The sequence below is a fragment of the Schistocerca cancellata genome, chromosome 4 (assembly GCF_023864275.1).
Source record: "Schistocerca cancellata isolate TAMUIC-IGC-003103 chromosome 4, iqSchCanc2.1, whole genome shotgun sequence".
NCBI lineage: Eukaryota > Metazoa > Arthropoda > Insecta > Orthoptera > Acrididae > Schistocerca > Schistocerca cancellata.
The window spans coordinates 225924094-226156189 of record NC_064629.1 but is presented as its reverse complement, the minus strand read 5'-3'; the positions used below and the strand labels follow the sequence as shown (position 1 = coordinate 226156189).

General features: G+C 42.0%; 1 protein-coding gene and 1 pseudogene across 2 annotated transcripts; both read left to right on the top strand.

Annotated features, from left to right (window-relative positions):
- Positions 1–65381: 65381 nt before the first annotated feature.
- LOC126183486 (LIM and SH3 domain protein Lasp) lies at positions 65382–231623 on the top strand. 2 transcript variants are annotated; one of them, XM_049925514.1, is made up of 8 exons: positions 65382–65666; positions 100489–100583; positions 210699–210783; positions 212103–212203; positions 218913–219046; positions 219653–219829; positions 224845–225005; positions 228222–231623. In XM_049925514.1, exons 1-8 carry the CDS (start codon positions 65598–65600, stop codon positions 228396–228398), a joined length of 999 nt encoding a protein of 332 aa, XP_049781471.1. In that variant the 5' UTR covers positions 65382–65597; the 3' UTR covers positions 228399–231623. The 2 variants fall into 2 exon arrangements, with proteins under 2 accessions (XP_049781471.1, XP_049781472.1); XM_049925515.1 differs by lacking the exon at positions 219653–219829.
- Positions 82615–82732, top strand: LOC126186073 (5S ribosomal RNA; annotated as a pseudogene).
- Positions 231624–232096: the final 473 nt, after the last annotated feature.

Here is a 232096-nt window from a genome sequence, read left to right as displayed (position 1 = left end):
AAACAGGCTCCTCTATGGATGACATAGTAATAAACATCCCTGGCATAGACAAACAACTGAAATATTTGAAAGCAAATAAATCACCAGGTCCAGATGGAATCCCAGTTCAGTTTTCCAAAGAGTACTCTATGGCATTGACCCATTAGCTAGCCCAAATTTATCATGAATATCTCATCCACTACAAAATCACAAGCAAATGGAAAAAAGTGAAGGTGACCCCTGTATATAAGAAGGGTAAAGGAACAGACCCACAAATTACAGACCAATATCTAACTTTAGTTTGCAGCAGAATCCTTGAAAATATTCTCAGTTCAAATTTATTAAACTTTCTTGAGACTGAGAAACTTATGTCCACAAAACAGCATAGTTTTAGAAAACATTGCTCATGTGAAACTCAGCTTGCCCTTTTCTCACATGAAGTACTGTGGACTATTGATGAGGGGCAATAGGCAGGTTGCATATCTCTAGATTTCCCAAAAGCATTTGACACGGTGCCCCACTGCAGGCTGTTAATGGAGGTACGAGCCTATGGTATAAGTTCACAAATATGCACAAGGCCCAAAGACCTATTAAATAATAGAACCCAGTATGTTGTCCTCGAAGGCGAGTGTTCATCAGAGACAAGGGCATCATCAGGAGCGCACCAGGGTAGTGTGATAGGACCACTGTTGTTCTCTATAAGAAAAACTAAACTCCACCCGAACAGGCCATGAAGGCCTAATGGTACTGACTGGCCACCATGTCATCCTCAGCCCACAGGCATCACTAGATGTGGATATGGAGGGTCGTGTGGTACACATCCTGGTCTCCCTGCTTTATGTCAGTTTACGAGACTGGAGCCACTCCTTCTCAATCAAGGAGCTCCTCAGTTTTCCTCACAAGGGCTGAGTGCACCCTGCTCATTAACAGCACTCAGCAGACCGAATGGTCACCCATCAGAGTTCTAGTCCAGCCCAACAGCGCTTAACTTTGGTGATCTGACAGGAACTGGTGTCATCACTGTGGCAAGGCTGTTGACTGTTGTTCTCTATATACGTAAATGATTGGTTGGACAGGCTGAGCAGCATTCTGCAGTTGTTTGCTGATGATGCTGTGGTGTAGGGCAAGCTGTCAAAATTGAGTGACTGTAGGAAGGTACAAGATGACTTAGACAAAATTTCCAGTAGGTGTGATGAACGGAAGTGAAAAAATATAAGTTAATGCAGATGAGTAGTAAGAACAAAACTGTACTGTTGGGATATCATATTGCTAGTGCCCTGCTTGACACAGTCAAGTCCTTTAATTATCTCAGCATAAGGTTACAAAGCAATATGAAATGAAACGAGCATGTGAGAACTATGGTAGAGAGTGCAAATGGTCAACTTCAGTTTATTGGACGAATTTTAGGAAAGAGTGGTTCACCTGTAAGAAGGACCACATATAGGATGCTGCTGCAACCTATTCTTGAGTACTGCTCAAGTGTTTCAGATCTGTACCAGGTCAGGTTGAAGGAAGACATTGAAGCGATTCAGAGGTGGGCTGCTAGATTTCTTGCTGGTAGGTTTGAACAACACATAAGTGTTACGGAGATGCTTCAGGAACTCAAATGAGAATCCTTGGAGGGAAGACAATGTTTTTTCTGAGATACATTACTGAGAAAATTTAGAGAACCAGCATTTGAAACTGACTGCCTAATGATTCTACTGCTGCCAACACACATTTTGCATAAGCGCTATGAAGATAAGATATGAGAAATTTGGTCTCATAGAGAGGCATACAGCCAGTCAGTTTTTCCTTGGTCTAATTGTGAGTGGAACAGGAAATAAAATGACTATTAGTGGTACAGGGTAGCCTCCGCCACAGACTGTATGGTGGTTTGTGGAGTATCTACATAGATGTAGATGTAGAACTGGCATCCCATGGAATCCCAGCCAGAAATGCTAACTTCTACAATGAATTTCATGCCTCACAGGTCATGGCATTGCCACCTGTCCTGAAGAAACAGTAACCCACTGTTTCAGACGTTCTCATTGGAGCCAACTACAGCAACCTGGATCTAGATCTTATCAATGGTCCTTCATCTGGCAGTGTTGGAGGACCCTCATTTTCTGGTATGTTCCCTTACATCCTCTCCACTGTGATGAGTATAGAAGGAAGGTTCTCTCATAAAAAAAAGATCTGTATTCATCAAGAGAGCCTTCAGTTTCCTTGAATGACAGGCCTCCATTGTCAGTCTATGCCTCAGGACTATAGTAGGGCTTCATACAGAATCACTTTTGTCCTCTTGATGAAGGGTCATAATCTTTAACTTCATATGAGACATCTGACAAGCAATGAAGGGTATGATGCTGCCCAAAGTAGCACTTTAGTAACTTTTCCAATAGTCCCACTTTCCACACAGGCATAAAAATCCAAACCAAGTCTCTGGGGTTGTATCTCACAGGTCAGTGCATGTCACTGTAACACTCTTGGTATTTCTCCTTTGTGTCTGGGAACCATATGCAAGTCAGCTGTCTTGTTTCTTCAGTCCTGGTGATGAGATGTTTCACATAGTTACCCTGACTATCATCCAGCTGAAACAGGAACAGTATACCCATTATTGTTTTGGTCTTGTAATGAAAATTGCAATGGGTAGTATTGTATCCCAATCTCTCTGTTAGACAGCAACATACATCAAAGCATATCCGTCAATGTATTAGTAAAGCATTCTGTGACAAAATTCATCTGTGGGTGGTAGGCATCTGTCATTCTGCGGGTGATGTCACAACATGAAAATACCTCTGATATCAGTCCCAACAGGAAAACTTTTCTGTGATCAGAGATAATCACATGGGGTTCTCCATGCTTCTAGTAGGAACCTTACAATTTCTGGGACTCCAACAGTCAGCACAGCTTTGATGACAGCGTATCAGGTCAGGAGACTATTGTACATCGATTTCCATTTGTTGACTTCAAGTGCCTCTGTAACAGGTCAACTTCAAATTGGTGGAATGCTAGGCACTATTGCAGACATAACTGGTATCAAATGCTACAAAGGTAACTGCAGAAAATACTTTCATCACTGGTATCCCTTACAGTGGCTCACGTAACACATCGGTAGAGAACTGGCCAATGATAGCTGTGTCTGATTCTATCCAGAGTCTTTACAAATCCCATGTGACCAGATGTTGGAGCGTTGTGAAAAAACTTTAGGATAGCCGGCTGTAGATGAGCTGGGATGACAAGCCGCCATTTCCATCCCATCAGCTCACAGGTCCTCTCATACAATGTTCTTTTTATTAACTGGATTTCTCTTTTGGCTGGTTCCTCCTCCTTCAATGACTCTATGGTTTTCAGCAAAGTTCTGTTTACCAAAAATCTCATTTAATGCAGTACTGACTGAGATTTTGTCCACACCATTGTATTCTACCAAAGGATTCCATGAAAGACAGTCAGTGTCCTTGTGTTTGCGTGTAGTATCATATATCACTGTAATGGCATGCAACATAGTGCCAAGCATCACCATTGTAGAAGTCTGGTTGGTAGTGAGTAGCTTCAGGTAGGTAGTGGTGAGTCATGTCTACTTAGTGATAGGCTTGCTCTTGTGATCTAGCATGTGCTAACTGTTAGCTGGCCACTATGGCCGAGCGGTTCTAGGCGCTTCAGTCCGGAACTGCGCTGCTGCTATGGTCGCAGGTTCAAATCCTGCCTCAGGCATGGATGTGTGTGATGTCCTTACGTTAGTTAGGTTTAACTAGTTCTAAGTCTAGGGGACTGATGACCTCAGATGTTAAGTCCCATAGTGTTAGAGCCATTTGATAACTGTTTCAGCCCCAGCTGAAAGGTGTTGCTATTGTACAGGTACTGAAATACTAGGCAGTCGGAGCAAGGTATTTCTTGTAAATAATTTTTATCTTTTCTTAATAATATGTCTTCTGTTAATTATTGCTGATTTAATGTGTTTAAGTATTAGAATTTATGAAAGCATAAATAAGAAGTAATGTGATGTGTGAATAGTTGCATGTCTATTAACTGAGTAAATGGCAGCATGGGAAATGTATTTGGACAGAGTGAGTGAGTCATATGTGCAGGGAAAATATGTTATGAGTAATTCTCCAGTTTATGGCACTGGGGAAATGAGAAGCATTCTTAAATAATTTAGTTATTTAAAGAGAGATATATTTTGCTACTAACAGGTTACCTAAATTTCTTCATTTAATTAATAGCTCTGAAGAGATATTGTGTTGTGGCTGGTCCACTGTAAATAACACAGGACAGTGTAGTTTAATACTGATAACCAACTGCCTATACTAGATCTTAGCCAACCAGAAGAGAGAGAACTCGTGCATATTTTTAAGTCTAGAGAATTGCTTTGTGTGGTCTAGAAAGGATTTGGAACTCGCTATCACATGAGTAGATGTGGAATGAGCTCCGAAAAGATGTTTCAATTTTGTGGAATTGTGGTCTCAATTGTGGAATGCTGAAGAGTAATTACAAATAAATGGTAAATACAAAAATGTGAATTCTGCATTTTTGGTGCGAAATGTGATTTTTTGAATAAGTAATATCCAAGTGGTGTGTTATATGGGTTATGACCAAGAACTGATAGTTCAAAGTGGCCAGTTTGTGTAATAATACAGAATGTGCATTCTGTTTCACAGACAATTGATTTTTTCATCTTCTGGTGACACGTTAGCTGTATACCATAAGCTGGCTATTAAGTGTGACTGTGATTGTGAGTGAATGTTGAAACTGTAACTTCAGAATAGATTCTGACTTGGTAGAGAGTTTTGTATCAAAGAAGAGATTATATTTCGTAAATTTTATTTAAAGTCTTTCTATCATTTAATAGACCGTGACATCTGGTACTAAAGAAACTCCTGATGTACCCTTTTGATATGTTCAGTGTGACTGGTTCTACTAAAGCTTGTCCACTCAAGAAACATTAATAATTTCCTAACAGAGCAGGTGCTTGCTGCAGAAGAAGAGAAGATCACTGAAAGGTGAGTGGAACATTTTTCAGCAGGCGAGAAAACACACACTGTGCTGCTGCAGGCATATTTTTGAAACATCAGTGCCTATCTCCCCAGCTGACCGAATGGAACCTTCAGGCTAGTCAGTCAGCATAGTGAATGGTGGTCCATCACAACAATGAATGGTTTGCCAAATAAATATTCCTGTAACTCGCTGACAACCCAAAGAACTGCAAGGCACTCTTTCTCAGTTTGTCTTGGACTTGGAAACTACCTGCAGAAGCATAAACTATCACCTTTTCATCACCTTCCTGAATTTGTACTAGAACTTAACCTATCCCATAACAACTAGCATAAGTGTGAAGTACTGTCTCAGCATTCTCATCATACAACACCAGGACTGGAGAAGATGTTAGTGTTTTGATTTGATTTGATTTAATTCATCATCATCATCATCATCATTTAAGACTGATTATGCCTTTCAGCATTCAGTCTGGAGCATAGCCCCCCTTATACAGTTCCTCCATGATCCCCTATTCAGTGCTAACATTGGTGCCTCTTCTGATGTTAAACCTATTACTTCAAAATCATTCTTAACCGAATCCAGGTACCTTCTCCTCGGTCTGCCCCGACTCCTCCTACCCTCTACTGCTGAATCCATGAGTCTCTTGGGTAACCTTGCTTCTCCCATGCGTGTAACGTGACCCCACCATCTAAGCCTGTTCGCCCTGACTGCTACATCTATTGAGTTCGTTCCCAGTTTTTCTTTGATTTCCTCATTGTGGACACCCTCCTGCCATTGTTCACATCTACTAGTAACTGCAATCATCCTAGCTACTTTCATATCCGTAACCTCAACCTTGTTGATAAGGTAACCTGAATCCACCCAGCTTTCACTCCCATACAACAAAGTTGGTCGAAAGATTGAACGGTGCACAGATAACTTAGTCTTGGTACTGACTTCCTTCTTGCAGAAGAGAGTAGATCGTAGCTGAGCGCTCACTGCATTAGCTTTGCTACACCTCGCTTCCAGTTCTTTCACTATGTTGCCATCCTGTGAGAATATACATCCTAAGTACTTGAAACCGTCCACCTGTTCTAACTTTGTTCCTCCTATTTGGCACTCAATCCGTTTATATTTCTTTCCCACTGACATTACTTTCGTTTTGGAGATGCTAATCTTCATACCATAGTCCTTACATTTCTGATCTAGCTCTGAAATATTATTCTGCAAACTTTCAATCGAATCTGCCATCACAACTAAGTCATCCGCATATGCAAGACTGCTTATTTTGTGTTCACATATCTTAATCTCACCCAGCCAGTCTATTGTTTTCAACATATGATCCATAAATAATATGAACAACAGTGGAGACAGGTTGCAGCCTTGTCTTACCCCTGAAACTACTCTGAACCATGAACTCAATTTACCGTCAACTCTAACTGCTGCCTGACTATCCATGTAAAGACCTTTAATTGCTTGCAAAAGTTTGCCTCCTATTCCATAATCTTGTAGAACAGACAATAACTTCCTCCTAGGAACCCGGTCATATGCCTTTTCTAGATCTATAAAGCATAGATACAATTCCCTGTTCCACTCATAACACTTCTCCATTATTTGCCGTAAGCTAAAGATCTGGTCCTGACAACCTCTAAGAGGCCTAAACCCACACTGATTTTCATCCAATTGGTCCTCAACTAATACTCGCACTTTCCTTTCAACAATACCTGAGAAGATTTTACCCACAACGCTGATTAAAGAGATACCTCTATAGTTGTTACAATATTTTCTGTTTCCATGTTTAAAGATTGGTGTGATTACTGCTTTTGTCCAGTCTGATGGAACCTGTCCCAACTCCCAGGCCATTTCAATTATCCTGTGTAGCCATTTAATACCTGACATTCCACTGTATTTGATGAGTTCTGAATTAATTTCATCCACCCCAGCTGCTTTATTGCACTGCAATCTATTGACCATTTTTTCCACTTCCTCAAATGTGATACTATTTCCATCATCATTCCTATCCCATTCTACCTCAAAATCTGAAACATTACTGATCACATTTTCACCTACATTGAGCAACTCTTCAAAATACTCCCTCCATCTGCCCAAGGCATCCACAGGATTCACCAGCAGTTTTCCTGACCTGTCCAAAATACTTGTCATTTCCTTCTTACCTCCCTTTTGAAGACTGCTAATTACACTCCAGAATGGTTTTCCAGCAGCTTGACCCATAGTCTCCAACCTGTTTCCAAAGTCTTCCCACGATTTCTTCTTGGATGCTGCAATAATCTGTTTGGCTTTGTTTCTTTCTTCAACATAACTTTCTCTGTCTACCTGGGTTCTGGTATGTAGCCATTTTTGATACGCCTTCTTTTTCCTTTTACAGGCTGCCTTGACTGTATCATTCCACCAAGCTGTTTGCTTCATCCTACTTTTACACACTACTGTTCCAAGACATTCTTCAGCCACTTCTAGTACTGTGTCCCTGTACCTTGTCCATTCCTTTTCCAATGACTGTAATTGACTACATTCAACTAACTGGTACCTTTCTGAGATCGCTGTTATGTACTTGTTGGAATTGTGTGAACAATATATTTCGTGTGTGACAGAGCAAAGTGCACTGTGTAAAATAGACCTCTTTGGCATTGCCTAACACTCTTTGTGTGCGTTGATTATTGTGTTGTGTTCGCCGGAATCTTGTTTTGTTCTTGAATGTGCAAATATAGTTATTAGTAAGATGTCCCTTTTTCTCCTTAATACTTATTCAGCTGTGCAAATTCCAATAGTTTATGGGCCCAGCGTGCATTTGGAATAAGTATATCAACAAAATAGTAAGGAGAAAGTATTGGAAAAGTTCCAATTTACGTGAAGTGCGAGTGATCCTTACAAGACGATCGCAATTTTTTTCCGCATTATTTTTCGGTGTTCTTTATGGCAATAAAAAGCAAGTTACCATTAAGAATGAGTGTGGCACAAATTCCACAGATTGAAAGACTTATAGGTCATGAAAACTATGCAACCTGGAAGTTCGCAGTAGAAGCATATTTACGTTTAGACGACCTATGGGATGTGGTAGATGGGACAATGAAATCCACAGATCAGAATTATTCAAGTAAGGATAGGAAAGCAAAATCAAAATTGATATTACTGATTGATTCGGTGAATTATGTTGAAAAAGCTGCTACAGTGAAAGAAGTCTGGGACAATTTACGAAGTGCATTCGAGGATGGTGGTCTTACGAGAAAAGTAGGATTATTACGCGAGTTAATTACCACTCGTCTGGACAAATGTAAGAGTGTAGACGAATACATTAACAAAATATTAACCACGTCGAACCGACTGAGAAACATCGGATTCGAGATCGCTGAAGAATGGATAGGAACATTGGTTTTGGCAGGACTGCCCGAAAGGTATGCACCTATGATTATGGGACTTGATAGCTCGGATATACCAATCACAGGCGACAGTGTTAAGGTGAAAATCCTGCAGGACGTAAAGAGTGCTCCAAGCTGTTGTACACCGGAGAAGGAAGGTGCGTCTGCTCTCTACTCAAAAAACAAAAAGAAGAAACCGGTGAGGTGCTATAAATGTCAGAAGATGGGACATATTGTGTCTCAGTGCAAAGAAAAAGTAAGCCCAGGATCAGACACTCAGTGAAGGAGGTATGTTACTGATAGCCCAGAGAGAAGGACCAATAACAAAGGTAAAGCACTCTCATGTTTTTATTCTTTTGGTGGGATGAGCAACTGTGATATGTAATGGATTTTAGACTCAGGTGCATCTGTGCATATTGTTAAAGATAAATCACTTCTTTATGACATCAAAGATAAGACCCATATGGGGATATCTACTCTTGATGGCAACAAACTCCAGTGTCACCTGGCTGGGAAACTAGATCTACATGTAAGTGTAAATGGTGAATCAGATATGGTTACAGCACACAATGTTCATTATGTGAAAAATGTGGCAACTAACCTGCTGTCTGTAGGGGAAATTGTCAAGAAAGGAAATACAGTCACCTTTGACATGCAGGGTGCAAGAGTAATCAGTGAAAGTGGTGAAGTTATAGCTACAGCAAGTAACGAAAGGGGTATTTTTAAGTTGGATATCATTGACAGTAAACATAAAAATGTTAGTGATTCAGTATATTCAGCAGAAGGTTTTTTATGGCACCGGAGGCTTGGACATCTAAATAGAAAGAGTATGTCTATAATAAAGGATATGGTAAAGGGAATACAGAATTTTAGTGTGTCCAAGGATCCTTGTGAGACATGTATAAAGGGAAAACAAGCAAGGTTACCCTTCAAGACTAGTAAGAGTAAATCCACAGAAGTCTTACAGTTAATCCACACAGATGTATGTGGTCCAATGGAGTGTGAATCCATAGGTGGGAGTAATTATTTTCTTACATTTATTGATGATTACTCATGATATACTCATGTTTATTTTCTTAGTTCTAAAGACCAAGTGAGTGATATCTTTGAGGAATATTGCTATATGGTTGAAAGATGGACAGGAAAGAAGATCAAGATCATCAGGTCTGATAATGGGAGAGAATACATTAACCAGAAATTGAAGAAACTTCTGGCAGAAAAGGGAATCAGGCATCAAACTACCATAAGGTACAGCCCATCTCAAAATGGGGTTGCTGAGAGGGCTAATAGGACCATTGTTGAGAAAGCAAGGAGCATGATCACTGACGCTGAATTATCCAAAGATTTTTGGGCAGAGGCAGTGTCAACAGCTGTATATTTGAACAATAGATCACCTACAAAAGCATTAAAGAGTAGAACCCCTTATGAAATATGGGTAGGAAAGAAACCTGATCTAAGCAATATAAGGGTTTTTGGGTGTGATGCAATGGCACATATTCCAAAACAGCTAAGAGGAAAGTGGGATCCAAAAGCTAAAAAGTATATTTTTGTAGGCTATTGTGAAAATTCAAAGGGCTACCGATTAATGGATCCATTGACTAAAAAGATTGTCACAAGTAGAGATGTAATATTCTTTGAAAATAGAAAGGACTCAGAAGAGAGCAAAACCACTAAGTCAACTGCACCTAGTTCAGAAGGTGAAACCTTGTGTGAGGAAATAGGAAGTGAAGAAGAGGAAGACGACAGCCAAGGACAAATGGAAGCAATTTATGATGACAATGAGTTAGAGGATGAAAAACATGAAGAAACCAATGTAAGGCATTTTTCTCGTGTACCAAAACCGAAGGAATATCCGGATTTTGAGATGTATACAGCACAGTCCTTTAATGATGAGCCAAGAACAGCAGAAGAAGCAATGAGTGGCCCAAACTCTCAAGAATGGAAAGAAGCGATGAAGAGAGAATTAGAATCTTTATATCAAAACGAAACCTTTGAATGGGTAGATATGCCAGGAGATAAGAAACCACTGCAGGCAAGATGGGTATTCAATTTGAAGAACCCTGAAAGCTCATCACCAAAATACAAAGCAAGACTTGTGGTAAAAGGATATTCACAAAAACAAGGGGTAGATTACGAAGAAACTTTTTCACCTGTAGTCAAGTATGCATCATTGAGATATCTTTTAGCCTTGGCAGTAAAACGAAATTTAATAATTCATCATATGGATGTTAAAACGGCATATTTAAATGGGAAATTGGAGGAGGAGATATATGTCATTCCACCAAGGGAAGCCATAAAAACCAGGTCAGAAAGTAAAAAGATTTGGCGTTTGAGAAAAAGTATTTATGGACTTAAACAAAGTGGACGTTGCTGGAATCGATGTCTACATGAAACTCTAATAAATATGAATATGAAGCAATCCAAGGCAGATCCCAGCATTTACTATAAAGGGAGTAAAGGGAGAAAAGAAGAAATAATAATAATGGCAATACGGGTGGACGATTTCTTTATCCTGACTGAAAGTGAAGGCCAAATGAGAGTTTTCAAGAAACAGCCGCAAACCAAGTTTAAGGTGCATGATTTGGGAGAAGTTAAACGTTATTTAGGTATGCAAATTACTAAGGATGAAGAAAGACAAGAATTGAGCATAAGTCAATCATCATACACGGAAAAAATATTAAAGAAATTTGGCATGAGTGATTGCAAACCCATAAGTACTCCAATGGAAGTAGGAGTGAAGTTAAGTGTAAATGAGACTGATGTGAAATGTGACAAGAATGTTCCTTATTTAGAAGCAGTAGGGAGTCTGTTATATTTGTCTCAAACATCACGACCTGACATTGCTTTTGCCATCAATGCAGTGAGCAGATATTGCAGAGACCCAAAGGAAAAGCACTGGAAAGCTGTAAAGAGGATATTCCGATACCTAAGAGGAACCTCAAGCTATGAGCTAAAATACCATAGAGATGGTAACGCAAAACTAGAGGGATATAGCGATGCGGACTGGGGGAGTGAATTGGGAGACAGATACTCCACCACTGGCTGCTGTTTTAAATTAATGGGGGGCCTCACATCATGGTCCTGTCAAAAGCAAAAAACTGTTGCATTGAGCACCGTAGAGGCCGAGTATATGGCACTATCCTACACCACACAGGAAGCATTATGGCTACGAACATTAATAAGTGAAATAGAACCCAATTTAATTGAGGAACCTACAACCATCTTCTGTGATAATAAAGGAGCCATAAACCTAGCTAAAAATGATGTTACTAGTGCTAGGACAAAGCATATTGATATACGGCACCACTTCATTCGGGACCATGTAGAACGACAGAACATTGCCGTGGACTATCTGCGTACAGAAGACATGTTAGCTGACCTTCTGACCAAACCCTTGGAAAGGGAGAAGTTTGAGAAGATTGTGGGACTATTTGTTTTATCTTGTGGAAGCAACACACAAAATATAAGTTCAAGAAGGCGTGTTGGAATTGTGTGAACAATATATTTCGTGTGTGACGGAGCAAAGTGCACTGTGTAAAATAGACCTCTTTGGCATTGCCTAACACTCTTTGTGTGCGCTGATTATTGTGTTGTGTTCGCTGGAATCTTGTTTTGTTCTTGAATGTGCAAATATAGTTATTAGTAAGATGTCCCTTTTTCTCCTTAATACTTATTCAGCTGCGCAAATTCCAATAGTACTTGTGCCTGATTTCCTTATCCTGAAGTTTCTCCACTCTTATCCTCCTACATATGGACCTGACCTCCTGCACTTTCAGCCTCACAATCCCAATTTCACTGCAGATTAAATAATGATCAGTGTCATCAAAGAATCCCCTGAATACACGTGTGTCCCTCACAGCCTTCCTGAATTCCTGATCTGTTATTATATAGTCAATGACAGATCTGGTTCCCCTGCCTTCCCAAGTATACCGGTGAATGTTCTTATTTTTAAAAAAGGAGTTTGTGATTACTAAACCCATACTGGCACAGAAATCCAAGAGTTGTTTCCCGTTCCTGTTGGCCTCCATATCCTCTCCAAATTTACCCATAACCTTTTCATACCCTTCTGTTTGATTTCCAATCCTGGCGTTAAAGTCACCCATGAGCAGAACACTGTCCTTGTCCTTTACTCTAACAACTACATCACTGAATGCCTCATAAAAACTATCCATCTTATCTTGATCTGTCCCTTCACAATGCGAATATACTGACACAATCCTAATTTCCTTGCTAGACACTGTCAAATCTATCCACATCAGTCGTTCGTTTACATACCTTATTGCAACTACGCTGGGTTCCATTTCTTTCCTGATGTAAAGCCCTACACCCCATTGTGCTATTCCTGCTTTGACTCCTGACAGGTAGACCTTGTATTCTCCCACTTCCTCTTCTTTCTCACCCCTTACCCGAATGTCACTAACAGCTAAAACGTCCAGCCCCATCTTACTTGCAGCCTCTGCCAGCTTTACCTTCTTCCCAGAGTAGCCCCCATTGATATTAATAGCTCCCCATCTCATTACCATTTGTTTGCCAAGTCGTATCTTAGGAGTCCCTGGTTTGTCAGTTAGAGGTGGGACTCCGTCACCTCCAAAGGTCCGAGGCATTTTGCTCTGATTGTTGCCAGCATCATATTTAACGTACCAGGGAAGCAGGTTGCTAGCCTTACTTGCCCTGAGTCCCATTGGGTTTTACCTCTAACGGCTGAGGGACTAACTGGTAGATTTGGTAGTCTTTGCCGTATGAGCACAAAGGTGACCACGACTCAGAATATGTCTGAGATGCCCAGCCTTATTCCAAAGTAACTGGTATACCGACTGTCGGGACCACTTACTTGGCCACTCATACGTTGCCCGTGGTTCATGAACTAGGACATGACTACAGGAACCCACACCATGAACCATTTGATTTAATTACAAAGACAAAATAACAGTGGTCGTAGTCCCTTGTTGTCTGCAGTGAAACTATGTTTATTGTGCTGTTTCTCTCCTTGTCACTCTAGTAAAGCCAACCAGTACCTTCGAAGAGTAGTAGGAGACTATTTACAAGAGCTTTGTTGGATACAATCTCTTCAGGAATTAGTGACCCAAATATTTCATGTCTTTTTGGTCTCCAGCACTCCACACTGTAAGATTAAATGAGGTTTGGTTTTCACACTTAGGTGATCCTTTCCCTAAACCCACCATGAGAAGGTGTTTGCTGAAGTTTCCTTGGACAGTCATTAGACCTACTGCAAGTTCAATCTACCCCCTGTTCAAGCCCAAAGTCACAAAACTTCCCTTCTGACATGGTTCCATGTCATTAGCTTGCCATGTTTCTATTATTGGATTTTAGTCCAATATTCTATGTGTTACCTTCTACTACTCAGTTTAGACTTTACCATCATTTTAGTGGTGGTTAAGACAGGTTTTGGTCAACCATATGGAGTCATCACCCCTTCCATGGCCAGCCCATCAGCTTCTTCGTTACCACTAATTCCTGACTGACAAGGGACCCACAGCAGGTTTACCCTGTTGCTTTCCCCTAGCCTCACAAGAGATTCATGGCATTCAGTGATGATCTTTGAACTTATTGCAAGACCTGATAAAGATTTCAGAGCATCTAGACTGCCTGAATGAGTATAGATGCTACACTCCTTGTACCACCTACATAGACTCTCCTCCAAACACATTCTGACAGCAAACGTCTCTCCCTGGATACTGTAGCTAGCCTCCTTGGAAAGACTGCATTCTCTAGTCTAGGCTATACCAGCTGTAATCTGGTCCCACTAAATTCATGACTAGGTCTCTTGAACAGTTTTGTGTTTTATTCTTCCACTGCTCCCTGCTTCTAAATGTTACATTTAAAGGTTTCTAGAAGCACACTGGACGCTATTGTGTAGTAATCTAGCATTTTCCTGATGAGTCTTATGATTACCACATTGATTATGTTAGTGTTAAATTTTGGTTACCTTAACGTTTCCAGTTTTTCCATTTTTTTAACCTGTATAGTCCCTCTGCTGTTGCCTCAATTGTAACCCAGAGTGCATAGTGACACCATTACGTTAGACTACTCGCTCACAAGTGACTGTGTTTCCCTCGATTGTGTGCATGCCGGTGACGTGGGACATACGAGTCCATTTGCTCAGAGGTAAAGTAGGTATGTCAACAATGTGTGCTATCAGTGACAATAGTAGATTCCATTGCATAGTGTCTCCACAGCAGCGTTGCCACTATTTAAGTTCCAACCTATGTATATTCCACTATACCGCAGTATCATAAATTACTGTGGGTGTTATTACAGAGGTGTATGTCCAGTACATCCCCCTGGGACATACATCCCAGGTTTTACCACAAGCCCTTCTAGTGAATATGAGCGTACATTTTGCTTGGAATTTGTATTCTTTATGTGAGGGGTCACGTTAGTTTCACATACAGGGTTATTCCCAGGTACTTCCATACCACCTCTATTGGTAGAGTTTTATTGAAGAGCTTAAGATTCCAGTATGTATCATGGATATGCTTCCTTGTGAATGGCACTACAACAGTTTCTCTGGGACTGATCCTTAGCCCTGTTTCTTAGACCAGTTTTGCACACTATTCAGAGACCATTGTGCCATTGTTCTAATGGTACTTGCAAACTTGCTAAGTATTAACATGAATAAGTCATCTACATATCCTTGACAAAAGTAACCTATAATGTCTAACTCCTCAATGAGTTCATTCAGAACTAGGTTCCACAGTAGTGGGGACAAAATCCTTACTTGTGGACGTCCTCTGATGGTGTTGACCACCATTTTCATATCCATCATGGTGGCTTCTGCATTTTGTCTACTCAGTATCGTCTTGATCCACCTACATATAGAGGGCTTAATGCCATGCTCTTCTGCAGCTATAACCATGGATTCAGAGGTCATATTGCTAAAAGTCCCCTCAATATCCAGAAAGATGCAGAGAGCAATTTCATAAAAGTGTAGAGCTTTTCTACTTTTCCAACAACTTGACGATGTACTGTTTTGCAAGACTTACTCAGTTGAAATGCATGTTGGTTTTAATGTAGAGGAATCTCAATTAATCTCCTTTCCCTAACATGCACATTAACCAATTTTTCTAGTATCTTAAAGAGAAGGAGGATAGACATATTAGTCTTATATTCTCAGCCTTGCTATGACCAGCTGTTCCTGGCTTCCGAATGAAAGCAACCATCAACGTCCTCCAAGCGTTAGGAATGGCTCCTACAGCTAGACTCACTCCAGTCAGTCTGTACATGAATCATTAATCCCTTTCTTGATTTTTTTTAAGTCAAAGTTTTCTCTGGAGGATTTCTAGTTTTCCCATTGGTTACCCATAAACCAGTACCTCACAGGGATTCAATTGTGGTCTGTATTATATGCTAGAGTGCATTGTGACAAGTGAGTCTTGAGGACCCCATACAGCATCTCATGTGCTGTCCTTTTATATTCATCATCCTCCTTAGTTAGTGTAGCTCCTGCATTTGTTGCTATTTTTGTGAGGGTTTTGTGAAGTCTGACCCAGGCAGCTGTACCTTCTAACTCCTCATAGAATATCTTCCGGGATGATTGTTTTGCTTGCTTGATACCAAGATTGTATTTGGCAAGGGCCTCCCAGTATTTTACCAATTGACATTTTTTTCTTGTATAGTTGAACAGTGTTCCCACTTGCTTGTTTTGCAATTCAAGATTATAGTTCCACCAAGATAAATTACTGTTCCATTACTCCTTAGTTATTGGGCAGTTTTGTAGGTATGAGATCATGATGGCAGGTGTCACTTCATCTGCTATTTCCTCAAAATCTACTGGATTTCTTATCGAAGTTCTAACTTCAGACAAGTGTCAGTTTAGGTCTTTCCTATATGAGTCCCAGTCTGTTTTCCTCAGATTCCTATAGGTCATGGCTGTTCAACACCCATTTCAACCCCAAACATAATATACTGTACATGGGGTCAATAAGGACTGCTCCATCACCATGTGCCATTGATTGACATAACTACCCATTAAAATGGATCTAAAATTTGTATCGTCTACTTCTTCCCTTCTTCTGTTTCTGAAGGTAGGTTTCTTACCACTATTCAACATCTCTATATTGCTCTCCAGTAGGTATTTAAGTGGGTACTCACCTCTGCCATTGGTGTCACTGCTTCCGCACGACAGGTTGTGGGAACTGGCATCAAAACCAATCAACATGTGTTAATTCAGCTGCAATCAGCTGTCTACCAGTCTCTTCACTTCCTGTGAAGAAGGAGCACTGTCCTTTTGAGGAAGATAAGCTGAGGCCAGTAAAAAATTCACTTGTGCTACCTTCATCATGTTTCTTCCTGATGGTCACTAAGTCCCTTGAACAGCAGTTCGCCATCAGCATGAATGAAGTTCCATTCTTAAGCCAAATGCATAGCCCGAGGTTTTTTTGGATTTATAACATAAATCAGCTTACCACCAGTTCCTTCAAGGCCTGATATACCCCCTTTGTATGAACGTGGTTCCTAGTTCAGGGCCACATCCAACTCATGTCTTCCCAGAAGGCAACACAGGGTGACTAAAGCCACTTACTGTGTTACATGTTCATCTGCAACACTTCCAGTTGTCAGCAAGCTAACATTGCTTCTATGTCCTTAATCACCCTGACAGGTACTTGTGAGAACTCTAAATACACTTTTAGGCCCCGCACCTGCATTTCCTTTAGAGATGTCTCTTCAACTTCCTCCACAGGGGATCAGCCATCAGATAAAACCTTTCAGTTAAATATCCTCCTGTCTTCCATCAAGACTTGCTGGTTATGCACCCATACTTTCTGGAACAGAGTCTTTGGAAGAACATCCGTAAGTAGTTTAGGTACCCAGGTAGATATCTTTGTGGTTTTGAAGAGTTCTTCTGATGTCTTGACCAGCAGCTTCGCCTCCTCCCATGAAGATATCTAGGGCACCATCTTCTTCAGCCACTCTACTGTTCTCATCCCCTCACAGATGAAGATTAGAGCACTTCTGTCTAGATAGATACTCCTGAATTTAAGGACTTAACTTGCATCATCCCCACTCTTTTCAGAATCATCTGAACTAGCTCCTCCTGCTCTGAGATGATGTTAACAAGTGGATATCCTTGTTTGGTTATGAACACCCTAAAAGCTAAGACTGTAGTACTATAGGTATGTTTCTCTGCTTCCTGTCCTGACTTTTTCTGTATCTGGTTATCCTGGGAAGTGGGAGTAATGGACTCTTCCCCCACTGACTTATTCCCTGTGTCGGAAGTGGGATGGGTCTGTTTCCTCCCTTCACTCTGAGACAGTATTTTCTGGTTGGTCTTAGGTTCAAGGTCTTTTAATTTCTTCTGTTCCTTCTTAGGAAGATATTCTTTATCTTCCTTTTCTCTTTGTTCTCTTAGAAAATTCTTCTCTGATCCTCAGACAAGGGTTTGATCTTGATTTCGTCCAATGTCTCAATGATATTTTCCGGCTCTTGGACTGGTCTATCCTCCAATCTAGTTGTAGAAACAGCTTCCATTGGTTCATCATCAGAAGTTTGCGTATTTGTGGTATCATCAGATCCCTCAGTTCTCAAATTAGTTTCTGTGTTCTCCATTATGGTCCCATGAGAATTGGTGATACATCAGGTTGACACCAGCGGACAACTACTCTGATGTAAGGCTAATTACTCAGGCAGGTTGCCCAGTATCTCTGAGGCTCCATTCACAACGTATCTTTCCATGCACCCATCAGCACAGATCATGTCATACCTTGGACTGAGTGAGTGCTTTTGTATCACTGTACATATTCTATCTGACACACATTTTCATGTGAATTAGATGGCCCAAAAAGGAGTACTTATTCTCTTCACCACAAAAATGATCTACTTTTGAATGGGATAAGGCTGCCTAGACAAAAGAAGACACACTTTTGAGAGGGTAGTGCTAATGTAAGCACAAGGAAAGCTCTCTCTTGCTTCTCATTCCAGGAAAATTTGACATCTCCTTGCAGTAATCCTTGTAAGGGATGTGCGCTGATACAGAATTTCTGTACGAATCGCCTGTAGTATGAGCATATGTCAAGAGAACTTCCCACATCACAAATGTACTGAGGAGTTGGAATGAGTGATTGCTCTTATTTTCTCTGGATCAGGACAGACTACATTTCCATTAACTAGGTACTCCAAGATTTTTATTTCTTTGGTGATGAAGAGGCAATTTTAGGATACAGGTGGGGGCTTGCAGTCCAAAGACAAATAAACATGGCTGTCAGGTAGATTAGATGTACTTTAAATGTCTTCAGAAAATGACAATGCTATCGAGAAAGCAAAAACACATTGCCCATTTAAGGTGTTGAAGCAAGCTATCCATTATATGTTTGAAAGTGACTGGAGTCTTACACAATCCAAACAGAACAACTTTGAACTCACAGGAGTTATGAAGGCAGTCTTTTTTCTGTGAGTCCTGTCAACTTCAATTTGCCAGTAGTCTTTCTCCATGTCTGTAGTTGAGAAATACTTTGCTCCTTTCAGGCAACCTAGGGTGTCATCAATGCACAGCAATGAATAGACATCCTCTTTGTGATTTTGTCTAGTCACTGGTAGTCAACACAGAAATGACATATGTCATCCTTCTTCCTTACAATGACCACAGGAGAGGAGAAAGGACTCTCTGAAGGTTTAATGATGTCATATTGCAGCATGTTCTCCACTTCTTCCCAGCTTCTTCATAGTTCAGCAGCAACAAGCAGTAGGAGTGCTAGTTGATTGTTGGATGATCCCAAACACTGATACAAGGGGGTTCACAAAAAAATTTAATTATTTTTTAAAAGCTATATATTTTCAAACTGTTTAGAAAATAACCTTATCCCCTTCAAAATACTCCCCATTACAACTAATACATTTGTCCCACCGGTGCTTCCACTGTTTGAAAAATTTGTTGCAGTCATCTTTAAAAATGGCTGACAGCTCCTCCCTCATTTTTTCCTTGAATTCTTCAATGTTGTCAAATCGGTGTCCTCTCATGACCTTTTTCATGTGTAGAAATAAGAAAAAGTCACAGAGCCAGGTCATGTGCATGAGGCAGCAGAACCATGCCATTTTTAGACAAAAACTGTCTAACGGAGATCGCTGTGTATGCACGTGTGTTGTCTGGTGGAAGAACCAGTCTCCTGTCTGACACAAATGGAGCCTTTTTTGATGAACACTCTTGTGCAATCTTCTGATAACTTCCAAATAAAAGGTTTGATTGATCATCTGATCTGGGGAAACAAACTCTGAATGAACTATGCCCTTGGTGTCAGAAAAGCAAATCAGCATTGTTTTGATGTTTGATTTGTATTGTATTGTATATTTATTGGCCCTGTGAATCATACACTGTACAGGGGTACATAATAATATAGGACAAGTCAAATAATTTGCAATAACGTTTAACATAAAAACTGTTGTATGGTTTTCAGTATTAGCATTATAACTCTAACATATAGGAATAACATTTCACAAATACACAAATAAATTTTACAAGCACACATTTCATACTTTTGGCCTTGATTATACAGACACACACATATATGTAATAGGCCACATATAATACACAAATAAATCTACATGTACACATTTCTTATTTTGGCCTTAATTGTATACACTATTTAAATTTTTCACATATTTACATTGCAGATAAAAATTCTTCAACACTATAGTAGCAATTCTGTAGCAAGTAGTCACTCACTGCAGTTTTGAATTTATGCATGCCATTGACTGGATGACTTTTTTTTGGACGGGGTGTGGATGACGTCTTCCATTGGTTTGCCTGTTGCTTTGTTTCTGGGTCATAACTATAGCACCATGATCCATCACCAGTACTGACCTTCAACAGAATATCTGAATGAGTTTCAAGCTCTTGTTTCAAAGCATGACATGTTTCAACTTGAGATTCACTTTGATTGCTAGTCAAAACCCAAGGAACAAACTTGGCAGCAAATCTTTTCATTCCCAAATCTTCCATTAAAATTTGCAGAACTGAGCTCTAAGATAACCCAATAACCTCTGATAGCTGATAAACTGTCAGTCGACAGTCTGTGAGCACAATTACTCGAATTTTTTCAATGTTTTCATCAATTCTCGCAGTTGATGAACGTCCAGAATGACGTTTGTCATCAAACGATATACTGCCATTTTTAAATGGAGCACACCACTCGTACACTTGAGTTTTTCCCATAGCATCATCTTGGTAGGCTGTTTTCAACATTAAAACTGTTTCATCAGCATTTTTACCAAGTAGAAAACAAAATTTCACAACTGCATGTTGTTCACTTAAACTTGCCACCATAAAAAACGAAACAACAACAAAACAGAGCAAGCAAAAACAATCACTTCAGATGAACAGAACAAGCCAGGTCAACAACAATGGTGACACTGAACTGGCAATGGGCTGCAGTATACACTTCCAGCATTGGAAATGAATACTACATAAGCTCCGTCCATGGCAATGTTATTCTGGTTTGTTTTGAGTACCCTCCCACACAGTGGTTTACTATGGAGTGTTGCTGTTTCGTCTGTCTTTTCTAAAGTCCAAGTTTGAAAGTACCCAAAAATTGGTTCAGAACAGCTAACACTCACTAGTGTTGTATCTTGGTCAGCTCAGATTCTATTGGCAATTCATCAGTGGCACTCAATTGCCCTTCCTGAACCGTTTGGCTGTCCATACCTTTAGGGATGAGTTATGTCTGCTTACGGCAAATTAGTGGCCCAAAGTTCTCCTTGACTACCTAAAAAGCTTACGATCATTGCTGGCAAGCAGATTTCTTTTGTGAGCCTGACTAGTTTTCTGCAATAAACAAAAGCTTCACAGAATGAGATTTTCACTCTGCAGCGGAGTGTGCGCTGATATGAAACTTCCTGGCAGATTAAAACTGTGTGCCGAAGGCAAAGGTCCCGAGTTCAAGTCTCGGTTGGGCACACAGTTTTAATCTGCCAGGAAGTTTCAAAAGCTTCACAGTTTAACTGAGTGTTTGGATTGATGACAGGAACTTGTTTCACTGATGATGGTAGGACAACAATATCTTCAATGGCAAACAACCACTCAAAGCAAACTTTGTTATGAGTTCTTGCTGAAGCATCTTTATCAATCTGGAGCTGAGATCTCCCACAGTCTGTGACTACTTGCGATGCCTGCAAAAAATCCCATTTGTGGATAACATTATGACTACATTCTGGTAAAACAGCAACTTTGAAGTTCTATGTTGCATAATTGATATTTCTGCAATACACATTCCTATCAGTTGAACTATTTCCACTTTGTAGCTTTCAGCACAATCACTTCTGTACTACGAAACATCGTCTTCTTTAGCTGACAGTGATAAACAATTGACACTACAAGAAAGGACGCTCCTGAGTCCAGCAGTGCCAAAATAGGTTGGCCATCGATGATAACATCACTGAAATGTCCTGTTCTATTAGTGATTGTCATCCATGGAGGATTTTCATCTGTAGTGGCCTCACCTCCATAGATGGTCATCTTACTTAGTTTTCCTGCATTCAATGGCTAAGCGAGTGGTTGTTACCTCTGTACAATGATAAGAAACAACTACAACATGTTGGAGAGTGACCTGATCCAGGGTATGATGATGTCCTTCATCCCGCATATTGACTATAGTTTTCTGCTTTTGACTGTCATAAGTAGGTTTTTGTGATTGTTGACATCACGTGATGTAGTAGTACTGAAACACTCTTCTTCTTTCTCTGCAGTAGCATAAAATAGGCCCACGTAATGCAGATTGGAGACATACTGGTGTGTTTTTCCCATTCTCCAAATGTCTATTCTTTTGTAGGGCATTCTAGCTGGTGGAGGAGTTGGTCATATCTTGGTTGATTAAACGCTGGGTTATCATTTAAAAGCTGTAGCATAAATCTTATTTGGCTGATTTCCTTCCTCCAAGCGTGACCAAATGGTGACATAGATTTTTGCTAAGAATTGATACATGTCTTCAACATTCTTTATTATCTCCTGATTATTGGGTTTGCCATTTATGGCTGTTATTTCTTACTTATTTGGTCCAAGAGCTCTGGCTGCCATAAACAGCTGTATCTCTTCTCTTATTACCTTGCTTATGAAAGACATGAGGTCGTAGTGGTTTTCCACAACTGGCGTAGTGATCACATCAGAGGTTGTTTGTAGTTTTGTCCCACTTTTTTCTGTTGTGTTTCCTAGATACGCAGGCACCACTTGATGAATCCTCTGTTGTTGCATCATGCTTTACCAGAAGAGATTGGTACATATCTTTTACGACTCCTTTAATCAAGTGTGATAATTTGTTGGCTTCTGTCATAGTCAGGTTCATAATGCGGCACTGAGCCAAAACATTTTGTATGTCAGACTGCCATTTTCACATGATGTTGGACCATGTTCTTCAGTTATTCTTCTGATATGTGGACTTGCTGCTGATTTTCCCCAAATGCTTTCTTCAGTTCACCCTGGAATGTGTTCCAGGTATCAAGCTTCCCTTCAGTGTTCTCTAACCACTATTGGGCTACACATCCAAGTAAAAGCACACATCTGCTGAACACATCATGATATCCCACTTGTTGTATTTGGCAACTCGGTCAAATCCTTTGAGCCATTACATTGGGACTTCGCCAGTACCTCTGGAAAACAGTGATGGATGCCAAATATGCAGCCGATTTCTTGCTGTTTTGTAATCCATTAGTTTTCTGAATGTATAGACATAGGGAATGATGTACTGCTTGTATTCTGGTTTATGTCCATGTTGGCTATAATTAGGGGCAATCAATAAGTAATGCAACACAATTTTTTCTCAACCAGTTTCGGTTGAAAATATGGCTAATTTTTTGTGGGACATCATGGAATATTCCTGCTTCAGCACCTGTAGTTTCATGAATTTGTGATAGGTGGCTGCACTGTACGCAAACCTTCAAAATGTCATCTGTAATGCAGGTGCAATCCAAGCAGAGCACTGTTACTGTTTATTTTGACAGAAAACGAGAGCATTGCAGATATTCATAGACACTTGCAGAATGTCTATGGAGATCTGGCAATGAACAAAAGCACGGTGTGTCACTAGGTAAAGTGTCTGTCATCACTGCAACAAGGTCACGCAAACCTGTCCAATCTCCCGTGTGCAGCTGTGACTCCTTCAGTGTCGGAACATGTAGTCATACTCATTTGAGGTGATCAATGGATCACAGTCAAATGCCCTGCTGCACAACTGGTAGTACTGACACACTTTCCTATCAGCTGGGGTACTCAAAGGTGTGTGCCAACTGGGTTTGTCACTGCTTAACAGAAGACTGTGAAGAGCAATGAAGAACCATCTGTGAAGAATTACTTGCTCATTACGAGGCTGACTGTGACAGTTTTTTGTCAAATGTCATCAGAGCCGACACGAGTTCATCATTTTGAACCAGAAACAAAATGGCGATCCACGGCATGCCGCCACACCACCTCGCCTCCAAAGGAAAAGTTTAAAGCCACACCCTCGGCTGGTAAAGTCAAGATAATGGTCTTCAGGGACACTGAACAGGTTGTTCTGTTTGATGTTCTCCTTCATTGTGCAATGATCAACACTGAAGTGTAGTGTGCTACCCTTAGTAAATTGTAGAAAAGATCTCAATTTGTTATTCCATTCCATGATAGGCTGACTGGTACAGCAACTGCTTTCCATAATAAATGGCAGGCTTCTGAATGATCAGTTAGTCAGTAAGAATCACAATTTTTATGACATCATGATACCTGTTTTAAAATACATCTAATTTGCTACCAATTTTTTTTCCTTATTTTGCACACTGTACCGCTACAATTTTAATACTCTGGCTACTTTCAAACATGCCTGTTTAGTTATTTTGGTTATATTTTATGTACACCTATTTGTAACCTTTTGGTTTCCTTTATTGTTTTTTTGACATTACTTGATTTTATAGGTTCTAAGCATTTTTATCCTATGCACTATCATATATTGTGAGTTGAAGTCATGCCTAATCACTTTTACTTATTGCCTATAGCTACTTTTTATAGTCTTACATGTAGATTAGATTAGTTAAATTTTACTGGCGCTAGTGTCTTCTGTTGACATACTACCCCAGTAGCAAGGGAAACATGGTTTTCTTTTGCACTCTAATTTCAATTTGGCCATCTATTAGACCATTTATGCACATTCTCTCCGGGTTCATTTGATGTACATGTGGCTGGCTCTACTCTGCACTTCACCTGGTAGCTATGGCTGTTTTAAGGTAATTTCTTAACTTTATTTGCCTCTGCCCACCCCCCCTCCCCCTCTTATTTTTGCCTTCATAAATCTTCTCCAGTTCTTATGCTTTTAAATTTATACACTTGGTTTTGTTCCAGTGTATTTTATTGAATGGTTCTTCCTTTAGTTGATTCTCACCATCGTTTTGACTAACAGCCCTACCATCCAGTGATATGCATTGCTTTGATAGCCTTTCATTATTGCTAATTTGTTTTTACATTTTTAACACATTTTTTAAAATTCAGCATGATTCGAACCATGCTCCTTAATCTGTAATTTTATATAATTACATTCTTACTTTTCCTATTCTTTTAGAAAAATCAGAGGAAGCCTTAACTAGGTGAAACATGTTATCTGTAATGAAATAACTCTGTAACCAAGACTGTCTATATGATACAGTGTGTTTGTTGCCACAAAAATTCAAACAAACGTCTCCTATTCTATAACAACCTAAGACCTCACACAGGCTTGTGCACCCAACAGGAGCTCAGAAAGCTTTATTCGACTGTTTTTGCTCATCCACCCTACAGCCCAGATCTTGCAACTTCTGATTTCCATCTGTTTGGCACCATGAAAGATGTATTCTGTGGGAAGCAGTGTGTGGATGATGGGGTGCTTATTGATGCAGCAAGATATTGGCTCCAAAGTTGACCAGTAGAATGGGACCATGTGGGCATACAGGTCCTCCCAGTCAAGTGGTATAAGGCTGTCACATTGAATAGAGATCATGTTGAGAAATAGGATTTTGCATCCAAAAGAGTGGAGAATAATATGGCTTATTGGGATCCTGAAAAAAATCAACCTGCTTTCAGAAAAAAAGTGTTGCATTACCTATTGACTGTCCCTTGTATGTTGCCTAGTTGGAGCTATGACGATGTAGACGTTTTGATGTATCTGATGTCTACACCAAATGTTATGTCACAATGAAGTCCAAATCCGAAACCAGCATCATCGATAAAGTACACCACTTAACACTGAAAGCATGTTCATTATGGACACGAATGTAAATGAGCTACTGGACAGAGTGATGCTATTTAGACAAACATCAAATATTCAAGAACATGCAAACATTACACACATAAGAAATTTCAAGAACCTTTCAGAAATAATAATACTAAATAACCCAAATAACAAATAACTGTTGGGCTGGCAGTAGTAGTGGTTTCCTGATGCAAACTGAGTACTTGACCACCTAATTTAAATGGCTATTTATATAAACTGCATCAGTTACTATCAAAATATTAAGTATATTTTTCTAATGGTTGTTTAGTCCATGTACAGCTCTAAGTATGGTTCAAGATTTCAAGGCTTCTGCACTGTGATTTCTTCTGAAGTTTTTTTTTTTTCTTTTTTTTTTTTTGGTACAGCACACACGATACTCATAGTACAGTACATGCTCATTACAGAACAAGATTATGTGCATGATTAATGCAAAATTAATATACAAAGCTAAAAAACAATAGGTAAATAGCAAATAGAATAAAAGTACCTAAAAAAATATGCCCATCTGACTCAGATTATTAATTGTCATTTTCTATAACCAGCTCACAATCAGGGCCTTCTGTGGTATCTCTTGAAAAATGTCCTTCCTGAGATAACACTAGTCATAGTGTATCATTGTGTTCTGCATTTTCAGCCTTGCTTGTTCCCTTCTTTGACCATATCCTCTTCTTTCTCCACTCCTTCTTCTTACACCCTTGGTAACTGCAATCTGGAGATGGGACATATTGTTACAGAACCAATGATAAATTGGAGAGATGTAGTTCTTTATTTCCTGAAGATTTTTCCACTGTTCCAGTTTTATTCCCTACCAATCTTGACACAAAGGCTGCAGAGGAAGTACTGATGGGCAATCAATATTGTACCTCCTAAAACCTGCTTCAATAAACTGAAGATCATGTGTTAGTGAATTCTTGAACTGGAGTCAGTATTAGAGGATTTCATTTACTGATTCTGATCCTACTAATATTCTTCCATTGTATTTTGTTTCTGTGAGTGTCTTTCACAACTTTGGCTTTTGCTATGGCATTTGTGGTTTTAATTGAAAGAAGCTTTTTCTGGTTTCATTTTCACAATGGAAAACTATAGGCTGACCTTCTTCACTGCTTCCATCCTGTCTTGGGTTGGTTGGTTGATTTGGGGGAGAGGTCCAAACAGCAAGGTCATCAGACCCATAGGGTTAGGGAAGGATGGGGAAGGAAGTAAGCCATGCCCTTTCAGAGAAACCAACCCACATTTGTGTGAAGCAATTTAGGGAAATCATGGAAAACCTAAATCAGGATGGCCGGACACGGGTTTCAACCAGCGTCCACCAAAATGCGAGACCAGCCCTGTCCTTGGGAACAAATGTATATTTCAACTGTTTGCATTATCACATTCTTGTGCTTATGTACAGGTTCAAGGAACTTGGATCTGTTGTGTCAATATGGTGATATTGTATAAAGCTGTACATCAACTATTTCAAAACAGATCCCATTTAAGCATGCATTAAATATTACTATAGGTCATCTTAAAAGAATACGCATTAGGCTATTGCACTACTTTCAAAAAAATGCATACCTGAAGCTTCAGCGAACACAGCAGCAATTATCCGTTCATCCTCCACTTAACTTGTACTAGTTGTATTCTAAATGCAGTATAGGTGTTGTCTTAGAGCCTAAACTTTATCATCATAGGGTGCAGAGCTATGCACAAAATCACTTGTACTTCTTTTATTCTGAAAAGATGCATACTTTAAATCCACATATGTGTGGTTAGGTCATTTACTTGTGAAATGACACATCCACCACTTGTACTCTCAGCTCCTTATTTGTTGGTGGTTTTAATTGGCAACCTACAGCATATCATCCAACAACATTAACTGCTATGTCACGCTGCTTTCAAAACAGCTTGTGGCAGTGTGATAGGCAGATGGTTAGAGTACCACTCCACAGTCATCATAAACATAGACCAGTATCACATGAGTATTTATCCAGACTATTAAGCTTATTGCTCATTCTTGATTGCTTTTACAAGTAATGAACATCTGAATATCCAGTTCATAATATTAATTAAGATGGCATGATCTGCAAGCAACACTTAGTTAAGTAGTTTTTAATGACAATAATTGTATAATACTACTTAAGAGAACTATGCAGGAAATCACTTGTACTTTTTTAATTCCAAAGAGATCCATACTTTAGCTTGACAAATGCGTGCTTGGATAATTTCCTTGTGAAATTTCACTTCTACATTTGTACTCTCAGTCCCTTATTTGTTGTTGGTTGGTTTTGAACTGGAAGAAAAGTTTGTACATGATTTAAAGAGCACATGACAATAAGCAACAATAATCTATCCACATTTGCTGCACACTTCAAAAACACCAACCACAAAATACCTAATATAGATGGATCGCTTCAAATATTATATAAGTTACAGAAAGGAAAAATCATGGATGTAATGGAAGAAATTGAAATTTACACCCATCTAAAAGATCAGTCAGACAGAGTTTTAAATGAGCAAAAAGATCTACAAAATGGGGAATTCCTGGACAAAATTTTACAAGTTCTATGATGAAGCATTACAGAACCACAGGATGTAAAATTATCACTATACTCATTAATAAATATAACTGTAATGTGAAACATCATGCAACCATAAAGCAGTTTTTACTTGGCTCACATAGTTTTAAGTACTGTTTCATTGGAGTGCTGTGGCAAATCTTGTATATAAGATCTTTGTACCAACTACTCAAAAATGACATGCTCTGACAGCAAAAGAACAAATATTTATGAGTTATTTTAAAGAAATTACATACAGTCATATTTACACCAATGATGAATGATAATTAAATATAACTGAGAACAAAAGCATATGCAAGGTAAGTAACAAATAACCATAAAATAATTATAATTTTCCTAGTTTTAAGTATGTTAATTCATGGACCTTATATATACGAGCTTTGCAACAACTGCTCTAAAGTAACATGCCCCTAAAATAGTGTAAAAACCTCTCTTAATTTATTTTATGAGCATAACATGGAGTCATAGAAGCAACAACAAACATGGCATAATTTACTATAAAAAACTGTCCATAAACTAAGTCACAATGTGCCTAGTATATCTACATATATGATTTGTAACTAAATCAAAATCACAAGTGTCACTAACGTATCCAATGTATAATGCCTCCATTTTAGATACTTGAAAGCAGCCTAAGGCTGAAACTGAACAATTGTACATTTTAACTAAAGAGAATGGCAGCTGAAGGCATCACGAAATCATTCAAAACTTAACATAACTGAAATGTAATAAAGGATTCTAATGCAAAAGTAGATATCATGTTTTTGTATCATATTTAGATGGATTAATGATTCTTAAAATTATTTCTAATTGAATAATTCCGCATTAAAGCACCCTATTAACGACAGGATCTAGTTATTTATACCATGCCAGATCATGATATTTTTATGGGTGTTATGTTAAAATGAGTGCTACATCAATGTATTATCGCTACACAGTCTACAAAGACTTTGAATCCTCCTTCAAGATGCTTTTGTAATGACGTTTATCTCATTGTTCTCGACTATTTTTCTGCAGTTCATCCTCATTAGAAAAGTTCCCTGTTCATTCATAAAGAATCAAACATTTTTTTAATGTATAGCTGCAGCAACCCACGTGTTTGCTAAATGGCATAATGTATTAGACCAGGAAACACTAGAGTTAAGTGAATGATGTGTGGCGAAACAAGCGCTATATAGTTTGAGAGATACAGAAGTGAGTGAGCATGCCGGGACATACCTCAGTTCACTGCCAGTACTGCCGTGTCACCATAACATGTCTGTGAGTAGCACACGGGTATTGCACCACAATTAAGAAGGAAATTAAAAGTTAAATTTGCTTTTTCAAACATTTGCAACATATAATTTAGTGTAATAATGTTTAAACAGTCAAGTATCAGATTTATTAGGTCAATATTTTACCTAAATACATCGTTTTAAGAAAAAAAAGTGGCGCTAAATAATAGAGCTTGGCAGCCAGAAATTGGTGATAATGTGCAGATGTATGTCAAAATTAACTGGTCTCAACATTATTAAAGCAATATTTTGGTCAGAATCCACGTTTTTAAGAAAAATTGAAGGCACTAAATATTAGACTTAGAAATGTGAAAATTTGTATGATGCTTCAGTTCAACATAAAATCAATAACTACATGACCCCATTAAGCTACCTCTAATAGCTTTTGAGTAGTTTACTGAGAACTAAATTTGGAACAAAAACATCCATATTTGTAGTAGATAAGATTTGGTTACAGCACATGATGAGACCTATTAAATAATACAGCTATAACAAGTTTTAGGACCTTGATGTTAATAACAACCAATACAAGGTCTCTTAAAGAAGTAGTTCAGAGGTCATGTTCTACTGTCAGTTCCATTCTAAAAATTCTAGAAGACAAAGTTTTAATACAGGCAAGCTAAAACATTTTCTGTGATTTTAACCAACTTACCTACATGCATGCAAAAATTTCAAAGATTCTAAATTGATTCATAACATTGTTATTAAATATTGTGTGTCTTAGAAAGTGGCCATTTAGAGACTGCTATCGTGGGCATGGGGCAGATGACAGCAGATGTTACCTTGACCATCCGCTGTGCCACATATATAAATACAGCCTGAGTGGTAAGATTTGGCTTCACTTTGCACCCAGCCACCATAAGATCCGAGTCAGTCAAACACCGGAGTGTGCACTGCCTTGGATGATGCCAGAGACAGGCTGTTACAATGCGCTAATTTTCAATAATAATAGAAGTGAACTCGCGAGGACTATACTCCATCCTGGATCACTTACATTTCGCAAAACTAACTGTTAGTGTGCCACCCATAATGTTAACAAATCCGCATGGCAAGTGGAGACAATGCCAATTTTCAAATTATAATTATTTTATGTAAAATTACTTTCATAGGAAATTCCAGACTATCAGTTTGAAATTAGCAACTGAATTCACAATCCCAAATTTTTTTTTCAGAAACAACAGTTTTATACTGTTAGCTACTAGATTAAGATTCTGTGAAAATATTGGCATCAAAACTATGATGTTATTAAAACAGAAATTAATAATTTTGTAAATTCATTATTTGAAATAGGCATTTTCTTGAATTTTACATTAAAAATACATATTTGCAAAAATCTGGTTTACAAGAACATTTATACACTTTTTTAAGACCCTGTTTTCACCTGAATTAATACAGAATTCCAAATGTTAATTGTAAACACATTGAATCAGTCATGTCAGTAATGTTACATTAAACAGGTGTTGTTATGTGTCATGTACAAATGGGCATCTAGGCCCATGTGGTGCAGTTGTTGTTTATGCCTATTAATTATTTCAGCTCTGTGTCTCAGTCTCAGTCTCATGCTGTATTAGTAGGTGTTTTGTGTCAGTCTCAGTTACAGGCACAGTTTGCCAGATTTGTCAAAATTGATATATTTTATGAGAATTTGTAATATACAGTGAAGGTGAACAAAGAATCTGTATACATTATTTAATTGCAGCGCAAATTCCAAAAATGTGCAAGTGTGATGGGTGAAATTTTTATTAACTGCAGTGAAGCAAGATCTTTAATAGTCATACCTGCCTCAACAAAGAAGACAGACATAAATAATACTACTGTTTTGTAAATTGCTTTGTACACCAAGTAGAAACCAATTACAAAATCACGTTGTTTCCCCAATAAATTGAAATATTTTTTGAAGCAAAATGTTACAAAATAGTGTTAAGAACAATGAGGATATTGTGCCAGTTTAAGTGATGATGAAGTTATACTGGGGTTATTTGTGAATAACGATGACTATGGTGGTGAGGCTAATAATGCAGATAATGATGATGATATGCTAGGGATTATTTTGAGAGGTGTAGTTTTGTATTAAAATGAGTAAGAGAATGAAATTATGATTAGTGTTATGTTAGCTTGAAATATAAAAAAGTATATTCATGAAATCATAAGTGAATGTTGAAATGGTAAAATGTCAGTAGGGGACAGAAGCAAATTTTTTTTAAGTACTATGTCAACTTAAATTTGAGCAAAGACAAGTGAAATATAGTATAATTACTCATTTAATTATTTTATCTGCTTGTGGGACTATAATGCATTTTGAATAATATTTGCAGTAGAAAAAACATTGAATTAAACAGAAACATGTTAACACAGCAAAAATTGATTCTTGTTAATGGGAAAAGAAGTAAAGGCCTGTAAAAAAAAGGAAATGTAGAGGATCCTGATTAAATGTGTGTTGTGGAGAGGCTAGATACTACCAATGTACATTTTGAGACAGCCCAAGTGGATTTTCACTGTGCATTTGCTAGTGTATTAACTATCTCTTTCAATATTGTAATCCAGAGAGTGTAGCTGACACCTACATAAAAATTGCACTTGTGCTGTAAATAGTTATGCATAACCCAGCAGTCCAATAAAAAACAATATAGAAAGATAAATATGGTGGTTTTAATGTTTTAGGCATTCTACACAGGCTCCATCCAGTTCAGAACAATGCACAGGATGTTCATGCAATCATGTGAAACTATCAGAAAAGTACTTCTTTACGATGTTGTTCAAAACATACATATCATTGGCTTGGATGTTGGTTATTCTCACAAAGATGAAAATTTATGAAATTTTGTGGTAGGCTTGTATTGATAACACAAAGTTTCATCACCTGTGATGATTTTTTTCAGAAAATAATTGTCTGCCTATTACATTTCAAACAAGTCATGACAGGTTACCATGTGTCAAACTTTTTTACGGCAGTCATACTGCGTTGGACAAACTTTGTGTGCACTTTCCTCTCCCTCCAAATATTCTGGACAATGAACTGTTGATTTAGAGATGTTGCCCCATTGCCATTACTCACACAACATTCACACACTATGGCCACATGTCCGTGTGTGTGTGTGTGTGTGTATGTGGGTGAGAGAGAGAGAGAGAGAGAGAGAGAGAGAGAGAGAGAGAGAGAGAGAGAGAGAGAATGACATACCACGCAGTAAAGTTAAGAAAAGGTAAGGGAAAAGAAGTCAACAACAGACAGTTTGGCATTCGTTTGCCATACTGTTCACAAACACTGACACAGCATGCAGCCACATCTAAACCCTGAAGAAATGTGCAGAAGAAAACAGATTCACAGATCTCCTTGAAAAAGATAGAATTTATGAAGTCCACAGCATTGGTCTTTCGTGACACACTTTTCAGGATGACAACACACTGTTAATGTGAGTGGCTTTCAATTGTGCACACATTACTTCAGCCCTCTTCTCTTGGGGAACAGCTCAGGTTCATGAGATGTCCATGGCATCTTCCTCTGCACGACTCTGACTCAGATGGTATGCTGATCCTAGGCTGTAAGGTCGAAAATATTTGGGGTGCAGGCAGCATTACAGTCTGCCTTCTTGTGTCAACTCATACGGTAGGGTGGATGTTGTCAGTGCAAGCACCATGTCCACATCAGATCCAGAGCCTGGTGGTGGTTGTGCCCCCGCAGTTGGCAACTGAGACAAGAGGAAACAGCTCTGGAGTGGATGGTCGCTCTATCAGCATTGGTAGCTGTGGTATACACCACTTCTAACAAAGACTGAACAACGCGCTCCAGTACGCGGCCGCCAAATACATCGCTGGCCGCACTTCTCTGGGCGGCCCGCTGCTTACATCACTGGCCGTCTTCACACGTGTGCTCCCTTACGTGGCCGAGAAATACATCGCTGGCCTCACTTCTCCGGGCGGCTCGCGGCTACCATCGCTGGCCGCCTTCGCACGCGCACCTTTGTCAGCACACAGCAATTGGCTGCCAGGAAACATTGCGATTGGTTTTCCCTGGAAAACAGCGACCCCAGCCGATGGCTCCATTAACTAGCAAGCCTTATATAAACCCGGCCACCACCGCAAACGACAGTTCTCATCGGGAAGTGCAGTACGCCGTGTTCCAGCTGCTTGTGGATGACTCGCCGCACCACTCGAGGTTACCTGGCTGCTCAGCGGAAAATCTTGCGACTTCTCTTGGAGAGACTGAACTTCACTGGACATGGAAATAATTACAGAACGTGCACACCACCATGAACATTCGGACATTGGTATAACCAAACTTTAATTCTGCATTACTTCTGAGTGTGAGCCTGGGTAGACGCTTGGCTAACATAATTGTTAAAAAGTGATTTGTGATTTAATAAACCAGACTGAAGAGGTTATTGTGTTATTCCTGGTTATAACACAATAAAATGGAGACGAGCACGCACCAGGAGACGTTGGAAGATCTCCTCAAGAAACTTCTCCAGCAGCAGGGCGAGAACCACAGGCTGCTACTCAACACCCTCCAGCCACTTATACAAGGGTTCATGCAGACGCAGGCCACGCAGCAGGTACTGCTGTTTCTGTCTTTTGAAGAAACTTTAGAGGACTGGGAAGCCTACGAATCCCGATTGCAGGAACATTTCCATGCTTTCAAGGTAACTGAAGTCGGCCACATGAAACCTTTGTTTTTGTCTTGGTCTAAACCTGAGATTTATTGGCTCTTGTGCAAACTGGCCCCCTTATCAAAACCTTCCGAGCTAACTTTTGCCGAGATTTGCTCGTTGCTCACTAAATATTACCAGCGCCATACCCATGTTATTTCATCTCAAGTCGTCTTTTACCAATGCAAGAAACAGCCGAATCAGACGTACAGAGAGTGGGCAGCGGAATTTCAAAGCTTGGGGCGATGATGTCACTTTGTTACCTCTAAAAATAAGGACTCCTACGCCGAAGAAATGATCCAGGACATGATAATCAGGGGTACACCAGACAAGGAGTTTCAACATGAGGCCCTTCAGCTCGTCGACCCCTCATTGGATAAAGTCTTGGACTTGGCACAAAGCTTTGAGGTGACCCGTGCAGCAGGCAAGAAACTAGAATCATGGGTCGACATTGCAGCAGTCAATGTAAACACATCAGAGCCGGCGGCTAAGGCCGGCCCGAGTGATGATTCAGAAATAGCGATAGTGTGGGCAGGCCGCCGGTCCACTCAGCAGACCCATCTGCCACCTCGCTCCAACCGCTCAAACCGGTCATGGGTGCCAAAACATTTGCCATCATGTCCTGATTGTTTTAAAAAACATCAACGAGATGACTGTCCTGATCGATGGGCCTTTTGCTACAAATGCTCTTCCGAGGGCCATTTAGCTTCTGTGTGTCGAAAGTCCCACCGGCCGCAGCAACCTTCGGATCTTCCGATGGATGTTAATCTGATCGCCGCTATTGATCATCAGGAGACCACCAATAGGCTTTTTATTGAAGTCCTGACTGCGGAAAAACCAATTCAATTACAGGTCGACACTGGCGCAGCCATGAGCATTCTAAATTATGCCACATATTTGAGGCTTGGTGCTCCTCCCTTGCACGACACGCAGCGGCGCCTCATGGCGTATAGTAAACATTCCATTCCAATCCGCGGTCAAGTTGACTTGCTGACGACATACCGGAATGTCACCTGCAAGGTCAACGGGGATTCCTCTGAGAATTTATTTGGGCTGGACGCATTTCGGAAATTTGGTTTTTCAATCGACGATTCTGTGAATTTGGTGTCGGACAAGGTTCCATACTCGGATCTTGACAGGCTTCGCCAGGATTATGCAGACCTGTTCACCCCCCGACCTCGGTTCCGCAAAGAATTTTGAGGCACACATCACACTGAAACGGAATGCGCGGCCTCGGTATTTTCGTGCCCATGCTGTTCCTTTAGCTCTCAGAGATCAAGTGAAGAAGGAGTTGGACTGCCTCACGGCAAGTGGCATTCTTGAGCCTATTCCTTCTAGTCAGTGGGCTACTCCCCTCGTCGTTGTTTGGAAGCCATCAGGGCAGCTCCGTCTCTGCGGCGACTTTAAAGTAACAGTTAATGCCCAATCAGAGATCGAGACGTATCCTATTCCAAAGCCGGAGGAGATGCTGTCCAAATTGAAGGGTGGAAAATTCTTCTCGAAAATAGACCTCGCTGAAGCATACCTACAACTCCCACTTGATGCCGTATCTCAGCAGTTCCTGACCCTCAACACACCGCACAGGTTATATCGTCTGAAACGCCTTATGTTTGGGATAGCCAGTGCCCCTGCTATTTTCCAGCGGTTTTTGGAACAATTAGTCCTTAAAGTGGATGGATGCATTAACTATTTGGACAACATCATGGTGACGGGTCGTACGACGGAGGAACACCTTCACAACCTGCAATCTTTATTCCATGTCTTACGGGAGGCTGGCCTAAAATGTAGGAAAGAAAAATGTCGTTTTTTCTAACCTGAAATTGAGTACCTGGGCCACGTCATTTCCTGTTCAGGTGTTCGTCCGTTAGAGAAACATATAGAAGCCATCATCAAGCTGCTACGACCTACAACGCTGACACAAGTTCGTTTTTTTCTGGGGAAGATTTCATATTAGCGAAAATTCTTACCCGCAGCTGTGACGGCAACTGCCCCCTTGTCTCAGTTATGCAAAAAAGGGGTTCCTTTCGAGTGGACGCCGGCATGCGACCGCGCCTTCCACAGGTTGAAATCCCAATTACTGCAGGCCCCGTGCCTCGCACGTTTTGACCCTACTAAGCAAATTGTCATTGCAACGGATGCCTCAGATACAGGCATCAGGGCGGTCCTGGCTCACAGGGAGGCAGATGGGTCGGAGCACCCTGTGGCCTATGCATCAAAAACATTAACCGATACGCAACACCGGTATTCCCAAATTGAAAAAGAGGCACTGGCCATCATCTTCGCCTTAAAGAGGTTCCATGTTTTTGTGTATGGTACAAAGTTTCACCTCATTACGGATCATAAACCCCTCATATCGTTATTCAATCCTGCAGCAAAGATCCCTGACCGGACTGCTCACCGTCTTCAGCACTGGGCTTTGTTTTTGGCACGATACCAGTATGGAATCCACTTTCGCAACACAACCGAGCATGCCAACGCTGATGCTCTCTCCCACCTTCCATGGGGACTGGATTTGGATTTCGACAAAGAGGAAATTCTGTGTTTTCACGTAGACGAAGAAGCACAGGTCACAGTAGAGGCGTTTCCCATTACCAGCTCTTGGGTAGCGGATGCAACCAGTAACAACGAGGTGCTCCGACAAGTCTGTCATCACGTGCGTAAGGGATGGCCTGAACGACAGCCTCCCACGGCTTCTGCGGCGTTTTGTCAGTTCTTTACTGTCCGCCATCAGCTTCAGTTGGTTGACGGGGTCCTTCTACTTCCTTCAGACGACGGACATCCACGGGTCGTCATTCTGCATTCTTTACGTCAGCACGTTCTGCACCTGTTACACCAGGGTCATTGGGGGATATCCCGGACGAAGCTTTTGGCTCGCCGGTTCACATACTGGCCCGCTATGACTCAGGAGATTGAACGCCTCATGCAGACGTGTCCCTCCTGCCAACGCCAGCAGGCAGCTCCACGACACTCCTTTGCCTCTTGGCCACCATGTGCTCGCCCTTGGGAACGGGTGCACGTTGATTTTGCTGGGCCGGTGTTTAATGTCATGTTTTTTATTGTCGTCGACGCATATTCCAGGTTTCCATATATTGTCCACTGCAACTCCATTTCCATCTCCACCACTATTGCAGCCTTAGAAAAAATATTTGCCATTGAAGGTCTGCCGGAGGTTCTCGTCTCGGATAATGGTCCGCAGTTCCGCAGTGAGGATTTTCGGGTTTTCTGTGCCCGGCATGGCATTTGCCACATTCCGACGCCCCCCTTCCATCCTCAATCTAATGGCGAGGCAGAGAGGATGGTCTGCACCTTCAAAACGCAGATGAAGAAATACCTCCAGGATCACTCCCCCAATGCATCTCTTACTTTTTTCTTGAGCAGTTACAGGTCCACGCCCATTGGAGATAAAAGCCCGGCGGAACTTCTTCACGGACGGCAGCCCCGGACCCTCTTGAATCTGCCTCTGCCGACACCTCGGTTGGCTCCGTCGCTGTCTGCTTCTCGTTTCCACCCAGGTACTCTGGTGTGGGCAGAGGGATTCGGCCGACAACCAGCCTGGATTCCGGCCACCATCATCCAGGGCAGGGGCAGGAAAGTCTTCCGGGTTCAACTTCCCGACCGGGAGGTTCTTCGACATGGCAATCAGCTTCACCCTCGCCTGCCTTCCCAATCGTTTTTCTCCTCCCCCCCTTGGAATATTCTCCTCCTGTCCCCTGCTTCCCCTGATTCCCCACGCCAACCAGAGGAGGACATGCAAGGGGGGTCCTCGCAGTTGGCCCCCGATCGGCTCACGGACGACACCTCCCAGCCAGTGCTTCTTTCCCCGGACGTGGACCAGACCCAGCCACAGCCAGCCGGGGACTCCGAGGTCTCCCCCGATCGCCACCCCCAGGTCACTCCGGATGCCAATGAAGACATGCCACTGGTTCCTCCTGCACTGCCTCCTCTTCTGCTGCGGTCCGCACACTATAACCTTCGCCCCTGGCCGGGGCGTTTTCAGCCGTATGCTCCTGTGCCCAGTCTCACCGCTGACACCGAGGTTTCGGAGGAGGAGGACGCCATGGACGTGGCGTTCATTCGCAGCCACTGTTTCCACGTTTCCCCACGGGGGAAGGGGTGTGGTATACACCACTTCTAACAAAGACCGAAGAATGCGCTCCAGTATGCGGCCACCAAATACATCGCTGGCCGCACTTCTCTGGGCAGGCCGCTGCTTCCATCCCTGGCCGTCTTCACACGCATGCTCCCTTACGTGGCCGAGAAATACATCGGTGGCCCCACTTCTCCGGGCGGCTCGCGGCTACCATCGCTGGCCGCCTTCGCGCGCACGCCTTTGTCAGCACACAGCAATTGGCTACGCCAGGAAACATTGCGATTTGTTTTCCCTGGAAAACAGCGACCCCAGCCAACAGCTCCATTAACTAGCAAGCCTTATATAAACCTGGCCACTGCCGCAAACGACAGTTCTCATCGGGAAGTGCAGCACGCCGTGTTCCAGCTGCTTGTGGATGACTCGCCGCACCACTCGAGGTTACCTGGCTGTTCGGCGGAAAATCTTGCGACTTCACTTGGAGAGACTGAACTTCACTGGACTTGGAAATAATTACGGGACGTGCACCCCACCATGCACATTCGGACATTGGTATAACCAAACTTTAATTCTGCATTACTTCTATGTGTGAGCCTGGGCAGACGCTTGGCTAACATAATTGTTAAAAAGTGATTTGTGATTTAATAAACCAGACTGAAGAGGTTATTGTGTTATTCCTGGTTATAACAGTAGCGGTATTGGAGAAGCTGCACCAGGTTCATCCAGTGGTGACGAGGGACTCCTCGTATGTCGTGGCAGAGACCCAGCCATATCAGATGTTCTTCAAGCAATGCAGATTGCTGTGGTGACGTCGGTGTCCTGGCTGGCATTGTCCAGTCATCCACATTCAGGAGCAACTGGTCATAATCTGTACACACATTGGGGAGATGGCAGCTGTTGCATTGGGAGATGATGGCAGGAATCAATTTTGGGCGATGACCAAATAGTTGTGCCCAGACAGCCACGCTGGGCTAGAAATGGGATGATGGCTGCATGGGCTGGCATCCCTGGCCAGGCTGCAGGAGATGCAGGAGCATCTGGGGATGACACCCATGGAGCAATTCAGCGGAGCTGTTGTTGCTGAACAGAATGAACTGATAGGAAGACAGAAATTCCAGAATGAGATTTTCACTCTGCAGCGGAGTGTGTGCTGATATGAAACTTCCTGGCAGATTAAAACTGTGTGCCCGACCGAGACTCGAACTCGGGACCTTTGCCTTTTGGAAGGTAGGAGACGAGATACTGGCAGAAGTAAAGCTGTGAGACCGGGCGTGAGTCGTGCTTCGGTAGCTCAGATGGTAGAGCGCTTGCCCGCGAAAGGCAAAGGTCCCGAGTTCGAGTCTCGGTCGGGCACACAGTTTTAATCTGCCAGGAAGTTTCAAGACAGAAATTGATCGAAGGCAACATAAGATGGGGACCAAGTCATGAACTTTTCCATTTCCTTTTTGGATGTGCTAACTAAGCTTTTAGCCTCACTGTTGGACTGCAGATGGAAGGGTAGAGTGAAAATGTAATGGATACTGTGGGTGTTGCAGAAGGAGGCAAACCTTTGCAACACAAACTCAGAGCCATTATCAGAGATCAATATTGCCGGAAATCCTTCAATGGAAAAAGATTTCAACAGGGCTGCCACAGTGGCAGAGGCCAAAGTTGATGGGCAATGAACAACATATGGGAAACGAGAGAATGCATAATTTACTATTAGCCAGTATGCCTGAAGGAAAGGGCTGGCGAAATTGATATGTAGAGGATCCCAGGCCTGCAGAGGTTGCAGCCGTGGGGACAACATTGTCTGCCAGACAGCTTGCTGTGTATTGAGAACATGCCATAACCAAACAAGTGATGTCACTGTTTAAACCAGGCCAAAAAACATGATGGTGGGCTAACACCTTGGTACATGACAACCCCCAGTAATCAGTGTGCAGCAATTGCAGGATCTCTGAATGGAGAGCAGAGGGAGCCACTATATGAGGAGCTGAATAGTCCATATCAAGGAGTAGAACACTGTCAATAACAGAGAAATGATTCTGAAACCCACAGTAGTTATCGTGGGGGTTAGATGACTGCAATGGAGGTACCTCATGCCAGCCATCTTGTATGCAATATATCACTTCCCATAAAATCAGATTGGTAGCACTAGCCTGCACAACCCACGCACTAGTGATTGGAAAACCATTGACAATTTGTTGAGTGAATTCATCAATCTGGAAATAGAGTAACTCCTCCTGATCAAAAACTGGTTCTGGACTGGCCAGAAGACAAGAGAGCACATCAGCATTCATATGTTTAGCTATTTGCATCTTTAGCCACGGGACAGAAGTGAATCTCATAGTTGTACCGAGAGAGGAACAGTGCCCAACGCTGAAGGTGATGCACTGCTTTGTTTGGCAATGATGCTGAGGAGTTAAGCAGTGGAACTAATGGCTTGTGATCCATGATGAGATGGAATTTTACACCATTAAGGAAAATATGACACATCATTAAGGCATAAACAATGGCAATGGCTTCTTTCTCTATTTGTGAATATCTAGTCTGAGCTGAATTAAGCATCTTTGATGCATATGCAATTGGCTCCTGGGAGCGATCAGAATATTTATGACCTCACCACCCTTGGTCCATTCTGGGATACATCTGTTGCTAACATTAAATGTTGACCTTATGAAGATGGGATCTGTTCTTTCGGACATGTCCAAAAGAACATATGCCATTGGTGATCGTGCAGCTCTCTAAAATGAAATCACAGTTAAATCAATACCATTAGTTGCTGGCAGGTGTTGATATACACCAACAGGGACAGTTGAAAATGTGTGCCCCAAACGGGATTTGAACAAGGGATCTCCTGCATGGCAGACATTCTATCCATCTGAGTCACCGCAGTCACAGAGGATAGTGCGACTGAAGGGACTTATTACTGGCACGCTCCCCGTGAGACCCACATTCTCAACTTATAGTCCACACACTACATTTGTAGTGCCCCTGCCATTATACCCAGTACTCACGGCAGACAATCCACCGACTCCCATAAGAGTTCAGGCAATTCGTATGCGTCCGCAGTAAGGCGGGCCGGCCTCTGTGATGTTTTGCTCATGCACGGACCACTGTCATCATATCATCCCCCTATGAACTATCTGACAAATAACGGGGGAAAGTGGGTTGAACTTCTGCAGTCTCACACCATGATTCAATTTGAGTATCCATAGCCCTCGAAGTCTTAAATAATTGTAAATAGTCAGATGTCAGAGAAAGAGGGGTTTTCACATTGAAGGGCACACTCACGAATGTCACAATTGTGGGCCAACTGAATGAGTACATCATGAACCATTTGGTCAGCATACGAGTCCTTATGTACATCAGTGACAAAGTGACAATGATGGCTTAAACCATGAAGCCCAGTTGGCCAGTTTTATAGGAATATTCCGGCTTCTTATGACACGTATAGAAGTCAACTTGAGCAGCAATGATGTGCGTCCATTTACAGTAGTACTCCAAAAGAAGGTCTTAGATGTCATCAAAAGAGAGTGAAGACGGATCCTGCAGAGGGCCAGTAGACAAAGGAGTTGAAACATGCAAGATGATAACCAAGACAAAAAGAAAGCATAGCATAAGGTAACATCAGTCAATCCAAATGCATGAAAATGCTGCTGCAACTATTTTTCGTAGGCTTCCCATTTTTCGACACTCATCGTAAACTGGAAATGGCAGGAGATAAATGACTGGGATAGTGACATGTAAAATAGGAGGTGCAAACAGCAATGCAGATTGAGATAGACCTGAATTGGCCAAAACAGAGGTAAGCATTTGCAATACCTGGGTTTGATTGTGTTGTGCAGTGGCGAATGCCTCCTTCTGTTGAGTGAGATGCTGCAACTCTGCAGTAGGAACCTCTTGCTGATCAACCAGCTGGCATAAAAACTCATCAGTAGCACCATCAGACATTGTAGACACAACAGAGGACCAACCAGAGACTGAAAACCATGCGGGGAACAATCCCACTCTCATCGTCACTTGTGATGTAACTTGGACAAACAACACAACCAAGAATATTAGTACAACATTATTACATTGTGGCATGTAGGCCAGTCTGCATAATATACACTGAACACAATAAGACAAGGGAAATGTATGCAAGCTGTAATAACATGATAACTTAATGCTAGTTTAGCATGGCAGGGTTGAAATAGGCACTCCCGTGCTCTGTTAGAAGTTCACAATATTGCTCTTTCACAGCGCACTTTTGTGGATAACAACACATTGCTAACGTGTGTGACTTTGAAGTGAGTATGTATTACTTTAATGATGCTTAGCTGCTGTTAATCATTGACTTACATCAGTGGGGAAAGCTGAAAATTTGTGCCGAACCAGAATTAGAACTCAGGTCTCATGCTCACTAGCAGATGCTCTGACCACTATGCCACCTGGACACAGTGGTCATTGCCTCTCCTCAGACCCAAATTCTCAGCTTATCCACACACTAGAGATGTAGTGTCACTGTCCATTATCCTCATTAAGAATGGCATTTCACTAATTCCCATAAGAGTTTGAGTGTGGTATGCATCTGCACTGAAGGGATCGTTGGCCAGCCTGATATTAATTATGTTAATTATGTATGTGGTGTTTATTCTCATGGACATGTCATAAAGGGACTCCCTCCTCTAGCATTACTTTTCCCCAACAGAAGTAGTCGATACCAGAACTAATTTTCGAATTTTGAACAGCTTTTTTTCTAAAAAAATTCATATTATTTTGAACATGATGTGTTTTATTTCAAGCTAAAACATATAAAAAGAAATTTCTTTATTTTCTTTGTTAAAATTGATATGTACTTGCTCTGAATGTACAGTTAAAATTATTTTTTTAGAAACATTTGAAATTACGAAATATTTGGCACACTTAAAATTTCTATTATTAATGAGGTCTCTACAATAGCATGAAATTCAATTCAATTCAATATCTGAAAAATGAAATACACAATATTAATATTATGGAAAAAAATATCTATAGTTCTTATTGTCTTCATTTATAGATATGCCAAGACTAATCGATTATTAATTCATAACCACAAATATTTTAAAAGTAGTGTTTAAACTCATAATTTATTATATTACTTGTTTACATTTTGGATAAACAGCCAGCTTGTTAAAAATTAGTCCATTATATTTTGGGCATGCAGCCACGCAAATAAAACTTCTTCCACTGATATTTCGGCCGTGTGTCATCTGGTCATCTTCAGAGTAAATTGAAAAACTTCTAGAGCATTCTATGGGGTGAATTTTAGCCAAAAAAGTTGTATTAAATAATTTCATTGAAATTAAAGTGAATAAACAGTCTGAATTGAAACACTTTCACTCATAGTTTTGATTTCTACAATTTCATAATTTAGTATATGAACTTTGCATCTACAAGTCCTCAAATTACTTTAAATAATGTTAATCAGTAATTAGTACATGTAACAGAAAGAAAGACAACCACAAATGTGGGAAAAAATAAGAAAGAAATAGTATACACACAAATGTAATCTCAGGCATCACACAGTACAATTGAAAAGTGTATTGCCTACCATTATATGAATCTAATTATGGGAATTTCATTATGTATCTCTCCTAACTTGACAGTTAATTTCAACCTTCATCAGTATTTATAGAAAGTTGATAATGGATGCCTGGAATCCAAAACAGGTCACAAATAAATTGTAATTTGCAAGTGATAAAGTATGTTATGTACTACATTCTTTTGGAAGTAACCACGTATGAAATTAATCTACTTCATAAACAACAAGGAAAGCACACATGAAATGCCAGTTGGATAAAAGCCAGTTGAGATGAAGAACATTCCAGCACCAACTGTACAAGAAATATCAGGAGAACAACATCTACACTCTGTAAACCACTTTACTGTGTATAGAGGAGGATGCTTGGTGTACCACTGTCACTTCCCCATTTCCTCTTCCAGTCACAAATGATTTGGGGGAATACTGATTGCTGTTAAGCTTCCTTGTGAGCTTGAATCTCTCTAAATTTACCTTCACTGTCTTTTCACTAGATATATGTAGGAACAAACAATACACTGGGTGACACTTCTAGGTTTATAGGCCCTCGGAACAGTAAACCACACCGTGATGCAGAACACTTGTACTGCAATGTCTGCCACTGAAGTTAAATGAGAATCTCAAGTACACTTTTGTGTTTACTAAATGTAGCTGTAATCAAATGCACTATCCTTCTTTGGATATTCTCTATTTCTTCTAAGCTGGTCAGGATCACAGTCTAATCAGCAACAGTCACGTATTGGCCAAACGCGTCTTTTGTAAACTACCACCTTTGTGGGTGCTTCCAATGAATCTGTCTGGTAACTGCTTTTCTTATGATGTGTGCTGTCCTATTTTCAGTCTTTCCATAAGCATACTTCCACATATTTAATGGGTGTGACTGCTTCTAGTGATTGTTGGGCGAGCACATAATCATAAATAATAATCTTTCTGTCTATTTACGTGAAATACATCACATTGTTCCAGATTGAGGGTCAACTGCCAGTCCCTACACCAAGCATCAATTCTCTTCAGATCTTCCTGCATTTCACTACAGCACCATATGCAAAAAGCATCATGGTACTTCTGGTGTTATCCACTAGCTCATTTATATATATTGTGAAAAATTGTGGTCCTGTTACACTCTCTCGGTGTATGTGCATTGGTCCTTTACATCTGATGATTTCTTTTCATTTCCATTGCTTTGATTTGATTTGATTTTTATTGGTCCCATTGCGTCTTAATACTCAGTCTATTTATTACACTTTATAACAAGTAATTGGGAATATAATCATATTTATCTGCAAATTTATATTCAGGTGTAAAGGTTATTTAGACACTCTTTGGCACAAGTGACCACTGCAAAAATGTACAATAAGCTTCTTTTTCATTTATATTTAGTTTAAAATTCAAATCTTAATTATGTTTACAGAAATTCTTTCACAGAGGTGACTGCAATAGAGACATACACATAATAAAACACATTGCTCATTAACTTCTATATTGTTCACAGAAAGCTAGAATAATGGCACTGTAGACCAAGTACAAATCCCTGAGGTATTCATCTGAACCGTTAATTTACTTTTGCGCTAAATAATACTTTATGTGGTTTTAGAATGTCTTCTTATTCATAATGTCCCATAGATTCTTTACCAAACACTTCATTACTTGATCCCTGAATACTGAAGACCCTTTCTGCACTCTCCTGAAATATGAGTATTGAAGAACCTTACCACACTCTCTCATTACGTGTGGTCACTTCACAGTTGGTCTCTACTTTTTGAATAATGTGAATGGACATCAGCATTTATTTCTGGTAATGTATTAATTTCCATGAATGAAAAAAATTATTCTGTATATCTGCATAGATGTAGATGTAAATACTTTTATGTTTTTAAAGACAGTTCTGCATAAGGCAGTTAGTTTTCATTCAGAATAGACTTAACTGCATTTTTTCAATACAAAATTTCTTTTTTTATTAATGCTGCTAAAGTTTGTCTAACTGTAATTCCAAACCATAAGTATGCTTGTTAATTATTGTGGAAGATCTTTCATAACACACATTAAAGTTCTTTATTTACACAGATATTGCCTACATTTTGTCTCCACTGGAGCCGATTCACTAACGTAATTACCAAAAATTTAATGGAAGCAACTTCTTCCAGTCTTGTCTCATCTATAAATGTGTCTACACAATCTTAATTTGCTTTGCTGCAAACACAACAAACATGATCTTATTTAGATCTATAATTATCTCCTTCTCTATATACAATTGCAGTGTGTTATCTGCTGAAAATAGTTTTGCTTTCATGTGTTTGAAGATTTATTCTACAATTACAATGTTGTGTTCCTTCTCTTTGACTTCTGTAATATTTACAAAGAGGTTGAATAATAGTACAATGGACCAAATACAAATCCCTGAAGTACACACATTTAATGGCTCTGATTTCAGCTTTGCGCACATTCCCTGTAGTCAAACACTGTTTACAGTTGCCAATACATGACTCTATCTACTGCACTGCATGACCAGGGACATGGTAGCTTTCAATGTTTTTATTAGACCTTTTTGTGTCAAAAACTATAGACAAATCTAAGAATATAGCAGATGCTGGTTTTTTTTCATCTAATGCAGCTACAGTGGACTGCATTAAGCTAAAAATAGCTCATTTCGAGATTTCCCTTTATGGAAACATGTTGCATTGGAATCACAGTACTGTGATTCTCTAGAAATTTAATCATTTTACTGTGTATAAACATATAATATTCTTGAGAAACCACACATTAATTATTATTTGATCCTTGCCAACTTTCTTGTATATTGACACTAATTTTCCTGTTTTTAATTTTTGTGGAAATATCTACACCCTCTCTGAGTGAGCAGTATGCTACATCCAACAGTAGTTCAGTTGTATCCTCATGCACAAGCGTTATTAGATGATGTGATAATCCATCATCACCAGAAGATTAGTCTGTAAGTTCACATTTTTTCACTGGGTGCAGGAACATTAAGTAAGATGATTGTCCAAGTATTCTTGGATGCTTAGGTAGCAGGACTTGATTACCTCTTTCACACTTTGTACAGCAGTTATTAAAAATTATTGGATATAATAGCAATATTCACTCTATCTGGAACTATGGTGCTATCTGTTTTCGTCTACTTAACAATACTTGTGTTATCGGAACTTTTTTATTATATCTTCCAGTGTTAATTAAGTCCCATGGTGTTTACTTTATGTTTTGGATTTAATATGGGTCTTTCTATTGGGCAGGTGTTTTCTTCTCTAATTAACTGACTGTACTTCTTCTGATACTCTCCCTCTCCCTCCCTCTCTCTCTCTCTCTCTCTCTCTCTCTCTCTCTCTCTCTTTCTCTCTTGTGATACTGTTTATCCATCTCACAGTTCCTTGTGCAGTCTACTCCAGAGTTTGGTTATTTCTTTGGCAATCCATTGCCCATTGTGGCCCTGGTTGTCCTTATAGGCCACTTTGTGGAAGACTATATAAAAATGATGTATTAGTGTATTAAGGAACATATCAAACTTCTCACTTGTACCTTGTGGTAGCAAGGTTACAGTTCAACTTTCTTTCCTCAGAGTAATGTTAAAAACATTCATGTTTTATTGATTGATAATCCTGACCTCTCTCTTGTCATTTTGTTTCTCTTCTTGAGTCACTATTTTTGTAGATGTAACACAGAAACGCATGATGATTAGAAATTGCTGTTTGCAGTACTCTGTTCATCATGGGTTACTGCCTAAATGCATGACATTTGCAATTTCATTATTACTTAGAACTCTATACTTTATTATTGTTACAAATGGACAATTTTCCCATTTGACTATTTGTGCAGAATTGGTGCTTTCATAGTGGTAACATAGTTCACATTATTGGTAGTAATTTGACATTTTAGGGAATGTCAAATGATAATTTATGTAGCAAATGTCATTTATTTCAGTACATTATTTCTTCTGATTGTCTATAGTTACTGTATGCACACTTCTTTTGCAGGTGAAGGTGCACATAGAACTGCTACCAGAGATGGAAACATTGGATAAATACTGCACTCGGTGTCACTATATAAAATAATTAACACCAAAGGGATATCCAAAGAATGAGTCTGTTTCATTTTACATCAGAGTTGACCATGAGAAAAGATTATGGAGATGAATGCGGCATATGTTGAATTCAATGTTAATCAAAGGCAAGTACGGAAACTTGTTTTCAGCTTGTTACTGTGCTTGAGATGAGTGTCTCACACTTAATGCCAGAAACTTAGGGAGAGGGGGAGGGGGAGGGGAAGGGAAAGGGAGAGGGAGAGTGAGAAATAATTCACACTTATATGTCGATGTTGATGTTTTCTCAGATACACAAAGCATGTAGTGGTAGCAAATGTTATGTCGCTTCATGAGTTAGCCATACCTGATAAATATGAGATGTCCGCCCCGATAGCTGAGTGGTCAGCATGACGGACTGCCATCCTACAGGCTCGGGTTCGATTCCTGGTTGGGTCGGGGATTTTCTCCACTCAGGGACTGGGTGTTGTGCTGTCTTCATCATCATTTCATGCCCATCTGGCATGCAGGTCACCCAATGTGTCGTCGAATGTAATAAGACCTGCACCAAGGCGGTCAGACCTGCCCCATAAGGGGTCTCCTGGCCAATGACGCCAAACACTCATTTCCATTTCCAATATGAGATGAAAAAATTGACTGGGATGTCAAATTTCCCTATATGTGCAAACAAACTAACCAGCAAATAAGAAAAGTTAAATACATTTGAAGGCTTATAAGTGTTCAAGTTTGCATTGTGGGCTCTTTGTGTGGTGTATTCTGGTATGCTTGGAGTGGTGGAATTGGCATAATCCAGTCACTTCCAACTAGGACTGTTGCATATCATACATATTCACTACTGAGTGATGAGTATTCCATGAGACTCCATATGCTGTTTCATTACTCTCCTGTCTTCTTCCTCGCATATTCCTGTCAATTCAGTAGTTCTCGTGTTTCTCCAATTTATTTTTCTAACTGGAGGAAGTCATTAATGACAAGGAGTATTAAGTACATTTTGCCACTTGTCATGATTTTCTTTCTGGCATGAAACCTGTGGTAGTCTAGGGTGGAGTCGGCAGTATTTGTAATCCTCTAAGTCCTTCATCTCACATGCTACTGTTTCTGCCATATGGTAAATCACCAGTGTTTTGATAGTCCACAGCATTAAATGCAGTTGCAGTAGGGTTATGGCAAGTGGCCAGACACACTGACTGCATTTCACCATGCCTTGCTACTGCAGATGTCTGGTGCTGTGCAGCATAATCACTGTGTTTACCTGTTGTGACCTACATGACGCAGTGGCATAGTGATTCAGTTTGGAATTATATTGATATGACAGTGAGTGCAAGTGTTGCAACTTCAGCCACCATCATTAATGCCAGTATAGCCACAATGACTTTTTGAAGAGAAAATTCAGTACATTGTGCATATGATATAGTATTTTGTTGCTGTCTGAAAATGTAAAGAGTTCCTCCAAACTAATTCAAAGAAAGAAAATATTTTCATAAAACAGTGGCTGTCAATACTTCATTCCATTGTCATAGTTGATTAATGCAGAAACGAGAGATCAACAAAATGTATAAGAAAATTTTAAACACAGTGTCAACTATAGTGTTACAATGGTGTATACCTCATTTCATGATAGTGTCATGAGTATTATAAAAGACTATTATATCATCTGAGGAGCCAAAAAAAGGAGATCTCACTATTCACAAGAAGGTATATGCAATAAGCAATTGCTCCATTGTTTCTAAAAATTCTGAATGAGATAGAAGACAAAAAGAAGACTCCATTTGTCTTCTGAAAAAACATGTACAGTAGCCGATCTATGCTGCCCCTCTGCTTCTCCAGAAATTGAGGATATCTGAAGTTACTGCTGATAGAATCTGATGAAACTGATTAGACCCCTATGATACAATACGATACTTCAGTGCATGTGTTGTTCAGAGGTATGATGCAATGTTCCTTCAGACATACATACATGTATGCAGGAACACTGCATCATACCTCTGAACAACAAAGGCACTGCGATATTGTATTTATCCACAAACACCAGGCAAGTGACTTTCAATTAAAATGTCTCCTCTGTATGGGAATAAACATAATGGACGTGCAAGTGCAGATTGAAGACACATGGTTGATGATATATGGAGGTTTGAGTATGTCTGTGAGTCTTACTCAGATAGCCAATGGTAAGGTGACCACTCACTATAAGCAGGAAATCTGGGTTCGAATCCTGGTCCAGCACAAACTTTTATTGTGTCATTCTCTTATGCAGCTGATGGTTGTATTTCATGGATTGGGCACTTGTTGAAATATTTGATTATTAACCTAAGTGGACAATAGAAATATATGAGGTGTGATCAAAAAGTAATGGGAATATTTGTTTTTCTTAAAGGATCTTTATTTATCCATCAAAACAATCTTTGTCTCCTTAAAAAGTAATCCCTCTCAGAAATAATACACTTATGCCAGAGTTTTATCCAGTCTTGGAAACATTTGTGGAATTCACTTTTCATTATGCTGTTCCACTCCTTCAGCGACTCTGTTTTTAGCTCATAAGTGGTGACAAAAGGAAATCCTTTCACGATTCTCTTCAGTTCTGTGAATTGAAAGAAGTCACAGGGATCCATGTCTGGCAAATATGGTGGCTGAGGCAACATTATGGTTTTGTTTTCTGCAAAAATAATGAACAAGCATTGAAGTGTGAGTGATAGCATTATCATGACGCAATTTCCATGAATGGTTTTGCCATAATTCTGGTCATTTTCTTCAGACTGCTTCACACAAATGGCACTTAACTTCAAGGTAGTATTCCTTATTGACCATACAACCATAAGTCAGATAGTCATGATGCACTATCCCATTGTAACTGAAGAAAACAGTGAGAAGAACCTTCACACATGATTATACTTGCTGATTTTTGTTTTTGGTCTTGGCTCTTCAGGCAGTTTCCATTGAATGACTGGGCCTTGATTTCAATGACATACCCATGTTTCATCACCTTTTAGAACCTTCTTTAGAAATTATGGATCATTTTCAATTTCATTCAGAAATTCCTGCATGATGCAATTTTTGGTCAAAATTCAACGATTTTGGTAAAAACTTTGCTGCTACACGTTTCAGCCAAAAAAAGAAAACTGCTTGGCATGAACCAAATGAAACATCAACATCATGAGCAACCTTTCTGATAGTGATTTGGCAATTTTACAGTACCATTTTCTATGCTTCTCCCACACTGTTTTCAGTAATTGATGTGTTAGGGTGTCCAAGGTGGTTGTCATCTTCAAAGTTTTCTCGACCCTCACTGAAATGTTTATTTCTTTTGTAAACTCTTGTCTTACTTATACTAGATTTACCAAAACCCACATTAACTTTTTGAATGTGTTGCTGTACCTTATTCAATTTTTTAGCACAATTTAATGCAAATTCTTTGATCCATCTTTTTTGGAGTTAAAAATTCGCTGAGCACTCAGAAACTCTTATAACCTTTTTGAATGTCAACTATAAAGTAAATATTCAAAACAGCTCAAAATGGAAAGATACATTAAGAACATATGTACCAACAAGATAAAATAATTTGAAAATCAGATGTAAGTTAAAAAAATGCCCTTCCTTTTTTTGTAAGGACAGTCATCATTGGTAGCTAGCCAGAGACAGATGACATGAGATGTCTACACACAAGTGTAGCAATTTCTGCAGATCATAGTGAGCTTGTTTCTGAGTTTTGAACAGACAGTTGAAGACTCCAAAGACGGCATGACATCAAGCTGAATGCTTGCCATTGGTTGTAAAATGTGAAGTATCTGTCTCTTTACAATCTTTGCTTATGCTAGGAAATACAACTATTAGTGAAAGGAAGAATATGAATGTTATTGCTCCTTGTTTCACTCTCAGCAATTTAAGCTGTCCTCTTAGATTCCTACCTAATCACACACTTGAAAATCATCACATATTTGGAAATAAATACCAATATATTGGTGACGAGGAATAATAATTCTAATTTTATTTATCCTATAGATCATACATTGTGTGCAGAGAAGCACATGATGATATAAGACAAGTCAAAAATGAAGATAAGATGATACATGGTTAAAATGATTATGACAGTGATCTTATAAAGACACAAATGTTCATATAATACATGTGTAATGCCAAGAAACAGAAACATGTATAGGTGGATATCTTATGAAAAATTCAGAATTGTGCACTATTTCTAAATAATTTCACATTATTAATAGAAAGAAACATATAAGCAAATAACATGGAAATTCAAAAGTACCATAAACATTTAAAAATCCATTACTAAAGTAAAACAATAAGGGAGACACACTTCTGTATTAAGCTGTTCAGGTTTACATGCAAAGTACAGAACGTGGACCAAACAAATTTTTGTGTTTCAAGATATTCATATATACTATAACAACACCTTTGCAATAAATATTTATGGACAATAGTTTTAAATTTTGAACTGTATTTTATTGTTTTAATATTATTATGTAGCTTATTGTACAGTCTATTTACTGTTTGCAGTGGTCCATTTATTGCTGCTCATTTTACTAGCAGCAAGTTAAACTGCCCACACGCTTGGAAATCACCACATATTTGGAAATAAATTGCCAAATATTTATTTCATCCTTCGTTTTCTACTCAGATGTCAATGTAAACAGCACTGAGTATTGCAGAACATACTTGTCTTAAATTGAAATGGAAGTCCCAGGATGTGTTAACAATACTAAGAGGGGAAAAAAAGCATATAGCAGGATGTGAACCTACTTTGGCCACCTCAGTAATCCACAACATTACTCATTACACTTACCATAGTCTTGGCACTTTTGTCTTTCATATCTTGAAGACTTATATCACAGATCCATCATTAATTGATATTTAATAATAAATGTGATGTGTTTGTGATAAATCTTCAATGCGCCATTGCCTTTAGATAGCATGCTGCAAGTTAGAATACAAAACAGCTAAATATACCTAATTGAGTAAGGTGTCTGCTGAATCAAATCATAGATAGTAACAGTATGGTGAAATAGTCTCTGACCCTAAACACTATGGTATAAGTCTGTTGTTAATTTACACATAACATTGCACACTGTTGTTTGTTGGTATGTGGTACCTTTATACGGATAGTGTTGACAGATTCAAGAGGGCTCTGAACTACATGTATACAACAGTCAGTCAGTTTTGTGCCATGCATGTGTTCACTGTGTAAAGAGAGATGTACATTTTATTTATGTTGTCATTAATAAAGTTTCTCAACATGATAGCAGTTCCCAATAGTTAAGTAAAAAGAAGATTTTTATTCAGAAAAGTAGTGATTGATTGTGAACTAAAAGGAAGACTGTTACTTGAAAAGTGTGCTTTGTTAAATTGGACGTGGCTGATATTAAGGTACCAGTGTTTCATGAAGAGGAACTGGAAACAAAACATATGTGAAAATGAAAATATATTATGTATTGCATTCCAGAACAAAAACAACCACAGACAAAGCGGATTTTCAGGATGAAGAGAGTCGGATCACAATGAACTACAAGCATGGAATGATTTTGAAGAAGCAAATGGAATTAGTGAGCAATAAGGAAACTGCATTTGAGATAATGAGAAAAGTTCAATGAATTATACTTTAAGGAACTGACAGCACTGAAAACTGTATGCAAAAACAATGTGAATAAACTGACGGTAAAAGACTACAGTGACACACCAACATTCTTTAGTACTTTTGAAAAAAGAAAAAAAAAACAGTGAAGAATTAAAATCAGAAGGCATGAAAGAACCTTACCAGGAAGAGCCATAATCTTTTATCTATATTGTGGACTTGATTGAAATTTTGAAAGAAGAAAATCAGATAGTCAAATACATTAAAAGTTAGAATCAAATGAGGGGTTTAAGAGACAAGGAGGGAAATGAGGGTACAAAATCCAATGCATTTCACACTGTAAAGAAAACTAGCATGAGCTACCATGAGTTTTTATATTATAGATGCGGACAACCAGGAGTGAGGTGGTGCAGTGGGTAGCACACTGGACTTGCATTTAGGAGCATGATGGTTCAGACCTGTGTCCGGTATCCCTAAATTGCACCAGGAAAATGCCGGTATAGCTCCTCTGATAGGCCATGGCCGATTTCCTTCCCCATCCTTGACATAATCTGAGCTTGTTCTCCACCTCTAAGGACCTCGATGTCAACAGGATGTTAAACCCAATCTTCCTTCCTTCCTTCCATGACAGTTCATGAGGGACTATCACCAGCCAGGAATAAGCAGAGATTCATGGACTCATAGCACACATCATTGAGGAGGCAGTCACGGCAGTAGGCGACAAGGATGAAGTGAGCAGCGTAGCAGTGGTAACAACAACAGGTCATGCGGTTATGATGAGCAGTATGATTCAATATTTGATCAGACTTTAATATGCCAAGCATACCAGCTGAATAGAAACAGCATGAGCAGTTTTCTAATGGAGGTACAACCCACGATGGCATACAGTAATGTTGAGTCAGGTAACAATGTATCGAGTGATTGGTTAATGGATAAAAGTTTCACAGATCATGAAAACTATTTTTCTGGGTGCATAACTCTCAAAGAGCCTTTGATTGTAAAAACTGTGGATGGTGAAGTATTGCAAGCTACAACATTAGGAACCATAATTTGTTATTTTCCAGTTTATGATGACATGATTCCAATCAAAATTATAAATACATTTTACTTCAAAGACATGGACAGAAATCTGATTACCTGTGCTGAAGTAACAGACAAACTTAAAATTGTATCTATAGACCCTACCTCAAAAGTTTTTGATAAAGACAATAACTTGCTTTGAAAGGAAATAAAAAAACTACACTCCTCCCGAAAAGGCCATGAAGGCCCAATGGTACTGTCCGGCCACCGAGTCATCCTCAGCTCATAGGCGTCACTGGATGCGGATATGGAGGGGCATGTGCTCAGCACACCACTCTCCCGGCCGTATGTCAGTTTCCGACACTGGAGCCGCTACTTCTCAATCACGTAGCTCCTCAGTTTGCCTCACAAGGGCTGAGTGCACCTCGCTTGCCAACGGCGCTAGCCCAGACCGACAGCGCCGGTCTTACCACTGCGGCAAGGCCGTTGGCTTTGAAATGAAACAGACTGTATAAAATGACAAGTAGAATGGATAATAAAGAGTTTAATGCAAATAATGTGAGCAGTAAGGATAGTATGTCAGTGAAGCAGAAATGGAATCCTACACTTGGACATGTAAATTTTAACAATTTTAATGTGTTATGTTAACATTAGCTAGCAGATGGATTGCAGTAAATTAATATGGCTAAGCTAGAATGGCAAAAAATATTTCAATTGCCTACTGTTATAGGGACTTTGGATTGCACCCATATTGAAATTAGAAAACCAGCATTACATGATAATGAATACATCAGTCACAAAGGTTATGCCTCTATTACTGTGCAGGCCATAGTAGATACAGCTGAGAAATTTACTAGCTTAAGTGCAGAATGACTTGGTAATGTGCATGATGCCAGAATATGGAGACATAGCCCAATTAGAAATATAATTCCAGGATACAGTGTGGATGCTTGCTTACTTGCTGATTGACAGTATGGTATATCTCCATGGTTAGTCACTTCATTTGAGCCAGCAAGAAATGCTAATCAGTGATGACTAATTTTTGTCCATACCTGAAAAGAGCGATAGTGGAGAGAGCCTAAGGTCAATTGAATCAACAATTTCCAAACTTCAGTATTTGTGCAAGACTTCCTTTAGAAAGAGCCACAAAACTAATAGTAATGTGTGCTGTACTGCACAGTATCTCTAAGCAACATGCAACAATTACTTTCAGTATCATTTGGAGGACAGGAAAGGAGGAGGAGGAGAAGGAGGAGGAGTAGGAGGAGGAGAAGAAGAAAAAGAAGAAGAAGAAGAAGTACAACAACAACAAAAACAACAAAAGTGAGAATCCTGATGAAGACAAGCCTACTGACAGACAACCAGAAAGCAGTGGAAGCAAGATTCGTGGTGGACAAAAGTGGAAGCAAATGCTTAGATTTATGTAGGTATTTTTTCTTGGTTTAATTGTGTACTATTCGAATGTAACAAACAGTATATAAGTAATGTAATTGTAATTTAAAGTCAAGTAATTAAAACAGAGGAAGAAAAATGTACAAATTGTATTTTTATTTCATTCTTTTAGGCAATAAAGAAAGGAGTGGAAAGGATACAATAATGTGAAACATTTAAAAATACAATATTTATGTTTCATTCTAATAACTTGTTTGACCAGAACTGTCCTCTGTAACTTTTTCTATATATATATACATTTTTTTCATTTTTTGTTTGAATGTCCTGTAATTCCAACTGTTTGAACAAACCTCTGAAGTTGCAGTAAGGACAAGTATTTTGTCTCTTCAGTTTCATGTGCTGAAAGAGTTTCCACTCCAAGTCAAGTGTATGTTGAGATTGTCGGTTTTGTTGTCACAGGAGCAACAACTGGGCATGTACCTGCATATGACATTTCTCTCTATTGTACCTGTGTATGACACTTCCCTCCATATACATTTCTATTGCAGTATTCAGCAGTGGTTGACACATGCTTGACACCAGTTAAAATAGCTCCTGGAACCTTTCTAAAAACAGGATTAATCTGCTGGGAGAGCAATGACAACAAATCTTTTTCCCAACCTTTAAGTTTAATCGGTTTATCTCCTGTTTCCTCCAGATGGGTTTTCATTTTTATTTGACTCTTCATATTAGTGAATAGTTGATTAAACTGTGCAACACTGAACTGTTTACCAGTTACATGGGCATATTCCTGTGCATTAGTACACCATGTATTCTTGTTTTCTGACACCACCTTCACTATTCTGATTTTTGCAGCAGTCAAGTCTTGAGATAAATTGACAAACAGTGCTTTGTTAACTGTGGTCTTGTTGACATCTTCATTAATTGGAAGACATGTGGATAATTGACTCTTAAACTAGTGTGTCCTACAAGTCGCAATCCTCTACATGCAACTGATGATTGGTATGAGTACAATGGCTTGAGAGGATAGGGGCAGAGGGAGGGGCAGGTAGAGGGGGGGGGGGGGGCAGAGGAGACAAAACAGCTGCAATTTGTCATGAACACACATGCGAATGCTGACTCACAGTGCAAAACAAGATGTGTCTTGCACTTGCATTGCTCCTACCATTGTAGAATCTACCTGCATTTCTGAATGAACAGGATACACCTAACTAAACTAAGGTTTCTAATTGTATACTTCACAAATAGTTGGCACAAAATCTAGGCCCTAGAGAATACTATGTAGACTCAAAGTTTTGTGCACATCACTGACTATAATTAAGCAAAGACTGTAATGATTCTTAGCCAGGAAAGCTAAGTTATATGAGACTGAATATTCAAAGTTATACATCACACCAATGAAACTTAATTTGAAATTAGAACCAGCACAAGATCCAAGTCATTATCTTAAGTACAGAAACCTGATAGGTGCTCTCCTGTATGTTATCCCAGGAACATGGGCAGATATAATTTATAGTGTGAATTATTTGAGTACATTTCAAAATTGTAAGAATGATACTTACTTTTTGCGTGCTTCATGAGTATTGAAATATTTGTATGAGACAAAAGATTTAAACTTAACATCTGGAGGGACTGAAAATATTGCTCTCTTAGATGGTTCTGTGGATGCACATTGGGTGTCCATTTATGGAGCTTAAGCCTCCATAAGGCTATGTAAACAGACTATTTAGAAATGTAATACAGGGTGTCCACAAATTATCCTTACAACTTAAGACTTTCATATCTTTAAGACTAGACTAGATATTAACAAATGGTTTTCAAGATGTGATAAGATGACTCATAAAGTTTTATTTCCTCATTCATACTCATCAATATGTGCAGCCTGAGAGGCACAGAAAACGTAGAGTCAGAATTCCATTTCTCTCCAGTTGTGATTCAAGATCTCTATGGTAATATGTTCAAATGCACTGCAAACATATGCTTTCAAGTCCTGTTGGTCTCTAACATTGGTTTGGAACACCAGATCCATTACAAAACACAAAATGAAGAAAAAAAATGGAAATGAGTGTATGGCATTGTTGGCAGGGAGGCCCCATTGGGGGAAGTTTGGCTGCCAAGTGCAAGTCTTATTTCAGTCGATGCCACATTGGGTGACTTGCGTGGTGGCAGTGAGGACGAAATGATGATGAGGACAACACAATACCCAGTCCCCAAGTGGAGTAAGTCTCCAACCTGGCTGGGAACTGAACCTGGGCCCGTTTGCATGGGAGGGGAGCATGTTACCACCCAGCTAAACAGGTGGACACCACGTGAAGAAGTCTAGTGGTGTGAGGTCAGGAGAGCATAGCTGCCATAAAACTGGACCATCTTATCCAATCCACTTATCTGAAAACTTTTCAACCAGAAATTTAGAGACATTTAGGGACCAATGGGGTGATGCCTCATCCTGTTGGAATGTGACACCAGGTTGCAGGTATTCCAACTGTTGCACAGCAAACCCTTGTAATAAGTACAGGTATATACCACCACTGACAGCAGATTCAATGGAAAAGAGTGGACCAATGATGCAATTGTGAATCAGTCCGCACCAGACACTGACCTTGGAACTGTCTCTTTCCGTTTCATGTATAAAATAAGAATGCTGTGCACCCCATACAAAAACATTATAATGATTCAGTTTGCTGTGAACACGAAACATTGCCTCATCAGAGAAACAAATCTTTTTCCAAAAAGGCATTATTTGTCTGTAGGTTTTAATGCCTGAAGCAGCTGCACCTTCTATGGACAGAGCCGTACCATCTTATGGAAGACATGGTGCACTGTTTTAAACTCTCTGACTGTGGTACCCAATGAGTTTGTCAAGACTTCTTGCAAATGTTGTCCATGTTGGCATCTGAAACAGATGGGTGATCCACCCCCCACCCCCCATTTTTTTCACTACCTGTTTCCATAAATGACATATGCCAAGTGCAAATGTTTGGCGAAAGTTTCATTGCACTTGGATATCAGACATCATCTGTACAAACCTGGCCATACACTAAACTTTTTACTGTTGCATTTACAATTTATTAGGTTTACAAGTTTAATTCTGCATCACCTGGAAGAAAAAAGTCTTTATGAGTTATCTTATCACATGTTGAAAACCATTTGTTAATATCTAGTACAGTTTTGAAGTTATTAAATTCTTAAGTTGTAAAGATAATTTACGGACACCCCTGTATTTTGGAAGTGTGTTACAAAATTTACATTTGCTGAGTATGTAGCACTGTCAGAAGCTGTACTAACGTAATATTTTGAATATTTTTGATCAAAGTCTGATGAGCCTGTTAAAATAAATGAAGACAGTGGGAAAGACACTGTTGCTGGATAGGGTAACTTTACTAAAAATTCAGAGTAGGTGCCCTAAACTGGGCAACATTGGCCCTCTTTTTGCAGATTTCGGGACTGAAGTTTATTATGTCATTCATTTTTGCTTCCAAAAACATAATGAAATTCTGTGGTAAAAGTGATGGTTTTCTCAGCATTGAATTTTGACATAGATTGCATAATTAATTATTGTCATTTGGGAAACAAACCTTTTTTTCCTAAGTGGGCTAATGATGCCCCTCTGTAGGACAACTTTATCCTATTAGAGTTATATTTTTTTGGAAAATAATTTTTTATCATTTGGTCAACATTATACATAAATTATGAAGGAATAATGTTAATACAGGTTCTGTAAGATAACGTGATGCAGAAAAATGGCAGTTAATGTTGTGTACTGGTACTTTACTTAATACCTTACTGAATGAAAGTATTATACATAGGACTATAACACAAATGGGGGAAGTATATTTATGAGATCAGAAAAGAATGAAGTTGGCCAGTTCCAAAACAGAGTCCTCTCCTAATTGGTCTGGGTTCATGTATTCTCATTTTAATGTCTGAAAAATCATATGTCATTTTGTCATCTTTCCTTTCCGCTGACCACTTCCAAAACTTTGTAGTTTTCTCCACGCACATCAGTCTAAATTTCTTGGTTCTATCTTCTGTGACAAAATAAACAATTTTACCTGGGTAGAGTTGTCTGTTGTAACTGACTGCAATATTTTCTTTCAGGTCCTCTTTCCATGATTCGTCCACTTTTTGTGTAGTCTTCCCATTAGTGGCACAGTTCAGCTACTAACACTCTAGGTCATTACCTGCAGAATCATCAACACTGAAGTCAGACTCCTCACTAAAGGAACTGATACACCAGTGATTTTTTCTTGGCATTTCCATTATCCTCTTCTTCTCATTTACAGGTGATTCAAGCATTTGCACTTCCAAGTCTGGAAAGATTTAACAAAAAAGTAGTCTCTATTGTGACTTATTAACTTTGACATGAAGCTCTGGCACAGAGAAGAAACCATGTTGGCTTATCTATTTTGGAGGCTGAACGGCACAAATTATTTCATCAAAGTCATACTTCATTTCATCTTTTGGCATTGAACTTATTGTAGCTCCATCATCACTAAGAAAATATTCCCCTTAATATTTGAAGATCACATACTGTCCCACAGTGTGCACAACTTTGCCAAATTCTGGACCTCTCATCTTTGGCCTGGTTACTAACTGGGTGTCATCCACTTCAGACACTACAGGTGTTGGTGGCCTGATCTGACATCTTAGACAATCCTCTTCTTTGGAAGAATCTCTAAGAGAGATGGCTTCCTCCTTCTGTTACTGGCAACACCAGGAGTCCATTTAGATCTTTTATTTTGAAGAGCTTCAGTGAAAGAGTTTTGTACAGCACCTTTGTCAGAAGTCTGTGAAGGGAGATGCCAAAGAATTTGATCAACATTGATTAGATGTATGTTGCACCTTCTGAAATCTGCTATTAGGTTTTTGCTGAGTTTTTACCAACTATATCCATTAGCCTTCTTAACAGAAATGGGAAGTGCTGCTTCTGCAAAACAGTGTCTTTGGAAACTTGCTTGCAGCTTTCCCACTCTGTATGGTTCTGTCTCACGGCTGCTTTCAATGGCACAAAGAAAGCAATCTCCAAATGTAATGTGGGTACTATTTGCTGGTAGACAGATGAATGAAATGTTATTTTGACCACAGAGCTCTAGAACATAGAAATGTGGGGACAAATTATCAAAGATTACTTACTACCTTCTTTCCTTCAGCTTTTTCAATCTTGGTAGCATCAACTTGGCGAACCACTTGCAGTGTGTTACAGTCAAACCATCCACTAGGGCTATGTGAGTAAAGGTATCAAATGGGCCCATTTTTTGTCCATGTAGACTATAAATGTACTGATTTGTAAACAACGAATGGAGAAAAAATTGGTCTGTCAGCATTTCCAGCGAACATTATAGGTATGCTACTATTGGAGGAGTTACAAATGTTTTCTGAAACCTCTTTTTGTGAGAATTTTCTTTTTCCCAGGATCGTCGGTAAGACTGGTTTCATCGAAGTTCCATATATTGCTTGCTGGTACATCTTTCAGCTCAGCATTCAAATGTTCAACATATTCTCTGAGAACACAGACCTGCCAGGGTAGCCGAGATCGCTAATGTGCTACTTCCTGGACTCAGGTAGGCGCAATGGTCCCAGATTGAATCTGCCCAGCGGATTCATGACGAGGGCCAGTATGCCAGCCAGCCTGGATGTGGTTTTTTGGTGGTTTTCCACATCCCGCTATGTGAATACTGGGATGGTCCCAATGTTCCACCTCAGTTACACGACTCACAAACATTTGAAGACATTCACACTATTTCATGGCTTACACTAGACGCAGACAGCTGGAGTACACTACTTCCATCGCGGGGGTTTGGGATGGTGGCAGGAAGGGCATCCAGCCACCCTCTGCAACTAACACTGCAAAATCCATAAGAAGGCTGACCCCGCATTGAAGCAGGACAAAGGCCCAAAGAAAGACTGAAATTCTCTGAGAACACGCGCATCGACAGCAACTCTACTCCTTTTAATGTTGGTTGCAAAGCATACATAAAGTTCAGAGTGCTGTTTGTGAAACCCAAGAGCCATTTATGGTATGGACAGTTGTCTTTGAATCTAGAAACTATACGTCACTGTCTGGGGACGTATGACTTCACAATCATTTGGAGTTCCATTGGAGCGACAGGAAACCCAAATTCAGTCAGTTGCAAAACACATTTTACAAACTGTGCTTCTTTTTCAATAGCAAAAATCCGAGAGAATCCTGGATGTGAAGTAATTCTTTCCTTTGACGTCAGTTTATTAACTATGGTTTTTCTTGAGATATTAAAAAGTTTTTCAGATTTCCTCTGATATCTCCTTCCTCTAACAGCTTGTGGGCATTTTTCCACAGTTTCTGGGCTTTAATCACAGTATCACCTACTTCCGACAATTCTTTTGTACTTCAGTGGCATTTTCACCAAATTGAAAGAGATTACAAACATTGTTCACTGTCATGAGTACACTACGATGGTAAACTAAGTCTGAAATGTTTGTAAGTATGTAAGAAGTGCACCCTGGTGATGCTTCCACTTCTATTGTGATGCAATGTTCACCAAAAATAATAAATTTCATAACCTGCGAAAGTAAAGTGACAATGACACAAATCAGATTCCATTAAATGACACTCAGCAACTAGACATTCTGAGTACTTAAAATAATGGTGACTGACCTTCACAGTGACCAGTTTACTATGTGAAAAATACAAGCTTTTCCAGCTTGATTTTTTGCACACTTCGGCACATCTTTCCTTAGATGCTTGCAAAAAATTTAAAAGGCCCACAATGGAACAGGCAAACAAGGTTGCTAACATAAAAGTGCTATCTTCAACAGAAAAAATTGTCACAGCCATAGACCAAGTTGGGCAGCATCTATGAACCAACAAATCTTTTTCTTTTTTTTTTTTTTCATGTGAAACAGTTTGACCCTATGGAGCAAATTAATCTCAAATGAGGGGAAGTGTGTATAATTCAAATGGGGCAACTTTGGTCGAGGATAAAATTGTTCTATAAAACATATATTTCAACACCAAATGCAATTTCTAAATTTTTCATGAAAGTACACAGAAATTAAGCTTTACGTTATTTTATACAAAACAATGTAAAGAAAGGGGTACTTACTCGAATTTTACAGGGGAAATTAAGACCCACAGACAAGAAAGTTTTTTTATACTACTTTACCACGACCAAAGAAGGGCATCGCTTATAACAATGCTTCCAACAAGAAAACACGGTTGGAAAACAGTGTAAACAGCTTAGATTGTGATTATACGTATTATCAAAGAGTATATAGCACATGGATTTCCAGAATATTTTACATATTCTCCGTAGGAAAATAGTTTATCATTTTCCTGAATATGGGACAAAGTTACCCCAAAGTATCAAAGGTGGCCCAATTTATTACATATTGTAGTACAATATTATTTTGTGAATAAATGTTATATGAATGAAGGTACAGACATTTGTAAAGTAGATTCAGAAAACAATACAGCAGTCATTTTCAACAAATGTTTGAGCAAGAATTAATTTGTAAAATTTCGAGAAATCCTGAATGTAAATTGATAGCGACATAAACGTAACGAGGTGTATTGGGACATGGGGACATGGTACATTTACATCGATAGGATCGACGCTGTTCAGAGGGCTCTGAACAATGGGTGTAACTGTGTGTATAACAGGGGACTGTCAACAATGAGTGTATATGTGTGTATAATTATTAGTCACTCCTGCATTGCGCGCGCGCTTGTCTGTGTGTGTGTGTGTGTGTGTGTGTGTTCCATTGTTGTCAAATCAGCTTTTTTTAGAGCTACCTCTGCTTTCTTTTTAGTAGCAATTGGCTGCAAAACTACTTACTTAGTTGGGGTCTGGAAGCATGACTTGTTTCACAATCGTTTCGCTTTTTTTGCTTTCCTTTCCTTGATTATATGAAAGCATTAAAATCCTAGTTGATTAAAGGAATGTTATTTGAACTGAACTAAGCTTTGAAAACAAGCTTTAATAACCCATGAAAATGTATTATTAGCGTGAATTAAAAAGCACAATATAGCAAACTAAACCATGTTGGTGTGTATTAAAGACTCGGCAGCATAAACATATACAATACCAAAAACATAGCTGTTAAATATAAACATTTAGGTGCATTACTGGAAACGCTGTTGCAGCATAACTGACAGCAACAAGGCGTCACAACTCCACAATAATGAAGGAAGCTGTTCTAAGTAAACCAGTCTTTGGTTTATGCGGGATTAATCAGTATTCGTATGCTTCACCATTGCAATAAAAAATGCGCACGCGACTGAAATGGCGCGAGGAACACCTAACTTCTATCGAGCGCAGTAATTTTATGTCAACCGCACTACAATGGACATATGATTTGAAAGAAGCAATACTAATATCGGTTTCATTGATGCAAATTAGTTTTTACGTTAACATCTATGGTGATGCGTATCATCCTTTCAACTTATAAAAATGCTGGTGTGTTGTTTCCACATTATCAGAGGTATGTAATTCAAACAATGTTATACATTTACTGTCAATTGTATGTACTACTGTTATGTCCAGCAAATTTCAAATTAAGAAAATAGATATAAATTCATGCTAGTCTGTTACACAGTATAATTATTGGAAAAATAAAGCTGCACATAATACACCTTATTTAATTTCGAATTTTTTTTTCTGGAATTTTTTTTGTAGACACATGTAGCTTATTTCGCCTTTGATAGTTGGCACCACTGATTTGTTCATTGAATAAAGAGTAATATACACTGTATTTGCCTTTTCGTTAATAAATATTGTTAACAAGGTTCATTGTTTAAATATTAGGAAATTTGCTGTTTGTGTACAATGCGTTTAATTTCAAAGCACTTGTATCACCTACACTGCCCAAGTGTTTGTTATCCTTTTCAGGCCGAGAAAGATATATAAACGAAAGTTTATACATCAGTGTATATAAACGAAAGGCGAAGAGTCACATTTGATTGGAAAATTGGAGTAACGGAAATAACATACTGTCAAATCTGAACCGGTAGAAATTTAAAGGAATTCGCTTAAGATGTCGCGAAAAACAACTTGAAAAGTCTGGCATCCTGACTTTAAGAGAAGAATCTACTGATATTAAGAAACGTCGATATCCCCTTTGCCGTCAGTCATGAGCTAGACTAATAATAGCTTGAATAGATGCAGATGAGCAATCATGCCATTGTGAATCAGACGAGGTTGTAACACATTATAGCAGCTAACAAAATTACAGTCACTTGTCTGCTATGTTACTGAAATTTGAATAATGTTTTTTCCTTAATGAAGCATGTGTTTGATCTATTTGTGTTTTCATTACTTTCGGTGGAAGTGTGTAGATTAGTATCACTGGAGTATTAGTTCTGTAACAGTTTTTAAGGATACTGGAAATTTGTTAAAGAAAACATAAACATTCCCGAAAGAAATAGGTAGCGAATAAAATATTAGTAATTTTGATTTCGGTTCAAGGAAGTAACTCTCCAGAAAAAAAGAACCACGTCCACAGTTTTGCTTGGTGTATCTTATTTTACATTGCTTTCAATCAAAAATAAGAATATTTTATTACTGACGCTGCAGTACGTTTGAAAGTTTTAGCTGACATCTCTTACAGTTGCCCTTTAAAATCATAATAACAGAAACAGGTTGTCACCGGTGAAATACATTGAAAGTTTTTCTGCGGTGCTAAACAAAATCTCTGAAAACCAGAGATTCTATTCTCGAATTCATTCATATACACTCTTATCCACACCTTTTACGTCAGTAGGCTTCGTGCTCCAAGTAGATAGTTTGTGTTAATTGTATGTTTTTGGTCGAAAAAACCTGCTCGTCGTGTAATTTGCGGACTGTAGTGAGCGATAATTTAGATATCGCATGGTAAATGTTTTATGATTATTTGAAGTGCTAAAACTTTACATTTGAGCAGTGCAGCAACTATTTCTATCAGCTAAAGATGAACAAAAAGTGTGCCAGGTGTGAAAAGACCGTGTATCCTATTGAAGAGTTAAAATGCTTGGACAAGGTAAGTGACACCTTCTTATTTTTCATTGTTAAGGTATATGTGTATATTGTCAATGCGTCTTTGACAATTTCGCATTGACAAGTGTATTTGCTCTAAACCGACTTTAAGATGAAAGACGAGTTGTTGATAATGTCACTTGGGTTACTATCGTAAAGAAAGCCGATAACTGTGCTTACGTGAATTATTTATGCTTAATACAGATAATTAAGTTGGGAGGACTTGTGACGTATCTGAGTTACTAAACTCAATGTGTACAGAATTTAGGCATCATTTTCTTTAAACACTCTAAACAGTTACTGTAGTTGTACCTATGTGTAATGTCATTGACAGGTTCGTTGCTTTGGGGTGTGTGTGTGTGTGTGTGTGTGTGTGTGTGTGTGTGTGTGTGTGTGTGTCTTGGAAAGGGGGGGGGGGCGTAATGGAGTCTAGTTAGTTGTAATTGCTTCTTTCTGTTGGTCTATTATCTATTGGGTTATTTACCAACAGGAACCACAATGGAAGTTATTTATTTTGTCGTCCGTAGACCGTTTGGTAAAATAGTTTTGGGCATGTCAGAATCTTACACAAATAATGTATACATACAGAGCATTAACGAAATAGGACAAGATGAGGATAGGGCAGGAAATAGAGTATGGCCTAATCAAAGGAGCCATCCCAGCATTCACCTTGGCGACAAGGGGAAACTATGGAAAACCCAAGTCAGAGTGGCGGTACAGTTAATAAACGCCAGTCCTCCTGAATGAGAGTGCAGTACATAACGCCGGAATAGCCGCCTGATACCGTACGACTCGCAAAATACTTAATCTATATTGTAAGTGCAACATCCACTGTAAGGAAATAAATGAAGAAAACAAAAACACTACTGGAAACGTGAAAACATGTGAACAAATCCTATGACACTGCAGAAAATTACAAAATGCCCAGTAAGTCGCAGTGATTCTAGTTTGGCAAAAAATCATTACTCAGTAATATACAAATGAGGTTCTAGTTAGTAAGACATTGTATACAGATGTAGACTGGGAAAGGGTGTTCCTTACTGCAAGAATTAGGTATATTGTTTAAGTACTTCAGGAGGAAAGACTTGTAACAGTGATGGTATTTCTGTCTTCCAAAAGTAAGAGTTGTCATAAAGATGTACATAAAAGGGAGATTTTTGTTTATGGGCTTTGTAGTATGTTATTCTAATGTCTGTGTACCATAAAATTCACTTTCTGTGCTGTCTATCATACTGAGTGGCTGAACTTGAATTGTGGTGGAGGGTGTAATGTATGTTTCTAAAATAGTTTGTCCCTCTCATCCAGATGTACTGGATGTTTGGTTATGGTAAAGTTGGAGATTTTGACGCTAAATGTCAATTTTTTTATTTATTTTTGTGGTCATGTTGGTATGATTTCAGCATGATCAGATTGTGATACGGTAAGCTTCATATGAAGACACCGTTATGAACTTTGCACACAACTGTTGAGACTTGTAACACTAAGATATCTAACTGGAATAAAGCTGTTCAAAAACTGAGGGATAACAAAATAGTGCCTTTGCATTAATTATAGTTAAAATAGTTGCTGGTGAGATTAACAGTAAACTGTGTGCGTCATAGGGGTATGGTTGGTTCTAGAGCAAAGTAATTTATCAGTATGCTTTCTTAGTGTGACAGACTATAACAATATGTTCAGGCTATGGATTCCTTACATTATAAGTAAGCATAACATTCAACCATAATCCAGTCTTCTCCAGTATGTCAAGTCATGACTGTATAGTATTACTGGAAGGTGGAAGAATACACTCGGTAGTTAGTTTAATTTTCAGTAATAGTTGTTTGTTTGTGCCTGTAACTATAAACAGTGCCATGGTGTGATTCAGTCAAACTTATCACAATAGACACACATGGCAAGTGTTTTTCCAAAGATATTGAGCATAGAACTATTGTTTTATTATAAACAGAATTGTCTGGGTAGTAATTGGGTATTAGTCATCTGTCTGCAAGGTTTTGTTCTGTAAAAGATACTCCTCCCCCCCCCCTCCCCACCTCCTCTCTCCTATCTGAGGACCACAAAATGGAAAGAGAGCCCATATGTGTCCAGGTGTGTGGTTTCCCTCAAAATTACACAAATACTGTATTATCTTGAACTATTCAAATTAACGAGAAAGTAGAATGTGAATTACTTACACAACTCCTTTCAGATTTAATAGAATTCAGATGAAGTGTCTTGTTAACATGGAAGTAAATTCAAAGGGAAAGAGATTAATAGGAAATCTACAATAAAATGTGTGTGTGTGCTGCACTTCAATGATAGTAAATTTTTAAGTGCAACTTCCAATTTGAAATACTATCTCAAAAGTGCTTCACACTTTCAGAAATGTAAATCCAACATTTGCTGGTGAAAGGACTAGAAACTTAAATATGCAACTGTGGCAGAAACCTCAATAAATAACATTCAGAAATGTTGGGGTTGTAGTCTCATGGTCCAGCATGAATAAATTTGTTAAACACTGATTATCAGTAAGATTTCATGATAACTGTACCTTAAGTTGAGGATAAATGTTCAACATACTCTGACCTGCTGAGTAATGTTTTGGAAAAAAAAAGAGCCTGTGCAATTTTGCTCATTGTACAAGGACTGGCACAGAGAGAACTTCCTGGTTAATGTTAGTCAGACTGAGATGACTAGCAGCAGTAACAGTACAAGATAACCTTCACAGAGCACTGTATGATAATGCCTTGTGGAGTATGTTTATAGATGTAGAGGTGCCATGTGAGCTGCAGTGGTGTGTGTGTGTGTGTGTGTGTGTGTGTGTGTGTGTGTGTTACACTTTTCGGTAGACAAAACAGAGTATAATTTTGGAGAGGTTCAGATAATCCCTGGGCATTTGTATTAAACCTATAGGTGGTTGCATTTGCCTCCGTGCATGAGCGGATCGAACCGTCCTACTTCGTCTATATCGGTCGATCGTCCGCTCCAAGCTGGATTATGGGAGCTTTGTATACTCCTCTGCACGGCCATCCATCTTACGCCGCCTCAACTCCATACAACATCGGGGTTTACGACTTGCGATCGGAGCATTTTATACCAGTCCCGTAGAGAGTCTTCATGCTGACGCTGGCGAATTGCCGCTCACTTACCGGCGCGATATACTGCTTTGTCGGTATGCCTGTCGGCTACTGTCAATGCCCGACCATCCGTCTTATCGTTCCTTTTTTGACGACTCTCTCGACCGTCAATACGGGTTGTATGTCTCTGCCCTGCTACCCCCTGGAGTTCGCTTTCGTCGCCTCCTTCAACACCTTCATTTTTCACTCCCTGCAACCTTTCGAGTGGGCGAGAGCCACACGCCACCTTGGCTCCAGGCTCAGGTCCGCGTTCACCTTGACCTCAGCTCGCTCCCAAAAGAGGTCACCCCCAGTTCGGTCTACCACTCCCGTTTTTTGGAACTTCGTTCGAAGTTCATCACCATGACTTTCATTTATACAGATGGCTCTAAGACCAATGACGGGGTTGGGTGTTCCTTTATAGTCGGGGCACAAAGTTTCCAATACCGGCTCCATGATCATTGTTCGGTCTTCACAGCTGAGCTCTTTGCCCTCTACCAGGCTGTTCTTTACATCTGCCGCCACCGACATTCTGCTTATGTCATCTGCTCAGATTCCCTGAGCGCCATCCAGAGCCTCAGTGATCCGTACCCGGTTCACCCTTTCGTACACCGGATCCAACGCTCTCTTCAGCGGCTGGTGGACGTCGGTCCGCCGGTTAGCTTTATGTGGGTTCCCGGCCATGTCGGTATCCCTGGGAACGAAGCTGCAGATGCCGCGGCCAAGGCTGCGGTCCTCCAGCCTCGGACAGCTTCTTGTTGTGTCCCTTCGTCCGATCTTAGCAGGGTCATTTGTCGGCGCGTTGTGTCGCTGTGGCATGACGATTGGGCTGCACTTACCGACAACAAGCTTCGGGCCTTAAAACCTCTTCCCGTGGCTTGGACGTCCTCCTCACGCCCTTCTCGGCGGGAGGAGGTCGTTTTAGCAAGGTTAAGGATTGGACACTGCCGGTTCAGCCATCGCCATCTGCTGACGGCTGCGCCGGCGCCGTTCTGCCCATGTGGGCACTTGCTGACGGTTAGACACATTTTAATGTCCTGTCCCGATCTTAACCAACTGCGCCTCGATCTTAACCTGCCTATTACTTTCGATGCCGTTTTAGCGGATGACCCACGAGCAGCTGCTCGTGTTCTTTGTTTTATCAATTTGACACACCTTGCTAAGGACATTTGATGAAGTTTTTTAATCCTATGCCTGTCAGTCTGTCTTTTATTGTGTTTTTCCTTTTAGTTGTTGTTGTCAACTTGTGGCTCGCGGTGCATTTTTAGAGTAGTCAGGGCGCTAATGACCATTGAAGTTGTGCGCCCTAAAACCACAAAAAAAAAAAAAAAAAAGCCTCCGTGCATTTGTCTGTCAGCTGTTCTGACAACAATGAATAACTGGTGGGAGATTATCCAGATGTTTGTTGCTTTTTAAGGCAATAATACACACTCTTGATTTCTAGATCATAACTGACATGGCTTGACAGTGGCTGGGGGGGGGGGGGGGGTGGTGATGGTTTGAATGCATACTATGTATATTTAATCAAACTGAACTGAAATTTGAGTGAACATTTCAAGATTTGGGTGGTAATACTCAGTTATTGGTTCATAGGTTTCTGGAGGAATGGCGTGGAATGTTTCATCCTTAATCAGTGATAATTTTGGTAGAGTGGCTCCTCTTTGGGAGCTAAGTTGAATGGGTCTTCCTGATAACCATCCTAGTTTTTGCAAATTTTCCAAATGAGCAGCAGGGATTTGACACTAGTCCATGTGACATTGGACTGTGTGTGCGTGTGCGCATAATAATCTGAGAAAAGGGATTATTTGTGAGGAATGTTAAAGGAAACTTGCACTTTGTATGTATACGTCACGGAAAAGGTAGTTTTCAATCAAGAAGCCTATTGTTAAAACGTTAAACTTCAGATACATGAAGGGAACATACGTAACTGTGAAGTGTTACTGATAGCTGCGACCTGTAATATTTTGCTTATATGCGTCATGAGAAATAGCTTCCACAAACTCTGTGGTATATGTGTAAGCCTTCATCGCAAGATATCTTTGTTTGAGGAGGCTAATTACTACAGTTTGGAAGGTATATCACTGCTTTGATCAGTGCTTTCCTAATGTCTGAACTGTGACTGCCTAAAAACTGTCTGCCGGGCGGGATTTCGGTCCAGACCGTGGCGTCCAACATCGCTACCTTCTCTGGCTTGCCGCGCGGGATTAGCCGAGCGGTCTCAGGCGCTGCAGTCATGGACTGTGCGGCTGGTCCTGGCGGAGGTTCGAGTCCTCTTTCGTGTGTGTGTGTGTGTGTGTGTGTGTGTGTGTGTGTGTGTGTGTGTGTGTTCAGGATAATTTAGGTTAAGTAGTGTGTAAGCTTAGGGACTGATGACCTTAGCAGTTAGGTCCCATAAGATTTCACACACATTAAAACTGTCTATGCCGGTTCTTTCTGGGTGGCAGTTTCACTAACACACAAATGGCAGATAACAACTATACTCTGCCCATCACTCTAGTCCTGCTCAATAGAATCCATAAAATTCTCGGCATATGTTCAGTATGTCTAATTGTTTCATATTGTATCAGGATTCGTTTTCAACGCTTAGCACCTACGCTCATAATCACACAGTACACGACGTGGATAACATTAATTCTGTAAGATATATACCTCTAAATAGCTCCACATGGCATTATTGGTTTTATGAGACACGTTAAGTGTTTCTCCCACCTTACATGTTTCTTAGCGATGCGATCGCGCAGCATTAAATCGCGCGTTTATGCTGGCGCGTCACCATAGAAATGACACACTTTTTTAAACTCTGCAAAGTAGACGCCTTATAGTGCAGGCCGTTGAGAACTGTTCAGTACAGATTTCCACAGAGCGCATTGCCAACACTATGAAGCCGTAGGAATGTGAAAGACAATCAGATTTTGTGATCGAGGGGGAGGTGGGAACTTAGCATTGGCTTGCTGGTTATGCTTACTAGAAATTTGGACCTGATACTATATTTTCGTCACACTTAACATGTAATACATGTTTAATCGATCTAACCTGTTATTTCATGTTCATCGCTTAATATCGAAATAATGTTAAATATTCACGTGTTGAGGAAAAAATCGCGAAAACGAAAACATTACAGCGAAAAATTGCGACGAAACTGACAACTTTTAGGACACAGTTAAAAGCGAAGAATTCGATATTACAATACTTCTTAAATTTGTAAAATGGGTATGTCAGTTCGGCGTGGTCGTAGTGTAATTACTACGGTGTAATTATCCCAAGCAGCTATTAAACAGTACTGTTGATGATGCCTGAACTCTGTAAGAATGGATATCATTGTGTTGTAAAGCTGTTTGCAGCACCCAGGGTATCAGTGAAATGACTACGACGACTGCAAAATCTGTACTAATGACATTTTGGCATGGAAACTTACTTGTCGCTTCGTGGGATGAATGGCTTTCTATTGACAATACTATTCCAGGAGACGAGCTCTGTGTTTAAGCATTGCCGTTCTACAAAATCAACAACCACTTGCACCTGTAGGGCGAGGAGAAAACGTAAGCGTTAAGGATGACTCCTCCACAGGCGTGCACAGTCACAGATGGGCGCCGAAGCAAATCGTCGGTCCATACACGTAGGTTACCATCTTCATACCTATACACATCACTTCCGAGGAAGCTTCTCGTCAGATACTTTTTTTACTGTTATTCCGAAAGTTAAGCCTGAACTCACGCAGAGTAGAACCCTCAATCGATTTGAAGTACGGTATACTGTGTATGTTGGAGCGCTCTCCTGCGACGATTGCTGAATGGTACTCGTAGCTCGTCGCATATCACACTTATAAACTTAGCGAAGTAACCTGCGCGAGTTACTCGACAATATTACCCTTCAGCTGCTTTGACAGAACACTATAGTGGAGGTCCTACTCTAAAACGCGCTATGTTGTTCTTTGCACAGAGTTATATGAAACACTCAAACCTGAATGCTATCTCGAGATAAAAAAAAAATAACAGCCGTCTTTGTACTTACTAGAAAACACAGGGACACTGGTACTCAGTTCCATGTGAGGGGTCATGTGACACTAAAACAAAACACATCCAACAGATTCTGAAAGATTTTAATTGTTGCCTACACTGAAAGCTAATATCTCAAGTCATGCAGTAAGACTACAGGTCCGCTTGTATCAAAATATCTTTCATACCGGATGTTGATGCACATGTTCCCCTAATTCTTTTGAATAGTGTAGTCCACAGAGACTTTTTTTTTTTTTTCCCAGACTGATGACGAGCTGCACGCCAATTTAGAGTGGCGAGGTGTTTATTTCGTGTGGTGCGTCCATTGGGGTCCAAGGGATAATCAGGTTGCCACCGGTGTCTTCATCTTGACCTTCGAGGGTGATACCTTACCCGAGAAGGTCAAGGTGATGGTCTACTGCTGTGATGTAAAGCCATATATCCCTCCCCCGATGCGATGCTTTAAGTACTGGAAGTTCAGCCATATGTCTCCCTGCTGCACTTCCAGCATCACATGTTGAGATTGTGGACGTCCATCACATCCCAAAAATCCATGTGCCCCGCCTCCCATCTGTATCAGCTGTGAAGAGCATCATTCACCTTGACCGCCAGACTGCAGGATTTCACAGAAAGAGAGGAATATCATGGAGTGAAAGACCCTGGACCTACTGACCTGCGCTGATGCTAAGGGAAAATGAGTGCCTACATCCTGTGGCTATGACTTCCTCATATGATGCTGCTGCTGCTGCTGCTGCTGCGAGAAGAGTTGTAGCCCCATCGGTTGCGCGAATTCCAGTCAGCTCTGAGCCACACGGCTACACCTGCCCCCTTGATGAAGGGGAGCACTCCCCCCCCCCCCCCCCCCCCCCCCAATTGCTCCTGCACCAACTACATCAGGAGCACTGCCCCCCCGCACCCCACCCCCCTCCACCCCAACCATTTGGGACACCAGTCCGTAATTCTCAGCTGGAGAAGCTTAAGTCTTTCTCGACTCGTCTCGCCAGGAAGGGGTCCCTTGGGTCACTCCCTTCCCAGGTTTCTGCTAATGGGAAAGATGACGCCCGCCAGTGGCTGATGGGCTCAGAAGCAGCTGGTCGTAAGACTTCATGATCATCCTCAGTCCTGGAGACTGAATCAGTGAAACCCTCCCAGCCAGAGAAACCCAAGGAGCAGTGAGAAAAGTCCAAAAAGAAGACCCCCTAACACCAAGGAAATTGCGATGGCACCCACACCACCGCTACCTACAAGCTGTGTCTGGGGATAAGGTGGAGATCTGAGGGCACTGAGGGCCTAGATCTCGCTGGAGCCTCAGACGCAATGGATACAGTCTGCTCATGCAATATGTCGGTGGCTGCAGGTGACTGAAGTGTAAACTGCCTCATTGAATGTTCCATGCCTTCCCAGTCTCACGATTTCATCCTCCAGTGGAATTGCGGCGGTTTTTTCCACTGCCTGGCTGAACTATGGCGACTGTGAAGCTTTACACCTGCTTTCTGCATTGCCTTCCAGGAAACCTGGTTCCTGGCAATAGGGACCCCTGCCCCTCCGCGGCTGTAAGGGATATTACAGGAACCGTAGTGACTATAATAGTGTGTGAGGTGGAGTTTGCGTTTATGTCCTGAACTCAGTCTGTAGTGAAACTGCGCCCCTTCAAACCCCTCTTGTAGCTGTGGCTGTCAGAATAAGGACGACACAGGAAATAACTGTCTGCAATGTATATCTTCCTCCAGATGGGGCAGTACCCATGAATGTATTAGCTGCACTGATTCATCAACTCACTAAACCTTTCCTACATTTGGGAGATTTTAACATTCATAACGCCTTGTGGGGTGGCACTGTGCTTACTGGCAAAGTTAGATGACAAAACTTTACTGTCTCAGTTCGAACTCGGCCTCTTAAATACTGAGGCTGCCACACATTTCATTGTGGCTCGTGGTAGTTACTCGGACATTGACCTATCCATTTGCAGTCCAGGACTTCTCCCATCTATCCACTGGAGAGAACATGACGACCTGTGTGGTAGTGACCACTTCCCCATCTTCCTGCCACTGCCCCGGCGTCAAGCCCACGGACGCCTGCCCAAATGGGCTTTAAACAAGGCATACTGGGAAACTTTCACCTCTGATGTCAGCGTTGAATCTTCCCCACTTGGTAACATCGGTGTGATGGTTGAGCAGGTGACTACCACAATCGTTTCTGTAGCAGAAAACGCGATCGCTAGCTCTTTAGGGAGCCCCTGGCGAAAGACAGTCCCTTGGTGGTCGCCAGAAGGCGCTGAGGCAATTACAGGGCATCGGCGATCTCTACAGTAACATAAGAGGTACCATTTCCTAGAGCATCTGAGAGCCTTTAAGCGGCTCCGTGCCCGTGTACGCCAGCTTATCAAAAGACGGAAGCAGGAGTGTTGGGAGAGATACGTCTCGACCATTGGGTGCTATACGTCGCCTTCCCAAGTCTGGACGAAGATCAGACGTCTTTTTGGGTACCAGACCTCAACAGGTGTCCCTGGCATTAACATGAATGGCGTGTTATCTACCTACTCAAACGCGATTGCTGAGCGCTATGCTTGAGCCTGTGCGTCAGAGAACTACCTCCAGCATTTCGCACCCTCAGACGGCGGATGGAAAGAAATGTCCTCTCGTTCGCTACGCGCCACAGTGAACCCTATAACACCCCATTTACAGAGTGGCAGCTCCTCAGTGCCCTTGCGCATTAACCCAACACAGCTCCTGGGCCAGATCGGATCCACAGTCAAAAGATTAAACATCTCTTATCTAACTACAAGCGACATCTCATCATCTTCAACCGAATCTCTTGCGATTGCGTCTTTCCATCATAATGGCGGGAGTGCACCATCATTCCGGTGCTTAAACCCGGTAAAAACCCGCTTGATTTGGATAGCTATCGGCCCATCAGCCTCACCAACGTTCTTTGTAAGCTGCTGGAATGTATGGTGTGTCGGTGTTTGGGTTTGGTCCTGGAGTTACGTGGCCTACTGGCTCCATGCCAGGGCAGCTTCTGCCAGGGTCGCTCTACCACTGATAATCTTGTGTCCCGCGAGTCTGCCATCTAAAGAGCCGTTTCCAGACGCCAACATCTGGTTGCTGTCTTTCTTTTATTTACGAAAAACGTATGACAAGACTTGCGACATCATATCCTTGCCACATTATACGAGTGCGGTCTCCGAGGCCCGCTCGAGTTTTTGAATAAAAACTTCCTCTCGCTTCGTAATTTCCGTGTCCAAGTTGGTGCCTCCCATAGTTCGCCCCATATCCAGGAGAATGGGGTCCTGCAGGGCTCTGTATTGAGTGTATTCTATTTTTAGTGGCCATTAATGGTCTAGCAGCAGCTGTACACCAGTACTGGTGTTGCTGAGCGGCGCCTACAGGGAGCCATCCACAAAGCGCAGTCATGGGCTCACGCCCACGGCTTCCAGTTTTCGGCCGCTAAGTCGTGTGTCATGCATTTCTGTCGGCGTCGTACCGTTCATCCGGAACCAGAACTTTACCTTCATGACGATCCACGCACTGTAGTGGAGACATATCGATTCTTAGGTCTCGTTTTCGACGCCCGATTAACTTGGCTACCTCACCTTCGTCAGCTTAAGCAGAAGTGCTGGCAGCACCTCAATGCCCTCCGCTGCCTGAGCAACACCAACTAGGGTACACATAGCACTATGCTGCTGTAGCTCTCCAGAGCCTTTGTTCAATCCCACCTTGACCATGGGAGTGTGGTTTATGGTTCGGCGGCAACCTCAGTGCTGCGTTCACTCTACCCGTGCACCACTGTGGCGTTGGCCTAGTGACAGGAGCTTTTAGGACGAGTCCGGTAACCAGCGTCCTGCTGGAGCCTGGACTCCCTCTATTGCAGGTTAGGCGTGCGCAGTTGCTCTCCTGTTAGGTTGCACATGTTCGTAGTTCTCCTGTGCATCCGAATTACCGTCTCCTTTTCCCGCCCATGGCGGTTCATCTCCCTCATCGGTGCCCCAAGTCAGGGATTACAATTGAAGTTCATGTGCGATCCCTTCTCTCCGAACTAGAGTCTTTGCCTTTACCACCTATACTGTCAGCTCGCGGTAGCTGCGTGGTCAGAACGACAGGATGTCAGTCCTCAGGGTCCAGGTTCGATTCCCGGCTGGGTCGGAGATTTTCTCCGCTCATGGACTGGGTGTTGTCCTAATCATCATTATTTCATCCCCACTGACACGCAAGTCGCCGAAGTACCGTCAAATCGAAAGACTTGAACCCAGCGAACGGTCTACCTCACAGGAGGCCCTAGTCACACATTTATTTACCACCTATACTTCAGGTTCATTCGCGAACACTTACATGGTGTGCACGTAGGCTGCGGCTTCGCCTGGACATTTTACATGGCCGTAAGGACTCGGTTAACCCTGTGACTCTCTGCTGTTACTTCCTCTCGATTCTCGACATTTACTGGGGCCATGAAGTGGTTTACACCGATGACTCGATTGCTGATGGTCACGTTGGCTTTGCCTATGTCCATGCAGGACATTAAGAACAGCACTCCTTACCAGGCGGCTGCAGTGTTTCCAGTGCAGAGCTGCCGGCCATGTCTTGTGCTCTTGAGCACATCCACGCATGCGAGTAGTTTCAGTTTTCTACCGACTCCTTGAGCAGCTTACAAGCTATCGACCAGTGCTACCCTCGTCATCCTTTGGTAGCGACCATACAGGACTCCACCTATGCCCTGGAACGGTCCAGTCGTTCAGTGTTGTTTGTCTGGACCCCAGGTCACTTCGGAATCTCAGGCAACGAACTTGCCAACAGGCTGGCCAAACAGGCTACACGGAAAGCGCTTACGGAGATCAGCTTCTCTGCAACTGACTTGCGTTCAGTACTATGCCGCGAGGTTTTGCGCATTAGGGAGACAGAATGGCATAACCGCAGTACGCACAACGAGCTGTGTGCCATTAAGGAAACTAGGAATGTGTGGAAGATCTCCGGCGCGCCTCTCGCAGGGACTCTGTGGTTCTGTCGGCTCCGCATTGACCCTACCTCCTTCGTCGCGAGGACCCACCCCGGTGTTGCTGTGGCTCACGAATGACTGTCGTCCATCTCTTGCTGGACTGCCCACTTTTAAGCCGCTCTGCGGCGGACTTCTAACTTTCTCAGCACCCTACTTTCGGTGTTGAGCGACAATGCCTCAATAGTATCTTTAGTTTTAAGTTTTATTCGTGAAGATGAGTTTTATCATTTGCTCAAAGTTTTAGCACATGTCCTTTGACCCTGTGTGTCCTTCACCCTAGTGCTTTCAGGGTGGAGGTTTTAATGTATTGCAGAGTGGCTGGCTGTTCCTTTTTAGACTCATGATCAACCAGCCATGGTAACCTGCATTCTTGTTTTAACCTCTTCTACCTGTTTATTGCGTCTTTGTGGCTTTCTTGTCCCCTTTTGTCCATTTAAGTCTGTTGCCCTTCAGTCATTGTTGTGGTTTTTCCTTTCATTCTCTTTTGTGTTGTCTCATTGTCTTCTCCTCACCCTTGCGGCATTGTTTACTTTGGAACAAGGGACCGATGACCTCGTAGTTTGGTCCCCCCCCCCCCCCCCCCTCTCTTTTAAACCAACCAATTCACACTTGCAATGTGTGTGCCTCAGGTTCGACTTCTGGCCGTGATAAAGTTGTTAACCAAAAGTACGTCATCCACAAGCATTCCTGTGAAGCGTGAATTACATGAAGAAGGAAAAATTATTTGTAATAGTTTTTATTGTAATCGATCTTGTCTAAGACTGTTAATTAAGAATCTCAGTTTCCAATGATAACTGGATTTTTGTGCTTGATAGATAATTAGAAATAAAAAACGTGCGTATTTCATAGAAATGAAAATTAGGTGTGTGCTTATTGGCATGTATTTTTATGAATCTAATATTTAAATGTTGTACGTATTCGAAATGAACGTGAAAAAAGTTTGACTAGCGTAAGGATAATTATGCAGAAAGACTTGGTCAAAATTTCTACTTGGTAGCTGTCAGAATGCGGATAAATGAAAGTAACCAGCGATTACCGTCCTCTAGTGCTATTGGATTTTTTTTTCCATCTTTGTCGATTTTACACTTAGCAGAAACGCTCCTTGAAGATGTACCCTTGTTTAATAATTTCGACTGATCAGGAATCGGACCCAGGTCCCCGAGGCGGCAGGTGAGGATTCTGCCACAGAGCCACACTGCATCTCGAAAAATCGATCTTACCATAGGACAGTAAAGGCGCTCGATAAACTTAGAGGTCGATTTTCTCGAGAATTTTTGCGATTAGCATCGAACTGCTTTGGGAAATTAATATTAGAATTCTGAAAGTCACGTATCACAAATACTAAGAAATTTCACAATTCCGACTCCCGTGTGGTGTCTTTGTAAGATTGTGAATCGGTATCCACGCACACAGCGCACATTTTCCGCATTTGAACAGCCGTATTATATATTCCACTCAGCCGCGTCTGCTGATAGCAAAAGGAATTCCCAGAGGCTCTGTTAACTCCTTTTGATAATTCCACCAATAAAGAAGTCAGAGTTCGGAAAATTTGAGTGTATCAGCTGTGCTAATCTCGGAAATTTTTGCATTCTGCTGACAACTGCAGTTAATGGTGTATCATAGAGTCGTTAAAGTTTCGAATAATATGACCCAGTACATTATGCTGGAGATAAAATTTTAAACGGAAACGAAAGTTACGTCGGCCGTGCTCGAGGGAAGAATAATAGAATACCTGAAGTTCTGGAGATAAACAGATAGTCAGCAGGGCTATGAGTTTGCTTACGATGCTGTTACCCATGGTAAACAATCATCGTTTGACGAACGTAGGGATAGTTATGCAGTAAAACTTGGACAAAATTTCTACTCAGTAAATGACGATAAATGAAAGACAACGATCATAACAAAGAGAGAACCTGGCAGTACAGGGTGGGGAAAATAAAAGCGGCACGGACGAGTGGATGAGTTTGGACGGGAATGCATGCAGATAACCATACCCTCTGACGTGCACACCACATGTACGCCCGCCACGTGATCCAGAGCATCGTGCCGGCTGTCAGAGTGAATGAGCAGTGCAAAGGGGCGATGGTACTCTCAATGGAGAAACGGGTGTACGTTGCGGAAAATTACGCGACAGCAAAGTCGTGGAAACAGTATGCTCATTTGTTTTCTGAGAAGTTTACTGGTATCAGAGAGTGCCATGCAACGCTTACTTCGAAAATGGCGTCAGACAGAATCTGTGTTCAATGGGTCAAAAGACAGTCGTGAACGTGGCCGCTCGCTAGAAATCTAGAAAATGTGGCTGCAGTTCACCAGAAAATTCTTTTTTACAATATGCCACAGTAGAATGTCTTGAAACACAAATAGCCCCGTATTCTTAAATTTTCCATTTGATGGTTGAGAAGGCCCAAGCTAATCCTTGAAAATAGGTGAAAGATCTGCACGTCCCTAAGTGTTTCTCTTCGTACACTGTGATTAGGAGGCTGCATTCAATAGTAGGCCGCTCCAAAAGTGGCTATCAGTTCAAAGATTGCAGGAAGACAAGTGCCATATAGAGTAAATCATTGCGGTGTTCAAAACAGCCTTCAGGTCGAAGACAACTCCCTTTCTGATTAAGTTTTTAGGCGGGAGTTGGTGGCAACTGCGTCACCACGAGGTGATAATTACTGGATAAAATTTACACAGTACATGACGTTGAGATCAAGGTAGAGGGATAAACTACACTACTGGCCATTAAAATTGCTACACCTAGAAGAAATGTAGATGATAAACGGGTATTCATTGGATAAATATATTATACTACAACTGACATGTGATTACATTTTCACGCAATTTAGGTTCATAGATCCTGAGAAATCAGTACCCAGAACAACCACCTCTGGCCGTAATAACGGCATTGATACGCCTGGGCATTGAGTCAAACAGAGCTTGGATGGCGTGTACAGGTACAGCTGCCCATGCAGCTTCCAACATGATACCACAGTTCATCGAGAGTAGTGACTGGCGTATTGTGACGAGCCAGTTGCTCGGCCACCATTCACCAGACGTTTTCAATTGGTGAGAGATCTGGAGAATGTGCTGGCCAGGGCAGCAGTCGAACATTTTCTGTATCCGAAAGGCCCGTACAGGACCTGCAACATGCGGTCGTGCATTATCCAGCTGAAATGTAGGGTTTCGCAGGGATCGAATGAAGGGTAGAGCCACGGGTCGTAACACATTCGAAATGTAACGTCCACTGTTCAAAAGTGCCGTCAACGCGAACAGGAGGTGACCGAGACGTGTAACCAATGGCACCCCATACCATCACGCCGGGTGATACGCCAGTATGGCGTTGACGAATACACGCTTCCAATGTGCGTTCACCGCGATGTCGCCAAACACGGATGCGACCATCATGATGCTGTAAACAGAACCTGGATTCATCCAGAAAAAATGACGTTTTGCCATTCGTGCACCTAGGTTCGTCGTTGAGTACACAATCACAGGCGCTCCTGTCTATGATGCAGTGTAAAGGGTAACCGCCCCATGGTCTCAGAGCTGATAGTCCGTGCTGCTGCAAACGTCGTCGAACTGTTCGTGCAGATGGTTGTCTGGCAGACGTCCCCATCTACTGACTCCGGGATCAAGATGTGGCTGCACGATCCGTTACAGCCATGTGGATAAGATGCCTGTCATTTCGACTGCTAATGATACGAGGCCGTTCGGATCCAGCACGGCGTTCCGTGTTACCCTCCTGAACCCGTCGATTCCATATTCTGCTAACAGTAATTGGATCTCGACCAACGCGAGCAGCGATGTCGCGATACGATAAACCGCAATCGCGATAGGCTACAATCTGACCTTTATCAAAGTCGGAAACGTGGTGGTACGCATTTCTCCTCCTTACACGAGGCACCACAACAACGTTTCACCAGGCAACGCCGGTAAACTGCTGTTCGTGTATGAGAAATCGGTTGGAAACTTTCCTCATGTCAGCACGTTGTAGGTGTCGCCACCGGCGCCAACCTTACGTGAATGCACTGAAAAGCTAATCATTTGCATATCACAGCATCTTCTTCCTGTCAGTTAAATTTCGCGTCTGTAGCACATCATCTTCGTGGTGTAGCAATTTTAATGGCCAGTAGTGTAAACAGTAGTCCATTCCCGATAGAATTGTTCGGCGAAAGTCCCACTTTCGCGGATAAGAGTATCCGCGCGGATCAACTTCAACTATGACTGGCTTCGAATGTGTGAGTTATAGAGCATTTCATGTAGCTCCGTGAGTCGATCGTTCAACCACATTGACTGCAGGGCGGGTGTAATGAGGCACCGGCTCTGTTGGTTTTGGATGGAAATGTAGGCAAGGTAAGCTGTATCTGTAGAGAAGAAATATCTTAATAAATCTTTGAAAACCGAACTACATTTAAACAGAAACTCTTCCATGAGTGTGTTAGAGATTTTTTTTTTTTTTTCCTGGGACATACACAATCAGCACCGACCACAGCAGTTCGATGTAGCTTGGTATCGCAGAACAAGTACTTGCATGCCGATAGATTGTGTATTCGTTTTAATTTGCTTGGATGTGCTCTGGGATACAGAAACATGTGACGTTCCACACATATCCTTGCTACTGTCATTAAACATTGTCCAAACTTAAAGGCTCATCAGAAAAAGAAATTTCCTAGCAAGTGTCACAACAAATGTTTGTATTATGCCCACTCGTTTGTCGGAGAAATACAACCTTTAACGAACTGGAAATGACTCAGGTGCTGAAAAAATTTCAACGAGTCTTAGGAGAAAAGTCTAGAAATGTGCCACGGAAGGGAGCATGCTATGAAGACAAACGTCGAGGCAGTCCCACTGGTAGTGAGATAAAAATGAAGTAAGTTTAGTGGATAGAGCCAACGGCCTTGCCACTGTGGCAATGCCGGTTCGTGTCAGATCACCGAAGTTAAGTGCTGTCGGGCTTGGCTAGCACTTGGATGGGTGACCATCCGGTCTTCCAAGTGCTGTTGGCAAGTGGAGCGCCTTGTGAGGCAAACTGAGGAGCTATGGGATTTAGAAGTAGTGGCTCCCGTCTCGTAAACTGATATACGGCTGGGAGAGCAGTGTGCTGACCACATGCCCCTCCATATCCGCGTCCAGTGACGCCTTTGGTTCAATGGTTCAAATGGCTCTGAGCACTATGGGACTCAACATCTTAGGTCATAAGTCCCCTAGAACTTAGAACTACTTAAACCTAACTATCCTAAGGACATCACACACACCCATGCCCGAGGCCGTATTCGAACCTGCGACCGTAGCAGTCCCGCGGTTCCGGACTGCAGCGCCAGAACCGCTAGACCACCGCGGCCGGCTGACGCCTTTGGGTTGAGGATGACACGGCGGCCGGTCGGTACAGTTGGGCATTCCAAGGCCTGTTCGGACGGAGTTTAGTTGGGGATATAGGGCTATTGACCACCAATGGTTATGAAGTAGTAGTGTAGTAGTGACCAGTCCTCTTGGCCACCAGTCACGTTATCCTTCAGTACAGTTGTGATGGTACTATTGTCTTGTCACCATCCAAAACACCACCACCTTATTTCTTCTGCAGTTTGCATTGCCCTCCAAGAAACGCACTTCCCTGATAACAATTCTTCAGTGTTGTGTGGTTATCGGTCGTTTTGTTGGAACTTTGCTGGTTGCAAGAGGGCATCTGTAGGGATCTGTACTTTGATTCATACAGATGTCGTCAGTAAATGGATTCGCCTTCGTACTTCATTGGAGGCAACACCCGTTTGTAACGTTTACCTACTTCCAGGGCAGCCACATACTAATGTTGAATTGACTGCATTAATCCTCTTTTTCTCCTACTTGGGGACTTCAACGCACACCACCCCCTATGGGGTGGGAGGGGGGGTGGGGGGGAGGGCAGGAGTGCCACTTCATCTGGTAGGGGCCTTCTAATTGACCAGCATCTCACAAACCATGATCTGTGCTTTCTCAGGTATGGTTTTCGTACACATTTAAGTGCTGCCAATGGCACCTTATCAGCCGTTGATCTTACGGACTCTTCCCTTAATTTTCTGGCTTCAGTATATTCGACACTGCATGACGACCACTTTCTGGTGATCCTGTTGTCTCCTTCCTGGTGCCAGACTCACCACCACATGAGACATTTCACTGAGCCAGTTGGCCATTGTATGCCTCTGCTGTTACATTCGCTGCTGCCTACCTATCTGTTGGATTGTAGAGATGGGGTTGTGAAAGGCGTCTCATATGGATCAGCTGCACAGCTAGATCAGCTATTACCTATTCTACAGGTGCGCACTCCCCCCCCCCCCCCCCTCCCCGCCCGTCAGCCAGTGATGTGGTGTACCAAAGACATTGCAATAGCTATTCAGGAGTGCTGACAATCCCTGCATTTATTCAAATGACATCCAAGCTCAAGCTTATCACTTTTAAGCGACTTTGTGCTAAGGCTCATTATCCAACCAAATATAGTAAGAAGGAATACTGGGGAGATCTATGTCTCCTCCTTGGGGACGTGTGCCTCATCATTTCGGGCATGGGCCAAGCACCGTGATCTTAGAGGCTACCAGCTATATACGGCTGTTCTGGGCCTTGTCCTACAGGGTAGTCTTTGTACTGTTTTGGTTCTTGCAGGACATTTTTCGACCTACTTCGTGATAGCATTACATTCTCTTCCCGTCTGGCTACTGTTCTACTGCAGAAGTGACTAGTTGAAGATGTCCCCTTATATTTCACTCCCTACCAAGCTCAGTCAGATACCATAGTTTCCTTATTCTTAAATACCTCAAAACAGTTACTGACCAATTACCCTGACCAACGATTTCATCTGTAAGCTACTTGAGTGGATGATTGACCACAGATTATGCTGGATTAGTTGTAGAATTTTGGAACACGTATTATATTCGAGTATAATGACTTTCCTGGAGACTAGGAATCTACTCTGTAGGAATCAGCATGGGTTTCGAAAAAGACGGTCGTGTGAAACCCAGCTCGCGCTATTCGTCCACGAGACTCAGAGGGCCATAGACACGGGTTCACAGGTAGATGCCGTGTTTCTTGACTTCCGCAAGGCGTTCGATACAGTTCCCCACAGTCGTTTAATGAACAAAGTAAGAGCATATGGACTATCAGACCAATTGTGTGATTGGATTGAAGAGTTCCTAGATAACAGAACGCAGCCATGTCATTCTCAATGGAGAGAAGTCTTCGGAAGTAAGAGTGATTTCATGTGTACCACAGGGGAGTGTCGTAGGACCGTTGCTATTCACAATACATAAATGACCTTGTGGATAACATCGAAAGTTCACTGAGGCTTTTTGCAGATAATGCTGTGGTGTATCGAGAGGTTGTAACAATGGAAAATTGGACTGAAGTGCAGGAGGATCTGCAGCGAATTGACGCATGGTGCACGGAATGACAATTGAATCTCAATGTAGACAAGTGCAATGTGCTGCGAATACATAGATAGATAGATCCCTTATCATTTAGCTACAAAATAGTTCAACAACTGGAAGCAGTTAATTCCATAAATTATCTGGGACTAGGCATTAGGAGTGATTTAAAATGGAATGATCGTATAAAGTTGACTGTCGGTAAAGCAGATGCCAGACTGAGATTCATTGGAAGAATCCTAAGGAAATGCAATCCGAAAAGAAAGGAAGTAGGTTACAGTACGCTTGTTCGCCCACTGCTTGAATACTGCTCAGCTGTGTGGGATCCGTACCAGATAGGGTTGATAGAAGAGATAGAGAAGATCCAACGGAGAGCAGCGCGCTTCGTTACAGGATCATTTAGTAATCGCGAGAGCGTTACGGAGATGATAGATAAACTCCTGTGGAGGACTCTGCAGGAGAGACGCTCAGTAGCTCGGTACGGGCTTTTGTTAAAGTTTCGAGAACATACCTTCACCGAGGAGTCAAGCAGTGCTCCCTCCTACGTATATCTCGCGAAGAGACCATGAGGATAAAATCAGAGAGATTAGAGCCCACACAAAAGCATACCGACAATCCTTCTTTCCACGAACAATACGAGTCTGGAATAGAAGGGAGAACCGATAGAGGTACTCAGGGTACCCTCCGCCACACACCGTCAGGTGGCTTGCGGAGTATAGATGTAGATGTAGATTCTAGGATCTCGGGGCTTTGTGTCCTATCATTGTGGTTCCAGCGAGGGACGGTCCACACCCATCCATCTCCTCAGGTTGGAAACAGCAGCCCGACAGGCTTTTCCTAAATGTGAACACCTTGTTGCAGTCTTTTACCAGCATAAGGTGTAAGACACCACTTGGCGTCATCTCATTTTACTTACCCTCCATGACTGTAGCATCCGAGGACCTTCCCTCCCGATTTTTATTCGTCAGCTGCTGACTTCTTGATCTCCTTCATATTGCGCTTATTGTTGATGGTACAAAAGACGCCCATTACATTTTTAGCGTTCTCACTTTCACTGTTATGAACCGCCACTAGATCAGAAAACGATGTCTGTGGATGTCTTTACTTCTGGATGAACTGCTTTCGGGCCGAGGGACTGATGACGTTGTGGTGTCTCTGACTACTGCCCCCCCCCCCCCCCCCCCCCCGCCCCTAAATCTACCAACCATCATAGTTGTCCCATGTCCAGTTTTTGCAGACAGTGAACGCTTTGCGGTCCTAGTCTCACATCTCTGCTACTATGGCATGTCCACAGGATTTGTGCTACAGTGACCATTACCCAATCATTTTATTGAGTACTCTATTAGAGACCCACTGATGCTTCACCTAGTGAAAAGCCGATTGGTACGCTTACTCTTTCAAAGCTTTCGTCACGGTTTATCAAGTAAAGGATGCTGACGATATAATGCAAGAAACAATGAGTGTGATTGACCATACAGCACATAATGCGATATGCTGTATTGTAGTGATGTCAAGAAAAAGCGGAGACCATCAGAAACAAAGAGCATTCAACAATGAAGATGACGTCCCTCAGCTAATATTTTAATTTTCTGAAAATCTAAGAGCTCAAGCACGTTATTTAATCAAACAATGGAAACGAAGTTGGAAATAGTGCATTGCTTCAATGACTACACATACGGGGTGATCAAAAAGTCAGTATAAATTTGAAAACTGAATAAATCACGGAATAATGTAGATAGAGAGGTACAAATTGACACACATGCTTGGAATGACATGGAGTTTTATTAGAACCAAAAAAATACAAAACTTCGAAAAATGTCCGACAGATGGCGCTTCATCTGATCAGAATAGCAATAATTAGCATAACAAATTAAGACAAAGCAGAGATTATATTCTTTACAGGAAATGCTCAAAATGTCCACCATCATTCCTCAACAATAGCTGTAGTCGAGGAATAATGTTGTGAACAGCACTGTAAAGCATGTCCGGAGTTATGGTGAGGCATTGGTGTCGGATGTCGTCTTTCAGCATCCCTAGAGATGTCGTTCGATCACGATACACTTGCGACTTCAGGTAACCCCAAAGCCAATAATCGCACGGACTGAGGTCTGGAGACCTGGGAGGCCAAGCATGACGAAAGTGGAGGCTGAGCACACGATCATCACCAAACGACGCGCGCAAGAGATCTTTCATGCATCTAGCAATACTTCGTTTTTTTCTGATAAAACCCCATGTCATTCCAAGCATGTGTGTCAATTTCTACCTCTATCTACATTATTCCGTGGTTTAAGTTTTCAAATTTATACTGACTTTTTGATCACCCAGTACACTGATCAGCCGAAACTTTATGGCCACCTACCTAATAGCGGTATGTCCATCTTCGGGATGGAGAACAGCTGAGACACATTGTGGCGTGGAAGTAATGAGGCCCTTGTAGGTTCCTGGAGGGAGTTGGTACCACATCTGCACACACACAAGTCACCCAATTCCCGTAAATCTAGGGAAGGGGAGTGCACATCCCTGACGCCACGTTCAGTCACATCCAAGATATGTTTGATTGGGTTCAGATGTGGCGAGTTGCAGGGTCAGCATATCAACAGGAACTCGCCACTATGTTACTCTCGCACACTTTTGGTCTTGTGACGTGGCGCATTATCTTACTGAAAAAGCTACTGACGTCGGGAAATATGGTCGTCATAAAGGGTTGTACGTGGACAGAAACCAAAGTAAAATACTCCTTGGCCGTCACGGTGCCTTGCACGAGCTCAACTGGACCGATGAATGCCCACATTGATGTTCTCCAGGGCATAATGGAGCCGCCACCACCTTGACTCTGCCCTGCAGTATGAGTGTCGAGGAACTGTTCCCTTGGAAGACAACAGGTTCAGGCCCTCTCATCGACATGGTGAAGGTGTAGTGATTCATCAGACCATGCAGTGCTCTGCCACAGCGCCAACGTCCAGTGCCGATGGTCTCGTGCCCATTTCACTCGTAGTGCCCAATGTCGTGGTGTTAACATTAGCACATACGAGGTGCATTAAAGTTCTAAGACCTCCGATTTTTTTTCTCGGACTGGAAAGAGATAGAAACATGCGCATTGTTTTAAAATGAGGCCGCGTTCACTGTCAATACGTCCCAGAGATGGCAGCACCATACGGCAGATGGAATTTTACCGCCAACGACGAGAATGAGAACTGTTCTAAATACTTAAAATGGTGACGTTTTCCTTACTTGAACAGCGAGCAATCATTCGTTTTGAATTTGCGTGGTGTGAAACCAATTGAAATTCACCGACAGTTGAAGGAGACGTGATGATGGAGTTACGGATGTGTCGAAAGTGCGTTTGTGGGTGCAACAGTTTAATGAAGGCAGAACATCGTGTGACAACAAACCGAAACAACCTTGGGCTCGCACAAGCCGGTCTGACGACATGATCGAGAAAGTGGAGAGAATTGTTTTGGGGGATCGCCGAATCACTGTTGAATAGATCGCCTCCAGAGTTGGCATTACTGTGGGTTCTGTGCACACAATCCTGCATGACGACCTGAAAATGTGAAACGTGTCATCCAGGTGGGTGCCACGAATGCTGACGGACGACCACACGGCTGCCCGTGTGGCATGTTGCCGAGCAATGTTGACGCGCAATGACAGCATGAATGGGACTTTCTTTTCGTCGTTTGTGACAGTGGATGAGACGTGGATGCCATTTGTCAATCCAGAAACAAAGCGCCAGTCAGCTCAATGGAAGCACACAGATTCACCGCCACCAAAAAAATTTCGGGTAACCGCCAGTGCTGAAAAAATGATGGTGTCAATGTTCTGGGACAGCGAGGGCGTAATCCTTACCCATTGCGTTCCAAAGGGCACTACGGTAACAGGTGCATCCTACGAAAATGTTTTGAAGAACAAATTCCTTCCTGCACTGCAACAAAAACGTCCAGGAAGGGCTGCGCGTGTGCTGTTTCGCCAAGACAATGCACCCGCACATCGAGCTAACGTTACGCAACAGTTTCTTCGTGATAACAACTTTGAAGTGATTCCTCATGCTCCCTACTCACCTTACCTGGTTCCTAGTGACTTTTGGCTTTTTCCAACAATGAAAGACACTCTCCGGGGCCGCACATTCACCAGCTGGTGCTGCTATTGCGTCAGCGATTTTCCAGTGGTCAAAACAGACTCCTAAAGAAGCCTTCGCCGCTGCCATGGAATCATGGCGTCAGCGTTGTGAAAAATGTGTACGTCTGCAGGGCGATAACGTCGAGAAGTAACGCCAGTTTCATCGATTTCGGGTGAGTAGTTAATTAGAAAAAAATCGGAGGCCTTAGAACTTGAATGCACCTCGTGTATGTGTTGTTGACTGCCGAGGCCTATCGTTAGGAGTGTTCGGTGCACTATGTGTTCTGACACACTTGTACTGTGCCCAGCATTGAAGTTTGATGTTAGTTCGACCCCCCCCCCTGCCGTCCTGGGGTTGGGTTGTTTTGGGGTAGGAGACAAGACAGTGAGGTCATCGGTCTCATCGGATTAGGGAAGGACGAGGAAGGAAGTCGGCCGTGCCCTTTGAAAGGAACCATCCCGGTATCTGCTTGGAGCGATTTAGGGAAATCACGGAAAACCTAAACCAGGATGGCCGGACGCGAGATTAAACCGTCGTCCTCCCGAATGAGTCCAGCGTGCTAACCACTGCGCCACCTCGCTCGGTCCCCTGTCCTGTATTACCAGTATGCCTAGCCTACGACGTTTGACATCTGTAATAAGGGGAGGCCGCCCAGCACCACGATGTCTGGACACAGTTTCACCTTGGTTTCGCCACGTGTTGAAGACACCACAGCACTCCTCGTGCCGAGCCTCCAGACCGTTACAATCTGCTCTCGGTCAAATTCAGATTGTGTGCCTTCCGTATCTATACACGAACAGCACGTTCACTGATACTGAATGCACCGTGCGTGTGTCTGACTAGCAGTCATTTCTCGCCAAGTGACACTGCTATCGCCCGGACGGTTTATACCGATAGGTCACTGATCATAATGTTCTGGCTGATCAGTGTACAGCGCGAAAGTGTGGAAAAAACTGACACATATCAACGGAAATCCGTAGTTTTAGACAGAGGACATCGCTGAATTATTGATGTACTACACGGAACTGTCAGCGTCAGACAAGTTTCATCCTGTTTTTACTCGACATAATTTTTAAGAAAAAATGACAATTTATCGTTTAACACTCTACAGATATACCTATGACGCCCTGTTTACAGACTGGATATTACAGTGCACTAGCAAGATACCTCCCTAGGCTCAGATACCACACAAAACCACATACTTCACCTATTAAGGTACTATAGCAAAGTACACTGGATTTTTAACAATATTTGCCTAGAGTTTTTCCTACTTAGTGGACGGAAGGTATCATTGTACGTGGTGGTGGTGGTGGTGGTGGTGGTGGTGGTGGTGAACAAGTGGTGACACATATTAAACACGTTACTTTTTTGACACTTCCAAAGTAACCTCCGACTTCTATTAAACATCTCTTTCTCATAGACATTTAAGTTAGTTCGTACTAAACTTGGCAATCAACATAAATACCACGTTGATCCCTAAGGTTAATTTTTGAGTGCTACTCTTTTCACAGTTCAAATAAACGAAATTGATAAATGTATTGTCGGTCTTACATGTCGACGGCGGCTATTTGTGCTAGAGTTGGACGTTATTATGGTCACGAAAATGCGATCTTGTTAGGAGCATTCAGAAGACATCCCTGAGCCTAAAATAGTTATAATTTTTTCGCCTACAAAATCGTGGGTGGTGCACTTCTAGAGAATTTGATCTACCCACTCACAGCCTGAATGCCTGGCTATCCAATAGCTGCAAGCTTTTCGGAACTGCTGTTACAAAACCATCGTGGTTACCACACATAAAGCAGCTCAGGGGAACCTGCATGTGTACATTATTCTTAATACATCTTTGTAAACACTTGTCGGAGGGAGGGTATTGATGTTATAGTAAAATTTTCCGGTCATTGTTTTTAACCATGCTAGACCACAGGTGTCTGGCTTTGTGGTCAGAAGCTGCATTTGTTTTGGCCTTCCAGACCCTGAGCACATCACTGAAGTCTAACTTGCGACTTATCCTTTCCGCACGAGACCTATCTTTGATCTTCAGAGATACATCGCCAAAATCTGTTAGCTACTTGTGTAAGATTTGAGGCTATAAAATCATTATTACACTGCGCTCTTCGTGAATTGTTTGGAAAAAAATGAGAGCAGCAAAGGTTAGGCTAGAAGAGAAGCAATGGCAAGTTTTTTTCTCTGACGATAACATATTAGTGCCTCTTTTCTTACCATGCCAGCACTGAATCCATTGAGAGAATCTTCTCCACGTATGGGCTTGTTTCTTCAAAATTGAGAAGTAATTTAGGAGCGAAAAGAGCCGAGAAGTTAGTGGATATCTACAGATTATTGGATGCTACTAAAAAGTAGTAAAATGTACTTCAGTTAGATGGTTGGTTGATTTGGGGGAGGGGGCCAAACAGAGAGGTCATCCGTCCCATCGGATTAGTGAATGATGAGGAAGGAAGTCGACCGTGCCCTTTCGAAGGAACCATTTGCCTGAAGCGATTTAGGAAAATCACGGAAAACCTAAATCAGGATAGTCGGACACGGGTTTAAACCGTCGTCCTCCGAAATGCGAGTCCAGTGTGCTAACCACTGCGCCGCCTCGCCCCGTTATACTGTAGTCACGTTGAGTCTAAATCAAGTTATAGGTTTTTGTTTTTTCTCCAGTAAGTGTAAATGTTACTTAGCTGTGTCTCTTATGTTGCAAGAAAAGTTGAAACACGGTATTAATAAAATAAATTTTTGTAAATAGATGTGGCTTTTTTAAATTGTGGAAGGCTAACTATGTAGCATTCTGCATGCTAATTAAATCTTCGTAATTAAGTATAGTTGGGTTTTGACATTTCCTTGGAATGGGTTTTTAGAAACGCCAGTTGGTTGGGTTACAGTAAAATATTGATCAGGCCCTCCATGTCATCTGCCAATGGCATCATCGCATATGGAGGATATGTGGTCAGCACACCGCTTTCCCTGTCGTTGTGGGGTTTCTTGACTTTCGAACCGCTACTGATGGGTCGAGTAGCTCCTCAGTTGTGGCGAGACTGAGTGTGCCCCGTACCAGTCTTCCCTCAAAGGAGAAGTCCCTGGTATTATGTACTAGGAATCGAACCTGTCCCGCGTATGCTGTCGTTTCAAAGGCGGATTTAAAATTCCATATAGGCGTAACCTTTGATCTTTGTCATTCATGAACTTCTATACAGCCTCAGAAATACACGAATCTCTGTGGTCCTCTTGACGCCGAGGCACGTATGCATCACGGGCAATGCCCGTCCTAATAAGTTAAGGAAATTTCTACTTTGGACCTGCTGCCAGCACAAACTGACACCATATCTTCAAATATACGGAAGTAAAACCACCATCCGCCATTTATGTGGCAGCATTAGAGCTCTTCATCAGACAACATCCATATTACTCTCCTAACTTGTGGCTCGTCGATTGTGAGAGTAAAAGGACTAATAACCATGCTGTTCAGCCCCTTGAACATCTGTCGTCGTCGTCGGCGTCGTCATACACGCATGGATTTCTCCTTCCCTACCCCACCAAACAACACCCTCTTCGATGTAGTACGACCCTGTAAATAAAGTAAATATCGTTGCATGTAGGCAACAATAGTGAGGAGAATGTGACCTGCCTGCCGCCCAGTCATTCACGGCCCAGTGACATTGTGAATACCGCCTATATTAGACGTTAACGTGGAAGAATCATTCAGACTGTAGGTGGCAGCACTAGCAGTGGAGGGTGTATAAAGTGTTTCGGGGGGGGGGGGGGGGTGCGGAAGACAGTGGAGTCAATGTCTTAATGCTGAATCGGAGCGATTTATCTGACGTCCAGAACGACGTGACCATCGGCTTCAGGGCCAAGGGTGGAAACATTTCCGAAACGGCGAAGCTTGTAAACTGTTCGCGTGCCGCCAAGGTTAAAGTACACCGTGCTCAGCAAAATGGCGCTGTTCAAAATCGACGCAGGGGCACCTGTGATGCACTACTGGCAATAGATGACAGGGTTGAGAGACGGCTGCAAAGATGCGTACGGGCGAACAAATGTGAAATTGTTGACCAGTCGAACGCCCAGATGAACAAAAGGGCTATCAACAATGTCTAATTGTGTGCATGGCAAAAGCTGTTGGGGCTCATATGCGTCCTCAAGAGGTTGGGGGGAGGGAGGGCGCCATTTACTCCCTCCTGGAATGATGGATACAGACTTCTTCTTTACAGAATTCTGACGCATTTCTAAAGCTGTCTGTTTTCGATAATACTACTACAACATGTAAAATAGCTGAGTGGAACGGTGAAAACTGTAGCTTTAGAAAGCACCATTAACTAGAATTTGTGTATTGTTAGGCTCTTAACACCAAATGATACCACTTCCATGGCACTGGACGGTTTTGTCGCTGTTCTGCACTCCTGGCGGATGCGGGCCTTCACAGAACGTAGCGAATATGGAGTCCTCAATCCATCTTTTGTCGCTTCCTAGCACAACCGTTATCGAGTTGCGGAAAGGGGCCGTTTAAAGACCGACCGCATAGTTAAAGTTTCGGCAATATATCTGCCTGAAATCCGTTCCCCATTCATTAAAGAATTCGTCTCTTTGTCCTGCTGAACAACTTAATCGAAACAGAAATAGTTTGTTTAGACGGTCTTGAACAGTTGTAAAAAAAGTCTCTGTTGCTCCATCGTGGCTGCGGGAGAGCGGCAGTCAGATATTTGCCGAAGAAAAATCACCAAATAACCGTATGTTGTCAGAAGTTATTTTATTTACACGACCGGTTTCGGCATATCGTTAATGCCATCTTCAGGCCCCCTATGCACGCCATGTATAGAGAATCAAATACATCGTGGCATTCATCGCCGGAGCCGCCAATACCTGGATTCCGTGTTATTTTTGTCTGGTGTGTACTTCAAAGACTTCACGAAAAGACCCTCCCCCTCAATGAAAAAAATCACAATTAAGGTATTGATGGCTCCTGTTATGCATGAATCAATGTATTTGATTCTCTGTACGTGATAAGTATCTGAAGATGGCATTGAAATGCCGAAGCTGATCGTGTAAATAAAATAATTTAAGATTTTGATGATTTTTCTTTGGTAGTTAAGTGGCAATAAAAGTTAGGAACTAAATCATACCATGTACCGCTCTACTTTTTACTATCAATTTCGGTCATAATCAGGTCATCTGTACCAAAGGTGAAGAACTATGTATATATGCTTGTTACGTGGTCGTTCTCCTTTGGAACCAATGGTTCGATGATACTCATATTGTGGCCGAAATTGGTTATCAAAATAAAGATATAAGTACGGCTGTGTTTCCTGCTGCAGTTCTTAAGCTTAATCACAAAACTAGTATACAATTGCCTGTATACAAAGATCCATCATGGCTCCCAGTATTAAAAAAATAGTTGGCGCGAGTGCTTTAAAATAAGTCAGTAGACATGACTATTTGCTGTTGCGCAGCTACTCCGCCTTGGCACGGTTCGTGCGGCTCCCCCCACCCCCGTCGGAGGTTAGAGGCATCCCTCGTGTGTGTGTGTGTGTGTGTGTGTGTGTGTGTGTGTGTGTGTTTTGTCCTTAGCGTTAGTTAAAGTTAGATTAAGTAGTGTGTAAGCCTAGGGACCGATGACCTTAGCAGTTTGCTCCAATAGGAACTTACCACCACCATGACGAGTTCATGAGCAAAGAAAAATATTACAGATGACATCAAAGTTGAGTGGCTCTTTTTCTGTTCATTTTCTATTTCTCCAGTTTCAGGCGTATTAATCAGTGACAGTATTGGCTGGTTACTTTCGTTGATACATAACACGATTTCTTCAATGTCAGATTTTCAGTATCAAGCCAGAACAATTCGTATATTAACAGGCTGAATACGCTGCATTTAATCATGTCAAATTTCAATGAATTACAAACATCAGCTGTGTACGGAAAGTTGATAGAAATTAACGGGGTGAGTTGAAAATGTGTGCCCAAGTGGGATTCGAACATGGGATCTCCTGCTCACTAGCCAGGCGCTCTAACCCCTAAGCCATCGAGGAGACAAGAGTTAGCGCGGCTGCGCGGATTTATCCCAAGCACCCCCCCTCCCCCGCCCCCCAAGCAGACCCACATTCTCCATATATTCAACACACTACGAAAGTAGTGTTCCCTTCCCATTAATCTCAATGCTGCTGGCAAGGCCTATTCCCGCTTGTGTTCGAGCGTGTGTGTGCAGCCGCACAGGAATGATTCTTGGCTTGTTTTTGCCTTAATTATGTGTATGTCCGAAAAAGACACAATACACATGTAATCACGTTGTGGTTGAACTTTCATTTTGTCCACGTTTGCCGCCTTATATACAAACTTCTGTTGCACAATCACGTACAGTCCATAACTGAGACGATATGTTCCTTGTTTTTAAGGAATATGTTGCCAAAATGTACAGTCGTGGGCAAAACCAGCGAGACCTCTCGCCTTTTCGTTATGCTGATCCGCACAGCTTTAAAGTATGCTACACAGCATAACAGGCAAGGAGACGAAATGCTACCAACATACTATGCGCAGGCGTGAAATTGAAACAAATATCCGATCTATGTCAGACTGTTCTCAATCATGTGTAAAACTATATTAATGCTGATTAGTGTGTTAAACACAACACGTAAATATAAGATATAAATGAAAGAAGCTAATTAGTATTAACTGTACTAATAAAAACGAATTTCAGCTTCTCGAGATAACATAACTGTTTTAGTAATACAAAGTACCCCATATCTTTACGAATTAGGAAAATAATATGCGCATTCGGCCGCGAAACGGTCTGTGTAAACGTTCAGACCAGTCATACTGGATTACCGTTGCTGACCTACCATGAAGGTGTGCAAATTTAGCAATGCTTGAAGATTCATAACTAAATTCAGTTAAAAAATCATTCAGTGCCACACTTAAGTCAATTCATATTAACATCCACAGGGCGGCGGTACAGAATAAAGGTAGCAATAAAAAGTATTGGGGGCGCGATAATTTCTTAAAATTTCTGTAGTCAATCTGTCTCCATCGAGATTAGAACCGAAAACAAACCAGACCTCCCTTGCAGTATCACACACCTTTCACTACGTTAGCAGACAACCTAGGCAAATAGCCATGTATTATTACCCCAGACACAAATAAGTCGGCAATTTCGCAATGAAAATGGCAAAATGATCTGCAGTTTCTGCTGCATAGAACTTTCTAATTGTAGTGTTTACCAGAACTTTCAGCAAATTGTGTGAAACGGGTATTCTTCAAAGTTCCCGTTTTTCTTTTGAACATGTAGTTAAACAACCTGTGCAGGAACAGCAGCACATTGTTGCATTGGAGCGACATAGTCCTACTACTAGCACACGGCGACTTTGTCCACGTCTGAAGTCCGCAGCTCGTGGTCTAGTGGGTAGCGTTGCTGCTTCTGGATCACGGGGTCTCGAATTAGATTCCTTACCGCGTGTAACCCACATGTTGGTGTACGCGTACGTGGAAAAAGTGTTTGCGCAGCAATCATAGACATAATTTAACCGAGGCGTAATAAGGGGAACCAGTCCGCATTCGCCGAGGCGGATGGAAAACCGCCTTAAAACCCATCCACAGACTGGCCGGCACACCGGATCTCGACACTAATCCGCCGGGCGGATTCGTGCAGGGGAGCGGCACGCCTTCCCGCCCGGAAAGCAGTGCGTTAGGCCGCACGGCTAACCGGGTGGGCTATACAGAAAACAAAAATTTACCTTAAATGTGTTCTCTCGGAAACCATTCGGATTAGGGTATATGTCCATATGAAACTCTTTGCTTCAAATGATGTCTATCATGTCCCTGAATACTGAACATTCCTCCTTGGACGCCCTGTAGATAAGGAAATGTACTTCTACATTGGGGAAACAGTTCTTTTTGCTGTAATACCCAAACATGTTTTGGAGATACAAATGATAAACAGGAGTTAAGTAATAGTGGTACTGCAAAAGTGAGACGGCTATATGAACATAGGCATTGAACACCAAGATATATATTTTTCCTGTCAGTATTCTTTAATAATTTTATTGATGTAAATACCATATCTCAAACTGCTATGTACATGGTGCAAAAATTCTGTGTGTTATTTGACAGAATAAATGAACCCACTGAAGATGGAAAAACGTGTTTGGACATTAAAACAAGAATTGTTCGTGAAATGCAAAACATAATTTCCACATTATATACGCAGCAGTTAATCGTGAGGCTGAAAATACAGATCATTAAATGTGAAAGGATGTATTGATATTAATATCAAATTATTTGCTTTGATTATATGCGTGCCTTTTGAGATGCAGTAAGTCTGCTGTACATAGTGTCAAATTCATAGGGCAAGGCTTGTTTTCAGACTCATAAAATCAGTAGTATAAAAAAATTCTAGTTTTAGAATATTGCCCTCTCTTAAATAAATATTATCCGAATGGATTATTTGCACGATTTCTTCATAGCCATGTAATTTGTATGAAGACCTGAAAAGGTACTCACTGTAGATCGTTTTCCTTGAAGACGACGGAGCAGCTTGTTGCAGTGGTGAAGGCAGTGGATACGTATTCGGGAGAGGTAGAGCTGTAAATCTCGTGGAGTGGTCCAGATTAGTGATTTCCGTAGTTTCTCTAAATCACCCAGTGCGAATGCAGAGTGTGTGCCATTGGAAAGGGCATGCCTGATTTCATCTCTCATCCTTCTTCAGGTTGAGCTCGTATTCCATCCTTAATGGTAACGATGTTGAATTTTAATTCTTCTTTCCTTTCAAGAAGAGGGTCTATTATCTCACACTCAGACTGATGCATACGAATTCGTATTCGTTGTATCACTAAATACATTTGACCATCCTGGTACCGTCAAATGTGATACGTGCTTGTGGTAACAGCCCACGTCTGCTTAGATCAATCCTGTGTACGACAGCAGCCGGTAGAAATATCCACTTCATAATTTTGGAAAAATTGACTCAGAGGCTATCTCTGTGCATTTAACTACAAATGAAAATATTAGAGGTTGATTCCTTGGTCGCTCCAAATTTTTTTCTTGCAAAGTTGAATGAAAAATGCTAATTTGCTCCCTGATAATTTGTACGATCTGGAAAGGTATCCCCATTAGACAGTTTTCCCCCGAGACGACCTTAAACTGTCGGTATCCGTAGAACTACCTGGGCAAGCAACTTCAGATGTTGGAGGAAGACGGGCATATCACCTCCAGTAGACAACGTTAAAGCATCTTGCTGTTGGAACCGACCTTCCGGCTGGGGACAGCTTTACCTGAGAATGTTTCACTGTCGTTCTCGGTCAAAGAAGGCCTTGTTCCGTTGGGAAACAAGATAACATTGGAGTTCAGGACATGATCTGGCGGTTGCTATAGCCAAGAAGGCTTTTCAGAAACAGTCCAGTAGCCCATTACACCAGTTTCGTAAGCACAATAGATTTCTAAACGGTCGAATGGGACAAGTTAAGATTGGAACAGACCAATGGCCGCGACCCACGTAGGCGGGTTGCTGTTGTCTTCAGCCATTACACGGAAGGAAGGAAGATCATCGTTTAACGTCCCATGACAACGGGCTCATTAAAAACGGAGCACAAGCTCGGTTTGTTTTTGTTGAGGATGGGGAAGGAAATCGGTCGTGCCCTTTCAAAGGAACCGGTCCGGAATTTGCCTGCAGCGATTTAGGGAAATAAGGAAAACCTAAATCTGGGTGGCCGGGTCTGAATTTGAACTGCTGTATTCCCGAATGAGAGTCCAGTGTGCTAACCAGTGAGCCACCCCGCTCCGTTTGAGTATAGGAGATAGTTGGATGGCACGTGACTTCCCTGCTTTATGAGGTCAGAAAGTGGTACTTCGTGTTTGTCTTAATGTAAAAAAAAAAAAGAAAAAATGTAACACCTTCTTCATACGCTGACTAAAAGGAGTCCTGATTCATTTGAATAGCCGCCAGATGCCTCAACTGACGACTAGAAAAACAGTCTAGGTTATTTCAGGTCTCTATTGTAACAATAGTCCTTTAAATGATGGCGTCCTAAGTTACGACGGAGTTGTTGATACACATTGCTTGACATTGCTTGTTTATGCAAGCTATGTTGTCCGTTTTGTTTTTTAATCCAATTATTTATCTGTAACCTTGCATTATATTTTTTACATTTTGATTTTGTTAGTTACGTCGGTTTTTAAGGAGTTTGTCTGTTTTTAACTACAATCGCCAACGTATGTTCGATGTAGGAGTAACAGGACTTAATGCTGGTAATTGTAGTTCCCTTTCCCAGTATTTACTCAGCATGACGAGCGGAAGTATTGGCGTCAGGTTGCTGACCAGACAGTGTGCCACGTATTAAATCTCGTTTCCGGAGTTTTCATGAGATGATAATCTGTCAATTAAATTAAATGTAGCTCATCAGCGCCCTTCCCCACCGCCCCTTAGCCCACAGCTTTATCCCTCCCCTCCCCTCCCCCCCCCCCCCTATAGAACCAATCATGTTGGGTGTTTCATTCTCCCTTTCATTTTCGCAATTGTATGAGACTGCAAATAGGCAGTCTATACCGATGTTAGAGATGAAGAAAGGTGTATGAAAGTAGCCCATTACTGAGTCATGAGACGGCATAACGTTACATCGTGGAAAAAAAAATAGAACCGAGGCACAGCCGGTTGATTCTGAGAATAGTATTTACCACTTAATCATCTCACTTATGTAGGAATAAAGGATAACATCAGCATTTGTTATCCTCTGAATTACTTAATAGCATTTCTTTCCTTTTTTTTTCATGTCAAGAGATGAAATTGTGCCATGAGAGCCGGAGTGTTGCTAACCCAGTATTTTTTTTAACGTTGGCGTGAAATATATTTGTATTTTACATAGTGTAGCACGTGTATTGAATTGACGAATGAAACAGTAGAACAGTGCACTGAAAAAGCAGCCTTACGTTTAGACTCTGGGAAATGCGTGTTGCCTAACTATGTCTGCTTTGGATGGCAGTTTTTTTTCCTGGGACGCCTGTGTGGTACACAGATCTCTCGGCCGCTAATTTCGGCTTTCGGGACAGAAGTAACTGATTCTGTGTAAAGCGGCTCCTCAGTTCTCACGCTTCTGATTCGAACCTGTAGCATTGGTGGGTACGTATGTCGAAGATGATGATAGTTCACTTGCGGAGGTAGAACCTCAGTTATATAACAACATTGTTGTATAACGCATTTAAAGTTGGTATGTTACATGTTGTTAAGACTTTAAGATGTGTCTAATGCTGTGTGTGCTAACGTGCAATTTGAATTCTAGGTGTGGCACAAGCTCTGCTTCAAATGCCAAGTCTGCAACATGACGCTCAGCATGAAGACGTACAAAGGCTTCAACAAGCAGCCTTACTGCGAAGCGTAAGTGTTCACACGATTCACTGTTTTTTGATATAAGGTTTGTATAAGATACAGGTCAGTCATGATTTTTCCATTTACAGTGAGATAAAGGACCAGTCTTTGTAAGACGTAAATTTGGTTTTTGCAAGTTATTTCGTATTAAAATAGTTCTTAGTTTTTATAAGCTGAAATTATTACTTTATGACTAGTTTTCTTCAGTAACTATCTTATCTGCTGTGTCTCGCCACCACAGATCTTCAATTGCCGATGTGTACACTGTTATCTATAGTGTAGATCTAAGACTGTACGTTCAGTCCGCGTCATTCAGACGTGAATATGTGATTGTTGATATCTTTCAGAGATTGGTAGCTTTCGTGAGTGCAGCAGAGCATCGAAGTACAGGTTTCGTTTTTCATAACAAACGACTTAAACGTGAATGTCCTCTGTGCTCTTTAGTTTAAATTCCTAAATTCCCTGCGTGTGTATTTAGCTAGCACAGTTCCGCGTTTTAATTACATAGTATTTTTGGATATAACTCTTAGAGCCTGTAACGAGAACAGACTTATTCAGTATTTCCTGTGTACTTTAAGCTACAACGTCTAAAATTTCTTATGTGTTTTTGTATTTGAGCCAGTCTGGCTTTTTAATACTGTGTAGCGTAGAGTCCGGCTGTTTTTGGTATGGAGAGGAACTGGATCTGCTGTGTTTGAACGCGAGTTGAGTTACTGGGCCTTCACTCACAGCTCCAGGGGTTGCTGGCTTTGGTTTTGCAGGTAGAGGCTTTTGCCTTTGCTTTATTGTGGTCGCTTCGGGTACTGCCCGCACTGAGATTGACCTCTCAACCATGGTAAGAGTGGGAGGTCATGCCAAGGGGTGGCAGGCAGCGAAGAACTTTACGGGGGGAGGCGGGGGGGCGATCGAGGTTCGTCTGATGAACAGGTTTCAGGTGCTGACTGTGTCTGATAGACATCCTGAGCCAGGCACAGTCGCCTGCCCTGTTTCAGGGGAAGCCTCCCTTCCTGAAAGATCTAGGCGGTCAGAGACGATGGGACTATCGGTATTTGGGAGCTCCAACGTTAGTCGCGTAATGCGCCCTTGGAGATACGGCTGCCAAGGAGAGGAAGTAATCCAGTGTGCGCTCTGAGCATACCGGAAGAAGTCATTCAAGACGTGGAACAGGGGTTTCCGGATGCCACGAAGAGCACAGAATGCAACCAACTGTAAGTGGTGTCTCATTTTGGTACTAATGATGTTTGTCGCTCTGGATAGGAAGAGATTCTCTCTGATTTCGGGTGGCTAACTGAAGTGATCGGGACCGCCAGTCTTGCTTGTGAGACGAAGGCGGAGCTCACCATCTGTAGCGTTCTCGACAGTACCGATTTTGAACCTTTGATAAAGAGCCGAGTGAAGGGACTAAATCAGATGCCGGAAAGTTTCTGCGACCCACTTAGGCTGCAGATTCCTTGACTTGGGCTAAACGGTGATGGGTTTTCGGTTTCCGCCAAGACTCCACTACACACAGGAAGCAGCTACACCTGTAGTGGGGGGGCTATGTGGAAGGGACAGTTCTTTTTTAGTTAGACTCTCGGGAAAAGACAGAAAGGGCGTCCATCTAAAAGGGTACAGGGCAAACACAGGACGACGGTCGACATAGCTACGACAATTTACAACTACAGTACCAACTGTTTTTGTGTCAGGAAAGAACCAAGGCTCCACGCGCTAAAAAAAAAAGCGCTGAGTCTCAGATCGTTATAGGTACAGAAAGCTAAAGCAAGAGGTAAATTCAGGCGAAATATTTAGAGGACTAGTCGTGTTCAGATAAGATACATTAAATACAATTGGAGTGTTTATTGCTGTCAGAATTAGTTTACCACGTAGTGAAATTGAAGTAGATAGTTCCTGTGAGTTAGTTTGGGTAGTGGCTATACTTCACAACCGGAATAAATTATTAATTGGTTCTTCTACTGACCCTCGACAAAGATGATAGTTGCTGAACAATTCAAAGAAAACTTGACGGTCGTTTCAATTATTTACTAAACTCATACAGTAATCGTTGGTGGTGAATTCAATCAACTTTAGATATGTTGACGAAAATACACGTAACAAGCCGGTGGTAGGCATAAAACGTCGTCCGAAACCGTACTAAATGCTTTCTCAGAAAATTATTTTGCACAAATCGTTCAGGAGCCTGCACTAAATGTAAAAGGTTGCGAAAATATCCTTGATATCATAGCAACAATTAAGCCTAGCAAATAGGGAGCATCGTAGTGCTTACAGGGATTAGTGAACACAATGACGTTGTAGTAAGAGTGAATACCGTCACAACTTAATCCACCAAAAATAAATGCAAAATATTATTATTTAAAAAAGATTATTCGCTTGACTCCTTCCTAAAGACAATTCTCCACTCCATCCAATCAGGCTCTCTATGTAAGCGTATACCAGATGTGATTTAAATTCAAAGAAATGGACATCAAATGTTCAGGATTGCGGAAGTTTTGCAAAAGCTTGAAATTTAGCGCGATCTTAAAGGAGAGATGCTTTTAATAGTTCCCATAACGAAACTTCTCGAATTATGGCAGCAAACCCTAAGCGATTGCGGTCGTATGGAAATTACACCGTAAAGACGCAATCAGTTCCTTCACTGTGCGTTAGCAATGGTAATATTACTGATAACAATTCCACTGAAGCAGAGTTGCTATAGAAGGTTTACTGAAATTCCTTCACTAGAATAGTAGTAAATGTTCCCGAATTCGAATAAAGAACAATTGCCAAAATGAGTATCTTAGAAGCAAGAATTATAGGTGTGGCGAAGCAGCTTAAATCAGTTACAGGCAAGGCATCTGTTTCAGATCGTATACCAGTTAGGTTCCTGTCTTTATTCTGATACAGTAGCTCCATACTTAACATTTACAACCGCTCGTTCGTCGAAAGATCGATAGGTAAAGACTTTAAGGTGCTCAGGCTACACCAGTAACAAAGAAAGTAAATAGGAGTAATCCGCTGAATTGCTGACCCACATCACTAAAGTCCATTTACAGTAAGATTTTGGAACATATGCTGTGTTCAAATATTATGAATTACCTCAAAGAAAAGGATTTATTGACAAACAGCGAATACGTTTTCAGAAAATAGCGTTCTTGCGAGGCACAGGTAGCTTTTTATGCTCACGAAGTAATAAGTGCTATAGACGTGAGGTGTCACTGATTCCATATTTTTAGATTTCCGGAAGGATTTTGACACCGTTCCTCACAATCAACTTCTGATCAAATTGCGTGCCTATAGCGTGTCGTCTCAGTTGTGCAACTGGATTTGTGATTGCCTGTCAGAAAGGTCACAGTACGTAGTAACTGATGGAAAGTCCTCGAGTAAAACAGGAGTTATTCCTGGCGTTCCCCAAGGAAGTGTTACAGGCCCTCTGTTTTTTCCTGATCTACGTAAACGATTTAGGAGACAATGTGAGCAGCCTTATTAGATTGTTTGCAGATGATGCTGACGTGTAACGTCTTCTAAAAGTCGCCAGATCAAACCCAGTTGCGAAAAGTGGCGATTGACTACAAATAGTGAAAAATATGAATGTCATCCACAGGAGTACTAAAAGGAATCCGCTAAATTTCGATTACACGATAAATTTCACATATCTGAAGGCTTACATGATAAAGCTGACGTATATGAAGGCTGTGAAGTCAACGATATACTTAGGTATTACAGTTATTAATAATTTAAGTAGGAACTATAACATAGATCATGTTGGTGGGAAACCGAAGCAAAGACAGTAAATTTTTGAGAAAACACGTAGGAAATGCAACGTGTCTACTAGAGACACGCTTGTTCGCCCACTTGTGGAGAATTGTTGCACGGTACGGGATCCACATAAGATAGGATTGACGGAAGACACAGATATAGTTCAAAGAAGTGCAGTTCGTTTTGTATTATCGCGAAATAGGGGAGAGGGTGTCACAAATGTGATACGTGAATTAGGGTGGCAATCATTAAAACAAAGGCGTTTTTCGTTGCGACGGGACCATCTCTTGAAATTTCAGTCACCAGCTTTCTCCACAGACTGCGAAAATATTTTGTTGGCCCGCACCTACACAGGGAGAAATGATCATCGTAATAAAATGAGAGTAATTTCGCAGGCAGAGGTTTAAATGTTCGTTTTTTCCCTCGCGCTGTTAGTGTGTGGAACGGTTGAGAAATAGCTTGAATGTGCTTCGATGAACAATCTGCCAGGTATTCAGCTGTGAATTGGTGTAATCATGTAGATAAATACACTGAGGCGCGAAAGAAACTGGTAAAAACCATACGTATTAAAATACAGAGATACGTTAACAGGCAGAATACGACGCTGCGGTCGGCAACGCCTGTGTAAATAAAGTGTCTGGCGCTGTTGTTAGATCGGTTACTGCTGCTACAGTTGCAGGTCATAAAGGTTTGAGTCTGGACGTGGTGTTACAGTTGCCGCAAGCGTGATGGGACACTGCATCTCAGAGGTAGCGATGAAGTGGGGATTTTCCCTCCGACCCTTTCAGGAGCGTACCGTGGATATCAGGAAACCGGCTAAACAACAAATCTACATCGCTGCGCCCGGAAAAAGATCCTGCAAGAACGGGACCAGTGACGACTGTAGGGAATCTTTCAACGTAATAGAAGCGCAACCCTTCCGCAAATTTCTGCAGATTTCAATGCTGGGCCATCAACAAGCATCAGCGTATGAACCATTCAACGAAACATCATGAATACGGACTTCGGGAGCCGAAGGCCCACTAGTGTACCCTTGCTGACTGCACGATACAGAGCTTTACGCCTCACCTGGGACCGTAAACACAGACATTGGACGGTTGATGGCTGGAAACCAGTTGCCAGGTCGGACGAGTCTCGTTTCAAATTGTATCCAGCGGATGGACGTATAGGGATATGGAGAAAACTTCATGAAAATATGGACCCTGCATATCAGCAGGGGACTGGTGGAGGTTCTGTAATGGTGTTGCGCTGTGCTGTTGGAGTGATACGACCCCTGATAAGTCTAGATACGACTTTGACAGGTGACACATACGTAAGAATTCTGATAACCTGCACCCATTCATGTCCGTTGTGCATTCCGGCGGACTTGGGCAATTCCAGCAGGACAATGCGACACATCACACGTGCAGAATTGCTACAGAGTTGCTCCAGGAACACTCTTCTGAGATTAAACAATTCCGCTGGCCACCAAACTCCCCAGACATGAACATCATTGAGCATATCTGGGATGCCTTTCAACGTGCCGTTCAGAAGAGATCTACACCCCCTCGTACTATTACGGATACACGGACAGCACTGCAGGATTCATGGGGTCAGTTCCCTCCAGCACTACTTCAGATATTAGTAGAGTCCATGACACGTCGTGTTGCGGCATTTGTGTGCTCGCGTCTGCCCTGCACGATATTAGGCGGGTGTACCAGTTTCTTTAGCTCTTCAGTGTATTTAGCTTGGTGCCATACGTGAAGGACGCGAAAACCAGGTTTCACCTGTTTAGGGGAACAGACTATCTCTAACATCTATGATCCGGTTTTGTGCGAGCCCAGTTCGATACCTGAATATACGGTGCCAAGAAATCCCATTTAAAGGTATTTTAGAAGCAGTCCACCATAGCGGATAGTTCGTCCACCAGTGCACATTTAGCAGCAGCAGCATTCCGAGCTTAGACTGTCTGGTGACAAATTGTCATGGCATGATCTATGTACAAGTTTTACTCTAATCTGCATACCATACCATACTCTTGCTCACCTACTTTTTGAAGGACTGTTATGTAAGCTACAAGGAGCGACGGGCCTATTTGGGATCCGAAAAACGGGCAAGTGCTCATTTTTGCACCAAAGCTGGATTTGAATCTCGTCTAGCCTTAGAAATCACACAATTGTTTAGGATTTAACGCAGGTCGGTTCTCTTCAAATTTAATTTTTAATTTCAAGGTATGTATATAAATTTTAATACAGTATAAAGCCATGATTCAAAGAAAAGATTACGTAGTGTGTGCAGTAGCTGTCCTGGAGCATTTCTTCCGGATCGGCCTTCTCGGTGAGTTAACCATACGAAATGCTTAAGCACAGGAGCGGATGGGGCGTAATAAATGTTATATCTGCTCGGATTCCCTTGCACGTTCATGCTCTACGAGATGTGAGTGAGAGAGTTGGTTACCTGATCATGTAGGCATCCGGTGAAATGAGACAGGTGACGCAGCACCCAAGGTGGTCTGCAACGAACACAGTATGACTCAGTGTGCCATTCTCCCGCGAGCTGTCATGTCGCTGTTGAGTCAGTGTTACGTGTGGGTGGGAAGAGTACAGGTAGGACACTAGTAAGCTGTGGACAGGTAAACAAACTGTGCGACCTTAGCCTACCACCTTCCGGTCATACTGGTGCGGCCAAGTCAATACTGTCCCATCTCCGATCGATGGACTACGCAGTTTCTGTTACATAAAGTGTTCAAATCGCCGTACACATTAACGGAATAAATCTTACATGCTGAAGAGAGGGCAGTCGCTTATTTGAATGGGTAATACACACCAGCTTTTGATGAACACTGCAGTAGCATGTTACTCGCTTTCAAAGAACTATTGTGGGTTCGTACTTCAACTTTTTGGTTGCTCCCCTTAATGAATAAGTGACTGGCTTCTCAGTATTGAAATCGATGGGCCAACTACATTTGGTGTGCGCGCGGTTTGACATTTCGTTTATATTTTTAAACTGTTTTGTGGGTTTTACCTACATTCTCACACTTTAGCTCTGGCGGTAGAGACCAGATGTTGCGCTCTCAAAAATAGAAATAGATTATTTTATACGATCGGTTTCGCACAAAGGCACGACGTGTATCTACATGCGTAAATTATAAAGATATGGATGCTGAGTAGCGCGTATACAAATAAGCTTCAAACTTACAAGTAATCGTCCGAAGGGAAAAAAACACACAGGTAATATTGTGCAATACGCTCATTGCCTGTCAGGACCACCACCACCACCGTAACTAGCAGTACTGATGTTACCATGAATGTGATTTAAATTGTGTGGTCAGAAATGTAGACGCACGGCCGTACGGTGTCACCTTGCCAGAGAACGTGTATGGCGTAAAATAAGTTCCTAATAACGAGGTCTTGAATAGTTAATGTTTGAAGAACACCTAGACTGCCTTTCTGAATAGATAACTTTAATCCATAAGTGATCATGAAATGAAATGTCTCACTTGTGTTTTGACAGGGAAGTTTATGGAGACACTTACTGTTAATGTTAGATCTTAACGACCTGGTAGCCAATATTAACAGTTAACTCACTCTTCGCAGATAACGCAGTTTTCTGTAATTAACTATTGTCTTAAAAAAAAACAAAAAAACAGCTGAACGAACATTGTCAGATCTTAATGAGATTTCAAAGTGATGAAAAGGCTGCAACTCTCCTCAAATGTTCAGAAATGTAAAATTGTGCACTTCATAAAAAGGGAAAACGTAATGGCTAATGGGTAAAATATCAGTGAGCCACAACGGGAGTCAATAAGCGCGAACAAATACCAGAGTGTAAAAAAAACTTATAGGGATATTTTATGGAATAAGAGGCTCAGTCGTAGGTAAAGTGGTGTAATTATTGGTAGGATACTGGGAAATGCAATCGATCAACAAAGGATACTGCTGAAAACACTCATGCGAACCATTGTAGAACATTGCTCAAGTGTGTGGTACCCATACCAAATAAGAATAACGGGGGATAGTAACCGTATACAGCGAGGTGCAGCGTGCTTGTTAAGACGCTATCTATAATGAGCGAGCTTACGTACAAAGTTTCAAGAATAAGTTTTAACTGGGGAATCCCGGAATACACTACAGCTTCCGATGTCTCACTCCCATATGGACCGTGAATGAAAGACTAAAATTAGCTCGCATGAGCAATCATTCTTCGCGTGCTCCGTACGCCAGTGGAGTATCGTCTGTCATGGACTTCACATAGGTTTACGGAGTATAGATATAGTTGGTATACAATGGAAAGTTTTCAGTTGCAGCAGAGAGAGAGAGAGAGAGAGAGAGAGAGAGAGAGAGAGAGAGAGAAATTACTTATGGTGAGCGTGATGTTTGGCAAATGATACTGCAATACGTTTGATGGGAGATGAGAGCAGTCAAAAAATAAATTTACTTGTACTAGATGAAGTGTGTGAGCTGGCGGACATGAGTGCGTGTACTGGGAAGGCAGTTGTAAACGATCCGGCGCGCACATCTTTTTTTATGACGTCTGCGACGTACCCGGGCTCGGCTACAGCTGTGTCGTCCAGCAGTCGACTCACCAGTGAGAGAAATAACCGGAGATCCGCACTGCACACATTGTCTGCTGCGCCGCACTCTCATACCGTGGATGCGGTCACTGTTTTGCTCGCGCCGTGACGATCGCTACAGGTTCGTCCATTTAGTGCCTTTGTCAACCGCGCCTTCAGTGTAGACCCTACGCAGATTGTTAAAAGTTCTTCGCCTCTGGAAAAAGTCAGGAGTTCTGCGGGTTGCTGTAATCTTGACCTTCGAGGATATGGTTTCCAAAAGTTCTCGTAATATATAAATCAAAATTACACATATATATTATTACATATCTTATTCTGCCCTATAGGAACGAATGCATACAGATCGAAACGTTTTCGCCACTTTCGAAATGCACCAGAAAGTCTTTTATTTAGGGCGTTTAATACCCTGTGCGACTCCGTTTAAATCTCCACTGGGGGAGAGGAAGAAAGAGCACAGAAGTCTTTTGACAACGACGTGTGGGGAAATAACTCTCACTTTGCTTTTAGTTAAAAAAATCCTGACTAATGCGAGAGGTATGCTGTCGTGGATTATCATGGTGTAGTAACCCATCGTTCGTACGCCATTTCTGTGGACATTTTGTCCTCAGGGCCTCGCTCAAACTTCACGATACAACTGTGACTGTCTGACCAGGAGGGATGAAATATTTATTAACAGTCCCGTGTATAACGTTACCTACAACGTGTCGAGCTTTTCCATTCTGTCCTCCACGGTTCTCTCCGGAAGCAGAGGCGTATTCTGTACTATTTCGTTTTCAGAGATTGTGAATAACGTGCCTGCTACAATAATTTCATTTTGGCGTGTTTCGGGCTGTTCAATGTCAGACTAAAGAGCGGATCAGACTTCTCTCGGCTATTCCCGCGGTAGGTCTGATTACACGCTGCTTGGAGAACAGCCACGTAGTGCGCGTGTCTAAACCTGTTGGTGACTGTATATGGACGTTATGTTCAAAGATCCACGGTCAGTGTTTCATGCCTGACGCAAGTCTCGCTCCTGGATCCCAAACGTCTTTTGTAGCGGTGAACGTGAACTTGCCGCAGCAGAGAAAGTGCTGTGATGAGTCCTGGCCTGTTCTCACTGGAGGTATCAGAAAACTGGCCACAGTCGCTTTCATCGCCATGGTCGAGGCTGAAGTAGTACGCTAAGAGTACGTTGGGTAGTTACAAACTTTTATCACCTCCAAAAAATAGCTCCTTCATAAGTTTTCTTGCAGGTAGTTGTCAGCAGTCATTGCACACAATGAAACACGCACTCCTTGGCAGCTCTTCACTTCATAAATGGGATGCGCCAATTCGTTTTGGCGAGTCTAGCGGTGTTCTAAGACTGTGGCGCAGAGATACGTGTACCAGATACGTATGTGGCTACAAACATACGGAATACTTATTACGTAGCTTTAAAACAACGAAGTGACAAGGAACTTGATTATCCCTTCATATTGTTGGCTAGCATTGCTGGCTGGAAGATCGTTAATCGTTGTTAATTAACAAAGTTAACTTTTCGGGTTACGGGTTAACTTTAAAGGTAATTTCATATAACGCTAACGTACTCTTTAACTTTTGTTAACTTTCAGTACGTTAACCGTTATTTATTTAATTTATTTATGTAGCGTATTTGAGGAAACATTTTTCTTTACAATAAATATACAGATATTAACATACAGAAAACAATGTCAGGAGTATAAATTGTTTAAATTTACAGTACTTACAAAGCACAGGAGCTTCCAGGCTTATGTCTAACTGCTGAACATACACAGCTGATGCTTCAGTTGCTAACAGGAACTCGTCTACATCGCCAGGAAAGGGTCGATTTGGGCACGTACGTATCATGAGCTGAGAAGTTTATTTTAGAAAGCATTCTGTTATTTGGAGCAAAGCAGCGATCGGTATAAAATGCTCAAAATAAGTCTCCATGACGTTTTCAGAGTTTTTCATTAGCAACATGTTTCGACCCTTTCCTGAGACCATCTTAAAGCCTCCGCCATTATGGATGCTGCTGGGGGCAGACGAAGCGAGATCCGTAGAAGTAAGGATGTCACTGGCATCATCTTAGTGCCCAATGGAACTCGGCAGCTTCAGTTGCTTAACGTAGGATTGATGTTTCCAATCTTAAGACATGGTATTCATCTTGAGGTTGAAGCTCTTTCGTCTGTGTTTGCGTTAACAATAACACATGTTTTTGGGTGGGGTCCGCTTTTAGCAAAACAAAATTGTCTTTTTGTCCCAGACATGTTTCACTGCAGTTGCAGCATCATCAGTGGGTTTTTATTGTTATGGCTGTTAAAAATAAGGAATGTTCTTTACTGTTTAAATACATATAAATATTACTTTCTAAATCTTAATTACAGATTTTTGAAGCGCACATGAAACTGTATTCATACCTTCTTACCACATGGTGTGGTTTTCCTGCTGTATTAAGTTTTTATAGTGTCTGTTTTCCTTTAGTTTGTCACCTGCAACTGTATACAACTCAACGTAGGCAAAATATTTACGCAAAAATTACGATTTCTAAACTGTTGTGGCTATGCCTGAGGTTAATAATATATGCGAAAGGGCGTGTGCGTGTGCGTGAGGCGCAGAGTTCTGTATGTTGAAAGAAAGCAAGTAATAAACGAATACGCAGCTATCTGCAATGGAACTCTGTTCTCTGCCCTCAAAGAATTATCTAATAATACCAACGTATAAAACTTCTCTTTGCCCCCTTCATCCACGCACCGCAAACTCTCCCCTCCCCCCCCCCCCCCCGCCTCCCACGCACCCTTTCGCTTCTATTATTAATCTCAAGCATAGCCATAACAGTTTAGAAATCGTAATTTTTGCGTAAATATTTTGCCTACGTTGAGTCATATAGAGTTGCAGGTGACAAACTAAAGAGAAACACACTATGAAAACGTAATACAGCAGTAAAACCACACCATGTGGTAAGAAGGTATGAATACACAATTTTATGTGCTCTTCAAAAATCTGTAATTACGATTTAGAAAGTAATATTTATATGTATTTAAACAGTAAAGAACATTCCTTCTGTTTAACAGCTATAATAATAAAAAAACCACTGATCATGCTGTAACTGCAGTGAAACACGTCTGGGACAGAAACAAAATCGTGTTTTGCTGAAGGCGGATCCCACCCAAAAACATGTTAGGCTTCAAGACATGGAATGACTTAAGTTTGAAGGTAACCACTTGTCTCCACACAGTACCATAGGCCGCTGTTAGCTCTATAAACACAATTGAAGTCTTTTGGTTGTTTGGGAATCCTGCTTCAATAAAATTTGTCAGTGAGAGAACCTGGTCTTCAAACTGCCTGTTCAGCAAGCAAGGTTTTGGAAAAAATTGTCTCAATCAGTTATACAGTATTTTTTCCAAAAGTCTGTATATTGTGCTGACTAGAACAATGAGTCAGTAGCTTCTGGGTTTGTCATTTGGTTTACCTGGCTTTATGACGGCTATGATTTTTGCTCTTTCCAAATCATGGGATATGTTACCAGTTCGAAGGATATCAGTAAAGTACGCTGCTAGCCAAATTTTTCCGGGCTTCTACTGGGAATTAGGAATTCTGGATGGATGCCGTCAAAGCCAGATGCCTTCCCCGATTTCATTTGTTTGAACACTTCTCACTTCCTCGCCGCTGAATGGTATGGAGTAGTGTGACTCATGTATACAAGCTAGATTGAGAGCCCTCAATTCCTTTTTGACCTTAATTTATGTGATCGAATCTTGGGAGCTCTAGAGGTAGAGAGAATGTTTTTTGCTACTTGCTTGGTAGTAAGTGTCATCCGTGTGGTCTTGTGGGTTAGCACCTCCATATTTTCTCTGCAGGGACCAGATTTCTCTGTTCGAGGTTCGGAAGTCTAAGGCGTCAGCTGTTTCACTTTACTGCATACGACGAGCTGCAGCGATACTGTACAGAAGTTCGTCAGGTATTTCATAGTCATTGTTGTCGCAAAAATGTACAGTGTTTCGCACTTTCCCGTCCATCCGGGTATATATTCCTTTCGGAAGTCCGTTGGGATACATTTCTTTGCTGCGGGTATTATAGCTCCATTGAACTTGCTATAGCTTTTCTTAATGGGATCCATTGTGAATTAGGTACTCACTATTTACGACAAAAATGACGCCTTACCGCCGGCGGGAATCGTGTTCTGTTAAGTTTGGGTCGTGTAGGTGTATGGATATCCCGGGGTGCGCGCCATTCATGTAAACAATAGAGTGCGACAGAGAATAACTAGGTGTTGCCTTTTAATACTTGCTATTTAGAGTTCCTGGTAATTACTACTTTTTGTTAGTGAATTGACCTGTGGAAACTAAGACATCGAATCGTATTCTGGCTCTATATAGCTAATGAAAATCAATGGCCGCTTGTACGTGATTACGTTAATTTTGTTTCCAGACCGGGAGAACAAATACTTTTCGGTTGTCACCTGTGCTTGCTTAACAAATAAAGTTACGTCTAACACTTAAGAGCCTTAACAATTTGAGACAACACATGAGGAGAGCACATGATTCGCGGAATGTACAACTTGAAAAACAAATGGTGAACGAGATTCCGGTGGAGGAAAACCAAAAAGAAAAATAAATATTGGGCGTTCAGATATCGACGGTGAAGCCAGTAGCACTAACCTGGTTAAAAGAAGACAGAGGAGCACTGGAGAGTCTTTCGGCATTGCAGCAATTGACAGCGGTGTCTCTGAACATAGTGTGGACAAATTCATAGTAACGATTTAACCATTAAGTTCCAGTAAATTTCCTGTAAAGTAACGATTTAACCTTTAGCGTAGTTGGTTTTTCTTTTGAGTAACGGGTTAATGACTCAAGAAGGTAACGTCTTGATTAACGCTGCCCAGCTATGTTGGCTAGAACGCCACCAAATGTGTTAAACAGCCGCCTTGTTGCACAATGGCGCCTTTCCTTTGCGAAGTGCGTCGTATATATTGTTGATGTAAGATACGATGAAAAGACGATTGTATATGCTGGTGCTGGCTGGTGGCGGGTACAGAAAAATCTCGAGGCGGCGACGCTAAAGACATCTTGTGCTACCTTTACTTTCACCTTAATAAAAAAATAGTTGAGTCACATGCAAAGTTGAAGAAAATTTTACGTAAACTTATTATACACATAAGACAGTGCCATCTTATGATATAAAAAGTTAAATTTGTGGTTCTCTTCCTTAAATGATGAATTCCATGCGCCTATTCTTCATGGCAAATTGGGTAATTTCATCGCCATAGGAGGACCAGTCAGGGTGAGTGTTCAACAGAGCTCAGCCATTAAGTCGATCCTCCTTTATTGTCGACCTCAGCCATATCTTTGTACGCCGCAGTGTTGTGAAACTTCTTTCTGCTATAGCTGTAGGTGCAGGTGGAGAAGGAAATATTTGTACAGTGTGTGTGTGTGTGTGTGTGTGTGTGTGTGTGTGTGTGTGTGTCAGACCTGGGACAGACAGACAACGCTTGCATAACAGAATAACGATCATTAAGGACGTTTATGTTTGTTTGCTTGTTTTCAAGACTCTCTCCCACTAGTCTCTTTTTAATCACAGAACATTAAAATGTTCGTGACTTTTCTTGAACAAATACCAGACAGAATAACGTATCGAGATCACTAGAATGGCCGCGACTTTCTCGTAGGTCTGTGTTAGCTCTCTGTGCCAGACAAAAACGTATAAAATACGATGACGCGGACGCGCGTGCTACATAGCACGATAACTCGATTCAGTCGAGTCGACTGACGAAAGACACGAACGAATAGCGTGCGGGCTGACTGGCGGGGGCGTCGCGGGTGGCAATGCGGGCGGCCCCGCAAGGGGAAGGGCGCGCGCCCCATACGTATCCTCCACTGGTGCTGGCACATAGCCTGCTTCTCTCGGATAGCATCTAAGCGCCCTGATCGTGTACTGACGAACGTGGTTAGCGGTTTCTTGTCCCGTGTCCTTAATGGTAAAATAATAAACCTCGCGAGGGGAGCTTTACAAATGAAGTGTGTGACACTACGCAGTTTCGAGAGGGTGAGAGCGTCACTTTGACACAATTCGTTTGTTACTCACTATGCCGTAGATTCACAGTGCAGCCCCACGCCAAGCCGCTGGCGTAGACCGTCTGCAACTTCTACACTGAACGGGTGAAGGGCGCGCAAAGTAAAGTTCCACAAGTTATGAACAAACTGCACATATTCTGAAAGTGCGTCATCAAGATTACTCGTTTTCTGTACGCAGTTTTACATACGTCATTGTAATGGTGTCAACAGCAGAATATTCGCAGGCTATTAGTAGAGCTTCGGGCCCCTTACATTGCGAACTAGCTACTCTAGGTTCGATTTTTTATCAAAATCATACAGTTTCTGGCCTGGGGCGGTTGAATAGGATTCTTTTTTGTGTGCTCTTACTACGAAGGTACGTGTGTGTGTGTGTGTGTGTGTGTGTGTGTGTGTGTGTGTGTGTGTGTGTGTGTGTGTGTGTGTGTGTGTGTGTGTGGAGGGTGCTAATGTATTTTGTATTGATCCTGTTGTCAGTCACTTTCTGTTCACTAATACTGTTTGACTGGACGTTCTAAAAAGTCACTCGCTTTTATACGGTTAAAATCATACTATCGCTTAAAAGTAGCGACAAGGTGCGTGGCTGCTGCAATTGTCCGTCCGCACGATATATACGCGGCCTAGTTGCCAAATTATATTCACAAAGCCAGGACGTAGGTCTTTGTCCGCTCCGATTTTTCGCATCACCAGTCCTTAAGTCGGGACACAAACGAACGTAAATTTTCAATTAATAGATAATATGATCTTACAATATGTATTAGGCAAGAAACTGGTACACTAATACAACTGCACTCGAGTACTGTTCTGTTCATCAAAAGTATTTTGCCAAAAGTGAAACCGGTTTTTGATTAGTCTTCCAGACATTTGACTTCTAAGCTCTTAAACAAGAAGTTCTTAATAGCAAAAGAAGGCCCATCAAAGGGATAAAATGGAGAGCACACACTATATTCATGGCGTCCTGTAGCGACTATGAAGTTGATGAATGACAGTATATGTATACACATACACGAGGCTGCTTGTTTTATTGTTTATTTTGATGAAAAAATACATCGCTGGTTATATAAATCACACTGCCTCGTCTGTAACAAGACTAGGACGCGTTGAAAATCCATTAAAACTTGAAGTAAAATAAAAGAAACGAGGAAATTCTGTGAGGGCACAAGATTAAATTATACAACAGCCGAAGATGGGCATGTAGTCCGATAGTGGCCCGATCAAAATAAAATAAACAATAACACAAGTAGTCGTCTTCTATGTGTGTACATAGGTTATTCGTCAACAGCATAATAGCCCGCATCTCGTGGTCGTGCGGTAGCGTTCTCGCTTCCCACGCCCGGGTTCCCGGGTTCGATTCCCGGCGGGGTCAGGGATTTTCTCTGCCTCGTGATGGCTGGGTGTTGTGTGCTGTCCTTAGGTTAGTTAGGTTTAAGTAGTTCTAAGTTCTAGGGGACTGATGACCATAGATGTTAAGTCCCATAGTGCTCAGAGCCATTTGAACCACAGCATAATAAGGAATGGAAAGTTCTACGTTTCGCAACAAGATTAATTAACTTTTAAAATGTAAGACGGATCGACGTTTAGGGTTGTTAGTGTAGTTACTTCATATACCGAACTAGCACTTAGCGTTATTCAGATAATTGGTATTTACTGTGTTTGGGAACATACAGTGAGGAGCCAAAACTTTATAACCACCTGATTAATTGCTTGTTGATCCATGTTTGGAATGCAGCACAGCACCGATTCTATGATTCTTTGGCAGGTTTGTGGAGGTGTGTGACATCAGATCTCTGCAGACAAGTCATGCAATTTCCGTAAGAAACGGGCCGCTGATTTGTGTACGTGGTGATAGCGTCCAATAGCGGCCCAGAAGGGTTCCATCGGAGTCACATCAATCGAATGTGGTGCCCAACACATCATCGTGGTTTCACTGTCACGCTCTCCCAATCACTGTAGCACGATTCGGCTTAGTGACACGGACAACTATACTGCTGGAAGACGACTTCGCCGTCAGGGAAGACATCCTGCATGGAGGGATGTAGGTGGTTCGCAGCTTCGGTTACTACCTTAGGTCCCATGCAAGCGCAGGAGAATGTTTTCCATAGCATAATACTACTCCCACCATCCTACGCTCATGGCACGGTGCATGTTTGGAGCCCCGTTTCGCCTCGATGACGGCGTTTGTGGAGACGATCATCGACCTGGTATAGCAAGAAACTTGATCCATCCGAAGACCCGACACATTTTCAACGATCCACGGTCCCGCGCGTGCTGCCGTTGTAATTGTAGATGTCGTTGGGTTGACATGGGAACACACAGGGGTCGCCTGCTGCTGAGTTCCATGTTCAACAATATACCATAAACAGTGTGCACAGAAACACTTGTGCGTGCCCCAGCATTATGCTCTTTCGGGGCAGAGATATCGCGGATTACCATCTATCCTACTTTACAGAGCAGACAAGCCTCCGAAACCCACTTTCTGTGAAGAAACCCCGAACGTCTCACCACTTAGCGTCTAATGGTAGTTTCACTGTTCTACCACATTCACAGATGCTAAAGACCGTAGCACGTGAACATTCGGCTAGCTTCGCCGTTTTCGAGATGCTCGTTTACAAGCTCTGCGTAATTACAATCTGCCTTTCGTCAAACTCTCTTATCTCAACGTATTTTCCCATTTGCAGCCCGTATCTTCGCTAGGGTGATCCCCCACCAGTCTCTGCTCCACTTATATACTTTCTTTATCGTGGTTACGTGCCCGCAACGCCACCGGGCGGAATCCAACGTCGCGGTGAACAGTGGCCATAAGGTTTTGGCTGTTCAGGGTACACTTGTCACCTGCCTCTCGTGTTTTCTCGCTACAAACGAAAGCATGAAACAAAAAAGCGGGCGGGCGCGAAGGGGTTGTCACCGACATGCAGTGGAAGTACTAACTGGCGCATCAAGAGAAGTCATGGACAGTTAGTGGACGAGAGGGGAGGAGGGAGAAGTTTAAACACTTCCAGAAAACAGCGGCGTGGCGAAGCAATAGGGCGCAGTAGCAGTCAAGCAGCTGAGTGAGTGTTTACGGAACGTACAGTTCAGTCATGCGCTGAGGCGTTCCTTTAGCTCGTAGTCAGACACAGACATCCTGGCTTTGTCGGTCACCGTCGTCGACACACTGGGAAACTCAGTTGGGAACTTTAATGTACGAGGGCTGCCCAGGAATTAATGCACCGCAAGAACCTACCATTTAACAACAGAGAAAAAAATATTTCTTCAGAAAACCGCAGCTTCTGCTATGATGCTGCGAAGGTGTATGTTCATTTTAAATAAAGGTATTTTTCTAGCGTAGTTCTAATTCCTATATATTACTGTATCTCAGTCAGCATCGACCGGGAAAAGGTAATTTCCTGTATATATGAATATTTCGGTAGAAATAATGTCGTGTAACGAGGGCCTCCCGTCGGGTAGACCGCTCGCCTGGTGCAAGTCTTTCGATTTGACGCCACTTCGGCGACTTACGCGTCGATGGGGATGAAATGATCTACATCTACATTTATACTCCGCAAGCCACCGAACGGTGTGGCGGAGGGCACTTTACGTGCCAATGTCATTACCTCCCTTTCCTGTTCCAGTCGCGTATGGTTCGCGGAAAGAACGACTGCCGGAAAGCCTCTGTGCGCGCTCGAATCTCTCTAATTTTACATTCGTGATCTCCTCGGGAGGTATAAGTAGCGGGAAGCAATATATTCGATACCTCATCCAGAAACGCACCCTCTCGAAACCTGGACAGCAAGCTACACCGCGATGCAGAGCGCCTCTCTTGAAGAGTCTACCACTTGAGTTTGCTATACATCCCCATAACGCTATCACCCTTACCAAATAACCTTGTGACGAAACGCGCCGCTCTTTTTTGGATCTTCTCTATCTCCTCCGTCAACCCGACCTGGTACGGATCCCACACTGATGAGCAATAATAAAGTATAGGTCGAACGAGTGTTTTGTAAGCCACCTCCTTTGTTGATGGACTACATTTTCTAAGGACTCTCCCAATGAATCTCAACCTGGTACCCGCCTTACCAACAATTAATTTTATGATAATTCTACTTCAAATCGTTCCACACGCATACTCCCAGATATTTTACAGAAGTAACTGCTACCAGTGTTCGTTCCGCTATCATATTAATCATACAATAAAGGATGATGATGATGATTAGGACAACACAACACCCAGTCCCTGAGCGGAGAAAATCTCCGACCCAGCCGGGAATCGAACCCTTAGTTAGTTACGGCTAAAGACACAGCAACAAGAATGATATGAAAAGGACATAGGAAAATTTCGGGTTAGGGTCTGTTGCAGCATGAAAGAACGGACAATTCATCTCAAATTGACTATGGGGGATACTGTTCACATTCAGCTGCAGTCATGAACTGAAAAAGACTGGTGTATTGTTTATTGACAAAATATTGAGAGACGCAGTCTAAAGAGCTGGAAACGAGCGGTTAGTTAGGTTCTGTAAGAGCCCTGCGTCATATGAAAAGATGATTGATAAATAATTGTCTGACTGACTTCCGTTAGCTGTGTGCATATGTTCTCGATTTTTCTGCGGTAAACTGATAAAATGGGTGCACAGTACAGAAAATAGGTTTCGGAGCGAAGGCTGTAGGTGTCACATTTAACAGAAGAATTTAAGCATATGTCCTCACAGCAGCTACTAATGCCTCACACTCTGGATTGCTACGTTATATTACCGGAGGTACTGCTGAGTTACTGAACTTCCTGTTGATAATGAGGAAGATACTGACGGCATGCCCAATTCTGAGAAGGCAAACGCAGCTTGCCGCCGGTCTTGGGCTTCTCCATTGTAGACCGCGCGCTGTATTCGCATATCGTTGGAGATATATAAATATATTGTGTGTGTGTGTGTGTGTGTGTGTGTGTGTGTGTGTTGGTTTGGCTAGCTAATTGCAAGTAGCCAACAATGGCCCCTTTAACCCAAATAGAACTGACGTCCTACATGTAGGACTGTGTGATACGATTCTCTCATCAGCAGTTAGTAACTACTGTCAGCCATTTTTATAAGTTTGAATTGGAGTCAATAATCACTTGCAGTACTGTTTTTATTTGTGATTGGAAATTTGTGTTAATGATCCTGTGCTTCGAAAAATGGCAGACGCTATTGCATTGTGATTGAAAGATTTGTGTGGTCTTCAGTCCGAAAACTGGTTTGATACGTAACTCCAATGTACCCTATCCATTGGAAGACTCATTACCTTAGAGTAACCCCCTCCCGAAGCTTCACCCCAGGGCTAAATTTGTGATCCCTTGATGTCTCAGAATGTGTCCTACCAACTAATCCCTTTTGCTAGTCAGGTTACACCACATATTTCTTTTCTCCCCAATCCCGTTCAGCACTTCCTCTCCAGTTGTGTTATCTACCCATCTAATTTTCAGCATTCTTCTGTAGCACAAAATTTCAAAGGCTTCCATTATCTTCTTGTCGAAACTGTATATCATCGATGTTTCACTCCCATGAATTGCTACCCTCGATAAAAATACTTTCAGAAGCGATTTCCTTACACTTAAATCTGTATTCAGTGTGACCAAATTTCTCTTCTTCAGAAACATTTTACTTGCCATCGCCAGGCCGCGTTTTATATCCTCTCTACTTCGACCACCAGTAATTTTCCTGCCCAAATAGCAAAACTCATCTACTACTTTAAATGTCTCAGTTCCTGATCTAATTCCCTCAGCATCGCCTGACGTAGACTACATTCCATTATCCTCGTTTTGCTTTTGTTGTTCATTTTACATCCTCCTCTCAAGACATTTTCCATTCCGTTCAACTGCTCTTCAAAGTCCTTCGCTGCCTGTGAGTGAATTAAAACGTCATTGGCGAACCTGAAAGTTTATTTCTTCTCCCTGGTCTTCAATACCTACTCCGAATTTTTCTTTTGTTTCCTTTACTGCTTGCTCAATATACAGGTTGAATAACATAGTGGATAGCCTACAATCCTGTCTCACTCCCTTCTCAACCACTGCTTCCTTTTCAGGCCACGCGACTCCGCCATTTGGTTTTTATACAAATTGAAAATAGCCTTTTGCTCCCTGTATCTTAACCCTGCCACCTTTATGCATCATACTTATTTGTAACTACCAGTTTTATACCCACAACTTGAAAACAAGGCAGTTATATATTACGGTGGAAAACTAGTAAATCGACAAGAATCCACAGTATTCAGTGGTATTTATTGCTGTACTACATATAGTACGTTAGTCACAAAGGATGGCCCAGTAATACTGATACTGGCAACACAAACCGCAGTCGGTCCTTGGCCTTACTCAGTCCAGCCTTCCCTCACTTTCCTGTCATCTGCATCTTCATCTCCCAGACCCAGTATCTGCATGTCTCCCATGATATTATCCATCCATCTGATTCTCGGCCGTCCCAGTTGTCTTCCCTTCAGCTTCTCCATCCATTACAGCCTTTATTACCGTGTTCTCCCCTCTCCTCCTCACATGTCCGTACCATCTTAGTCTCTTAATTTTCACACTCGCTATGACGTCAGGCAGTGTATAATTGTCTGAGTTCTCTGTTTTCCTTACGCTTCACTGTTCATTTTCTTTCAGTGGTCCATATATTTTTTCTCAGTCCTTTATTTTAAAAAATGAGTTTTTTCTCTGTTTTCTTTGTCAGGGTCCATATCTCACTTGCATAGCACACTATTGGCTTGATGATGGCGTGATATTATTTTTGCCTGCGTGGATAGTAACTTCGATCTTACGATGTGCATAGCTCCAAGACATCTTCCGCCAGCTGGAATTCTTGTTACTCTCTCTTGTTCTATAAGGTTTTGCCGGTTGATGTTGACACCAAGGTACGTGAATATGTCTTGTCTTATGTATTGTTAGATTTCCGATTTATAGATGGTTCTAAATGAGCTCTTCTTCCTACTACCATGAACTTTGTTTTACTTTCATTTATACTTAGACCAACTTTCTTAGCTTCTTCCATTAGCACAGTCCACATTTTCTCCAGGTCTTCCGTGTTCTTTCCTATCAGCACAATATCATCCGCAAAAGCCAGGACATTTATCTTTTTTCCTATGGTGAATCCAGCAGTTTCACATTTTATTTTCTTCAGGGTGTTGTTGAGCGCCAAATTGAACAGGGTTGGTGATTTAATATCTCCCTGTCTCACTCCTGTTTTTACTTCAAATGCTTCTGAGAACTCCCTCTGTACTACACTTAGATTCCATCACCAACATTTTAGTTAGCTATATCAGCTTTTCAGGTATCCCAAACTCTACCAATATCCTCCACATTTTCACTCTTACTATGCTGTCATATGCTTTTTTTTTAAATCTATAAACTGGCAAAAGGTATCAGGATTGTGCTCTCAGTTCTTATCTAATATTTGTCTTAGTGTGAATATTTGGTCGATTGTTGATTTACCTTCTCTGAACCCTGCTTGTGCTGTGTCTAATATTTCCTCAATGTATGGATTGAGCCTGTTTAGTATAATTCTTGATATTACCTTATATCATGTGCATAGGAGAGAAATCCCTCTGTAGTTCTGTATCAGCATTTTGTCTCCTTTCTTGTATATGGGACATACAGCAGCAGATTCCCATTCCTCATGCATTACTTCTTCTCTCCATACCTCTATCAGTTCGGCTAACCATTCACGTATCTCCTCTCCCCCTTCTTTGATGAGCTCTGCAGATATCATGTCTATGAGGGGCCTTCCCATTTTTTAGTCTTTTTATTGCCTCCATCACCTACATCAGAGTTGGCACTTCGACTAATGGTTGTACGTTCTGATTGTTTTCTGCCTTGTTTTCATAGTTGTAGGTATCTACCGGGTTGCTCAGCAGTTCTTGGAAGTATTTCCTCCAGTTCTCTAAATTTCCTTCATTCGTAGTGACCAGTTTTCCATTCTCGTCCTTCATTATCACAGACTTACCATGACTCATTAATAGCAAATGATAATTTACTGTTATTTCTCTTATGTAGGGGTTCGTCTCGATAAAGCTCTGAGAATACCTTGAAATGTGGATGCCAGAAGTCAGACTTCACTAACGGCCCTTCCCCCCACTAGCGCTTGTAATGACGTGACTGTTCAGGATTGAGTCATGAAAATACAGCAAATTTAGATAATTTACCGGGAAGGCAATTGAGAACTGAAACAGAAGTGGAACTAGTTATTGAAAGTGAACATACTGGAAAACGGGGGAAAGTGGGGGGGGGGGGGGGGGGGGGCGGGCGGCGGGCGCAGTGGGAGAAACGTAATCTTATTGAGTGGTCTGAACAATACTATGTTCCCAAGAATCGAACACTTCCGCAGATATTTAGGTCATTTCTGATGGTATTATTTGCATTATTGTTACATTTGCAAACCAATATGCTGCCAAACATAATAAAATGGCTGATGTGACTTCAACTGGAATGCAGTCATTTATTGAAATACTTTTACGTAGCGGTTACACTGAAGTACCGAGACGGAATATGGACTAAGAAACAAGAGAAGATTCCCATAACGCTCTTGTTGGTGGGACTCTTTCCCATAATAGATCCAGAGTCGTAATGTTTAACTCAGACTTATGTAACAGTGACAGTCTAAATACACTCCTGGAAATGGAAAAAAGAACACATTGACACCGGTGTGTCAGACCCACCATACTTGCTCCGGACACTGCGAGAGGGCTGTACAAGCAATGATCACACGCACGGCACAGCGGACACACCAGGAACCGCGGTGTTGGCCGTCGAATGGCGCTAGCTGCGCAGCATTTGTGCACCGCCGCCGTCAGTGTCAGCCAGTTTGCCGTGACATACGGAGCTCCATCGCAGTCTTTAACACTGGTAGCATGCCGCGACAGCGTGGACGTGAACCATATGTGCAGTTGACGGACTTTGAGCGAGGGCGTATAGTGGGCATGCGGGAGGCCGGGTGGACGTACCGCCGAATTGCTCAACACGTGGGGCGTGAGGTCTCCACAGTACATCGATGTTGTCGCCAGTGGTCGGCGGAAGGTGCACGTGCCCGTCGACCTGGGACCGGACCGCAGCGACGCACGGATGCACGCCAAGACCGTAGGATCCTACGCAGTGCCGTAGGGGACCGCACCGCCACTTCCCAGCAAATTAGGGACACTGTTGCTCCTGGGGTATCGGCGAGGACCATTCGCAACCGTCTCCATGAAGCTGGGCTACGGTCCCGCACACCGTTAGGCCGTCTTCCGCTGACGCCCCAACATCGTGCAGCCCGCCTCCAGTGGTGTCGCGACAGGCGTGAATGGAGGGACGAATGGAGACGTGTCGTCTTCAGCGATGAGAGTCGCTTCTGCCTTGGTGCCAATGATGGTCGTATGCGTGTTTGGCGCCGTGCAGGTGAGCGCCACAATCAGGACTGCATACGACCGAGGCACACAGGGCCAACACCCGGCATCATGGTGTGGGGAGCGATCTCCTACACTGGCCGTACACCACTGGTGATCGTCGAGGGGACACTGAATAGTGCACGGTACATCCAAACCGTCATCGAACCCATCGTTCTACCATTCCTAGACCGGCAAGGGAACTTGCTGTTCCAACAGGACACTGCACGTCCGCATGTATCCCGTGCCACCCAACGTGCTCTAGAAGGTGTAAGTCAACTACCCTGGCCAGCAAGATCTCCGGATCTGTCCCCCATTGAGCATGTTTGGGACTGGATGAAGCGTCGTCTCACGCGGTCTGCACGTCCAGCACGAACGCTGGTCCAACTGAGGCGCCAGGTGGAAATGGCATGGCAAGCCGTTCCACAAGACTACATCCAGCATCTCTACGATCGTCTCCATGGGAGAATAGCAGCCTCCATGCTCTGTTGCCTGTGTCTATGTGCCTGTGGTTCTGTCAGTGTGATCATGTGATGTATCTGACCCCAGGAATGTGTCAATAAAGTTTCCCCTTCCTGGGACAATGAATTCACGGTGTTCTTATTTCAATTTCCAGGAGTGTAAGTCGGACAGGTACACCAAGGTAAGCCCATTATTTGATGCGCACGACACGATTCCAGGAGAAAACACCCCATGAATGGAAAACATAACGTCGATGAAACAATGGTGCCTTACGTCCGTAAACTTGGATGCAAGCAGTTAATTTGGACTGGAACTAAAAGGACTGGATACATTGTATAAATGGATCCTTACCAAGGTTTGAGCGCAACTCTTATCGGAGAACAACAAACGATTGGGCTTAGGAGCAGATGTTCTTCAGTTTGCTGTGTTACTGAATTTGGCGAAATACTCTTTATCATCTGATTTTTGAAAAGTACATCATTTCTCTTCCTTACTGAATTACGTGTTGAATGAATCAAAGGTACAAGGACAGTTAGAGAAAACTGGATCCCAAAATATGAAGTCCTGTAGGGGCACAATTGATTTCAAAAGTATCGTTGAAACAAGTGTTTGGTCTATTGTTAACTGCAATTAACTTGGAAACGCCATAAATTTCTCTCTCTCTCTCTCTCTCTCTCTCTCTCTCTCTCTCTCTCTCTCTCTCTCTCTCTCTCTCTGTGTGTGTGTGTGTGTGTGTGTGTGTGTGTGTGTGTGTGTGTGTGTGTGTGTGTGTGTGTGTGTGTGTGTGTCACACAAATAGCATAATTAAAATATGTGGTAAACTTGCTACTTTTGACTGTGATCCTACACATATGATGCCCTGTTAATCATATAATAAAGTTTTTAAGCATGAAACTAGTTTCGACAAGTTATGTGATGCATGTGTAACACATTTCTGTAGGAAATATATCAAAGTTTACAAATAATTAATTCAATGTTATCTAGATTAAATAAATTACTTTTTTTCCATGTAGTATGTGGAAAGGAGCTGCTCCGATAAATTTATAGTACGAAGCGGTTGTTCAATAGAGAGGATGACAGAATAAAGCTATGGACACTAAATCTGCACACCATTACTTGGGATGGGCATTGTGGCAGAAATAGGCAGGGGAATCTCAACAATGATACGAGCACGCAATCATAGCACATACTTTGCTTGTCATAGTTGCTTCTCCCCTTCTAAATGTTGGCTGACACTCATAGCACACTTGGATTTAAAACTGTTAATCGTTTAAATACAGCGGAGTTAAGCTGACGTAGACATCCTTACAATCATAATTTACTCGGGTGACCAAGAATCGGAAAGGAATTGGCATTGACATAGCTGAAGTGTCTGCCTAGTCATATGTAGATATCTAGGGAAACGATGAGGGAACTTAAATCTGCGTAGTCGTATGAGGCACGAAGGGTACCTAGCGACTGAAGGAAGGAGGGGAAAAAAAAGCGCAGACCATTCAAGTTGTCATGAAGGTTCGTAAGACAGATGCACATAATTATAGGCCTATATCTGTTGTAGAATTCTTGAACATGTTTTATGTCTTTTATGCTAAAAAATTGACATATTTGGAGAACGAAAATGTCCTCTGTAAAAATGATCATGGATTCCCCAACAGTGATCTTGCAAAACTCAGCTCGCTCTGTTCTTCCATGAGATCCATAACGCTGTAGACAACGGCGCTCAGATTGCTGCTGTATTCCTCGATTCCAGGAAGCTATTTGATACTGTCCCGCACTGCCGTCTATTGGAATAAAAAGGGCTTCCAGAGTATCGGGCCAGATTTACAACTGGATTAAAGACTCCCTAGCAGACAGAACTCAACACGTAGCTTTCAACGGAACGAAATCGCCAGATAAAATTTCCGGAGTACCTCAAGGACGGTTACTGTGTACAGTATATATAAATGAACTAGTAGAAAGCGTCGGATGCTCTTATAGATTTCGCAGATTAAAGGGGTGTCTAAATTAAAGTAGCTATGCCAGAAGACAGTATCGATTTGCTAAATGACCTAGAGAGGTTTGATAAATGGTGTAGGCTCTGGCAGTTGACCCAGAACGTAACTAAATGTAGCATATTGCGCATACATAGGAAAAAAAAATTACTAGAGTAAAACTAAACTACTGATCAGAAGTTACTGTAAACAGTAACCACTCTAAAATCTAGGAGTACCCGTGTGGCGCTATCGTAAGTGGAATGACCACGTAAATAAATAGTAGGAAAAGACTATACGAGACTGAGTCATAGGAAGAATATTAAGGAAATGTAATTCATCCGCTAAAGAAATGCCTTACATGGCTCTTACTTGACCAATTCTTGAGTATCGTTCGGCAATGTGGGATCATTGCCAGGTAAGACTAATAGATCAAACGAAAAGGGGGTGCCTTTCGTCACAGGATCGTTTGGTCGACGCGAGAGTGTTAGAGGTGCTCAACAGACTCCAGTGGCAGAAGTTACACGAGACGTTGTGCATCATGGAAAGGTTTACTATTGAAATTTCTGGAGAGTACATTCGGGAAGAGTCGGACAACATACTATTTCATACCACGTACGTCTCGCGAGATGGCCACAACGAAAAAATTCGAGAAATTAGAGGTTATACAGAGACTTACCGACAATCATTCTTTCCACGCGCCATTCGCGAATGGAACAAGGAAGGTGGATCGGTTAGTGGTACCAGAAGTCATCTGACACACACACACACAGCTAGCGATGTATTGATGTAGAGGTAGATTGAGATTTCAAGCACGCTGCTCCCCAGACGAAAATCCGGTGTATTAACCTTTTTGACTCCCGATCGGCCAATAAGTGGGGGCCAGACTTTTTCTGTTGATGCTAAGTCGGCGAAGCTAACCGTCTCACCTCTGTAGACGGTGCGATCCCTAACGCCGCGCAAAACGCACTGGAATGCGAGGTGGCAATCCGGTAATCCGGTTACCCCGCCTCATTCATATAACTGGGAATGCGAGACCATCTCTTTTCTCAGACTTATCCCTTTTGGATTTTACTTGTGAAGGCTCATTAACGATGTTTATGTTCCTTTTAACTGGCACGCTGTGATTTGACAAATCTAATTTGCGCTACCGCCGCCAAGAGGGTGCCTTGAGTTCGGTAAAAAATCATGGCAACTCTTATCGCGCGTCGTTATATAAGACTTAAAATGGCGCTTCAGCAGATGCCGTCACGCTGTGTAAAAATGTTTTCAGATTTCGCCAGGTTATAAAATTCTCGCACCAACAACACATCTTGTAATGCTTGGTCTCTGGTATAGTATGTTAATGTGAGAAATCATGCAGGAAGTAAGTTCCATTGCCGAAATTTTGTAATGCTGCAATATAGTTACTATACTGCTCATGCGAAATGCAATGGATGGTTCTTTTGCAGTCAATAAGCGCCACTAGCATTACTTTTGTTTGAGAGTTTGTGAAAATGATCGGATGTGACACTTTTGGCGAATGTGACATTCGGATAGGGGTTTAGTTGTTTGAAAGTACGAAACGTCGCATCAGTAGATTGTCACAACGCGCCATGCGTGAAGTTTTCAGGTAATCGGTGAATTTGTGGGTAAGAACGTTCATTTCAGAATGTCAGAAGGTTCGCGACAAAGATCGAAATAAGTGACCCATGAATGGATGGAAATGGTATTTCGCTAGAAATGTCAACAGCACATGCAATTATGTAGGAAAATGGCATGTCTTCAGATCGTAATAATTCATGAACCTCGACATGTAATGTAAACTGCAGGTTGGTTCTCTTTGCGCTCTTCACAAGTGCCCAGCATCAGCTAAAATAAGTCACAAAGTGCTTTTGTTAGCTCTGAAAGTGATAAATCAGTGAACTATTGTAAAAGTAATGATATGTTGGTATGACACGTTGACTCGTCTGGCCAGGAAATTCGTACAGCAGGTTAATTCCGGGATACGTAGTACGACTTCTTGTTGTCTGCATTTCTGTTCATGTAGCGTGATTCAGCGTTTCAATGTCTAGTGTAAGTACGCAGCTGCGTCGTGGTTTCACTACGTTGCTCAGTAAAGGAACTTTCAATTTTAGGTTTATAGATGTCTGCAAAGTGTTACAGGAACCAGTTGGCTGTGAGATTACTGTAACTTACAGAAAACGTCTGTAGCCATATTTCAGCGAAAAATGGTCCTATATAATGAGAAAATGGTTTTTTTTTTCTATTCGGGTAATGGGGCATTTTGTCAAGAGTTAGAATAATTATACAGCATGCCAGTCAAATAAGGATAGTGTGATCAAAAGGCTTTTATTTTACAAGGGAAAGAGCAGCATTAATTCCATACGACAGGAGCCCTCGCGCTGAAATTTATAGAGGCGGCCCTTGCTGTGATATTAGTTACCTGAATGGTTTCAGCTGCTTTCCGATATAGTTCTTAAACATTGCAATAGCCTTGGTATTCTCCGTGTATATAGAAACCAGATAAGACCCATGTGTAACGAATCCTTTGCCGAAAAAGCGTTCACCATGTTTCATGCGACACAGCTTAGCGGAAACGATCATATATTCAAATTTCGTCAGCTCAGTGAAGTGAGAATGTCAGCATCTTCGTAATATTTTGAATAGTAAGCGTGCGATTTCTTCAGTGTTGTCAGTGAACGGATGTGGGGAGACGGAGATAGTGCAAGATAAGATTTTATGATTTTGTTCGTAGCTGTAGTTCAGCAGCTGCCGTGTATTCTTTCAATAGAGGTAAAATATCAGTCGTCACCTGCACAAAAATTAGTTGGTTCACTTCACCGGTTTCAACAGTTCAAACTGTTATCTTCAGAGGTGAAATAGACTCATTGGTAAGAAGACGTCAAAACAAAAATCGGACGATGTCATGCCAAGAGTCGGCAAATATACATATGTGATATAAGTATGTTAAAAACAAATGTCCAATAGTTAAGTTTGAGTACCACAGCGTACCTTCGATACAGAATATATAGTGTCCCATCTTAGCTGTTTTTCATTTGTTTTCACAAATCTCTTAGACTTCTCCAGTCCAATCTTTGTATATTCCTTTCTAAAATACTTATTTTACATATATATTTTTGCTGATTCTTCGTAGGACTCTTGTCAGTCTTACTTCGACGTCAACTTACCAATGATTTGACATGTGAAGATGACAGTTTAAACTGTTGAAACGGGTAAAGTAAACAAAAAACATTCTTGGGCAGCTGACGAATGAGTTTTCATCTTTGCTGAAAAAAGTTTTCTCGCACCAATTAATGCGTAAGATATTCTATTAGGCGTACCTAGATCATGCGCTTTCGGAAAAAAGCGGATCTCTAAGACATCATTATACTACAACATTGGGGAAACTTGTAACAGCTAGAAAACATCGAATGAGTAAAGATCCATTCCTGTTCTTGAGCGAATGTTGTCACCAGCCACTGCTCGTTTTATTCGTCCACTAGATCCAGAGCACCGTAGAACCGGGAACAGATAGTGATACCAGACGTTCCTACGCCATACGTTGAGAGTTGCACTATAGATGAAAATGAGTGTAAGGGCCTTTTAAAAAGATATCAAGCACTTCCGAAGCTAGATTGCGGTGGTGACTGTTTCAGTGTTGTCGCTCGTTGATTAATGCCGTAAATATCAGACTACGAATGCAAACGTCTGGCCTTCTATTCGCCCCCCCCCCTACACACACACACACACACACACACACACACACACACACACACACACACACACACATACACATTTTTTTTACTGACTGCTTCAATTCGAAACCTATTTTTCTGTATGAAATATGTCAAATTGCACTGTGATTGGTTGTCCACATTAAACTGCAGGTTCCTCTATAACAAGATTGGTAAGTCTTGGAAAGGCATGTCCATAATACTTTCAGTAGGACTATTCCGTGGAAATCTCTATGGTTGCAGAATGAGATTCTCACTCTGCAGCGGAGTGTGCGCTGATATGAAACTTCCTGGCAGATTAAAACTGTGTGCCCGACCGAGACTCGAACTCGGGACCTTTGCCTTTCGCGGGCAAGTGCTCTACCATCTGAGCTACCGAAGCACGACTCACGCCCGGTACTCAAAGCTTTACTTCTGCCAGTATCTCGTCTCCTACCTTCCCAACTTTACAGAAGCTCTTCTGCGAACCGCGAAAGGCAAAGGTCCCGAGTTCGAGTCTCGGTCGGGCACACAGTTTTAATCTGCCAGGAAGTTTCAATCTCTATGGTGTTCAAACCAATCTCCTAACTGTAGCTAACAGTTTTCATGACCTCAAATCTGGTCGCTCTGTTAACTACCAAAATAGATATGTAGAGTAGCAGGCAGCAAATATTTTGGTAGATCAGGTGATCTGTAATCCTACAGATTGAGAAAAATTATTAAAATCATCTCATATAGGATGGCGACAGGGTGTAGGCTGTAGGATGTCTCAGGGCAAGACAGCATAGATATTCGCGCGCCTTTTCAGAATTGAGTATTGTACGGAGGTGAATAATACGTTCCTAAATTGTCTTAATATTGTGTATTACTGAGGCTTATCGAGAGTTTATGGTCACTCTTTTAATCCAAGAAAGTAGCCGTGCCTGATTTTGGGGACGGAACGTCTTGATCTAACGTTCCGCCGACTGAGCACAATCACAAATCGGGCGAGACTGTGATAGTACCCTTACAAAAGGCACAGTCTCGGCATTCATCGTAGGCTAATTTGGTGACTCAGCGAAAACTTAAATTTGTGTTACTGGACGGGGTTTGGATCCACCTGACCTGCCCCCCCCCCCCCCCCCCCTCTCGAATGCATTAATGCTTTCGTCAGGTCGCTCTATGACTTTCATTTGGCTGAATCCTGGAATCTTTCACCAAACGGTCTGGATATTTGATACCATGATGTGAAAAATACAGGAAATCTCATACACGAACACACATTTATATAAACTCACAGTTCGCTCTTGGACTTGAACCCGTAATGATTCGGTTAACTCAGTAACTCGTCTAGCGAACGTGGCTAACGAGACTGACGTACACAGCATTTAATCAGTCTACGAATAATAATCTGCAGTGCAACAGCTCAGTTGCGCAACAGGTGCTTGGTCATATCCCAAAAATAAGGGTGCCTAAAAAGCTGCTGGCAAATACACGCGCTGGGTGATACGACATAAACCAGCGTGTCAATATTCTCAAATAACAGTTAACTGCTTTGTTTAGAATACATTTCATTATGATCCTTTGGAAGAAAAGTTGCCAGTGCGGCGATAATAAAGAGATAACGCGCAAGAAATTTTTAGTTTGTTTGCATGCATTGCCATACTTTTTTTTAAGACTCTCTCGTAATGTTCCTAGTATATTGCGTAACTGATACTGTTGCGAAGAATTATGTTTGCACAGACAATTCTCTTTCGACTTTTTTCGCTGCGTGCTGTAGAACTAATGCTGTATAAAATGAGAAGTGAATGTGTTTAACTCTTGTACGTAATAAGTACTAAAATTTTTACTGCACACTCCGGTAAATTGACTAGAAAAATCTGAGTTTCATACTTCCCAGTGCAAACGTAATGTAATGTAAAATGTGGTTATTAAGTTTGGAGTTACACTTTATTTACAGCTATTCCGGCAATGTATGACAGCTTTTATAACGTTTTAGTGGGACCTGTAATGTACAGCTATTTCGGGGAGAAGAAAGTTCTTTGGACTTAAAAGGCAGCTCCACGAGACACCAGATGGAAACACGGGATGTCAGCGGCTGCGTGACCGTATTTGGCACTAAAGTGAAAGCGTTCTTGTGCAGCATCGTGTTGAAATGGGTTTAGTGACTCAGCCGCCTTAACCGAAAATGGAGACGCTATTCGCCATATAAGCCTCGTAGCATATGGCTGCTCAGACGTCTGACGACGACAGCTGATCAGAATTTAATATCTTACTTTTGGTGATTTATAATTCGCTGCAACTAGACTTCGTTGTTCTACCTTGATGGAAGCAAACGCCGTACAAAAAAAAAAAAAAAAAAAAAAAAATCGCATACGTATTTATTTCCAGTGCTGTTGCTAACTGCTGTTACATTTCGAAATGCATTGACATGTTTTAGCGTGGGTATCATATTTACATGTGCACGGTTATTCCAGCAGCTCTAGTTAAATAACCACTCTTGTTTTGCTAGCGAAAGTGCTGTAATTTTTTTTATTAGATATGTCAGAGTACAACTCACTGTTAAGTAGATTTTATGTTTTATTCCTTACTTTTTGACACTAGGCTTCTTTTTTTTTGTAACACAAGGAGCATTGTTTATGGTAGGTTCAGAAGAAACGATTTTTTTAGCAATTGTGATTATTTTTCCTTATTACTCGACTTTCTCTTAATTGCGTTCACATTTGAGTTAATGGACACTGGTTTCGAACGGATATTCTTTTTCGAACAATTATCCGTGAGATAGAAAACTAAAGAAATAGTATGATTAAATGAAGTTGCTGGTCTTTATGCTAACACAATGTTGGAATTACACTCCAGTTTGCTTACATTCATGGCAACTAATTTTTAATAAAGTAAATGAAAATTATTTATGTATGGTACATTAAACTATCTTAGTGTTTTCAGATGTAAAAGAGTAACCGTAAGTTGAACTTGCAACATTTAAGTCTTGACTACTACAGTTTACCCGAATAGTTTGAAAATACTGTGGCTCTCAAGACTAGAACGATAAAGCTCCCAGAATGTAAAATCTTGGCTAGCAAAGGCCCCCACCCCACCGGTTGAATCACAGGGACTGATCATCTGGGTGCTGAATGCGGAGATTTGCTATCATCTAGTTTCAGTATCATTACTTGCGGATTACAAATACAGACTTCTTTGTTTACAAGAGAACAGACCCTGGTAGGATCTCAGTACAGATTTTATACTTTTACCAACTACTGAACGTTAGTTATTCCTGATGAAGAGATACAAGGTACACTTCAGAAGCCATATGTGTAAATATTAAAAACAGTTGTTCAGAATTTCGTATCCAGTTGCATTTTGAAAACCATCTAGACGTGCCAAATGGCTAAATGTTCACTGGCAGAGATCACCTATTCCTACTCCACCTTCTTCTGCACCTGTATCTTGACGACCGTACCATGACCACTTAATATGCAGGCAGGCGCTCAAAGCTGATTTCTGATTAAAAACTGTGTACCATGTTTCAATAAAACAATTGTTAGACTGTGGAAACGCAGCTTCTTCGGCAGGAATTCGTCGATTAAATTTTCTCGGTTTTCTTGCAGTGACAGTGAGAACAGATGGCTTCGATTAATTGGTCCGTCATGATCAGGAGTGTGCAGTCATAATTCAACGCCGGCCGGAAGGGCCGAGCGGTTCTAGGCGCTTCAGTCTGGAACCGCGCGACCGCTACAGTCGCAGGTTCGAATCCTGCCTCGGGCATGGATGTGTGTGATGTCCTTAGGTTAGTTAGGTTTAAGTAGTTCTAGGGGACTGATGACCTTAGAAGTTAAGTCCCATAGTGCTCAGAGCAATTTCATAATACAACGCTGTTTGGATTTTGTTCGTGTCTTCCAGAGACGAAAAATGTAGTTAAACCATCTACCTATAACAAAGCTTTCAGCCTATTTTCTAGTCACCTTAGAAGGTGGATGCTACATGTGTCTCGGTGATCGTGAGATTTATTGCAATCAAGGAATCTTTGGCTTCACAAACAACCGGTTTGAGTCGTACTTCACAGAATGCAAATTATTGTGCTGAATAATTATAACAATGGTTGAAGGTGGGGAGAATTTTAGTGAGTGGGCAGAAATCGTGGAACCCGACAGGATTCAATTTTGGATCCACTCGTGGTTTTTTTTTTTTTTTTTTTCATATATGTGAATGGCCTTCCGCTTGACATGCATCGGGCAGAATTGGGACTTCATGCGGAAGGTTCTAGTGTTACAGCAATTCCCATTAACGAGAAACGAACGGCAGAGATTAATATTTTAAAAATATTTAAGTGGTTCTCCGAATTTTGTAAAAACACTTTCGGCACAACAAATAGCTATACCAGCAGTCGATGTAGCACGTGAAGCAGGGTTCAGCAAACAGGATATATTGCGACAAATTTTTTGATGTACGTATTAATGACAAGTTGAACTAGAAGAAACATACTACTGAGCAGCTCAAACAATTAACTTCTTGTGCTCTTCGTATAATTGCTAGTCCTGGAAACAAACGCATGAATCTCCTGACACATGTTGTCTATTTCCACTTAATAATGCTCTATAGAATAGTGTTGTGAGGTAACCCATTTAAAAAGAAAATATTGATGGCACTAAATCGAACGGAATAATGTGTGTTCACCCGCGGTCGTCTTCTAGATACCTTTTCAAGGAGTTACGTGTTTTAGCTGCAACATCACACTGCATAAAATCGCTAATGAAATTAGTCATAAATAATCCATGACTGTTTGAGAAGAGGACTGGGGACAATACCTACAACACTAGAAGAAAAATGACTAGTTACTCATTATTGACGCTATCAGTGGTCCAGAAAGGAGTGTCCACTAACAAAACCTTTTGCTTATTTGGCCAATACTGTAAAATGCTTACCGAGCGAGGTGGCGCAGTGGTTAGCACACTGGGCTCGCATTCGGGAGGACGACGGGTCAAACCCTTCTCCGGCCATCCTGATTTAGGTATTCCGTGACTTCCCTAAATCGTTTCAGGCAAATGTCGGGATGGTTCCTTTGAAAGGGCACGGCTGATTTCCTTATCCATCCTTCCCTAATCCGAGCTTGCGCTCCGTCTCTAATGTCGTCGTAGTCGACGGGACGTTAAACACTAATCTCCTCCACCTCCTGTAAAATGCTCGACAGGTAGTGAAGAAAAGTTTAAAATACATACTAAAATCACTTCTTCTGGACGACTTCTTTTAAATAGGTGAGTTTTTATTTTAAAACTGGTAACTTGTAAGAAACTAAAGTTAAGCGTAGTTGGATAAGTAGGACTGAAATATATCCATTAATGTTAAAGTTATTTCAGTATGCCTGTCAGGAACTTAGAATTGGCCAGCATGTAGCCATTCACTGAAACTAATCGTGTATACAATCCTGTAAACAGATTAGTTTCGCGTAATTAAAAAGCTTTCAAATGGTCTATGAAACATCTAACTTTGAGAATATGGCAAGAGTTACCTTCGTCTGTCCATGTGTGTAGTGAGAGAAAGCTGTTCGGAATATGGACTCCACATAAACTGTAGTGTGATCGATGGCAGTAGTTAAGACACTGGACTAATGTTTGAGAAAACTGGAGTTAAAAATCCACATCGTGTCACCCACATTTACGTTTCCCGAGGTTTTCCCAAGTAGACGGAGGCAAATACCGGGATAGTTCATTTGAATAAGGACAGTAATGATTTCCTCCTCCATCTTTCATCCCCCAGAACTTGCCTGTAATAATCTCGTTGACGACGTGGCGTTAAACACTAATTTCGTTTCCTTCCTTACACGGTGTTGGGTAAGTATGTGGTTGCCAGGCTCAGCCTCAAAAGCAAGCATAGAAGTACGTAAAGTGTGATTGGAGTTTCATTCCACGGATCGGTATGTTGGTATTGACATCGAGGAAGCTCTAGAGACCGGAATGTTCAACGACTACTTTAACCGGGATACGGCAGCTTTCTATCCCCTCCTGCTTAACGGAAGCAGGCGCACGTTCGAGAGGTTAGAGAAATACAGACTTGGTTCCTTTCCAAAGGAATAAGTGGCGCTACTAGCATCTCCCTATTGCAAATATCGGCGTAATGTCATGTGCAGCAATCCTATTCCTTGACAATGGGAACTGCCTCAGTTTGAAAGACATTGGACTCTCATTCGGGTCGAGCGGTATTTTAATCCCTTCGGACCATTGCGTAGTTCCGTAGCGCCCCAGAGGTGAATGCCATGGTGGAGACCTTAAAACTTTAGATTTCCTTAAGCTTCTTTGTACTATTAAAGAATTGTGCTAGTTCTTTAACTAGTCATCGGGGAGACGTTAAACCCAAATCTTTCTGCTCTTCCAAATTCTTTGACTTAAATATTTCACGTGCCGACATATTTTTACATAGAAATACCATAATACCATCAGTTAAAATACCGTGAGCTTTACGGTGACGGCAGAAGATAAGAGTTCTTTCTACAACCTGAGGCGCGGCAATAAAGCCAGCAGGATTTTTTGTTCAATCTGTGTTACGCCGGAGGAAAAACGTTCCCAGGTATATGCATTATCGTAGTCACTAAGCTTTTTATCAGTAAGTATTCACTTTGTGCCGTCGTTCTCCTTATCTTTCCGCCAGACTCATAACGGTCAGGGCTTTATCAGCTCCCGTCTGTGACGGGTGGGCAGGAACTCCGGTTATCTGAATGGCAACCGATAACCTGTCCAAACAGGAAGAGTCGAATTGTGAGCCTTGGAAACTGCGATAGATTGCGAGCAGTGCAAATTTGTATCATGTGTAAAAGAGCCGTTTGCGCTTCTTGATGTTGAATTTGCTTTAGAAGAAATGTAGACAGCTTTGATTTTGTACCTATGAAACTCTAAAATTCGTTGTGGATTTTTCTTAGGTGTTACATTGCTATTAAAGAGACATGCATTAGAAATTAGTTACAACTTACCTTTATTTCTTGCAAGTAATAGTTTTGGCACTTTGTTTATTCTGATTTTCATCGAGAAAACTAAGATATCAGAAGCAAAAACGGAGAAGCAACCTTCTCAAGTGTCAGTACGATGAATGTGAATGTAACTAAAATGTAATTAGTTACAGCAATCATGGCAGTGACTTCTCGTATTTCTTTCACTTAAATGTAGTAATTGAGGTAATAGTGTCGTCTCTGATAAAATTTACTCCTTGCAATTGATAACTTCTTTAGATTATAGTACCTGCTTAATTATTTTGCCTTTCACACTTATCTTCTTTCAGCTAATAATCTCTTAACATACGTTCTATTTTTTCACTGCCTTGCCTCATGGTGCAGTAATGCGAACTGTGTTTTTTTTTAAATCGTTTACCTGGTAAATGCTCCTGCGATCCTAACTTTCCTACAGTATCTAGCTATAGGATGATGTGAAGAATTGTAACTTCCGCCACATTGGTTTTGGTAGCAGCCGATGCTTTAACAAGAATTTTGGCGTAAATTTTGGCTTTTGTTGTTTAAGATACTAAACAACATGAGCGAAGTACTTAGTTTTGGGTATAACACTTAAAGACTTTTTTGTTGTTGCTGTAAATAGAACCCCTGCACTTGCGAAAGGCTGTGGCTGCATATGCCTCGCTCTCCTTGGAAATGGCATTTTCACATAGTTGGAGAATGCCTACTCTTGAGTCAAAGTTATTAACGGTGTTTGGCGCTTGCGGTCGAAGTATATTTTTGAGATTCGTGGCTTCTTTCACCACTGGTAATAAGCTGTTAACTGAAAAGTCACGATGTGATTCGTATCCAAAGTTTAACAGTTGATCGCATTGTAACTGGCTTCGTAAGCTACTCCTTTTGCTCTTAAAACGCTAAATGCGGAAGAATACGGACGCATTTGTGTACTGCGTGCGGTAGAGGAACAGTTCAGAGACCGTGATTGTATCAGTACGTCAGTGCAACCTATCGCAAAGCAGAATCTGCGAGGCAACGGTTTGTCGACGATAACACTCGAGAAATGGACTGCCATGAGCGGAGTCCTTCGGGACGCGTTAGAACGTGTATTTCGTTCCAAATCCTGGTGTCTAACATCACAGCAGTCTCCGGTTTTCGATCTCGAGGAAGAATGAGCTGTTATTCCTCCACAGACATCGACTCGACATTGAAAGTGTCCGCAGCAGAGTTCATGCGAACATAAAAGTGAAGTCTAGACACACCCCGAATTGATGCCCACTGTTTCTTCTTCACTTTGGTCGGATAGTGTACAAGCGGAGCAGAGACGAATGAGGAATCATTCTAGTGACTACACAGGCCGCAAAAGGAGAAATCTACAGACATAAGTGACTTTGGCAGTAGATAGATTCTTACGTCTCACACCTGGAACGAGTATCTTGGAAACGGCGAAGCTCGTCGGCTCTGTGCATGTTACTATACGTGAAAATCTGTCGAATGTAGTTGAAGTAAGGTGAAACTAAGGCGACAAAGCGTTGGACGTCCATACTGGTAGATACGCACTGCGGGTTCTGGGAGACCTCATATTCGAAGTCACCACCACTCTCCTCCCTCTTGGAACCACCGGCAGTTCATAAAGGTCACCTAGGGGAACCCCTCCCTTCCCCATGGACAAGTGAGAATCAGACGCCCCCATCCTGCTCCTATTTTTATAATTACAGCACTTGAGTGGATGACTTCAGTCTTGAGCTGTGCACCATAGTGAGAGGCTCACGGTGTGGCTGTTTGTTAATAAGAAAATAATTACATTGTAATTACATTAAGCCACATCACTGAAGTCTTAGGGTGTGGTCATTTGTTAATAAAAAATTGAATTTAAAATTATGCTAATTTTGTCACTTGAGCCACCAGCAAAGACAACACTCACACAAGTGTTTTCCACACATTTCACAATTTTTCGTATTTTTTCCGCAAGTTAACCATGTCTATGTAATTTTCCATAGTCTATATGTACACGTACAAGAATGTGTGCTCTCATTGCAGATTATTACAACAAATTATTTAACAACAAAGACTGAATATTAGTCACACCGACGTCACTAGTGTATGTTTGACGTCACTGTGTGTGTGTGTGTGTGTGTGTGTGTGTGTGTGTGTGTGTGTGTGTGTGTGTGTGTGTCAAAATGACAATTTTGTTAGAAATGGTGACAGCAAAGAAAAAAATCTGTGTAAATTTGATTTCAGAGAAAATTCTGAGGTTCACCAATTTCAAAGACTGGCAACCAAAGATGTGTTCCGTGTATAAGAATTAGCACAGTGCTACATATAATGTATCTTTGGTTGACAGTCTTTGAAATAAAACTCCGAATTTCCTCTGAAATCATAAATCTACAGATATTTTGCTGTGACGTCACTATTTCTAACAAGGTACTGATTTACACTTACACACACACACACACACACACACACACACACACACACACTAGTAGTATACATGTGTCTTAGCAAGAGTTTATTGTAGTATTCCTTTAAATAGTCTTTCTTGTTCAATTATTTATTGCGAAAATATGCAATGGGAGCATATATGTTCTTATAAGTTCACATATATACAATGGAAAGTACAGGATAAATCGAAAAGATAGTTGAATTGTGGAAAAATACGATAAAATGTAAAAATGAGTAGAATGATTCCTAATATTGTTGAAAATATGGAAAAAATATGAAAATGTTGGAAAGTGAGAGTACTTACATATCTGCCTGATTGTGGTCTTTGCTGGTTCCTCAAAGTATAAAATTCACATAGTACTTGAGTGACCTGACTTAACGTAATTACAGTAAAACTATTTAGTTATTAATGAAGAGCCACATCCTGATACTCTACGTAAGGTGCACAGCTCAAGGATTAAGCCATCCACTCAAGTCCTCCAGTGACAAAAGCACAAAGGGGATGGTGGACTTTAATCTTAATGGTACATATGGAAGGGGAGGGGGAGAGGGATTTCTCTGGGTGACCTTGATTAATTACCAGTGATTCCACTGGGGGAGGGGAGTATGGATCGTCTGTGAATATAACTAGGGCAAGTTTGTAACCTGTCTCCCAAATTCCACATCAGTGACATCGAGATGAAATCGTTATCTGTTCCAGAACGTGCAGTGCTAATCAACCCGCACCTCATCACATAATGTGGAGGTCTTAGGCTTGCCCGCTCAATAAAGCAAGATAGATAAAACTGGTGGCATATCCGACGACAGAGTACAGTGCTGGCGCGGGCACAAGTGTTTCGGAGCACACCGTTCGTCCCTTCGTTCAAAAAAATGGTTCAAATCGCTCTGAGCACTATGGGACTTAACATCTGAGGTCATCAGTCCCCTACAACTTAGAACTACTTAAACCTAACTAACCTAAGGGCATCACACACATCCATGCCCGAGGCAGAATTCGGACCTGCGACCGTAGCGGTCGCGCGGCTCCAGACTGTAGCGCCTAGAACCGCTCGGCCACTCCGGCCGGCCTTCCCTTCGTGCTCGATCTCTTTCCCGACAGCGATGGCACCCTCCACGGATAATAGTGTCACGAGGCCAAAATCGTGCAACAGTGATTTGAGGAACGTGATAGTGAACACAAGTTGCTGTTCTTCACCAACAAATTCGTTTGATCCGGTCCCAATACTTCTGGGCGTCAGCTCTGCGTCCACATACCGCCGGCCCGGAATTGCTTCACCTGTGCGTAGACGCGTTTGCCACATAGCCCAGGAGGCCTCAGAATTACTTGTTGAGTCGATTCCGTGCCACGTAGAATCGCTGCTGTGTTGCATTCCAAATGTGCAACAGCACGCTATACAGCAAGTGGTCTTAATGTTCTGCCTCATCAGTATATGAAACATAGTGTTTTATTAAAGTACAAAACTTGTAGAAATGCCACATAGACGGTACGCTTACTTGTTTCGTAAGTCTGTAAGATTGTCTTCTATCTACTAAGTAACCTTTATAAGGGGGCACTAAAATGTAAAGGAGACAGATGCAAAGAAAGTAAACTATTAGTTATTTCAAAAGTAATCTCTCTGTTAAAACATTCACTGAGTGAGGATGACCAGTGCCTTAACGGAAAAATGTTGATGGTTGCCTACGGAACTGTGATTGTACCCAGGCGTGCCCTCTTCGTCCGTAGCAAATTTACGACCACAAATGTCTTTCTTCGGGGCTCCAAAAATATGGGAATCACAGAGGGAGAAATTGGGACTGCATGAGCGATGTATAAGGGCTCCCCAGCGAAAATCCCGTAGTGTAGTCAAAACAGCCTTGGCAATATTTGGACCTGCCCAAATCCTCCATTCAATTCCGATCTCCCACCATGCGATTTCCATATACAGGGTGTTACAAAAAGGTACGGCCAAACTTTCAGGAAACATTCCTCACACACAAACAAAAAAAGTTATGTTCACATGTGTATGGAAACGCTTACTTTCCATGTTAGAGCTCATTTTATTACTTCTCTTCAAATCACATTAATCATGGAATGGAAACACACAGCAACAGAACATACCAGCGTGACTTCAAACACTTTGTTACAGGAAATGTTCAAAATGTCCTCCGTTAGCGAGAACACATGCATCCACCCTCCGTCGCATGGAATCCCTGATGCGCTGATGCAGCCCTGGAGAATGGCGTATTGTATCACAGCCGTCCACAATACAAGCAAGAAGAGTCTCTACATTTGGTACCGGGGTTGCGTAGACAAGAGCTTTCAAATGCCCCCATAAATGAAAGTTAAGAGGGTTGAGGTCAGGAGAGCGTGGAGGCCATGGAATTGGTCATTCTATACCAATCCATCGGTCACCGAATCTGCTGTTGAGAAGCGTACGAACACTTCGACTGAAATGTGCAGGAGCTCCATCGCGCTTGAACCACATGTTGTGTCGTACTTGTAAAGGCACATGTTCTAGCAGCACAGGTAGAGTATCCCGTATGAAATCATGATAACGTGCTCCATTGAGCGTAGGTGGAAGAACATGGGGCCCAATCTAGACATCACCAACAATGCCTGTCCAAACGTTCACAGAAAATCTGTCTTGATGACGTGATTGCACAATTGCGTGCGGATTCTCGTCAGCCCACACATGTTGATTTTCAAAATTTACAATTTGATCACGTTGGAATGAAGCCTCAACCCTAAAGAGAACATTTGCACTGAAATGAGGATTGACACATTGTTGGATGAACCATTCGCAGAAGTGTACCTGTGGAGGCCAATCAGCTGCTGATAGTGCCTGCACACGCTGTACATGGTACGAAAACAACTGGTTCTCCCGTAGTACTCTCCATACAGTGACGTGATCAACGTTACCTTGTACAGCAGCAACTTCTCTGACGCTGAAATTAGGGTTATCGTCAACTGCACGAAGAATTGCCTCGTCCATTGCATGTGTCCTCGTCGTTCTAGGTCTTCCTCAGTCGCGAGTCATAGGCTGGAATGTTCCGTGCTCCCTAAGACGCCGATCAATTGCTTCGAACGTCTTCCTGTCGAGACACCTTCATTCTGGAAATGTCTCTATACAAACGTACCGCGCCACGGCTATTGCCCCGTGCTAATCCATACATCAAATGGGCATCTGCCAACTCCGCATCTGTAAACATTTCACTGACTGCAAAACCACGTTCGTGATGGACACTAACCTGTTGATGCTACGTACTGATGTGCTTGATGTTAGTACTGTAGAGCAATGAGTCGCATGTCAACACAAGCACCGAAGTCAACATTACCTTCCTTCAATTGGGCCAACTGGCGGTGAATCGAGGAAGTACAGTATATACTGACGAAACTAAAATGAACTCTTAACATGGAAATTAAGCGTTTCCGGACACATGTCCACATAACATCTTTTCTTTATTTGTGTGTGAGGAATGTTTCCTGAAAGTTTGGCCGTACCTTTTTGTAACACCCTGTATTTTGGAGCTCTGAAGAAAGACATTCGTGGCCGTAGGTTAGCTGTGGACAAAAAGTTACACGCTTGGGTATAATCATGGTTCCGTATGCAACCGCAAAACATTTTTCCATGAAATCATTGACCGACATATCTCAAATGAAATAAACAAACTCAAGTTGTGGCATTTACTATTGAAATAAACGACAGTTTATTTACTTTTTGCATCTGTTTTATCATTTGACTTCCCTTTATACGTGTTTACTAGATCTAAGAATACTGATTTATGTAGCTTTACAGGTGATGGAACGTGGAAAGCCTTATAGTACGCAGTTAAAGTTGTTAGTCTGCTTAGATGCTTCCCATTTTCAACGAAATTAACATACTATTAGTAAAGTCTGAATATTCTATATAATCGTAAATAGCATAGGTGGTGATGTAGTGTCTGTCCAGAGACTGCGCATTGCAGTTTTGGTCGTTCTAAAAAATTGCAACTCCGATTCAAACGAATATGAGGCACGCTACGCAGGCTTGCGGTGTAAAGTGTAAGTTAAGAAATACGTAAAGCGACGTTGGTAACGATGTTTTGCCATCGGTTATGTCGGTGTCCGATCCGTACTCTGTAAGGGTGCGTTGGCAACGATGCGAAAGTGTGAATTATTGACATGCTGGGAGTTCTCGTGAAGGTTCCATTGCCTTTGTCGGAGCTGTCAAGAAATGTAGTGTGTATCTGTACTGTCTGGTACCTATGCGGTATTGTCATGGATAAGTACGGAGAGCCTGAGCATGGTTGAAACCAAAGAATTCCAAACGAAGCACAAGTTTGTTTCGACAAGAGGAAGTTCTTTTAAGATTGCCGTACTGCCTTTCGTCAGAGGTGATTTAGTAAACTGACGAAGTGTGTAAGTTGGGATCATCGGATGTAAACAGAGTTCCTCCTCCAGAAGTACTTTACCAATCCCGGTATGTCGCTTAGCCTGACTGTCGCGTTTATAAAGTAAGTGTGTTAACCGCGACGGTCAAGTTCCAAACGTAGGAACACAGGATCTTAAAACAGTAATTTGTCAATCTCGTATACTATCTCTATGCTTATAGTCGTCCACATTTCATTTTACGTTCTAGATTGACAAAGTTGCTAAACCGTAAGTTAGTGTTCAGTGTCACTGATCTGGCGCCTACATGTTTACACGACGCCTTGTTTAGAATTTTCTTCTAGATATCCGGTCACTTTATATCTTTTTGTCAGAAGCACATGGCTGAGAAACCCCTTGACGAGGGAGGGGAAAGATGATGTAACATGCCTCAGATGTTAATCGAATTATAGCCAGGAAATTGGATTTTGTATCCAACAGGGTAAGCTTAGGCAAAGTTAAGAGGCACTGAAATGGGTCGGTATGATGAAGTCGCACACCAAAACCGGATGGGCACTGATAAATGTCAATGATTAGTATTCATTAACTTACAGGAGACCCAGCCTATTTATTAAAATTATTATTTATAAGTTATATTGTTGGTTGCACGTGGTACTTGGGAAAGCTACTAAATGTAAATGTAGGGTTCGGTTGTATAACACCTCTTTTAGCTTGCTTCTGCACTTGACAGGCGAAAAGTCTTCAGATTTCAAAACGAGTTATTAAGTTAATCACTACTTCAGAACTCAGTTGCTTCGTAGAACATTCTCGGAACTTAACGTTGGCTATTAGAAACAATCTGTCTGAATCACTCTAGATTAATCTCTTAGTTTCCTCTAAGCACCCCTCCCGTCAGTTAGAGGAAAAAAAGTTAAACTACTCGTTACGCTACTCTCCCACTACGACGTCTTGGTTATGACTAACATCTACGGCAGAGCTGACACCAAACTCTGACACACAGCAGCATGAGATTAACTTGCTGGAGAGCCGGCCTTCCAAGCATTCTATGTGATTCGACTGTACTAAATTCTGTTCAGAGGTTATCGAGCGTTGCTAAGCTCCATGTACTTCGAATATGGAGCTCTTGATCATTCCTATGCATTTGGCGTTGTGTTGTTCAGATACGATCTCTAATTTGTCTTAACTTCTTTTATTTCTGAAATGAAAAGTCACTCTTACGGTACAGTATTTATGCCATTAAAAGCTATGAAACGTACTAGAACCTCAGAGTGCTGGTTGAATAACCTAATTGACTGAATATTCCGTCTGTTATGTGGTCGGAGGAAGCCATTAGAGTAGATGCCGGCTGTAATTGTGCGATCTCATTCGTATGCACAGCGGACCGTGTCACCGTTGTGCTGGGCCAGAGTGCTCACATTGTTCCGTGATTGACCTTCATTATTGATGATGACATTCAGAGACTCGCCGAATGGAGGTATTCACCAGTAACTAATTCTTTTAATATTGTCTTTCAGTGCCCTACATATTAATTCCGCAAGCTATCTTACGGTGTGTGGCAGAGGGTATTTAGTGTATTACTATTACCACTCCCCATTTTCCACGTTGCGTTCACGAATTGTGCGCCGGAAGAATGTCTGCCTCAGTCTTCGTATGGACTAGATTTTTTTTCTTAATTTTCCGCCATGGTAATTGCGAGAGATTACGAGACATCAGAAAGTAAATTCCACATTATTATATCAGGCCAAGTAATTTTCATTGAATACTCCGCTGCATTTAAAAGTGACACAGATACTTGATACTATTTTTTAGCCTAGTCATAAAGTGTCTGTAAACAACGGTCGGAATGTTCTAACAATCGTTAAATTCCTCGATGATAGAAATTAGTTCCTTGATAACGGAGCTATTACAGGGTGTATACGGCCCGGGACATCCGGGAATTCCGGGAAAAACCCGGGAATTTTTTCATCCGGGAAAAACCCGGGAATTTTTTAGAATTCCGGGATTTTTCGTTGTTTTAGATTGCAGTTAAAGTTTTGTAGGTGTGACGTGTAAGATCTGATACGCTGACAAAGAACTTGAGTCCACTACTGCTAAATAATATTGCAGCAATGAAACACAAATCAGAGAATAACACCAAAATAAAAGTGTAGTTGCGTAGAAAATGGGTAAATAGTGTCAAAGGATTTAGGCCGAAGATTATGCAGTACGTCCGTAACAACTAATATGCATTCGATGTGTGTGACGTCACAATTGTTTACATTTCTAACAGATCACCAGAAAATATTACGAATAGTGGCTTGAGATGCGTTACTTTCGAAGTAAATTTCCACGCAAGATGATTTATGTTACGTGTGAGAATGTGCAGTGCATTTCTTAAATCACAGGGCGTTATAACTCTCATTAAAAACGTAACACTTTGAGGATTAGCAATTTGAAAAATGTCGGGCCCAGAAGATAAGTCATTTATGCCACTATTTAAAATTTTACCGGCACATTTGTATTTGATATGACTTAACGTGTAACACACGCTAAAAAAAGACCGAGCTTCAAGTTAGTTTTCATATTTAATGTTGTACTTTCATAGATAAAAAATTATGCAATCGATGGCAAAAAGTGCCATTGACCTTCAAAAAAATGTGCATAATGTGTTACTGAGCAATGCCACAAGTCCCTTCATGCCAGAACACTTCGACTTTTCTAAGCAACTGACAATCATCTGATAATCATTTTGGCACGATTTTAATTGCCAAATTAGAGCCTGTTAGTAGGCCTACGGACTTCCTATCATTGTAGGACTAATAACAGTGGATGCCAGTAGAGGATGCAATTCTCGTTCGTACATACACATCTGCTTACGAGTTAACCGGTGTAGAAACGCACTTTGCTGAATTGAGCGAACTCCGCCTACCTTCGTAACGTACGCGCCGCGGCCTGTCTTCTCGTAGGCCTCGTGCTCTGAATAACTGCCGTCATTTACTAGCGAGGTCACGTAAGATGAGCTATGACTGGCTGACAAAAGTGCATCGCTCAACGCAATCTCTATTTTAGCGTTTCGTAAGCTACCGTGCTGTAATTTGTGGAATTTGTGTATATACTTTAGCAATACGAAAATAAACTCTGTGCATATTGTCTCGCATCAAACAACTTTCCAAACGCATTGTTTTCCTGGATTTCGTTTCCTAAAGTGCTGGGACGTCCTCCGCCGGTATAAGACCTTTAAGATTCAAAGGACTGATAGGTTTTACAGCTTCGAGGGAATGTATACTGTTACTTAACACGGATGTATTTTCACCCGCTTTATACGTAATTTCATCCGGGAGAAATTGTGTTTTTAACCGGGAAATCCGGGAAAAATCCGGGAATTTTTTTTTCTTGTCCACGTAGACACCCTGTATTAGAGAACTGCTGTGTGAACGTCCTCATCGTTGGAAAATCTGCGATTGCTGCGAATAGATTCCTCGATTGCCTGGTCATAAGTCTGTGGTCGATGTCGAAGTCTTTACTTCCCGACCAACGTCACCCACGTCTCTGCGGCCTTGGTCAAATTGTTGGCGCCATTTCACTACAGCTAGACACGGCATTGCGTATGATTCATCTAGGCTACTGCTAGAATTTCACTGTTTTAATGTATGTAAGTTATACGTTCTGCCAATAAGAATCAAATTAATTCGCCTGCTGTGTGATGCAGCTGTTACCGTACCGCAGCAGATGTGTCCACAGGGAACCTAGAACATGCATCATCGTCGTGCAATGCCTCTCGTTTCGCAGTGGTCTTTGCATGGGACGACATGTCTAACTTGCTTTTTGAAACCTCCTCTTGTATGTGGGAACAAGTGATTTGTACCTTGTTACTTCTGTGAATGTGCGCTCTCGATTTAGCATTACGCATCTACAGATGTGCGTAATAACCCACGCCTCTCTTGAAGAGGGTATCATGGGGCTGATGAGCCATCTCCGCGATTCGCTTTCATGGTTTAAATTTCTTACTAAGTTATCGCTGGTAGTGAAATCTAACATCAATAGATCATTCCGCCTATTCATTCACAATACTCTAAATTTCGAAGGTAAACTGTCAATCCCTGCACCAAGTGTCGATTCCCTGCAGATTTTGTTTCGTTAGTTTTCTGGCGTTGCATCCTTCGTTTATTCGAGGGGCGTTTACTGAGTAATGCAACACTTTTCTTCGGAAAGCATGTTGAATTTGTTCATGATCCCCGTACACCATATTATTCACATCTCCCTTGGCTATAAAACCCTATTATTCGACATAATCTCTGTTCAATGCGACGTCCTTCTGTCACCTTACTGGAATGGCCTGGCATGGTACCACTCTACGGGTCGACGTCGGAGCCAGCGTATTACTGCAGTACCATCAGGGACGTCCAGTTGAGCAGTGAGGAGTTAGTGATTCCCCTGTCATCTCGAATGAGTGTCCGCGCGTTGCAGCAACGCAGGAGCCACAGCTCTATGCGATTGACTGGCCTGCACGTGGTAGATCGGACAGGTTCGCATGACCTTGTTGCGATGATGACAGACGCCTCGCACGACGACTCACCGTGCTTACGTTCACTGCCACGTCTCATTTGACATACTGCAAGCGCTTATGAATATCTGCGATGCTCTGGTTTTTTCGGCAAAAAAAAACTGGCAGCCCTGTGCTTGGAACGTACCTCCGTTACTACCGCCATTTTGAAGGCTACGTATAGTGCCGCCGCCTGTCAGAGCTTCATAGAACTATAGGGGCTGAAGTAGGCAGAATCGACGATGTCTCACAACAAATTCCGCAGTGTTTCAACGGAAAATGGCCGAGAAAAAGTGTCGCATTACTTCTTTAACCCTCCTCATACAACATCTGCAAACAGTCTCTAAGAACCTCAGACGCTGTCACTGACTAACGATCCTGTAAAACACTCCCCTGGGTATGTCCAACGATAATTTCACAAATGAAGAGTCGCCGTGGGTTACGAACGACGTATTAAGTGCCATCTGGTAGGAAGTCCCAAGTCCAGCTACAAAGCTGATCAAATATTTCATAATATCCAGCTGTAGCAGCAACATACCGTTTCCCCTATCTACTTGTCCAACTTATGGGTTGAAATTTGTTTCCTCCACTTGTATTAAAAAAAGTCTATTTAGATTTAAATATTAACGATGTTCTACGGAGCACAAGGGCCGATACAAGCTAATATGAAAGTTAAAATTGTCTTGTTGACAAGGAGACAAAACACCCATCAGACTGTTATATATATATATATATATATATATATATATATATATATATATATATATATATATATATATATATATATATATATATATATATATATATATGTGTGTGTGTGTATTTTTATATACTGCTCGTAAGAATTATGGGAACATAGCTGTGGGAGTCTGCCACACTCCACTGAGCAATAATTGAGGACTGGATATATTGCCAAACTATACATTTATTTGCCAAAAAGCAAGTAACAAGGAAACACCATTTCATCCTAGATAGTTTACCTAAAAATAACTGAAAAGTCCGACAGGTGCTGAAAACAGTGGAAACAATCATTCATACCTTCATCCTGGGTGCTTTTTCACTGGACTTTGAGAGCTTCCAACAACGTGTATCCTTTCCGCGAGCGTCGGACACCTATGTGGCATGCTTTCCATAAGCCGGTGAAAGTCCCCCTGTGGTATTCGTTCCCATTCTTCAGTAACAGCCCATGAGAGTCCTTGGAGTGCCTGTGGTGGAAGAGGACGACCATGCGCACGTCTGTCACGCATGTCTTACACATACGTCCATGATTGTGTTTAGGTCGGGACTGAACATAGGCCATTCCATTACTTCAATGTCAAGGCTTCGCAAGACAGCCTTGCTGACGCCCACCACGTAGGCCCTGTCTTAGAAGGAATTAAAGGCCACCACAGTATGCAGAATCCACTATATGGTCCAACATCTTTTCGAGGCACTGACTGGCGGTAAGGCGACCATGGACAAAAAGATCTATATGGCTGTCAACACTGAAGATTCCCCACAGTATAACAGAACCTTGGAAACCTGTCGAATTCCTGGATGACATTTGGTAGGTACCGCTCACCACGGGTCTCCGCACACGAACATGGCCATCACCTTGCATCAGCGGGTATTTGGAGTGGTCTGTGAATAACAATTTTAGCCAGTGCCGAAGCTATCAGTTGACATGGGAACGGCTGAACTGAATGCGAGTAGGAATATGTTCGCGTGTCAAGCAGGGACCTCGAACACAACGTCTGGATCGTTCGATTCTTCCTGTTAACCTGTTCATTGGTCTGATTAGACACAGCGGCTCCAGCGGCCCTTCTGAGTCTTACGTTAACTTTCAGTGTTACGGCGGTACTTGCACGATGCCGCAACGCAGAGATGACCAGATATTAGTCTTCACCTGGTGTTGTAATGCATCGATGGCCTTATCCAACTTGAGAACTTGCGTTGTGTACTGATTTGTCTCCCTGTAGTCTGTCCACAACCTATGGAGGAAACATAGAGACGCATTGGCTTCTGCAACAACAGGACCGAGAGTCCGACCTTTTTGGCTCAAACCAACCTCCCTTGCTACCTGCACGAAATTAAGATGTCACATTGCATCTGCTTGGTTGAATAAAACGTCCAAAAATAACAAATGCCATCTGTGTACCTCACTGGTAAAGACTAAAACACCGGTAAGCACTTCCTTGTGAAGAGTCATCTGACTCTGTAATGCATAACACAGCCATCAGATTTTGAATTATTTTAAATTTTGCGTACATTGAAAGAGAATCTCAAGGCATGCAGTAAGACCACACGTACCGCCTGTATCAAAATAGGTTCAACATGGCGGACGTTGATACACGGGTTCTCATAATTCTTTCGAACAACATATCTCCAGATGGAATTCAGGTTTGTGTGTTTCATATGCTCCTGTACATAGCATAAAATGTTTTAGAGTAGGACGTCCATTGCGTTGTTCAGTTGAACCAACTGAAGGTCAGTGCGCAGGTTACTTCACGAAGTCTATGTGATGTGCGACGAGCTACGAGTAACTTTCACCAATCGTCACAGGAGAGTGCGCCAGCATATACACTATGTGATCAAAAGTATCCGGACACCTGACTGAAAATGACTTAAAAGTTCGTGACGCCCTCCATCGGTAATGCTGGAACTCGATATGGTTTTGGCCCAGCCTTAGCGTTGATGACAGCTTCCACTCTCGCAGACATAAGTTCAATCACGTGCTGGAAGGTTTCTTGGGAATGGCAGCCCTATCTTCACTGATGGTTCAAATGGCTCTAAGCACTGTGGGACTTAACATCTGAGGTCATCAGTCCCCTAGAACTTAGAACTACTTAAACCTAACTAACCTAAGGACATCACACACATCCATGCCCGAGGCAGGATTCGAACCTGCGACCGTTGTTGAAGCGCCTAGAACCGCTCGACCACAAAGGTCGGCCGGAGTGCTGAACTGAGGTATCGATGTCGGTTGGTGAGGCCTGGCGCATAGTCGGCGTTCTAAAACATCCCAAAGGTGTTCTGTAGGATTCAGGTCGGGACACTGTGCAGGCCAATCCATTCCAGAGATGTTATTGTCGTGTAACCACTCCGCCACAGGCCGTGCATTATGTACAGGTACTCGATCGTGTTGAAAGACGCGATCGCCAACCCCGAATTGCTCTTAAACGGTGGGAAGCCAGACGCTGCTTAAAACTTCAGTGTAGACCTGTGCTGTGATGTGCAAGACCCCTCCATGGAAAAACACCACCACACCACAACACCACCGCCTCCGAATTCTACTGTTGGCACTACACACGCTGGCAGATGACGTTCACCGGGCATCCGCCATATCCACTCCCTGCTATCGAATCGCCACATTGTGTACCGTGATTCGTCACTCCACACAACCGTTTTTCCACTGTTAAATCGTCCAATGTTTACGCTCATTACACCAAACGAGGCGTCGTTCGGCATTCACCGGCCTGATCTGTGGCTTGATGAGCAGCCGCTCGACAACCAAATCCAAATTTTCTCACTTCCCGCCCAACTGTCACAGTACGTGCAGTGGATCCTGATGCAGTTTGGAATTTGTGTGGTGGTCTGGATAGATGTCTGCCTATTACACACTACGACCCTCTCCAACTGTCGGCGGTCTGTCAGTCAACAGCCTAGGTCAGCCTCTACGCTTTTGTGCTGTACGTGTCCCTTCACGTTTCCACTTCACTATCACATCGGAAAAAGTGGACCTAGGGATGTTTATGAGTGTGGAAATATCGCTTACAGACGAATGACACAAGTGACACCCAGTCACGTGACCACGTTCGAAGTCCGTGAATTCGAAAACGACATGAGGCTTGCTAACAGGTCACCCTTTAGGCTCATTATGAAGGTACACTGAAGAGCCGAAGAAACTGGTACTCCTGACTAATATCGTGTAGGGCCCCCGCGAGCACGCAGAAGTGCCGCAACACGACGTGGCATGAACTCTACTAATGGCTGAAGTAGTAATGTTCATCTCTGTGGCCTTTGGTGATCAGCGGAAGTGTTTAACTAAAGTGTTCCTACAGTCCTCTAGTAATTCAAGACGTATGGGGTGTCGCATTGTCCTGCTGGAGTTGCCCAAGTTCGTCGGAATGCACAATGGACATGAATGGATGCATGTTATCACAGGATGCTTACATATGTGTCACTTGTCAGTCGTATCTAGATGTTAATAATAAGGGGGTCTCATATCACTCCAACTGCACACGCTCCCTACCATTACAGAGCCGCCACCAGCCTGAACAGTCTCCTGCGAACAAGCAGGGTCCATGGATTCATGGGGTTGTTCCATACGTGTACACGTTCATCTGGTCGATAAATTTGAAACGAGACTCGTCCGACCAGGCAACAGGTTTCAAGTCACCAAGCGTCCAATGAAGGTGTTCAGGGGCCCCGGGGAGGCGTAAAGCTTTGTGTCATGCACTCAAGGTTACGCGAGTGGGCCTTCGGCTCAGAAAGCCCGTATTGGTGATGTTTCGTAGAATGGTTTCGCACGCTGGTATTTGTTGGCGGCCCAGCATTGAAATCTGCAGTACAGTCGTCACTGGTCCCGTTCTTGCAGGATCTTTTTCCGCCCGCGGCAATATCAGAGATTTGAAATTTTAGCGCCGGCCGCGGTGGTCTAGCGGTTCTGGCGCTGCAGTCCGGAACCGCGGGACTGCTGCGGTCGCAGGTTCGAATCCTGCCTCGGGCATGGGTGTGTGTGATGTCCTTAGGTTAGTTAGGTTTAAGTAGTTCTACGTTCTAGGGGACTTATGACCTAAGCTGTTGAGTCCCATAGTGCTCAGAGCCATTTTTTTTTGAAATTTTAGCGGATTCCTGATATTCACTCTACACTCCTGAAATGGTCGTACCGGAAAATCCTCACTTCATAGTTACCTCGGAGACGCTGTGTCCCATCGCTCGTGCGCAGACACAAATCACGTTCAACTCTGTTAAATCTTTATAACCTGCCATTGTAGCAGCAGTAACCAATCTAACAAGTGCGCCAGACACTTGTCGTCTTAAACACGCGTTGCCGACCGCAGCGACGTGCTCTGCCTGTTTACGTATCTCTGTATTTGAATACGCGTGCCTATACCAGTTTTTTTTCCGCTTCGGCTCTTTTAGTGTGGAGGATGCTTACATCAGTTGAATTGGGACGCCTGTCACTCTGCCGCGTCTCGGCAGTAAAAGATACAGGAACCTACTCTCAAATAACTTGCAGTTTTTTCGCCGCCTTCAGATAGGCGACGCTTCCGATGTGTGTCAGAATCATTTAAGGGACACTCCGCAGACGTGAGGGGGCTAATGCCCACTCTTTTTCCGAGGCCACAAGAAATATCTGAAGACCAATCGCCGTGAATTGTTGGCGGCGGGCGAACGGTCATTGAGTACGGCTGCAACTCCCCCACCGCCGTTCTCGTTGTCTCAAGGAGTCTTTGCGAAGTTATGTTGCTGCCGTCATCATGTGATATCTCTGGGTGTCTCTGTGAACGTATGTGTCTCTGTGAGCCGTAACTCGTGCCAGAGTTAAAGACGTGTTGGGTTAAGTAACGCAACCGCTTAAAGAAGCTGTTAAGGTAGTGGGACTTCGTTTCTGGCGAGGTAGGGCGTGGCACGGGCCCTAGTATTACTAGGCCCGTGACGGAAAAAAATTCATTTCCGGTTGCGCAAGCGCAGGAAGTTGCAGTAGAGTAGTGATGCACATGCCTAGACACTCTCCAATTCAGTTGCTTCAGAAATAGTCACGATTCTTAGTAGGAACATGGAAATATCACCAAGTCCGGTCCCTGTTAGCTCACTAAATAAAGCCGAATCCCCCGGAAGTGTGGATCTGTGCTTTGATTACACAAAAGCGCTTAAATTCTACAAGCAGTAATACAGTGTAATTACAGAAAAGGTTATTAAGCAACGAAAATCACCGCAGATGCCAGAACGTTCATTTCATCCAAGGAAGTAAGACTTTGTGCTACCGGTAATAATGGAGCGTTTGTTTCTTTAAGTTCTGAAGAACTGAATGCTGACAAATGTATGGGACGAAAATCCCGAAACATTGCAAAGACAGCTACTTTCCTTGTTCGGCGAAAATGAAGGCTGGGAATCCCGTGAAGAGAAACAGCTGTTGTGAAACACCGGTACTTCCCGGCTCTGACATCGAAGCGTATCCATTTGTACAGGTCTGTTTCAGTCGTACGTGAATGTTCTTCTGTTGGATATACGGCTTAGCTCTAAAGTAACGGAGTAAGGCGCCGTCAGAATATTTCCCCTACCTAAAACCTCTGCGGAACTCCATTTATTCACTAGGATGTGCTCGGAATATCATCGAATCGTGCATTAAACAAATTAAAAACAAAATTTTCTATGTCTAAGCCACGTAACTGTTAGTTTAAACATTGTTGGTTGCATCAACACGCTATACCTGTGTCACTACAAAGCCGACATGTCTATAACAACGTAATTGGTACAGTGAAGAACCATACGAAAGGTAGCTGGTGCTTCACTGCGGTGTTCATTGAACATAACTCGTAATTAATGATTTGTGTTAACTGTATTGATCTCGCATATTCTCCAACAGTATAAACGTTTAGCTCATTTTGGCATTTAATGTAGATATTGATAGTTACATTAATGGTTGCATCGACGAGAGAAAGCGCCGAGACAGAGTTAATTTGCGAGATGGTGAAGTGGGTTAGACTTGTATGCCATGACTATTTACAATTTGTGTGTGTGTGTGTGTGTGTGTGTGTGTGTGTGTGTGTGTGTGTGTGTGTGTGTTTTATAATACCGATAAAAAGATGTGGAGTATTTAACAAATGCTGAAATACGAGGTCAAAGATACGAGCTGGTGAGAGTTCAGTGAAATGTGAAACAGTCAGTATGATGCTACAGAACGAAAGAGTGACGTGAAGTTCTGTGGACGACAGCCGTGACTGTTTAATTCTGCTGACTGCCTAGACGTATGTGAAGTTGACCTTCGCGCGGCACGCAGTATGACTGTTCCGTGTGGCAGTCCTGCGCCCACAGTCCAGGTGCGTCGCCGTCTTTCCCGGAACTGGTTTAGCCGGACATCCTTACTTCATCTCTTGCAGTTAGGTCTTCTCTTCTCTTGCTCATTCTCATTTCTGCTGTCGAACTGTCGTCAGTGACGTTCAGGGAAAAGTGAGAGGGAAATTCAAATAATATTAGTTCATTAACCCTGCCGGATCAGTTTCGTGACACCCAGTGAGATGTTAAGACTTGACTAGTTCAAATCGTACCGCGCACCTATTGGCATTTAGTCTGACAGGGGCTGACTATGAATGTGGCAACTGAAGCGAGAGGCTGGACAAAAAATATTACCTCTTAGACATCCATCGTATATTGGTTGCGGTATTATGATAAAAATTGCTGCATTTTTCTAAGTGGTGCATTTTGTAGGACCGGTGTTATTGAAGCTGTTAGACAGAGCGATCTTCTGTCATAGATATATTGATTAAAATAACCGAACTGTGCGGCCTATGTCCAGGCGTGCCAGGTATGTAATCATGTATTACCTCAAAACAAAAAGCACAGTTTGCCAGTGTCGCTCAGAAATAATTGTAGATTTCAAAGAAAGCCATCTGCACTGAGCTTCTTCACTCGTGACGGAGTCTCCTGCTGGCAAGCAGGGTTCATGGATTCATGAGGTTGCTCCATACGCGTACGCGTCCATCCGCTCGATAAAATTTTAAGCGAGACTCGTCCGACCAGGCAACAGGTTTCAAGTCATCAAGCGTCCAGTACGACGTAACTCATTCATCTACCGAAGTGTCATGGGTTTGAATAAGTTCCGGAAGGCAAATTGTACTTGCCATGGTATCTTGATCACCCGGCATAACGACGTAAGTTCAAACTGCATTACCCTGGATACGAATGGTCTCTTGCGGAGGATCGAATTGTGTTCGTAATTGTGCCCCATTAATACCAGGTCAAATGCTGATGCTTAGTTTGTTACTCTTATTCTACATAGTCATTCCTTTAGACACCGTAATGGTGATGCGTTATGAATTTCATGAACACACAGATCCTCTTCACAATTCAGAACAGAGCTGTCCTGCTTCAACACTATTAAAGTTTCTAGTGAAAAATGCTTAAATTATAAACAACTCCCCCCAAGGGGCCCCACAGCTTTTCTCTCTCTCTCTCTCTCTCTCTCTCTCTCTCTCTCTCTCTCTCTGTGTGTGTGTGTGTGTGTGTGTGTGTGTGTGTGTGTGTGTGTGTGTGTGTGTGGGGGGGGGGGGGGGAGGAGGTGCGCATAAGTCCGTGAGCTATTGCATCCTTTCTTTCCTGGGATGCTTTACCTTCTCGTTCCGTGCCCTTTTGCCTTTCACTTTGCCCCTTCCTTTCCCTCTGTTGATGTTACGAGAGCCCAGCCATCCTCCCGATCTTGCAGTTTTGGTTTATTTTTCTTATTTGGCTTTTCGTTTTTGGTCCCCCTTAAGAGTGACCTCTAAATTTGAGATCTGTAGTGGGAACCAGATAGGGAAGAACTCCCTCCCTAGCGTCTTTGGCATGGGTTCCTCCCCCCCCCCCCCCCCTCGCTCCTCCTCCCACTTTCCCACTTTCCCACTTACCCCTCCCTCCCTGGCATAGCCCTTTCGCCTCCTTGCTAGGTCACTAGCTCGATAGGGCGCAGCCCCGAATCCTCCCGCGGTCAGAAAAAATGGCACCGAATCCTCCCAAGCCCGCAAGGGTCTGTAAAAAGGAAAAAAAAAGATAGGACCGAATCCGCCCGTTTGAAGCAGGTAGCAGTTCTAAACGTTATGAATACTCCAAGCAGGTAAAGGAAAGCATATGAAGTTACAGTAGAAGATGTAAAAAAAATCTTATATGTATTGTATGTTTAAAAGTTTTATCTTATTGAGATAAAGCCCAGCCGGCACTGCGCCAGCGACTAAGTCCCGCTCAAGGTCACGCGCAAAGCGTGCATAAGTGAATCAATATTTTTTTTGTTTAAAACATGAGAGGGTAGGGAAAGGAGATAAGGAAGATGGCAAAGAAAATTATATTATTGTCTACAATAAAACATACAGTATGTCAGTTTGGGATTATTAGGTCCTGTTACCACCTACCTGGTTTCGGGAGGATTCTGGGCTGCGCCCGCTCGGTAGCCAGTCCTAGGGCAGAGCCCCCTGAAACCACAGGGATCGCACTGCTAGACCTGCGCTTTTTACACGTCGTGCAAGCCTAGGGGTGGTCACCCATCTTTTTGGGACACTGAAACTCCCGGCAGCGTAAGTCCTGCCAGGCAGCCGTTGTTGTGGCTGGATGGCGCCGACGAGGCGAGCCGCCGCGCGGTGTAGCTTCGCCCCCTCCTCCTAATCCCGAATCAGACACAGTTTGTATGGATGTCATCCCATCCTCATTGGTCATGACCACTGACCTGGTGACATTCCCTCCTCAGCTTCTTTAAGTCTATCCTGGACTCTAGCCACATGATTATCCAGTGGAATTGCAACGGATATTACCGTCACCTACCGGAAAATCAACAACTCGTTTCCTCTTACTCTGCATTCAGTCTTGTTCTTGAAGAAACACCCTTGCATGATAACTCGTCAACGTTTCATGGTTATTGGGCATTCTGTCGGAACTGTGGCGGCCCCAGGATAGCATCTGGAGGGGTCTGCACTTTGGTTTGGACAGATTTCATTAGTGACTGGATCCTCTTTCATACCAACCCGGAAGCAATAGCGGTACGAGTGCAAACAACCCCCAGCAATAACCATTTGCGGTATGTACCTACCTTCCCAGTAGGCCATTTCTTCATGCTGACCTGCCTGCCTTAATACAGCAACTCCCACCCCCGTATCTCCTACTCGGGGACAGTGTGCACCTCTCTGTGTGGTACCACTTAAGCTGGTAGGGGGTCTTCTAGTAGACCAACTTATTACAGACTTCGATTTATGTCTCCTTAATGACTGTTCTCGTACCCACTTCCGCGACACCCACGTCGTCTTTCCTGCTGTTGATCTGGAGATCTCCTCCCCTGCTTCCCTATGTTGGTTACCTCATGTCTATTTACGTGACAGTCACCACTTTCCGTTGATTCTACAGTTCCCCTGCCGCCACCAGGCTGACGGGCCCCCACATTGGGCATTCCACATAGCCAACTGGCCTTTGTATACGTCTGCTGTGCACTTCGACACATTGATGCGGTCGTGCAAGAAGTCTGTCATATTTCTTCATGCCTCTGGCACTGCTATCCCCGTATCCACAGGTCCCCTCGTCGTCGGCCCGTACCATGTTGGACCATGTACATAAGTCAATCCACGACCACCAACTGGCGCTGCAGCGATTTAAACAGCGCCCTTCAGAGACCAATCTCGTTGCTTATAAGTGTCTGTGTTAAAGCTTCCTACCGTATTAAGTAGAACAAAAAGGAATGCTGGGAGCGCTGTGTTTCATCCCTTGGGATGTATGCCTCTTCATCGCAAGTTTCGTCCAAGCTCCGCAGTCTTCTGGGCTGCGAGCGAAAATAAACTGCCCATGGTCTGATCCTACAGAGTACTCTCTGTACTGAGCCATTGGTCCTTGCAGAACACACAACAACACACTTCACAAGAGCATCGGCGTCCTCTTCCTATCCTGCTACCTTTCTTTGACAGAAATGGAGAGGTGAACAAACCTTCCTCTGTCTCAACCCCCATCCAGCCGAATCATGTAATGAACCTTTCGCTAAGGGGTTTCTTGTAGCCCCTTGCATCTTCATATGACAGCTCCAGGCCCAGATTCCATCTACAACCAGATGATCGAACACTTGGATGTTACCCAGAGACAACATCTCCTCTGAGTCCTCAACTGTATTTGGTTCGCAGGTGCCTTCCCCTCACAGTGGCGAGATAACATAGTTATCCCATCCTTAAGCCCGGGAAGAACCCAACATCTCTCGACAGCTACCGCCCGGTTTGCCTGACGAACGTACTTCGTAAACTGATAGAGATGATGGTTAGCTTCAGATTCTGTTGGGTGCTGTAATCTCGGGGCCTCTTGGCCCCATATCAATGTGGCTTCTGGGAACGACGATCTAAAACACTGATGTTTCCAGTCTGAGTAAATGGTCAGATAGGCTTTTACTGAAGGGCGGCACCTTGTTGCTGTCTTATTTGACCTACATAAGGCATAGGACACAGCTTGGTGCCATCACATTTTAGGTGCCCTTCATGGTTTTGTTGCCCCCTTCCAATTTTTTTTCCGCGAGTTTTTATCCCAGCTGTTCTGGGTTCGCATTGGCACTTCACTCAGCAGCCCTTGGACCCAGAACAATATTATCCCAAAAGGTTCTGTGTTGAGTCTCAGCCGGCCGGAGTGGACGAGCGGTTCTAGGCGCTACAGTCTAGAACCGCGTGACCGCTACGGTCGCAGGTTCTAACCATGTCTCGGGCATGGATGTGTGTGATGTCCTTAGGTTAGTTAGGTTTAAGTAGTTCTAAGTTCTAGACTGATGACCTCAGAAGTTAAGTCCCTTAGTGCTCAGAGCCATTTGAACTTCAATTTGGCGCTCTTCCTTATGCTTCCTTTCAGGAGTAGTCCACTGTCTTATGCTGTCTACTCATAGGTCATACTAGGCTCGCACATTATTTTCTATTCTGTAACGAGCCACCCCTACAGTACGGCTGTGGAGCCAGACTGACAGTATACCATATATTGGTGGAATGTCCCCTTCTTTTGGCCCTTCACACTAGTCATAGAATTCAAGACTCCTTGTCTTTAATATCAGCAGAGAGTTAACGGATGGTTGAACTGATCCTCAGTTTCGTACATGAAAGTTATTTTTATTTACAGTTACAAGGATTTGCTTCGCTCCTGGAGCTGGGGCAGTGTCGTTGTGGTTGCGGTCTCTTAGTGTTTCGTAGGTCTAAGCCCTATGACCACTCCCCTGTGCAAAGACCACTCTTTTCTCCCTCAGTTTTTTTCAGTTTTTAGTTATGGTTTACCCTTTTATGTCTTCTACTGTGTAAGTTTTAACTTCTTCGCTTTATAGTTTGACCCCTTTGACTGGATCCATCCACCTTTAGTCAACCCTTTGTCTTGTGCAAGTAACTTTGTATTGAGGGACTGATGATCTCGCCGTATAGTCCCATTACCCGCCTAAATAAATAGGAGTAAACGCCCTGTCTCTTACATGACACATTGTACTAGTTCCTAAGTAAAAAATTCTCTGTAATAGTAATGCCCCATAAGAAAACTACTTAACAGATGTAAAATTTTCTTTGCTGCAGATCAGAAGTTGTGATATTTTGCTGTTGATAAATAATACCTGTACATGGCAGTGCTTTTGATTCACGAATGACTGTTTGGCACGTGAAATGCTAGCCAACGAAATAATTCAGGAGCCTATTCAACTGTAAAGTCATTGAAATTTCATTGTAACGTGAATCATTTCCTGTGCTAACAAATGCAGGATGTCTCAGAAATGTTGCGACATAGAGGGGTTGTACAGGTACCTGTATCTGGAAAAGTGATCCATCGAAACTACAGAGCATCGAAGTCATAAGTGCCAGCGCCTGCCATTAGGCTACCCCTTCAGCAGCAAACGTGACTTAGATGCTGACTGATCGTAAGCGGAACGTCTCTGCGTTTGTTATTCAGTGGTCGCGGCTGATTGTAACGATCGCCAATGGACAAGATGGAGCTAGCTACTTTGTAGACAGCTCTTGTCTCCTATGAATGATTCTCCATTGCCTCGGTTTTTGACTGTATCGGGCACTGGTTTTCCAGCTGCAGTTTATTTTTATCCTGTGTAAAGAAATGCATTGGAGATTTTAGAGGGTTCTAGAAGAGAAACAAACTGCAAATGAAAACTCGTGCCCGAAACCGTCGACAACGGAGGCAACAGAGCATTGCGTTGATTGAAGACAAGGTCTGTCTATGCAGCAGCTAACTGTCTTCTCCATTATCGATCTTAGCAGTCAGTCGCGATCACTGAATAACAAACAACATTGCGAGACGTTCCGCCTACGGTCTGTCAACTTAAAAGTTCAAGTTTGCTTCCGAAGGGTTAGCCTAGCGGCAGGTGTCGGCAGATGACGTTTCCGAGCACGGGTTCCTATCCTCGATTTGTTCCTAAGGACACCCTCCACAACTTCTCGAAGTTCGTCGCAGCAGGAGCGGACTTCGGATCCCTGTCACATCATCCTTCGTTAGTTGTTCCTGCTTTTCCGGCATGTTGCGTAGGTGGCTGTTGTGATGAAGCCGCTACTGACTCCTTTCCACCCTAATGCGAGCTAGTGCTGTCTGACTGCGTCGCTAATGAACCTTTCTCCTCCTTTAGTTTTGTTACCTCGCAACCCATTGACTGTCCGCCGCTCGTGGTCTCGCGGTAGCGTTCTCGCTTCCCGAGCACGGGGTCCCGGGTTCGATTCCCGGCTGGGTCAGGGATTTTCACCTGCCTCGAGATGACTGGGTGTTTGTGTTGTCCTCATCATTTCATCATCATCCAAGAAAGTGGCGAAATTGGACTGAGCAAAGGTTGGGAAATTGTACGGGCGCTGATAACCACGCAGTTGAGCGCCCCACAAACCAAATATCATCATCAACCCATTGACTGTATTAATGTGCATTTTGTAGGTAGCCAGACTTTGCTGGTTAAAGATCATTTCGCAGCAATAGCTATTTTGCTACGTACTGAATAACTGAATTGATTCTGTTGGTCCTTGATCGTCCTCGATCATTTGTGGTTTTCATGACAGATTATACCAACAAACTTGTGGTTACACCAAACAAATGGCAAACACCACGCGTTCTACTTAAAATGTCGAAACCTTGTTGTAGAACAGAACAATTTGCAAGAAACGGCGATGGTTATAAATGTTTGCCTTCGTCGTTGGGAATCTGTCTCCTCGCTTCCCCGGCAACATGTGAACCCAAGTCAAAACACACACACACACACACACACACACACACACACACACACACACCTTCCAGGAACACATCGGACACCCAGATCCACATAATATTGTCGTAACGCTCGACACACACACACACACACACCTTCCAGGAACACATCGGACACCCAGATCCACATAATATTGTCGTAACGCTCGTATTTCACGTTTTGATAGATTCTCAAACTATTTTTCTTCCGTTTAGCGACTGAGATTGCAGATGGCGGAATACAAAAGCAACTACAGTCGCTTACTAATGGAAAGGCATCAGGACAAGAGGAAATACCTGTATGATTCTGCAAAGATTGAGCAAAACAACTGGCTCTCCTTCTGGCAGCAGATTATCGTAGTTCACAAGAACAATGAATGGTTCCTAACAAATGGAAAAAACGCAGGTCATTCCCATTTTCAAGCACGCTCGTAGGGCAGATGTACATAGTTACAGGCCTAGCTCGTTGACTTCAATCTGTTACATAATTATGGAGCTTATTTTGTGCTAAAGAATTATGACGTTTTCGGAGAAAGAAAAACTTCTCTGTAAATATTCCGTAGACAGAGGACCCTGTTCCTCCATGTGATTCCATAGCACTGTACACAACGGCGCTCAGATTGATGCCGTGTTTCTTGACTTCAGGAAGGCATTTGACTCCATTCCACACTGCTGGTTAGCGAAAAAATACGAGCTTATCGAGTGTCTAACCAGATTTGCGACTGGATTCAAGACGTCCTTGCAGACAGAAATCAAGACGTCGCTCTTAACCGAATAAAATCGACAGAGGTGAAGGTAATTGCTGGAGTACCCCAAGGAAGTGTGATAAGAGCATTAGTGTTTCATATAATGAATATAAATGACACAGTAGAAAGCGTCGGAAGCACTTGGACTGTTCGCAGATAATGCGGTTGTCGCTAAGAAATTAGCAACGCCAGAAGATAGTAACGATTTGCAGAATAGGCTGCAGGAAATTGATGAATTTTTCTGGAATTCATCTTAAACGATGAAATTTTGTTACATAGAGAGAAGTTCCGCGTGGAGTCAGATAACGAAGTTATCTTTGATGGGTACATATTGGAAGCAAAAATGTTGTAAATAATTATTTTTGCATAAGTTACATCTTTCATGGTTAATGCCATGAATCAGCTCTTGCTTTCATTTAGGTAGAATTTAGAAACACTGAATATTGTGAAGTTCATAAGTGCATACTTTGCCTTTCGAAAGGGCGCCAATGAATTGCTGAATAAAATAGCGGGAAGGAAAGGATTGGGGGGGGGGGGGGGGACGACGACGACGACGACGACGACGACGACGACGACGAGGAGGAAATCAGTCTTGTTCCTCGTGGCTCAAATAGTAAGCAAGCCCGAAAAGTTAGCCACAGCGGGTATTGTAACATAGTTAGCTAAAGCAACGACCGAAAAACAGTGTGTGGAATAAATCCATCTTGAAATAACCGTGTACAGGCTGTCGTGTCTGATCGTCTGTTTGACCAGCGGACTAAAACTGATGTTGATACTTGAATTACCATAGATTCGCATTCACGTTTTTCGGAGAAATTTTAGCACCTGAGGGCGTAAACTACTTTGCGTTTTCTGTACGTACCTTGTCATCGGTAGTAATGTACAACGTGACTCATCAGATAAGGAAATCTTTCACAGATATCTAAAGGTTTTCTTGTGCTCAAACTAATGCTATTTCGCTGTAGTTGTTTTCGATAAGGCAGACGAAGTCGGTGAAAGATGAGCCTTCGGCGTTGTCACTTGTGCTGTGGTAATTTATCTGTTGCCACGTAGTTCTTATCCAACAGATCTTTCATAAACTCTTACTTTTTTTCTCATCTCGCACTACGTTGTAGAATAAAACTTTTCACTGTAGAAACATCTAGTGTTCCGTGCCCCAAGAAGCAGTGACGATTTGACAAGTTTTTTTTTTATTTTTTTTTTATTTTTTTTTTTAGGCGATGACATATTTTCATTATTATTCTAGATTATCATACTCGGCGTCTGCCGCCTGCTGTCTTCCCCGAATTCCGAACGCGACACACTGAATACCAAGGCAGTTTATGAAAGTTTCAAGGACTAAATGTACACATCTGCGCACGAGAGGCTGATACTGTTACACTTTGCAATAGACAAAAACGTCTTGGTAACTAGGTTGTGAAGACCATTTGCTCATCAGTACCAGCTACTATGTGGTATGAGGTTTTCATTCAGTGGCTATTCCTAGTCTTTAGGTAACTCGTGGAATGTGATGTAACTGAAATGTAAAGACGCTGTTAACTTATAATCTCGGACGTATCTGAGTTTACACTGGTTGCTGAGACAACAAGAGTGCGACCTTGGTAACTTCATCCGACAGATGAGTGCTAAGAAGCTGGAGGCGTGAAGCGCTGAAACTGCACCGCCTCGCAGGTGAAAATGACCCCGTCACGTTGTGTTGCGGGTGTAAGGTGTCGTCTGCTTCTTGTCTCGTACTAAACAAACATCGCGAGAACTCAGCCAAGTGACGCGCTGCTGACACTGGATTCTTCTTACGGATGTAGCAGCTACCGTTTCTGTACGTAGTTCCAAGCTCTTCTCTCGCGCTTCGAAAATGCTAGTACGTTTCCACCCTCGATAAGGCGCATTCCTGATGCCAGTCGATGATGTGGACACGGTATTGCGCTGACTACATCAATTACGCAGACTTTTTCCACATACGAAGTAGTATGATTTTTCGTCTTGGGGTAAAGGGCAGAAACACAGTAGTTGTATTGTAATGGGGAAATGTCGCGTATGCTACGAGGTTTAACTATCAGCAAGTCCTCGTCAGAGTTGGACACGGGAAACGTCCAGTTTCTCCGTATGGGATAAAGCATTGCTAGTTTCATAACTAAGTTTCGTAATTTGAGCAATTGCATTACATAGTGCGCATTTTCTTTATAGGCTGGGCTGTAAGCGTAACTTACTCAGTTCCGAAATATCACTGGTGAGAAAGCTCTCATTGTTCCCGTTTCTCAAACTGAATTACCTTATTTTTTAAATAAGGTCGGATGTGAAGTCTTTGCGTCTCTTCTCGAGAAGTGCACCTAGTGAATGCTGATTTCTCTAAACCGAGTACGTAGTTACGAGTGAAACGAAATTTGTTACTTTGCGAACAGTGCGTTTGAGCGTGTCAGCATACTTGCACTGATAGGCAAACGTAAAGACACTTTCCTTCAGAATGGTCACCTATCACCACTGTTTTCGTAGTGCAATACAAATTTTAACAAGTCATCTACTTTGCCTCTACAAATTTCAGGTGGAACCTTCAGTAACAGTGAAAGTGTTTAGTAAGAACTGTCAGAATCTATGTGCACCTGTTAAAAGTGTATTTCCTTTTGTACTTTCATAGAGCTCATACGCCGTTTTTTAATGCATACTAACTTCAAAAATTTTTGTGCACTGGACAGTTTGTTGATTTGAAAGCATTTGCGATGTTCATTTATGTCTTAGGAGAGAACGTGATAATTAACTCTTAGAGCATTAGCATTTGTACTTAATTTTTAAATTTGTGCTGTGAAATTAAAATGTTTCGATACTTATTGACAGATATTTGAACATCCCGTGCTTTCATATTCTCGCAGTTCTTGTGAATTTCTGCGTAAATTTCAGTCCTCCTTCGAATAAAAACCCTTTCTAAGTGTAGTTGCGTGAGTAGGACTAAGAAAATATGTTAATGTTAACGCTATTCGTGTATGCATACTGTTAACTATCTCGTTCCACATCTTTTCAAGAAAAGAAACGTTCAAATGATCTATGGAACGTGTAACTAACGAACCTACCTTAGTTTCCGAAACGCGAACGCAATAGTACTGGCTAAGGAGGTAATGCATTACTTTCAGGTTCTGTATTACTGGTGTGGTAAAATACTTGAATGTTAAGTGATATAAAATTGCTATAATCCAGCGGAATATGCCGCATGAGACTGTGAAGACGTAGGTTGTCAAAAAGATATACAACTTAGTTGCTCGCAATATCCAGGAACTCGTGTGGAAGTGTCTAACAAGGGGACCATCAGACCTATTAATCACGGATCTTGATGAGTGTGTTGTAGAAGAATCTGCCCTGAGAACCCCTGTAGCGGTTTATCATGCGACGGCCCCTAATTTAAGAGAAAATCGACGTTGAAGTTTCATACGTACCTTCTATACCCTCAACGTTATTCATGTTTAGAAGACGCGAGCGTATCGCAGGGTTTACGGTTACCATGCTGGCGGTACTGGTTAAATTTCTGCGCGTGTAATTTATTTATTTATTTATGTAGTCATTCAAATTTCATTGTACAGAATATCAAATGTCATGCAAAAGGCATTTACGCCGTAGTAATTTCCATAATAAATCAATAATCACAGTAATCTTTCTTCAGATGTGTGTTCCGTTTGTGGGTCGTTGTTAAAATTACAAATGTTTGGACAACGTTCGCTTCCTACGTTTCCAAGACGTTACTTCGCCTCTTGTTGTCCCCTCTCCCTCACGGACGCTTAACGGAATTTCCAGGCCTTGCAAACAGCCAACAGGCATTTGCCGCCAGCATTAGTTTTTCGCATCTGCGTCGTCAGTGCAGTGTGTGTCAAAACAGTACACTGAAATAGGAGCAGTAAGCGTTTATACTGAAGGGCAGCCAAAAGATCAATCAAAAGTAAACGAGATGAACAATCAAAGAGCGAACTCGACAACACAGTCAGATACTTCTAAGGATGGCCTCACGATCTGAGCCTTCTTACGAATACACCTTGGAGCACGGTCTCAACTACCTTGTTTGCAATTGGAGAAATGCAATATCCAGTGCAATAACGTATCTGTTGGCCGAAAGACAAGCCTTCATTGTGGATGAGTTATTAAATATTGATGAAACATACGAATTGCAAAAGTGTGACTCGGCAAGTTACACATTTACGGGGTTATTATTTTTTCCTCGAGATAATTAGAAAAATATAAAACAGTTCACTCTGCTGTGCACGGAAGTAGAGGATGACGACTTCGTCGCCGAAGAATTCGCATCGGATTAAGTGCTTTTATCGTACAAAGAAAGAGCAGTTGCTTTCGCATTAGATCATCCAAAATGAAGCTTGAAAAGTTTGCAGCCGCGCATAGGCTCTCAATTGAAGTACAAAGCAAGTGTCTGTTGGTGGAAAGAGGATGTTAAACAAGGAATAACCCATTTTGATAAGTAGAAAGTTATCGATAGTGAGACACAAAAAGGATAAAAAAATCCACGGAAAGAATTTGAGCACGTGCCGCCAACGGGGTAGCACGCTCGTAACATTATTAATGTTGCGGGTGTAGGAGATCACAAACAAATTGAGCATCGATTATCTCTGAAACTAGGGCCCGTCACATGAAAAACCGCCAGCCACGTATTCAGGAGAGGCCACTCTACAACATATTAAAATACGTTATTAACAGGTCTTATCGCCCCTTTGTGAGATCCATTAGGCAATCTGCGGCTAATTACTTTCGTTGTTGTAAAGACAGCATTTATAGTGTTGTCAGTCTCATTCGTAGCAATGGTGCTATTCAGTGGTAGCATAATACGTCTAGAAAAAGCACCTATTTATGAACTGTGGCTAGGAGCTGGAAATGTGCCGTCACGTTGGAGTTCAAGTACAAAGAAAAGGAAACATGAAAGTCTGGAACTTCAGGCGCCACGTGAACATGTCGCAACTTGCTTCATGCAGTCGTAAAGCTGTCAATGAAAGCCGTATAGTCAAGAGGTCTACTTGAAGCATAACTATACTAGGTGTTTAAAAGGTCTGGAATATTTTGAAAGTTTGTAATACCAACAGAAACAATAAAAAAGCCCAATAACAGTAAACTCGAAAAAGCATTACTTACGAGCTAAGAGTATAAGCACTCGTTTATCTTCGCTATTGTGAAACATGTCGCTTCTATTGAACAGGTGCTTGTAGTTAGTAAGATACGAATCTTAGAGCCCATGTTTCCTGGACATATTCCCGTGTTTCGGTGGCTACTTATATCAATTCAGATATTACATGTTTTTCAGCACCCTGCATTTATGTTGTAGATCAGTTTAAAGTTCGCTGATCTTCCGGTGGTTTACCGGCCGTGGTGTATTCCAACACTGGTTGCGTAACATTAAATTTTGTTGATGGTGTTATTTGCCAATCTTCGTCCCAAGCCACGATTTTTTGAAACTGCGTGCAAATCGCAATAGTTTTCTAACGCTGCGAACTCTCGAGTCGTCTTCATTCATCCCAGATCGCTTGGATATCTATAGCGCAAATAGGTCAGGCTTATCGTACAACATGGGCTTACACACGTGTAATTTCGTCCTGCGCACATTTCGGGTAGTTAATAGACATTGAAGATGGGCAGTCTGGCAACATTGTAATCGCATGTACGAAACGTTCCTCTGTCAGCATGTATAACAGTGATGTGTAGTTGGTGCAGTGGATAGCGTTTCGGGTTAGCATGCAGAAGGTTCTCGATTCTGGGTTGAGTCGTATTTGTTTCTATTTGCAAAATGTACTCGGCGTGGTACGGCACCTGGCGTCTTAATCGTCATAGATTACAGTGGGTCCTCTAAAAAACATTTGCAGTTACGTACTACAAACGCAGAAATGGAAGTACAATCTTTTTCACTAGTCAGCTTTTAAAGAAGTCTTTTGCACGCGACTTGTTTTGCACCACTGCGTCTACTAGGTTCCAAACCTATTTTCTGTATTCCAAATGGTCTCATCGAAGTTATTTGCAAAGCACGTTGTTAGCCCTACTTGATGACATAAGGCTCAAACGAAATGTAATGGATCTGAACGTGGCAAGAATAATAGTTAGTACAAACCGATGGGACGATTAGGGGAGGGCACACACACTAAAAGAAATGGCATTTTGGGTATTGGGCCACGTCATTGTAAACTACTAAAAATCTAAATTGCCGACGTTTCGACAGACTTGCTGCGCTCATCTTCAGGACTGTTCACTTAAATCAGATGACATTAATGTGGCCAAAATAGTAATACTTGGAAAGTATGACTATTCAGAGGGCGCGCGGTGAAGTTCTACACATACGTTCTGTTAGGTCATTGTGACCATCATATTAACAATAAAGTGATAAAATTTTGTTGAACAATTGGAGTTAAACGATTAGCTAGTGTAAAGTATAGTTTTAAAAGAAACTAAGTCGCAGAATCTAAAATAGGAACTATTTTCAACATTAGAAGATTCCTTCCATTAGTTTTAGACAGTTGACAATTGGGCTGCTGAATACCATTAGTAGTGCATCCATTTTAGGTGGCGTCAGCAAATTACGGCTGGAATCCAGGCTGTACAGATTGGGGTTCAGTGTTGGCCGATTGAAGATACATTAGCTCGCAGACACTGAACAGATCTCGACTAACCCTGTTTCTTACGTTTAACATGGATCTTTCGTAATGATGCCGTTTTTTCGCTCACCGGTAGCAACGTACGTTATCCATCGACCAAATGCTCACTGGAATGGACACTGACAGTGTGGTTCTTGTTTAAACACAGTTGCAATAAGTTCCTCAGACATTCTCTGACAGAGGGGCGGGGGGCTGAAATATACACTGACGGAAAAAAATCCCAACACCAAGGAGTTGTGCAACGTAAACGAAAGTTATTAGGCGTGTTTTTACGTCTCAGAGGTGATGTCTCTTCAGATTTCGCGCCAGTCGCGTAAGACTACCGTTTGTAGTGCCACTATGAGGATGGAAATCAGGTTTGCTATAAATACACTCTGTAACGGTCGTCAGCGTTAGTTACCTTTGAGACTGGAAGTGATAATTTGATGTTAGTGAAGAATGCCTTTAAGGCGACAAAGACGCTATTAAACAAATCAGTTTGAGCGAGATCGTGTAATAGGGCTACTAGAAGCTGGATGTCCCTTCTGCGATATTGCAGAAAGACATGGCAGGAATGTAGCAGCTGTACACGACTGCTGTCAGCGGTGTGCCACTAACAAGAGGGAAGGCCATCGTGTTCGGCGTATGGTTCTGGCGCATCGTACTACATATGGAGCAGCCGTTGGCACCACAGTGACACAACGAACAGTTAGTCTGTTACTTAAAGGACAGCTCCGAGCTGGCCACTCTGTAGCATGCATTCCACTCACCGCAAACCACTGCCATTTGCGGCTTTAGTGTTGTCAAGCAAGAGCTCATTGGAGGGCATCGGTCCTAGCGATGACCTTGTTGGATAGGCCAGTTGAGGGCTTGCAACTAACCTGTCTGCGTGCTAGACAGCACGCTGACTGCAAGTCAGTCTGGTGATTCAAACTGTTGTGCTGCCATTTATGAACAGCATTCCAGGGGGTGTTTTCCAACAGGATAACGCTCGCCCACATACCGCTGTTGTGACCCAGCACGCTATTCAGTGTGTCTAAACGTTGCCTTGGCCTGCTTGACCACCAGATCTGTCTCCGATGCAACACCTATGGCACATCATCGGACGACAACTCCGGCGTCATCCACAACCAGAGTTAATTGGCCCTGTATTGACTGACATAGTGCAACAGACATAGAACTCCATCCCACAAAGTGACATCTGATTCCTGTACAAGAAAATGCATTCATGTTTCCATGCTTGCATTCAACATTCTGGCGGTTGCAGCGGTTGTTAATGTACCAACATTTCACATTTGCGATGGCTTATCTCGCGCTCACATGAAGCTGTGTTTTTTGCAATGTTAATCACTTACATATGTTACCTAGATAAATGTATTCCCGGAATTTCATTCTCTACGTCCTTTATTTCTGGTGTTCAGGTTTTTCTGTCAGTGTAGATTCAACGTGGAAACAGTGACAAAATATGAGAGAACCAAAGAAAGGTAAACGTTGCAGCCCCAGGAAAACTCATTGCTACCGTTTGTGATTTTTAATTTTTATTTTTTAATTTTTATTTATTAATTTTCTTGTATAGTTGCGCACACTATAACCCAACAGCACACGACCATCACAGAGGACTATTACACTAGCAGGATGATCTTAAAGCCAAACCACACCATGCAATAAAGTTCGCTACCATCATAACTCCCATCTCGCACAGGGCGCTGATCGTTGCTGCAAAATTACTTGACCTCGGCTTCAAAGTTCGTCCACACCCGCTATACTTCTCGAATTTCGGGACGATGGACTTCCCGAAGCTTCGGAAACGATGGTGGAGCCGACTAGGCTGCCTTTAAGGGCGAATGATTTCCAAATAACAGCCGGTGTTTCCAAACTCGTCGCAAAAAAATTCTTGAAGTCCGGTCAGGTGGCAGCACCTTAGACAAGCACTGTAAGCAGGAGCAGGAAGTTGCCAATGAGAGTGGCTACTTTCCGCCCCTGATTCGGATTGGCTGACAGGCTTGTGTGTTAAACAATTTTGTGGAGCGATTTGGGACTCAAATAGAAGAATCGCTCGTCAGCCCTCGTTGGGTTGAAGTGGCAAGTCGTGTGCGCTCACCACCAATATTTCATGCACCATTGTGGTCATGAATACAGGTCTGTAGAGTATGCCAATGCGAGCGCTTAACGCGGAGAATCTTTCAGTAGTTTCCACCAACATTTGGCCAAGTCGGCCTTCATTTTTTGTGGTCTTTCTCTACCCGTGTTGCCACTGTAGAGTTCCTGTAATTTGGACGATCTACCTGTGGCCTTTAGAATCTTAAGAGATGTATTGTTGACAATAGGTACGATTAGGCTGGGTTAGAACGTTACCGGTCAGGCCGCAAGCCCATTGAATGCCGGACATTTGCCCCTTCGCCAGGTAGCTTGAATAGCGATCCCTCAGGTAAGGGACGCCCTTCCTCGTACTTGTTCTGTCCGCTTTCAAACCGCCGTCTCCACTTCTTACTCGATTCAACCAGTACGTAAGGGACCTCCTCCTTCGACATGTTGGCGAAATACAGAGCTTCTTTTTCGAAATCGAAATATTTATAACTTTTGGGAAACGAAAGCAATACCGACGATTGTCAGTATGTAATTAGTTCTGCCAAGTATAAATATAGATCCCTCTGTCTGTACGGTAGCTTCCTTTCACGCTTACTGATCGCGATAGAAACAGTCAGCGGGGGAGCAACAAGAAAGGAACGTTGTAAAGAGAATGCGAATGTACGCTAATCATTTCTTTTTTATCGCTGCATTTGTGCCTACTTTAGTTACTACAACTGCATGCCCAAAAGACAATGATAGAAGTGGGAATGTAAATGTTTGAAAAGAAGAACGACATACTCCATATTAATTTACTCTCTAAAATCCGATTCCCTTGCGGTGAAATATTAGTTAATAAAGTGTAGCGGGACAATGTTCAAAACATGACTGAAAATACGTTCAGTAAATGGAGATACGAACATCTATGATTGACATGTCATCTACAGTTGACGTACAATTTTAAAATGTTAGTCCGGGCAGAGGTTATATTCGACAACCGGAATAAATTAATAACCGGCTCCTCTTACCGACCCCTGGTGTCAGATGAAACAGTTGCTGAACAGTTCAAAGAACACTTGAGTCTCATCACAAATAGGTACGCTACTCATACCGTTATAGTTGGCAGCGACTTCAATCTACCTTCCGTATGTTGACAAAAATACATTTTCAGACCCTATTGTAGATAGAAAACAACTTCCGTAATTGTTCTAAATGCTTTTTTAAATTATTTTGAACAGTTAGTTCACGAGGCCATTCAAATTGTAAATGGTTACGAAAACACACTTGACCTCTTAGTCACAAATAATCCTGAGCATCACGACGGATACAGGGATTAGTGAACACAGTCGAGCGAGGCTCAATTCCGTAACAAAGAAATTCACCAAAACTAAACGCGAAATTTACCTATTTATAAAAGCAGCTAAAAATCCGCTTGACTTCTTTCTAAGAGACAGTCTCCAATACTTCCAAACTATGTAAGTGAAGGCCATATGTGGCTTCAGTTCAAAGAAATGGTATCAATAGCACTCCAGAGGTTCATACCAAATTAATAAGAGACGGAACTAATCCCCCATGGTACACACAATACGACAGAAAGCTGCTGCAGGAGCACCGAAAAAGGCACGTATACTTTAGACGAATGCAAAATCTCAAAGATTGGCGAAGTTTTACTGACGCTCGAAATTCGGTGCGGATTTCAATGCGAGATGCATTTCATAGTTTCCGCAACGAAAGTCTCTCTAGAAATGTGGCGGAAAATCCAAAGAGATTCTCGTCCTATGTTAAGTAAACCAGCGGAAAGGCTCAGTAAGTACCTTTACTGCGCGACAGCGATCCAACCCTTCGGAGCAGGTAAAATCGTGGCAAATGTCCGCACACCAGCCCATTTACATGTCCAGGACCTTACACCAGCAGCTGAAAAGAGTGTGTCAAACGCAGCCTGTAATATAGTGTCTTGCCATTTTCGAGACTTCGTTTTCAAGCTATAGTATTATTTATCCACTGAAAGTTAACTGTGAAATTTGGAACCAGGTATACGTAAACACACAAACGCTTGTACTGGAAGGCTTTATTTGGGGGAAGGACTGATCGTGACCCCTCCCCCTTAGGCCCACTTTCTTCTCGCTCAGTAGGAGCATGAATAGGTCCTTGTTGTAGGGTGTATAAGGAGATGTGAACAGCATCAGATGTAGAGTGATCACTGTTTGAAAGGCACGAAAATGCCACATGCTTCTGTGAGGCAGCTTTATTAGCACCTGACAATTGAAAAGGGCCCTCCTGGTGGGACTTCATGTGGCCGTCTGTTTGACTTGTGTAGTATACAGATTTGTGAGCCATTTGGGTGTGGCAGTAGCCCGATTTTGGACTATACGGGAATTAGAGGGCAGGCATACTCGTAAAGGGGCACTCTCCGAATTGTGTACTAAGTACATCATAAGACTTCAAATCTGTGCCTGCCATATGAGAGTAATTAACGGACTCCTTGCAACATTCTGCATCATCCCATGCCATTGGCGGAGAAGAGTAGCAGCAGGAATAGAGAAATAAGGTGCCGTGCATAGGCTGCCGTTAAGACAACACAAACGGCTGTTTGGAATGGTGCCATGACTCGAAATCATGAACTGCTGATGAATGGCGTCGCATTGTGTTCAGAGTTCAATCCTGGTTCTTTACAAACTCGGACGACCATCGTCAATCAATATAGAGGGCTGGGGAAGGGTCCCATTCCTCCAGTGTTCTTGAGAGGCACTGAAGTTTAATTACTGACATGGTGTGGGATCAGATGATGTCAAGTAATGAGAGAACTTCTGCGCCTCATATGTTACCTCCCATTAAACAAAATCTTGTCACATTTAAACAGTGCAGTACTCGTCAACATGGTACTTACCTCTATGAAGTGAAGTGAAGTGTAGTGTTAGTGTGATTTGGAGGTACATCCATGACCAGAAAGATCTTACGATCTGCCCCCAGTAGAACGTGAGTGATGCCCTTTGACGTCAGCTTTGTCCCAGTGCCTGTATCCAGGATATCTAGAAACCGTTAGGAAGGTTGTGGGCCAGCTGGCCCCAGTAGAGGCTACCACGGTTTTGTGACATACTTCCCTATCGATTAGTGGGTGCATCCAGCCCAGATTGGGTGCAACATTCTGATACGTGATCTTGTACTGCAAAGATCTTTGTAAATGTAGCTCGATTTTTGTAATCACTGAAGTAACCATCTCAAACCGTGAAGTTTCGTTTCCTCCTCCCCGTCACCGATGGCTCAACAGTCGATGGACGAACAGGCTTTACATACACACATGCACTCTCTGCCTAACAGCTGCAGTATCATCATTGCTGAATTGATGGCCATTAAACAAGCCCTTAGCCATGTTCGTTCTCGCACTGCCAAGAGTATCCAAATGTTTAGTGACTCTGTAGTGACTCCCTCAGCAGCCTTCAGGCTATAGACCAGTGCTATTCTCCTCACCCACTGGTTACGACTATGCAGGATCTTGTCTCTGACCTCAAAGCTGGATGGCCAGCCGTTGCCGTTTTGGCCCCCAGTCATGTTGGGATTTCGGGAAATGAACGAGCTGGCTGGTTGGCCAACCTGGCCATCAGGATGCTGACTCTGTTAATGGGGTCCCAGAACTGGACCTTCGGTGATCTAAACGCCGTCTGGAACTGAGACTGATCTGCCCTGATCTCCCCAGACAAGTTGAGGACAATTAAGGAGACCACGACCATGTCCCAGTCTTCCCTGCATGATTCTCGCAGGGGATGTAAGACTGAAAAACCAAGAATTGCTACTTTTTAACACAGACAATTCGTAAATCAAACTTAGCTTAGCAAATTTCCAGCTTAACACCCTAAGCAAAGCAAGAATCTTCCTGTTGCGCTAACTACGCTCCTGTATTAACATGCATTATATTTCAAAAATAGTGAAGCACCCAGAAAGGGTTGCTTGGTTTGTTTGTTTGTAGTGAAAAGGGACTAAACCGCAAGGTCGTCAGTCCCTTCATCCGATAAGTGGCAAACCAGAAGTGGTTGTCAAAGGTAGGAAGCTAAAGGCAAATCCTGGAAAGCCTTAGTGTAACTGACAATAAGTATTAAAAAAAAAAAGCAGAGAGAGAGAGAGAGAGAGAGAGAGAGCAGGAGTGGGGTGCACCTACCTCTATCGTATCAGCATTGGCCACACTTGGCTGACCCATTGCCACATTCTCCGACATGAGGATTCCACTCCATACCGATGCGGAGCCCGCCTAACTGTGACACACTCATAAACTGCCCAAGTTAGCTGCTTAGAGGTAATCTTTGACACGCTACCTCAGGTGCTGGTAGACGATGCCAAAGTGACTGTCCCGGTGTTACTTTTGCCCGTGAAGGTAGTTGCTATCCATCCCTGTAAAGTAGGGCTTTCTGGCCTCTTGGACAACATGGGGGGTTGTTGGTGCACCCCACTCCTCTCTCTCTCTCTCTCTCTCTCTCTCTCTCTCTCTCTCTCTCTCTCTGCTTCTTTTTTTTAATACTTATTGTCAGTTACACTAAGGCTTTCCAGGATTTGCCTTTGGCTTCCTTCCTTTGACAACCACTTCTGGTTTGCCACTTATCGGATGAAGGGACTGACGACCTTGCGGTTTAGTCCCTTTTCACTACAAACAAACAAACCAAGCAACCCTTTCTGGGTGCTTCACTATTTTTGAAATATAATGCATGTTAGTACAGGAGCGTAGTTAGCGCAACAGGAAGATTCTTGCTTTGCTTAGGGTGTTAAGCTGGAAATTTGCTAAGCTAATTTTATTGATTTACGAATTGTCTGTGTTAAAAAGTAGCAATTCTTGGTTTTTCAGTCTTACATTTTGCCTTCAAAGTTCTCCCGTAAGGTCTTGGGGGTAGGCTAGAGAAATAACGTATAGTCGTCAACTGTAATTTTTCCTGTTCTTGCAAAGGCCAAAAGGCGTTGTATAAAAAACTACTGGAAACAGGACGCACGATCGGCCTTGAGTGGGACGACTGGTACCCTTCATACCACGTGCAGTGCCGCGATCAGGATACGCATACACGTGAGCCTACTGGAGGGAAGACGTAGAGCCCAGTACTTGGCGGACACCGGTTACAGTGACCAGTGATGGGCTTGTTTTATTTTTTAAACAATGTTATGGACAACTCAGTATAGCAACATGCGCTTTAGAGAGATACATCGGTCTGTATGGGAAGTCATTGGCTGTTACCGTCGGTCTGAGTTGTTTATAGCTGCAGTTATTCCCGGCAGCAGGCACTATGATAGTGGGAGGGGCTGAGTTGGTCTGTTCAGCACATTGATGGCGCTAGACCGAAAGACAGTGTCGCGTGTGTTCAGCAGACACAGCCAACGGGAATGTATATGGTGCGGTCGCTAGGCGACAGACCCATCAACCTTTAAACTGGTACAAGTAAATGGCGGAATCACGTCGAAAAGAGTTGTAGTCTGTCGGTAAAACAGCCGGCATAATGTCATATTGAAGCTTGTCAGTCTGAAAATAGGTATCGTAGCGGGCAAATGTGAGATGTTATTAACTTTTAATCTTGTGTTTGTCACTACTGATGACGTCATACAATTTTCCATTCTCTTTCTGCATCCATAAAGAAAATAGATGTAACCACGTCCTAGAACATTTCCAGACGTTAAGATATAATGACCTTTTGCCAAGTGTTGCATGCGTTGCATTAACCGTGATGTAGAATACAAAATTCGAAATGTAAAATACTCTTTCTCATTCGTGAAAATTGGTTCTTCCGTCTCTCGTCGACATAATTTAGTTATTAAATGCCAACTTCCTTTCAAGAATCGAAATTTATGGGGAAGATAAAGCTGCAGAAATGGGTGGCCCGGTGGACAACTGGGTTGTGATACTTCTTCCGAAAGCACACAGAAAATCATTTAAACGGACGTACTACGAAAACATGAACAACGATACTCACTCACTCACGATGTATTGCACTAATCCTTGACACAAAAAATGTGATGTATTTTGTGATTGTCCCAAGGCCTGCTTCATTCCAGCGGAGAGGTTTCGCCAACGCATTACTGACAAGTTTGGTGTGTTAACATACAAATTTTTCATACGAACTATGACCTTGCCAACCGGTGTGGCTGAGCGGTTCTAGGCGCTTCAGTTTGGAACCGAGCGACGACTACGGTCGCAGGTTCGAATCCTGCCTCGGGCATGAATGTGTATGACGTTGTTAGGTTTAAGTAATTCTAAGTTCTAGGGGACTTCAAGTAGTGAATGACAGCTCACTTTAAACATAGGAAATGGTCAAGCTTTCAATGTTCAGTCGAGTGACGACATTGAAAATCTCTGCCGGACCGGGACTCGAACCCGAACTTCCCTTTCGTGGTGAGCGGTCTTCTTAACAGCTTCGGCTGTCCGATCACGCTTAATGGCCAGACCCCGAGCTTCCATATGTCGTCCGTGTGAAATGGTTAAGACGATCACTCGCGACAAGCAGGAAATCCAGCTTAGAGTCCCGGTCCGGCACAAATTTTCAATGTAGTCTCCATTATACAACTGAAGGTTGTTCAGATCTCATGTATTTTGTAACATCTGTAGTCGCCACAGCGCCTGTTCCTTCGGGCATGCACGCACTTCAATATCGCACTTCGAATATGGATAAACGCAAGATAATGCCCATGACGGAGAAATCCGATAGTATCAGATTATGTGATTAATCACTGCTGAAAACAGGCGCCTTGTATTGTCATGTGAGATATGTCAGTGCAAGTACTGCTTAAAATTTTTATTCTTTTTCGAGAAATTTTAGTACTAAACCAGCGACGGCGGGGCCTCGTGCTGCACACAAAAATAGATTGGTAAGAGTTTAATGTCCCATGGAAGACAGAACAGAAACTCAGGATAACAAGAACTGAAAAGGAAATAAGCTGTGGGCTTGTTAGAGGAACGATCCTTGCATTCGCCAGCAGTAATTTAGGGAAACGACGGTGAGAAGGTGTCAGAAAGGATTACACGGGGATTTTAACATTTTTTCTTTTTTTTTCTCTCGAATAGGACTCCAGCGTGTTAACACCTATCTTCCTGGACTGCGCCGCTCCTGTATTTCAAATGGCTCTGTTTATTCCCATTCCTCTCCTCGTTTACGGCTGTCTCAAATATCGCTCCGGACAAACTGGCTTAGATAGTTGAAAGTTGCCATTTTCCAACGACAGAAATAAAGCGTTATCGGGTCTTTCCGTGAATGTATAGGCACAAAATATCTTAGTTTGTCTTCGGTTCAACTGTAATTTTTGCACCAGTCACTGACTATCTGCAAAGTCTATCATTTATTATAATTCAGTACATACTCCTTCTTCGTGTACACAACTGCGTCGTCTGTGAACAGCGCATAGGACAGTCATTTTATTGATAAGTGACGTGACAAGTAGCTCATCGTTGGACTAAATAGCAAAAAATTCAGACCAAATGAAGCACACATCACAGTAAAGGATGCCTAAACAGTCGTATCAGTACAGTAACATAGTGACGTATTCTTGCATGCAGTCAATCATAAAGATGCCGAATGACAGCTTGTTATAGATCAGACATCTTGCGCCCTTTGTTGCAATTCGACAATGGTTCTTGCAGGATTCTTCAGGATTCGTCATGTCCTGTACGTGTTCAATTGGCGAGAGATCTGGTGGAGGAAGAGGAGGAAAAAGAGATGATTAGTGTTTAACGAGGTCATTAGAGACAGAGCACAAGCTCGGATTAGGGAAGGATGGGGAAGGAAATCGGCCGTGACCTTTCACAGGAATCATCCCAGCATTTGTCTGAAGCGATTTAGGGAAATCACGGAAAACCTAAATCAGGATGGCCGGACGCGGGATTGAACCGTAGTCCTCCAGAATGCGAGTTCAGTGTGCTAACCACTGCGCCACCTCGCTCGGTGGAGATCTGGTGATCTTGCTCGCCAGAGCAGTTCCTGTACACTTAGGACGACGTTTCGTCGCAGTAGACATATGTCTACGTGCATTATCCTGCTGAAAAAGGCACACCATCTTTCTGTCGAAGACATGGCAGTAGAACGGGGTTCACAGCCCGTGCAGTGTATCGGGTACTGGTTCCTTTGCCCTGCAGAAACACTAAATGTAACCGCGATTTGTAAGTGATACTCCCACCAAACTTCTAAGCCTGGGATGAGACCTGTGTCGTGGGCGAATGCACTGTGGAGTCGGCAGCTCACCAGGCCTACGACATTAGTGAGTACCCATCACTCGCCAATAGCAGAAACCTACTCTCATCACTGAAGACACCAGAGTAGCCGTGCTTGACAGTGTTGTGGTGTCAATGATAGCCTGGCCAGAGGCAAACGACATTTTATTGTTGCAGCAAGCAGACGGTTGCAAGTGGTCCCTAATCACATAGCAGGTGCAACATGTGCCTGGATTTCATCCGTGGATGATGTTCGGTCTGCCACCGTTGCTCTCACAATTCGTCGATATTGAGGTGCGTCTGTTCTATGCCAACGTCCAGAACCTGATGTAAGAGTGTTGAAAGCAACGACACATACCGATACATTTTGCCCAACATGTGTAGCAATCCGATACAACTATCCAGCTTCCCGCAGGCCCCCGGTGGGACACCGTTCAAACAGCCGAAGCAGTTCAGTAGGAGTTCGTCCTCGTCGGCGAGGCATGGCTGTAGCCCAGAATAAATGTTGCAAGCACTTTTTCACATCTAAACTCGGCACAGTTACTGTCTACAGAGGATGCTCCACCTGATAGTCGATGACCTTGAAATATGTAATCACTACAACTGAACCATTAAAAACCCTGTCACCACTGAACACATTCTTTGAGGGTGCTGCATCCCCCCCCCCCCCCCCACACACACACCCGACAGTGTATATATTACGAGGAATAAAAGTTAATTCACACTCGCTTGAGGTGCTCCAGGTATTTGACTTCGAGCGATGCCTCCACATTAAAAACGGCGTAGTGAATTCTGTTCACTATGAAGTATTCAGTACAATGGCAAACATATTGATATTCCGTGACCGAGCGGCACTCTTTTCTAGGAGACTGTGCGGAAATGTATCGAAGACTCTCTGGGAGCCGAGAAACATGGGCTTAGCTATGTGTGCTGATTGTTCTATAGTCGATATAGAATCTATCGAGTACGTCATCAGCCACAGTCAACTTTCCTCTGTTAGGCTCGTCACTACACTGAACGTATATCCGGTCAAATATCAGAGAGGAAATAGTTCTAAACTGTTGTTTTTCTACTTACTGCACTCGTGATCTCGGTTTAGCGCCTTCGATTAGTCATCAAAACTTACTTGGTTCCGGATTCGAACCCCACCACCACTTAAGTTTTGAATTTAAAATCAGCAGCAATGGCGGCCGAACACTTTCGGCCTTGCCAATGAGGACGTCGGAGTGGACTGAGGTCAGGGCACTCTCTTGCACTTGTGGTGGGAAAATACCTCTAAAGGCGAAAAAAATAAGCAATGAGCAACGGCTTGAGGATGCAGAAGGTAATGGAAACCACTGCATTAAGGACACACAATGTGTATCTACATGACATAGGCCCTATAATTGAAAAAGTGTCATGATGATCTCTCCACTGGCAAAAGATTCCGGACTAGTCCCCCATTCGGATCTCCGGGAGCGGAGTGCCAAGGGTGTGACCATGATAAAAAGACTGAATAACCAACGAAAGGACAACGTTCTAAGAGTCGGGGCGTGGGATGTCAGAAGTTTGAGCCTGTTAGGGAAGATAGAAAATCTGAAAAGGGAAATGCTAAGGCTCAATCTACGTATGGTGAGAGTCAGTGAAGGGAAATTGAATAAAGACACGGATTTCTGATCAGATGAGTAAAGGATAGTCAGCAGCAGCAGCAGAAAATGGTATAACGGGAGTAAGATTTGTTACGAATAGGAAGGTAGGACAGAGTGAGTTACTGCGAACAGTTCAGTGATACAGTTGTTCTCATCAGAATCTACAGCAAACGAACACCGACAACGATAGTTCAGATAGACATGCCGACGTCGCAATCTGAACATAAAGTAATTTAGAATGTAAAAGGTGATGCAAATCTAAGAGCCATGGGGGACTGGAATGCAGTTGTAGGGGAAGGAGTAGAAGAAAGGGTTACAAAAGAATATGGGCTTAGTACTAGGAATGATAGAGAGACTTGAGTTGTGCAGTAAATGTTAGGTAGTAACAGCGATACCTGTTCAAGAATCACATGAATAGGAGATGGTATACCGGGAAAAGATCTGTAGATACGTGAAGATTTCATTTAGATTACATCATAGTCAGGCAGAGATTACAAAATCAGATACTGTATTGTAAGGCGTACCCAGGAGCAGATACAGACTCAGATCATAGTTTAGTAGTGACTAAGAGTAGGCTGAAATTTAAGATACTAGTTAGGAAGAGAGAGTGCACAAAGAAGTTGGATACGGAAAGACTAAGGAATGAAGAGATACGTTTGAAGTACTCTGAGGCTATAGATACTGCGATAATTAGTAGCTCCGTAGGCATTTCAGTTGAAGAGGCATGGACATCTCTAAATCACATAAGTTAGAAAGAAAAACATTGGTTCAAAGGAGGTAACTGCGAAGAGACCAGAGGTAACAGGAGAAATTCTTCAGTTCATTGTTGAAAGAACGAAATACAAAAATGGTCAGCGAGATTCAGGAGTGCAGAAATACAGATCACTGAAGAAGGATATAGAAAGTGTAGGGAAGCTAAGGTGAAGCGGCAGCATGAAAAACGTGAAGAAATCGAAATTGAAGTGACTGTCGCAAGGACTGACTTGACTTACAGGAAAGTCAAAACCACCTTCGGAGAAATTGAAAATAGTGGTAACATTACGAATGGCATCGGAATTTCATTGTTAAATGTAGAGGGAAGAGCGGATAGGTGGAAAGAGTACATTGAAGGCATCTATGATGGGGAAGATTTGTCTGATTACGTGAAAGAAGAAGAAACAAGAGTCGATATAGAAGAGATAGGGGATCCAGTATTAGAAGCAGAATTGAAAAGAGGTTTGGAACGCTAAGATCAAATAAAGCAGAAGCGATAGAAAACACTCCATTTGCGATTTCTAAAATCATCGGGAGAAGTGTGTAGAATGAAGAGCCTGGCGAAATACCATCTGACTTTCGGAAAAATCGTCATCCACACAATTCGGAAGATAGCAAGGGGTGACAAGTGCGAAAATTATCGCACAATCGTCGTACCAGCTCATGCATCAAATTTGCTGACAATAATAATATGTATAAGAATGGAAACGAAAATTGAGGATGTGTGAGTCATCAGTTCGGCTTTAGGAAGGGTAAAGGCAACGGAGAGGTAGTTCTGACGTTGCGGTTGATAACGGAAGCAAGACGAAAGGAAAATAAAGACACATTCATAGGATTTTTCGAACTGACAAAAGCGTTCGACAAACAACGAAGTGCTCGGATTAAAAAAGGGTGTAAGACAGGGATGTAGTCTTTCGCCTCCTACTGTTCAGTCTGTACATCGAAGAAGCAATGACGGAAATAAAATAGTTAAAGAGTAGAATTAAAACTGAAGAGGAAAATACATCGATTAGATTCCGTGATGACATTACTATCCTCGGTGAAAGTGAAGAATTATAAGCTCTGCTGAATGGAATGAACAGTCTGAGTACAAAATATGGATTGAGAGTAAACAGAAGGCGAAAGTAATGAAACGTAGCAGACATGACAACAGCGAGAAATTTGTTTGTTTGTGTTTGGTGATCACGAAGTAGATGAAGTTAAGGAATCCTGTTATCTAGGCAGCAAAATAACCCATGACGGACGGAGCAAGGACATAACAAACAGACAAGCACTGTCAAAAAGGGCATTCCTGGCCAAGAGAAGCCCACTAGCATCGAACATATTCCTTAATTTAAGGAAAAATGTACCGAAACTGAAGAGAATCGAAGTATTTGAGTTGTGGTGCTGCAGAAAAATGTTGAAAATTAGGTGGACTGAGAAGGTAGGCAATGAAGAGATTCTCCAGAGAATCGAAGAGGAAAGCAATATATGGAAAACACTGACAAGGAGGGGCAGGATAGTATATCTGTTGAGACATCACGGAATAACTTCAATGGTACTAGAGGGAGCTGCAGAGGGTAAAAACTGTAGAGGAAGACATAAATTGGAATACATGCAGCAAATAACTAAAGACGTAGGTTGCAAGTGCTGCTCTGAGATGAAGAGGTTGTCACAAGAGGGGAATTCATGGCGGGCCGCATCAAACCCGTCAGAAGACTCATTACTCAAAAAGTATCTTAGTTCAAAAAGGAAAAATCGTGAGCAAGTGTACCCGACACCATGATTTAGCAAGACAGTACTTCAGTGTTAGTGTTTTGACTTCGTTGTATCTGCATAAAACTGTTGCATCCCTCACTTGCACGAAAGAAAACTAGGCCTTCTGAAGAAAAAGCCTGGGCGTTGGTCCGTAAAGTTACGGTGTTGTGTTGTTCACCACCTAGGGAGGAACGCCGCTTCCGAACCACTTCATTTCTGGCGAGAAAGGTAAAGTCCCTCCGTGCAGAATTACTACAGTAAGAGGGATGAGAACATTGTTGCGTAACAAGTCTTCTCATAAACGCGGCTTTTTTTTACGTTTATTTTGAGATGCGTCGTCTTACAGTATGCATTTGCATTAAAAGATCCTATCAGCTCCATGAAATCGACCGTCAAAACATCTTTGGTCTAAAGCCCACAAACATTTTTGGTTGTGGCTCTCTAATTGCACTTCATTGGTCGATTCGTATTTGGGAGGATAGTGCATCTATTTCCCGTCCAATATCTAGATTTAGGTTTTCTGTGTTTAACGTAAATCACTTTCGGCAAAAACTGGGTGGTTCGCTTGAAAAGGACACCGGCGATTACTTTCTGTATCTTGCTCAATCCGAGCTTGTGCTCCGTCTCTAACGATGTCGTCGGCGACAGAGCGTTAAACCCTGATCTTCCTTCATTTCTGTTTTCTTGTTTGTTGAACGGGTATGCAGTCACTTTCGTGACTGCGCTTTCGTCACGGAAGTATCAGAAGAAGCAGAGTTTTTGTGCCCTTCACGGCGTGGCTCTTTAGAGACGGTGTTAGAAAGCTGATGCACCGCTATGATTGGAGCCTTAATGGCAGTTCTTATTATCTCGAGCAATGGACAGTACACTTCGTGTTCCAAGTCAAATATAGTTATTCACGCCTATATTCTGCTCTGATGGTGAGAAAGTTTCTCGTACTTGCGGAAAAGCTGAAGTACAGAGTGACGTACAAAGGGAAAACACCGGTGGAAACAGTGAAAATGAAGCACCACTAATAAGGCTTTACTGAAATTTTCAGGGATCTTGCCAAGTGTGTTAAAGTAACAATGGTACTACAATTGTGTTACTTGTTATGTGATCGCTGCCAGTTTGATACCCAGTAAACGTGATGAAACAATATCACAACCAATGTACATTAGATCTGCTATCTACAATGACGAAACATGAAACATTGAGAAATAAAGCTTCTGTGCAAGGTAATGCAGACTGTAGTTATTGCGCCCTACGATAGTGTTAGCGCAGGACACAGAACACATTTAACTGAAATCCCTACTTCCCTACCATTAGTAGAGACCTCTTAAAATGGTCAATCCAGATAATTAATGTTGTTGTATGTTTCCCAAATATCATTTCAGCGTAGCGGTTGTATCTCATATAAACGATCTGTCTTACCTACTCATATTCAGGGCTGCCGCTTCGATTGCATCCACTCAGTACATCTTAAACAATCTTCAATAACTCGTGTCGTAAAGGTGCCCAGCCATTTTCTTTCTTCCAGCCAGTGTTATATATTGTGCATGTTTTTTCGTTGATTCGGTGCAGAACGTCTTCATTCCAAATTGAATCAATCCAATTGATTTTAAGCAGTTTTCTGCGTTTCTAATAGTTTCATTTCGGTCTTCTCCGCTGTCCAGGTTTCGCGCCCATATAGAGCTATGCTACAAATAAAGCTTTGATTATTTTCTGGTCTCAGGGTTCGTATTATTGCCTTCCTGGTATTATGGAGTCATAAAGGTTATTAGTTAAGCTGGAAAGTAGCAGTTGTAGTTTTTCTCGACGGTCACAGAAGTATTAATCTTCTGATGTCGTCGAACATTACTTAAGGTAGCTACTGTGAATACTTAATAACACCGCTACTGTTTGAATAATAACAGAAAGTTCAAATTGCGGATAGAAAGCTGTAACCCGATTTGGATCTTGGTTAAGCAAGCACGAGTCTGGTAACTTTGATTTACGCGTCAGGAAGGAATGACTGGAGGTTATCTCCTCGACAAGAATCTTTTGAACTTAATGGGATCATATGACAAAGTTGTCTAGCTGTGCAACAGGTAAATGCCAGGAGTCATAAGTTAAGAGGAATTGGAAAAAAAGTGTGGAATTTGGGTGTCACTGGGTACCGGTAGTACGAGAGAGTATTCGTGGCAAAACTCCTCGGTCTAGTGGTCAGAGGAACATTTACGCTACTTTTCAGTAAGTTACGAAATACCAAACCGTAAACAATGCAGGGAGTGGTAGACGCCAACTTGAACGAAAAACGAGTGTAGAAAATTAGGAAATATGCAAATAAAAATTTTTCATTTCAATGGCTGTGGAGATAGAATTATCCTTTAATAAGAAATTACAGAATTGCACGTAATTTTTTCAGTGCTTTTTCAATCTTAGAGGACGGATATCCTGTTATGAGAACGTATCGTACGTGTTACATTGTGCATTCGGCTGTAAGAATTTTCTATGATACTGTGATAATTTTTTTTTTTTTTTTTTTTAGGTTGTGTGAAATTGAATACACACACTTTCAAATTACTTTCCAAACAGCTGATACAAGTCAACCGAGCATTTTCGAACGACTTCCACTGGATATATTAAGGCTGTGCTGACCTGTGTGACATAATTTCTTACTGTTGTATATTGTAAACTTGTGCCGTTGTATCTATCTGCTGCCAAATTACAGTCCCTGACTGCAACCCGTCGCGTAATAAATGTTTGAACACCACCATACTGTGGTCTAAAATACGTCGTCTTCTCAGATAAAAATAAGAGACAATTGAAAGAAAAGTTTCCTATCTATTCTTTTGCACAGGAGCTTTTACTTCGCGCGTAGGTTTAAGGAAGACTATCGGGAATGTATATTCATGACACGGCCACAGTACGGAAAAAACTTCAGCGAAACAGAAAATAATGGATAACGAATTACATTAGGTAATATGGAAAGTGGTTTCAGTTGCCTTATGGATCAATAAGCCGTGTTCTGCATTGCCGTTTCCAACAAGAGGAAATTAGATTTAGGGAATCTGTTTTTCATCAAATTGTTTAACTTTGTTTCCATGTAGCCTGTGACATTATGAATTCAGAACGCGTAAATAACCCTAAAAAGATGATACCGGCTTCTGGGCCCTGAGATTGAATTTCCGAAAGCATTTTCACATAATGTGAACCAAAAGGATCACAACCGTGAAAAGTCTCATAGAAGCGTTGTAACAGTGTCAGTGGGTGATACTTCGTGTGTAGCTGCATCTGGTAGTCTTCACCTATTAGCCTTTTAACGTGCGGCCCAGATGTGTGTATAACATATTCACGCCACTGTATTTAAATTTCGTTGTGTAAAGTTTAGAATATAAAGACAGCCTTAAAGGAGGGAGCACAATTGGACGAGGACGAGTCTGGAATCAGCCATGGTCTTTTTGAAAGAACCGTCCCGTCATTCGCGTGAAGCGATGTAGGAAATTGGCGGAAACTTTAAAGCGGATAGAAGGGGATTCGAATCCTGGTTCTCCCGAAAGAAGTTACATTGTCATAACTGTAAAAGCACCAATAAGAATGCCCAGTTTAAATTTTGAATAAACCGTTAGTTACTAGAAAAGTTTAAAATATATTTTAACTATTCGGTATACAGTGCAACTGCGTCTGGGAAATAATTTCGGACAATGTCCGACAAAACGTTTTGTTAGCGAAGTCTTAGTCGGTTTCTACAAAATTTTAATGTACTTTCGCACATTTCTGGAAAGGTTTCCGAAATTTTGCAGGTATCACACGTTTTCTAAGTCCATCCACGCCAGTTCGGGCCAAAGAAACAGTTGCGTTGCGATGACCGTAACAGCATTACCTTGTTGTCCGTGCATCGGCTGTAAAAGTGTTAGGCTAAGGTTCTCGTCGCCTCAAACCCTACATTAGCAAACTGGACTCGCATTCAGGACGACGTCGGTTCAAACCCGCGTCCGGCCATCCTGACTTAGGTTTTCCGTGAGTTCCCTAGATCGCTTCACGCAAATGTCAGCATTGTTCCTCTGAAAGGGAATTGCCGACTTCCTTTCCTAAACAAAGCTCTAATGACCTCGTTGTCGAAGGGGCCGTTAGACACTAATCTCCTCCTCTTAAAATCCGACTGCTACGCTTGTCCCCGTTGTAAATGCGCCTGATGGCTAAAGACGATAGTCTTAGCAAAATTGTCAAGAGCGTAGTGCCTTTACACCAAACAGGCCAATTCACGACTTGTAAATGGTCGATTGGCAGTAGTTGTAGCGTCGTTTGAATCTTGTAAAGATGCATAAGAACATCCTTCGTCAGAATTTGCTGCATATTACTCCACTAAATGTTTAGTTCTTCTCATCGCCGATGACTCGTGTTCAGAGTGCTTCGAGCTACACTCTCATTGGGACAATACACTACTCGATCAAAATTCTCCAGACACTTATTAGTGGGCACTGATATGGCGTGTGACAACTCTACGTCTTGTCAACTTGAGCTATACTTCAGATACTTTCAACGATGTGTCTGTTTGTAGGAACTTCTCAAGGACAGAAACCAGAGAAGATAGTGATGTCGGACGCCAGAATCTGAAGCGAACTCTACGTTCTAACTCTTCCCAAAGATATTACAGTAGGTTCAGGTCGAGACTTCAGGCAAGCCAGTCCATTTCAGGGATGTTAATGTCCATAAACCATTTCCTGACAGACGCTGCTATGACAAGGTTTATTGTAATGTGGATACAATGGTCGTTTCAGAATTGTACCTTTACTGTACTAAGTGCACAATGCTGTTAAATGCGTTCATATCCTTCCACATTTAGCATTTTCTTAAGCACAATAAGGGAATCACATCCTAACCACGAAAATCATCCCTTACCGTAACAACACCCACTCTGTAGCTCACTGTTGGGACTACACGTGGTGGCAGGCAACTTAAAGCATTCGCGAAGCCAAAACCCTTCTGCTGGACTGCCGCAGGGTATAGCATAAGTCATCACTTCAAATTACTCATTTCCTGTCATCCGCTGTGAAGCGTCGTCGCCACCTCAAGCGTCGCCTAGCACTGACTACTGAAATGTGTGGTTTATGATGAACTGCTCGACCAGTCTACCTCATTACTTTTTACTCCCTAGGCACAGTTATTGTGCCAGCTGGAATGATGGTAGCAGTTTTTAACTAGAGTGATTCCTTCAGCTGATCTGATATAATTTTTACAACCACTCTCGGCACCGAGCAAGGTCCCCCCAGGGGGTCCACAACTCTTTTGTGGATACGTGCGTGGCGAGCACGGGGCCCCGAGCCATTGCAGCCTTCTTTCTCTCCAGGGCTGCATTTCCTTTCCCCTCCCCTTCTTTCTCCTCCATGCTCCTTTCCCCTCCCCTCCTTTCCCCTCCATGCTCCTTTCCCCTCGCCCTCTCCTCTCCCTCTCTTGGTGTCCTTGCTTATGTTGGCCCCCCGCTATCCTCCTGGTTCTGTTGGTTTTCCAATTCGGCTTTGTTGCATAATCATCTTCTCCTTTTGGCGTTCCTTGGTCCCGCTCTGGGGTTTGACCTCCATTACAAAATTTCTCCTCCGTAGTGTGAGCCATTTGGGGAAGAGCACCTTACCTAGTGTCTCCGACGTGCGCCCTCCTAGTACATTCCACCTTTTCTTTCACGTCGTCTGATACTAGGGTGCATAGCCAGCACGGTAGCCAGCCCGTGTGGTGGGGTCGCTATGTACCCTTTTGGTTGAGCCCACTGAACACACAGGGATCACACTTCTGATACCTGAGCTGTGACCTCCTCATGCATGCCTTGGAGTGGTTGCTCGTCATCCTGGAGCATCGGAACTCCCGGCAATGGCAGCCGTGCCAGACGGCCCTTGCTGTGGCTGGGTGGCGCCCGTGAGGAGAGCCCCTGATCGGAGTGGGTGGTATCAGGGCGGACGCTATGCAAATGAAACGCATACGGGTCCAGAACTCTGGCCGTTCTTCTGCGGCCGTCTCTCTGCGTGGAACTGATTCCTCAAGTGCTGCTTCTCTTGCCCTTTCGGCCTTCCCTTCCATGGTTACCCCCTGGGAAGAGGGTCAGGCCTGTCGGCTAGGGGCAAAACCTTTCCCCCGTTACCTAGTTTGCACCAGGACTGATGGAGATACTTTCACAAATACCAAACCTTTATTCTTTGTGGAACACATTGAAGACAAGTTTGGCGAAGTGGACTCCCTGAGCAAGATGCGGTCGGGTTCGTTGCTGATAAAAACAGCTTCAGCTGCCCAATCTGCGGCCCTTCGTGCCTGTACCCATCTTGGCACAATACCTGTGTCCATTACCCCCCACCAGTCTCTAAATATGGTACAAGGTGTGATTTTTCACAGGGACCTCATCCTTCAAACTGATGAGGAACTTCGGGACAACTTGGACGGTGGGGTGTTCACTTTGTTCGGCGTGTTCAGAAGGGTCCTAAAGACAATCGTATTGATACTGGTGCCTTTATCCTGGCCTTTGAAGGGGATACCCTCCCTGAGAAAGTTAAGATTATGGTCTATCGTTGTGATGTGAAGCCGTACATCCCACCTCCTATGAGGTGTTTTAAGTGCTTGCGTTTTGGACACACGTCTTCCCGCTGTTCACAGGCCCCTCTCTGTGGTGACTGTGGACGTCCACTCCATGAGGGGAGTCCCTGTGTTCCCCCTCCTGTCTGTGTAAATTGTCATGGTAGTCATTCTCCACGTTCACCAGATTGAAGGAAAAAAAGATACAGGAGTAGAAGTCCCTCGATCGTTTAACCTACACAGAGGCCCGTAAGAAATATGCAAGACTCCACCCTGTGTCCATGACATCTAGTTACGCCTTGGTTACATCTTCACCCCTTCCTCCCCCTTCCTTACCCCCATCCCGGACCCCTCCCCCCCCCCCACCACCCCTGCGGCTCCCACACCTTCTCCTATGGGCGCTGCTCCCCCTCCCCAGCCGAAGAAGTGTCCCACACCTTCGGCGTCTGCCGGTCAAGGGCGCCTCTCCCGGGATGCCCCTTCCCGGCACCTTCCAGGCCAAAGGTCTGCTGCCGCGCGACGACCGCGAGAGCCGCGATCTGTCGGCCCCCAGGTCGCCCGGTCTCTTTCTGTTCCTGATTTTGCTGCAGCTGGCTCCTTCATGCCACACAGCCCTCCTCGATCGCAGCCTGAACGGAAGAAGAAACATAAGTCCCGGGACAAAGAGCCTCTGGTGTCACCGGAGGTCCCTTCCCCGACTTCACAACCGGATTCTGACCTGTCGTTCATGGATGTCGCCCCGTCCTTGTCGGTGACGGGTGGGGGCCCGGCGGTATGACTGGATTTAAAGTGTTCAGCCCCCATTTAAACCATCGTTCTGTGGTTCTCCAATGGAATTGTAATGGATACTATCGCCACCTTCCGGAATTGAAATCCCTTCTTTCGTCCTACTCTGCAGCTTGTATGGTTCTCCAGGAATCTCATTTTACTGATGCTCACTCACCGACCCTCCGTGTTTTCTGTCGAAATCGGGTCGGACCCCTGCGGGCTTCTGGTGCTGTTTGTACATTGGTCCGTACAGACATTGCTAGCACGTGGATTCCTCTTCAAACTACATTGGAAGCGGTTGCTGTTAGGATCCACTTTGACTCTGCAATCACAGTTTGCAATCTTTATCTCCCTCCTGACAGGACTCTTACACCTGCTACCTTAACCGCCCTTCTTCAGCAACTCCCTCCTCCCTTCCTCCTCCTCGGGGATTTTAATGCTCATCATCCTTTGTGGGGCAGTGCCTTTCCATCTAGACGAGGTCTTCTTATAGACCAATTTATTGCAGACCACGACCTGTACCTTCTTAATGAGGGCTCCCCTACTCATTTCAGTGCCGGTCATGGTACCTTTTCTGCCATTGATCTTTCTCTTTCTTCTCCCTCTTTCCTCCCTTCATTACACTGGTCGCCACACGACGACCTTTGTGATAGTGACCATTTCCCGTTGATTATCACGCTCCCTTCCCGCTCCCCGATGGTCATGTTGCCTCGTTGGTCTTTCCAACGCGCCGATTGGCCTCTATACACTGCACAGGTCGCGTTTTCTCCCTCTTTGTCGTGTTGTATTGATGACGTCCTACGTGACGTGTCTGACGCGATTGTTCGCGCTGCTAGCCTTGCTGTCCCGCGCTCATCTGGACTATTTCGTCGCCGGCAAGTCCCGTGGTGGAGTACGGCTATTGCCATTGCCATCCGTGATCGCCGTCGAGCTTTGCAACACTTTAAGAGGCACCCATCCGTAGCCAGCCTTACTACCTTTAAACGCCTTCGCGCTAAAGCCCGTTATTTAATCAAACAGAGCAAGCGGATATGTTGGGAACGATTCGTTTCTTCCCTTGGTTCTACTGTCCCTCTGTCACGGGTATGGGCTACACTTCGCTCTCTCCAAGGTTGCCATCGGCAGTCCACCCTCGCAGGCCTTCACCTCCCGGATGGCATTTGTACGGACCCATTAGTTCTTGCAGAACATCTAGCGTCCCATTTTGCAGTGGCATCAGCGTCAGCCTCCTATCCAGCTGCTTTCCTTCAAAAACAGCGGGCTGAAGCTTCCACCTTATGTTTTACCCCTTGTGAGTCAGAATCTTACAACGAACCTTTTACTGAATGGGAATTTCTTTCTGCTCTATCTTCTTCTCATGATACGGCCCCTGGCCCAGATTCCATTCATAACCAACTGCTTCAACATCTCAGTGCTCCACAACGGCAACATCTTCTTCGGGTGTTTAACCGTATCTGGCTACAGGGTGACTTCCCTTCTCAGTGGAGGGATAGCATTGTGGTTCCTGTCCTTAGGCCTGGTAAGAACCCCCTATCTGTTGACAGCTATCGGCCAATTAGTTTGACCAATGTTGTTTGTAGATTACTTGAACGGATGGTAGCCCGTCGGCTCAATTGGGTCCTCGAATCTCGGGATCTATTGTCCCCACACCAGTGTGGCTTTCGAGAAGGACGGTCTCCAATCGATCATTTACTTCGCTTGGAATCCGCAGTTCGGCAGGCTTTTTCCCAGCTCCGCCATTTGGTTGCAGTGTTTTTTGACCTTCGCAAGGCCTATGACACGGCCTGGCGCCATCACATCTTACATACCCTTCATCAGTGGGGTCTTCTGGGCCCACTCCCGATTTTTATCCGCCAGTTCCTGATCCATCGGTCATTCAGAGTTCGAATTGGTACTGCTTTTAGTTCTCCACGGACCCAGGAGACGGGCATCCCACAGGGTTCTGTCTTGAGTGTCCTTTTCCTCATTGCTATCGATGAACTTGCGGCCTCTGTCGGTCCCGTGGTCGCCCCTGCCCTGTATATGAATGATTTCTGCATTTGGGTTAGTTCCTCCTCGATGGAATCTGCAGAACGGCAGCTCCAGGTAGCTCTACGGCGTGCCTCTGCCATGCACCCTCTCACACGGGTTTCAATTCTCTCCTTTAAAATCGCGAGTGGTCCACATCTGTCGCAGTACTACGATCCACCCTGATCCAGATCTCTATCTCGCTGCACAACGATTGCCTGTGGTCCCACAGTTTCGTTTCCTGGGTCTTCTTTTCGACAACAAGCTTACTTGGCTGCCCCATATCAGACTCCTGAAGGTAGGATGCTTCCGTAAACTCAATGTCCTTCGCTTCCTTGCCCACTCCTCTTGGGGTGCGGATCGTTCCCTCCTCCTCCGTCTTTATCGTGTTCTAGTTCTGTCTCGCTTGGACTATGGTTGTCAAGTTTATGGTTCAGCTGCTCCTTCCACACTGCACGTGCTGGATCCAGTCCACCATCGTGGTATCAGTTTGGCCACCGGTGCCTTCCCTACTAGCCCTGTTGATAGTCTCCTGGTTGAAGCTGGGATCCCCCCCTCTCCCTTTCTGTTCTGTTCGGCGGTCCCAGCTTCTGGTGTCTTATGCACTCAGTATCCGTTCCTCTCCCATTCATCCTTCCTATTCTACCCTGTTCCCAGACCATGGACGTCGCCCACCCGACTCCCGCCCTCAGGCGGGTTTACCAGTTGGGCTGCGCCTTGCGTCTCTTTGCCGTGATTTTCAGCTTCCTTCTTTGTCCTGTCTTCCTCGCTCCCTCCCCTCCACCCCTCCTTGGTTAGTTCCTCGGCCTCGAATTCGGATGGATCTCTGCCGAGGTCCGAAACATTCCATCCCCCCGGTGGTGTTTCGTTCCTTTTTCCGCCAAATTTTATGGGAGTTTCGGGATGCTGTTGATTTTTACACTGATGGCTCTAAATCTGCTGATCATGTTGGGTATGCCTTCACGTCCTCTGTTGGAACGGAAAGTCATCTGCTGCCGCCTACATGTGGGGTGTTTACTGCAGAATTGATGGCAATTTCCCAGGCCCTTACCTTTATTAAACAGTCCCAACACAACCGCGTTTTGTTATGTACGGACTCTGAGTGGCCTTCTTGCTATTGACCAGTGTTTTTCGCGCCATCCCTTGGTCTCTGCCAGCCATGACCATCTCGCTGATATTCACCGTGCTGCTTGTTCCATTGACTTCCTTTGGGTCCCTGGCCATGTGGGTATCCCGGGTAATGAGCTCGCTGATCGTTTGGCTGGGGGAGCAGTTACTTACCCCCCGTTTTCTGTAACCCCTCCTGCAGCGGATTTACGGCTACACATCAAATCCCACTTCGCACAGTCATGGGCCACTTCTTGGGCGGCTACTCCCCTGTCTAATAAACTTCGTGCAATTAAGGTGACACCAGGCCCGTGGCGTTCTTCCTTTCGCCTCTCCCGAGAGGACTCGACTACACTGTGTCGTCTCCGCATTGGCCATACCCGGCTGACCCATGATTTTCTTTTGCGTGATGAGCCACCCCCACTTTGTGGTTGTGGAGCCTTCCAGTCAGTAGCCCACATTTTGGTTGAATGCCCTCTTCTTTTGGCTCTGCGTGCTAAGTACAGACTCCCCCACACTTTACCTTTGATGTTGGCTGACGATTCCCGGATGGTCTCTCTGGTTCTCGTTTTCCTCCGGGAAAGTGATTTTTATTCTCAGTTTTAAGGTTTTTAATCTCTCTCTGGTGTTGGGGCAGGGCGGTGAGTGAGTGGGTGTCTCCCACTGTAAGCAGTGTTCGGAGATTCCCGATTCACCTCCCTGACCGAAATCCTCTTTTCTTCCCCTTTTACTCTGTTTTTACCCCTTTTTTTAAAGGCTTGGTTAGTCTTTCTATTCCCATACGTCCTTTCTACATTCTAGCAGTTGTACCTTTTACGTCACAGGTGGTCTTGCCTATGCTGCTTCAGCATAGTTTTGGGTTCGTTCTCTTGCCGACTTCCCTCATTTTGTTTTTTTACCAATGACAACATGACTGCCCTTTTACGTTTTTACCTTTTTCCATTTTATTGTTCTGACTTTACTGAGATGTCCCATTAGCGAAATGGAGCATAATTGAAACAAGGGACTGACGACCTTGCTGTTTGGTCCCTTAAACGTCAAACAACCAACCAACCGAGCAAGGTGTCACAGTGGCTAGCACACAGGACTCGCATTCGGGAGGACAACAGTTCAAACCCGTGTCCGTCTATGTAGATTTAGGTTTTCCGTGACTTCCCTAAATCGCTCGAGGCAAATGCCGGGATGGTTCCTTTGAACCGGCACAGCCGACTTCTTTCCCCATCCTTGATACAATAAGAGCTTGTGCTCCGTTTCTAATGACCTCGATGTCGACGGGACGTTAAACACAATCTTCCTTATTTCCTTCCACAATTCTCAGCAGTGCTCGACGCCCTTGCCCATGAGGACATGAGATCTGCATGCTCTTGGTTTAGCTGTGGTTGTTTCTTTGCGTTTCCACTTCACAAACACATCACGTGGACAGTTTTAGAAGGGTTGAAATGTCCCTGGTGCATTTGTTGCTAAAATCACATTAAATGATTAGTACACGTCCAAAGTGACGGATCTCGCCTGGCCCCCCATTTCTGGTGTTCTGACAACACAATATTCAGCTACTCTTTCCAGTCTGGCGTGTTTGCCTCTCGTGGCATCTTGGTTGATTCGGTGTTACATAGGTGTCAGAACACTTCTTATATTTTCAGCAGACCGGCAGGTACGATGACGCTTTGGTGTCTTAACATAAGCAGCTGAATAACTTTCCTCAAACTTCACACATTTCTCGTAGAGTTTTCAATAAATCTATTACATTTCGCCGACCGGAAATTGTACGCAATTTGCAAATAAGACTACTATGCCGTGGTCGTATGGATTTCACATGAAGCCGAACATTTCGTCCCCATCTGCGGAGAACATTTTCAAGGGGGATCATAGCTTCAATGAGTGTCAGATTCACACCCTGGCTAGCTACTGATTGCAACAAAATTCCCCCCTTGGAGCATGAGTTAATACAATATACGAAACATCGGGTTTTAATTTGCAATCCATTCGATTACGGCGGTAATACCCCCGAATATTTTATGAAATGTGAATTTTCCGGCCGTGAAAATCTACATTTTACGATTTACGGATAGCCTCAAAAGAATTTTCTCCTAGTTCTAATACGTTTTGAGAAGACAGTACCTTGGTAGATGATAGAGCAATTCATTTTCACAAACTGCACTAGCTAAAGATGATAGCTGAGCAATATCAAACGATGCCAACCGATAGTAACGAATACGGCGCGCTATTTAAATCGTGCATTCTCATTTGGATATCCTGTTACTGATCGGGGAGAGCGGTGGTTAAAGTTTCCCTCGAACCATCCGGATTTAGGTTTTCCATGATATCCTTAAATCCTACATGATGGTGGATGCTTGCTTTGGAATAGATAAGACAAATTTCCTTCCTCGTCCTTCCGGCAATGAGAACTACTTCTCTCTCTCTCTCTCTCTCTCTCTCTCTCTCTCTCTCTCGAATATATATTCCGCAAGCCACTGCACAGTACATAGCGGAGGGCAGATCGTACGAGTATTATCTATGTTTATTGCTCATACCATTCGTGTATTAAACGAGGGAAAACTGAGTATATGCGTCTGTACTTACCCTAATTACTCTTTCTCCTGTTTGCTGCCCCAGGTTGTATGGTATGGAACTGGGAACCTAGAAACGACGGAGAGGTTTCGTCCCCGCCGTAGCCCTCAGTGGTTCACAACCTCACAACAGGCTACAGCAGTCCACTCACCCCGCCGTCGCCCCCAACCGGACCGAGGATTATTGTGCGGTCCCACATCGGGACCAATTTGATCAGGATAAGGTTTTCCAGTTAGCTAGGATCCAGCCGATACGGTCGAGCCCAGGCAAGGCCGTGCAGGCGATGTCGTTCTGTTAGCAAAGGCACTGGTTCAAATGGCTCTGAGCACTATGCGACTATGTGACTATGTGAGGGAGTGGATTTCCTTATTTCCAGACTTCGTGTCAATGTCTTGGGTTAATTGCCAAAGGTTTCCGTAGTGTCTCAGTGTGACGGCATGCGGCACTGTTAATGGTGATCCATCCGTCAGATAGGGATGTTAAGTTTGGCGACCCCCTTGGTGCCATTCGAGAGTAACAGGCTATGTTCCTTCCCTATCTCATTGTCAACAACAACAACGAAAATTTGTCACTAAAACTCTACACGGACTCATCATAGTCACCGACACTGGACAGACCCATGTAAGACGCAAGACTCACGCTTCAAGGACGGCAATGTGCCATCACGCGCCAGGAAGTTAAATCTTTTCAATTACGTGACTAAACAATCAAAAAAATGGTTCAAATGGCTCTGAGCACTATGCGACTTCTGAGGTCATCAATCGCCTAGAACTTAGAACTAATTAAACCTAACTAACCTACGGACATCACACACATCCATGCCCGAGGCAGGATTCGAATCTGCGACCGTACCGGTCGCTAGGCTCCAGATTGTAGCGCCTAGAACCGCACGGCCACTCCGGCCGGCCAAAGGCACTTGTGTCAGTCATCTGCTGCCATAGCCCATCAACGCCAAATTTCGTGGCATTGTCCTAACGGATACGTTAGTCGTATGTCTCACATTAACTTCTGCGACTCTTTAACGCAGAGTTGCGTGTCTTTTAGCACTGACAATTCCACGCAAACGCTGCTGTTCTCGGTCGTTAAGGGAAGGCCTCGGCCACTACGTTGTCCGTGATAGGAGTTAATACCTGAAATGTGACACTGGGGGTTTCGGTATATCGAATTCTCTTAAACATTTCCACAATGGAATGTCCCATGCGTCTAGTTCCAACTACCATTCCGCGTTCAAAGTCTGTTAATTCTCGTCGGGCGGCCATAATCACGTCGGAAATACCTGAGTACAAATGACAGCTCCGCCAATGCACTGTTCTTTAATATCCCATGACTTACGTTACCTCAATGTACACAACGTGACGTGCTCAAAATTTTGACGACTAATGTTGTAGTCAGATACTAAACGGTTCTTTCTCTTAGTTATTAGGCAGTCTTAAATTTGTCAACATCTGAAGAGAGCTGCTAATCATTACACCGGATGGAAATTTGGCCAGTCTTTCTGCAGTCTCTTACGACCGACCAATGACGATACTTCGTTCGCTCACAATCCTGTACACAACTGCAGTCTTACAGTGCTGCTGAAAACAATAGCGGTCGTTTTACTGTTGGGGGCACACCTCGTCTTCGACGAGACATTAAGACCTACACTTTCTTCTTGGTTTGTTATGTAGAGCTGTTTGAAGATCGTGTGAAATAAACGTCACTATCTTTTCCGAGCTGTTCTTCGTAATGTCGTCTATTACCTAGCCTATATCCCAGATGCACCACTGCACGAAATTACGTACGATTGTTACCGTAAGTATCCATTTGTTGAGGTGTGCGCTAAAATAGCACGACGACAGAGTAGCCGGTATCTGGGATTATTGGTGAGCGCCGGGTTACGAAACCGGCGCTGCTTGTTGTGTGTGACCTTTATTGGCCACGCCATCAGCGCTACGTGTGACTCACGTTTCCTGCTCTCCAGCTATGCGCAATGTAAATCTCAGAAGTGAGGAAGGACCTTCTCCTATGACTTGGAGCGGACGTTGGGAGAAAAGAAGTGCTCTGCTCTGTGTTCTTATCTCTCTTGAGGAACGTTAGCGGAAGAGGCAGACTTTCCGGAGGAAGGGAAAAAACGATATCGCGAATTCCAAGAATCGTGGAAACGGAATGGACGCAAAAATTCAAAATAGTTGATGAGTTGGCGATCCGCAGAATATAGTACAGCTTGCGGGACAAGAAATGATCTTAGTCCTACTTAGCAATGTATCAAAGAAAGAACACCGTTTTAACTTGGGCACAGAAATTGTGTAATTAACGATTTTTATCTTGTAGTCTGTGCATCGAACCGGAAATGGTGCCTGCCAACGATCTTAAATTCTAATGAATGAACATTTTTGTTTTTAACACAAATATCGAAGTGATAACACACCTATGACACTGCCGAAAAAGCAATGTAACATGGAATTTTTGCTCTGCAGCGACTTAAAACGTAACGATGTACCAGAATCAAGCATCTTACTCTCACAATTACAAACCATAGTTCAGCAACACACTATGAAAACGGGTGGGTCATGTGGCTGCAAGATGTCGTGATTTAGTAAAAGAAAATATAATACCGCCTTCTCCAGTTTTGTTGTAATAAAAACCGGAACAGAGTAAATTGATTAGTGCTGTCGCGTAATCACATCAAAAATTGAATCGAAACTGTAGTGAAGTTACAGCCAGATAATAAATGTTGGATATCTGCGAAGAAACAGCGGCTTTTAAAATAATGCGGGGAAAAAACATCTGGTTGCACAGAAGGCGGTGGGTGTGCCGCGAGCCGTATGATGCGGCGGGCAAATGGCAGAGGTGTGACGTCACGCAGGAGTCGTCGCTCCCACAGACGCAGTGAGCCAGGAAATTCCTTACAGCGCCTTCTGCCGGCGCTTCTCCTCTTTCTCGGCAGTGTTCCGTTTCTCTTCCGTAAAAATTTCGTTGTTAACTAAGCTACATACTTGTCAGTGCACAGTTCGGTCGTCGGTCGAAGGTCCAGTAACTAAGAGAACTCGTACTAACGTGCAGAAAACGCAGCAGGTAGCGTTCACGGGACCAAATAACTTCTCTCCGATATTGTTAAATTTCTTCCAAATCATTCTTACTAGCGTCAGCAGCCTGGTGTGTTTCATTAAAAGTAATTTAATGATTTAATTAATTCGTACTTCAATACGTTATGGACTGTGGAATAAGAAGTCACACGTCTCCATTTAAGACTTAAAAGTACATATCGATCTCAGTGTTTAGTCAACTCCATTCTAATAGGTATTTTTACGAAAAACTTCTTGCCGACCAGGAATTTTTTTTTCCAAGACACAGAATTCGTGTAACTGTCACAAGTAACTGTTTCTGCACCTAGATAATCTGAATTATTCCCCTCCCCCAGTAACTGTCGGGATAGCCATGAACGCGTATTTATCGTATAGTGCGAAATCCATTGAGCTACATGTAAATAAGACTATCCAGTGAAGTTATTAGCGAATGCGAATGTGAAATAATCTGGGTTAAGCTAAGTATCAAAGGTGGGTCAGATATGATAGTCGGATGCTTCTATAGACCACCTGCATCAGCAACCGTAGTAGTTGAGCGCCTCAGAGAGAACCTGCAGAACGTCGTGAAGAAGTTTCGTGATCATACTATTGTAATAGGGGGAGACTTCAATCTACCAGGTATAGAATGGGATAGTCACACAATCAGAACTGGAGCCAGGGACAGAGACTCTTGTGACATTATCCTGACTGCCTTGTCCGAGAATTACTTCGAGCAGATAGTTAGAGAACCAACTCGTGAAGCTAACGTTTTAGACCTCATAGCAACAAATAGACCGGAACTTTTCGACTCCGTGAATGTAGAAGAGGGTATCAGTGATCATAAGTCAGTGGTTGCATCAATGACTACAAGTGTAATAAGAAATTCCAAGAAAGGAAGGAAAATATATTTGCTTAACAAGAGTGATAGGGCACAAATCGCAGAATATCTGAGTGACCACCATCAAACGTTCATTTCTGAGGAAGAGGATGTGGAACAAAAATGGAAAAAATTCAGAAACATCGTCCAGTACGCCTTAGATAAGTTCGTACCGACTAAGGTCCAAAGCGAGGGGAAAGATCCACCGTGGTATAACAATCATGTACGAAAGGTACTACGGAAACAAAGAAAGCTTCATCATAGGTTTAAGAGTAGTCGAATCATAGCTGATAAGGAAAAGCTGAACGAAGCGAAAAAGAGCGTAAAGAGAGCAATGAGAGAAGCATTCAACGAATTCGAACATAAAACATTGGCAAACAATCTAAACAAGAACCCTAAAAAGTTTTGGTCATATGTAAAATCGGTAAGCGGATCTAAATCCCCTATTCAGTCACTCGTTGACCACGATGGCACCGAAACAGAGGACGACCGAAGAAAGGCAGAAATACTGAATTCAGTGTTCCGAAACTGTTTCACTGCGGAAAATCGTAACACGGTCCCTGACTTCAGCCGTCGCACGGACGCCAAAATGGAAAATATTGAAATAAACGATATCGGAATTGAAAAACAACTGCTATCACTTAGTAGCGGAAAAGCATCCGGACCAGACGAGATACCCTTAAGATTCTACAGTGATTATGCTAAAGAACTTGCCCCCTTTCTATCAGCAATTTATCGTAGATCACTGGAAGAACGTAAAGTACCTAGCGACTGGAAGAAAGCGCAGGTCGTTCCCATTTTCAAGAAGGGTCATAAATCAGATGCGAATAATTATAGGCCTATTTCGCTTACGTCAATCTGTTGTAGAATAATGGAACATGTTTTGTGTTCTCGTATTATGACGTTCTTAGATAATACAAATCTCCTTCATCATAACCAACATGGATTCCGCAAACAGATATCATGTGAAACCCAGCTCGCCCTATTTGCCCAAGAAATTCACAGTGCCGTAGACACTGGCGAGCAGATTGATGCCGTATTCATGGACTTCAGGAAGGCATTTGATACGGTTCCGCACTTACGTTTAGTGAAAAAAATACGAGCTTACGGAATATCGGACCAGGTTTGTGATTGGATTCAGGATTTCCTAGAAGAAAGAACACAACATGTCATTCTTAACGGTTCAAAATCTGCAGATGTAGAGGTAATTTCGGGAGTACCGCAAGGAAGCGTGATAGGACCTTTATTGTTTACAATATACATAAATGACTTAGTTGACAACATCGGTAGCTCCGTGAGGCTATTTGCAGATGACACGGTTGTCTACAAGAAAGTAGCAACATCAGAAGACTCGTACGTACTCCAGGAAGACCTGCAGAGGATTAATGCATGGTGCGACAGCTGGCAGCTTTCCCTAAACGTAGATAAATGTAATATAATGCGCATACATAGGGGCAGAAATCCATTCCAGTACGATTATGCCATAGGTGGTAAATCATTGGAAGCGGTAACGACCGTAAAATACTTAGGAGTTACTATCCGGAGCGATCTGAAGTGGAATGATCACATAAAACAAATAGTGGGAAAAGCAGGCGCCAGGTTGAGATTCATAGGAAGAATTCTAAGAAAATGTGACTCATCGACGAAAGAAGTAGCTTACAAAACGCTTGTTCGTCCGATTCTTGAGTATTGCTCATCAGTATGGGACCCTTACCAGGTTGGATTAATAGAAGAGATAGACATGATCCAGCGAAAAGCAGCGCGATTCGTCATGGGGACATTTAGTCAGCGCGAGAGCGTTACGGAGATGCTGAACAAGCTCCAGTGGCGGACACTTCAAGAAAGGCGTTACGCAATACGGAGAGGTTTATTATCGAAATTACGAGAGAGCACATTCCGGGAAGAGATGGGCAACATATTACTACCGCCCACATATATCTCGCGTAATGATCACAACGAAAAGATCCGAGAAATTAGAGCAAATACGGAGACTTACAAGCAGTCGTTCTTCCCACGCACAATTCGTGAATGGAACAGGGAAGGGGGGATCAGGTAGTGGTACAATAAGTACCCTCCGCCACACACCGTAAGGTGGCTCGCGGAGTATAGATGTAGATGTAGAAAGCTGTGCATTTGCGTGCTTGTTCGTTTGAGTTACTTCAAGATGACCATCGAAGCTGGACGCATTGCATTTCTACTCCAACACCACAACACGCTCTGAATAGTTGCATCCTGAAACTTCTCAATGAGAGTGTGATGTCTCAGCTTATCTTCCATTGATTTGGTGTATCTGTGTCAGTGATTCCTTATCTTCAGCATCGCTGTGATGTTAAACTGCTATTCTCTTCCTGTAGTGCTACGCGTGAAATTGCCGTCTGTTTAACGTTCTGCGCCTCTCTCTCTCTGCGATCCATTTCTTCGCTAAATTTGTCCTCATAAACTATCCACACAATAAAGCAAGATTTCGATCATTATGTGCCAAAGACTCATATGACAGTTCAAACGCGAAACCTCTCTGAAAGAATCTGTTGCTGTCAAAATTAGTATGTTGGAGCGCAAGTTGGAATTCCAGGTCCCTTAAAATTCTACGTAATCAGATTCCACACAAATTGCGGCTTTCGTTACAGTCATTTACTGCCTTTCACCAGTTTAACAAAAGTGAGATCTAAAAAATTAACAATTTATTATTCCTTGACTATAGAATCTGTTCCTGCTTTCTTCCAATGCAGGTAAGAACAGTTTAATTTCACATGGTCAAATTAAAGAATCTTAAGCAAAATCACGATTTACAGAGATACTTTCAGATATAGTAGTAAGTTACGGAATTTAATGATGCAGGAAATAGTCGTGAATAGAATAGTTTATCTATCAAAGTGAAATAGCCCAAAAAATACGTGAAGCAACCATAATTAATTTCTTTTCGGTACAGTATGTGAGCACTACAACCTGCCATCAGTGTTTAGATTCCTTGATAGGCAGAATCTTTCAAACTGAAGAAGATTTATTTGTTCAATCTTTTTGCCTCGGAGAAGCATACTTGACACGGAATTGCGGATTATTGCATTTTCTGCACAAAAGAAAGAATTGCCTCGGACGCCAGAATGCGGCAGTATGGCTATCTATGCCACCGATCGAGCCACCATACCACTTTTCCGTAACATGTTGGTACAGAAGTCTTCCATTGTAGATTCGTCTATACACCGTAAGTGCACCGCCAGGATACCGAGACAAGAGTACTTTGCGCTCAGATACGAAATTATTTAATGTTCCACGCTCTCTCCAGGCGTAGACCACTTAAGAGACTCGGCATTGCTCAGATTCGTCGAAGAACGTACAAGCAGGGACTTCGAACTCGACGGTAGCGTATTGTTCGTAGGATAGACCCCCCCCCCCCCATTGGCCTTCTTATATGAAAGCTGCGTTTGTCAAGACAACAGCTGACGTTACAGACCTGCGTTGTAGGTACTGTTGCTGTTCGCAAATATCAGTGGGGCTGAGGTGCACTCTACAGGCTGTTTCTACGTACTGTAGGTAAGAGGTTTCCAACTTCTCATGCTGTTCTTGGTTGCGGACGACCCTATCCACATACTCTTGGAATAGTTCCTGTGCAGTGATCGTAAAATTATCAGCGCCCTCTGCTGGTATTTGCTCGTCTACGCAGTTGGTTACCGTCTCTCTTCTATTCTGCCAAGGGCTCGCCTTGCCCCAGATCAATCAGTGCAAGACTTCTACTCGTAAGCGAACGAAGACTAACAACAAACACTGTTGAAGCCTGGAGCTACAACAGTATACAGTTAACATGCTAGTGAGAAGCGTCTGTGTGATGATACTGAGCGATTGTACTTCAAGCTGTCCAGACAAGACATCCTTAAGACTGCTATATCGTATAATGCTCCGTTTGATCCTGTATATTTAATGTTGCACACAGCTTTTGTCACAACACGTGAAATGTAGGCGAATTTTGTTAAATATGCTGAGTCTACAAAACGGGATGAGACTGTAATGACAGGCCATTAAACGAACAAATGCTGTACGCTAGGAGAGAGTAATTTTACGATAACTTGGTCGTTATACAGTAGATATTTATAAAGTGATAAGTCATGTGACTCTTTAGTCTGCATTTTACATTTTTATTACTCGTAATCGAGTAGTTTTCGTGGTTCGAAATAAGTGTGTGTTGAGCGTATATGACGGATACAGGTTTGTTTCCAGTGGTAAACAATTTGCAAGAAATAAATCTAGCACAGTACTTAACTATATTTCTGATAGGCACGCTACTTTTTACGATTTTCCTTTGGTCCTTGTGTGCAGTGTGCTCGCGGTCTTGGATCACCTATGGTATTACATCCCAGCAGTATCGTGCTTTTTTAGTGACAGTCGTATTAGAATAGCTTTGCGGATATTAGCATAGCTACGGGTCGTTACGTCCATATTTGTGCAGCAAGGGCTGTTTGTCACAGAGTGATGACATTGGTGTTTGCTAGCGGCAGAGATAGCGTTGCTCGTGAAAGCTGGGGAGATAAGTTGGAATAGCCTGGAGCTCGCGGTGACTGCATAGCAGAGTGAAAGTCTCCCCAGGTACTCTGCCCAGCACAGGACCATCGACCGGTTAATAACGGGGACTCTTTCCAAAGGAGAGTCGGAGTAGGGCATGGTGCCATTAAAAATGCCACCAGGTACGCCTTAGTCACTCTGGAACAAAGCTACTGTTCTTGGCGTAAGCGCCAGCTTACATGTATCACACCACTGCTAGATAGCCTATAAATCTATGCAAGTGGTCAGTCTCGTTATTGAGGTTGCGGAACACAGCTTTAGGATGAACGCATGGCGGAGTCGAAAATTTTGCTGTTCGTGCTGGGAGTTAATTTTGGGCGGCCCCGATTAGAGAGTCGTATTAACGGCAGAGATAATGTCACCTTCTGTGCATTTGGGTAATGTAATTTCAGACAGTCCTTTGTGCTGCGAGATTGTCCTTACTTGGACGTACGGCACTCTGACAAGAGAAGTCTATCGGCCCGAACAGAAATAGTGTTCCAATTCTATTCAGAAGCTTTATGTATCACTGTGATTAGGATGGTGAAAGCATTCGATTGTGTTGTTCTTAGTTTGCCGACTATCGGACTCAGAAAATGTACGTAAGGTATCTCAACAAAATGCATGAAACAATATGCAGAATCACAATATGCAGAATCACATTTTGTGATGTGCGGGAGTATTATACCCCACGCCACTTGCCAGAAACATCGAAGCAAAGTTTGATAAACAGGAGCAGACAGCTGGTCATGCGTAACAGAATAAATTTTCGTTGTGAAAATTATATTTTCTAATTTAGTGTCGAAGTCGCTGCACATAGACTTCTTATTTTTTATATTGCCTGAATTACAGGTCCAAAGGGTGCACGCATTTTATTGTTTCTGGTGGAATGGTCACGCATTCAATGTCTTTACCTGCAAAAGAAAGAATCATTTACTATTGTTGCCCTTATGCCCACTCACTCACCAAGTAACATGTACTTCTGGTCATGAACAACGTTCACAAAAAAGGATTTTAAATGGTCTTTCCACATTTTCCCATTCGTGCTCGCCTCCCGATGTATGTTTGATGGAAGATAGTTTTCAACAGCCCTTTTTAACTTCAAGACCCAATGCTTTTTCCTGAAGACATTTTTTTAATAGTGTCTCATCAGAAATGAGTTCACAATTCAATCCACTTCTATCATTGTTGCAAACGCACTGTGGCTGTAGCTGGAAAGTTGCAGTTGTCTGGTTTACTACTTCGACAAAACATACCCTACCTAAAAAAGTACTAGCGAATATCTTGGTTTTCCTGGATTTCTTTCTTATTGAAAGTTCATTGTCGCCAGAACTGTTAACTTCCCTCTGAGGAATACTGTCTCCGCCACTGCCACCAGCACTATAATCTTGAACAGTATTAATCTAGTTATAGTCTACAAAGTCGTTTTCTTCACTCTCCTATCCATTGTATCTTAAGGTGAGCAGCCATACGAATGTTCATGTTTCTGAATAATTAGACCCACTAAAAACATTGTGAAAGTGTCATCATCCTGCCCTAAACCTTCGTCTGTTGGATAACGTCTTCTTAACTAGGGTGTCACAGTATTTAAAACGTTCCAAACATCAATGGTTTCGTTCATTTCTGCTGTATATGTATGATAGTACTGGCACACGTGTACTTAACACGTAAACTACTTGCTGAGGTGACTGGCTGGCATGTTAACACTCCCTCCTCAAGACGCTGTTGTGTACAAACCAGGAGCAACACAATAACGCACTATCGCCATCGCACGTTAGAAATGTGAGACGGGTCTGTGTACAAACGTTAAAATACAAATTCCTGTTCGAGCCTAGAGACACCCCTTGAGAGATACGTGTTCGCTCATTGCGGATTTGCCATTTCTGTCGGATGTCCGTCCTGTCGCTGCGCCGTCATATTGAGATAGCGAGCGAAGTCTCGCATGTCATTCGTCAATAAACCTTCTAAACTGTTTTGTAATATAATCATGCTTAAATGTTAGTATATTGTAAATCTCAAACGAAGACAAATGGTTCAAATGGCTCTGAGCACTATGAGACTTAACTGCTGAGGTCATTAGTCTCCTAGAACTTAGAACTACTTAAACCTAACTAACCTAAGGACATCACACATATCCATGTCCGAGGCAGGATTCGAACCTGCGACCGAAGCGGTCTCGCGGCTCCAGACTGTAGCGCCTAGAACCGCACGGCCACTCCGGCCGGCTCAAACGAAGACGAGAAAGGCCATCGTTCGCCTGGAAAAGCGTGGCAAATGTTCTAGAAATTATACCCCGGTGACCAGCGAACCAAAACTATGATCGTTTAATACTCTCGTAATAAGATTTCCGACACCCAAACGCTTTCTGCTAAACAGCTTGTGGGACGTCCTCCATAGTATCACGGTAGTATTGCTGGACTCTTAAGACTAATGTCGCGTGTTTCAGTCCCGCATTTTGACATGGATGTGGGTTTTTGAAATGTGTCGTTGTCACGAGTGGCCACTACAGATATGATTAAGGGATTGTCTGCATATTTTTTTGCGCGTACCATAGAAACAGAAACAAAGTGAGAAATAGATACTACTGCAGCAGCATACAGTTAAAGCCCCCCTCTTTGGTAGATGGTTGACAGCTGACTTCGTCGTATCGTGTGCCGTTGTAGCGGTGTGTGCGGTAAACTGAGGCTTGTTTTCCGTTGCGCGGCTCGAGCTGAAAGTAACAGTGTCCCCCACAAGTAGGTCAATAGGCGAGGTGAAAGTCTGACTCATTCAGTGAACACGCTCATCACCTTTAACACGTATTGACCAAGTCTCTGTGCTTTTAGGCTACATTATGTCTAAATTCCGCTGCCTGTTTTTCGGTGTCAGTTTCCTGTGTGCTGCCGACGTTCTCTCTATGCGAGAGCATCCCCTCCTATGCAATGTGCGCGGTTCGCTGCGTGTTTAGTGCCTTCTCAATATATTGTTTGTACAGCAGCGAAGTTACGCGCTTTGTCCTCTTCAGTCTCTCTGCCTCACTATTAAATAAAGCAAATAAAAGTTAAATTTCTGTACGATCAAGTAATCGCATATATATCACTGCGCGAGATTATTTAATCTCGATAACCGTATTCATTTTTCCATACAAACGTTTCACTTAAGATAAAAATCAGAAACGAAAAGCAGAAAATTAGTGCCGGAGGCGGTGGTAAAGGAATGTTGGGAATGGTAATCATTAAAGTACAACGCCACTAAATGAGATGGACAAGCTAATGTCCAGTATGTAGTGGCAGATTATATGCAATGAAGTTCTAAGATATTTGAGTTATTACTTTAAAAATTAAAGCGCTTAATACTTCGCACGTAAAGAGTTTAGTATACACTGCCCGCGCGCTTTCTTCCGTCCGAAAGGAAGGATGAAGGGGGGAGGGGTGGAAAGTTCTCGGAAATAAGCTTAACTTCCCCACCTGACAAATCTCTTAGTTGGCACTGAGTCGAATGAGGCTTTAAATTGCCGCTTCTCAGACTCTTGAAACGACTTGAGTTAAAGTGGCAGTGCGCCATATATAATAGGCCGTCGCCTTGTTCTAAGTGGTTAGTGTATATGGCTACTAGTGCAGAGGTTCGACGAGTATCTCGAATTTTACTAGGTTCCGAAGGTCTACAGAGAGTTCACTTAACACTGAAGGCCAAATTAGCATCACTATAATGAGCAATCTACTGAAGTGAAAAATACTTATTTAAATAAAAATAAATTTTTGATATACCTTCCACGTTTTGAAATCGAACTAATAATTATAAGATAATTTCTTATAGCTCCATGCAGATAATCCTGAAAATATGTGGTGGTGAATTTTAATAACCATGAAAATATGTGAAAGATGTCAAATGAAAAGAGTGGGCCGCAATCAATACATAACAGTAAGGAGGTGGACTATTCGTGCATTATGTATTGCATGCGGCTCGCGTTTTTCGTTTTAAATCTTGAAAGTATTTTCATAGGTATTGAAAATTCTCAATCACAGGTTTTAAAGACTATCTGTAATGGAGCTAGGAAGCTGTAAGAGACTAGGGAAAAAATTTGTACTTCGTAGTTAGATTTAAAAAGTGGTATATTAAATATCTTTTAAAAAAAAGAAGTAATTGTTTTCTGCGTTTAAGTCTTGTATGTCGAAATTTTTCAAACATTTTGATCAGATTACGAAAGGGACATGGGGTAAATTTCAGATTTATTTTACTTTCTCTTCACCTCAGTGAACGAATATATTGATTCCTTCTATGTGTATCCTATGAAAAGGCCGTGGAGGTAAAAATAAGAAAATTTTAATCCCACAAGACTTACCAGTAATCTTTCTACCCATATGTGACTGGAATGGGGAAAAGGGGAAATTGTGGTGGTACACAATGTACACTCTGCCACACACAAGACAAGAGAGTTAATAATGTTGCATTGTCATCCAGTTCTGAGCAATGTTGAAAGTTTTAGTATCTAACTCCTCAGGAAGTTAGTTAAAAATCAGTTGTAAAATTTGTGCCAAACAAACGGGTAAGAAAGCTATATGATACCATAATGTTAATAAATGCTTGCACCAGGTTGTGAAGAACACCAGACTGATTTTGTGCGAGACAATACAATAAGACAAAAATATCACTCTTCTCCAAATTTAAAATGGTGGCTTTGGATCACTGCTACATAGTACAGTATAATTTAACTGCAAATGCTGTAGATTTCTGATGAAAACTTTAGGTTTGCTCAGATGTACAGACTTTAGTAGAGGACTAAAGAACCAAAATGCAAAGAAAGTGCAGGGTGTAGTGACACTAATAAGGGTTTCTGCCGTGAAGAAGAAAATGACTAAAATATCTCGCTACAGATGAATGGTGCTAAACTCAGTCTTTGTGACAGGAAAAAGAAGTTTGGTCTCAATTTGCAAACAGGCCAAGGCTTAGTGTTTATCTCAAATGCCTGCTCCATTGGTGAGGGGCCTTTAATGCCCAAAGAATTGTTTGATAAATTTGACAAAATGTAGCACAAGAAAATACTACAAAAGTCTAATGTCTAAACTCTCTCTTATTTTTATTTTTTACTTCACAGGCATGTTCCCAAGGCAAAGGCAACTACCATGGCAGAGACACCAGAACTCAAGAGAATAGCAGAAAATACAAAAATTCAAAGTAATGTAAGTAAGCCATAATTGACTGATATATGGTTTACCAGTAGTGAATTAAGTTAATGATTGGAGTTTCAGTAGAAAATAACATTGCATTTGTGTTCATGGCATTTACTCTCAGTTATTAGTTGATGTTCAACTGAAAGTGGGATGTACGTGAAAGAGTATCACAGTATGTGGTGATTGCATCAGAATGAGTGATGACTACTTCCCCCAAAAATTTAGTAAAATGGTTTAAAATTTTGCATATTCCAGTTTCCAGAATTCTCAGCTGTCTAAGAATAATTTAGCATTGAAATAGGAAGAAATTATAAAAAGCAATGTTTCTCAAAAGATATTGTAACATTACTTATCCACATGGATAGCCCTGCATCCTGACGGTATGCAGAGAACATTTCAACCAGTTAAATGCACCTGCTATCACTTAAATATCTGACACAGTTCTAGAGTCCATAGGTCACCTCCACCATTTACACATTCTTATAGTCAAAATCTGCAGACCAGAGTTTAGTCATAGTGCTAAGTAAAATACTAATGATTAGGAGTGGAAAGGCTTATTACCTAGTAGCTCAGACTTGTAGGGATGGCACAGTTTGCTTTCACTGGCATTAGATTTTGGAATAAATATTCACCACCCACACTTCAGTGCTTGGTAATTAGACCTAAGCAAGGCTTCAGTTCACCTCCCCAATTTATTCTTGCTGGTATTGTTGTCTTTATTCCCTTTTGCTCAAGAATTTCATGTGTTCATACCAACATCAGTTAAGTTTCATGCACCACATTAAAATTGGTAGTTAAGGATTTTCAGTGGAAACTATTAATTTAAATCCCATACACTAGTTTCAGGGTTTTTTTTAATTTTTTTTTTAATTTTAGTGTATCTCGCTTGCAAAAAGGAAATGTAAATTATTGTAATCTGTCATTTTGTATGGCAAAGGATTGAAAATTGCTCCTAAACCCTAGTATGTGATGCCAACACCACTGGAAAATATTTGATTGTAAACTGTTGTGGAAGAGTCCCAAAACAGACCATAAACACAACCAGTCATTGTCGTTTTAATATTTTATGTTAAAGCCACTGTGTGTGTCCTGTGTTTATAAAAGTCCAGAAATAAAGGTGAAAATATAATCTTTGACAATATTTTATGTTCAAAAGTACAGTAAAGGACAGAACAACATTCCTAGAGAAAATGAAGTTTGACTTTCAGAATAGTAGCAGTGGGCAGCATTCCATTTGAAAGCACAACCAATTCTGTTTTACATTGCCTTGCTCTACTGTTTCCAGAATAGATTAAATATTGTAAGCAATAGAATATTAATGTTCGCAGGTGATGTACCATGCGGAGTTCGAAAAAGCAAAAGGAAAATTCACTCCGGTGGCTGATGATCCTGAAATACTACGTATTAAACAAAATTCAAAGATTATAAGGTATGGTGAGAAGTTAATGATTTAATATGTATAAATATTATTGTTACAATATGGAATTGAGTCATAATACTTTGATTATGACTATTGTCTCCACTTGTGTAGTTGTTTAATTCCACCTGAAATTGTGAATTAATAAAATGATTTTCAACAGTGTTTTATATTATTTAAAGAAATCTTAAGTGTTTGAACATCGTAAATTTCAAGCAAGTGCTCTTTGTTTTAGGAGATACTAATTACAACATTTTCCTTTATTTTCAGATTTTTATTATTTCCATTTTTATTATTTCCATTGGTGTGTGTGTGTGTGTATATATATATATATATATATATATATATATATATATATATATAGCTTAAAACAGTAGATACGTGTGATTTGGTTACATTAACAGGCAGGCAGCAATTTTTTTTTTTTTTTTTTCCCTGTACTTGTGGTTTTAGACTTGGGAACACTCTACATGTTTCATTTATTAAGAGCCAAACTTAGCCACAGGGCTTCCACCTTCTACAGTAGATAAAATTTTCACACAGGTTTTGGACACTCTATTACTTCAGATGAATTTCTACTCTCATGTTCATAAATTAAGGATAATTGCAGACTGTGGTGTCATGCAACCACATGTGATACAGATCTGTAAGTCCACAGTATTGGTGATAAGTTGAGAAAACCGCCCCGAAACACATGTGCTACAAAACGCCACTGTTTCCTGCGCATGTACCCAGACATCAATATGGAATATGATCACCATGCACACATACACGAGCCACACAATGAGTTGGCATACTCTGGATTAGGTGCTTGAGCAGCTGCTGGGGTACAGCATCCCATTCTTGCACCAGTGCCTGTCGGAGCTCCTGAAGTGTCTTAGGGGTTTGAAGACATGCAGCGATACATCGACCGAGCATCCCAAACGTGCTCGATGGGGTTTAGGTTTGGAGAACAGGCAGGCACACCATTCATCTGATATCTTCAGTTTCAATGTACTCCTCCACGATGGCAGCTTGGTGGGGCCTTGCATTATCATCCATCAGGAGGAAGGTGGGACCCATTGCACTCCTGAAAAGGTGGACATACTAGTGGAAAATGACGTCCCTATACACCTGACCTGTCACAGTTGCTCTGTCAGACATGGCAGGGGTGTATGTGCACCAATCATAATCCCACCCCACACCATCAAACCACGACCTCCATACAGGTCCCTTCCAAGGACATTAAGGGGTTGTCATCTGGTTTACACCATGTGAAAACCTGGCGGAAATCACTGTTCAGGCTATACCTGGACTCGTCCGTGAACATAACCTGCGACCACTGTTTCAATGACCATGTACTGTGGTCTTGACACCAGGCTTTATGGGCTCTCCTGTGACCAGGGGTCAGTGGAATGCACCTTGCAGGTCTCCGGGCGAATAAACCATGTCTGTTCAATTGTCTGCAGACTGTGTGTCTGGAGACAGCTGTTCCAGTGGCTGCGGTAAGGTCCCGAGCAAGGCTACCTGCAGTACTCCATGGCCATCTACGGGCACCGATGGTGAGATATGTCTTCTTGTGATGTTGTACACTGTGGACGTCCTGCACTGTAGCACCTGGACACGTTTCCTGTCTGCTGGAATCGTTGTCACAATCTTGAGATCATACTTTGTGGCATATGGAGGACCCGTGTTATGACCTGCTGTGTTTGACCAGTCTCCAGTTACCCTAGTATTCTACTGTAAAGTAATGCTCAAATCACCCTCCTATATCACATAAAAAAGACTATTAGTTTCTCTGTTCAATTGCAGAATCGCAGGATTTTGTAGTATCAGTTTCTTGTGCATAGACTGCCATGAACACTTCAATCAATTCCCCGGGCGCTGATAACCACGCAGTTGAGCGCCCCACAAACCAAACATCATCATCACCTTCAATCAATTCCCACTGAGCTACTGTTCATTGCACTGAATTGCTGATGCCAGGTCATCAACATCAATGAAGCTTATGGTGTAAGGAGGTTTTTTCTAATCTTCTTCCCCTTCCGTTCACTACCCTTGGGGATCCCATTCCTTTGATCTTTCATCTGCCTTGTACTCTACAAAAATAAGTGGTTCTAAAGGAGAGTTTAAAAAACTACTTGTTTGACTGTGTCTGCACAAACACTCTGTAAGGTTTTCTCGAACATTGAGTAAACTAACTTGTTTGAGGTCTTGAACTTAAGTGTTCATCATCCCTCTCTTTGAAAGACATGTACTTCAGCCGCAGGTAGGTAATATTTACATTCACATTTTGGTTATATTTAGATCCTTGGTTGTGTGAAATATATTCCAGCCCTATTCCTGTATCAGACATGGCCACTTTTTATGCTCTCATACCTGTGCAATTGTCAGTTATGTTTATGGTCTGATTGTTACTGAAAACTTCCCCAGATGTCTGCTGGCCATTCCTAGATCAAATGAGACATTAATTCAGTTGTATAACATTTTAAAGCTTAAACATTTTGATATGATGAAATACTGTGTTAAGAGTCATGCTAAAGTTGATTAAATGAATGTGGTAGCTATTTGACTCTTGTCTGTTTCCTCAACAGATGATGTATGATGCTGTAGACTCATCTTACACCCATTAGAAGGATCTGAGAGATTAGTGTATTGTGTATGAACATCTTTTCACTTGTATCCATTGACAGTTATCTTCCCTAAGTTCCTTAGTTGAAATAGTTTTTTCCAATTGGGAAGCAGTTGTAGGTGGCACATTTTAGAGCCCATGTTCAGTAGACTTCTCTGCTTCGAACGATCATTCTTGTTGTATCCCCGAATATTGACCATTCTTCCTGGGGCCGCCTGTGTATAGCACCTTTCACTAGTGTATGCTTCCTCAATCATCTTCTGGCCAGTTAATAAGGAATCTTAAAAAAACACTACAGACGGCATCAATGTTGTTGTTTTTGCGATTGAAGTGTATTTAGATAAAACTATGCCAGATGTTTAGTATCTTTAAAGGTCTTTGAAAGACTCCTATCCAGTCAACTGTTTCAGTGAAGCACTGCAAAACTCAAAAAAACTTATCTTGATATACACACAATTGAGAATTGTTGTTGCTTTCTGGTATATGCAACGAGATGTCGATAATGTTAGTTACAACAAGTGTTTAATCTTTAAAACAGTTATCGTGATATTGTTTTTGGTGTGTGCATGAAGTGTTCAGTTACTTGTTATTACACTGGCGAAAGCCTATAACATTGCTTTTTACCTGACCATGATCTTATTGCACTTGGCCTTATGTGGATGCTGTGAGAAACAGTTAATTTCAGTAAACAAGTACAGTGGTGACTAAGGAAAATGGATCACATTATGAATGATTTCAAGGCAGGTGTGCATATACTATGGAGGTTCAGCCTGTCCAAATGATATCATGACAAAAACAATAAGGCAACCAAAGTGCCCTCACTCAGAGGTGCAATAATATTGTGGTCAACAAATAGTAGCTACATCCTCAAATAATAGTACATTCCTTCTGTGTAAATGCTTTACCTAATAGACAGGTTGGGTGGTGATGTAGTCTGTTTGCAAGAACCATACTATAACAACAATACTCTCCCACATTTTTCTGATTATATGTTAAAAATTACTGACTATGATGTGATGTCTGCCATTGTCATTACAAGTAGAAAAATCCCTGTGGCTGAAGCTGCACAACTAGTGACAGTGTATATTCACAGGAGGACACACAAACTAAATAGGCTGTGGTTAGCATGTACGTGCAGTATTCTCATCCTACTTGAGCTTAAGTAAATAGATGCTGGGTGGTAGCTATCTACGGGTAAGGTGCATCTCCCCTATTGGCAACAGATAAGAATGCAAAATCGTCTCTGTGGCACAGTTGGCAAACTGACAAATGAGGTGAGATACTACAACATGAAATACAGGAATTGGACTTCATTGTTTTAAATCTAGAGGGCCAGCAGAGTTCATTTGAGGGAAAAGCAGATGTTACTGCTATTGTAGATGCCACTTGAGCAAAGTGGATGGTAGCAACTAAGATAAATAGCTGGCAAGTGCTTCCATAACTGGTATCCAGTGGCCATAATGCAGTTGTCATAAGAGTGGAAAATGACAACGATAGAGGGAGACAGAGAAAGACATGATTGGGTTTGATATCGGAAAAACATTGGGTTGGCTAAGTAGTCTGTGGTGTAGCATTTCCAATAGAATTGCTTCAGTAACATGTAGACTTTGGTGTGCAGCTACTAAACTCTTGAAAGGAGCACATGACACTCGTAACCCAAAAGGAAGATAGTCAAGCTAAATCTCCATAAAGTCCAAAACTTTGCATGCTGAGGCAAAAGGTAAGATAAAGAAAAGTAATATGTCAATGCATTTTAGACAGATTAGAGCACACTGTGAAGCTCCACTACTACAGGACAATAAAGATGTGCTACAAAACATAGCTTCAGGAAACTAAAAGAATACAATGGGAGATGTCTCTTCAAAGGCAACTGCAATATGACTTATAGGGAAAACCATAAAAGTTAACTGAGAAGGTTAAAGGAACCTGCTGTTATGCTCACAATTAGATGGGATGGGTCAGTGACAGCTGGGTGAAGGTTGTGTGGATGATAGGTCCTTTGATATCCACTTATTCATGAGTGCATATATTGGAAGTAGGTTGGATTGCAGCAATTTGGAAAACAACCAGGTAAGTAGTGATTGTAAAGACGAAGGGTAAAGATGCAATATCACCAAAAAGCTGTTGATGATTTATGTATTTAAAAATCGTGCCCATGGTTCAGGAGTCTTCTTGGAGTGATTGTAGGCAGGTAGGAAGCTCTTAGGTCTGAACCAATGATAATATGGATTGAAAATAGGGACGTCTATAGATGATTTGGTTAATAGATTTCTTCAGCTTGTAGAAAATTTGACTGTGAAGTAAGCAGTTGTACTCATGGTCGAAATTGCAGGCACTTTCAATAATATTTGGTGGCGTGTTATGTCTGCACACCTTAGACATCTGAGGGTCCCTAAATGTCTGTACAAGCGTCCAGTAGCTTGTGGGACAGAGCAAGGTAATCAGAAAGATTACCAAGGGCTGTCCCCAAGGTTGCCTAAGTAATCCGTTGTTCTGGGATCTTGGTAATGAACCCTTATTATGTCTGCTAGATGGGGCTGGAACTTTTGAAGAGGATGTTGCATCCTAGTAGTTGCAGAATCCAGGGTGAGACTTTTTGTATGTTCAGATCCACCACTGGTGCACGGGCAACTATCTGACCGTACCTGTACGTAAAATCACATACATATTTCTGAATGGGAAACTTTCATCAGAAAGTCTTCCCAGATGCTTGATGTAATCCCTTCAAAATACAGCATTGTTGGCAAGTATGTGGGCACTCTTTTAGATGAGAAAAGGAACATTCTAAAATGTGCAAGAAAGTGACTGAAATTATGCAAAAGATTTCCCGTGCTGGTAGTGTCAGCTATGGGTTACCATTGCATGTTGTGCTGTTGTATCATGAAGCTATCTGCAGTGCTATTGTGGGTTTCACTGCCAGTGTCTGGGCTCATTACCTCCTACTGAAGAGCTACAGAACAATACTGTGATACAGTCAGCAGAGTGTACTTCTGAAGTTTGCCAGTGCCTTGTGCACTAAACCTGTTGAGGTTTTATTGGTAATTCTCAGAATATGCCCAATGGGGTATTGTGATAAGTTACTGTGAAACATTGTATTGGTTTGGGTGTGAATAATATGTTCATGCATAAGAGATCACAGAATCCCTTATTACTAATAAGGCACTTCGGAGCCTGGAAGTTAGATGAATGGCAATCTGACTGGGACACTAGGAGCACTACAGGGCAAGTAGACAGCATATTCCAAAGCATTAGGAACAGGCTCAGTATGTGTGACATTGCCAGTACTTGAAGTATGGTGCACCTATTAACAGGTCATTATTCATATCCCAAACATCTGCTTCAGATAAGATGTAGTGACATAACAATCTCTGAATGTAGAGAGAAGGGTCCAGCAGATTATGTTGTTTCCAGCTCTCCCTGTTTCCAGGTAAGGACAGGATGCAGACAATGAGATTATGATCTACAAACAATTGTAAATGAGCAACACTTACGGACTTCAGTTAATATGATCCCACATTGACTATCTAAAAGTTAAGCACTTAACTTTGTCTTAAAGATTAAGCACTAGTATAGTCGTAGTTCGTCGGGGAAACCTAAGAGTTCTTCAGAGTATGCCAGGAACAAGTCTATGAATATGAACTGGAAGTTACTCGCTTATAACTTGAATTAGTCCTGTTCATTGTATGTTTTTATTTGATTATATTTTCAACATTCTTTTCATTTCTATATTAATATTATGTCATTGATAACATAATTTACAACATTGTGTGTGACCATTAGTATTGAATATTTACAACCTGTATGGAGTTTCAGAATAACAGGTTTAAAATTCATGGCAATGAATTGAGTTGAATTGAACCTGAAGTCATAAGACACTAGAGCAAATTTATGTAAACTTAGAGACAACAAAATAGTCTGCACCTTTTGTTTGAACTGCACATGAAATATTTTAATTGAGCAATTATAGTCAGATAATTAGAAAGGGAAATTAGTTTTTGAACAGCTAATTAATAGCAAATATTATTTTCCTTCATTGTAAGTTGTCTCAATTTTAAATTTGAATGAATGCTATGTAGTATTGTCTCACTGAGAAATAAATTTCATTTCTAGCAATGTTGCATACCATGGTGACCTGGAGAAAAAAGCGGCTATGGAGCAGAAAAGGGTTATGAGTGGTGAAAATGGTGACAGTGTCCACGAGAGTGAAGAAGTGACTGATCATCTTGATCAGTTGACCTCGCAATGTAATTATTTCCTTTCTACTAAGCTTCAAGGATATGTGTGTGTGTGTGTGTGTGTGTGTGTGTGTGTGTGTGTGTGTTGCAGAAGAGGCAACAAAATATAAATCAAAAGCTTATGGAGAAAAGTGTTTGTTTAAAAAATTGCTTGTGTACAATATATGTTCTGGTGTTATTTGCTACTGTATATAAATTCTAAACTGTAGCATGATGTTTATATAAAGATTTACTCCATTCCAAGTTTTTCATATCTCACGTAATGGAACTGGGTTCTCCAAATAATTCAATTATCAGTTGTGGAAGTAAAGTTCTTTCCCTCCTATTGGTGTCATGAAAATATTGGCTTGCAGTAGCTTGCATAAAAATCACTGTTCAATGTTTATTGTCGTAGTTGTAAAAATTCTTTTGTGCTCTCTCTCTCTCTCTCTCTCTCTCTCTCTCTCTCTCTCTCTCTCGTGTGTGTGTGTGTGTGTGTGTGTGTGTGTGTGTGTGTGTGTGTGTGTGTTAAATAATGATGCTTCTTTTTGTACATTGCCTTAGTAAATTATGTTGCTTAATGTGTGTTGGTGGATGGGTACATATATGAGCTTTTAAATGGTGTGTTATCCACAGTTGAAAATGTGCCTGTGGCCCCAACAACACAACTACCCCCTCCTGCTGACCCTGTGTTACGTGTTCATCAGCCAGGAAAAATTGCAGATTATGATCCCCTTTCTGAGGGGCCACGCAATTCTCCATACTCTGCAAGGCAGTCAGCTACTGTCATTTATACATCAGATCGAGGACCAGGTATAGATTTGTTATATCTCTCTCTCTGTCTGTCTCTGTTATGCTTGATTTTTAGATCAGAAAAAGTGTTAATTTTTGTAAATACTGTAAGTGACTCATATTTTGTGAAACATCAAGAGTGTCTTTACTGCTGAGCGGTGAAAACATTGTTGGCACAGAAATGACATAACTTGGACTGTGTTTTCAGGCACTCTTCATTTCAAAACATTGTTAATATTGGCGGAAAAATCAGTGTTCATAGTATAGACTTGGAAGAAAATATTAAAATATCTGCAACTCGTAATTTGTTTCTGTTAAACAATTAAAATTGCACAGTTTTCAGATGAAAGGCCTCTTTTTACACAGCTATCTCTTACAGCTCAATTTTTAAGTGGATAGGTGTCAATTCACTTCTTAGTTGATTCTGAGTTTTTCTGTTGCTTATTGCTTTGGTAATATCTGGATATGATTTTTATGTGGGAAAAATGCATAGTTGGACATTAAACTGTCGGTCCATGTTTAACTGGCTGAATGAGTCAACTAAAATAACAGACGTAGTCAAGGACACACCCCTCCAACAAGAGAATGTCTAGCAAAGCACTGAAGCATTCAAATCAATCTTTGCAGCAGCATGTTAGGGAATCAGGAGATCGTTTTGTCTGGCTAATGTGAGAAGTACAGAGTACATGATGCATTATGATATGGAAAGTCGTATACACTTTTTATTGTCTATTGACAACGTTTAACAATGAAAACGTACAAAATAAAGATGAGAAAAAATAACTAGGCTTGTGATTAATGCAGTAGTGTCATATTATCATTCTGATAAGCAGCTGAAGTGCTCAAAGAACAGTCTGTAATGGATGAACTAGGTTTGTGTTTCACTTTTGATAGTGCTAATTATTCTTAGAACTGGAAACTGTAAACATTCAAATCTTTCAGTAAATAGTAACTGTGTACTACATATTAATTATGGCAATCCATACTTTAAGTGCAGGACTGTACTGTCTCTCTCTCCCACTCTATTAATTGTAAGTTACATTGATTTGTTTGCTATTTTACTGCCACCCCCCACCCCCCTTTCTTCCTTTGAATGATTCACCAGAAGAGTTGTAGTTGTAAATTTTTCATTTCAGTGTTTCCAGTGCTAGAGTTTTGTATATGCAGTTTCAAAGTAGTGTAATGTGAAATAAGTGGCAGACTTAACAAATTTAGAAATGCGTTAAAATTAAAACAATAAAAAAAGATGAAAAAGCTGTATTAAAGTCGAATAACTTGTTAAATAGGTAAATAAAATGAAATGGAAGAACAAGTTGTGCTGGTGACCAAACTGAAACAGGATAAATAACTCAAAGTTAGTGAAGCAGATACATGAATTACTGTGTGTCAGAAGCAGCACAGTAGTTATAAACAGTGCTCTTTTCCTGGAGGATGCATAACCCTAAACATTTGTCAGTAAAGTGACTTCTTGAAAAAGTTCGAGAACTGTTAGTGCTGGTAATCACAATATGAATGATGCAAGTGCAGTCTGTTGTGCAAAAAGCAATACATTTAACTGTTTTGAAATAAATTTCATACTGTTTTTAAAGCAGTGGAAAAGAATCAGCTTTTTTAAATTTTGTGACAGAAATTGACATTCAACAATTTAATGGAGTTGACGTTGCCCCCATTTTACATTCTGGAAATGCTTGTATTAATATTATTAACCACATAGCAAAAGAGATGAAAAACAGTGATTGAAACAATTGAGTCAAGATCAGTAATATCATTCATTAATAATTGATGAGAATGCATTAATTAGCCAATTCTCATCTTCAACAATTTATGAGCAAACTCCCAAACATGAGATCCCACAAATATTTTCATTGATACAGTTGAGCTAAATAATGTTACTTCTGAAGGTATTTGTAACAAGTTTGTAAATTGTTTGGAACTCATGGGATTCCCTAAAGAGTTCTTGGGAGAAAATATTATTCCAGTCGTAATGGAGCAGCAAAGATGAGAAGAAAAAGGAGTTGTTACAGGAATGTAACAAAATTTTCCCCATATTTTGTTTTGGCATTGTACTAGCCATAGACGCGAATTATCAGTTGGTGGTGCAATAAAAACATGCATCCCATCACACATATATGCTATAATCAGTATACCGCCAATCACTGAAAATTTCTTGAGAGATAAAGCAGTGTGCAGAGCTACTTGAAATTGAAATCTTGAAAATTGACTGAATCTTGGGTAACTAGATAGGTAACATCAAGCTTCAGAAGTGTCAACAGTGTGAAAACACTTTAAAGCTTTGGTTTCTCACTTCACAGCTGCAAAAGCTGATCAAAACAAGGAGTGAATTGGCAGAGGTATGTACAAAGGTATATTGAAGTGCATCACTAAAGCTGTTTCCATTCTTGATTTAACTCTAATATGTGATGCTCTTCAAGAATCATAACAACTAAGCCGTGAACCAGCCATGGAACATCCTACTGTATTCCCAAAGGAAGATAAGAAATCAGCCATTGGTGTTTAAAGAAAGGAAACTGGGCAGAGGCCCTATTACGGTGAAGCTTTCAAGGCAGTAGAAGAGCTGAACTTCAGATGAATTACACTGGAAAGAGGAACAAAAAGTAGACATCTTGATCCCAGAAGATTTTAAGATTGTTTAAGACAGCAAATGGAGAATCATCTTCTGCAGTCAGAGGATATTGCTGTCTCTGAATGTGTGGAAGTGTTGGAGTCATTGACTTAGCCTGAATATATTGGAAGAACATGCAGTGAAACAAGTATAAAAACCTTATGTCATCATTTTGGTCTTCTGCGAGAGGGATACTTTCAGGATTTTAGGATTATTTGATGGAGGAAAAAACGCCAGCATCCCTCTTTCCTCTTCTCAATGCAGTGAAATGTTTTCCCATATCTACTAGTGAATGTGAACATGAGTTTTTGCAAAAGACCGTTGGTCCCTCACTGCAGTTGTTTTCCAAGCAATGGGTAATGTACACTCTTGGTTTATGAAATGAAGTCTTGCTACTGATGCCAAGGTTGAAGTAAGAAGTTGTGAAAAACTACAGCAGCCATGAACTGATGTCAATTGGGAAAATGTTATACTGGTGAGTAGTGTTGATTAAAAGGTATTTTCATAGTTAAATAAATAATCAAGTATCTCGAAAACCTCAGTAATTGTCACTGCATTGTATTCTAGAGTGATAGCACCCCCCCCCCCCCCAGCGTTATTTCCCCCCATAATAAAACGAGCGGTGGTTGTAAATATAGGCATTGTAACAGTATTAATAGTGGTAGTATAACAGTGATGCATAAAATGATTGCTTATGACTACAACAATAGGTCTGATATGTAATAGTCTCCTATTATTAAAGTTTCATAGTTGATGCGTATGTCAGAAATGACATTTCGTGGTGCCAGGCAATGATCATATTGATAGAACTATGTGCAAATAAAGTATTGCTTATCCAAAGCTTATGGTGGATTGTTAGGACATCTTTCAATTACTTAAAAGAGGTGATGTTCAAAATGTTGTAATTTTTTTTATAATTGTTATGAAATGAAGGATGGTTGCCGGCTTGTGTGGAAAGGAAGATTAGTTGGTTAATGAGTCTACAATGCTAAATTATGATTAAAATGTGGTTTGAGGGTGAAACATCTAAAGTGAAAGTGGGTACATCAAAAGGAAAAACAGTAAGGAAGAAAACATTAAGATTGTGGCTGAAATTTGAAGTAAAACACAGAGAATGGCACACTATCTATATTTATATAATTAAAAAATGTTCGTATCTCACATATAAAGTTACTGTTTTGCATCCGTTGCCTACAATAATACTTTAAGTGACTCACTAATTATGTAATCCCACCCAGTGCCTCAACAATTTAACCATCTGTATGAAGACAGTAACTGTTCTCGAAAGCACAGAATACTGTTGATGACTGTGCAGCTTTTCCCAGGAATGAATGATGACTAACTGAAACCCTCAGCTGCAGGCAGGTGTTGTTGATATACCTTGGTGTGGATGGCTGGCTCAGGTGGATAGAGCGTCTGCCATGTAAGCAGGAGATCCCGGGTTCGAGTCCCGGTCGGGGCACACATTTTCAGCTATCCACATCGAGGTATATCAACACCACCTGTCTGCAGCTGAGGGTTTCAGTTTGTCATAATTTAACCATCATTCAGTGTGTTCAAAAAATCTCCCTCATTGAAAATTTTAATTCTGAAAGCTGAACATTTGTCTTTCGTTCTTTCTTTCTTTGATTATTTATGCACCCCTTTTGTTCAGCATTTTTACCTTTGTGTGTTGCTTACAGCTTTTATTTTGTAAGATTTGCTTCTAATACCACAGGTATCTTTTGAAAAATAGGTCTAAAACTGCTATATGGGATGTGGGTTGTGAAACAAATGTGCATTTACTGTCTGAAAAGGAAACTGTTGTAGTGGTGGTTGTGGACATATATTTGTATTTTTGTAAGACACTATCTTGCCTTCCACCAGTTACACACTTATTCCAATATGTGTAAAAAGGGATACAACAGGTATTTCTTCATAATGTTTGTCAACTCTGTGCCTTAGTTATTGTCCTGCTAAGTGTGAATTAATGCCAACATTCATAGCAGCAGTAAAGCAAGTAGGGCATTCAATGTCTGGTTTTTGTTTGTATGGTTTTATGAGAGCACTCAGATGAAAGAAGAGGATGGAAGATTAAACTCTATATGTGATCTCTTGTATGGGGTTTAGTGGACAGAATTTGAGCTGGGCTATACTCTGTTTTTGTTTTTTGGTTTGTTTTTTGTGGTTTGTGTTTTGTGGTGACTCGTGTGGTTGAGTGTAATTATGTTGTCACAAAGGAAAGTGTGTTTGAAGATTTAGTAATTGGAATAATTAAAGCCAAAAGAGTTGTGGTTTTATTTGGCAATCATCTGTTACAAGAATGCAAAATAATAAGGAAAGACATTATTCTTAATGTTCTAAAACAAAATATTGTGAATTATATTATTAAAGGGTTTCCTGTAGTTCTAAAATTATCTTATTTTGCTTGCAGTTATGAGCCCCCCAGGTCGCCAAGTTGGATCAGTTGCTGATCTAGACCCAGTAAATGACTTCTATGGCTCACTTTCAGCAGCAGATAGGTCAGCTGCTAATGCAAACAGACAGTCTGCTAATCAGTCACATGGACAGTCAATGGGACCAGGAAGGCAAGGGGTAAGTTACTTAGAGACTTCACTGATTTGAAGCTATTCATGTTTCATATAAAATAGTGTTGGACTTCATCCGTGTGTACACTGATCAGTCAAAACATTATGACCACTGCCCACTAAGACATCGTATGTTGCCTGGTGGTGTTATGGGCATGTGATGCGATAACAAAAGTATGTAAGTGGAGCAGTCACGGAAGGGGAATCACCCTAGCGAAGATACGGGCTGCAAATGGGAAAATCCATTGAGATAAGCAATTTTCACAAAGGGCATATTATTATTATTATTATTATTATTATTATTATTATTATTATTATTATTATTATTATTATTATTATTATTATTATTATGCAGAGCCTATGAACAAGCTTCTCGAAAATGAGGAAGCTGGTTGAATTTTAAAGTCCTACTGTGGTGAGCATCTACGGAAGGAGATGGGACAGCAAAACTACCACTAGGTGCTAAATGGTTGGATGTCCTTAACTCTTCACAGAACATGAGATTTGGAGGCTTGTCTGCTCTGTAAACAAGGATAATCGGTGATCTTTGGCATCTCTGCTGAAAGAGCACAATGCTGATGTATGCACAGGTGTTTCAAAGCACTCCAGTCTTCATGAAGCTCTGCAGGAGACCACCCCTAGGTGTTCACGCGTTGACCCAACATCATCAATTCAGATTGCAATAGACATTGCACGATCTGGATTCACCAGTCAATCAATGGAAACGTGTTGGCTCTTTGGGTGAATCACATTTTTGCTACACTAGGTTGCTGGATATCTCCACAAGCCCCTTCATAGAGGTGAATGACTGCTTGAAACGTGTAGCACACCATGGTTGCAGGCTGGTGGGAGTAGTATCGTGCTATGGGAGATGTTCTCCCGTGCTTGCGTGGAACCTGTGATAGTAATCGAAGACACGCTCATTGCTGTGAGCTACCTGCATCCCTTCATGCTCGACATCTTCCTCCACAACAGTGTCATCTTTCGCCAGTATAGTTGTCAGTGTCTCGGAGCCAGAAAAGTGCTATAGTGTTATGATGATCATTATAGTGAACTCGTGTTGATGTCTTGGTGACAAGATTTGCCTGATGTAAATCGTATGGAACCCATCTGGGTTGGGCACCATCATGTGTACACAAAGCAGCAGCTCGTTATTTACATAAATTACGTGACCTGTGCATAAAGATCTAATGCCACGTACCTCCACAAACCTACCAACAAACTGGTGGATACACAATAGGCATAATCGGTGATGCATTTTGTCCCAAAGACAAACACACAAGCTTTTGAGCAGATCGTCATAATGTTTGTCATCAGTGTAAGAGTTAATTGTGATTAACTATTTCTATCTTGTATACAGCAAAATCTATAAGTTAATTGAGAATGTAATGTTTTGTTGCATACTTCTTTTGGAAACAATGTTAGTGTGCTGTAGTATACAGGAAATTTTCAGACTAACTTCTGGGCTTCAGTTCATTGGCTTAATTATTGTCTCGACAAAAGTTTTGTCTCTCCCCTTTATTTTTAAATTCATAGCACATAAGACAAAAATTGACTCTGAGGCATGCAAATATATTTATTTGTAGTGTATGCATATCACAAAGTAAAAAAATTGTGTAATGATGGAATTGTCTTTTTTCCATGGGGTGTTTAAAGCAATCCTGAAGATGTCGGTACACAGTGAGAAGTCACCTTGCTCAGATTCAGGCTTGAATCTGTTGTTGTATACCAGTGATGAAAAGATAAAGCCAGCCCTAGTGCAAATTGTCCCACTCTTAAATGGCTATTCTGCATAAGTTGTGCAGAGTAGATGGTTATTGCCGATGTTAAAAAAACAGCTTGTTTCAATTGATCCCACATGTTTGATTGGGTTCATGTCCAGAAAACAGGCAGGCCACTCCATTCTGGTAATCCTAGCATGCTCAAGGAATGTATTAATAAGAACAGGATGATAACCATACAAGTTATCATCTATCAAGACAAAATTATTAACAAAATGTTGGCAATACTGTCCCAATGTTGGATGCAGAATCTCTTGCCTGTATAATAGAACAGTGAGATTGCTGTCAACAACTATGAGTGAGTGGTGTGTGGTAAGCTTGTTGGACGTGGGGGCTACAGTGTTGGATGCGTCCGATACTACCAGATTGCCCCCAAACACATTGTCTGCGATTATCATATTAGGAGTTTCATCCATAAACAACACCTTACACCTATCCTGGATCATCCATTGTACTCAATGTCTTGCCCACCAGTAACAGTCGGCAGCAATGTGGTGTACAAATTATGTCCTGTAGCCTCTTCGAATGCGGAATTCAGTTGTTGAGCACTCAGACCACAGTTCCATTGACTCAAAATTTGTAGATAGAGATCATTCAGTACACCTCTCGAACATGGGTGGCTTGTGTGGTGTAAGTCTTAAACACTCAACACTACCTCTCAGTTGGAACTGATTCTGTGTCCACACCACATCACTTTGACTCTGGTGCACACACTGAGCACTTGTTACTAGAAAAGTTAACCTGCAGGAAAACTGTTTTGAATATTATGGGCACCTATCCTATGCCAGAACATGTTCATGTATACCCCCCCCCCCCCCCCCCAATCACCACCACCAAAGGATTTGTTATTACTTTCATACCATTCAGTGGAATTTTCTGAGAGAACAACACTACTACATATGGTAATGGTGGTTATACTGAAATTAATTGTGGTGGTAAATAAAATGTATACAGTGACTGAATATCAAAAATAACTCTTCTGAGTCCTTTAAATCATCTTGTCACAATCTTTTGGCCTTGGTTGCATGGGCAATAATAAATGTGACTTCCTATCAGATCACTGTAAGTTCATCTGTGTACTTTTAAAGGTAGTTTGCCAACTGGGAAAAACAGTTGCAGTAATGACATTGCAACCTGCAGTATAAATATTAAACTAGTAAAGTTAAATAAATGGTAACTGTCAATGGAATTATTCATGATTTGTAAAAAATTTCAATCACTTTTACTTCTTATACAGCAGGAGTGCTTACATTGTTCTGTAAAGATATTGAAAAGGAGTTAAGTGCAGGTAAATTTTGGTATGATACCAGAAAATATAAAATGATGTGAAAGTACTTCCTGTAATCCATTTTGTCAGTAATTTCATAAAGTTCTGCCATAAAGAAAAGATAGTATTTCTTGATATATTCAAAACACTATTTATTTATTTTATTTATTTGCAGAGGGTGTATCGTGCGATGTACAACTATGATGCACAGGACTCTGATGAAGTATCTTTCATGGATGGTGACTTAATCATTAATTGCAGCCCAATAGACGAAGGTTGGATGACAGGTCTTGTTGAGCGCACGGGTCAGACAGGAATGTTGCCAGCCAATTATGTTGAGCCAGTTAATTGAAGATAGAATAAATAAACAAAATATCATTTATACAGAAAGAAAATACTAATGTCCTGAACAGAGACATGACACAGTGCTTTTGATTAATTTTAAGTGATTATTAAATCAGGAGCACTGAGTCCAATTATATTGATGAGTAAGAGCAGTGAAGTGGAATGCCTTCAATATTACTGTTACTACATAATTGTTCATGGTATATTTTATGATAGCTTTTAATAATTGACCTTTTAAATTTTGATAGTAGCATTTACACTGTTCTTAGAACTTGTATGCCTTCTCCAGTAAACATGTTGCTCTTGTGTACATAAGAAAAAGGCTATAGTATTTTTATAAGACATTTACAATCTTGTTGTATTCTATTTACACAGATGAGAGTTCTGATTATAGTTTGAGAGGAAAAGAGGGTGCTAACTGGTTAATATAGTGACTAGGCAGTATTTTTGTTAAAATTATTCTATGGCCATGTTATTTTTCAGTATAGTATTTTACTATTTTGTAACTCTTTGCCCACATTGTAATTTAAAATATTATATATATAATATATATATATATATAATGTATTTTGAACTGTTGTAGCTCTTTTTTATAGAAGTCACACTTTTGATGTGTTTGTATTAAAATGAATACAGAATATATTGCCCTTCTGCCAACTGTTGAAAGGCAGTGGTCTGTCCTAAAGCTGAGTAAGAACTTTTGACTGAAGTTGTTAAGATATGAAGTTCACAAAAGTCTAGTTCATATTTGGTGTAGTGAGCAGCTAATGTATCATGGCTATTATCTTGGTTTAAATCTATTACCATATTAATACCTATATAAGTGGCCAATACAAATTATTAACTGCTAGTATGTGTGAGCATTAACCCAAAACCTGCATCAGGGAATTTTTCATTCCACACACTTACAAATGCCATGTTGAATACAACTAAAGTAACTAAATCATCTATTATGCTTCCTCCCTCTTTGTTCATTTTATTTGAATGAAATTGTAGCAAATTTACTTGCATTAGATTGTATTTTATTAATTGCAAATGTCACAAAAATAGTTTTGCAGTAGCTTGCAGTGACTGAAAGTCATACTTGGCCAACTGTATTAAGTTTATTTTGTAATGTCTTGTTTTGTGTTGAAATGTTGTACATTTGCACAGATATCAAGAAAGTATCAGTGTTAAGTTTTTGTTGCTGATACTTTGTTGTTGTACTAACCAAAATGTACCTTTAATGTTACAGTTGAGCCTTCTAGAAATCCAAATTATGCATTCATTTTCTGCTAACAGAATTGTCATTGCATTTTGAATGCAGTACACACAGCAGTTCTACCTTTAACTATGTATCAATTTTTTTTACTGAATGATCAGATTAATTTAAATGTTTAAGTTTGAAGGAAGTTTAAAAATGTTTACCATTTTTTTTTTTTACATATATAATGTTTCACTTGCAGCAGTTTGAGTTACATATTATTCTGATAAACCTTAGGTTCTGCAGCATAACCAGAAAAGTAACCTCAGTATTTTTTATTTTTGTTGAAACTTCTCCCCGTACTATTACATTCCAGTTTACGTTTTCCTAAATTTCTTTAGTTTAACTTAATTTCTGAACGACTCATTTTATGTTGCTATCAGTACGTTTGAAGTAATGTCGCAGTTCTTCACATACATGATAAATTGTCTTGGGGTTTGCTGTAATCACCATTATTCTGTAGAATAGACAGTGCTACTCACTATTTAAGTTCCTCACCTACTCGTCATGAAGATAGCCTTTGAGCGACAGGAAGTAACTTTTTGTTCAGTCAGGTTCCAGATATATGCAGAAGTATTACCTAATGACACTCGTTACTGGTTGAGGAGATTTTTGTATCTCCTTTAAGTGATTGAAACATTATAATTTCTGTATCATCATGTTTTGCATGAACTACTCTATGGGAGTTTCTAAGTGGTCATTTTGTAAGCACTGTTGTAAGATCCTTACACAGATTGGTAGCAGTGTGTATTAAATTTGCAAACATCATGTAGTGCACTGCTTTTGAATGTGTTGGCCAATGGTTATTCTATTTTGTTGTCTTACGGGCTTTTGTTTAATCTTTGGTTACTGCAATGATATGAATACTGGAAAGTAGATACCATCATATAATGTTGGGTATCATTGTGATAACTGCCATGTATCCATTATAGCAGTAATATGACCATTCTCTTACAGTGGTGTACAGTATTGTTAGATTTACAGAAGTGATAACTATGGTGGGGTTTCATGCATAATTTTGTATTTAAAATTTCCAGAACTTAATCCTTGGAAAGGCACTCTTCCTTTAGGATTTTTCAGGGTAAATCCCTGGACAAATGTTGTCGGCATAAATGGTGTAAACTCATTCTTTGTGTACACAGCAGTTTGATAGTTCTTTTAGTGTTTACAAAGAGTTGCTTGCCACCACCATAATAATTATAAAATGTAATTTCATAATTTGTGCAGTATTTTTCTGAATTGTAATAATTACTGGTTATTCATGCTCAGATTTCAGTTTATTTGTAATATTTTTTTTTTCTTTTTTTCACAATCACTAATGAAGTTATCATTCCTTACATGTTATGAAAAAATGTTGAGTGAGTCTCGCCAGTGTAACTATGCTCTTGTCACTCTTTTTTAACTTAAGTCGAACTGTGTCACTCATGTTCTGCAATGTATGAGAAATACGTCGGGAAAGCTTCGAATTTAGAAAGAAAGAACTGAAGTAGATAAAATCATTTGATTGTTTTAAGCTGCATTTATACAACTGAATATGTTGATTCATGGTGATAGCAATAGTGTCTACTTTGTAGGGATGGTAAAGATATGTTTTTGACCAGAAACTGCTCAGAAACTCTTTAAAACTCACATTTCAGGTGGAGATAAAAGGAACCGTGAAGTGTAGAAGGCATAGCCCCAAAAAAAGTCACATTCCAAGCAAAATACAGTTTAATATCAGCTGGCATTTAATTTACAAATAATTTTTGTAATAACCATTACATTCTGTATTTTTTCATTTTTATAATCAGAAGAAATCCTGTAAAAGTTCTACAATGAAAGTTGCAGTTGAGGAACATTTTTTCCTATTTGCAATAGTATAATTTGAACTGGAATTTGAGGGACCACATACTTGTATTTTGTTAATATGGCATTTAAGAAATGTTAAAAAGAGAATACTGTATTGTACTAAAAGTTAAATGAAATGAAAATAAAAAATATTATTTAAAATGTGTTCTTTTCCTTTCTTATAAAGTGGTTATCAATGTGCAAGACGTAATAGCTCATTTGTAAAAAGATGAAAATTGATGACATCCACATTGGATTATGAGTGAAATGAGGGGTCTCATTGTGGAAATTGCAATTCTTTGTGAACATATTTTAGTGGAGAAACTAGACATTGACTCAAATAACAAAAAGATGTAAGGAATAATTTTAAGATGGAAAAATTTAATTCTGTTTTAATTATTCTTGACCATCCCAGAAGTTTTCAAATTGAAATAAATACTCAAGAAATTCTACACACAACTGTAATACCTGAATACTGATAAGGTGCCAGCCCCAGAGTGAATTTGCATTACATTTTCTGCACATAACTGTCTTTCAGGAACCCACCAGTTAGGCACAGGCATGCTTCATGTCGCTAAAGAACAGAGTACACTTACTTTTTGATGAACAGTGACTTGTACATCTAATAACATAGG

What these genes read in the sequence shown, in the direction of transcription:
- LOC126183486 (XM_049925514.1), top strand. Translation starts at nt 65,598, where the DNA reads ATGAACAAAAAGTGTGCCAGGTGTGAAAAGACCGTGTATCCTATTGAA. An exon ending in TGATCAGTTGACCTCGCAAT is followed by an intron (nt 219,047 to 219,652) that starts GTAATTATTTCC and finishes TGTTATCCACAG; the next exon opens with TTGAAAATGTGCCTGTGGCC. An exon ending in TGGGACCAGGAAGGCAAGGG is followed by an intron (nt 225,006 to 228,221) that starts GTAAGTTACTTA and finishes ATTTATTTGCAG; the next exon opens with AGGGTGTATCGTGCGATGTA.